General features: G+C 39.3%; 2 protein-coding genes and 2 long non-coding RNA genes across 4 annotated transcripts; 3 read left to right on the forward strand and 1 right to left on the reverse strand.

Moving 5' to 3' along the window:
• The first annotated feature begins 11,083 nt into the window (after nucleotides 1-11,083).
• On the forward strand, nucleotides 11,084-12,068 carry LOC141369433 (uncharacterized). Its single transcript, XR_012373110.1, has 2 exons — nucleotides 11,084-11,480; nucleotides 11,817-12,068. It is a non-coding gene; the product is annotated as an uncharacterized lncRNA (long non-coding RNA).
• A 90,033-nt stretch (nucleotides 12,069-102,101) lies between these two features.
• On the reverse strand, nucleotides 102,102-103,654 carry LOC141369434 (uncharacterized). The gene is made up of 2 exons (XR_012373111.1): nucleotides 102,789-103,654; nucleotides 102,102-102,325 (listed from the first exon to the last, which is right to left on the reverse strand). It is a non-coding gene; the product is annotated as an uncharacterized lncRNA (long non-coding RNA).
• A 1,266-nt stretch (nucleotides 103,655-104,920) lies between these two features.
• alas1 (aminolevulinate, delta-, synthase 1) lies at nucleotides 104,921-111,299 on the forward strand. Its single transcript, XM_073875744.1, has 10 exons — nucleotides 104,921-105,082; nucleotides 106,566-106,777; nucleotides 107,421-107,597; nucleotides 107,683-107,781; nucleotides 107,869-108,085; nucleotides 108,486-108,670; nucleotides 108,817-108,996; nucleotides 109,088-109,252; nucleotides 110,248-110,511; nucleotides 110,772-111,299. The coding sequence occupies exons 2-10, from the start codon at nucleotides 106,582-106,584 to the stop codon at nucleotides 110,951-110,953; spliced, it is 1,665 nt and encodes a 554-aa protein (XP_073731845.1). The 5' UTR covers nucleotides 104,921-105,082; nucleotides 106,566-106,581; the 3' UTR covers nucleotides 110,954-111,299.
• Nucleotides 111,300-127,313: 16,014 nt separating this feature from the next.
• poc1a (POC1 centriolar protein A) lies at nucleotides 127,314-241,503 on the forward strand. Its single transcript, XM_073875745.1, has 12 exons — nucleotides 127,314-127,831; nucleotides 127,980-128,056; nucleotides 128,168-128,252; nucleotides 128,806-128,977; nucleotides 131,242-131,421; nucleotides 132,364-132,471; nucleotides 132,559-132,674; nucleotides 136,774-136,907; nucleotides 162,897-162,965; nucleotides 163,074-163,199; nucleotides 213,268-213,489; nucleotides 240,833-241,503. The coding sequence occupies exons 2-12, from the start codon at nucleotides 128,042-128,044 to the stop codon at nucleotides 240,935-240,937; spliced, it is 1,332 nt and encodes a 443-aa protein (XP_073731846.1). The 5' UTR covers nucleotides 127,314-127,831; nucleotides 127,980-128,041; the 3' UTR covers nucleotides 240,938-241,503.
• Nucleotides 241,504-243,793: the final 2,290 nt, after the last annotated feature.

Below are 243,793 nucleotides of genomic sequence, written 5' to 3' on the forward strand. Positions count from 1 at the left end.
AGTGACCAATCGTTTACCAAGACAGCTATTTTGACATATGAGCGTGTTCAGTTTATGCCAAAAAAGACGCGAACATGAACTCGTTCAAGCTCCGCGGGCGGGCTCTCCGCGGGTACGATGCCCGTCGTCAGGTTCAAGGCGGCAGTCCAGTCCAACTAGTAATCATATAGCTTATAGAGATCACTTCACGAATAAAAACTCTGCGTTTTGTTTTAAGACAGTGCAATCCGGAAAAGAAAGGCCAATCTTAGACTTCTCATTTTTTTTCAGAAAGGCAATTACTAAACAAACTTCCGGCTTACGCTGGAATCGTTTAGTATTAGCACGTTAATATTCACTTAATATTTGCGTTTAATAAAGTGAAAATAACAATAGAAAGCTTCATATGAATAAATATAATGAAATCGATCTTAATTGTAAATAATAGCAAATGATTTATTGATTCGTTTATTTGAATCATTTATTTAAATACATTTTGTTAAATCCGCTGGCAGTCTCATTGGGCCAATACCACTGGCCCTTAGCTAACAAACGAGCGAGATTTATTAAGGCATTGTAAAGCGAATTTGGGGTATATCATTTTCACAGCATATTTGTTGTTTTGTATGACATATAAAACGTCAACACGCTAGATGAATAAAAGCACCACTCTTTTATTTTGAATGATAAGGGCTTTTGCACACGCCAGCTGCTTTAAACGAGTCTCAGCGGTCCAGGAAAAATTCATCTCGGTTTTCAAACCTTTGGAGTTTTTTACCACGAGTGATTGGCTCTTTATTTTTCCTCCATTTCTCCTCTATTACGTTCAAGAGGCTTTGTGAGGTTTTATTCAGTATAGGATTCAGTAATTTGCTGTCGTTGAACGGCGCTCGCTCCGCGCTGTTTTCGTCTACTCTACGTGCAGCGCAACGCAGACCGGTCGGCTCGAGGTGCCGCGAGAGGACCGCTTTCGAATTGTTCTCGCAGTATTCTGACGTCACACGCCGGTCAATCTGCGCATGAATTCGAGCGCACCTGTTGCTTGTAATAACTTGATTGTGATTGGGCGGTGCGACCATGCAATCAACGGGCTTGTTCACCGGTCAGTCTGGCTGGCAACTTGCATTAGCTTATTTTGTCCGGTAAGAGAGGCGAAGGTATGAAGTTTGACTTATACAACATTATAATCACATTAAATTACTTTTAACATTCCCATCGGCCCACGCCGGACCGCGGCCAGTACATGCCTAGGCTCAGCTCACGTGCATTCTTTAAAGGGCCTAGGTTCGCAGCGGCCTCCGTTCACGGCCATACCGCCACGAGCCCCCCTGATGGCGTCCGATCTCGGAAGCTAAGCAGGGTCGGGCCCGGTTATTAGGTGGATGGGAGACCGCCTGCCGGTGCGTTGGAGTAATTAGCTTTCTCTTTTTTAATCCAAAGTCCGTGAGAGAATGCTACGTCTAACCATGCATCCAAAAACCCATGAATGAACCTTATGACCCCACGTTAGATGCATTTTCCTAACTGCATGCATTACTACATGTAACCATAGGGTGAATTTTAAGCCTGTCTATTTCTCACATCTGATTTACTAATGAACCAAAATATCCAAATGCAGTAACTTTCGTAAAAGCTGTTCAGGGAGTCATGATAAACATTAAACTTACTTCAAATAGCAGAGCTCAGCGCAAAGGACTTTTGGCACATAAAAGGCAACTGTGGGATTAATCTTTTGTTACAGAAGTTACTCGGTCGGGAGCAATGAATGATTTCTTCTATTCTTATTGTCTCATTTAACTAACTTTAATGGCAGAGACTTCAACAGGTTAGGCTTATCATAAGACCGAATGAAATTTATTTATTTATTTATTTATTTATTTATTTGAAAGAAAGAAAAAGGGGAACAATACATACTAATGAACATTTTCACAAATGTAAATATGTCAGATTATAGCCATAGGCTAATTTCCATCTGCAGACCCCTTGGCAGATTGATGTTACACGCCAGTTAATAAATACATACAAAAACACTATACAGTCTATATACAAAAAGACAAGGGCAAAAACAGTGATCACATAAAATGTAAAATAAAATGTTTATTCGTTTAAGACATGCAGCAGTGACCAATCGTTTACCAAGACAGCTATTTTGACATATGAGCGTGTTCAGTTTATGCCAAAAAAGACGCGAACATGAACTCGTTCAAGCTCCGCGGGCGGGCTCTCCGCGGGTACGATGCCCGTCGTCAGGTTCAAGGCGGCAGTCCAGTCCAACTAGTAATCATATAGCTTATAGAGATCACTTCACGAATAAAAACTCTGCGTTTTGTTTTAAGACAGTGCAATCCGGAAAAGAAAGGCCAATCTTAGACTTCTCATTTTTTTTCAGAAAGGCAATTACTAAACAAACTTCCGGCTTACGCTGGAATCGTTTAGTATTAGCACGTTAATATTCACTTAATATTTGCGTTTAATAAAGTGAAAATAACAATAGAAAGCTTCATATGAATAAATATAATGAAATCGATCTTAATTGTAAATAATAGCAAATGATTTATTGATTCGTTTATTTGAATCATTTATTTAAATACATTTTGTTAAATCCGCTGGCAGTCTCATTGGGCCAATACCACTGGCCCTTAGCTAACAAACGAGCGAGATTTATTAAGGCATTGTAAAGCGAATTTGGGGTATATCATTTTCACAGCATATTTGTTGTTTTGTATGACATATAAAACGTCAACACGCTAGATGAATAAAAGCACCACTCTTTTATTTTGAATGATAAGGGCTTTTGCACACGCCAGCTGCTTTAAACGAGTCTCAGCGGTCCAGGAAAAATTCATCTCGGTTTTCAAACCTTTGGAGTTTTTTACCACGAGTGCTTGGCTCTTTATTTTTCCTCCATTTCTCCTCTATTACGTTCAAGAGGCTTTGTGAGGTTTTATTCAGTATAGGATTCAGTAATTTGCTGTCGTTGAACGGCGCTCGCTCCGCGCTGTTTTCGTCTACTCTACGTGCAGCGCAACGCAGACCGGTCGGCGCGAGGTGCCGCGAGAGGACCGCTTTCGAATTGTTCTCGCAGTATTCTGACGTCACACGCCGGTCAATCTGCGCATGAATTCGAGCGCACCTGTTGCTTGTAATAACTTGATTGTGATTGGGCGGTGCGACCATGCAATCAACGGGCTTGTTCACCGGTCAGTCTGGCTGGCAACTTGCATTAGCTTATTTTGTCCGGTAAGAGAGGCGAAGGTATGAAGTTTGACTTATACAACATTATAATCACATTAAATTACTTTTAACATTCCCATCGGCCCACGCCGGACCGCGGCCAGTACATGCCTAGGCTCAGCTCACGTGCATTCTTTAAAGGGCCTAGGTTCGCAGCGGCCTCCGTTCACGGCCATACCGCCACGAGCCCCCCTGATGGCGTCCGATCTCGGAAGCTAAGCAGGGTCGGGCCCGGTTATTAGGTGGATGGGAGACCGCCTGCCGGTGCGTTGGAGTAATTAGCTTTCTCTTTTTTAATCCAAAGTCCGTGAGAGAATGCTACGTCTAACCATGCATCCAAAAACGCATGAATGAACCTTATGACCCCACGTTAGATGCATTTTCCTAACTGCATGCATTACTACATGTAACCATAGGGTGAATTTTAAGCCTGTCTATTTCTCACATCTGATTTACTAATGAACCAAAATATCCAAATGCAGTAACTTTCGTAAAAGCTGTTCAGGGAGTCATGATAAACATTAAACTTACTTCAAATAGCAGAGCTCAGCGCAAAGGACTTTTGGCACATAAAAGGCAACTGTGGGATTAATCTTTTGTTACAGAAGTTACTCGGTCGGGAGCAATGAATGATTTCTTCTCTTCTTATTGTCTCATTTAACTAACTTTAATGGCAGAGACTTCAACAGGTTAGGCTTATCATAAGACCGAATGCAATTTATTTATTTATTTATTTATTTATTTATTTATTTATTTATTTATTTATTTATTTATTTATTTATTTATTTATTTATTTATTTATTTGAAAGAAAGAAAAAGGGGAACAATACATACTAATGAACATTTTCACAAATGTAAATATGTCAGATTATAGCCATAGGCTAATTTCCATCTGCAGACCCCTTGGCAGATTGATGTTACACGCCAGTTAATAAATACATACAAAAACACTATACAGTCTATATACAAAAAGACAAGGGCAAAAACAGTGATCACATAAAATGTAAAATAAAATGTTTATTCGTTTAAGACATGCAGCAGTGACCAATCGTTTACCAAGACAGCTATTTTGACATATGAGCGTGTTCAGTTTATGCCAAAAAAGACGCGAACATGAACTCGTTCAAGCTCCGCGGGCGGGCTCTCCGCGGGTACGATGCCCGTCGTCAGGTTCAAGGCGGCAGTCCAGTCCAACTAGTAATCATATAGCTTATAGAGATCACTTCACGAATAAAAACTCTGCGTTTTGTTTTAAGACAGTGCAATCCGGAAAAGAAAGGCCAATCTTAGACTTCTCATTTTTTTTCAGAAAGGCAATTACTAAACAAACTTCCGGCTTACGCTGGAATCGTTTAGTATTAGCACGTTAATATTCACTTAATATTTGCGTTTAATAAAGTGAAAATAACAATAGAAAGCTTCATATGAATAAATATAATGAAATCGATCTTAATTGTAAATAATAGCAAATGATTTATTGATTCGTTTATTTGAATCATTTATTTAAATACATTTTGTTAAATCCGCTGGCAGTCTCATTGGGCCAATACCACTGGCCCTTAGCTAACAAACGAGCGAGATTTATTAAGGCATTGTAAAGCGAATTTGGGGTATATCATTTTCACAGCATATTTGTTGTTTTGTATGACATATAAAACGTCAACACGCTAGATGAATAAAAGCACCACTCTTTTATTTTGAATGATAAGGGCTTTTGCACACGCCAGCTGCTTTAAACGAGTCTCAGCGGTCCAGGAAAAATTCATCTCGGTTTTCAAACCTTTGGAGTTTTTTACCACGAGTGCTTGGCTCTTTATTTTTCCTCCATTTCTCCTCTATTACGTTCAAGAGGCTTTGTGAGGTTTTATTCAGTATAGGATTCAGTAATTTGCTGTCGTTGAACGGCGCTCGCTCCGCGCTGTTTTCGTCTACTCTACGTGCAGCGCAACGCAGACCGGTCGGCTCGAGGTGCCGCGAGAGGACCGCTTTCGAATTGTTCTCGCAGTATTCTGACGTCACACGCCGGTCAATCTGCGCATGAATTCGAGCGCACCTGTTGCTTGTAATAACTTGATTGTGATTGGGCGGTGCGACCATGCAATCAACGGGCTTGTTCACCGGTCAGTCTGGCTGGCAACTTGCATTAGCTTATTTTGTCCGGTAAGAGAGGCGAAGGTATGAAGTTTGACTTATACAACATTATAATCACATTAAATTACTTTTAACATTCCCATCGGCCCACGCCGGACCGCGGCCAGTACATGCCTAGGCTCAGCTCACGTGCATTCTTTAAAGGGCCTAGGTTCGCAGCGGCCTCCGTTCACGGCCATACCGCCACGAGCCCCCCTGATGGCGTCCGATCTCGGAAGCTAAGCAGGGTCGGGCCCGGTTATTAGGTGGATGGGAGACCGCCTGCCGGTGCGTTGGAGTAATTAGCTTTCTCTTTTTTAATCCAAAGTCCGTGAGAGAATGCTACGTCTAACCATGCATCCAAAAACGCATGAATGAACCTTATGACCCCACGTTAGATGCATTTTCCTAACTGCATGCATTACTACATGTAACCATAGGGTGAATTTTAAGCCTGTCTATTTCTCACATCTGATTTACTAATGAACCAAAATATCCAAATGCAGTAACTTTCGTAAAAGCTGTTCAGGGAGTCATGATAAACATTAAACTTACTTCAAATAGCAGAGCTCAGCGCAAAGGACTTTTGGCACATAAAAGGCAACTGTGGGATTAATCTTTTGTTACAGAAGTTACTCGGTCGGGAGCAATGAATGATTTCTTCTCTTCTTATTGTCTCATTTAACTAACTTTAATGGCAGAGACTTCAACAGGTTAGGCTTATCATAAGACCGAATGCTATTTATTTATTTATTTATTTATTTATTTATTTATTTATTTATTTATTTATTTATTTATTTATTTATTTATTTATTTATTTATTTATTTGAAAGAAAGAAAAAGGGGAACAATACATACTAATGAACATTTTCACAAATGTAAATATGTCAGATTATAGCCATAGGCTAATTTCCATCTGCAGACCCCTTGGCAGATTGATGTTACACGCCAGTTAATAAATACATACAAAAACACTATACAGTCTATATACAAAAAGACAAGGGCAAAAACAGTGATCACATAAAATGTAAAATAAAATGTTTATTCGTTTAAGACATGCAGCAGTGACCAATCGTTTACCAAGACAGCTATTTTGACATATGAGCGTGTTCAGTTTATGCCAAAAAAGACGCGAACATGAACTCGTTCAAGCTCCGCGGGCGGGCTCTCCGCGGGTACGATGCCCGTCGTCAGGTTCAAGGCGGCAGTCCAGTCCAACTAGTAATCATATAGCTTATAGAGATCACTTCACGAATAAAAACTCTGCGTTTTGTTTTAAGACAGTGCAATCCGGAAAAGAAAGGCCAATCTTAGACTTCTTATTTTTTTCAGAAAGGCAATTACTAAACAAACTTCCGGCTTACGCTGGAATCGTTTAGTATTAGCACGTTAATATTCACTTAATATTTGCGTTTAATAAAGTGAAAATAACAATAGAAAGCTTCATATGAATAAATATAATGAAATCGATCTTAATTGTAAATAATAGCAAATGATTTATTGATTCGTTTATTTGAATCATTTATTTAAATACATTTTGTTAAATCCGCTGGCAGTCTCATTGGGCCAATACCACTGGCCCTTAGCTAACAAACGAGCGAGATTTATTAAGGCATTGTAAAGCGAATTTGGGGTATATCATTTTCACAGCATATTTGTTGTTTTGTATGACATCCCAGGTAAAAAAGTAGTATACTTTAGTGTATTAGAAATATGATTGAAGTAGATGAAGTATAAAACAAGTATGCTTCTACTTGTTGTACTTAATTTAAAGAGTATTTAATATGTACTTTTTAAAAGTATACTTCCAAAAAGATGTAATTAAGTTCAACTTAACAGTCCAAAAAATAAGTATACTAATTATCCAGTAATTCAATTATTTTTAAAATGTACTTTTGGAAAGTATACTTCCAAAAAGATGTAATTAAGTTCAACTTAAGAGTCAGAAAAATAAGTATACTAATTTACCAGTAATTCAATTATCTTTTAAATGTACTTTTTGAAAGTATACTTCAAAAAATATGTAATTAAGTTCAACTTAAGAGTCCGAAAAATAAGTATACTAATTTACCAGTAATTCAATTATTTTTTAAATGTACTTTTTGAAAGTATACTTCAAAAAAAGATGTAATTAAGTTCAACTTAAAGGGATACTTCACCGATTTAGCATTCAGCTTTGTATCTGTAGAAACCCGGCAGTATTACTGAATGACCATGTTTCCCTCCATCATTTCCCCCTGAGAGGAGAGATATCTGCATTTTGGTTCCGCAAAAAAAGTCCTCCGATGATGCAAAAATCGTCATATTACATCATCGGAGGACTTCTTTGCAGAACCAAAATGCAGACACCTCCCCTCTCAGGGGGAAATGATGGAGGGAAACATGGTCATTCAGTAATACTGCCGGGTTTCTACAGATACAAAGCTGAATGCTAAATCGGTGAAGTATCCCTTTAAGAGTCCGAAAAATAAGTATACTAATTTACCAGTAATTCAATTATCTTTAAAATGTACTTTTTGAAAGTATACTTCAAAAAAGATGTAATTAAGTTCAACTTAAGAGTCCAAAAAATTAGTATACTAATTTACCGGTAATTAAATTATCTTTTAAATGTACTTTTTGAAAGTATACTTCAAAAAAGATGTAATTAAGTTCAACTTAAGAGTCCAAAAAATAAGTATACTAATTTACCAGTAATTAAATTATTTTTTAAATGTACTTTTTGAAAGTGTACTTTGTTGTCAACGTATTTTAAATTGTATAGAAGTTTATTTTTTAAGTGTATTAAATTTGACATACTTAGAGTGACAATTCAATATACTTATGGTATGTATATTTTTTGGAAATTAATTGTTAATTTACTTTTTTAAAGTGTACTATGATCTCACTTCATTAGAAGTGTGACTTCTGTACACTTTATACGGTACACTCTAAAATAATTGTATTTTTAGTTGCATATCAGAGTACTTTCATAAAATATGTTAGAATAATAACATGTATACACTGCATGAAAATTGCTGTATCCAGACAAATACGGATGGGAAATCCCTGCTTAACTTTAGATTTGTCAGATAAATGAGGCAGAGTGCTTGGAAACGTAATACTCAGAAGTAAACTCGTGAAACATCCAGAAACCTTGTGTATATAGGAACTGGTGGAAGTTTCCAGGAATCCTCACAGCTGGATAATTCATAAAGGTTTTTTATTTAAGAAAATCTGAGCATCACTCAAAATAACTACATGTTTGTCAACCTTAACGTGTTTTGTAAACGTTATACATTTTATAAAAATATTTTATATTTTTATTATTGATAAAGTTTAAAGAACAAATCAGTGTGAAAACGCAGATTATAAAAAGTACATAAAGTGCCAGCAGAGGATCCAAAATAATGAAAAAAAAAACATTTGAAACATCCAATGCATCTTGGAATTTGTAGTCAATTTATATCTACATCATGTAAGAACGCCAGGGCAAAAGACTCCAATTCCCAGAATGCACCTGCACCCACCCATTCATTCCCACCAATCAGGATCAACGGCATTATTCAAACCGTTACTGACTCGGTCTTCGTTTTCATGCTAAACAGTACGGCTGAGGTAAGTTTGACTTTCATTCCTCTACATCGCGCAGATCTGTTCCGTATTTGTTCCTATTTAGTTCTTCATTGTGATTATTTTTGTCTTTATGCGAGAAGTGTTTTAATGTAAAGCAAACACAGGAAACATTAAGAGTATACACTGTACACAGTAACGTTCACGTTAGTAAGTTCAACATGCGGTTTTTCAGTGAGCAAAGTTACATGCAAAATGCCTGATAAACGAATCAATTCGATGTTTAAAACTTTAAAAATAAAACTGCAAGATTACTTGTGTTGGAGACTGTGTTGCTAACTGTAGCAAATTGCTCTTTCTGCTATTTTAAACGATATAGACGATCTATTGTTGTTTAAAAGCTCATTGCTGTAACGTTAGTTCTGATAGATGCTGCTTATTTTGCAAGCCTGTTTTAATAGCTTTATTCTGTTTAGTAACCAAGCCAGCTTCACTTTAAGTTTAAGATAAACTAACGTTAGATGGTGTTGTAAAGAAGCTTGGAGTCAAAATATATTTTAAAGTTGTATGATTGCCTTCTTTTTTAATAATATGATGTCTATCCATGTTTGTGTTTACAGAGGTCATGTACCAAGAGGTCGACCATGATGACGCCGAAGAGGTTTCTGTGTAAAAATGATGTAAGTTCAGTTTAATCAATTAATTTAATCTTGTTTTAATTCATGCCCATGTCATGCTAGCTACCAGTCAAATATCGCATACAATTAAAAATACTATTAATCACATATAAAACCTTAAATGGCCCAGCACCTTCGTATCTTAGAGAATTAAAATCAGAATACAATACAACACGTACACTGCGGTCGCAAAATTCTGGTCTCTTAATTATCCCTAGAATATCAAAAGTGTCTAAGCTCTGAAATGATTTGCCAACTGATATCTGTGAATCAGACACAGTCAATCACTTTAAATCTAAAGGGACACTTCACCCATTTGTATTAAGCTTTGTATCTTTAGAACCCCAGTCATGTTTTTGAATGGTCATGCATCATTTCCTGAGACAGGAGAAATACAGATTTAAGTGTTGCACTTCCTTCTTTCAATGATGTAAAAATCATCATTTTGCATCATTGAAAGAAGGACGTCCAATATCTTTGTTGAGGGGGTGAGACTACAAACACCCCTTTTTCAGTCAAATAGGCACCAAATTCGAAATGTATGTTACATTTCCACTACAAATATGAGACACTTTCAATAAAGATTAATGTTTCTACAGGTGAAATGGTCCCTTAAAGGATAATTCTGGTGTTTGGCACTTTGGGTCTCATTGTTGGTTTGTTTTGGATGAGCTGCAGTGATGGACACTGTGATTTTGACAATGGGTCGTGTCTTGAATTTTTTGACTCGTTTGGAGGCGTCTCTTGACTGCTTCAGAATGTCATTGAAACAACACTTAACGTTCATTTTCAAAACCGAGTGGTTTGTGGTGTTCGTTGATGATTAAAAACAAGTAGTGTAGCGATATACATTTTCTGTTTTGTTATTTGGCATTTTGTAAAATTCCATTGACTTCTCTTGGAAGAATCATTGCTCGCTGATATCACTCTGCCGCCGAAAATCGAAAAGGGGTCTGTTTAAATGTGGTTGTAGTTTTTTCGCTCGGTTTCTCTCAGAAGGCTAGCATGAGCAGAGCAACTGTGCCCTCAGAGTAATTTTTCCAATATTTGATGGCTCAGTGACCAGCCTTAGGTTTGAAGTTGAGCTCGATTGTGACTGTCTATACGCTAGACACCAAGTTCCGTTCAGCATCCTTGTACGGCAAAGTGGTTGTCGCCATCAAGTGGTCAAGAGTGTGCTAACGCTTCAGACTCAAATATAGAGCGGAAGTATATACGTGGTTGTGAGGTGTCTGAAAAATAGATCCACTATAGCAAATAACACGGATTGAAATCATACATTGCTCTGATATATTTGTTTTTGGTCATCAACGAACACCACGAACCACTCTGTGAGTAGCAGAGTTTTGAGGGTTAAAGTTAAGTGTTGTTTTGATGACGTGTTTGTGCTGGCCCTTGGCTTGCATTCTGAAGCAGTCAAGAGACGCTTTTAAACAAGTCAAAAAGTGAAGACACAACCCATTGTCAAAATTTCAGTGACCATCACTGTAGTTCATCCAAAACTAACCAGAAATGAGACTCAGAGTGTTTGATACCGGAATTATTCTTTAAGACTTTTTTCTTTAACAAAGCATTCACATAATTTGTCTAGTAAATTATACTTATGTCGCAAAAGTTAGCTTGTACGGAACAAAGCATTCACATAACTCGTCTGGGTAATTTACTAATGCCGCTATAGCTAGCCTGTCTGGAACCGAGCATATATTGAAACACAACACTGTATGACACTTGCATTACATGTGAATGGCCCCTACGCTAATAGGATTTTGTTTCTCTCTCCCTGTCTCGTCCTCAAACCCGAGGACATTGAGAGAAACGGACCAGTTCCGGCTGCCGTGGAGGTCAACACACCACTGATCTACTAGCTGCCCTTCAACGTGATGCCCAGCCGTTGCCTGACCACAGACGGTACCCGTTAAATCTCCTTATCCGTTTACATCCCATATATATATGTGTATATCTTTTCCTCCTAGGACTTTTTGTTCCTCCCTGAGGTTTTTTTCAACTCCGGGGAGTCAACCAACTTTGGCTTAACTTAGCACCCTCTTGTATATGAGACATTATTAATTTGCTCGCTTGTAAAGTTTATTCATAGCCCCTGTATTTTGCTACTTATATTGTCTGTCGATTTTTCTATGTTTCCCCTGCTTCTTTTAATGTAAAGCTGCTTTGAAACAACTACAAATTGTGAAAAGCACTATATAAATAAAATTAAAATTGAAATGTCTCTTTCCTGTTTTACAGTTGCAGTGAGGGAGTGATTTCCCAACATCGAGGTGGCAGAGATCCGGGACCTTCTACGGAGGAAGTGCAACAATGCCAGTTACAAGGCCTCCAGTAGTTAAAATCAGAGCTAGATGTGCATATAGTACAAGTTGTTCGCAATTGTTCTCTTCCCGGCATTTCAAAGAAAGTCGACTGTTTAAGGTTCCCCATTTTACCAATATCTGTTTTGTGTGTTACTTTTGTGTCAATAATAAAGATCCTTTTTTGAAATGCAGTTTGTAATCTGTTTGTGTGCATTTGAACTGAATTTTTATATAATACACTTGTAGTGTAATAGCAATATTCATGCTTAAGTATAACAAAATGGGGATAAAAGTACAAATTAAGTATACTTAAAATATAAAAATACACTATAATAATATTGCACTGAAAGTACGTGTTTATGATGTTTAGGTTGTAATTTAACTTCACTTTAAAAACATTATTAGTAGGGATGCACCGAATATTCGGCCACCGAAAATTTTCGGCCGAAAATGGCCCAAAAGTGGTTTTTCGGTTTTCGGCCGAAAGACTTTTATCACCGAAAAAATACGGCCGAAATAATGTGATGACGCAAACAGAAACCGCGACCTGCACGTGCTTGTCTGAAGTAACATATCTGCGGTGTGGACTAGATTTCTCTCAAACCCGCGTCCGCCGAATCTGACCAGGATCTCCGCAACCTGTGAGTTTCACTCCCGCCCACGACCGTAATGTGTGTGTCCAAACCCGCGGAGTTTCTCTGAGCATTTGTGTACAGTTTTCACAAGCTCCGACTAAACATTCGTTCAGATTAACATCCAGAATAACAGACATTTAACATGATTGCTTTTAAAATTAGGGATGTGCACGAATGGTCAAATATTCGATCTGCAATAATAATTGGAATGGGGAAAAAATGATATTCAAATGTTTTTAATCCGCCACGGCTACTGCTCATTGAATCCTTTTTCACTTCACCTGTACGGTCTTTTACAGACTTTAATATAAAATATACATGAAAATTAATATGTGTGTATTTCTGATTGTTTTGGTAATTCAGATTGCAGACTCATTTAAGTGTTTAGAGTTTTAATGCCGGGTGTGCTTCTCCGCCGCCGCATCAGCGAGACACGAGACACGCATGGAAAGCGAAACGGAGAACGTTTATTTTATCTGTGGATATGGTTTTAACGAACCCGATAACTGCAAATGCCGTAACAGCAAACAATAGTTCCGTTTTGTGAAGTGTTGTTAAATTAAGCTCGTAACTTTGCACCCTCAGCAATAATGTATCAAGCCAGCTTGCGTTATTTGTAACATAATATTAAATTCAGATATATTTGTTAGATCCGTTTGTTGTTCTCACTGGATAACAACAGAGCAGAGTTTTTTCTGCAGCTGGCATTAATGAGAAAAACGGGTTTCACCGGAGAAGGTAGGCTAAATATGATTTTCTTTCTAAACAAAAACATGTCAGACTAAATAAAGAAGATATTCATTTTTGACTGAGCCTTCGATCCATTCGGGGTTTTAACGTGCATTAAAATGCCATCATTTTTTTTATCAGCATTTTGTAACATTAACGTTAGAACAAAACAACAACTAGCACATCTCAGTTTTTAAATGTATACTGCATGGCAAACAAGCACCAAAGGATTAATCAAACAAATCCTTCAGCCTATATAACTGAAGTTGGGTTTGTTTATGCCACATGCTGTTTGGCTTATTTTTCTTCTCAAATTGTGTGTGTTGACTCCATTTCTATTACACACAAAAATACCATAAGTGCAATGGTACTAATAATTGGCATAATTTCTTTCGGTGTTTCGGCTTTCGGTTTTCGGCCTTGGTTTCCTCTTTTTCGGTTTTCGGTTTCGGTCAAGAATTTTCATTTCGGTGCATCCCTAATTATTAGTGTCATAGTGGGACACTTTAAAAGCACTAAAAATAGTTAGGAAGTGCATTTGTAGAGCACTTGAAATATTACAGAGGCATACTAAATTAACATAGTTTATACTAATTATAAGTATGATAGCAGTTTGCACAAAATGTACTTAAACACAACTATTATTTGTGCTGCAATGGCTTTTTAAGTGTATTTTCATTAAAATGGCAATACAATGCAATTGTACTGTAAGTGTGCTTAATTACTCATGAATCTTGATTTTCAGGAGTGTATTTTAGTGCACTTGAAGTTTAAAAAAAGTTGTTCCATTTTAGCATACTATTTACACTTGAAGTGTAATCAAATAGGTGTTAAGTTGAAGTTAATACATAGTTGAGTACACTTAACTATACTTGGATTTGACGAAAATAGTACAAAATCTAGAAAATATACTTAGTACACTTTTTTAAAGTATATTTTTAATAGAATTTTTTTTCACCTGGGATATAAAACGTCAACACGCTAGATGAATAAAAGCACCACTCTTTTATTTTGAATGATAAGGGCTTTTGCACACGCCAGCTGCTTTAAACGAGTCTCAGCGGTCCAGGAAAAATTCATCTCGGTTTTCAAACCTTTGGAGTTTTTTACCACGAGTGCTTGGCTCTTTATTTTTCATCCATTTCTCCTCTATTACGTTCAAGAGGCTTTGTGAGGTTTTATTCAGTATAGGATTCAGTAATTTGCTGTCGTTGAACGGCGCTCGCTCCGCGCTGTTTTCGTCTACTCTACGTGCAGCGCAACGCAGACCGGTCAGCGCGAGGTGCCGCGAGAGGACCGCTTTCGAATTGTTCTCGCAGTATTCTGACGTCACACGCCGGTCAATCTGCGCATGAATTCGAGCGCACCTGTTGCTTGTAATAACTTGATTGTGATTGGGCGGTGCGACCATGCAATCAACGGGCTTGTTCACCGGTCAGTCTGGCTGGCAACTTGCATTAGCTTATTTTGTCCGGTAAGAGAGGCGAAGGTATGAAGTTTGACTTATACAACATTATAATCACATTAAATTACTTTTAACATTCCCATCGGCCCACGCCGGACCGCGGCCAGTACATGCCTAGGCTCAGCTCACGTGCATTCTTTAAAGGGCCTAGGTTCGCAGCGGCCTCCGTTCACGGCCATACCGCCACGAGCCCCCCTGATGGCGTCCGATCTCGGAAGCTAAGCAGGGTCGGGCCCGGTTATTAGGTGGATGGGAGACCGCCTGCCGGTGCGTTGGAGTAATTAGCTTTCTCTTTTTTAATCCAAAGTCCGTGAGAGAATGCTACGTCTAACCATGCATCCAAAAACCCATGAATGAACCTTATGACCCCACGTTAGATGCATTTTCCTAACTGCATGCATTACTACATGTAACCATAGGGTGAATTTTAAGCCTGTCTATTTCTCACATCTGATTTACTAATGAACCAAAATATCCAAATGCAGTAACTTTCGTAAAAGCTGTTCAGGGAGTCATGATAAACATTAAACTTACTTCAAATAGCAGAGCTCAGCGCAAAGGACTTTTGGCACATAAAAGGCAACTGTGGGATTAATCTTTTGTTACAGAAGTTACTCGGTCGGGAGCAATGAATGATTTCTTCTCTTCTTATTGTCTCATTTAACTAACTTTAATGGCAGAGACTTCAACAGGTTAGGCTTATCATAAGACCGAATGAAATTTATTTATTTATTTATTTATTTATTTATTTGAAAGAAAGAAAAAGGGGAACAATACATACTAATGAACATTTTCACAAATGTAAATATGTCAGATTATAGCCATAGGCTAATTTTCATCTGCAGACCCCTTGGCAGATTGATGTTACACGCCAGTTAATAAATACATACAAAAACACTATACAGTCTATATACAAAAAGACAAGGGCAAAAACAGTGATCACATAAAATGTAAAATAAAATGTTTATTCGTTTAAGACATGCAGCAGTGACCAATCGTTTACCAAGACAGCTATTTTGACATATGAGCGTGTTCAGTTTATGCCAAAAAAGACGCGAACATGAACTCGTTCAAGCTCCGCGGGCGGGCTCTCCGCGGGTACGATGCCCGTCGTCAGGTTCAAGGCGGCAGTCCAGTCCAACTAGTAATCATATAGCTTATAGAGATCACTTCACGAATAAAAACTCTGCGTTTTGTTTTAAGACAGTGCAATCCGGAAAAGAAAGGCCAATCTTAGACTTCTCATTTTTTTTCAGAAAGGCAATTACTAAACAAACTTCCGGCTTACGCTGGAATCGTTTAGTATTAGCACGTTAATATTCACTTAATATTTGCGTTTAATAAAGTGAAAATAACAATAGAAAGCTTCATATGAATAAATATAATGAAATCGATCTTAATTGTAAATATTAGCAAATGATTTATTGATTCGTTTATTTGAATCATTTATTTAAATACATTTTGTTAAATCCGCTGGCAGTCTCATTGGGCCAATACCACTGGCCCTTAGCTAACAAACGAGCGAGATTTATTAAGGCATTGTAAAGCGAATTTGGGGTATATCATTTTCACAGCATATTTGTTGTTTTGTATGACATATAAAACGTCAACACGCTAGATGAATAAAAGCACCACTCTTTTATTTTGAATGATAAGGGCTTTTGCACACGCCAGCTGCTTTAAACGAGTCTCAGCGGTCCAGGAAAAATTCATCTCGGTTTTCAAACCTTTGGAGTTTTTTACCACGAGTGCTTGGCTCTTTATTTTTCCTCCATTTCTCCTCTATTACGTTCAAGAGGCTTTGTGAGGTTTTATTCAGTATAGGATTCAGTAATTTGCTGTCGTTGAACGGCGCTCGCTCCGCGCTGTTTTCGTCTACTCTACGTGCAGCGCAACGCAGACCGGTCGGCGCGAGGTGCCGCGAGAGGACCGCTTTCGAATTGTTCTCGCAGTATTCTGACGTCACACGCCGGTCAATCTGCGCATGAATTCGAGCGCACCTGTTGCTTGTATAACTTGATTGTGATTGGGCGGTGCGACCATGCAATCAACGGGCTTGTTCACCGGTCAGTCTGGCTGGCAACTTGCATTAGCTTATTTTGTCCGGTAAGAGAGGCGAAGGTATGAAGTTTGACTTATACAACATTATAATCACATTAAATTACTTTTAACATTCCCATCGGCCCACGCCGGACCGCGGCCAGTACATGCCTAGGCTCAGCTCACGTGCATTCTTTAAAGGGCCTAGGTTCGCAGCGGCCTCCGTTCACGGCCATACCGCCACGAGCCCCCCTGATGGCGTCCGATCTCGGAAGCTAAGCAGGGTCGGGCCCGGTTATTAGGTGGATGGGAGACCGCCTGCCGGTGCGTTGGAGTAATTAGCTTTCTCTTTTTTAATCCAAAGTCCGTGAGAGAATGCTACGTCTAACCATGCATCCAAAAACCCATGAATGAACCTTATGACCCCACGTTAGATGCATTTTCCTAACTGCATGCATTACTACATGTAACCATAGGGTGAATTTTAAGCCTGTCTATTTCTCACATCTGATTTACTAATGAACCAAAATATCCAAATGCAGTAACTTTCGTAAAAGCTGTTCAGGGAGTCATGATAAACATTAAACTTACTTCAAATAGCAGAGCTCAGCGCAAAGGACTTTTGGCACATAAAAGGCAACTGTGGGATTAATCTTTTGTTACAGAAGTTACTCGGTCGGGAGCAATGAATGATTTCTTCTCTTCTTATTGTCTCATTTAACTAACTTTAATGGCAGAGACTTCAACAGGTTAGGCTTATCATAAGACCGAATGCTATTTATTAATTTATTTATTTGTTTATTTATTTATTTATTTATTTATTTATTTATTTATTTATTTATTTGAAAGAAAGAAAAAGGGGAACAATACATACTAATGAACATTTTCACAAATGTAAATATGTCAGATTATAGCCATAGGCTAATTTCCATCTGCAGACCCCTTGGCAGATTGATGTTACACGCCAGTTAATAAATACATACAAAAACACTATACAGTCTATATACAAAAAGACAAGGGCAAAAACAGTGATCACATAAAATGTAAAATAAAATGTTTATTCGTTTAAGACATGCAGCAGTGACCAATCGTTTACCAAGACAGCTATTTTGACATATGAGCGTGTTCAGTTTATGCCAAAAAAGACGCGAACATGAACTCGTTCAAGCTCCGCGGGCGGGCTCTCCGCGGGTACGATGCCCGTCGTCAGGTTCAAGGCGGCAGTCCAGTCCAACTAGTAATCATATAGCTTATAGAGATCACTTCACGAATAAAAACTCTGCGTTTTGTTTTAAGACAGTGCAATCCGGAAAAGAAAGGCCAATCTTAGACTTCTTATTTTTTTCAGAAAGGCAATTACTAAACAAACTTCCGGCTTACGCTGGAATCGTTTAGTATTAGCACGTTAATATTCACTTAATATTTGCGTTTAATAAAGTGAAAATAACAATAGAAAGCTTCATATGAATAAATATAATGAAATCGATCTTAATTGTAAATAATAGCAAATGATTTATTGATTCGTTTATTTGAATCATTTATTTAAATACATTTTGTTAAATCCGCTGGCAGTCTCATTGGGCCAATACCACTGGCCCTTAGCTAACAAACGAGCGAGATTTATTAAGGCATTGTAAAGCGAATTTGGGGTATATCATTTTCACAGCATATTTGTTGTTTTGTATGACATATAAAACGTCAACACGCTAGATGAATAAAAGCACCACTCTTTTATTTTGAATGATAAGGGCTTTTGCACACGCCAGCTGCTTTAAACGAGTCTCAGCGGTCCAGGAAAAATTCATCTCGGTTTTCAAACCTTTGGAGTTTTTTACCACGAGTGCTTGGCTCTTTATTTTTCATCCATTTCTCCTCTATTACGTTCAAGAGGCTTTGTGAGGTTTTATTCAGTATAGGATTCAGTAATTTGCTGTCGTTGAACGGCGCTCGCTCCGCGCTGTTTTCGTCTACTCTACGTGCAGCGCAACGCAGACCGGTCGGCGCGAGGTGCCGCGAGAGGACCGCTTTCGAATTGTTCTCGCAGTATTCTGACGTCACACGCCGGTCAATCTGCGCATGAATTCGAGCGCACCTGTTGCTTGTAATAACTTGATTGTGATTGGGCGGTGCGACCATGCAATCAACGGGCTTGTTCACCGGTCAGTCTGGCTGGCAACTTGCATTAGCTTATTTTGTCCGGTAAGAGAGGCGAAGGTATGAAGTTTGACTTATACAACATTATAATCACATTAAATTACTTTTAACATTCCCATCGGCCCACGCCGGACCGCGGCCAGTACATGCCTAGGCTCAGCTCACGTGCATTCTTTAAAGGGCCTAGGTTCGCAGCGGCCTCCGTTCACGGCCATACCGCCACGAGCCCCCCTGATGGCGTCCGATCTCGGAAGCTAAGCAGGGTCGGCCCCGGTTATTAGGTGGATGGGAGACCGCCTGCCGGACCGGTGCGTTGGAGTAATTAGCTTTCTCTTTTTTAATCCAAAGTCCGTGAGAGAATGCTACGTCTAACCATGCATCCAAAAACGCATGAATGAACCTTATGACCCCACGTTAGATGCATTTTCCTAACTGCATGCATTACTACATGTAACCATAGGGTGAATTTTAAGCCTGTCTATTTCTCACATCTGATTTACTAATGAACCAAAATATCCAAATGCAGTAACTTTCGTAAAAGCTGTTCAGGGAGTCATGATAAACATTAAACTTACTTCAAATAGCAGAGCTCAGCGCAAAGGACTTTTGGCACATAAAAGGCAACTGTGGGATTAATCTTTTGTTACAGAAGTTACTCGGTCGGGAGCAATGAATGATTTCTTCTCTTCTTATTGTCTCATTTAACTAACTTTAATGGCAGAGACTTCAACAGGTTAGGCTTATCATAAGACCGAATGCTATTTATTTATTTATTTATTTATTTATTTATTTATTTATTTATTTATTTATTTATTTATTTGAAAGAAAGAAAAAGGGGAACAATACATACTAATGAACATTTTCACAAATGTAAATATGTCAGATTATAGCCATAGGCTAATTTCCATCTGCAGACCCCTTGGCAGATTGATGTTACACGCCAGTTAATAAATACATACAAAAACACTATACAGTCTATATACAAAAAGACAAGGGCAAAAACAGTGATCACATAAAATGTAAAATAAAATGTTTATTCGTTTAAGACATGCAGCAGTGACCAATCGTTTACCAAGACAGCTATTTTGACATATGAGCGTGTTCAGTTTATGCCAAAAAAGACGCGAACATGAACTCGTTCAAGCTCCGCGGGCGGGCTCTCCGCGGGTACGATGCCCGTCGTCAGGTTCAAGGCGGCAGTCCAGTCCAACTAGTAATCATATAGCTTATAGAGATCACTTCACGAATAAAAACTCTGCGTTTTGTTTTAAGACAGTGCAATCCGGAAAAGAAAGGCCAATCTTAGACTTCTCATTTTTTTTCAGAAAGGCAATTACTAAACAAACTTCCGGCTTACGCTGGAATCGTTTAGTATTAGCACGTTAATATTCACTTAATATTTGCGTTTAATAAAGTGAAAATAACAATAGAAAGCTTCATATGAATAAATATAATGAAATCGATCTTAATTGTAAATAATAGCAAATGATTTATGGATTCGTTTATTTGAATCATTTATTTAAATACATTTTGTTAAATCCGCTGGCAGTCTCATTGGGCCAATACCACTGGCCCTTAGCTAACAAACGAGCGAGATTTATTAAGGCATTGTAAAGCGAATTTGGGGTATATCATTTTCACAGCATATTTGTTGTTTTGTATGACATATAAAACGTCAACACGCTAGATGAATAAAAGCACCACTCTTTTATTTTGAATGATAAGGGCTTTTGCACACGCCAGCTGCTTTAAACGAGTCTCAGCGGTCCAGGAAAAATTCATCTCGGTTTTCAAACCTTTGGAGTTTTTTACCACGAGTGCTTGGCTCTTTATTTTTCATCCATTTCTCCTCTATTACGTTCAAGAGGCTTTGTGAGGTTTTATTCAGTATAGGATTCAGTAATTTGCTGTCGTTGAACGGCGCTCGCTCCGCGCTGTTTTCGTCTACTCTACGTGCAGCGCAACGCAGACCGGTCGGCGCGAGGTGCCGCGAGAGGACCGCTTTCGAATTGTTCTCGCAGTATTCTGACGTCACACGCCGGTCAATCTGCGCATGAATTCGAGCGCACCTGTTGCTTGTAATAACTTGATTGTGATTGGGCGGTGCGACCATGCAATCAACGGGCTTGTTCACCGGTCAGTCTGGCTGGCAACTTGCATTAGCTTATTTTGTCCGGTAAGAGAGGCGAAGGTATGAAGTTTGACTTATACAACATTATAATCACATTAAATTACTTTTAACATTCCCATCGGCCCACGCCGGACCGCGGCCAGTACATGCCTAGGCTCAGCTCACGTGCATTCTTTAAAGGGCCTAGGTTCGCAGCGGCCTCCGTTCACGGCCATACCGCCACGAGCCCCCCTGATGGCGTCCGATCTCGGAAGCTAAGCAGGGTCGGGCCCGGTTATTAGGTGGATGGGAGACCGCCTGCCGGACCGGTGCGTTGGAGTAATTAGCTTTCTCTTTTTTAATCCAAAGTCCGTGAGAGAATGCTACGTCTAACCATGCATCCAAAAACGCATGAATGAACCTTATGAACCCACGTTAGATGCATTTTCCTAACTGCATGCATTACTACATGTAACCATAGGGTGAATTTTAAGCCTGTCTATTTCTCACATCTGATTTACTAATGAACCAAAATATCCAAATGCAGTAACTTTCGTAAAAGCTGTTCAGGGAGTCATGATAAACATTAAACTTACTTCAAATAGCAGAGCTCAGCGCAAAGGATTTTTGGCACATAAAAGGCAACTGTGGGATTAATCTTTTGTTACAGAAGTTACTCGGTCGGGAGCAATGAATGATTTCTTCTCTTCTTATTGTCTCATTTAACTAACTTTAATGGCAGAGACTTCAACAGGTTAGGCTTATCATAAGACCGAATGCAATTTATTTATTTATTTATTTATTTATTTATTTGAAAGAAAGAAAAAGGGGAACAATACATACTAATGAACATTTTCACAAATGTAAATATGTCAGATTATAGCCATAGGCTAATTTCCATCTGCAGACCCCTTGGCAGATTGATGTTACACGCCAGTTAATAAATACATACAAAAACACTATACAGTCTATATACAAAAAGACAAGGGCAAAAACAGTGATCACATAAAATGTAAAATAAAATGTTTATTCGTTTAAGACATGCAGCAGTGACCAATCGTTTACCAAGACAGCTATTTTGACATATGAGCGTGTTCAGTTTATGCCAAAAAAGACGCGAACATGAACTCGTTCAAGCTCCGCGAGCGGGCTCTCCGCGGGTACGATGCCCGTCGTCAGGTTCAAGGCGGCAGTCCAGTCCAACTAGTAATCATATAGCTTATAGAGATCACTTCACGAATAAAAACTCTGCGTTTTGTTTTAAGACAGTGCAATCCGGAAAAGAAAGGCCAATCTTAGACTTCTTATTTTTTTCAGAAAGGCAATTACTAAACAAACTTCCGGCTTACGCTGGAATCGTTTAGTATTAGCACGTTAATATTCACTTAATATTTGCGTTTAATAAAGTGAAAATAACAATAGAAAGCTTCATATGAATAAATATAATGAAATCGATCTTAATTGTAAATAATAGCAAATGATTTATTGATTCGTTTATTTGAATCATTTATTTAAATACATTTTGTTAAATCCGCTGGCAGTCTCATTGGGCCAATACCACTGGCCCTTAGCTAACAAACGAGCGAGATTTATTAAGGCATTGTAAAGCGAATTTGGGGTATATCATTTTCACAGCATATTTGTTGTTTTGTATGACATATAAAACGTCAACACGCTAGATGAATAAAAGCACCACTCTTTTATTTTGAATGATAAGGGCTTATGCACACGCCAGCTGCTTTAAACGAGTCTCAGCGGTCCAGGAAAAATTCATCTCGCTTATCAAAACGTTGGAGTTTATTACCACGAGTGCTTTGCTCTTTATATTTCCTACATTTCTCATCAATAACGTTCAAGAGGCTTTGTGAGGTTTTATTCAGTATAGGATTCAGTAATTTGCTGTCGTTGAACGGCGCTCGCTCCGCGCTGTTTTCGTCTACTCTACGTGCAGCGCAACGCAGACCGGTCGGCGCGAGGTGCCGCGAGAGGACCGCTTTCGAATTGTTCTCGCAGTATTCTGACGTCACACGCCGGTCAATCTGCGCATGAATTCGAGCGCACCTGTTGCTTGTAATAACTTGATTGTGATTGGGCGGTGCGACCATGCAATCAACGGGCTTGTTCACCGGTCAGTCTGGCTGGCAACTTGCATTAGCTTATTTTGTCCGGTAAGAGAGGCGAAGGTATGAAGTTTGACTTATACAACATTATAATCACATTAAATTACTTTTAACATTCCCATCGGCCCACGCCGGACCGCGGCCAGTACATGCCTAGGCTCAGCTCACGTGCATTCTTTAAAGGGCCTAGGTTCGCAGCGTCCTCCGTTCACGGCCATACCGCCACGAGCCCCCCTGATGGCGTCCGATCTCGGAAGCTAAGCAGGGTCGGGCCCGGTTATTAGGTGGATGGGAGACCGCCTGCCGGTGCGTTGGAGTAATTAGTTTTCTCTTTTTTAATCCAAAGTCCGTGAGAGAATGCTACGTCTAACCATGCATCCAAAAACGCATGAATGAACCTTATGACCCCACGTTAGATGCATTTTCCTAACTGCATGCATTACTACATGTAACCATAGGGTGAATTTTAAGCCTGTCTATTTCTCACATCTGATTTACTAATGAACCAAAATATCCAAATGCAGTAACTTTCGTAAAAGCTGTTCAGGGAGTCATGATAAACATTAAACTTACTTCAAATAGCAGAGCTCAGCGCAAAGGACTTTTGGCACATAAAAGGCAACTGTGGGATTAATCTTTTGTTACAGAAGTTACTCGGTCGGGAGCAATGAATGATTTCTTCTCTTCTTATTGTCTCATTTAACTAACTTTAATGGCAGAGACTTCAACAGGTTAGGCTTATCATAAGACCGAATGCTATTTATTTATTTATTTATTTATTTATTTATTTATTTATTTATTTATTTATTTATTTATTTATTTGAAAGAAAGAAAAAGGGGAACAATACATACTAATGAACATTTTCACAAATGTAAATATGTCAGATTATAGCCATAGGCTAATTTCCATCTGCAGACCCCTTGGCAGATTGATGTTACACGCCAGTTAATAAATACATACAAAAACACTATACAGTCTATATACAAAAAGACAAGGGCAAAAACAGTGATCACATAAAATGTAAAATAAAATGTTTATTCGTTTAAGACATGCAGCAGTGACCAATCGTTTACCAAGACAGCTATTTTGACATATGAGCGTGTTCAGTTTATGCCAAAAAAGACGCGAACATGAACTCGTTCAAGCTCCGCGGGCGGGCTCTCCGCGGGTACGATGCCCGTCGTCAGGTTCAAGGCGGCAGTCCAGTCCAACTAGTAATCATATAGCTTATAGAGATCACTTCACGAATAAAAACTCTGCGTTTTGTTTTAAGACAGTGCAATCCGGAAAAGAAAGGCCAATCTTAGACTTCTTATTTTTTTCAGAAAGGCAATTACTAAACAAACTTCCGGCTTACGCTGGAATCGTTTAGTATTAGCACGTTAATATTCACTTAATATTTGCGTTTAATAAAGTGAAAATAACAATAGAAAGCTTCATATGAATAAATATAATGAAATCGATCTTAATTGTAAATAATAGCAAATGATTTATTGATTCGTTTATTTGAATCATTTATTTAAATACATTTTGTTAAATCCGCTGGCAGTCTCATTGGGCCAATACCACTGGCCCTTAGCTAACAAACGAGCGAGATTTATTAAGGCATTGTAAAGCGAATTTGGGGTATATCATTTTCACAGCATATTTGTTGTTTTGTATGACATATAAAACGTCAACACGCTAGATGAATAAAAGCACCACTCTTTTATTTTGAATGATAAGGGCTTTTGCACACGCCAGCTGCTTTAAACGAGTCTCAGCGGTCCAGGAAAAATTCATCTCGGTTTTCAAACCTTTGGAGTTTTTTACCACGAGTGCTTGGCTCTTTATTTTTCATCCATTTCTCCTCTATTACGTTCAAGAGGCTTTGTGAGGTTTTATTCAGTATAGGATTCAGTAATTTGCTGTCGTTGAACGGCGCTCGCTCCGCGCTGTTTTCGTCTACTCTACGTGCAGCGCAACGCAGACCGGTCAGCGCGAGGTGCCGCGAGAGGACCGCTTTCGAATTGTTCTCGCAGTATTCTGACGTCACACGCCGGTCAATCTGCGCATGAATTCGAGCGCACCTGTTGCTTGTAATAACTTGATTGTGATTGGGCGGTGCGACCATGCAATCAACGGGCTTGTTCACCGGTCAGTCTGGCTGGCAACTTGCATTAGCTTATTTTGTCCGGTAAGAGAGGCGAAGGTATGAAGTTTGACTTATACAACATTATAATCACATTAAATTACTTTTAACATTCCCATCGGCCCACGCCGGACCGCGGCCAGTACATGCCTAGGCTCAGCTCACGTGCATTCTTTAAAGGGCCTAGGTTCGCAGCGGCCTCCGTTCACGGCCATACCGCCACGAGCCCCCCTGATGGCGTCCGATCTCGGAAGCTAAGCAGGGTCGGGCCCGGTTATTAGGTGGATGGGAGACCGCCTGCCGGTGCGTTGGAGTAATTAGCTTTCTCTTTTTTAATCCAAAGTCCGTGAGAGAATGCTACGTCTAACCATGCATCCAAAAACGCATGAATGAACCTTATGAACCCACGTTAGATGCATTTTCCTAACTGCATGCATTACTACATGTAACCATAGGGTGAATTTTAAGCCTGTCTATTTCTCACATCTGATTTACTAATGAACCAAAATATCCAAATGCAGTAACTTTCGTAAAAGCTGTTCAGGGAGTCATGATAAACATTAAACTTACTTCAAATAGCAGAGCTCAGCGCAAAGGATTTTTGGCACATAAAAGGCAACTGTGGGATTAATCTTTTGTTACAGAAGTTACTCGGTCGGGAGCAATGAATGATTTCTTCTCTTCTTATTGTCTCATTTAACTAACTTTAATGGCAGAGACTTCAACAGGTTAGGCTTATCATAAGACCGAATGCAATTTATTTATTTATTTATTTATTTATTTATTTGAAAGAAAGAAAAAGGGGAACAATACATACTAATGAACATTTTCACAAATGTAAATATGTCAGATTATAGCCATAGGCTAATTTCCATCTGCAGACCCCTTGGCAGATTGATGTTACACGCCAGTTAATAAATACATACAAAAACACTATACAGTCTATATACAAAAAGACAAGGGCAAAAACAGTGATCACATAAAATGTAAAATAAAATGTTTATTCGTTTAAGACATGCAGCAGTGACCAATCGTTTACCAAGACAGCTATTTTGACATATGAGCGTGTTCAGTTTATGCCAAAAAAGACGCGAACATGAACTCGTTCAAGCTCCGCGAGCGGGCTCTCCGCGGGTACGATGCCCGTCGTCAGGTTCAAGGCGGCAGTCCAGTCCAACTAGTAATCATATAGCTTATAGAGATGACTTCACGAATAAAAACTCTGCGTTTTGTTTTAAGACAGTGCAATCCGGAAAAGAAAGGCCAATCTTAGACTTCTTATTTTTTTCAGAAAGGCAATTACTAAACAAACTTCCGGCTTACGCTGGAATCGTTTAGTATTAGCACGTTAATATTCACTTAATATTTGCGTTTAATAAAGTGAAAATAACAATAGAAAGCTTCATATGAATAAATATAATGAAATCGATCTTAATTGTAAATAATAGCAAATGATTTATTGATTCGTTTATTTGAATCATTTATTTAAATACATTTTGTTAAATCCGCTGGCAGTCTCATTGGGCCAATACCACTGGCCCTTAGCTAACAAACGAGCGAGATTTATTAAGGCATTGTAAAGCGAATTTGGGGTATATCATTTTCACAGCATATTTGTTGTTTTGTATGACATATAAAACGTCAACACGCTAGATGAATAAAAGCACCACTCTTTTATTTTGAATGATAAGGGCTTTTGCACACGCCAGCTGCTTTAAACGAGTCTCAGCGGTCCAGGAAAAATTCATCTCGGTTTTCAAACCTTTGGAGTTTTTTACCACGAGTGCTTGGCTCTTTATTTTTCCTCCATTTCTCCTCTATTACGTTCAAGAGGCTTTGTGAGGTTTTATTCAGTATAGGATTCAGTAATTTGCTGTCGTTGAACGGCGCTCGCTCCGCGCTGTTTTCGTCTACTCTACGTGCAGCGCAACGCAGACCGGTCGGCGCGAGGTGCCGCGAGAGGACCGCTTTCGAATTGTTCTCGCAGTATTCTGACGTCACACGCCGGTCAATCTGCGCATGAATTCGAGCGCACCTGTTGCTTGTAATAACTTGATTGTGATTGGGCGGTGCGACCATGCAATCAACGGGCTTGTTCACCGGTCAGTCTGGCTGGCAACTTGCATTAGGTTATTTTGTCCGGTAAGAGAGGCGAAGGTATGAAGTTTGACTTATACAACATTATAATCACATTAAATTACTTTTAACATTCCCATCGGCCCACGCCGGACCGCGGCCAGTACATGCCTAGGCTCAGCTCACGTGCATTCTTTAAAGGGCCTAGGTTCGCAGCGGCCTCCGTTCACGGCCATACCGCCACGAGCCCCCCTGATGGCGTCCGATCTCGGAAGCTAAGCAGGGTCGGGCCCGGTTATTACGTGGATGGGAGACCGCCTGCCGGTGCGTTGGAGTAATTAGCTTTCTCTTTTTTAATCCAAAGTCCGTGAGAGAATGCTACGTCTAACCATGCATCCAAAAACGCATGAATGAACCTTATGACCCCACGTTAGATGCATTTTCCTAACTGCATGCATTACTACATGTAACCATAGGGTGAATTTTAAGCCTGTCTATTTCTCACATCTGATTTACTAATGAACCAAAATATCCAAATGCAGTAACTTTCGTAAAAGCTGTTCAGGGAGTCATGATAAACATTAAACTTACTTCAAATAGCAGAGCTCAGCGCAAAGGATTTTTGGCACATAAAAGGCAACTGTGGGATTAATCTTTTGTTACAGAAGTTACTCGGTCGGGAGCAATGAATGATTTCTTCTCTTCTTATTGTCTCATTTAACTAACTTTAATGGCAGAGACTTCAACAGGTTAGGCTTATCATAAGACCGAATGCTATTTATTTATTTATTTATTTATTTATTTATTTATTTATTTATTTATTTATTTATTTATTTATTTGAAAGAAAGAAAAAGGGGAACAATACATACTAATGAACATTTTCACAAATGTAAATATGTCAGATTATAGCCATAGGCTAATTTCCATCTGCAGACCCCTTGGCAGATTGATGTTACACGCCAGTTAATAAATACATACAAAAACACTATACAGTCTATATACAAAAAGACAAGGGCAAAAACAGTGATCACATAAAATGTAAAATAAAATGTTTATTCGTTTAAGACATGCAGCAGTGACCAATCGTTTACCAAGACAGCTATTTTGACATATGAGCGTGTTCAGTTTATGCCAAAAAAGACGCGAACATGAACTCGTTCAAGCTCCGCGGGCGGGCTCTCCGCGGGTACGATGCCCGTCGTCAGGTTCAAGGCGGCAGTCCAGTCCAACTAGTAATCATATAGCTTATAGAGATGACTTCACGAATAAAAACTCTGCGTTTTGTTTTAAGACAGTGCAATCCGGAAAAGAAAGGCCAATCTTAGACTTCTTATTTTTTTCAGAAAGGCAATTACTAAACAAACTTCCGGCTTACGCTGGAATCGTTTAGTATTAGCACGTTAATATTCACTTAATATTTGCGTTTAATAAAGTGAAAATAACAATAGAAAGCTTCATATGAATAAATATAATGAAATCGATCTTAATTGTAAATAATAGCAAATGATTTATTGATTCGTTTATTTGAATCATTTATTTAAATACATTTTGTTAAATCCGCTGGCAGTCTCATTGGGCCAATACCACTGGCCCTTAGCTAACAAACGAGCGAGATTTATTAAGGCATTGTAAAGCGAATTTGGGGTATATCATTTTCACAGCATATTTGTTGTTTTGTATGACATATAAAACGTCAACACGCTAGATGAATAAAAGCACCACTCTTTTATTTTGAATGATAAGGGCTTTTGCACACGCCAGCTGCTTTAAACGAGTCTCAGCGGTCCAGGAAAAATTCATCTCGGTTTTCAAACCTTTGGAGTTTTTTACCACGAGTGCTTGGCTCTTTATTTTTCCTCCATTTCTCCTCTATTACGTTCAAGAGGCTTTGTGAGGTTTTATTCAGTATAGGATTCAGTAATTTGCTGTCGTTGAACGGCGCTCGCTCCGCGCTGTTTTCGTCTACTCTACGTGCAGCGCAACGCAGACCGGTCGGCGCGAGGTGCCGCGAGAGGACCGCTTTCGAATTGTTCTCGCAGTATTCTGACGTCACACGCCGGTCAATCTGCGCATGAATTCGAGCGCACCTGTTGCTTGTAATAACTTGATTGTGATTGGGCGGTGCGACCATGCAATCAACGGGCTTGTTCACCGGTCAGTCTGGCTGGCAACTTGCATTAGGTTATTTTGTCCGGTAAGAGAGGCGAAGGTATGAAGTTTGACTTATACAACATTATAATCACATTAAATTACTTTTAACATTCCCATCGGCCCACGCCGGACCGCGGCCAGTACATGCCTAGGCTCAGCTCACGTGCATTCTTTAAAGGGCCTAGGTTCGCAGCGGCCTCCGTTCACGGCCATACCGCCACGAGCCCCCCTGATGGCGTCCGATCTCGGAAGCTAAGCAGGGTCGGGCCCGGTTATTACGTGGATGGGAGACCGCCTGCCGGTGCGTTGGAGTAATTAGCTTTCTCTTTTTTAATCCAAAGTCCGTGAGAGAATGCTACGTCTAACCATGCATCCAAAAACGCATGAATGAACCTTATGACCCCACGTTAGATGCATTTTCCTAACTGCATGCATTACTACATGTAACCATAGGGTGAATTTTAAGCCTGTCTATTTCTCACATCTGATTTACTAATGAACCAAAATATCCAAATGCAGTAACTTTCGTAAAAGCTGTTCAGGGAGTCATGATAAACATTAAACTTACTTCAAATAGCAGAGCTCAGCGCAAAGGATTTTTGGCACATAAAAGGCAACTGTGGGATTAATCTTTTGTTACAGAAGTTACTCGGTCGGGAGCAATGAATGATTTCTTCTCTTCTTATTGTCTCATTTAACTAACTTTAATGGCAGAGACTTCAACAGGTTAGGCTTATCATAAGACCGAATGCAATTTATTTATTTATTTATTTATTTATTTGAAAGAAAGAAAAAGGGGAACAATACATACTAATGAACATTTTCACAAATGTAAATATGTCAGATTATAGCCATAGGCTAATTTCCATCTGCAGACCCCTTGGCAGATTGATGTTACACGCCAGTTAATAAATACATACAAAAACACTATACAGTCTATATACAAAAAGACAAGGGCAAAAACAGTGATCACATAAAATGTAAAATAAAATGTTTATTCGTTTAAGACATGCAGCAGTGACCAATCGTTTACCAAGACAGCTATTTTGACATATGAGCGTGTTCAGTTTATGCCAAAAAAGACGCGAACATGAACTCGTTCAAGCTCCGCGGGCGGGCTCTCCGCGGGTACGATGCCCGTCGTCAGGTTCAAGGCGGCAGTCCAGTCCAACTAGTAATCATATAGCTTATAGAGATGACTTCACGAATAAAAACTCTGCGTTTTGTTTTAAGACAGTGCAATCCGGAAAAGAAAGGCCAATCTTAGACTTCTTATTTTTTTCAGAAAGGCAATTACTAAACAAACTTCCGGCTTACGCTGGAATCGTTTAGTATTAGCACGTTAATATTCACTTAATATTTGCGTTTAATAAAGTGAAAATAACAATAGAAAGCTTCATATGAATAAATATAATGAAATCGATCTTAATTGTAAATAATAGCAAATGATTTATTGATTCGTTTATTTGAATCATTTATTTAAATACATTTTGTTAAATCCGCTGGCAGTCTCATTGGGCCAATACCACTGGCCCTTAGCTAACAAACGAGCGAGATTTATTAAGGCATTGTAAAGCGAATTTGGGGTATATCATTTTCACAGCATATTTGTTGTTTTGTATGACATATAAAACGTCAACACGCTAGATGAATAAAAGCACCACTCTTTTATTTTGAATGATAAGGGCTTTTGCACACGCCAGCTGCTTTAAACGAGTCTCAGCGGTCCAGGAAAAATTCATCTCGGTTTTCAAACCTTTGGAGTTTTTTACCACGAGTGCTTGGCTCTTTATTTTTCCTCCATTTCTCCTCTATTACGTTCAAGAGGCTTTGTGAGGTTTTATTCAGTATAGGATTCAGTAATTTGCTGTCGTTGAACGGCGCTCGCTCCGCGCTGTTTTCGTCTACTCTACGTGCAGCGCAACGCAGACCGGTCGGCGCGAGGTGCCGCGAGAGGACCGCTTTCGAATTGTTCTCGCAGTATTCTGACGTCACACGCCGGTCAATCTGCGCATGAATTCGAGCGCACCTGTTGCTTGTAATAACTTGATTGTGATTGGGCGGTGCGACCATGCAATCAACGGGCTTGTTCACCGGTCAGTCTGGCTGGCAACTTGCATTAGGTTATTTTGTCCGGTAAGAGAGGCGAAGGTATGAAGTTTGACTTATACAACATTATAATCACATTAAATTACTTTTAACATTCCCATCGGCCCACGCCGGACCGCGGCCAGTACATGCCTAGGCTCAGCTCACGTGCATTCTTTAAAGGGCCTAGGTTCGCAGCGGCCTCCGTTCACGGCCATACCGCCACGAGCCCCCCTGATGGCGTCCGATCTCGGAAGCTAAGCAGGGTCGGGCCCGGTTATTACGTGGATGGGAGACCGCCTGCCGGTGCGTTGGAGTAATTAGCTTTCTCTTTTTTAATCCAAAGTCCGTGAGAGAATGCTACGTCTAACCATGCATCCAAAAACGCATGAATGAACCTTATGACCCCACGTTAGATGCATTTTCCTAACTGCATGCATTACTACATGTAACCATAGGGTGAATTTTAAGCCTGTCTATTTCTCACATCTGATTTACTAATGAACCAAAATATCCAAATGCAGTAACTTTCGTAAAAGCTGTTCAGGGAGTCATGATAAACATTAAACTTACTTCAAATAGCAGAGCTCAGCGCAAAGGATTTTTGGCACATAAAAGGCAACTGTGGGATTAATCTTTTGTTACAGAAGTTACTCGGTCGGGAGCAATGAATGATTTCTTCTCTTCTTATTGTCTCATTTAACTAACTTTAATGGCAGAGACTTCAACAGGTTAGGCTTATCATAAGACCGAATGCAATTTATTTATTTATTTATTTATTTATTTGAAAGAAAGAAAAAGGGGAACAATACATACTAATGAACATTTTCACAAATGTAAATATGTCAGATTATAGCCATAGGCTAATTTCCATCTGCAGACCCCTTGGCAGATTGATGTTACACGCCAGTTAATAAATACATACAAAAACACTATACAGTCTATATACAAAAAGACAAGGGCAAAAACAGTGATCACATAAAATGTAAAATAAAATGTTTATTCGTTTAAGACATGCAGCAGTGACCAATCGTTTACCAAGACAGCTATTTTGACATATGAGCGTGTTCAGTTTATGCCAAAAAAGACGCGAACATGAACTCGTTCAAGCTCCGCGGGCGGGCTCTCCGCGGGTACGATGCCCGTCGTCAGGTTCAAGGCGGCAGTCCAGTCCAACTAGTAATCATATAGCTTATAGAGATGACTTCACGAATAAAAACTCTGCGTTTTGTTTTAAGACAGTGCAATCCGGAAAAGAAAGGCCAATCTTAGACTTCTTATTTTTTTCAGAAAGGCAATTACTAAACAAACTTCCGGCTTACGCTGGAATCGTTTAGTATTAGCACGTTAATATTCACTTAATATTTGCGTTTAATAAAGTGAAAATAACAATAGAAAGCTTCATATGAATAAATATAATGAAATCGATCTTAATTGTAAATAATAGCAAATGATTTATTGATTCGTTTATTTGAATCATTTATTTAAATACATTTTGTTAAATCCGCTGGCAGTCTCATTGGGCCAATACCACTGGCCCTTAGCTAACAAACGAGCGAGATTTATTAAGGCATTGTAAAGCGAATTTGGGGTATATCATTTTCACAGCATATTTGTTGTTTTGTATGACATATAAAACGTCAACACGCTAGATGAATAAAAGCACCACTCTTTTATTTTGAATGATAAGGGCTTTTGCACACGCCAGCTGCTTTAAACGAGTCTCAGCGGTCCAGGAAAAATTCATCTCGGTTTTCAAACCTTTGGAGTTTTTTACCACGAGTGCTTGGCTCTTTATTTTTCCTCCATTTCTCCTCTATTACGTTCAAGAGGCTTTGTGAGGTTTTATTCAGTATAGGATTCAGTAATTTGCTGTCGTTGAACGGCGCTCGCTCCGCGCTGTTTTCGTCTACTCTACGTGCAGCGCAACGCAGACCGGTCGGCGCGAGGTGCCGCGAGAGGACCGCTTTCGAATTGTTCTCGCAGTATTCTGACGTCACACGCCGGTCAATCTGCGCATGAATTCGAGCGCACCTGTTGCTTGTAATAACTTGATTGTGATTGGGCGGTGCGACCATGCAATCAACGGGCTTGTTCACCGGTCAGTCTGGCTGGCAACTTGCATTAGGTTATTTTGTCCGGTAAGAGAGGCGAAGGTATGAAGTTTGACTTATACAACATTATAATCACATTAAATTACTTTTAACATTCCCATCGGCCCACGCCGGACCGCGGCCAGTACATGCCTAGGCTCAGCTCACGTGCATTCTTTAAAGGGCCTAGGTTCGCAGCGGCCTCCGTTCACGGCCATACCGCCACGAGCCCCCCTGATGGCGTCCGATCTCGGAAGCTAAGCAGGGTCGGGCCCGGTTATTACGTGGATGGGAGACCGCCTGCCGGTGCGTTGGAGTAATTAGCTTTCTCTTTTTTAATCCAAAGTCCGTGAGAGAATGCTACGTCTAACCATGCATCCAAAAACGCATGAATGAACCTTATGACCCCACGTTAGATGCATTTTCCTAACTGCATGCATTACTACATGTAACCATAGGGTGAATTTTAAGCCTGTCTATTTCTCACATCTGATTTACTAATGAACCAAAATATCCAAATGCAGTAACTTTCGTAAAAGCTGTTCAGGGAGTCATGATAAACATTAAACTTACTTCAAATAGCAGAGCTCAGCGCAAAGGATTTTTGGCACATAAAAGGCAACTGTGGGATTAATCTTTTGTTACAGAAGTTACTCGGTCGGGAGCAATGAATGATTTCTTCTCTTCTTATTGTCTCATTTAACTAACTTTAATGGCAGAGACTTCAACAGGTTAGGCTTATCATAAGACCGAATGCAATTTATTTATTTATTTATTTATTTATTTGAAAGAAAGAAAAAGGGGAACAATACATACTAATGAACATTTTCACAAATGTAAATATGTCAGATTATAGCCATAGGCTAATTTCCATCTGCAGACCCCTTGGCAGATTGATGTTACACGCCAGTTAATAAATACATACAAAAACACTATACAGTCTATATACAAAAAGACAAGGGCAAAAACAGTGATCACATAAAATGTAAAATAAAATGTTTATTCGTTTAAGACATGCAGCAGTGACCAATCGTTTACCAAGACAGCTATTTTGACATATGAGCGTGTTCAGTTTATGCCAAAAAAGACGCGAACATGAACTCGTTCAAGCTCCGCGGGCGGGCTCTCCGCGGGTACGATGCCCGTCGTCAGGTTCAAGGCGGCAGTCCAGTCCAACTAGTAATCATATAGCTTATAGAGATGACTTCACGAATAAAAACTCTGCGTTTTGTTTTAAGACAGTGCAATCCGGAAAAGAAAGGCCAATCTTAGACTTCTTATTTTTTTCAGAAAGGCAATTACTAAACAAACTTCCGGCTTACGCTGGAATCGTTTAGTATTAGCACGTTAATATTCACTTAATATTTGCGTTTAATAAAGTGAAAATAACAATAGAAAGCTTCATATGAATAAATATAATGAAATCGATCTTAATTGTAAATAATAGCAAATGATTTATTGATTCGTTTATTTGAATCATTTATTTAAATACATTTTGTTAAATCCGCTGGCAGTCTCATTGGGCCAATACCACTGGCCCTTAGCTAACAAACGAGCGAGATTTATTAAGGCATTGTAAAGCGAATTTGGGGTATATCATTTTCACAGCATATTTGTTGTTTTGTATGACATATAAAACGTCAACACGCTAGATGAATAAAAGCACCACTCTTTTATTTTGAATGATAAGGGCTTTTGCACACGCCAGCTGCTTTAAACGAGTCTCAGCGGTCCAGGAAAAATTCATCTCGGTTTTCAAACCTTTGGAGTTTTTTACCACGAGTGCTTGGCTCTTTATTTTTCCTCCATTTCTCCTCTATTACGTTCAAGAGGCTTTGTGAGGTTTTATTCAGTATAGGATTCAGTAATTTGCTGTCGTTGAACGGCGCTCGCTCCGCGCTGTTTTCGTCTACTCTACGTGCAGCGCAACGCAGACCGGTCGGCGCGAGGTGCCGCGAGAGGACCGCTTTCGAATTGTTCTCGCAGTATTCTGACGTCACACGCCGGTCAATCTGCGCATGAATTCGAGCGCACCTGTTGCTTGTAATAACTTGATTGTGATTGGGCGGTGCGACCATGCAATCAACGGGCTTGTTCACCGGTCAGTCTGGCTGGCAACTTGCATTAGGTTATTTTGTCCGGTAAGAGAGGCGAAGGTATGAAGTTTGACTTATACAACATTATAATCACATTAAATTACTTTTAACATTCCCATCGGCCCACGCCGGACCGCGGCCAGTACATGCCTAGGCTCAGCTCACGTGCATTCTTTAAAGGGCCTAGGTTCGCAGCGGCCTCCGTTCACGGCCATACCGCCACGAGCCCCCCTGATGGCGTCCGATCTCGGAAGCTAAGCAGGGTCGGGCCCGGTTATTACGTGGATGGGAGACCGCCTGCCGGTGCGTTGGAGTAATTAGCTTTCTCTTTTTTAATCCAAAGTCCGTGAGAGAATGCTACGTCTAACCATGCATCCAAAAACGCATGAATGAACCTTATGACCCCACGTTAGATGCATTTTCCTAACTGCATGCATTACTACATGTAACCATAGGGTGAATTTTAAGCCTGTCTATTTCTCACATCTGATTTACTAATGAACCAAAATATCCAAATGCAGTAACTTTCGTAAAAGCTGTTCAGGGAGTCATGATAAACATTAAACTTACTTCAAATAGCAGAGCTCAGCGCAAAGGATTTTTGGCACATAAAAGGCAACTGTGGGATTAATCTTTTGTTACAGAAGTTACTCGGTCGGGAGCAATGAATGATTTCTTCTCTTCTTATTGTCTCATTTAACTAACTTTAATGGCAGAGACTTCAACAGGTTAGGCTTATCATAAGACCGAATGCAATTTATTTATTTATTTATTTATTTATTTGAAAGAAAGAAAAAGGGGAACAATACATACTAATGAACATTTTCACAAATGTAAATATGTCAGATTATAGCCATAGGCTAATTTCCATCTGCAGACCCCTTGGCAGATTGATGTTACACGCCAGTTAATAAATACATACAAAAACACTATACAGTCTATATACAAAAAGACAAGGGCAAAAACAGTGATCACATAAAATGTAAAATAAAATGTTTATTCGTTTAAGACATGCAGCAGTGACCAATCGTTTACCAAGACAGCTATTTTGACATATGAGCGTGTTCAGTTTATGCCAAAAAAGACGCGAACATGAACTCGTTCAAGCTCCGCGGGCGGGCTCTCCGCGGGTACGATGCCCGTCGTCAGGTTCAAGGCGGCAGTCCAGTCCAACTAGTAATCATATAGCTTATAGAGATGACTTCACGAATAAAAACTCTGCGTTTTGTTTTAAGACAGTGCAATCCGGAAAAGAAAGGCCAATCTTAGACTTCTTATTTTTTTCAGAAAGGCAATTACTAAACAAACTTCCGGCTTACGCTGGAATCGTTTAGTATTAGCACGTTAATATTCACTTAATATTTGCGTTTAATAAAGTGAAAATAACAATAGAAAGCTTCATATGAATAAATATAATGAAATCGATCTTAATTGTAAATAATAGCAAATGATTTATTGATTCGTTTATTTGAATCATTTATTTAAATACATTTTGTTAAATCCGCTGGCAGTCTCATTGGGCCAATACCACTGGCCCTTAGCTAACAAACGAGCGAGATTTATTAAGGCATTGTAAAGCGAATTTGGGGTATATCATTTTCACAGCATATTTGTTGTTTTGTATGACATATAAAACGTCAACACGCTAGATGAATAAAAGCACCACTCTTTTATTTTGAATGATAAGGGCTTTTGCACACGCCAGCTGCTTTAAACGAGTCTCAGCGGTCCAGGAAAAATTCATCTCGGTTTTCAAACCTTTGGAGTTTTTTACCACGAGTGCTTGGCTCTTTATTTTTCCTCCATTTCTCCTCTATTACGTTCAAGAGGCTTTGTGAGGTTTTATTCAGTATAGGATTCAGTAATTTGCTGTCGTTGAACGGCGCTCGCTCCGCGCTGTTTTCGTCTACTCTACGTGCAGCGCAACGCAGACCGGTCGGCGCGAGGTGCCGCGAGAGGACCGCTTTCGAATTGTTCTCGCAGTATTCTGACGTCACACGCCGGTCAATCTGCGCATGAATTCGAGCGCACCTGTTGCTTGTAATAACTTGATTGTGATTGGGCGGTGCGACCATGCAATCAACGGGCTTGTTCACCGGTCAGTCTGGCTGGCAACTTGCATTAGGTTATTTTGTCCGGTAAGAGAGGCGAAGGTATGAAGTTTGACTTATACAACATTATAATCACATTAAATTACTTTTAACATTCCCATCGGCCCACGCCGGACCGCGGCCAGTACATGCCTAGGCTCAGCTCACGTGCATTCTTTAAAGGGCCTAGGTTCGCAGCGGCCTCCGTTCACGGCCATACCGCCACGAGCCCCCCTGATGGCGTCCGATCTCGGAAGCTAAGCAGGGTCGGGCCCGGTTATTACGTGGATGGGAGACCGCCTGCCGGTGCGTTGGAGTAATTAGCTTTCTCTTTTTTAATCCAAAGTCCGTGAGAGAATGCTACGTCTAACCATGCATCCAAAAACGCATGAATGAACCTTATGACCCCACGTTAGATGCATTTTCCTAACTGCATGCATTACTACATGTAACCATAGGGTGAATTTTAAGCCTGTCTATTTCTCACATCTGATTTACTAATGAACCAAAATATCCAAATGCAGTAACTTTCGTAAAAGCTGTTCAGGGAGTCATGATAAACATTAAACTTACTTCAAATAGCAGAGCTCAGCGCAAAGGATTTTTGGCACATAAAAGGCAACTGTGGGATTAATCTTTTGTTACAGAAGTTACTCGGTCGGGAGCAATGAATGATTTCTTCTCTTCTTATTGTCTCATTTAACTAACTTTAATGGCAGAGACTTCAACAGGTTAGGCTTATCATAAGACCGAATGCAATTTATTTATTTATTTATTTATTTATTTGAAAGAAAGAAAAAGGGGAACAATACATACTAATGAACATTTTCACAAATGTAAATATGTCAGATTATAGCCATAGGCTAATTTCCATCTGCAGACCCCTTGGCAGATTGATGTTACACGCCAGTTAATAAATACATACAAAAACACTATACAGTCTATATACAAAAAGACAAGGGCAAAAACAGTGATCACATAAAATGTAAAATAAAATGTTTATTCGTTTAAGACATGCAGCAGTGACCAATCGTTTACCAAGACAGCTATTTTGACATATGAGCGTGTTCAGTTTATGCCAAAAAAGACGCGAACATGAACTCGTTCAAGCTCCGCGGGCGGGCTCTCCGCGGGTACGATGCCCGTCGTCAGGTTCAAGGCGGCAGTCCAGTCCAACTAGTAATCATATAGCTTATAGAGATGACTTCACGAATAAAAACTCTGCGTTTTGTTTTAAGACAGTGCAATCCGGAAAAGAAAGGCCAATCTTAGACTTCTTATTTTTTTCAGAAAGGCAATTACTAAACAAACTTCCGGCTTACGCTGGAATCGTTTAGTATTAGCACGTTAATATTCACTTAATATTTGCGTTTAATAAAGTGAAAATAACAATAGAAAGCTTCATATGAATAAATATAATGAAATCGATCTTAATTGTAAATAATAGCAAATGATTTATTGATTCGTTTATTTGAATCATTTATTTAAATACATTTTGTTAAATCCGCTGGCAGTCTCATTGGGCCAATACCACTGGCCCTTAGCTAACAAACGAGCGAGATTTATTAAGGCATTGTAAAGCGAATTTGGGGTATATCATTTTCACAGCATATTTGTTGTTTTGTATGACATATAAAACGTCAACACGCTAGATGAATAAAAGCACCACTCTTTTATTTTGAATGATAAGGGCTTTTGCACACGCCAGCTGCTTTAAACGAGTCTCAGCGGTCCAGGAAAAATTCATCTCGGTTTTCAAACCTTTGGAGTTTTTTACCACGAGTGCTTGGCTCTTTATTTTTCCTCCATTTCTCCTCTATTACGTTCAAGAGGCTTTGTGAGGTTTTATTCAGTATAGGATTCAGTAATTTGCTGTCGTTGAACGGCGCTCGCTCCGCGCTGTTTTCGTCTACTCTACGTGCAGCGCAACGCAGACCGGTCGGCGCGAGGTGCCGCGAGAGGACCGCTTTCGAATTGTTCTCGCAGTATTCTGACGTCACACGCCGGTCAATCTGCGCATGAATTCGAGCGCACCTGTTGCTTGTAATAACTTGATTGTGATTGGGCGGTGCGACCATGCAATCAACGGGCTTGTTCACCGGTCAGTCTGGCTGGCAACTTGCATTAGGTTATTTTGTCCGGTAAGAGAGGCGAAGGTATGAAGTTTGACTTATACAACATTATAATCACATTAAATTACTTTTAACATTCCCATCGGCCCACGCCGGACCGCGGCCAGTACATGCCTAGGCTCAGCTCACGTGCATTCTTTAAAGGGCCTAGGTTCGCAGCGGCCTCCGTTCACGGCCATACCGCCACGAGCCCCCCTGATGGCGTCCGATCTCGGAAGCTAAGCAGGGTCGGGCCCGGTTATTACGTGGATGGGAGACCGCCTGCCGGTGCGTTGGAGTAATTAGCTTTCTCTTTTTTAATCCAAAGTCCGTGAGAGAATGCTACGTCTAACCATGCATCCAAAAACGCATGAATGAACCTTATGACCCCACGTTAGATGCATTTTCCTAACTGCATGCATTACTACATGTAACCATAGGGTGAATTTTAAGCCTGTCTATTTCTCACATCTGATTTACTAATGAACCAAAATATCCAAATGCAGTAACTTTCGTAAAAGCTGTTCAGGGAGTCATGATAAACATTAAACTTACTTCAAATAGCAGAGCTCAGCGCAAAGGATTTTTGGCACATAAAAGGCAACTGTGGGATTAATCTTTTGTTACAGAAGTTACTCGGTCGGGAGCAATGAATGATTTCTTCTCTTCTTATTGTCTCATTTAACTAACTTTAATGGCAGAGACTTCAACAGGTTAGGCTTATCATAAGACCGAATGCAATTTATTTATTTATTTATTTATTTATTTGAAAGAAAGAAAAAGGGGAACAATACATACTAATGAACATTTTCACAAATGTAAATATGTCAGATTATAGCCATAGGCTAATTTCCATCTGCAGACCCCTTGGCAGATTGATGTTACACGCCAGTTAATAAATACATACAAAAACACTATACAGTCTATATACAAAAAGACAAGGGCAAAAACAGTGATCACATAAAATGTAAAATAAAATGTTTATTCGTTTAAGACATGCAGCAGTGACCAATCGTTTACCAAGACAGCTATTTTGACATATGAGCGTGTTCAGTTTATGCCAAAAAAGACGCGAACATGAACTCGTTCAAGCTCCGCGGGCGGGCTCTCCGCGGGTACGATGCCCGTCGTCAGGTTCAAGGCGGCAGTCCAGTCCAACTAGTAATCATATAGCTTATAGAGATGACTTCACGAATAAAAACTCTGCGTTTTGTTTTAAGACAGTGCAATCCGGAAAAGAAAGGCCAATCTTAGACTTCTTATTTTTTTCAGAAAGGCAATTACTAAACAAACTTCCGGCTTACGCTGGAATCGTTTAGTATTAGCACGTTAATATTCACTTAATATTTGCGTTTAATAAAGTGAAAATAACAATAGAAAGCTTCATATGAATAAATATAATGAAATCGATCTTAATTGTAAATAATAGCAAATGATTTATTGATTCGTTTATTTGAATCATTTATTTAAATACATTTTGTTAAATCCGCTGGCAGTCTCATTGGGCCAATACCACTGGCCCTTAGCTAACAAACGAGCGAGATTTATTAAGGCATTGTAAAGCGAATTTGGGGTATATCATTTTCACAGCATATTTGTTGTTTTGTATGACATATAAAACGTCAACACGCTAGATGAATAAAAGCACCACTCTTTTATTTTGAATGATAAGGGCTTTTGCACACGCCAGCTGCTTTAAACGAGTCTCAGCGGTCCAGGAAAAATTCATCTCGGTTTTCAAACCTTTGGAGTTTTTTACCACGAGTGCTTGGCTCTTTATTTTTCCTCCATTTCTCCTCTATTACGTTCAAGAGGCTTTGTGAGGTTTTATTCAGTATAGGATTCAGTAATTTGCTGTCGTTGAACGGCGCTCGCTCCGCGCTGTTTTCGTCTACTCTACGTGCAGCGCAACGCAGACCGGTCGGCGCGAGGTGCCGCGAGAGGACCGCTTTCGAATTGTTCTCGCAGTATTCTGACGTCACACGCCGGTCAATCTGCGCATGAATTCGAGCGCACCTGTTGCTTGTAATAACTTGATTGTGATTGGGCGGTGCGACCATGCAATCAACGGGCTTGTTCACCGGTCAGTCTGGCTGGCAACTTGCATTAGGTTATTTTGTCCGGTAAGAGAGGCGAAGGTATGAAGTTTGACTTATACAACATTATAATCACATTAAATTACTTTTAACATTCCCATCGGCCCACGCCGGACCGCGGCCAGTACATGCCTAGGCTCAGCTCACGTGCATTCTTTAAAGGGCCTAGGTTCGCAGCGGCCTCCGTTCACGGCCATACCGCCACGAGCCCCCCTGATGGCGTCCGATCTCGGAAGCTAAGCAGGGTCGGGCCCGGTTATTACGTGGATGGGAGACCGCCTGCCGGTGCGTTGGAGTAATTAGCTTTCTCTTTTTTAATCCAAAGTCCGTGAGAGAATGCTACGTGTAACCATGTATCCAAAAACGCATGAATGAACCTTATGACCCCACGTTAGATGCATTTTCCTAACTGCATGCATTACTAGATGTAACCATAGGGTGAATTTTAAGCCTGTCTATTTCTCACATCTGATTTACTAATGAACCAAAATATCCAAATGCAGTAACTTTCGTAAAAGCTGTTCAGGGAGTCATGATAAACATTAAACTTACTTCAAATAGCAGAGCTCAGCGCAAAGGATTTTTGGCACATAAAAGGCAACTGTGGGATTAATCTTTTGTTACAGAAGTTACTCGGTCGGGAGCAATGAATGATTTCTTCTCTTCTTATTGTCTCATTTAACTAACTTTAATGGCAGAGACTTCAACAGGTTAGGCTTATCATAAGACCGAATGCAATTTATTTATTTATTTATTTATTTATTTGAAAGAAAGAAAAAGGGGAACAATACATACTAATGAACATTTTCACAAATGTAAATATGTCAGATTATAGCCATAGGCTAATTTCCATCTGCAGACCCCTTGGCAGATTGATGTTACACGCCAGTTAATAAATACATACAAAAACACTATACAGTCTATATACAAAAAGACAAGGGCAAAAACAGTGATCACATAAAATGTAAAATAAAATGTTTATTCGTTTAAGACATGCAGCAGTGACCAATCGTTTACCAAGACAGCTATTTTGACATATGAGCGTGTTCAGTTTATGCCAAAAAAGACGCGAACATGAACTCGTTCAAGCTCCGCGGGCGGGCTCTCCGCGGGTACGATGCCCGTCGTCAGGTTCAAGGCGGCAGTCCAGTCCAACTAGTAATCATATAGCTTATAGAGATGACTTCACGAATAAAAACTCTGCGTTTTGTTTTAAGACAGTGCAATCCGGAAAAGAAAGGCCAATCTTAGACTTCTTATTTTTTTCAGAAAGGCAATTACTAAACAAACTTCCGGCTTACGCTGGAATCGTTTAGTATTAGCACGTTAATATTCACTTAATATTTGCGTTTAATAAAGTGAAAATAACAATAGAAAGCTTCATATGAATAAATATAATGAAATCGATCTTAATTGTAAATAATAGCAAATGATTTATTGATTCGTTTATTTGAATCATTTATTTAAATACATTTTGTTAAATCCGCTGGCAGTCTCATTGGGCCAATACCACTGGCCCTTAGCTAACAAACGAGCGAGATTTATTAAGGCATTGTAAAGCGAATTTGGGGTATATCATTTTCACAGCATATTTGTTGTTTTGTATGACATATAAAACGTCAACACGCTAGATGAATAAAAGCACCACTCTTTTATTTTGAATGATAAGGGCTTTTGCACACGCCAGCTGCTTTAAACGAGTCTCAGCGGTCCAGGAAAAATTCCTCTCGGTTTTCAAACCTTTGGAGTTTTTTGCCACGAGTGCTTGGCTCCTTATTTTTCCTCCATTTCTCCTCTATTACGTTCAAGAGGCTTTGTGAGGTTTTATTCAGTATAGGATTCAGTAATTTGCTGTCGTTGAACGGCGCTCGCTCCGCGCTGTTTTCGTCTACTCTACGTGCAGCGCAACGCAGACCGGTCGGCGCGAGGTGCCGCGAGAGGACCGCTTTCGAATTGTTCTCGCAGTATTCTGACGTCACACGCCGGTCAATCTGCGCATGAATTCGAGCGCACCTGTTGCTTGTAATAACTTGATTGTGATTGGGCGGTGCGACCATGCAATCAACGGGCTTGTTCACCGGTCAGTCTGGCTGGCAACTTGCATTAGGTTATTTTGTCCGGTAAGAGAGGCGAAGGTATGAAGTTTGACTTATACAACATTATAATCAAATTAAATTACTTTTAACATTCCCATCGGCCCACGCCGGACCGCGGCCAGTACATGCCTAGGCTCAGCTCACGTGCATTCTTTAAAGGGCCTAGGTTCGCAGCGGCCTCCGTTCACGGCCATACCGCCACGAGCCCCCCTGATGGCGTCCGATCTCGGAAGCTAAGCAGGGTCGGGCCCGGTTATTACGTGGATGGGAGACCGCCTGCCGGTGCGTTGGAGTAATTAGCTTTCTCTTTTTTAATCCAAAGTCCGTGAGAGAATGCTACGTCTAACCATGCATCCAAAAACGCATGAATGAACCTTATGACCCCACGTTAGATGCATTTTCCTAACTGCATGCATTACTACATGTAACCATAGGGTGAATTTTAAGCCTGTCTATTTCTCACATCTGATTTACTAATGAACCAAAATATCCAAATGCAGTAACTTTCGTAAAAGCTGTTCAGGGAGTCATGATAAACATTAAACTTACTTCAAATAGCAGAGCTCAGCGCAAAGGATTTTTGGCACATAAAAGGCAACTGTGGGATTAATCTTTTGTTACAGAAGTTACTCGGTCGGGAGCAATGAATGATTTCTTCTCTTCTTATTGTCTCATTTAACTAACTTTAATGGCAGAGACTTCAACAGGTTAGGCTTATCATAAGACCGAATGCAATTTATTTATTTATTTATTTATTTATTTGAAAGAAAGAAAAAGGGGAACAATACATACTAATGAACATTTTCACAAATGTAAATATGTCAGATTATAGCCATAGGCTAATTTCCATCTGCAGACCCCTTGGCAGATTGATGTTACACGCCAGTTAATAAATACATACAAAAACACTATACAGTCTATATACAAAAAGACAAGGGCAAAAACAGTGATCACATAAAATGTAAAATAAAATGTTTATTCGTTTAAGACATGCAGCAGTGACCAATCGTTTACCAAGACAGCTATTTTGACATATGAGCGTGTTCAGTTTATGCCAAAAAAGACGCGAACATGAACTCGTTCAAGCTCCGCGGGCGGGCTCTCCGCGGGTACGATGCCCGTCGTCAGGTTCAAGGCGGCAGTCCAGTCCAACTAGTAATCATATAGCTTATAGAGATGACTTCACGAATAAAAACTCTGCGTTTTGTTTTAAGACAGTGCAATCCGGAAAAGAAAGGCCAATCTTAGACTTCTTATTTTTTTCAGAAAGGCAATTACTAAACAAACTTCCGGCTTACGCTGGAATCGTTTAGTATTAGCACGTTAATATTCACTTAATATTTGCGTTTAATAAAGTGAAAATAACAATAGAAAGCTTCATATGAATAAATATAATGAAATCGATCTTAATTGTAAATAATAGCAAATGATTTATTGATTCGTTTATTTGAATCATTTATTTAAATACATTTTGTTAAATCCGCTGGCAGTCTCATTGGGCCAATACCACTGGCCCTTAGCTAACAAACGAGCGAGATTTATTAAGGCATTGTAAAGCGAATTTGGGGTATATCATTTTCACAGCATATTTGTTGTTTTGTATGACATATAAAACGTCAACACGCTAGATGAATAAAAGCACCACTCTTTTATTTTGAATGATAAGGGCTTTTGCACACGCCAGCTGCTTTAAACGAGTCTCAGCGGTCCAGGAAAAATTCATCTCGGTTTTCAAACCTTTGGAGTTTTTTACCACGAGTGCTTGGCTCTTTATTTTTCCTCCATTTCTCCTCTATTACGTTCAAGAGGCTTTGTGAGGTTTTATTCAGTATAGGATTCAGTAATTTGCTGTCGTTGAACGGCGCTCGCTCCGCGCTGTTTTCGTCTACTCTACGTGCAGCGCAACGCAGACCGGTCGGCGCGAGGTGCCGCGAGAGGACCGCTTTCGAATTGTTCTCGCAGTATTCTGACGTCACACGCCGGTCAATCTGCGCATGAATTCGAGCGCACCTGTTGCTTGTAATAACTTGATTGTGATTGGGCGGTGCGACCATGCAATCAACGGGCTTGTTCACCGGTCAGTCTGGCTGGCAACTTGCATTAGGTTATTTTGTCCGGTAAGAGAGGCGAAGGTATGAAGTTTGACTTATACAACATTATAATCACATTAAATTACTTTTAACATTCCCATCGGCCCACGCCGGACCGCGGCCAGTACATGCCTAGGCTCAGCTCACGTGCATTCTTTAAAGGGCCTAGGTTCGCAGCGGCCTCCGTTCACGGCCATACCGCCACGAGCCCCCCTGATGGCGTCCGATCTCGGAAGCTAAGCAGGGTCGGGCCCGGTTATTACGTGGATGGGAGACCGCCTGCCGGTGCGTTGGAGTAATTAGCTTTCTCTTTTTTAATCCAAAGTCCGTGAGAGAATGCTACGTCTAACCATGCATCCAAAAACGCATGAATGAACCTTATGACCCCACGTTAGATGCATTTTCCTAACTGCATGCATTACTACATGTAACCATAGGGTGAATTTTAAGCCTGTCTATTTCTCACATCTGATTTACTAATGAACCAAAATATCCAAATGCAGTAACTTTCGTAAAAGCTGTTCAGGGAGTCATGATAAACATTAAACTTACTTCAAATAGCAGAGCTCAGCGCAAAGGATTTTTGGCACATAAAAGGCAACTGTGGGATTAATCTTTTGTTACAGAAGTTACTCGGTCGGGAGCAATGAATGATTTCTTCTCTTCTTATTGTCTCATTTAACTAACTTTAATGGCAGAGACTTCAACAGGTTAGGCTTATCATAAGACCGAATGCAATTTATTTATTTATTTATTTATTTATTTGAAAGAAAGAAAAAGGGGAACAATACATACTAATGAACATTTTCACAAATGTAAATATGTCAGATTATAGCCATAGGCTAATTTCCATCTGCAGACCCCTTGGCAGATTGATGTTACACGCCAGTTAATAAATACATACAAAAACACTATACAGTCTATATACAAAAAGACAAGGGCAAAAACAGTGATCACATAAAATGTAAAATAAAATGTTTATTCGTTTAAGACATGCAGCAGTGACCAATCGTTTACCAAGACAGCTATTTTGACATATGAGCGTGTTCAGTTTATGCCAAAAAAGACGCGAACATGAACTCGTTCAAGCTCCGCGGGCGGGCTCTCCGCGGGTACGATGCCCGTCGTCAGGTTCAAGGCGGCAGTCCAGTCCAACTAGTAATCATATAGCTTATAGAGATGACTTCACGAATAAAAACTCTGCGTTTTGTTTTAAGACAGTGCAATCCGGAAAAGAAAGGCCAATCTTAGACTTCTTATTTTTTTCAGAAAGGCAATTACTAAACAAACTTCCGGCTTACGCTGGAATCGTTTAGTATTAGCACGTTAATATTCACTTAATATTTGCGTTTAATAAAGTGAAAATAACAATAGAAAGCTTCATATGAATAAATATAATGAAATCGATCTTAATTGTAAATAATAGCAAATGATTTATTGATTCGTTTATTTGAATCATTTATTTAAATACATTTTGTTAAATCCGCTGGCAGTCTCATTGGGCCAATACCACTGGCCCTTAGCTAACAAACGAGCGAGATTTATTAAGGCATTGTAAAGCGAATTTGGGGTATATCATTTTCACAGCATATTTGTTGTTTTGTATGACATATAAAACGTCAACACGCTAGATGAATAAAAGCACCACTCTTTTATTTTGAATGATAAGGGCTTTTGCACACGCCAGCTGCTTTAAACGAGTCTCAGCGGTCCAGGAAAAATTCATCTCGGTTTTCAAACCTTTGGAGTTTTTTACCACGAGTGCTTGGCTCTTTATTTTTCCTCCATTTCTCCTCTATTACGTTCAAGAGGCTTTGTGAGGTTTTATTCAGTATAGGATTCAGTAATTTGCTGTCGTTGAACGGCGCTCGCTCCGCGCTGTTTTCGTCTACTCTACGTGCAGCGCAACGCAGACCGGTCGGCGCGAGGTGCCGCGAGAGGACCGCTTTCGAATTGTTCTCGCAGTATTCTGACGTCACACGCCGGTCAATCTGCGCATGAATTCGAGCGCACCTGTTGCTTGTAATAACTTGATTGTGATTGGGCGGTGCGACCATGCAATCAACGGGCTTGTTCACCGGTCAGTCTGGCTGGCAACTTGCATTAGGTTATTTTGTCCGGTAAGAGAGGCGAAGGTATGAAGTTTGACTTATACAACATTATAATCACATTAAATTACTTTTAACATTCCCATCGGCCCACGCCGGACCGTGGCCAGTACATGCCTAGGCTCAGCTCACGTGCATTCTTTAAAGGGCCTAGGTTCGCAGCGGCCTCCGTTCACGGCCATACCGCCACGAGCCCCCCTGATGGCGTCCGATCTCGGAAGCTAAGCAGGGTCGGGCCCGGTTATTACGTGGATGGGAGACCGCCTGCCGGTGCGTTGGAGTAATTGGCTTTCTCTTTTTTAAGCCAAAGTCCGTGAGAGAAAGCTACGTGTAACCATGTATCCAAAAACGCATGAATGAACCTTATGACCCCACGTTAGATGCATTTTCCTAACTGCATGCATTACTACATGTAACCATAGGGTGAATTTTAAGCCTGTCTATTTCTCACATCTGATTTACTAATGAACCAAAATATCCAAATGCAGTAACTTTCGTAAAAGCTGTTCAGGGAGTCATGATAAACATTAAACTTACTTCAAATAGCAGAGCTCAGCGCAAAGGATTTTTGGCACATAAAAGGCAACTGTGGGATTAATCTTTTGTTACAGAAGTTACTCGGTCGGGAGCAATGAATGATTTCTTCTCTTCTTATTGTCTCATTTAACTAACTTTAATGGCAGAGACTTCAACAGGTTAGGCTTATCATAAGACCGAATGCAATTTATTTATTTATTTATTTATTTATTTGAAAGAAAGAAAAAGGGGAACAATACATACTAATGAACATTTTCACAAATGTAAATATGTCAGATTATAGCCATAGGCTAATTTCCATCTGCAGACCCCTTGGCAGATTGATGTTACACGCCAGTTAATAAATACATACAAAAACACTATACAGTCTATATACAAAAAGACAAGGGCAAAAACAGTGATCACATAAAATGTAAAATAAAATGTTTATTCGTTTAAGACATGCAGCAGTGACCAATCGTTTACCAAGACAGCTATTTTGACATATGAGCGTGTTCAGTTTATGCCAAAAAAGACGCGAACATGAACTCGTTCAAGCTCCGCGGGCGGGCTCTCCGCGGGTACGATGCCCGTCGTCAGGTTCAAGGCGGCAGTCCAGTCCAACTAGTAATCATATAGCTTATAGAGATGACTTCACGAATAAAAACTCTGCGTTTTGTTTTAAGACAGTGCAATCCGGAAAAGAAAGGCCAATCTTAGACTTCTTATTTTTTTCAGAAAGGCAATTACTAAACAAACTTCCGGCTTACGCTGGAATCGTTTAGTATTAGCACGTTAATATTCACTTAATATTTGCGTTTAATAAAGTGAAAATAACAATAGAAAGCTTCATATGAATAAATATAATGAAATCGATCTTAATTGTAAATAATAGCAAATGATTTATTGATTCGTTTATTTGAATCATTTATTTAAATACATTTTGTTAAATCCGCTGGCAGTCTCATTGGGCCAATACCACTGGCCCTTAGCTAACAAACGAGCGAGATTTATTAAGGCATTGTAAAGCGAATTTGGGGTATATCATTTTCACAGCATATTTGTTGTTTTGTATGACATATAAAACGTCAACACGCTAGATGAATAAAAGCACCACTCTTTTATTTTGAATGATAAGGGCTTTTGCACACGCCAGCTGCTTTAAACGAGTCTCAGCGGTCCAGGAAAAATTCATCTCGGTTTTCAAACCTTTGGAGTTTTTTACCACGAGTGCTTGGCTCTTTATTTTTCCTCCATTTCTCCTCTATTACGTTCAAGAGGCTTTGTGAGGTTTTATTCAGTATAGGATTCAGTAATTTGCTGTCGTTGAACGGCGCTCGCTCCGCGCTGTTTTCGTCTACTCTACGTGCAGCGCAACGCAGACCGGTCGGCGCGAGGTGCCGCGAGAGGACCGCTTTCGAATTGTTCTCGCAGTATTCTGACGTCACACGCCGGTCAATCTGCGCATGAATTCGAGCGCACCTGTTGCTTGTAATAACTTGATTGTGATTGGGCGGTGCGACCATGCAATCAACGGGCTTGTTCACCGGTCAGTCTGGCTGGCAACTTGCATTAGGTTATTTTGTCCGGTAAGAGAGGCGAAGGTATGAAGTTTGACTTATACAACATTATAATCACATTAAATTACTTTTAACATTCCCATCGGCCCACGCCGGACCGCGGCCAGTACATGCCTAGGCTCAGCTCACGTGCATTCTTTAAAGGGCCTAGGTTCGCAGCGGCCTCCGTTCACGGCCATACCGCCACGAGCCCCCCTGATGGCGTCCGATCTCGGAAGCTAAGCAGGGTCGGGCCCGGTTATCCCGTGGATGGGAGACCGCCTGCCGGTGCGTTGGAGTAATTAGCTTTCTCTTTTTTGATCCAAAGTCCGTGAGAGAAAGCTACGTGTAACCAGGTATCCGAAAACGCATGAATGAACCTTATGACCCCACGTTAGATGCATTTTCCTAACTGCATGCATTACTACATGTAACCATAGGGTGAATTTTAAGCCTGTCTATTTCTCACATCTGATTTACTAATGAACCAAAATATCCAAATGCAGTAACTTTCGTAAAAGCTGTTCAGGGAGTCATGATAAACATTAAACTTACTTCAAATAGCAGAGCTCAGCGCAAAGGATTTTTGGCACATAAAAGGCAACTGTGGGATTAATCTTTTGTTACAGAAGTTACTCGGTCGGGAGCAATGAATGATTTCTTCTCTTCTTATTGTCTCATTTAACTAACTTTAATGGCAGAGACTTCAACAGGTTAGGCTTATCATAAGACCGAATGCAATTTATTTATTTATTTATTTATTTATTTATTTGAAAGAAAGAAAAAGGGGAACAATACATACTAATGAACATTTTCACAAATGTAAATATGTCAGATTATAGCCATAGGCTAATTTCCATCTGCAGACCCCTTGGCAGATTGATGTTACACGCCAGTTAATAAATACATACAAAAACACTATACAGTCTATATACAAAAAGACAAGGGCAAAAACAGTGATCACATAAAATGTAAAATAAAATGTTTATTCGTTTAAGACATGCAGCAGTGACCAATCGTTTACCAAGACAGCTATTTTGACATATGAGCGTGTTCAGTTTATGCCAAAAAAGACGCGAACATGAACTCGTTCAAGCTCCGCGGGCGGGCTCTCCGCGGGTACGATGCCCGTCGTCAGGTTCAAGGCGGCAGTCCAGTCCAACTAGTAATCATATAGATTATAGAGATCACTTCACGAATAAAAACTCTGCGTTTTGTTTTAAGACAGTGCAATCCGGAAAAGAAAGGCCAATCTTAGACTTCTTATTTTTTTCAGAAAGGCAATTACTAAACAAACTTCCGGCTTACGCTGGAATCGTTTAGTATTAGCACGTTAATATTCACTTAATATTTGCGTTTAATAAAGTGAAAATAACAATAGAAAGCTTCATATGAATAAATATAATGAAATCGATCTTAATTGTAAATAATAGCAAATGATTTATTGATTCGTTTATTTGAATCATTTATTTAAATACATTTTGTTAAATCCGCTGGCAGTCTCATTGGGCCAATACCACTGGCCCTTAGCTAACAAACGAGCGAGATTTATTAAGGCATTGTAAAGCGAATTTGGGGTATATCATTTTCACAGCATATTTGTTGTTTTGTATGACATATAAAACGTCAACACGCTAGATGAATAAAAGCACCACTCTTTTATTTTGAATGATAAGGGCTTTTGCACACGCCAGCTGCTTTAAACGAGTCTCAGCGGTCCAGGAAAAATTCATCTCGGTTTTCAAACCTTTGGAGTTTTTTACCACGAGTGCTTGGCTCTTTATTTTTCATCCATTTCTCCTCTATTACGTTCAAGAGGCTTTGTGAGGTTTTATTCAGTATAGGATTCAGTAATTTGCTGTCGTTGAACGGCGCTCGCTCCGCGCTGTTTTCGTCTACTCTACGTGCAGCGCAACGCAGACCGGTCAGCGCGAGGTGCCGCGAGAGGACCGCTTTCGAATTGTTCTCGCAGTATTCTGACGTCACACGCCGGTCAATCTGCGCATGAATTCGAGCGCACCTGTTGCTTGTAATAACTTGATTGTGATTGGGCGGTGCGACCATGCAATCAACGGGCTTGTTCACCGGTCAGTCTGGCTGGCAACTTGCATTAGCTTATTTTGTCCGGTAAGAGAGGCGAAGGTATGAAGTTTGACTTATACAACATTATAATCACATTAAATTACTTTTAACATTCCCATCGGCCCACGCCGGACCGCGGCCAGTACATGCCTAGGCTCAGCTCACGTGCATTCTTTAAAGGGCCTAGGTTCGCAGCGGCCTCCGTTCACGGCCATACCGCCACGAGCCCCCCTGATGGCGTCCGATCTCGGAAGCTAAGCAGGGTCGGGCCCGGTTATTAGGTGGATGGTAGACCGCCTGCCGGACCGGTGCGTTGGAGTAATTAGCTTTCTCTTTTTTAATCCAAAGTCCGTGAGAGAATGCTACGTCTAACCATGCATCCAAAAACGCATGAATGAACCTTATGACCCCACGTTAGATGCATTTTCCTAACTGCATGCATTACTACATGTAACCATAGGGTGAATTTTAAGCCTGTCTATTTCTCACATCTGATTTACTAATGAACCAAAATATCCAAATGCAGTAACTTTCGTAAAAGCTGTTCAGGGAGTCATGATAAACATTAAACTTACTTCAAATAGCAGAGCTCAGCGCAAAGGATTTTTGGCACATAAAAGGCAACTGTGGGATTAATCTTTTGTTACAGAAGTTACTCGGTCGGGAGCAATGAATGATTTCTTCTCTTCTTATTGTCTCATTTAACTAACTTTAATGGCAGAGACTTCAACAGGTTAGGCTTATCATAAGACCGAATGCAATTTATTTATTTATTTATTTATTTGAAAGAAAGAAAAAGGGGAACAATACATACTAATGAACATTTTCACAAATGTAAATATGTCAGATTATAGCCATAGGCTAATTTCCATCTGCAGACCCCTTGGCAGATTGATGTTACACGCCAGTTAATAAATACATACAAAAACACTATACAGTCTATATACAAAAAGACAAGGGCAAAAACAGTGATCACATAAAATGTAAAATAAAATGTTTATTCGTTTAAGACATGCAGCAGTGACCAATCGTTTACCAAGACAGCTATTTTGACATATGAGCGTGTTCAGTTTATGCCAAAAAAGACGCGAACATGAACTCGTTCAAGCTCCGCGGGCGGGCTCTCCGCGGGTACGATGCCCGTCGTCAGGTTCAAGGCGGCAGTCCAGTCCAACTAGTAATCATATAGCTTATAGAGATCACTTCACGAATAAAAACTCTGCGTTTTGTTTTAAGACAGTGCAATCCGGAAAAGAAAGGCCAATCTTAGACTTCTCATTTTTTTTCAGAAAGGCAATTACTAAACAAACTTCCGGCTTACGCTGGAATCGTTTAGTATTAGCACGTTAATATTCACTTAATATTTGCGTTTAATAAAGTGAAAATAACAATAGAAAGCTTCATATGAATAAATATAATGAAATCGATCTTAATTGTAAATAATAGCAAATGATTTATTGATTCGTTTATTTGAATCATTTATTTAAATACATTTTGTTAAATCCGCTGGCAGTCTCATTGGGCCAATACCACTGGCCCTTAGCTAACAAACGAGCGAGATTTATTAAGGCATTGTAAAGCGAATTTGGGGTATATCATTTTCACAGCATATTTGTTGTTTTGTATGACATATAAAACGTCAACACGCTAGATGAATAAAAGCACCACTCTTTTATTTTGAATGATAAGGGCTTTTGCACACGCCAGCTGCTTTAAACGAGTCTCAGCGGTCCAGGAAAAATTCATCTCGGTTTTCAAACCTTTGGAGTTTTTTACCACGAGTGCTTGGCTCTTTATTTTTCCTCCATTTCTCCTCTATTACGTTCAAGAGGCTTTGTGAGGTTTTATTCAGTATAGGATTCAGTAATTTGCTGTCGTTGAACGGCGCTCGCTCCGCGCTGTTTTCGTCTACTCTACGTGCAGCGCAACGCAGACCGGTCGGCTCGAGGTGCCGCGAGAGGACCGCTTTCGAATTGTTCTCGCAGTATTCTGACGTCACACGCCGGTCAATCTGCGCATGAATTCGAGCGCACCTGTTGCTTGTAATAACTTGATTGTGATTGGGCGGTGCGACCATGCAATCAACGGGCTTGTTCACCGGTCAGTCTGGCTGGCAACTTGCATTAGCTTATTTTGTCCGGTAAGAGAGGCGAAGGTATGAAGTTTGACTTATACAACATTATAATCACATTAAATTACTTTTAACATTCCCATCGGCCCACGCCGGACCGCGGCCAGTACATGCCTAGGCTCAGCTCACGTGCATTCTTTAAAGGGCCTAGGTTCGCAGCGGCCTCCGTTCACGGCCATACCGCCACGAGCCCCCCTGATGGCGTCCGATCTCGGAAGCTAAGCAGGGTCGGGCCCGGTTATTAGGTGGATGGGAGACCGCCTGCCGGTGCGTTGGAGTAATTAGCTTTCTCTTTTTTAATCCAAAGTCCGTGAGAGAATGCTACGTCTAACCATGCATCCAAAAACGCATGAATGAACCTTATGACCCCACGTTAGATGCATTTTCCTAACTGCATGCATTACTACATGTAACCATAGGGTGAATTTTAAGCCTGTCTATTTCTCACATCTGATTTACTAATGAACCAAAATATCCAAATGCAGTAACTTTCGTAAAAGCTGTTCAGGGAGTCATGATAAACATTAAACTTACTTCAAATAGCAGAGCTCAGCGCAAAGGACTTTTGGCACATAAAAGGCAACTGTGGGATTAATCTTTTGTTACAGAAGTTACTCGGTCGGGAGCAATGAATGATTTCTTCTCTTCTTATTGTCTCATTTAACTAACTTTAATGGCAGAGACTTCAACAGGTTAGGCTTATCATAAGACCGAATGCAATTTATTTATTTATTTATTTATTTATTTATTTATTTATTTATTTATTTATTTATTTATTTATTTGAAAGAAAGAAAAAGGGGAACAATACATACTAATGAACATTTTCACAAATGTAAATATGTCAGATTATAGCCATAGGCTAATTTCCATCTGCAGACCCCTTGGCAGATTGATGTTACACGCCAGTTAATAAATACATACAAAAACACTATACAGTCTATATACAAAAAGACAAGGGCAAAAACAGTGATCACATAAAATGTAAAATAAAATGTTTATTCGTTTAAGACATGCAGCAGTGACCAATCGTTTACCAAGACAGCTATTTTGACATATGAGCGTGTTCAGTTTATGCCAAAAAAGACGCGAACATGAACTCGTTCAAGCTCCGCGGGCGGGCTCTCCGCGGGTACGATGCCCGTCGTCAGGTTCAAGGCGGCAGTCCAGTCCAACTAGTAATCATATAGCTTATAGAGATCACTTCACGAATAAAAACTCTGCGTTTTGTTTTAAGACAGTGCAATCCGGAAAAGAAAGGCCAATCTTAGACTTCTCATTTTTTTTCAGAAAGGCAATTACTAAACAAACTTCCGGCTTACGCTGGAATCGTTTAGTATTAGCACGTTAATATTCACTTAATATTTGCGTTTAATAAAGTGAAAATAACAATAGAAAGCTTCATATGAATAAATATAATGAAATCGATCTTAATTGTAAATAATAGCAAATGATTTATTGATTCGTTTATTTGAATCATTTATTTAAATACATTTTGTTAAATCCGCTGGCAGTCTCATTGGGCCAATACCACTGGCCCTTAGCTAACAAACGAGCGAGATTTATTAAGGCATTGTAAAGCGAATTTGGGGTATATCATTTTCACAGCATATTTGTTGTTTTGTATGACATATAAAACGTCAACACGCTAGATGAATAAAAGCACCACTCTTTTATTTTGAATGATAAGGGCTTTTGCACACGCCAGCTGCTTTAAACGAGTCTCAGCGGTCCAGGAAAAATTCATCTCGGTTTTCAAACCTTTGGAGTTTTTTACCACGAGTGCTTGGCTCTTTATTTTTCCTCCATTTCTCCTCTATTACGTTCAAGAGGCTTTGTGAGGTTTTATTCAGTATAGGATTCAGTAATTTGCTGTCGTTGAACGGCGCTCGCTCCGCGCTGTTTTCGTCTACTCTACGTGCAGCGCAACGCAGACCGGTCGGCTCGAGGTGCCGCGAGAGGACCGCTTTCGAATAGTTCTCGCAGTATTCTGACGTCACACGCCGGTCAATCTGCGCATGAATTCGAGCGCACCTGTTGCTTGTAATAACTTGATTGTGATTGGGCGGTGCGACCATGCAATCAACGGGCTTGTTCACCGGTCAGTCTGGCTGGCAACTTGCATTAGCTTATTTTGTCCGGTAAGAGAGGCGAAGGTATGAAGTTTGACTTATACAACATTATAATCACATTAAATTACTTTTAACATTCCCATCGGCCCACGCCGGACCGCGGCCAGTACATGCCTAGGCTCAGCTCACGTGCATTCTTTAAAGGGCCTAGGTTCGCAGCGGCCTGAGACCGTGTTATCCGTTCACGGCCATACCGCCACGAGCCCCCCTGATGGCGTCCGATCTCGGAAGCTAAGCAGGGTCGGGCCCGGTTATTAGGTGGATGGGAGACCGCCTGCCGGTGCGTTGGAGTAATTAGCTTTCTCTTTTTTAATCCAAAGTCCGTGAGAGAATGCTACGTCTAACCATGCATCCAAAAACGCATGAATGAACCTTATGACCCCACGTTAGATGCATTTTCCTAACTGCATGCATTACTACATGTAACCATAGGGTGAATTTTAAGCCTGTCTATTTCTCACATCTGATTTACTAATGAACCAAAATATCCAAATGCAGTAACTTTCGTAAAAGCTGTTCAGGGAGTCATGATAAACATTAAACTTACTTCAAATAGCAGAGCTCAGCGCAAAGGACTTTTGGCACATAAAAGGCAACTGTGGGATTAATCTTTTGTTACAGAAGTTACTCGGTCGGGAGCAATGAATGATTTCTTCTCTTCTTATTGTCTCATTTAACTAACTTTAATGGCAGAGACTTCAACAGGTTAGGCTTATCATAAGACCGAATGCAATTTATTTATTTATTTATTTATTTATTTATTTATTTATTTATTTATTTATTTATTTATTTATTTATTTATTTATTTGAAAGAAAGAAAAAGGGGAACAATACATACTAATGAACATTTTCACAAATGTAAATATGTCAGATTATAGCCATAGGCTAATTTCCATCTGCAGACCCCTTGGCAGATTGATGTTACACGCCAGTTAATAAATACATACAAAAACACTATACAGTCTATATACAAAAAGACAAGGGCAAAAACAGTGATCACATAAAATGTAAAATAAAATGTTTATTCGTTTAAGACATGCAGCAGTGACCAATCGTTTACCAAGACAGCTATTTTGACATATGAGCGTGTTCAGTTTATGCCAAAAAAGACGCGAACATGAACTCGTTCAAGCTCCGCGGGCGGGCTCTCCGCGGGTACGATGCCCGTCGTCAGGTTCAAGGCGGCAGTCCAGTCCAACTAGTAATCATATAGCTTATAGAGATCACTTCACGAATAAAAACTCTGCGTTTTGTTTTAAGACAGTGCAATCCGGAAAAGAAAGGCCAATCTTAGACTTCTCATTTTTTTTCAGAAAGGCAATTACTAAACAAACTTCCGGCTTACGCTGGAATCGTTTAGTATTAGCACGTTAATATTCACTTAATATTTGCGTTTAATAAAGTGAAAATAACAATAGAAAGCTTCATATGAATAAATATAATGAAATCGATCTTAATTGTAAATAATAGCAAATGATTTATTGATTCGTTTATTTGAATCATTTATTTAAATACATTTTGTTAAATCCGCTGGCAGTCTCATTGGGCCAATACCACTGGCCCTTAGCTAACAAACGAGCGAGATTTATTAAGGCATTGTAAAGCGAATTTGGGGTATATCATTTTCACAGCATATTTGTTGTTTTGTATGACATATAAAACGTCAACACGCTAGATGAATAAAAGCACCACTCTTTTATTTTGAATGATAAGGGCTTTTGCACACGCCAGCTGCTTTAAACGAGTCTCAGCGGTCCAGGAAAAATTCATCTCGGTTTTCAAACCTTTGGAGTTTTTTACCACGAGTGCTTGGCTCTTTATTTTTCCTCCATTTCTCCTCTATTACGTTCAAGAGGCTTTGTGAGGTTTTATTCAGTATAGGATTCAGTAATTTGCTGTCGTTGAACGGCGCTCGCTCCGCGCTGTTTTCGTCTACTCTACGTGCAGCGCAACGCAGACCGGTCGGCTCGAGGTGCCGCGAGAGGACCGCTTTCGAATTGTTCTCGCAGTATTCTGACGTCACACGCCGGTCAATCTGCGCATGAATTCGAGCGCACCTGTTGCTTGTAATAACTTGATTGTGATTGGGCGGTGCGACCATGCAATCAACGGGCTTGTTCACCGGTCAGTCTGGCTGGCAACTTGCATTAGCTTATTTTGTCCGGTAAGAGAGGCGAAGGTATGAAGTTTGACTTATACAACATTATAATCACATTAAATTACTTTTAACATTCCCATCGGCCCACGCCGGACCGCGGCCAGTACATGCCTAGGCTCAGCTCACGTGCATTCTTTAAAGGGCCTAGGTTCGCAGCGGCCTCCGTTCACGGCCATACCGCCACGAGCCCCCCTGATGGCGTCCGATCTCGGAAGCTAAGCAGGGTCGGGCCCGGTTATTAGGTGGATGGGAGACCGCCTGCCGGTGCGTTGGAGTAATTAGCTTTCTCTTTTTTAATCCAAAGTCCGTGAGAGAATGCTACGTCTAACCATGCATCCAAAAACGCATGAATGAACCTTATGACCCCACGTTAGATGCATTTTCCTAACTGCATGCATTACTACATGTAACCATAGGGTGAATTTTAAGCCTGTCTATTTCTCACATCTGATTTACTAATGAACCAAAATATCCAAATGCAGTAACTTTCGTAAAAGCTGTTCAGGGAGTCATGATAAACATTAAACTTACTTCAAATAGCAGAGCTCAGCGCAAAGGATTTTTGGCACATAAAAGGCAACTGTGGGATTAATCTTTTGTTACAGAAGTTACTCGGTCGGGAGCAATGAATGATTTCTTCTCTTCTTATTGTCTCATTTAACTAACTTTAATGGCAGAGACTTCAACAGGTTAGGCTTATCATAAGACCGAATGCTATTTATTTATTTATTTATTTATTTATTTATTTATTTATTTATTTATTTATTTATTTATTTATTTGAAAGAAAGAAAAAGGGGAACAATACATACTAATGAACATTTTCACAAATGTAAATATGTCAGATTATAGCCATAGGCTAATTTCCATCTGCAGACCCCTTGGCAGATTGATGTTACACGCCAGTTAATAAATACATACAAAAACACTATACAGTCTATATACAAAAAGACAAGGGCAAAAACAGTGATCACATAAAATGTAAAATAAAATGTTTATTCGTTTAAGACATGCAGCAGTGACCAATCGTTTACCAAGACAGCTATTTTGACATATGAGCGTGTTCAGTTTATGCCAAAAAAGACGCGAACATGAACTCGTTCAAGCTCCGCGGGCGGGCTCTCCGCGGTTACGATGCCCGTGGTCAGGTTCAATGCGGCAGTCCAGTCCAACTAGTAATCATATAGCTTATAGAGATCACTTCACGAATAAAAACTCTGCGTTTTGTTTTAAGACAGTGCAATCCGGAAAAGAAAGGCCAATCTTAGACTTCTTATTTTTTTCAGAAAGGCAATTACTAAACAAACTTCCGGCTTACGCTGGAATCGTTTAGTATTAGCACGTTAATATTCACTTAATATTTGCGTTTAATAAAGTGAAAATAACAATAGAAAGCTTCATATGAATAAATATAATGAAATCGATCTTAATTGTAAATAATAGCAAATGATTTATTGATTCGTTTATTTGAATCATTTATTTAAATACATTTTGTTAAATCCGCTGGCAGTCTCATTGGGCCAATACCACTGGCCCTTAGCTAACAAACGAGCGAGATTTATTAAGGCATTGTAAAGCGAATTTGGGGTATATCATTTTCACAGCATATTTGTTGTTTTGTATGACATATAAAAACGTCAACACGCTAGATGAATAAAAGCACCACTCTTTTATTTTGAATGATAAGGGCTTTTGCACACGCCAGCTGCTTTAAACGAGTCTCAGCGGTCCAGGAAAAATTCATCTCGGTTTTCAAACCTTTGGAGTTTTTTACCACGAGTGCTTGGCTCTTTATTTTTCCTCCATTTCTCCTCTATTACGTTCAAGAGGCTTTGTGAGGTTTTATTCAGTATAGGATTCAGTAATTTGCTGTCGTTGAACGGCGCTCGCTCCGCGCTGTTTTCGTCTACTCTACGTGCAGCGCAACGCAGACCGGTCGGCGCGAGGTGCCGCGAGAGGACCGCTTTCGAATTGTTCTCGCAGTATTCTGACGTCACACGCCGGTCAATCTGCGCATGAATTCGAGCGCACCTGTTGCTTGTAATAACTTGATTGTGATTGGGCGGTGCGACCATGCAATCAACGGGCTTGTTCACCGGTCAGTCTGGCTGGCAACTTGCATTAGCTTATTTTGTCCGATAAGAGAGGCGAAGGTATGAAGTTTGACTTATACAACATTATAATCACATTAAATTACTTTTAACATTCCCATCGGCCCACGCCGGACCGCGGCCAGTACATGCCTAGGCTCAGCTCACGTGCATTCTTTAAAGGGCCTAGGTTCGCAGCGGCCTCCGTTCACGGCCATACCGCCACGAGCCCCCCTGATGGCGTCCGATCTCGGAAGCTAAGCAGGGTCGGGCCCGGTTATTAGGTGGATGGGAGACCGCCTGCCGGTGCGTTGGAGTAATTAGCTTTCTCTTTTTTAATCCAAAGTCCGTGAGAGAATGCTACGTCTAACCATGCATCCAAAAACGCATGAATGAACCTTATGACCCAGGCACGTGCACAGATAGGGCTCAACCTGTGCAGAACACATGCCCTTTTTGTCCTTACACTCCGAAGTGCCCTTTTTTTTGGAGGTGTTTTATTATTTTTTTAATATATAAATTAATGCTATTGTTAATCATTTACGTCTGTCTGTGTGTTTTACAAACATGTTTATCAAATAAAATTATTAAAAAACTAAATCTTTTTGGATCCGCTCAAACTGTCAGTCAAACCTCTTAACTCCGCCCCCTGAGTGCAGCGAGCTGAAGTTCCACAGCACAGCAGTCAGAGCAGCTGAACGTCTTTCAACGGTAAATACGTTTATTGTTGTTTGAGTACAATGCTGTCTCTTTACGAAAGAAACACTAGTATGTTTGTAACGGCGCATGTTTTATAAATTTGAGCAGAGCCGAATTATCCATGGACGGGATTGGGCGAGTGGGCAATCAGGGGGCACCAAGGGCTCCAAACTGCGACCAAATGGAGTTTTTGACAAAGCGCGAGCAGTTTAAAAAAAGTTTTCATGCATGTGAAGGGCACCCGTGACAACAATACGGAATGCAGGGTCGGGTTTTTACCGCTTTTTTTTGCATGACGCGTCTCAATCGTTTAACTAAAATCAACACATCTCACGCGAGAAGACGCGCCCGCGCAGGTAAATGTCTAGCCTACATAAACACCAAAAACATTACAGATTAGAAAGGTCTTAGATATCAGATGCCCAGTTAGGAAAACTGGATAGAGACGAGAAACGTGTAAAGGATACAAGTATGTACATTATATTGTCCTGTCACTCATTACAGTATGCTATCTGGATATAACTTATTGTAAGTTATATGCATGTATCTTATGCCTTGAATTAGTCAAGGGAGTATGATTATTTGGTTCTGTCGTGGATTTTTTCAGGAGAATCAGAGACGGTTGAGATGTAAAATTCTCTTCAAAGTATTTTATTAAAGAATTGTGTCAGACAGCTTGAAACACAATACTGGTCATAGGGTGTATACACCTGCATTGGTAAAATGATGATGACTATGACAATGACAATGACCCCGTTCTGAGTTTTTCAGTGATTTAAATAGTGCCCCAGTTTTAGTAGCCCTCCCATTCGAACAATCTGTTTGTTCTGGGCCTGTATCTTTGCGACCTTTAAGTTGCTACACAAAAAGACAGCCATTGCTGGTAAAACACAATGCCTTTGTTTTCTAATGCGTCATAAAGCTATCTTGCTACTCTTACCAAGGTCACACGTCCCCCATCCAGGCCTAGCTGTGGAAAAACACTGTCATGGCAAGCAACAGAGAGACAACTCAATTCATTTAGGCCTCATCATAAAACACATTAAAAGTATACTTTATATAAAACATTTATACTAAGCTTAAGATAAAACACTCAAAATTTCTCTACCATATATCCCCCCTTCGGAAACTAAATGTTTTCGATAACCACCCTGCAAATATGACTGATGACACCAGAGAAGCCGGGCTAGGTACTTTAAAGAAAGAAAATATATAAAAGAATAAAATACCCCTGACAATTATGGCCAGACCCTCAGTCACTTTTCTAGCTTCAACAGTCATTTCACACGGGTTATCCTTTAAATGATAATTAACAACCTGTAAAAAAGAGTAATGATTAACAACATGTTAAAAAATAACATAACATTCAATTTTAAATCTAAAGCAAGCATATCATCTTTTCAAAAAATTATTTTCACTTTCTGGTAAGCCGTGCTAGGCGGATGTTTTACCTCCGCCCCCAGGAGATTCCTGGACCATCAGTCACTTACCAGGCTTGTTACACTGTCATCACATCGTGGACAGTGATGCTTAAAACCATCCCTTTCCCTATTTTACACACACTTCAGGTTTGCAACTTGCATTACTAATAAAAGATTATATTAATAAAAACAATCAATGCAAAAGATAATACCTTGTTAATAAATGATAACAAATACAAAAAACTAATAAATGTTAATAAAAAATAATAAATGCATTAGTATAGGTGACACCCTATGTCCAGTTTAACATGACCAGTAACATAATGATTCTCACATGAGAGTGTTTTGCTCTGGTGGGCAGTCCACACAGAGTCTTTCTAAGAAACATGAATTCTATATGTATACGTGTAGGGTGCATCTTCCAGCTTTCAACGGTCTTCAACCCATGCGCTTTGCACGCGTAGAGGGCCCTGTGAGGGAGGAGGGTACTAGAGCCTCGTTGGTTCCCCATCACACATGGATGTTGTCCTCAAATTTATCTCCCTCGTCGTCCTCATTAATTTGTACCCGTTGGTACATTATCTTACCCATTCCTTTGTCGATAGTTTTCTCAATCAAACCCCTGATACATGGTATGCAACAACAACCACACAATGCAAGGATAGCAACAGCTACAGCAGCTGACATCAGTAAAGAAGTTATGAGTGTACTCCACTTCCCAAACCACTTTTCCATAATTTTTGTAAACGGATCATCTACACCAGAGTTCTCAGCCAATTCATTTGACAAGGCGGTCAAACCTTCTAATGCCCTTATAATGCTGCCATCGGGGGCAGTATTGTCAGAAATAAATTTTCAGCATCCATCATTTATAATTTTTTTTAAACACCCCCCTTTTCAGCCAACCACATATCTAATGCCGGCCTGTTTTGTTGTGCCATCAGTGCCGTTAGTCCCATTTGTTCAGTTATCTCCTTAACGTAATACAATTAATCCAATCCAAATTTTTATTGAGGGTTGACCACCAGAGAAGAATTGACTCAAAACTTGTAACGATCTGATTTCTCGCTTTGTATTCATCTGGCACCCCCCTTGGAACCCCTCTGATATACTGTACACTCTATATGCACATATTATCATAAGATCCACCAGGCAGATTTCTTTTCTGTCTGTTAATTCTCTTAACACTTATTTTATCATGTAGGCTCCCAAAATCAGGTAATGAAAACATTTGAAATAGCATTATTAATTGTACCAGGGTACAGGTTCCCTTCCAATTTACTCTCAAACCTGGCCTTAAATTCATGTCAACACACATTCACCATACGTCTGCCCTTTCTGTGGTCTGGCCTACAAACCAGTTTGCCTTGTATTCTTCTTTGTCATTTGTAACATCAATTTCTCTTTGGCACCACCCATCTGTGAAATGGTTATCTTAAAACATGTACAATTACCCTTATAATCCTGTACATTTGGTGGGAGAAACATTTTCATTATTAGAAACAAATAAACAACATTCATGCAATCTTCATCCTCCATATCCTTAAATGCTTTGATCATACATTACCCATTCATTGTGATCTCCAAATCCAGTTTCTATGGTTCATCACATCACTATCTAAAAAATAAGGTTACAGTGTTTATTTATCATATGGTTATTTCAACATAATGACATAGAGACAGTCGCCGTGGTTATCTTCTCTGGTACCTGAAAGCAAAGAGTATTATAATACCACAATTAGGAACATTTTACCTTAACAGCTGTTGGGCTAGCTTCTATGACCTCATACGAGCCTTCTCGTCTGGGTTCATCCCACTTACGCTAGCAAACTTTGATCTACACCCCGGTTTCTACAGGAAAAGGTGTTGCAGTCTCGTCACCAGGTGTCTCTCTGGGCCTGCTTTCAATCTATAAAATAGCTTTATGGTTTCTCATTAGTTCAGCAATATATTCATTAATTTCATTTTTTAGATCCTCCTCATGCTCCAAATTCATTTAATTTTGGTTAGCTTTGAACATTGGTCTCCCTGTGACCATTTCATGAGGGGATAAACGCGTTTCCCTGTTAGTACTAGATCTTATGGCCATGAGCGCTATTGGTAAGGCCTGAACCCGAATTAGTTTAGTCTGTGCACAGATTTTGGCTATTTTTGATTTAAGTAAATTGTTACACCTCTCAACCGCCCCTTGAGACTGATCCAAATTTTTGGGTTATTCCTACCCTAGCAAGTGCTTTTCTCAACAGGTTGGCCTGAAATCCTGGTCCATTATCTGCCTGCAATACCTTGGGAAGCCCAAATCTTGGGACCACTTCCCTCTTAAGTGCTCCAGCCACTGCTTGCGCACTCTGCGTTCACACTGGATAAGCTTCTGTCCATCTTGAAAAAACAAATTTTCTCCTTAATTGGGTGGATCATATCTACAAAATTCATTACTAAATGAACAAATGTTCCTTCCACACTTGGAAACAGACGCATTGGATGTACTGCTGGTTTGACATTTCTTTTCATATATATGTCACCTTCTGACAAAAATTCGCTAATTTTATTCTGCATATTGATAAACCCGAAACCCTGTTGTTTCAAAATCGTATCTATCATCTCCCCCCTCGCGCAATGTTCACTACCATGCACGTTCATCATTACCATTTTCTCCATTGTAGATTGTATTACTAATTGTTGTTGCTCTGTTCTCCTCAAACCTTTGACATTTACAATACCTCTGCTTTTCCACTCCATCTTTTCAATTTGTTACACTGTATTTTGCATGTCTCTGATTTCATCTACAGTTACGTCTGCGGAAATGCTCACCTGTTTACTGTCAGTCTTTTTACCTGACCTTGTCGCTACCATGGTCATGGTTTCAGCTTGCTCTGGTTTTGCTGCGCCTAATTTTGCTTCCTCATCTGCTTTTTCATTTCCTTTGTCAATAAATTAATGCCTTCTGTTATACAAACCTGTGGTGTGCATTCACTACAATATAACAACATCTGTCTGATTTTTTTCCCATATCCTCACATTTAAATTCCCTAAATTAATTTACCCTACTGGCATATTCTGGTATTAACTTTGGTATGAACTACAATACCCTATGGCTCCCATTAATTCCATCATTTGCTTCATTGTGTTCTGCTATGGATAGTCAAGCATGGTTCTGTGGTGTTTGTCATAAATTTCTTTTTGCCCTTAAAAGATTACTTTTTTTAGTTATTGTACACTGGTTTTAGCCAATATCATCTTTTATTTTGATACTTTTATCTGCATGTCATACAGTCTGCTCAAAACTTGTTCTGTTAATTTCTCAAACCCCTATCTGTTGTTGTGTGCTATCAAAATATCATCTACATATTGCAGGCATACTCCCTCTCATCTCTGGGGATAACTAGCTTATCTTTTAGCAATTGGTTAAACAATGCAATTACCTGCTCCTTTATGCTGCTGTCCTGTAAAATTACTTCTTTCTGCTGTATACCTGTCTCAGTCATTTCTAATGAAATTAGATACCAACCTAGCTCCCTGTTCTCCATCCAGCCTTTCTCTCCTTCTTCCCATTCAATGGAATATGACTTTTTCACATAAGGTTCTGGGTCCCTAGCCCTATGATTTCTCCACACCCACACTGTCACATAGGGGTGGCTTCCTTCCACAGCAAAATTATCTAGCTTAAAACTGCTGATCCTCACTCCTACTCCAGCCTCTCAAACCAGCACTCCTTCACTTCTCAACTCAATATCTTCTAGTTATTTTTGGTTAGACACTGCAATGTTAATCCCTGTGGTGTTGTTTTGATGGTAGCATCTAATTTATACAAAATTTCCCTTCCAATTAATGTGATCGGAACCTGAGGTGCCATCAGAAGTTGATTTACAACAGTTTTTCCTTCTATCTGAACCATAATTGGTTCTGACAGACACATTTCCATGTGTTCTCCAGAGAATCCCCATTGTTCTAACAGATGATTGTGATGCAACAACCACAGGTACCAATTTTGGATCAATTGAGCTGCATGTAGCCCCGGTGTCAATTAAACATTCAATTTTCACTCCTTTAATTATGCATGTTAATTTAGGTTCTTCCCAATCATTTTTGGATAATGCTACCTGTTAGTTAATGGGACCCTCCGAACACCCCTATTGCTTCCATGGGTTTTTTGGACAGTCACCCCTAGCATGAGTATTCTCCCCACATCCCCAGCAAACATTGTTTTGCCCGAAATATGGACCCAGATCAGCGGATGCCCTGTTCTGAAAATATCCCCTTCCTCTGCCCCTTGACCATCTTCGAAAACTAGTTCATCTACTCTGTCCACTAGGTGCCATTACATTCACAACTACTGGTTGAGACGGGACTGCTCCCTGAGGGTGCTTCCATGGGTTCTGATTTTGGGTTTGATCTGCAGCTTGTTTTGGCAGATCTGCTACCTTTTCAGACTTGTTAAGAGGGTGTGTTGCAACCGTTTTGCCCTGAGAGTGGCTCGCTGACTCTTATGACCCTGCCCATCCCGCTACATAGGTTCCCCTGGGGACTTTACTAATGTCTTTGTGTCTTTTCTTTTCTTCCAGACTAACTTGAGCCAACTTTCGTTCAGTCTCTTTAGCTTGTTGCTCTAAGTCTCTTTCGGGTTTCTGGTGTTTGGAGGCATGGTGTTTCAGGGTCTCCACCCACTGGCTGTGTGGCATTGCATCCAGCCCTGGGGTGTCACTCAGTTTGTTTTGCACAGACACTGGCAGTGCGTCCAGCAGTTCCTTTCTGAACAGTCTGATTTCAAAGTCTCTTGGGTCAGTGGGATCTTTTGTCAGCCCCTGCCCTCTCCAAGTTTGCATGTTTTTAGCAATCCACAGTGCACAGTCCTCCTGACCCAGTGCAGCGGGGGTCAGTTTGGTGCTGTCAAACTTGACAGGGAACTCAGTTCTCAAGGCACCCCAAAGTCTGCCTCTGCAACAGTCAAGAGCCTGGCCGTCAAAATCAGACGAAACCACACTCTGTCCCATACCTGCTGACCACAACACATCCTCCATTTCCCTCAAACTAGTGATTTTTGCCAGTAATGCTTTTATGTCACCCACCGCCAATCTTGTACCTTGCGTCTCTTTCTCTAACGCACCGATCCAGGGACCAGCACCGTCTCTTAAACTTGGCAACAAATTTATTATAGTCTCTAAATCCCTATGAGCCCATGGGACATACACAGCTGTTTTCCCTTCAATACGCAAAGGAAATACACTCACACCTGGCTCATTCATTCCACCTCTAGGGGTGCTTTTTAATAATGGGGATCTGTCCTCTATTGGGTCAAAGTCTAAAGCTAATGTGTCCCTATACTCCAAATCTCTGTTTCTCTCCTCTACCAACATCTTAGCTCTGTAAGTTCTTAATCCATCAGGTCCTGACATTTTTGTCATATCTATACCACCTTTAGAGGCTGGGTACTCTTGTGTCATTTTCATATTTAGCCAGTCATCAGTTTCTCGCTTTCTCTGTTCCATAGCATGCACTGCCCTGACCTTTTGTTGCTTAAGCACCCTTTCTTTTGCTATCTCTCTATCCTGCCTTTCTTGCTCCAAAATCATCCTTTCTTCCTCTTGTAATCTTTTACCCAGCTCTCTGTCCTGCGATAGCCCTGCTAAACCCAAAGAGTTCACCTCTTTAGTTAATTCTGTTATTTCCTTGGCTCTCTGTTCAATTAGTCTGTCCAGATGTTCTAACTGAGTCCTGGTATACTGACTAGCTCCTCCTGCTGCCTGACTTTGTTCACTGAATGATCCTTCTTTGCCTCTATGCATCTCATCATACAGTTCCACATTTCCCTCAACTTCTAATTCCCCTTTAAGCTGCATAGTTCCTTTAATAACTGGATACAGTGTGCTAGCATCTGGTGAAGCAACAGGGGTGGTTGGGGCTGGAGTGAGAGCAGTGAAGGGAGGGTGACTTTCAGAGAGAGTGGGAAAGGGAGGGCGACTCTCAGAGAGAGCTGTGAAGGGAGGGCTGTTTGTGTGTTCGGTAGAGGGAGGGCAGTGTGTGTGTGTGGTAAAGGGGGGGGCATGGAGTGAGGGAGGCAGAGGCAGTGCATAGGGCGGTGGCTTAACTGTTTTAGTTACCACAGGTAATTGGTTTGCAGTGTCTACTGGCTGTTCTAGCAATCTTGTCTTTTCTGTTCTTTCGTTGTGCTTTGCCAGCTCTTGAGCTCTGATGTCTTCTCTATCAGCCATCACTTTTTCAGCTTCCTTACTCCAGCAACCTCTTGCTTTTTCCCACAATTCCATTCCATCTAACAAAGCTTTTCTCTTTTTCTTCTTTCCATCTTTCTTGGTTTTCAAATCCTGATTAGCTATATAATTAGTCATCCAAAATTTCATACTCTTTATTTTTTCTTTATTCCACGTTCCCTGTTCTGGCCAGTGAAAGGGAGGCTGCTCTCCTTTCTTATATTTGTTACTTCTGGTATACCATTTTAGATCATTACACCACTTAGCCAATGCTTTACCATCAAAGCCTTTGTCTTGTAAGTCACACCATTCTACCGGGGCCACAGTGATAGCACGCTCTAATTCTTTGGTTGCTGCTTCCATGTTACACTAAATGGTTGTTTGCTTTATTTATTTAACAATAAATCAATGCACTTCTCTGCACTATAAAATGTTCCAGTCAGGCAACTGGAATAAATCACAAAGGGTCCCACAAGTATGTAAATGATCTCCTTTTCACCAGTCACTTTATCTGTCACACAACCACTTTTAAGATTTTTAAACTTAGCACTTACAATGCTCAGTTCTCTATATCCCACAATTGTCCTTGACACATTAATCTTACAACTGGAAAACCTTTTATCTCAGGCCAACTAAAACCAACACAAAAAATCTCTCTAATTAATTGGGCTATTTTAAATGCAGACGTAACTGTATTGATCTCAGAGGCTTCTGTTTTAATTGTTAAACTTCCTTCTGTTAACTTTTCTTTTGTCAAATCAAATACACTCAATAATGACTTCTCAATATTAGATAAAGATTTCAGGTTCCACCAAAATTCAATGTTTTCAGTAACAACTGACATTCAATCATGGACAATATTTTTCACACAGGATAACTCTTCAAAAATCAAAATTCCCTAACTTTCAAAATCAAAATTCTCATATGGGTTTAATAAAATGCAGAAATACTCTTGGGTTGTTCTAAAACAATTCACTTATGGTAAATCCTTACCATGCAACATTTCATAAACACTTTTTTAACTTTAAGTTGGACCGAAGCTTTTCCCTTGTCTCTCCCATGTTTATTTGATAGAGTAATTTATAGTATCATAGTTCATCGATAAATTACCCTTAAACACTGTGTTCGTCTCAAAGAATACTTTATAGTATCATAGTTCATCGATAAAGCACCCTTGAACACTGTGTCCATATCAGTGAGCTTCTCTATAGTATCACAGTTCATCGATAGAGGCACTCATAAACACTCACTCAAGCAACCCACTGGTTTTTCCCGCACTCCAGACTCTCTCGCTCACCCTCGTTTGCACATTCTAAGCTCCTGGGAACACAAACTATGCAAACTCTTCATATTTGTTTTACAGAGCAATTTATAGTATCATAGTTCATCGATAAATTACTCTCAAATACTCATTTAAGCAACCCACTGGTTCTCCCTCAACAAAAATCTTCTCTCTTATCTCACTTCGTTTCGTAACTTAACCAGTTACACCAAGAAACAGCTCACAATCAACCCACTGGTTTTTCTTTCCTTTAAAAAGATATATCCGTACTCATCTCAGATACTCTTATTTAAATCAGCCCACTGGCTTTACAAAATTTAGTTTCAAAATTAATGTTTTAGTTTTGAGTCCATAAAATCAACAAAATTTAGTATAATTAAATGCCCTCTTGGCTATTAACAGTCAACGCCCTCTTGGCTATGTTAATATTAATTTCCATCAACTGTTTCACAGCTGGGTCCTCTTGACCCTCAGATAAGAGTACACTTTACTCGGAAGACCAGGTTTCCCTATTAGAGACAATTTATCTTGTAATATCATCCACAAGTCCCTTCTCATTAATAGCAATACTAGTTCGTTTATGAGTTACAGAGAGAATTAAGGAATTCAAATAAAAACGCCGAGCTGTCTGTGTTTTCCAAACAGAGTCAAAAATCCCATCAATGCAGATGAAAAAATGCCATAACGCTTTGCTTACCTTAATTTAAGAAGCAAGCGGCTGGCCAGCCTTAGCAGTTTAACACCCACAAAGACAAAACAATCGACTCAGGTTGGAGAACATCTCCCCCCGACCGTGAACAGCCTCTGAACGATCCCACTCGGTTGTCCAATGTTCTCTCTTGTAACCCTGATCCGCAGCGCCAAAATGTCGTGGATTTTTTCAGGAGAATCAGAGACGGTTGAGATGTAAAATTATCTTCAAAGTATTTTATTAAAGAATTGTGTCAGACAGCTTGAAACACAATACTGGTCATAGGGTGTATACACCTGCATTGGTAAAATGATGATGACAATGACTATGACAATGACTATGACAATGACTATGACAATGACTATGACAATGACTATGACAATGACCCCGTTCTGAGTTTCTCAGTGATTTAAATAGTGCCCCAGTTTTAGTAGCCCTCCCATTCGAACAATCTGTTTGTACTGGGCCTGTATCTTTGCGACCTTTAAGTTGCTACACAAAAAGACAGCCATTGCTGGTAAAACACAATGCCTTTGTTTTCTAATGCGTCATAAAGCTATCTTGCTACTCTTACCAAGGTCACACGTCCCCCATCCAGGCCTAGCTGTGGAAAAACACTGTCATGGCAAGCAACAGAGAGACAACTCAATTCATTTAGGCCTCAACCATATAACACATTAAAAGTATACTTAGTACAAAACATTTATACTAAGCTTAAGATAAAACACTCAAAATTTCTCTACCATAGTTCATAACTTTTTATTCTGAAATCAACTGCATAGACTTAACTCTATTTAGTATTTAGTATATTTTTCAGTAATGCAGTTATTTGCACCTTCTAAAGACCAAGGTTCCTGGTCCTCAGCACAGTTTTTGCCAGGTAGGCAGATACATGTTAAATATGCTAATGATAGTATAGTATAATCTCCTATTTTGATCTTTAATCTCCTATTTCCCCCTCTTCTCAATCACATACATAAAATGTTAACCAAATTATAAAAAATTAGCTTATAAAACCAAACAGAATACCTTTTTTTTCTTCAAACATATTTTAATTTAACTTTATGTATGTAAGCAGAGGAAAAAATTAAAATTAATATATTCTACAATTAAATAAGAGCGAGTTCACAAGAGCACTTCACAAACACATGACTACAAATAGGCTTAATACAGACAAACACCCAGGATGTAAATTGTTAAAGCCAACTTACAAGGCCAGATATATTTCTCTTTGCACTGCATAATGCCAAGCTATCATAAAATGTCATTTTTCATTCATAGTGATTTTTTTTTATTTTTAAATATAAAGCTTTTAAGATGATTATTATGTGATATTTATTTGGAGTGGGTGCCCTTTTTCAGTTTCAGCACATGCCCCTCAAAAGGTCTGTGCATGGCCCTGTTATGACCCCATGTTAGATGCATTTTCCTAACTGCATGCATTACTACATGTAACCATAGGGTGAATTTTAAGCCTGTCTATTTCTCACATCTGATTTACTAATGAACCAAAATATCCAAATGCAGTAACTTTCGTAAAAGCTGTTCAGGGAGTCATGATAAACATTAAACTTACTTCAAATAGCAGAGCTCAGCGCGAAGGATTTTTGGCACATAAAAGGCAACTGTGGGATTAATCTTTTGTTACAGAAGTTACTCGGTCGGGAGCAATGAATGATTTCTTCTCTTCTTATTGTCTCATTTAACTAACTTTAATGGCAGAGACTTCAACAGGTTAGGCTTATCATAAGACCGAATGCAATTTATTTATTTATTTATTTATTTGAAAGAAAGAAAAATGGGAACAATACATACTAATGAACATTTTCACAAATGTAAATATGTCAGATTATAGCCATAGGCTAATTTCCATCTGCAGACCCCTTGGCAGATTGATGTTACACGCCAGTTAATAAATACATACAAAAACACTATACAGTCTATATACAAAAAGACAAGGGCAAAAACAGTGATCACATAAAATGTAAAATAAAATGTTTATTCGTTTAAGACATGCAGCAGTGACCAATCGTTTACCAAGACAGCTATTTTGACATATGAGCGTGTTCAGTTTATGCCAAAAAAGACGCGAACATGAACTCGTTCAAGCTCCGCGGGCGGGCTCTCCGCGGGTACGATGCCCGTCGTCAGGTTCAAGGCGGCAGTCCAGTCCAACTAGTAATCATATAGCTTATAGAGATCACTTCACGAATAAAAACTCTGCGTTTTGTTTTAAGACAGTGCAATCCGGAAAAGAAAGGCCAATCTTAGACTTCTTATTTTTTTCAGAAAGGCAATTACTAAACAAACTTCCGGCTTACGCTGGAATCGTTTAGTATTAGCACGTTAATATTCACTTAATATTTGTGTTTAATAAAGTGAAAATAACAATAGAAAGCTTCATATGAATAAATATAATGAAATCGATCTTAATTGTAAATAATAGCAAATGATTTATTGATTCGTTTATTTGAATCATTTATTTAAATACATTTTGTTAAATCCGCTGGCAGTCTTATTGGGCCAATACCACTGGCCCTTAGCTAACAAACGAGCGAGATTTATTAAGGCATTGTAAAGCGAATTTGGGGTATATCATTTTCACAGCATATTTGTTGTTTTGTATGACATATAAAACGTCAACACGCTAGATGAATAAAAGCACCACTCTTTTATTTTGAATGATAAGGGCTTTTGGACACGCCAGCTGCTTTAAGCCTAGTTTATAGTCGCCGCAACAGCAAGAGCGCGTTGGTGCGCGCGGCAAAAATGAAGTCAACGCGGAGTGGGCGGTCGCGCGCGTTGGGTGCGCGAGACCCCATTTCGCGTGGCGCTGTGCACGGCATTTTTTATAACTTTCCGCGCGGCTCCGCATCCGAAAATGACCGAACTCGAGGCGATTCTGTCCGAGCAGGCAAGCCTGTGACGTATCTCTTTGATAAATCCAAGCAAAACAATGTATATATTTATCTGACACTCTGGAAGTAAAGTATGGAAACTTTGCAGTTTAAAACACGAATTATTTTACATGAATCAGAATGTTTGGCTTATATTTGTATTGAATGAACCACTGGATGAGGAATAAAATATAAACCTTAAGATGTCTGTACTGTTTGTTTAGTAAAAACGTTAATGAAATGATAATGTTTAATAAAGACATATTTAAAAGATTGTTGTTTTATTCATGTTCTCATATTTATATATATCAAACTCTAATGTTAAAAGCAGTAGGGTTGTTCCAGCGGACGACTTCTTCTATCCTTCTTCTTCTTCTTCTTCTCTTGATTTTATTGGCGGTTGGCAAACAACTTTCGGGTGCATTTCTTCTTCTATCCTCTTCTTTGTGTTTGTTTTTGACTTTATTGCTCGCGTCGCCGCCTGGTGGTTAAAAAAATAGTGCAACGCCTCGTCCGTTTGGTGAGACGCGCGCGCGATCCGCGGAGGCTTGCGTTGCGGACCAAAGCGCGAGTATACCAGCCCTTTTAAACGAGTCTCAGCGGTCCAGGAAAAATTCATCTCGGTTTTCAAACCTTTGGAGTTTTTTGCCACGAGTGCTTGGCTCTTTATTTTTCCTCCATTTCTCCTCTATTACGTTCAAGAGGCTTTGTGAGATTTTGTCAGTATAGGATTCAATAATTTGCTGTCGTTGAACTTGAACGGCGCTCGCTCCGCGCTGTTTTCGTCTACTCTACGTGCAGCGCAACGCAGACCGGTCGGCGCGAGGTGCCGCGAGAGGACCGCTTTCGAATTGTTCTCGCAGTATTCTGACGTCACACACCGGTCAATCTGCGCATGAATTCGAGCGCACCTGTTGCTTGTAATAACTTGATTGTGATTGGGCGGTGCGACCATGCAATCAACGGGCTTGTTCACCGGTCAGTCTGGCTGGCAGCTTGCATTAGCTTATTTTGTCAGGTGTGAGAGGCGAAGGTATGATGTTTGACTGATACAACATTATAATTACATTAAATTACTTTTAACATTCCCATCGGCCCACGGCAGACCGTGGCCAGTACATGACTGGGCTCAGCTCACGTGCATTTTTTAAAGGGCCTAGGTTCGCAGAGGCCTCCGTTCACGGCCATACCGCCACGAGCCCCCCTGATGGTGTAGCACCCTGACCGCCTGGTTAGGGGAGATAAAGAGTCAATAAAAGACACAGGACACGGAGCTGCTGCAACATCATCTGAGTCTCTGTATTGTCTGACATTAATGCAAATATTTATGCATTCTCATATATCAATGAAAGATATATAACAACAGATTATCTGTTTAGAGAAAACACCATATACAGAAAGAAAACAGAATTACTCACATACAGCTTCTGAACAGGTACTCTTTCCACAAATTAATCAAATAATTTCAATAGAAACTTGAATTACAACAAACATTAATAATGCTATGTGCTGTATATGGCATATAATATTCACATATAGTACTTTGTCTCAACATTTTAAACATATGTACCATTTACCATAGCTCAAGAATTATAACATGTAAGCCAAACACACATATTACACACACAAACACATATTACACTTTCTCCTATGAACCAACAGATTACTTTTCTTAAAGCACTGTCATCTGTAACCTAACTGTTAAATTAGTTCTCAAACACCAATATGATATTAGTTTACATTGAGTTTCACATTTATATACTCCGTTTTTCACATTTATATTACCATATGGTCTCTGAAATCAGTTTAACTTTCATCAGTGATACACGTGCCACACACGCGGTTAACTTAAACGAACTTTTAGACACGTATATTTAAACAATTGATACACTTTACACAATGACACTTGCCATTTACCACAGCTTTTACGTATATAAAGTGTATTTAATTACAATTACTCATCTCATACCTGGTTAGGGGAGATAAAGAGTCAATAAAAGACACAGGACACGGAGCTGCTGCAACATCATCTGAGTCTCTGTATTGTCTGAGCAGCGCGCCCCCTCCCCCTACAGGTGAAAGTCCCCAGGCAAAAATAATCAAATGATCGATCATCAATAGGCTAGGGATAGCAATCGCCAACATCACAAACAGTATGCATTAAGGACATTCAATTAATTTTCCAATGATAACAACATATTCTGATGACACTAATTATTATTAGTTTTATTGTCACTTTTCCTTTGCATATTTTATTTTATTTTATTTTATTTTTAACCCACCACACTCTCCCCGTCAAAAATAAATGTCGTCCCGACATTACTCTACTAAACTACTTCAACCCAAAATAAGACATTTTATTTCTGCTGATAATGTTGTTTTATCTCAATGTCCTACTGAATGTATGCCATATGTCACTATGTGTACTGCAAGTTAACAGTGAATAAAGGCATGTATAAGAAACTGCATCCTCTTCCCTTTTCAAATCCCATTCCTTTTCTCCATTTTCTCGGTTTCTTCAGTATGCATACAAGTATACTGGTTGATAGTGTTGAACTGAATAAGTCCATGGAGGTAAGTTCTGCATCTCATATGACATGGGTTGAAACGCTGCTGTGTTTGTAGGCTCTACATTATAACATACCGGAGTACCCAAGTGATCATAGGTAAATGTCTTTAGTGGTCTCCTTTCTCTCTTAGGCCATCTGTATTCCTGTCCTATTTCCCTGTCATTCTCACTCAATCTTACAGGTACATCTTCCATTTCATCAGGTCTTTCTACACGTTCCTCCTCCATCACATCAACTTCCTGTTGAGGTATTTCCTCATTTTCCATTACAACTTCTGTTCCATGGTCTCTTGCTCCCTCTTGACCAATTTCTTCCCTTTCCTTTCCAGGTTCACTGTGCAGAATAACTGGTAAGTTTCCACTTTTTAACTCTCCGTTTCCTTCCTCAGGTTGCTGTAACTGGACTTCAGGTAGGTATTCATTTCGCCAGTTTTCACACCGAGGTTGCTGATGATGGGCCACAGGTAGGTAATTATAGTAAGAATCATCTTCATCCTCGTCTTCTTCCGGGTCTGCTTCACATCTATTTACTGTTTTTTGTCTTTTCACTGGTCTCTTTGTCTTTTCTTCCATTTCAAGATCACTCTCCAATGGGAGATAATCACAAGGCATCAAGAGGTTACGGTGGAGAACGCGTGATCTTCCTTTACCCTGTTCTGGTTTCACTTCAAAAACCGGGCCTTTTCCTCCTATTTGACGCACCACTGTGTGTACACTATCTTCCCAATGGTTTCGCAGCTTCCCGGTTCCACCCCTAGGTGTCAAGTTCCTCACTAAGACGCGATCTCCAGGACATAACATAGAACCCCTCACTTTTTCATCATAGTTCCTCTTGTTTCTTCCTGCCACCTTCTTTGCCGTATTTCTGGTGATTTCCAATGCTTCCCGCATTTCTTGTCTCCATCTCTTTACATACTCTTTATAATCAGTAGTTCCGGTTTCTGATGTCAAACTGAACAATAGATCAACAGGTAATCTTGGGGACCTTCCAAACAGTAAGTAAAATGGTGAAAATCCTGTCACCTCACACTTTGTGCTGTTGTATGCAAAGATGAGTTTGTTGAGTGACTCTTTCCAATTCGTTTTCTGCTGTTCCGTCAACGTCTTCAGCATCTGAAGCAACGTTCGGTTGAAACGTTCAACTTGCCCATTCCCTTGGGGGTGATATGGCGTGGTCCTTGATCCAGCAACTCCACAACTTTTCTTCAACTGAGCAACCAGCTGGTTTTCGAACTCTCCTCCTTGGTCATGATGAATTCTTTCTGGGAACCCAAACTTCAGAGCGTAGTCATTAAACAACTTGTCAACAACAGTTTTTGCCGATTTTGAGGTAGTTGCATAGGCTTGTGCAAATCGTGTGAAATGGTCAACCACAATTAGAATATACTCATATCCTCCTTTACATTTATCCAAGTGTAAGAAGTCTATGGACACAAGCTCGAACGGGTGAGTAGTAACGATATTTTGGAGTGGTGCTCTGGCCTCCCTACATGGTTTCTTCTGTTTCAGGCAAACACAACTCTTGGTGACATAATGCTCAACATCATTTTGTATTTGTGGCCAATAGAACCTTTCTCTAATTAAAGACATTGTTCGATCAAGACCTTGATGACCCATGTTATCATGTAATGCTCTCAATACATGCTGCTTGTACCTTGCAGGTAAGACTAGCTGTGTCTGGGTATTCGTCTTTCTACGGAGGATGCCATCGTATCCCAAGAAAAGTTTGTCCCAACTGCGCAATAAGCATTTACTTTGTGCACTCAAGGTCTTAAACAGATGCCCTGTTGGCTTTTCATTGGACAGTTTATACTGTAGAACAGGTCCAATGTGGTCATCGTTTTGTTGTTCTTTTCTGATCTCCTCCACAGGTAATGGCTCGCATGCATGCTCAAACTCCATGGTGTCGTCAAGAGAAATCATTGCAGTCCAAGAGATGTTGTGTGGTGCTTCAACAGATTGAATGGTTGCTTCGACACAGTCAGATGGCACTTTTTCAGTGTATGTCTTTATTACACTTTCAATGTTCAGTGGCATTCTGGATAGGGTATCTGCATCCACATTTTCTTTGCCAGGCCGGTACTTGATGTTAAAATGGAAATCTGCGAGTTCCGCCACCCATCTACATCCTGTCGCATTCAGCTTTGCACTAGTCAAGACGTAAGTAAGTGGATTATTGTCACTATACACTGTGAAGGTTGGAGCATAGTACAGATAATCCTTGAATTTTTCAGTGACAGCCCACTTCAGGGCAAGGAACTCCAATTTCCCTGAGTGGAGGTGATACTTCTTTTCCGCGGCTGTCAGGGTTCGAGATCCATAAGCGATAACTCTGAGCTTTTCCGCTTGCTTTTGACATAGAACTGCCCCAAGACCCTGATTCGATGCGTCAGTATGAAGTATGAATGGCTGTGAGAAGTCCGGGAATGCAAGTACTGGTGGTTCAACTAGACAATCGATCAGTCCCTCCATTATCTCTTGGTGTTTGTCTGTCCACACAATCGGCCTGTGAGATGGCACTCCCCTTTTCTTTCCTTTAGCCTGTTGATTACATATCTCCTTGGAATTTTCCTTCTCTTTCTCTGTTTCCTTTAGCAGGTCATACAGCGGACTCGCAATTCTGAAGAAATCCTTTATATATTGTCGATAGTAGCTCAACAGACCCATGACTGCTCTCAACTGTCCAACTGTGCTTGGTCTTTTATCTTTCAGACTTCTCACGGCAGCTGTATCAGCCGGGTCCATCTTACTCCCTTCCGCTGAGACAATCCTTCCAAGGTATCGCACCTCACGTTTAAATAGTTCGCATTTGCCAGGTTTTAGTTTGATTCCATACTGTCTCAATCTTTGCAGGACTTTCCTTACATCGTTCACATGATCTTCAAAGGTTTTACTGAACACTAACGTGTCATCCAGATAATGAACACATATGTTGTCTCTTAGCTCATCTAAACACTACTCCATGCAGCGTTGGAAAGCTGAAGGAGCATTCATAAGGCCGAAATGTATCCGAATCCACTCATATAAACCCCACGGTGTCACAAAGGCTGTTAATGGTCTACTCTCCTTGGCCATGAAGCCCTGATGATATGCTTTACCTTGGTCCAGCAGCGAAAACCAGGAGTTCCCCCCCAAACTGTCCATAATGTCTTGGACCCGGGGAATGGGCTGTCTATCAGGATGTGTTTTCCGGTTCAGCTCTCTGAAATCGATACACAAGCGTAAGCTGCCATCTTTTTTTCGGACACATACAACAGGTGAGGCATATGGTGAATTTGATTTCTGCACCCATCCTTGTGCAATGAGATCATGCAGGTAGTTTTTCATCTCTTGGTAGAGGGGTTTAGGCACTGACCGGTAAGTGCGGGCAACAGGATTTGTGTCTTTCAGTGAAATGGCAAGTTGTAGTTTCTCGATACAGCCTATGTCATTGTCAGATTGAGAAAATGAAGCTGCTTCTCTTTTAACATTTGCTGAACTATTTGTCTTTCAGACTCACTGAGATGGCTCAAATTGACTGGCGGAACCCAGGCGACATCTGAAGTATTGCTGGTTTCATTGTTGGTTTGACTGACCATCACCGAAGTTAGACCAGGTCCCTCAAAAGTGGCAGTTGGATAAACAGCCTGTATGGGTTGCGCTGTACCTATAACCATCTTGCCTGCTAACAGTAAGTCATGATCGGTAGGGTTCTGAACGCTGACAACTATGTGCGTTGTATGTCGCCGCAAGGTTACTATTGTCTCACAGAACTCCAATCCCTCTGTCCACTGTGGATTCACGTCAGGCTCAAAAATGAGCACTGTGTCATGCTTTGGTCTGTATGTCTGTATTCTACATTCCACTTGTACCGATGTATGTTTGGGCACATGAACATTTTCTTTTGTTGTTGTGACAGTATATTCACATGGTGTTTCAGCATGGATTTGTTTGATGAAGGCTTGAACTGTTCCGGCACTAGGACAGTCTGTTTTCTGGAATTCACTTGTGATTGGCTGCGTTATTCTCCCAGTGTTCACCAATTGCTCGATCACATTATATCCGACGATGGGATGACGAAGCTGACTTCCACTCATCACTAACACAGGTACTATAAGTTCTTCTGTTTCCACTTCATTTAAGGCCAAACCAAAACTTACTTCCATCCATCCAATATAAGGTATTTCCTGTCCGTTTGCCGCCACTAGCCGAAGTCCTTCAGGTGCATCAATTACCTCTGCCACATTTCTCAATCTGATGTTTGGCAAATGCTCACTCTTCCACTGTTCATCCACTATACAAACTTGAGATCCTGTATCCCACAACACATCAACTAGCAGCCCTTGAAGGTAACACGGCACTAAACACTGCTTTCCTACAAATGCAGCACATGTAGACTTGTCGGCTTTGCATGTCTTGCTGTGCATTGTAGAATTTGTGTGTACTCTTGCTGTCTGGTTACATTGTTTTACATGAACTGTCCAGTGTTTAGCTTGACATGTTTTTGAACAATACAATGTTCGTTTACAGGCAGCACATTGTTGCAGTCGAAAGTCTGAGCCTGTGATACCACACTGTGCACATCTTTGTGGGGACATTGCTGAATATCTGGTCACTCCTCGTCCCGCAGTCGTGACCCTGTCCCGTTTAACGACTGCTCTCTGTACATCATTGAGCCTCGTGCTCTACAACCAGCCACAAAATGGTCATTACTGCCACATCTATAACAGTGACTACAGTATACATCTAATCCGCTTTGCTGACATGCCAGACATTTTCTCAACCGAGTTGAGGGAGGATGATAGCGTTGTGCAGGGAGCCACTGTGGCTGCTGATATGCCCCCATTCTCCTGTCATATTGCTGCGCATAACGTTGAGGTGGGTACTGAGGCTGGGGTGGGTACTGAGGCTGAGGTGGTGGCATGTTGGTTGGTTCCCTTCCATTGGCAGAAAACTGCGTGGACATGATCTGAGGTTGTAGAATAGATTCTTTAATTTGAGACACCTCTGCACTGAGATCCTTCAACAATGCCATGTCAGACCGCATTTCCTTTAACTCACTCAAAATGTCAGGTTCAACTTTCTCTGTGTTTTTGTGGCACTGTGTCTTTCCTTTCTATTCAACAGCAACTTCATTAACCTGCACTGGAGTCACTTTGGTGTGTTGATATATCAGCTTCTTCTTGTTTTGCCGCTCGGTTTCATTTGCACAAGCAACATTGACTTTATCAAAAAGAATTTCATCACTCACATCAATGGTCGTCAAGTAAGGTTGCAGATCACTTCTGATACTGTCATTTTGTAAGCCAGTAAGAACAGTGTGGAGAAACATGCTCTGAACTAGGTTTGGGTCATATTTCAAACTGGATTCAGCTTCCTGGGATGCGAACAGGATCTTTTGCCTCAAATCAAGACACCGAACGAGGAAACTTTTTGGGGTCTCCTTACTATTCTGCACTTCGGAGGTAAGTTGTTTGTACAATTCAGTTGCGCCTCTTTCCTGATAATGTGCTCTCAGTATACGTCTCAGCACAGGAAGGGTTAAATTTGGTTTTCCTTCCAGGTAAATACGCAGCTGCATGCCTGGTGCGATTGCTCTTATTACTGCATCCACTATTTCAAGCTCTGATACTCCCCTGCTCAATCCATGTTCGATTTGATGCGCCAAACTTGAAAAGGTGAGTTTATCTTTTTGACCAGGTTCACCTATTTGTCCTGCTATTTTGAATTCTCTGTTCCAGGGTGGCATGACTGGTCTGTGTGTCATGAACTGCAGATCGGAGCTTGTGTCTGGCTGTACATTTGGACTTGGCAATGGGGAATAACTCTGTATAGTACTTATGTTCTGTTGTGTACCTGCGTGTTGTTGTGTGTGATTAGCTGCTCTCTGTTTTTGCATTATTAACTTTTGTAATGCTGATTGTAATGTGTCAATTTCTTTTTGCAGTTTTTCCTGTTCTGTGTTTTCTGCTACTGGATTTACATTCACACTTTTAGTGGTTGGTGCTGTCTGTCTTTCTGAATCACTACTTTCATTAACCCTCTGGACTTCACAGATTTTATCTTTAATACACAAAAGCTCTGCCATACCCTCATCTTCAAGCTCCTGTAATGCCTCTCTCTCAATGTGTCTCACAATTAAAGAAATAAAAAATGACCGGCTTTTGCTACTGACATGTTCACATTTAATTCCTAGGAATTCACACAGTCCGATTAAATGTTCTCGTGAGAGAGCATATACTGCTCCTATCACCTCAAGCTTCAGATCCTCTACTTGATCCATGAGTTACTCAGTCTGGGTGTGTGCAAAGTGAAAGAAGAAATGCCTTTAGCAGGCTGGAATCCTGCAGCGCTCCTGGTATTGAAAATAAACCTCAGATTGCTAGCACTTTCCTTCCTGGCTCGACACGGACACCTTCACTTCACTGGTCACCTGGGCTGAGTAGAAGACTGAATGGCACTGGAGAAGGACTGTCGTCACTGAAAGCCAACTCGCACTGCATTCAAATCCTCGCTGGGGCCTCCAAAATGTAGCACCCTGACCGCCTGGTTAGGGGAGATAAAGAGTCAATAAAAGACACAGGACACGGAGCTGCTGCAACATCATCTGAGTCTCTGTATTGTCTGACATTAATGCAAATATTTATGCATTCTCATATATCAATGAAAGATATATAACAACAGATTATCTGTTTAGAGAAAACACCATATACAGAAAGAAAACAGAATTACTCACATACAGCTTCTGAACAGGTACTCTTTCCACAAATTAATCAAATAATTTCAATAGAAACTTGAATTACAACAAACATTAATAATGCTATGTGCTGTATATGGCATATAATATTCACATATAGTACTTTGTCTCAACATTTTAAACATATATACCATTTACCATAGCTCAAGAATTATAACATGTAAGCCAAACACACATATTACACACACAAACACATATTACACTTTCTCCTATGAACCAACAGATTACTTTTCTTAAAGCACTGTCATCTGTAACCTAACTGTTAAATTAGTTCTCAAACACCAATATGATATTAGTTTACATTGAGTTTCACATTTATATACTCCGTTTTTCACATTTATATTACCATATGGTCTCTGAAATCAGTTTAACTTTCATCAGTGATACACGTGCCACACACGCGGTTAACTTAAACGAACTTTTAGACACGTATATTTAAACAATTGATACACTTTACACAATGACACTTGCCATTTACCACAGCTTTTACGTATATAAAGTGTATTTAATTACAATTACTCATCTCATACCTGGTTAGGGGAGATAAAGAGTCAATAAAAGACACAGGACACGGAGCTGCTGCAACATCATCTGAGTCTCTGTATTGTCTGAGCAGCGCGCCCCCTCCCCCTACAGGTGAAAGTCCCCAGGCAAAAATAATCAAATGATCGATCATCAATAGGCTAGGGATACCAATCGCCAACATCATGTGGCATGATGATGTACGAGCAGTGATCTCCGAATTTTGAAATACTAATGTCCGAACTACGCCACCCGGGATACCCGGGAAATCTTAAAGACACACAGGTCCAATGGTCAAGGATGGGGTGAGAAAGACAAACAATAATTTACCCAAAATATAATTTATTTTCATAGACAACAGGTAGAAAAATATGATATTGTTGAAGTTTACACAAAAAAACAAAATCACATCTACAAGGGGAGATCGCCTGCAGGGGTTGGAGAGTCACCACACACTTAATATATAATACACTCGTGAAAACACCACAAAATTTCCACACAGCAAATTGTGTAAACAAACTCAGGCAATCTCCACTTTGTAGATGTGAACAACTTCAATACACAATTAAACATAAGACCACATACAAAAATAACAAAAGAAAATAACATTGGTGATCCATCATACAGGCGACCACAATTCCTGTATCTGGGTATACGTCACAGGCAGGGCTGAACTCAGATGACAATGTAGTTGTTGTAGGTACTTCCCAGCCCAAACCACCAACTGAATGCAGTCCGACAAAGAGTCAATACTGTCGCCACTTTACGGACCCAAATACACAAATGGAATAAAACAAACTCAGGCAAAGCAGCAATGTAGTCACATCCAAATGGGTTTACATTCCACGTAACATGGGATTACCAAGACCCTTAGACACGGCCATGTTTGGATATCAAGAAAGATAACGAAGTCTTCACGGCGTATCACTCATCCAAAAATGGTTACAAACACACACGACACTAAACGTAACAAACAATCAGTCTCTAGTAAAATCAAAAGTATCAGACATCACAGTAAACAAAACCCACCTGCCACAAACGTAGCAATGCACTGCCATCAAAAGCCATCAGATAAGCCGCTCATTTGAAAAGACCGCTTGATGGAGAGGGTGATAAATGACGCTTCAAGCGCTACATTACTAGGCCTTTTATGCCTTGTAAAACAGGCTCTGATTGGTTCAGATTAACATGAAACCAACCAATGAGAAATCAACAACTCCTACCCCTTGGGAAACATGCCCTGATTGGTTCACACGTTTAAAAGAAACCAACCAATGAGCACCTGGGCTATACGCCACTTCACTACAATCACAAACAGTATGCATTAAGGACATTCAATTAATTTTCCAATGATAACAATGTCACAGGTGACGTTTTAAATGAACGACGGGCGGAACCCGGCTTCCACATCTTATTTGGACGACGGGCGGAATCCGGCTTCCACACTTCATATCCGGGGTTTCCCCAAAGGCAAAATTAAGCCTGATCACGCTCAGGTGGGGCAAATTAACACAGCGGTTGCTAATAGGCTAACGAGGAGAAGAGTCAGGGTATAAAGACACCTTTGCAGACATCAAACGGGGTGCTTGTGGTATACGTTGTGTACGTTGTGTTGCTGCTTTGCAGACGGACCACGCTGGTCGGATCGCTCTCCTGGGGAAGAGAGTAAAAGACAGTCAGCGGACGAAGGGATATTGTGGAGTTTACGTGAGAAGGAGTGGACATAGAGCCATCGAGAGCACCGTGAACAGAGGTTATTGGCAACCAAGCGTGAGTAACCGTTGTGATACTTCTCTGTAAACGTCTTGTATGAAGAATTATCCTGGTGTGTGTTCTTGTGTTTCGTGAGGTCCCTGGCCCCACTGGAGAGGAGAGCGTGGGTGAGCCGCGGTCGACCAGAAGCACGGACGAAGCACCGCCCGCCAGTAAGCCAGTGGCCCTGTGGGAAAGAGGAAGTGCAGGTGAGCCAGGGAAGTGATAACCGACACGCCGGGCCTGTGAATACCATACATCTCTCCCTCCTTTGTGATCCAGTTGTTGCCCAACCAAATCTCTCGAGGTCGTCGTGGTCAGGTGGCAAGGACGATCTAAAATTCACGTGACGTGGTATAAGAGTGCTGTGGGTGAGTTTCACTGATTGATGGTGTTTACGCTTGACTTGCTGTGCGTATGCTGTGCTTGTAGCGTTCGAACTGCCCAGCCTCCGACGAGACACGAGATGGTGACACCTGTTGTGGCCTGAATCCTATAGGGAGAGAGAGAAAATCAAGCCTTGTGCCCGGGGTGTGACAACGAGAGCTTCGTCTACTACCTGAACCAGTGGAGCTCCGTGTGGGAACGAGGATCCCCCGGCACTGTGAGTAACCCAGCCTGTGAAATAACCTGTTCTGTGCTTATAGCAACAACCTACCTGAACCAGTGGAGCTCCGTGTGGGAACGAGGATCCCCCGGCACTGTGAGTAACGCAACCAGTGGAATAACCTGTTCTGTGCTTATAGCAACAACCTACCTGAACCAGTGGAGCTCCGTGTGGGAACGAGGATCCCCCGGCACTGTGAGTAACGCAGCCTGTGAAATAGCCTGTTCTGTGCTTATAGCAACAACCTACCTGAATCAGTGGAGATCTGTGTGGGAACGAGGATCCCCCGGCACTGTGAGTAACGCAACCTGTGGAATAATCTGTTCTGTGCTTGTAGCGGCTACCTACCTGAACTAGTGAAGCTCCGTGTGGGAACGAGGATCCCCCGGCACTGTGAGGAACGCAACCTGTGGAATAATCTGTTCTATGCTTGTAGCAACTACCTACCTGGACCAGTGAGGCCCTGTGTGGGAACGAGGATCCCCCAGTGCTGCGAGCATCAGTGGAGTGTTTGCCCTGGTCTGACTGTGTTCGATTCTGCCTCCAGGAGAAGCGGAGCGCGCCACGGGTTGCTGGGCCAGAGCCCCGGCCCCCAGTCTTCTCCCCAAGTGGCCCTGGAGGCAAAGAAGAGCCACATTAGTTTTAAAGTTCCCTTTTTCCCTTCCCCCTTTCCCCTTTTTAAATATTTAATAAAGCTGGTTTTAATTATAGTATACTCGTCTGTCTGGTCATTGGGGTGGTCTTGGGAAACTCCTCGAGGTGGAAGAGTTAAGAGGGGTGTGGCCCAGTAGCATATTCGGGTCCGCCCCCGGGGTGTGACAGATTTGGCGTAGTCGGCAGGGTTCCACCTCGAGTTGAGCGACCAAGGTCCTCCAATGGCCGACGACGAGTTGCCCGAAGCCCCGCCCCGTGTTGTGCCTGAAAGGCCAGAAACCCCACCCCGTGTTGTGCCGGAAAGGCCGGAAACACCACCCCGTGTCATGCCCATGTTCCTGGGAAACCCCTGGGTGCAGAAGTATACTGGGGTCGAGTCCGAGGTTCATTTGACGGAGTGGAGAGCCCAAATCGAGTATTTGGCCGGCCTTCAAGGGCTGAGTGCCAGTCAACAACAGCAGTTTGTATTAAACTCACTAGGAGGAGAAGCCCGGCGAGAAGTACAGGCGCCCCCGAAGCCGTTCGAGCCACCGCCCAGACCATCTTCCACTTCCTCACCGAGCAGTATGGTGATACCACCCCTGTGGCCGTCCTGAGGGCGCAGTTCTTTAATTGTAAGCAGGGCCCCCACCAGTCCATTCGAGCCTTCGCCCTGAAGCTGCGCGAGCAGTATACACGCCTACAACGACGACGAGATCATGGGATTGGAGATGAGGAGACCCTGTTAAGGGACCAGTTCCTGTTAGGGCTACGGGAGGGCCCCCTACGACAAAATCTCCGAGTGCAGTTTAGACGAGACCCTGAGCTTACGTTCGATGACCTGAAAAAGGAGGCCATGGCCTTGGAAGGCGACCAAGCGGAAGCCAAGGAGGCCCCCGTATGTGCAGCAGTGAGTGGCCCGGCGGCAGCCTCGAAGGTATCAGACTGGAAACAAACATTGAAGATGGAGCTCTTAAAAGACGTGCGAGATCAGATGGCCGAGCTAACCAAGGCCCTGGTAGGGGAACTGCGCCTAGGGCCGGGAAGGAAAGAAGAAGGGCCCGCCCCCCGAGAACGGACGTACTCTGAGCGAGGCCGGGATGGGATGAGGCGGCCCTGGCAGGTGAGTCGGCCTAGGTTCGAGTGGGACGAGCAAGGGAGGCCCATTTGTAATCGGTGTGGGACCGCCGGGCATGTGAGCAGGCAGTGCGGACCACGAAGAGCCTCCGAGGGGGGTTTTTAAGACGACCGGTCACAGTGGGTCATGTGGTCGGCGCCCCCCAGAGTGACCCCCATAGAAGAATGGAACCCAAGGACGGGATGATTGGGCTTAGCCCAATAGTAGAGGCCCAGGTATGTGGCACCACGGTGCGCTGTCTCGTCGACACTGGTTCTCAAGTGACTTTATTTTCAGAAAGCTTGTCCCATGAATTATTTGGAGCCCACCCCGCACACAAGGTTGAAGCGCCCTGGCTTACCCTGAAGGGGGCGAACGGTTTAGAGATCCCCTACATTGGCTATCGACTTACCGACTTTGAATTGTATGGAGTACGAGTTCCGCAGAAGGGGGTCATCATTGTACAGGACCATTGCCTCGGCCGTCATCGAGCCCTCTTGGGTATGAATGTCCTCTCGGAGTGTTGGGAGGAGCTATTTCGGGCTAGGCCCGTTCAGACAATACCGAGGGCCGAGCGGCCAGGCTGGGAACGAGTAGTGGCCGACTGCAGGCGAGTGCAGCTGGCTAAGAACCAAGATGGCCGAGAAGAGGTTGGTCGAGTAGCATGTCGATTCGCATTGTCGGTGCCAGCAGAGAGTGAAGCCATAGTGTGGGCCAGGGTGCCACAACAGCGTCGAGGCTCTGAGAGCTGGGTGTTGGTGGAACCTCACGAAGACTGCACACAGGTGAGGGTGGCCCGAGGACTGACGGTAGTACGACGAGGCCGAGTGCCAGTGAAGGTCTGTAATGAAAACCCCTACCCAATACACTTACACAAGCACCAGCGGCTGGTGACGGTGACGTCGGTCGAGGGACATCAGGTGCGGGACAAGGAAGATGTGAGTTTCCGGCGAGTGCACCCTGCAGTAGTTGAGGTAGCACTAACGCAAACCGTAGGAGCGTCTAGGACGAGGGAGAACAAGGTACCGGCCCACTTGACAGGGGACTCCTTACGAGGAGAGGACCTGGAGCAGGAACAAGTGGAAGAGCTACAGAAGCTACTGAAGAAATGGCAACATGTGTTTTCCACCCATGATGAAGACTATGGTTGCACGACGGTAATACGACATAGTATCCCTACGGGAGAAGCTGCACCAAGTCGGGAGCGGTACCGACCAATACCCCCCACCCTATATACCGAAGTGAGGACCCTTTTGCAAGGTATGCTAGAGCAGGGGATCGTGAGAGAGAGCAGTAGCCCATGGGCGGCACCGATAGTGCTTGTCCAGAAGAAGACCGGGGCCTGGAGGTTCTGTGTGGACTATAGGAAGTTGAACAGCTTGACCAAGAAAGACGCGTTTCCCTTACCTCATATTGAGGACTCCCTGACAAGTTTGACCAAGTCTGCCTGGTATTCCACCTTGGATTTGGCCAGCGGGTACTGGCAGGTACCGGTTGAGGAACGGGACCGAGAGAAGACCGCCTTTACCACGCCATTTGGTCTTTTTGAGTGGGACCGGATGCCCTTCGGTCTTTGCAACGCCCCCGCCACCTTCCACAGACTGATGCAACGATCTTTGGGAGGTCAGTTAATAGAATCTGATCTGGTATACCTTGATGACGTGATTGTGTATTCCCCAGACTTCGAGACTCACTTGCAGCACCTGGAAAAGGTGTTCCGAGAGATGGAGAGGTATGGGTTGAAGTTGCAACCGGAGAAGTGCCACCTGCTGCGCCGTAAGGTGCAGTTCCTGGGACATGTGGTGAGCGCAGCTGGTGTGGCCGTTGATCCCGGGAAGGTATCGGCAGTTCGGGACTGGGAGGTCCCCAGGACTGTAAGGCAAGTGAGATCATTCTTAGGCTTTGTTGGCTACTACCGACGATTTATTAAAAGGGTTCTCTAAGATCGCCAGACCCTTGAACCAGCTGCTGGTCGGGACGGGACGACCACGGGGACGAGGATCCCCCACGGTGGGATGGACCCCAGAATGTGAGACGGCCTTTAGGGTCCTGAAGCAAGAACTTTTACAAGCCCCGATTTTGGCGTACGCTGACTTCTCTCAACCCTTCCTACTCTATACAGATGCCAGTAATCTGGGCCTGGGAGCGGTGCTTGCGCAGAAACAAGATGGAGTGGAACGGGTGATCGCCTATGCCAGCCGGAGCCTCCATCCCGCGGAACGAAATGATGCAAATTACAGTTCTTTCAAGCTCGAACTGCTGGCGCTGAAGTGGGCCTTGAGCGAGAAATTCAAGGATTACCTCTGGGGAGCCAAGGTAACCGTGGTCACCGATAACAACCCTCTTGTACATTTGCAGACAGCCCGGTTGGGAGCAGTAGAGCAGCGATGGGTGGCCCAGCTAGCCAATTACGACTACCAGCTGCAGTACCGGCCGGGGCGGGAGCACACCAACGCAGATGCCCTCTCCCGGTTGCCAGCTAGGGCCGATTCGAGGGGCCCGGCCCCATTCGAGGGAGAACAAGGAGAGGAAGGACTGATTGTCGGCGTAGTGGAAGCGCCTGGGAGCCAACGGGAGGCAGCACCTGTAAGTTGGGGATGGGACCCCCAGCGTTGGAAGGCTAGACAGCAGGAGGATCGAGAGCTGCGGAATCTGAGCGAGTGGCTTCGGCAGGCCCGGCGACCGACCCCCGCCGAGAGACAAGCCCAGACAGAGGTGGGTCGAAAAATACTGGGACAATGGGAGAAATTGAAGTTGCGTGAAGGTGTATTGTGTAGGGCCATACGGGACCCGGGGACCGATGAGGAGGTTAGCCAGATTGTGGTACCGGCCAGCCAAGTTCGGGCACTGTTAGAGGCCTACCATGACCAGATGGGACATCAGGGGCAGGAACGCACCATGTCGTTGCTACGCCGACACTTCTATTGGCCAGGAATGGAGATTTCCGTGAGTACGTTCATTCAAGCATGTCCCCGATGTACTCTGTTTAAATCCCGGCAGGAACCCCAAGCACCGATGGTCCCGATCCTCGCAAAGGCCCCCCTCCATATTGTGGCGATGGACTATCTGACCCTGAGTCGTCCCAAGGACCGGTACCAGAACATCTTAGTGGTGACAGATTTGTTCACCAAATACGCCTGGGCTATCCCCACCCTCGACCAGACAGCAAGTACCACAGCCACAGCATTATGGAGGGCAGTGTTCCAGCCATTTGGGTGCCCTGAGTTCCTGCACTCGGATCAGGGCCCGAACTTCGAGTCCCGCGTCATCCGAGAGCTATGCCAACTGTACGGGTGTGTAAAGACCCATACGACCTCGTACCATCCCCAAGGAAATGGAGGATGTGAGCGCTTCAATCAGACCCTGTTGAATCTGCTGGGAACTCTGGACCAGAGACGCCAGGATGATTGGGTGAGTGCTTTGCCGAATCTATTACAAGCCTATAATAACAGCGTGCACAGTACAACGGGGTATGCCCCCACGTACTTAATGTTTGGAAGACACATCCGCTTGCCCACAGATCTCCTATTGGGAGCAGCGGGAGGTGAGAGAGAAGGGAACGTGACCGAGTGGGTGGGACGACACCACCACCGTCTCCACTTTGCCTACGAGCAGGTCAATAAGAAGATCCAGGCAGCCGGGGAGAAGAACAAGAGGTTGTATGATAGGACGGCGCGGGATGCTCCCCTGCTCCCCGGAGAAAGGGTACTAGTCCGGGACAATCGGCGACTAGGTGGAGGCAAGCTGAGTGATCGGTGGGAGGCGAGGCCATACATTGTGCAACGGCAGCAGAGACCGGGGCAGCCGGTCTACACGATCCGGCCAGAAGGGAAGCCTGGGCCGGATCGGGTGGTCCATCGGAACATGATCCGCCCTTGTCCAAATTATCCCCCACTAGCCACAGAGGTGGCTCCTAAGGAGCCGGAGGCTGCTACCCCCTGGTATGGAGGGTGGGTCATCTTTCCAAGAGGCCCGGCGGAGGGGCCGGCCCGAGTGGCCCCAAGGGAGCCTGAGGACTTACCTGTCGTAGTGGGTCCAGTGAACGACGTAGCCCCAGAGGCTCCAGGAGAGCCGGATAACTTACCTGCTGAAGGAGCCCCAGAGGCTCCAGGAGAGCTGGATGACTTACCTGCCGAAGAAGCCCCAGAGCCCCCACCACAGCGCCCCCAGCGTGAGACCCGGGGGCGGCCGCCCATTCGGTATGGAGAGTGGGGTACAGGAAGCGGTTCTAGGGACAAGAACCATTTCGGCGGGGGAGGATGTCACCGGTGACGTTTTAAATGAACGACGGGCGGAACCCGGCTTCCACATCTTATTTGGACGACGGGCGGAATCCGGCTTCCACACTTCATATCCGGGGTTTCCCCAAAGGCAAAATTAAGCCTGATCACGCTCAGGTGGGGCAAATTAACACAGCGGTTGCTAATAGGCTAACGAGGAGAAGAGTCAGGGTATAAAGACACCTTTGCAGACATCAAACGGGGTGCTTGTGGTATACGTTGTGTACGTTGTGTTGCTGCTTTGCAGACGGACCACGCTGGTCGGATCGCTCTCCTGGGGAAGAGAGAAAAAGACAGTCAGCGGACGAAGGGATATTGTTGAGTTTACGTGAGAAGGAGTTGACATATAGCCATAGAGAGCACCGTGAACAGAGGTTATTGGCAACCAAGCGTGAGTAACCGTTGTGATACTTCTCTGTAAACGTCTTGTATGAAGAATTATCCTGGTGTGTGTTCTTGTGTTTCGTGAGGTCCCTGGCCCCACTGGAGAGGAGAGCGTGGGTGAGCCGCGGTCGACCAGAAGCACGGACGAAGCACCGCCCGCCAGTAAGCCAGTGGCCCTGTGGGAAAGGGGAAGTGCAGGTGAGCCAGGGAACTTATAACCCACACGCCGGGCCTGTGAATACCATACATCTAACCCTACATTGTGATCCAGTTGTTGCCCAACCAATCTCTCGAGGTCGTCGTGGTCAGGTGGCAAGGACGATCTAAAATTCACGTGACGTGGTATAAGAGTGCTGTGGGTGAGTTTCACTGATTGATGGTGTTTACGCTTGACTTGCTGTGCGTATGCTGTGCTTGTAGCGTTCGAACTGCCCAGCCTCCGACGAGACACGAGATGGTGACACCTGTTGCGGCCTGAATCCTATAGGGAGAGAGAGAAAATCAAGCCTTGTGCCCGGGGTGTGACAACGAGAGCTTCGTCTACTACCTGAACCAGTGGAGCTCCGTGTGGGAACGAGGATCCCCCGGCACTGTGAGTAACACAGCCTGTGAAATAACCTGTTCTGTGCTTATAGCAGCAACTTACCTGAACCAGTGGAGCTCCGTGTGGGAACGAGGACCCCCCGGAACGGTGATTAACGCAGCCTGTGAAATAACCTGTTCTGTGCTTATAGCAACAACCTACCTGAACCAGTGGAGCTCCGTGTGGGAACGAGGATCCCCCGGCACTGTGAGTAACGCAGCCTGTGAAATAACCTGTTCTGTGCTTATAGCAACAACCTACCTGAATCAGTGGAGATCTGTGTGGGAACGAGGATCCCCCGGCACTGTGAGTAACGCAACCTGTGGAATAATCTGTTCTGTGCTTGTAGCGGCTACCTACCTGAACTAGTGAAGCTCCGTGTGGGAACGAGGATCCCCCGGCACTGTGAGTAACGCAACCTGTGGAATAATCTGTTCTATACTTGTAGCAACTACCTACCTGGACCAGTGAGGCCCTGTGTGGGAACGAGGATCCCCCAGTGCTGCGAGCATCAGTGGAGTGTTTGCCCTGGTCTGACTGTGTTCGATTCTGCCTCCAGGAGAAGCGGAGCGCGCCACGAGTTGCTGGGCCAGAGCCCCGGCCCCCAGTCTTCTCCACAAGTGGCCCTGGAGGCAAAGAAGAGCCACATTAGTTTTAAAGTTCCCTTTTTCCCTTCCCCCTTTCCCCTTTTTAAATATTTAATAAAGCTGGTTTTAATTATAGTATACTCGTCTGTCTGGTCATTGGGGTGGTCTTGGGAAACTCCTCGAGGTGGAAGAGTTAAGAGGGGTGTGGCCCAGTAGCATATTCGGGTCCGCCCCCGGGGTGTGACAACAACATATTCTGATGACACTAATTATTATTAGTTTTATTGTCACTTTTCCTTTGCATATTTTATTTTATTTTATTTTATTTTTAACCCACCACACTCTCCCCGTCAAAAATAAATGTCGTCCCGACATTACTCTACTAAACTACTTCAACCCAAAATAAGACATTTTATTTCTGCTGATAATGTTGTTTTATCTCAATGTCCTACTGAATGTATGCCATATGTCACTATGTGTACTGCAAGTTAACAGTGAATAAAGGCATGTATAAGAAACTGCATCCTCTTCCCTTTTCAAATCCCATTCCTTTTTTCCATTTTCTCGGTTTCTTCTTATTACGTGGATGGGAGACCGCCTGCCGGTGCGTTGGAGTAATTAGCTTAAATAAAATATAAACCTTAAGATGTCTGTACTGTTTGTTTAGTAAAAACGTTAATGAAATGATAATGTTTAATAAAGACATATTTAAAAGATTGTTGTTTTATTCATGTTCTCATATTTATCAAACTCTAATGTTAAAAGCAGTAGGGTTGTTCCAGCGGACGACTTCTTCTATCCTATTCTTTGTGTTTGTTTTTGACTTTATTGCTCGCGTCCCCGCCTGGTGGTTAAAAAAATAGTGCAACGGCGAGCGCGTTAACTATAAACGCCTCGTCCGTTTGGTGAGACGCGCGCGCGATCCGCGGAGGCTTGCGTTGCGGACCAAAGCGCGAGTATAACCAGCCCTTAATAAGTTACAAAAAATGCCGTGCACAGCGCCACGCGAAATGGGGTCTCGCGCACCCAACGCGCGCGACCGCCCACTCCGCGTTGACGTCATTTTTGCCGCGCGCAACAACGCGCTCTTGCGGACGCGGCGACCATAAACTAGGCTTTAAATCACGTGTTAACACGCACTATGTGCGTATGTTTCACACGTTTTGGCTTTCCATACTTTGGATGGCGATTGAATAAAGGGTGTGATTGTGATTTCAGTGCTAGGATGCATAAGGCCCTGTTCGCTTATGCTAAAAAAAGAGGCGGGAGTCACTGGAAGAAGCAGCTTCCGTTGCGCTTTGCTAGGATTCCCAATTCACCTTATTCCGCCACGCCCCTTTTTAATTCTTTGCTCTTCCGCATTTTGTCAACCGACTTCCGCTGCTAATATGGCACAGTGCATTCGGTGGTTAGTTTGGTGGTTAGAAGATTGTTTGTAGTTCACTATAACTTTAGCAAAACAAGTATCGCTACTGCTGTAAATGTTTTAAATTAGGAGCACGGTTAAAACTTCATACCACGCTCGGATAGTCTTATATTGTCCCATCAATCGTCTCGCAGTTAGACGATATGAAGCGCCCGCGGCAAGTAACCTATGATGGGACATATTACCTCGTCCTGTCAGGAGTTGATGGAGCAGCATTGAAAATTATTAAAAGTATGTCTACCAATATTTACACAGTGATTTCGTCTTTTTTAAAGCAAATGTGCACCTTAGCCAGTCCAATAACTATTTCGTTTTTATGTGGTACCATGATAGAATTCATTTGCAAACTTGCCAGCCAACACTTATTCCTTCAAATCAGGAGACTTAAATCCTTTTAAGTGGAATCTACAAAGCTCACATATGGTTTAAGAAATTCCTTACAGATAATATCTGATCACACTGTAAGGTTTATATAACTGCATGACAGGTTACATCTGATCACATAGTAAATGTTTAATATAACTGCATGACAGGTAACAGCTGATCACATACTGTAGTAAAGGTTGAATATAACTGCACAACATCTGATCACATTGTAAAGGTTTAATATAACTGCATGACAGGTAACAGCTGATCACATAGTAAAGGTTTAATATAAATGCACAACATCTGATCACACTGTAAATGTTTAATATCACTGCATCTGATCACATATGAGGGTTCAATGTAACTTTTCAACAGGTAAAGCAAGACCACACTGCAATAAATTAAGACACAGCTTTATCGGAGTCATCAGGAGCTGATCCCAAGTGTTTATCTGGAAGCTGTTGGTGTATGTACTGGTAAAGTGCTTGGCGACTGTGTAATGGATGCAATATCAACCCTGTGTAAAGCTGAACCAAAGATGGTCGTTTCTCAGCAGAGATATGTACATATGTGCCAGCTCAACACATTGAAGCAGTTTCTCGGACAGGGTTTACAGTAGAGGTCTACACGGAAGACCCGAAGACCCGGGACCCGACCCGGGACCCGTACGGGTTCGGGTCTATATTTTAAATGATCAGCCGGGTCCGGGTCGGGTCTCAATCTATTACTTCGGGTCCGGGTCTGTTTAACATTGTGGGTAATACCCGAGGTCGATCGGACTCGGAGAACACACACTCACATTTAAATAAAATATTTATCCAGCAACAAAAACTTAGATGAACTGTCGCATACATTTTTTCTATGACGCTAAAGTTGCGTTAAAAAGTTTATATTTGGTTGCTCCAACCAGGCAGCTAACGCGCATGCGCTCTTGTAATGTTTCTCTGGCTACCAGTCAGGAGCTTCTGCAGTGAGACGCAATGACTTTACCTTTGACAATTGGCTATTTTATTTAGAAGGCGGGACCTATTCCACCGTACCGCGCATTTTGCACTGACGTGACTTCTATAATTTTTATAATAATATTATAAATTGACCGTCTTGCTGTTATATCTAAAGTTTTCGCGACTCTGCTCAAAGAGCACAGAGATGATAGCAAAGTAAAGCTAACGAAAGCAGCTATGACACCGAACGAGCAATCGTTATTATAAATTACTGATAAGGATAGAAGCTAGTTCAGGCAAAGTGTTACCAGGATGGTGTGCCCATTAAAACACAGAAGCTCCAAATAATCCAGTTCCTTAACATTTTATTGTCTCTCAAGCAATCATGAGACCAGAGTTGTATGGTTTCTAAAACAAACAAACATTTTACAATTTAAACACATAATTAATCAATTACACAGATTACAAATATAGACAAACAATACTACTAAACATTAAATTACTTGCATATATATTTAAAGAAATAATACAACAAACTTACAAATTCAAGGACTCATCAACTCTGAATCTCCCCATGTGCTGTTGGATGTCACACTGAACAAAGAGCCACTAATTAACAATTTAATGCAGCTGTGGAGACATAGCTCCTCCCACCCTGCTACGTCAGAGAATTCTTAACAGCCGCCCCCAAATATGTAAACATATTTGCCCATAGAATTCTAAACAGTCACAAATCATTTGAATACTCATTTAGAACTACCAAACGACTGACTGGACGTACATAGTGTTTACCATCAATCAGTACATTCACAACTCTTACTCTACCATCAGAACTTGGTAGGACCTTTGTGACAGTTCCTATAGGCCAAAGCCCTCGTGGGAGTTGAGGATCAACTACCATCACTACAGCATTGCACAGAATAGGCTTTCCATCCTCCTTCCACTTCTGGCGAGTCTGTAAACCAAGTAGATATAGTCTCTAATAAAGCTTGCCCAAAATCTGTCAATGATAACTTGGCTATGCCTCCATTTCCTATGTATGAGAGTATCAGAATCTGAATTAAAACTTTTGTAATTAGATTCTTCAGATGCAAAACAATAGGAGATTCTTCAGGTGCAGCATCCTGACTGGATTCTTCAGGTGCAGCATCCTGACTGGATTATTCAGGTGCAGCATCCTGACTGGATTCTTCAGGTGCAGCATCCTGACTGGATTCTTCAGGTGCAGCATCCTGACTGGATTCTTCAGGTGCAGCATCCTGACTGGATTCTTCAGGTGCAGCATCCTGACTGGATTCTTCAGGTGCAGCATCCTGACTGGATTCTTCAGGTGCAGCATCCTGACTGGATTCTTCAGGTGCAGCATCCTGACTGGATTATTCAGGTGCAGCATCCTGACTGGATTCTTCAGGTGCAGCATCCCGACTGGATTCACCACTGGTGTGGAATTCCTTGGGGGCATGTTTAGTGCAACGCAAGAGAGTAATAGATCTTGTCATCCCATTTACCTCAACTCGTTCTGTTCTCTTTTCCAAACACTCAAGGGCCTCTTGATCTTGCCTTGACCTATGAGTATTCTTTGACATCTGGACATATGGAATTACATTCATGTGCCACATTTTTTCTACATCCATCTGTAGCGGATCCATAGATGAAGAAGCTAAGAAGTGACATTGAGAAACAGAGCTTGTCTTTTGCACTAATGGAATGGGTCCTTGTAATACCCATCCTAGACGAGTATGCAATGCAGCTGGGCTTCCGGGAGGGCCTAGCACCACTCTTTCAGTAGAACATAACAAATGGGGATGATCTGCACCTATAAGTAACAGAGGCTTAACTTGATGGAACTCTTCAAGAGGGATGTCTTTAATATGTTGATAACAACGTTGAAGACTATGGATGGGATAAGTCTGTTCAGGTAAGTCCAACATCTTGGCTGTGAATGCTGCCTTGATCTGATATTTTTTGTGCTTCAAAGTTGCTGGAGAGACAGAAAAGGTAACATTAGCTCCATCAATCTCTTCAATACCTTGTCGAATCGTTCGCACCTTCAAGCACTCAGCCGCCCCATTCAGGCCCAGCATCTCAGCAGCAGGAGACAAAAGCATGGTCTTTTCTGAACCATCATCAAGAATTGCATACGTTTCTAAAGTCTTCCCTTGAGCACTCAGAATGACTTTCACCACCTTCAAAAGCACAGAATTTAGGCCACTTGGTTTGCTTAAGTAGAATATGCCAGAGTCAGGTTTATAAGCATTAACTTCTTGCAGGACTGCTAAATGACATTCTTTACAGGATGGACAATCTCTCCTCAAATTACAGTTAGAAGAATGATGTTTCCGTCCACATCTCCAACAACGATTGTTATCCAAGATCCATTTTCTCTTTGCATTTACATCAAACTGTAAGAACTCAGGACACTGATTCAAATGATGGGTTCTACCACAGAAGGCACAAAAGTTTTGGGGTTCTACTAGTTGCTTGCTATTTGAATTGTTAGATTGATTAACTATTCCATAGGGCTTCCCATTTCCCTCCTGATTAATACCCTGCAAGAAGGTAGCTGTAGAAGATAAAGATTTCAGTGGTCTCCCATCTCTACTTTGAAACTTTGTTGCTCCTTTAGACTGGTCAGATACTTGAACCACCAAGCTTTGGCATTCTGCTTCCTCCTCTAGCCATTTTGCAAAATCCACTAAATTATAAGGAACATCTGGCCGAACAGCTCGAGCATGTCTAGCAAAGTTGGACACATGATTTGCTGGAAGTTTACTTAATAGTTGGTGAACATGAGAAGCACATGCCAATTCATTTGCTCCTTCATTCTGCCCCCATGACTGAAGCATGCCTACTAAGGCCTGCACTCGTAGTGCAAACTGACTGAATCCAGTAGAATCCCCAGAACGAATGACTGGTAAGCTCTGAATAAAAGCTATCTCCCGTAGCACTAGGTGTTGAGGCTGACCATATTTTCTTTGGAGGGCTTTTAGGGCAGTAGTGTAAGGCTGAGGATCATGAGCATATGCAAGGGCTAAATGACGAGCAGCATCCAACTTTAAGTGATCCAAAAGAATATGATATTTATATTGTTCAGTTTCCTCAACTGGCAGCAAATTTCTCAAGGCCATATTCAGCATTGCAAATTCTTGAGGATCATCAGTTTTGAAATACGGAAATGATGGTCTTTCTACCGCAGAGACTCTAGGAGGGCCCAGTGCTGAAGATGACTGAACATAAGCTGATATAGGTTGACTTGCATTTGAATGTCCAATTTGGACTGTTGGTGGAGGACCTGACAACATCTGAGGTAGGGGAGTATTACTACTAGTAGCCATTTGTGGAAGCCCCTGAAAGGGAGCACCTGCTGTAATCTGAGTTGGTGGCATAAAAGGAGCTTGACTATATGAGGGTACCGACATTGGAAAAGCATGGCTTGGATGGACAAATGAACCATAAGGTGGATACAATACAGGAGGAGGAAAGGGGGCAGGATAGTTTGGGAGCATCCATGGAAAACATGCATTACTCTGCATCTGACTAGAACTAGGCCCATAGCTCTGTATTGCTTGATCATTACACAGATAAACTGGATTTAATGGCTGTTGATGTAAAGATGGCCAAGGGAGACCTTTACCAAACTGAACTTGACTCGTACTTGCGACAACAGGATTCTCTGAAAGCTGTGACCTTAAGTGAACAGAATTAGCAGACTAATTTAACATAGGTAAATTAGGACATTGTGAGGAACCAGTCTCTAATGATACTCTTCCATCTGGTGGCAATGGTGTAGGCAACATAGATCGTGGTGGAAGAGGGAAAGTACTTTGTCTACTAAGTCGAGGAGGTAATGTAGATGGATCAATATCTCTATTTGCTTCATGTTGTCTTAGACATTCACCCAATTCAAGGGCAAGAGGAACTTTATTAATATCATCCACCTTAGTCTGGTGAACAACAGGAGATGCTTTAGTAGAACTGCAATCAGAACTAATAGAAAAGGAAGAACTTTGGCCTCTTAGTTGCATAGCTCTCATTGACTGTCCCAGTTCTGATAACATTCCCTTTATTTGTTGCACATCCTCAGACAGAATTCTCATCTCAGCTCTAGTATCAGATATGGAAGCTCCTTCTGTCATCTCCACAGACACATGATCAGCAGACGTTGGTCTTTGTGTGCAAGCTGGTACGCTTGGCTGAGTGAGTTCATAATCTTGATGCCATTTAGGAGGTCTAACTGTCCGTTTAGGTCTCACAACATCATCTTTCTCCATCCTAGCAACCTATCCGGCTCGAAGGACCATATAAATTACTGATAAGGATAGAAGCTAGTTCAGGCAAAGTGTTACCAGGATGGTGTGCCCATTAAAACACAGAAGCTCCAAATAATCCAGTTCCTTAACATTTTATCGTCAGTCAAGCAATCATGAGACCAGAGTTGTATGGTTTCTAAAACAAACAAACATTTTACAATTTAAACACATAATTAATCAATTACACAGATTACAAATATAGACAAACAATACTACTAAACATTAAATTACTTGCATATATATTTAAAGAAATAATACAACAAACTTACAAATTCAAGGACTCATCAACTCTGAATCTCCCCATGTGCTGTTGGATGTCACACTGAACAAAGAGCCACTAATTAACAATTTAATGCAGCTGTGGAGACATAGCTCCTCCCACCCTGCTACGTCAGAGAATTCTTAACAGTTATTATAATCCAAATGGGCAAACATTATTAAGCAAGTTGACCCGATACACAACAAAGTGGACTTTTAAAGCTGGAATAAGCATTAAACATTTCAATCGTCAAGAGAGGAATAACATGGATGGAACTTTCTTGGAAATAAGGATTGTGCATCACACACAGTCAGGTACAAGGAGGGAGAAGACTAACTTCAAACGTTATGGGTAAGACAAAAAGTTTAATTTTCGCTACTTGTTTATTGACTTATTAATAACATTTAGATAAAGAATATTTGCCGGTCGGGTCTGTTTCTTCCCGGACGGGTTCGGGTCCAGCTTTTAAATAATAGACGGGTCCGCGTCGGATCCGGGTCCAGCTTTTAAATAATAGACGGGTCCGGGTCGGTTCCGGGTCCAGCTTTCAAAACAACAGACGGGTCCGGGTCGGTTCAGTGTAGCACATTTACGGGTCTGATCGGGTTCGGGTAGGAATTTTTGGACCCGTGTAGACCTCTAGTTTACAGGACTAATTTAATTATTTAATTATATTAGGACATTTTAGTTTTTACAAACAAACCCTACAAAAAAACAAGACTGGTGCACATCTTGTGACAAAACAATGGCACTTATATATGTTGAGGTATGTCAGTACAAGGTGTTTTTAAATTATTGTAGCTCAAATATGCATTTTAGCCTGGGACCAGGATAAGCCCTGTCAGGGAAACTGCACCATTGTTTTCTCATATCAGATGTAGGTTGCTTCAGGTTGAGTTGTGATTTTAAAGTGTAGTTGTGGTCAGAGACGGATGGATCCTCCCATTGTGTTTCTGCATCACAGTTTAGGAACATGTTGATTGTATCATCCTCACAGTTGTCCACTGCATCACTACACATCAATGCATCTGTGAAAACAATATAGCCATAAACATTTTTATGTTAGTATTTAAAATAAACTTGCATCATGAGAATTAATATATAAATGGCACCCATACTTAAACAGAACAGTGTGTAAGAGAGAGATGCATTAAAAAGAGACAGTAACATTATACACACAACCTTTAACTTCAGTGTTAAATAATACGTTGTTTAATAGGTCATTATCAATATCTGAATGAGAAATGAAGTGACATTCTATTATCTGAAATCTCAGTAACTTGTAGGAATCACGTGGGCTGCTGTAAGAATGTAATGTACTATAATTTCTCGTTGTACTATCGTAAATATAAAAATATAGGTGGACAATTAAAACCATTCAGATAGTTGCATTTTATAAACTAACGTTGCTGATCTTAAGTGTATTTGTAGAACGGACTTCACAAATCTAACTTTAGGCGAATGAGCACAAAGTTAGCTAAGATAGCTTACCTGAAACTGGCCACCTTTTCAACACCCGGCGCGGTTTAAAGTTACCGGAACATCGTAGTTGGCTTAAAATTGGTAAGAAAGAAACATAAAGGCGCTCGAGTGAGCTTTTTAAGCTTAACACGTAGCCTTCAGTCACTGCCTCAGCTGCTCATCGTCTATGCAGCCGGAAGAACGTTGACAAAATGAGCGCAATGGCGCCGCCCTTGTTGTCGTAAGGTGAATACGTCGGTCAACGAAGGGAACAGAGACGTCACGTCAATGACCGATGTATTGGGACCTCGCTTAGTGGAACCAATTTGCTTTGAGGGTATGTAAAAGAGCCAATGAATGTTTGAATGCAGTATTTTTATCTGCTCACACCGCCCCGCCATGCAGGTATAAATAGGCAGCAGGTGAACTGCATAATCAGGTTTTTCGAGGAGAAGTAGAGCCTATGAGACCCAGCCAGCGGTACAGCAAGCCGCAGCGACAGGACGTGACCTCTTCGTTCCCTTCCTTCTTGTGGTTATTTTCGACATGGTCTTTGTCCAGAGTTCAGTTTAGCCTCTAGTCAGACCATTAAACAAACAGAGAACGGAAGTTAAGTTCCATCCAGACGCGTAACCACAACAACGCACGTGTGTCTGCCCAGACAGAGTCTGTGAGTTCAGTTGCCTGCCAAAGCACATTCTATTAATAGCCTCAATTTTAATATTTATTTATTACATTTTTTATATTAGCTTGGCTTCTTTTATGTATGTTAACATTTTAAGCAATAAAACTCTAGAGGAGTCAATAAAAGATAAACATTGTGTAGTTATGACTATTATAAAAGTCTTAAAGCAAAAATACACATCAGTGCCATGTTTTAGTTTAAAACCAAATTGGCTGTCAGAAGTAAGAATAAAATGTCCCATCTTATTCAATAAAATCTTGGACAAGGTGCTGGGCAAGGTTATGTAAGGAATAATTGACGATGGGCCGTTGAATTATAAGAAACTAATGCACAACCAAGGTGGTTACACCGCAGGTGTGCATTATTTTCAAATTATTCATAGGACCGGAGTCAATTATTCCTCTTACACCATGGTTACCACAAACATTGCTCTGGTGCCTATTTTTTAAGACATTTGACAGGTTAGGTGTGTGGTTTACAGAAAAAAATAATCAACACCCATGGAACATTCTCAGTCAATCAAAATATAGCATTCAACAGACCCGTGGTATAAGGCCAGTAATTATCCATGCTATTTATTTTACCAGCTTTTTCTTTAATAATAGGAACTAGCATTACAGATAAAAAAGAATCTGGTAAAATATCAAGCTATGAACTAAATAGGATAGAGGATATAGTTTCCTACTTGCAATGTTCTGCAGATATCTTATCCATATGCCTTTTTTTCTTTAAGCATCATAACTGAATAATAAACTTCTTGTGGAAACCAAACCGTGTTTACCGTGTTAATTATTGTGTTGTAAATGTGGCAATTAACCATTACTGCAACATTGATCTATCATGCACAAAAGTCTCGCTCATTATTTATGTAATGTAAAGGAGTGGCCGCTAGATGTCATACATTTCTCTATTTTCGTTTTTCATAAATGCAACATATATAAAGAATTAAGTAGTCACTTCTAAAAAATATTATTAAAGCGTTATTATACTTTAATGCCCTTCAACCTTATGTTTTAATGATTAATTGATTTATTTGCCCACTGCGTGGATACAAAAATGGATAACATACTTCAATGATCATGGAATTGTATATATTATACAATTGATAATCTTATTGAGAACGTTTCACATTCATTAAATGATATAGTCTGACTTCGAATGATATTTTTCACCTTTTGAAATGATTTCAAGCTGTCTTCAGTTGAACAGGTAGGAATGCAATCTCCTACTGTTACATGAAGTGGCGCAATTTTCTTTTGTTATTTATTATTGTGTGTTCTGTTCCTGGTTTGTTATAGTTTAACCTTTTTGTTTTACTTTGAATGGATATTTTCTTAGTGTTTTGTTCCTATTTACGGCATTAATAAAAAATGTTTCGAGGAAGGAAATGGACGTGTTTTCCGGATGCATTTGACATGACGTCAGATACTTGAGTAAATCTCGCGATAACTGTTCGTGCGGTGCTTTCATATAACCTCCCGTCCGTGCATTCGCCCTCTCGTTCGTCCTCAGTGCAGGATAACGAAAACACGCGCTCATCGCTAAACCTAAAACAGGCCACGTACGATAAACTCTTATTTACTAACACCGTGACGGTCACAACTCGTTAGAAGACGGAATAGCCACGAATAAAACTAAGGTGAGTAGTTTTGATTTTCATTCGGGCTACTGCAGGTATTAGCATACATGTAACTTAGTCCATTTCCTTATGGGAACGTAATTATGTACATTATATAAAGTCAACAATGTATACTTTTATTGTTGACTTTATATTATTTTAAAGTCAACAATTACATTTAGAGTACATTTAGTTTAGTATTTGTTTTATCACGATACAGTTGTCATACTAACCCGGTGTTTTGAAGTGTCCTTTGCTTGTATGATCTTTACACTCACTGGATTTTCTTTCATCATTAAGAGTTTTAGACTTATAACGTTGATGAATGTTTTAGCAGGCACAGTTTTATTATTACACAAATCTTAAATCCTTAAATAATCTTCACGGAAAGTTTTAGGACATGAAAGCCTCACATAATGTGAATACACCCTGTTTTTTAGGCTTGGTGTAGTTAGTTTGGCACATGACAAATGTGTATTGGGTTGTGTGTTCAACTATCTTTTCATGATTGACCTCTGTTCCAGTTTGATAGGGTTTCCTGGATCTTTGCGTTAATGTGCGTAATTTAAAGTTTTTGTATAGCGTCCTTCATATTTCCTATATTATGTTCACATTAATGAAAAGATTTAGCACTTGCTCGTCCAGAGGGTTAGACACCTATACTGACAGTTTTTATTGTGATCAGCATTAGTTTTGGTGGGATTTTCATATAATCATTTTCTTGAGGGTTGCTTTGTGTAGTGCTTTACGTTCAGGGCTTGTTGTGATTAAATCCCTGCAAGACAACTTAATCCCTTGTTCTTGTTCAAGACGTTTAAAGGGATAGTTCACCCAAAAATCATTTATTTGCTCTCATGTATGCATTTCTTTGTGCTGTTGAACACTAAGGAAGATATATTTTGAGAAATGTTTGTGGCCAAACCATTCATAAGCCCCATTCACTTCCATAGTATTATTTTTCCTACTATCAAAATCAATAGGGCCTTTCATCGGTTTGATGTTGGATTTCTCTAAGCAGATTGGCCATATAAGAAGTTCAGAAGCTGCTAAATATGACTTTCATGTCACAGAAAGAAAAAACTTTTGTGTTTTTGTTGCATTTTTGGTGTGGATTTTCAGAGTCATGTTCAACTCTTTCCAAAAACTAAAGTGTTTGTTGAAGCGACTGCATTGTTTTCAGTGGATTAGTCACAATACTTATTTATCACTCTGTCTGTGAAAACCCAGCTAAAGTTTTTTTTTCCTGATTTATTACATAAAATCACGTAACCCTACATGATGTAAACAAGAATATTCTGTTAAAATATAACCTCTATATCTTTAATATTGACTGAGTAAGATCATGTCAGATATTGAAATTAAACGTTGATGCTCATAATCTCATCATTCGATTATGAGACTTTAGTCAGGATTTCACAGTCAGGGTCACAAGTATAAATAATTTGTGATCATTGGCTACATTGTTATTACCACTATATAACCTCTTTGCTTCATTTTGTTTCAGGCTTGGACAATCAATCATGGACGCCATCATTCGCTGCCCATTCCTGTCTCGTGTCCCCCAAACTTTCCTGCAGCAGGCTAGAAAGTCCTTGGTAGCGTACGCAGTGAAGTGTCCTGTCATGATGGACCTTGCTTCAAGGCCATTGGTTCGTTCTGTCTGCACGTCGTCTGCCAGCTTTCAGAAGGTCGAAAATACAACCCCGACCAGTGAGGGTCAGTGCTTTAAACCGTTGCTTGTTTATGGTCTTGCTCTACAGTGTGGAAGGAAAACTGGCTTTCTTACTGAATAATGCATGGTGTACATCAGTGTTCCCCAAATCTTACCCTGGAGGGCCGGAGCACTACAGAGTTTAGGTCCAACCCTAATCAAACTTACCCACCTGTGATTTTCTAGTGATCATGAAGAGCTTGATTAGCTTGCTCAGGTGTGTTTGATCAGGGTTGGAGCTAAACTCTTCAGTGCTCTGGCCCTCCAGGGTAAGATTTGGGGAACACTGGTGTACATTGTTCTGTTTATTATTTATTACATTTCTAAGAGATTAAAAGTTATAATTTGTTATGTGACAACATTAAGTTTGCTTCTAGTTATCATCTATTGTTTTGTGTCAAATTTAGTAGCTTGGTAGTTCAGTTAAATAATGATAGTTGTGAAAAAAAGTTACAGTGGATGTTGCACCATTTTTTTTATTTGATTATAGATGCTAATGTTGAGCGCATTGCATTATAGTAAATTGCGTTAGGTATTCAATGCACTATGCTAAAAAGCGTAGAGGTAGAAAGGTATAGTTAGTTTTGCCATTTCCAACCTAACCATTACAAACTTTACTAAAAGTTTCCTCTTTACTCCTTAAATTAGAGCCAAAAGATGACCCCAAAATGCCTGTTGGCCACCCCATGCCTCCAGCGGGTCAAGCAGGAGCCTCTAAATGTCCCTTCCTGGCTGCAGAAATGGGCCAGAAGAACAGCGGTGTGGTTCGGGAAGTTAGCATGGCACTCCAGGAAGACGTCTCAGAAATACGCACCGTGTCCAAAGGTTTGTAAGAAAAGCATTTCACTGCTTTTGGAGCTTTATACAAAGCTTGACATTTAAAGGTGATCTGTTTTTTGTTTTTTTTTAGATGTCCAAGACACCAAGGTTGGAGGGAACCTTATGAGGAAGCTGATGAAACAGCGCCCCACTAGTGTCTCTCATTTGCTGCAGGAGAACATGCCCAAGGGTAATGGTTTATGTTTAGCTTGAAATGTGGAAACTGAAACCCAGTAGCACTTCCCATTTTGAAATACCTTGTGTTCTTCTCTTGCAGCCGTCTCCAACTTTCGTTACGATGAGTTTTTCGAGAAGAAAATCGAGGCCAAAAAGAACGATCACACATACCGTGTGTTTAAAACTGTAAACCGAAGAGCTACCGAGTTCCCGATGGGAGACGATTATACAGAGTCCTTCAAGAGGAACGTCTCGGTGTGGTGCAGCAATGACTATCTCGGCATGAGCCGCCATCCACGAGTTGCGCAAGCTGTAATGTAAGCAAATGTTTTGAAACCTTTCAAGAAGCTCTCAGTGTCATATTTCACCAGATATCTGAAGAAAAAAAATGTGTGAGAAAGCCCTATTGTTTTGTTGCATTATGACAGTTAGGGACAGACTTATACTGCCCTACAAAGGTTAAGCAAACACTGAAATCGAGAAAAATGCCCTTAAAGTTTTTCACACCAGCCAGTCAAACATGTTACGGCAATTTTGGCACACACGTTTCTCTGAAATGTGACAAAAATGAACCAGGAGACTTTGTCACAAGACACAACAGATCTCACAAAGCCCATTTCAACCCTTAACTCAATTTTGACCAAATACTTTTTGATAATCTTGATATTTTGAGATTCACTTTCTGGATTAACAGCTTCCTGTGTTCTCTTTCGACAGGGACACTTTACAAAAGCATGGTTCGGGAGCTGGAGGAACTCGAAATATATCCGGGACGAGTAAGTTTCACGTGGACCTGGAGCACGAGCTTGCAGATCTTCACGGAAAAGACGCTGCTTTGTTGTTTACCTCCTGCTTCGTGGCCAATGACTCCACACTCTTTACATTGGCAAAAATGCTGCCTGGTAAGTATTTTCATCACGCATTTGAACAACGTGCATTTTGTCACATAAATAATGTCACAGTGTGCTTGCAAAGGGACCTTGAGGGGGTTTGGTATGCAAACATGACTTGTTTCTATTCAGATTTCTGATATGCGTTCTCTGATCAGGTTGTGAGATCTACTCAGATGCAGGCAACCATGCCTCGATGATACAGGGCATCAGGAACAGCGGCGCCAAGAAGTTTATCTTCCGTCACAATGACGCCAACCATTTGCGAGAGCTTCTGGTGAAATCTGACCCATCTACTCCAAAGATTGTCGCCTTTGAGACCGTGCACTCAATGGATGGTTAGTAAGGACCTCTTTGTTAGGCTTGGTGAGCTTGAGATTACACCCGTGACTTCGGGTAGTTAATGGCGACTCTTGTTTGTTGTGTTAGGTGCTGTGTGTCCACTGGAGGAGATGTGCGATGTCGCTCACGAGTTTGGTGCTATCACCTTTGTGGATGAGGTTCATGCGGTGGGACTGTACGGAAGCAGAGGGGGTGGCATTGGAGATCGGGACGGTGTTATGCACAAGATGGACATCGTCTCGGGAACGCTCGGTGAGAATGGTCTCTCTTCGTATATCAATTGTGACCTTTCAGAAAAATGTTTATCTCTTGGTATAGCGCTGTTTGTTAGTTTTGAATTGAGGCCAGGACTGTGTACGTGACGGAGGATGTCTGGTTTTGTCACTCAATGCTCTAGTGAATATTCGTGGAACAGAAGCTGCTGTCTTGTTGCCTAGCAACAAGTGCTCCTTAGTGCTCCTGCTTTGCTCTTATTGAATTCCCTCTGAAGACTCTTGAAGGCTTTTTCAGTCTGATCGAGATTACCTAAATTGCATTTGGAGTGTTTTAGTTGATCATCATTTTCTTCTTAAAACACTTTCAATTTCTTGTTCAACATGCGATAAATAATTATATATTAAATAGTGATATTGTAAAATGTTCACAATGTTTTCAGCTCATTTAGTGAATCATTCAAGCAGATTTGTAGAGAAAATGCACGTATGAGTGATTGAGACTGATTGGCTGACTGAATTTGCAAGCAAAATGACCAGATTTTTTCAGTAAAAGGTTTTAACCCCTTACTTGGCATACCTTCAAATTAATATAACTCTTGTTTTAAAGAAGACACTCTGAAGTTTTTACGGAAGTATCTGGAAGTGGAAATATTCAAGTTATACTAGTTTACATTTATTGTAAAAAATAAAAAATAATGCAGTTAATATTTTATACATACAATTATCACAAAAAAATGAGGTTTGTGTTACACTTTTAAATGGTTTTACCAGAAATGACCACTAGGTGTCAATGGTTTGCTGCATACTCTTGTCACAAATTAATAAATGACTGTCACTGCATCATTATTACTGCTAAAAGGTTTTAAAACTACATTTTTAGACCTTTCCAACAATATATATATTTTGTTGATATAAATAAAAATGTACATGTCCCACACACAGGACAGTGCCAGTTAAGGTTTTTTTAAACTGGTAAATGTTATGCAGTAAATAGACACTTTCTCTAATGTCTCCTTTACTTTAATTTCACAGGTAAAGCCTTTGGGTGTGTTGGAGGCTACATTGCCAGTACCAACGCCTTAGTCGACACGGTCCGTTCCTATGCTGCTGGCTTTATTTTCACTACATCCCTACCACCCATGCTGCTTGCCGGTGCCCGCGAGTCCATTCAGATCCTAAAGAGTGAAGAAGGTCGAGCACTGAGACGCAAGCATCAGCGTAACGTTAAGCTTTTGCGTCAGATGCTGATGGATACCGGCCTGCCTGTAGTCCACTGCCCCAGTCACATTATTCCCGTCAGAGTACGTAGATACTGCTCAATACTGACTGTCATTCACAGGACTGTGATATTTTCATACAAAATCACTGTTTTATATATATATATATATATACATACACACACAATATGAAGTAAAGCGCAAAAATCAGTATCTATCGGTAGATGTCTTTCGAAGTATTGTTTTGGTGCATCCCTAGAATATATAATTGAAGTTAGTACAATAAAGTTTTTGCAAAGCTTTACCATGAAATGCACACTAATATATAAATGCTTATATTCAGAGTTGCAGATGCAGAGAAGAACACAGAGGTCTGTGACATAATGATGAGTCGCTACAACATCTATGTCCAGGCCATTAACTACCCCACCGTGGCACGTGGAGAAGAGCTCCTCCGGATCGCCCCAACACCACATCACACGCCACAGATGATGAAATACTTTGTCGATAAGTTTGATTGAACAAAACATTTATTTAGCTAATATGTTGTTCACTTTAATAATCAATGGCTTTCTTCTTCCATCCCAGATAAGCTAACCCAGACCTGGAAGGAGGTGGGTCTAGAGCTGAAGCCACACACTTCCGCCGAGTGTAACTTGTGTCGGCAGCCGCTGCATTTTGAGGTGATGAGCGAGAGGGAGAAAGGCTACTTCAGGGGACTCAGCCAACCCATATTGGCCTGTGGTTAACGCCCGCCTTCATCCAGCATTATGCATTCCTCACAGATAGCGTCTGACGTACTATAAATTATCTCTGTTCCATGTACATCAGATCCTGTATGAGAAAATAAATCTATAGAAAATTTGATTTTGTGTATGTGTTTTCTTAATAGAAACTTTATAATACATATGATATATTTAGTGTAAAATGTTTATATTTGAAAGATGTTTTTAGTAAATGAAACATACATTCATTAAATATCTGGGAAATATCTAGAATAATATGAATATGTTGAGCCTAGTCTCATAGAGATGCGTATAAATGGCACAAAGTGTGGAGCCTCATGCAATACATACGCTAAATTCCAATTATGCCTGCATATAATACGCCAGTCCTTCCTGTTTACTTAATACGGCGCATCTTTTGTGTCCATTACGTATTGGTTTCTCAATTTCTTTCTGATTTTTTAACCATTTTCGCTCGGGTTTGGGTTAGATTTGAGATTTGCTTTAGGATGTCATTTATATATAGCTTTTTAAGCCATGGTCGCTTGGAGTTGGGGTACAACTGGGGTTTGGATGTCATTTTGGGGCGGTTTCCCGGACTGGGATTAGCTTAAGCCAGGACTAGGCCTTAGTTTAATTAGGAAATATAACTAGTTGCCTTACTAAAAACATTACTTGTGTGCATTTTGAGGCAAAACAAAGGGCACTGATGTATTTTAAGATATGTCCATGCAAGTTGTTTTCAGTTTGGACCAGCCCATGTATATTTTAGTCTAGGACTAGTCTAATACCTGTCTGGGAAACCACCCCTTTATGTAACAAAAACTTGCTCTAGCCCCAAACCCAAGCGACAAGGGTAAAAAATTGAGAAACACAAAACGACCCAAAAAGATGTGCTGTATTAAGTGAACAGGAAGAACTGGCGTATCATATGCACGCAAAATTGGAATTTGTCTTATGTATTGCACGAGTTTTCACAGTTCATGTTATTTATACGCTTTTCCATGAGACTGGGCTGGCCATTCCAGTGTTATAGATGAGTCAAAAGTTAAATAAGTCCATATATATTTAGACACTCTAACAAGTTTTGTTACTTAAGCTGTTTACCAAAACATTCAAAACAGTTATATAGTTAATATGGGCTTAATGTACAGACTATTCACATCAAAATTAGATGATGGGTTTGGGAGTTACAAGTTATGTGGCTCCTCCTTTTAAAGAGGCCAAAGTAATGGGATAGTTGACTTAAAAGCTCTTTTACGGACAGGTATTTGGTCTATTTATTAAATAATTTCCTCATGATTGACAGATGTCAAAGGTCTGGAGGTGATTGAAATGAGGCATTTGCATTTGGAAGCTGTGGCTCTGAACACATGTCATCTGGTTCAGGGAGATCTCATGCAAGTGATACAGACCATATTTTGGTTTAAAAAATCAGTCAGATAAAACTAGTGGATGCCAGATCAACAATTTGGTACATTCTGACTAAAAAAAAACACACTGGTAAGCTTAGCAACAAAAAAATCCTGAATGTTGAAATAAGAGAAAAGTGGTGGATGATCACATTATCCTCTCCATGATAAAAAAAAACCCTTTACGATGTTCAGAGAAGTGAAAAACACTTTACAAGGGGTAAAGATGGCATTGTCAATCAGAACAATACAGAGAAGACCAGGAGAAATGCACACAACACACAACATGCAAAAGCCACAAGAATATGAAGGGGCAATTAGACTCCTAAAAAAGTCAGACAAGCTCTAAAAAAGCCTCATTTAGAGAAATAATACTAATATCAACCTGTATAAGACTATTGAGAATAAAAATAATGGAGAAGGCCAAGAACATCTCATGTTACGAGCAGACAACATCTTCAGTAAAATAGTGTTCAGGCAGTGGGATTGCATTTTCATGCATGCTTTCCGGCACTGGGTCGCTGGTGTTTTTTGGTGATGTAATAGAAGACAGAAACATCCAGATTCATTTTTCACTTTTCTGGAGATTGTAAAGGGATTTTTCTTTATCATGAAGAAGATAATGCCATCATCCACCATTGTTATCTTATGTAGGCGTCCAGGATTTTATTGTTGCTGAGCTTACCAGTAAATTTCGTTTTTCTCAGAATAATTGTTGATCACTATGTTCCTCCTGTCTGACTAATGGATTTTATGTTTTTGAAATCTAAATATGGTCTGTATCACTTGCATGGAGATTTCCCTCAACCACATGATGTGGGTTCAGATTCACAGCTTCCAAATGCAAATGCCACACTTAAAATCAACTCCAGACCTTCTTCGTTTATGAGGAAATTGTTTAACCAATTGATAATTCATGTCCATAAATCAGCTTTTGAATCAACTGTCCCTTTAATTTTTGCCTCTTCAAAAAGATGAAGCCACATATGAAACACCTGTAGCTCCCAAACGCGTCAACTAATTTTGATGTGAATATTTTTAAATTTCAACAAAGAGTCTGTACTTTACTTTAAGCTCAGAAAACCCAGAAAAGATTTGAATATGTTTTGGTAAACAGCTAAAATAACAAAACAAACACTAATCAACATTTCAAGTGGATTAAAACCTTTCATACAGTAAAAGTTGTCTTAAAACCAATACCCCTTCTTGTCTTAGCACAACTTTGATTAACCTTTTTGATCCAATTCAAATGTTACCTAGTATATTTATTACCAATATACTGAATCATCTGTTCATATTTTCCTTAAACCCCTGATTATAAAGTATCTGAAAAATATCAGTCTTATTCATGTGTTTTTTATTTTAGATTAAGGAAATATTTATACCTAACAAAATACCTAACAAATGGAGAAGGGGTGGCTCCTCAAGGAACAAATGTTTATTTTAATGTTTGGGTGTGCCTTTACAAGAAAGAAATGTTATGAATGTGACAATTCTGAAAGCTGCACTTACCTAATTATGGAAAGTAAAAGCCACCAGATATTGACGACATCAGTATTTGGAAAACCTTTTATTTATTGTAAGGTTGACAATGTATGGAATTGCTCAGGTGTTCACTTAACATAAAAGCATTTGCCAAATCCAAACATTTCATACATAAACATACTGTATTAGGGTTTCTGTTGATGGAGTGCATCAATTTACTGGAAAATGGCTGGGAAAAGCTAAGTCTACAGCGTAAAGGAAAAACATGGTTAATATATTAGAGAGCTATGAGTAACAGCCATGTAAGAGAAGTGGGAATGACCTACTTCCTCGCGCCCTTTCACTGTGTTTACTGTATAAGTGATAAAGGCATCTTTTCAAAGCATGGTGATAATTACAGTGATCACTATAAATAATGGCCATAACAATAAACGTAACATCCCTGGCACACTAACCTACTTATATAAACTGGCCAGGTAGTGGGTCAGCTGAAAATGAAACGGTTCTCCAAACAGATGGACGTGAGATGACAACAACAATCCTTTTGTAGATAACAGGTGTATATGACATCACCATCTGTTTCCTCCATTCAGCGATGATGCTGCTGATGTATGTGGCTGTGGAAGTGAAAATGAGGTGACCTATATAAAAAATAAAGCGTTGGTCTAAAAAACGTGGGCCATGATGTTGCAACTACTAATTTCAAAAAGTTTGTGGAAGTGTCATGTATATGACTTTCCAGATCACTGCTTATAAACTGATGCTTTTAAATGGCGGTCTGTTAATGTGGTTAAATGAATTTCAAGTGAACGTCACATGATTGATGATGAATCAGCCAATGTTTTGACATTAACGGACCTTTCCTAATGTGGAAATTTCATTCTTACTTAGCTTTAACCACAGACCGGCTGGCTCCTGTGCAGTTTCATGTGATCTATCATATTATGTTTTAAGAAAGAGGAATTTAAGTACTGACAAACACCATCACATCTTAAACTATTTATTCAGTGGTCATTAACTTCTCAGTTTTGGTTAGGAAATGAGCAATGCTGTATATTGTAGCAGAAAATAGGGGTGAACTAAATTGTTTCAACATATAAACATCAAGATTCCCACAGCCGTGGGAACCCAGGAAATATTAGGTAATATGTTAACTTGAAAAAGTCATGAAAATTAATATAAATAAAATATGAATCATAGAAATGTCTAAAGAAAATTGCAGTAATGTTGAAATCTTTTGTTTTTGTTGTTGTTGCTTGTTAATACTGAGTTATATTCAACCCAGCATTGGGTTAAAACAGGTCAAGCCCAGCCCAAGCTTTGTGTTAAATTCATCCAAAAAAAATTATTTAATAAAATATTTAAAACAACCTAACATTTTGGCCCAGCATGTGTTTACAACCAAACATCCCTTTTTGACCCAACGCTGGGTTGAAAATAAGTATATAAATATATATACAGTTGTGTACAAAAATATTGGCACCTTTGGTAAATATGCATGCACAGTGAAAATAAATCTAAAATTCCTATTGTTATTACAAATTCTCTTAGCAGACCAAGGTGATTGCAAACATGTTGTTGTCCAGAAAATAAATATGAAGTAACACAAAGCCCAAATCCCCCTAATCATTTATCACAATGGGTAAAACCAAAGACTATAATTCTGATGTGCAGCAAAAGATTGTCGAGCTACACAAAATAGAAAGTGGCTTTATGGAAATAGTTAAAACATCTATTTCCACAACCAGGGCGATAATAAAGACATTTAAATCGAATGGAGATGGTGCAAATCTGTCTGAAAGAGGATGTGTGTGTCAGGACTCTGCCTTGAAGTCTTATGTTGTATTTGTATATTGTCATGGTAGCAGGGTTCTGGCAGTCCCAGGCTTTATGTGAAGGCTCATGCCTTGTTTATTGTGGCATGTTCCTCCGGTGTCTTGTCTCTTGTCCTCGCCCCCTCGTTCTCCTGTTATCTTGTTTGGTTTTTTTCTATTTAATGTCATTGTGTCCTTAGTTCTGTGCATGTTCATGTTGTTCTGTTCTCGTGTTTCGTGTGTTCTAGTCTAGTGATCAAGTCAAAGTTTTTATGTTATTTGTCAGAGTTCTTGTTTCATGTTTTGTACCCCATCGTGGGTTTTGTTTTGTCAATAAAGTGTTTTCTGTCGGGGTTAATTGCTACACCACCCGCTTTTGTTTTGTTGCCAGTCGTGGTGCATCTTTTCCCGAAGTGGCTGACCAGGAGGATCCGTGGTGCTTTTTTTGCTGAACTTTGGAGAGCAGCTGTTGAGTCCGATCCGGACCTTGAGGGGTTGGCTGCCTTTTTCAGACCGACCCTCGGCTTGGCCGCTGTTTGGTTTACTGCAGCTCACGGGATGGCCAAGCCGCGCAGTCGACCCAGCCCGCGCAGTCGACCCAGCCCGCGCAGCCACAGTCGGAGCCCGCGCATTTCGCGCAGCCACAGCCGGAGCCAGGTGACGTCCCTTGAGGGAGGGGTACTGTCGTGACTCTGCCTTGAAGTCTTATGTTGTATTTGTATTTTGTCATGGTGGCAGGGTTCTGGCAGTCCCAGGCAGTCCCAGTCTCACAGAGTTTCTCTATCATCTTAATGCTCAGCAAGGAGAATAATTTGAGTGGACAAAGACTCTCCAAGGATCACAGATGGAGAGCTTCAGAAATCAGTTGAATATTCAGGTCAGAAAGATTAAAAATTAATATATAATAAAGGTAAAAAGCACCACAAGTTATTTGGGACACAGTTTAAGAAATCCTTTGCTCTCATGCAAAAACAAACACCAGCAAATTAATTTGCCGAACTTTAAACAGGACTGGGTTCTGTGGCCATATTAAACCAAAAGAGTTTATTGGCAGCAGGAACACAAGATCTTATAATGGGCCGTGGTTAAATCTTCTATCTTCATAGGTGGTATTTACATTGGGACCGCTGGGGACATGTCCCCACCACTTTTTGAAATAGCTGATTTTGTCCCCACCACTTTTTGAAAGCATTTGGTTAAAATGTTCTGAAAAAATCAAGTGATGCATATGCGACTTACAACTGTTTTTGTGGTCCAAGGTCAGATTAGTTGCGTTGTATGCTTATTGTGTGTGTGTGTGTTTTAGTTATGTAGTGAATTTCATTGCAATCATTTACTTAACGCGCTGCTGTTTTCTACAGTATGGTGCTTTGGCACTGTTCGGTTGAGCTGGTGTTGCAGGGACTGTTACATGTGCAGTCAACATTGTTAAGGGGTTTATGCTGAGTATTTTCGTGTTGTTGACTGGCCTATGCTATGCCCATTTTTGATGTGCCATTATCCAATATTTTGCCCGTCCGGCTGTAAAAATTTTTTATCTGATCTTTTGTCCCCACCACTTTTCAACACAAACTGATGCCCCTGCCATCAAGACATCCCTATTAAAAAATTCAGCCAAGACCAGCATAAACTGGTAGCTGGTTTTAGCTGGTTTAAGGTGGCAGTAGCTGATTTAAGCCAGTCCTCCCAGCCTGGCAAAGCTGGTCAGACTGGTGGGCCAGCTGGTCTTCCAGCCTGACCAGCTTAGTCCAGCAAGACCAGTTTAAAAAGTGACCAGCTTATGCTGGTCTTAACTGGATTTTTCAGTAGGATTGATTCAAAACAAACATCAAAATCAACAAAAATGGGTCACCAAGCACAAAATCAAAGTTCTGCCAGAGCCATTGCAGTTCCCTGACCTGAACCATACAGAAAATGACTGAAGAGGAGAGAGCAGCAACATATGAAGAAATTCTGTATGGAGGAATAATCACCTGCCATGAATTCTTCATTAGATATTATAAGAGAAGACTCTGACCTGTTTTCCTTGCAAATTGAGGTGGCAAACAGGATTAAATACAGGGCATTCGTTGTTGCCAATGTTTATTTAAGAAAAACATTTTATGATGTGATACTTTCCATAATACACCACAACTATGATGTCATTACTTCATATCTCTAATTCTATTACTGTTTTTAACATGTATTATTTTATAATCAACTATTTATCTAAAACGTTTCATCTTTAAATTTGATGTGTCTGGATAAACATGACCATGAGCTGATGTAATGAGAATAAGTCATGTCTTGAGGTTAAAAAGAGAAAGAGGAGGTGTAGAGTCTATCTTAAATAGGACCATACACTGTAAAAAGTGATGTAAAACCAAGATATATTTGTATGTTACTTTATCTTTACAAATCTAGTTAAACAATTTCAACTTGTTTTTATAAGTTATGTCAACTTATCCCAATTAAAACTTAAAAGAGTAAGTTGAATTGACTTGCATAATCCAAATGTTATTTTGTGTTGCATTTTACAGTGTACATGTTGATCGGTCTTGATGATTGGAAGTGTCTGCTGTGTGTGAAACCCAAACCTGTTTAAATTTCATCTGATTATTTAACCAGATGGGGGAATTTCCAAAACAACACCGTTGAGATCTGTCTCCTGAAGAAACTGTCTTTGGTTTGTCTTTTTTATATTTCTTCCAGCTATTTGGGGTTAGAAAGAACCAATAATAACCAAATCTTTTTCTTTAAACAGGAAGCAGTGTAATTAAGTATTATGGTGCAAACAACCAAATATGTGATGGTCTTAGGAGGTTAAATATTGATGGACCAAACCTTATGGCAACATTGTGGTTACAGTATGTACATTAACTTACATTTCATAATACTAATGTCAAAATGCCAAACAAAATAAACTAAATAAGCTTTTTGCTTTGTGAATTTGGTGTAAAATATGACCCAAACAGGTTTGGCAGGATTTGTGGGATTCACCTGAGTAAAGTTTACCTCTGCTATACTACAGTTAATGAACGTCATCATGACTTTATAAAGCCTAAATCATCAGAGATCAAATCCAAACCTGCTTCTTGAGGACTTCTGTTCTGACACAACCGCTCAACACACCCCAAATGAAATCTCTCCGCCTCTGTCAATGGCACACAATGAGCTCTGTGACAGGAAACATTGAGGTTTATTTATCTGATTTACACTTCCTCATTTAATGTACAGGTGCTGGCAAACTGAACAGAGATTTCACATGAACACATGTGACACAGCAAGGCAGAAAATGACATCTCTGGGTCAGGGCTTTTATCAGTCACACATCTCTCTAACGCTATACACAAATACACACCTGAGGCCTTTGAACAATAGTCCATTTTGTCCTTATCTCACTTCATAAAAAACAGGAATTTAAACTCAAATTACATCTGTCAGAGTACCAATGATCCAGAGTTTATTAAGCAGCTTTCTCTGGTGAGCTGTATGTGCTTAGACACGCAGCCCTTAGCTGGTATGCAGTCATGTGATTTTCCGGCTATTAAACTCACGTCACATCAGATTAAAGTGTAACTACTCCAGCACTCTGTATAAAGTTAACTGATTCAAGAGAAGCTGTTCAGATATATTTACCTTTATATCAGGTAATGGAAAGTTGTCGTGTCTGATGTTACGTAACTTTCATAAAGTTAAGATAGATTGTTGATTTTCTTATTCATCCTAAATTAAAACATTTTACAGACCTCTACCAAACGGTTGAGCTGGCTGTTAAGGGTTTATCCATCTAATGGGAAAAAGTTTTTAAAAATGCTTTGATGTAAAAGCATACCTTTTGTTTAAGCAAAACATTAACTATAACACAGTGGTTCTCAAATTGGGAGTCATGGCCACGTAGACCAGATGGTGATGTTTTATGATGTTTTATAATTTGTCATAAATGATTTGTTTGGTACAGATATTTTACTTTGTACACTCTCAGAACAAAGGTACATGACGGTACTAAAGTTTTTACTGGGGTGGTACCTTTTCAAAAAGTACACTTTTGTACCTAAACGGTACATATTGGTACATCTAAGGTAGCCTACACGACACTTTTTGTACCTTCATTTACCTTTGTTCTGAGAGTGTACAAGTTGAATGAGCAAGAAATGGTAAGGCACAGTGTGTTTGCTTGTGTGTGTGTGTGTGTGTGTGTGTGTGTGTGTGTGTGTGTGTGTGTGTGTGTGTGTGTGTGTGTGTGTGTGTGTACCTGGTAATTATCAGGTTGTGTGGAAAAATTGTCCCCACAAAGATATGGAATACCAGTATTTTTTGACCTTGTGGGGACATTTTGAGGTCCCATGAGGAAAAGCTTATAAAATATATTTATTGAAAATTTGAAGTAGGAGAAAGTTTTCTGTGATGGTTTGGGTTATTGTTTGGGTTAGGGGAAGGGAATAAAATATACAGTTAATACAGTATAAAATGCATTACGTCTATGGAATGTCCCCACAAAACATGGAAATCAGAATGTGTGTATGTGTGTGCGTGCGTGTGTATAAATAGACAAACATCTGCTTTTTAAGACCAGGAAAGTAATCCACAAGAGGAAACATTTTTTTAATGGCTGAATTTCTCCTACAAATATTCATTAACTCGTTCTATAAAGTCCAGTTAAACATCCAATGGTTCTTCTCTGTGTGTATATGAGGCACGTTTAAAAAGCAAGGTTGCAGGTTTAATTTACAGTACTTGCAGGGAGCATAAAGCAGCTTCTTAGCAGGCATCCTCAAAGTTACTGGCATTCATATTCACTTTAAAACATAAACCCGCTAACTTCCTTAAACATTTTCCTTCGGAGAACATCTAGTCATTTTATAGTACTTACAGAACAAGAAAGGATGTCAGGTTATCAAACACACTCAGTAATAACAATAGTATCCTCTTAAGTGCACTATGCCCTACTCACTCTGAAGAGTCATCACAGTATCATACATGTACATTACGTGTGTGTTTGTTTGTTTGAATACACTTGTGCACTGTAATAAAATGCAGCATGAAGTTAAAACAACTGGTTTGCAAGTCAATTCAACCTACTTTCCAAGTTTCGACATGTGAATAGTTGACACAACTTATAAAAATGAGTTGAAATTGTTTAACTTAATTTTTTAAGTTAAAGTCACATAAAAAAAGATGTTGATTTGACAAAAATGCTGCGTATGTCTTACAATGTGAGGAAAGACATATGTCACATATCTTACCATGACGTAGTGCTCACTGAAAAAACAACTTGTAAAATTTACTTAATAAAATCCTCGTAACAATTTGCACAAACTTTTTTAAGTAACATTGACTGCTTTTTTAAAGTACAACTTACCTACTAAAATGAAATAAAATCTACTTAAAAATGCATGAAAAACATATTTTGAATAATTAAGTAAATGTTACTTAATTATTTTTTTTGAAGTTAGATTTATTTTAATTGTTTAGGTAAAGTCTATTAGTTTTTTTGTTTTATGAAAATTGAAGCATTGCTGTCCTAAAAATATTAAATGAATCGTATTTACTGTTTGTTATTTTCTTTAGTTCTATGGACTTAGTTATTTTAAGTGTTATAAATGGCATTATTTTTTACTTGAATCTGCTAAAGATTTTGATTAAAATGTACTTACTTATTTTAGGACTATGTGCAGTGACTATAAAACAGTTAAATAATACAAGAAAATATCTAATACAACTTACTATTCCCACACAGTTCATTTTCTACATGAATTAATTTTGTATTTATCATCATTTACTTAGGAAAATCTAGTTCTCAATAAATGTTAATATTATTATGTTGAAATTATGAGAGTTAATCTAATATATATATTACTACACCAAAAAGTTCATTTTTTTAGTGCATCCGGCACTGCATCCAACTTTTTTTACTCCAGGAAAACTACAGTTTAACTATTTTTGTATGAACAAATATGAATGTTGTAATGTTATGCCAATATAGTTTCTTTCTATCATTCAATTGGTTTACATTACAAACTCAAGGTTCTTCAAACAAATTACGCTCTTAGAACGGATGTGTGAATAACTAACACTTAATGCGTTGTCCTGGAATCCACCCATCTCTGTGTTATTATTGAAACAACAAATTTTGTGTTACTTTTAACACAACATGTCTTTTATTTTAACACAAAATGACACATAATGTGTAAATTACACATAATGTGTTAAATGCTTAAGGCACAAAGATGTGTAAATCCTTTCTAAGAGTGTACCCCCCCCAAAAAAAACAACATGTTATCAAGGATCACAGTGTCCTAAATAATTACATTTCTTCCGTGACGTGACAATGGTATCCAGGTTTTCTGGAAGGGTCAGTTTTTGAAATGACACTTTAAGCTTCAAAGGCTCAAAAATGCTCTCAGTAATTAATGCTATGCCGCTCTCAGAAAGGATGTGTTATTTTTTTACACAATGTTTTGTGTTATCTTATTTAACACATTATGGGGTGGTTACCTGGACAGGGATTAGTTTAAGCCAGGACTAGATCTTAGTTTAATAAAGAAATATAACTAGTTTTAACAAACATGGCTTCCTAAACGAATTACTTGTGTGCATTTTAAGGAAAAACAAAGGGCACTGATGTATTTAAAGAAATAGTGCAAGTTGTTTTCAGTTTGGACAGCTTTTAGGCTACATTTATTTTAGTCTAGGACTAGTCTGTCTGGGAAATCACCCAGTGACAATGTGTCATTTTGTGTCGATTTAAATAAAAGGGACAACACAAGGTGTGTTAAAGCAACATAAAGTGTGTTGTTCCAATAATAATAATACAGATATGTGTCTAGTTAAGGACAACACCAGTGTTGGGGAAAGTTACTTTTTAAAAGTAATGCATTACAATATTAAGATACTTCCAAAAAATAATAATAAATTGCGTTAGTTACTTTTCATGGAAAGTAATGCTTACGTTACTTTTTAGTTACTTTTGCGTTACTTTTTCTTTGCTGAGGCTTGATCTCTTTCAGGCCTTGCAGGTGCACTCAAAAAAATGAAATGTTGGATTTACTTAAAAATATTTTGTCAACAGGTTCCACATAATTTGTTAAGTAAATTCAACGAACAATAATTAAGTTCATTTAACAAAAGAAGATTAAGTAAACTAACAAACAACAGTTGAGTTGATTGTACATAAAAAAAATTATTAATGATGACAAAAATTTGAATAATGCCATTTTATAAACCCCACCCCTTTTATCTAATAACTCCTTAACACTGAATCAATCAATCAATCAATCAATCATAGTGCAGCTGCTTAATACAACTAATCATATAAGCCTCTTAATTATAACTTATCAAGTACATCACAAATATATTTGAAATGAAATGTTACATTTCAAACCATTAATTTGTTTGTTTTTGTTCTAATAATATATCAGAACAAGTTAATTCACTCATAGTTGGCCACAGGTACCTATCTAATGGTGCTACACTTCTGCAAGAGGGTGGCAGAACAAAAATTACCCATAATATACTGCAACATCATTAGCCAATGAGATGCCAGTCTGTATTGGTTTTATTAATCTGTTAATTTTACACAACACTATTATGTTGGCTGAACAAATAATTTTTAAGTAAAGCTGACAAGACACACCTTTTTTGTTGAATAAACTCAATTAAATTAAGTTCACGTTGTTAAATTAATTTTTTTAAGTAATCACAATATGAAAGGATTAAGTAAAACTGACAAAGGCGAAAGTTCATTTTTTTGAGTATAGTACAGTACATTTAACATGTTAAAACAAATTCTTTGTTTTATCTCTCTGTGTTTGTATGAGAGAGAGAGAGAGAGAGAGAGAGAGAAAGACCCCTCAGGCATGTGATGGTGAGAACACAGTGCTTTTCAATGCAAACTCACTCGCTACTTTATATAAATAATTATATGATTATTATATATAGAAAGGGAAACAAATATAATGGATAAAAATAAATCAAAGGTGTGACACTTGTAGTTTTATAGCTGTAATAACAATCTAAGAATATAACAAACAAATTTATTGAATTCATATCTTCTTCATAGACATTAGTGTTTTAATAGCCTTCTGTGTGTGTTTGTTGGGGGGGGGGTTAGGGTAGCGTGCTGGGTAAGTGAGTTTGTGAGTCATGCTGTTGCCTCTGGTAGACGACTTTATTCAGATACACACCCAGCAACACAAATGTGGAAACTGTGAATTCCTGAATCTGCACGCCACAACCAGACGCACTTCCTGTAGCAATAGGTCAACTAGAAAAATAACAAAATAGCATCAGAAATACACGTCTTAAATAAATGTTTTCTCAATCAGCTCCAGCATGCTGGAAAAACCTTTGGAAAAGAAGAGCAATATTAAAGAACATGGTTAACAAGGGATTTTCATATAGGCCTACTGATAAGTTAATTTTTACAGCACAGTTTTAGAGCACAGTAAAGGTATGAAGGTTGAATAGCGGTTTTGTGAGTGAGTTCAGCTCCTCTCCCTGATCTCAAAAGTGGGCAGAACTGATCTCTTCACACAGGGGGATTGTAAACAGTGCTTTGTCACATGAACATAGGAAACCCTATTCCTTTTAACAGCAAACAAAAGATAGCACTGTTCTCAGACTGCACTGAGATTTAACTCATTCTGGTAATATTGCAGGTACTAACCGTAAAATGAACAAATGTTGTTGTAAGTAAAAGCGGTCAATTAAACTCAGTCGATCATGATGTGTCTGTAATGAGCAGACTCTACAGTAGCTTCTCTTGATCAGGTGCCAACATTAAAAATAGACATTCAAGAGCTGTTTTCCTCCGGACATTTACTGTGTACTGTACATGAAACAATGCACGTACGCAGGCAGGGGTTTGGATTATCAACACAGCAGATCACAAAAGCTAAAGGATTCCATTTAAGAAGCACACAGTTAAGCTTAAACAGACTCAAGATTGTGAAGTTTAGTGGAAAATTCATAAAATATTCATTGAAGTAGAAAAACAATTAATATAAAAATCAAATACTGTCAAGTGTGTGCTTATCATTTATCAAAATCTCTTCTTTTGTGTTTAACAGAACAAAGAAACTCATACAGGTTTTGAACAACATGAGTAACCGATGACAGAATTTCTATTCTGGGTTGAACTATCCCTTTAATGTTCTAGTTCAACATTTTGCATGTGCAACTTTAAATAACATTCGCATATGATGTTCAGGAGGAATTGGTTTCCTTTTGACTTCATGTTCCTCAATTTGACTCATAGTCCCAAAACGTTATGTGAAGTAAGCTTTATTAGAATTGTAGCATGAATGATACGAAAAATATATTGTCAGAAATAAACATCCTGGTTGATTATATACGGCACCTGAGCCAGATAGTTACCAGATAGTCAGTGGCTGAAAAGTCACCCCATACAGTAAATGCATGCTGCTGAATCTTATGACTCTTTCACCGGTTATGCACACACAACCAGTGCATAAGGTCTTATGTATGAGGTATTGGCAGACCTTTACTGGGTAGTTTAACCGTGCTCAGAGTGACCCACTCACACAGCTAGTTTAAACCGGAGCACTTCTAAAAGTGGGTCAGCAACTATTTAGGGTTTACTTATCCTTATATTTTGGATTCATGATTTGAACAAACCTTTCTTCAGAAGAGGTGTACTATATGTTTTCTAACACTAAAACATTAACCTCTTCATTTTGTCTTTTATAAGGTGCAGATGTATGCATATTTTGGCGCCATAGATATGAAACAATAGAAGGGCTTATAGCTCTTGTACTGTATAACAGCAGAGGAAGCTGTTTGTTTGTCTTGGAAAGAAAAATAGGCCATGTATGCGAAAAGATGGGCTGTGAATGAAAGTTTTATTAATGATTTAAAAATTGCTTCTCGTTATTGTCCTGTAATGTGTTTAAAATCAATCATGTTAGTGCAAAACATTTTATAATAATAATAATAATAATAATAATATATAATGTTATATTACCTACTTGATGTATAATCTGGATGTCCACTAAAAGTTTTGGCATGTTTTACACTCTGAGAAATATCTAGAAACCCAGTCTATATACCTGAGGAACCCAGTCTTTATACCCGAGGAACTGGTAATCCTTATATCAAATTACATTAAAGTTATAGATAAAAAGTTATACAAGTTTAATATTTATCATCAAAATATCAATATTCGTAGAGTTCAAGGCCCTTTATGAATCAAAGTACAAATGAGGTGTTTGTGTAACACTTCACCTGCAGTTGCAAAATCATGGAACTTTAGCAACAGTAATGTAGTTACTACAAAAAGTGACTAATGCTGTTTGAGTTTTAAAACGTCTTTTGAACAAAGTAGAGGTGAGACATATATGGGATGGATAATAAAGTTAAAAAAAAAAAAAAAATACAATTTCCTCATTCAAGCCCTTAATGACAGTAACAGGAACTTCATAAAAGTATACAATGCAACCAAAGATTACAATTTTTAATGTGGTTTTAAGAAAAACCCCATGTCCATTGATGCCAGTAAAATAACCATTAATGTTCCTCATAAGGACAACGCTTTTTGTTTAAGGTTTAAAGTGATGTTTGTTTCAATCAGTAATGCATTAACACAAAACAAATGTGTTGCGTGTAAAACATATTTGTCAATAAAGAAGTTATTTTATCAAAGCATGTGTCACCATCATGAGTCTTTCTTCACACATAAACAATATTTACATACATTTTTAAAAAAATATATTGTTGACAAATAATACACATGCAGTGGAGAATTAAACTACTATTCAGTGTATTTGGTAATCAGGCAATCTCTATTATTATGTTGTCCTGTGCATACTTGTAAGTTCACTTTGCTGAGGTTTAGAAAATCGCTTGCTGCGTGTTTTATCTTGTTTCCAAAGTCTTTATTTACTTGGCAACACATTTGCCCTCGTTTGGATTTAATGTTTTAATTACTTTGTTTTGTTACTTGAATGCTCGTCATGACTTGCAACTTTACTTTCTGCTGTCTCAGGCTGTGTCCGAAATTGCCCTCTATAGACTTCATTCAATATTCTTTACATGAATTTATTAATATACAGTAGTCCACTTAAATGAGCGAATTAAAACAAGTTCACGAGGACAGCAGAAGGGCTGCGGCGCCAACTGGCGCCGAGACGCGGGAATATATTCAGCCTCAGCAGTGGATTTCTCCGATAGATGTCGCCTTGGGGTTCTAAGCATGCGTCAAAACCGCCGCCATCTGCAGCTGGATGCTATTGGAATGAACTGCCGTAGCCAAGGCGACATCTAGTGTACAAATGTATGGATTTCTCCAAGCGGCCATCTAGTTCTGGCGAGAGGGGATACAACTACGGCCAGATCTCGCGAGAGGTTTGGTTTAGGGTTATGTTTGGGGTAGAATTAGGATAAAGGGAACAGTTATGGCTAGATAGGATACAGCTACGGCATAAATTCCGTAAAATATTGGGTTTCGGGTAAGGTTGGGGGGTAGGATTAGCATGAAAACAGCGCACATCCGGCGATATTCCACGAGATTTTTGGCCTTAGCTGTATCCCTTCTAGCCACAACCGGCTATCTGTGAGCGTACATCGTTTGTAAACTCGTTATTGCGGTGCATCGTGTAATAAAATGAGTATACTGTGGTTTCGAACACAACTGAAATGACTGTTCCCTCAAATACATTACATAATGGTATGGGGCTATTTTTTAATCATAACTACTGCTCGTCCCCTTTAAGAGCGTTTTGACAGACGCGCATGCGCCACCGAGGGCGGGTAAAATGAAAGCTGTAAATAACCGATCGGCGGTCCTTAGCAACCGGTTAGCTTCGTAAAACACGAGAATTAACGGACGAAGCAGTCTGCAACGTGACATACACTCATATGATAGTCCGAGAAGCTGTTATAACACATGAACTGCAAATTCGTTGACATTTGATGGACGTACTGGAAAACTAACTTAATTTAACAGATTTTAACTTAAGCTAACAGTTAAGTTAGTTTGGTTTCTTGCATGTAAACAAACAACATAACAGTTACTGTAAATTTACGAGTGTAACAATCTATTGTTTTAGACAGTTTTCTTTGTATATTAATGCAAAGTCTTCATGGAATAAAATAGTAACGTTACCTTTACAGGATCTTTTAACGCTTTCGTATTCGTAGTTTTCCTCTTGTTTAGAGAAAGATCTCATTTGACAATGAGCACGGTCCTGGTAAGTGATGAATTACAATATGAATACAATAAAACACACATTTTATTATTAGGGGTTAATTTATAAGTGTCGTTTGAATATTGAATATACCTGTTGATATGTTTATATCAGGATGATCCCACCCTTGAGAGACATTTTAAGGGTCACAGAGATGTCATCACAAGTGTGGATTTCAATTCTAATATGAAACAAATAGGTAAGATATTATGTGAATTATGCATCATGTGCTTTTTTGTCCATCAACCAGCTTTAGACTGATGTGCATGGTTTATAATCTCATAGGTTAAATTAGATTGGATACATAATAATGATAATAATACATTTTATTTATTGATAACTTCATTCAAAGGTACCTTACAGTTTAAAAACAACTTATCAACACAAAACGTGCATGCAATCACACAGTCTCTTTGCTAAATAATACCAAAAACGTAAATTGTTGAATAGAAAACAAAACATTTTTATAATTTATATTTATACATTTTGGAGATACTTCTCTCCAAAGTGACTTGCATTGCATTTAGACTTTATATTTTATCAGCGCATTTATTCCCTGGGAGTCAAACCCATAACTTTGTTGTTGCCAGCCATGTGCTTTACCTTTTAGCTCAAATAGGTTAACTTGGATCTTAACAGGACATGATGCATTTACACTTCTTGATGGTCAACATTAAAAGTTTCTTCTATTTAGACCTAAATGAGTGGTTTTCAGATGAATGGTGGTGTGAAGTGTTATTTGTGTTTAACAGCCACTGGCTCCATGGATTCGTGTATTATGATCTGGAATATGAAGCCTCAGATGAGGGCGTACAGGTTCATGGGACATAAAGATGCTGTGATGTCCGTTCAGTTCTCACCTTCTGGTCATCTTGTTGCTTCTGCATCCAGAGACAAGACGGTCCGGCTCTGGGTTCCCAGTGTGTGAGTAATGACTTTGGCTCAGTTGAAATCAGATTATGAGAACACAATGTTTTCCTGAGAGGTCATATAAATACTTAAAGGGATAGTTCGGCCAAAAACGATATTAAACCCATGATTTACTCACCCCCAAGCTGTCCGAGTTGCATATGTCCATTGTTTTTCAGACAAACACATTTTCGGATATTTTAGAAAATAGATAATACTTTCAGTTGATTAAATGTAATATTATGGGGTCCAGCCATAGTCCGTGACCTTCAAGTCCAAAAAAGTGCGTCCATCCTTCACAAATCAAATCCAAACGGCTCCAGGATGACAAACAAAGGTCCCCCGATGGCAATCCGCGCGGTGTTGCTGCAGAAACATCCATACTCAAAATGCCACCAACGCCATTAACCACCTTCCGGTAGCGCCGCCATCCTAGACTCAGGAGAGAGTATTAGCGTAGTGTACGCACTTTTCTTAGTGACGTATGATAAATTCGAAGGGCGGGGGGACAGAGCACCAGCAGAGAAACCTCTGTACGCTGCGTAAGCTCTCATCCTGAATGCGGATGAGTCTGAGATGGCGGCGCTACCGGAGGGTAGTTGATTACGTTAATAAAATTTTAAATATGGATATTTCTACAACAACACCGCACGGACCACCCTCAGAAGACCTTTGTTTGTCATCCTGGAGCCGTTTGGATTTGATTTGTCAAGGATGGACGCACTTTTTTTGGACTTGAAGGTCGTGGACTATGGCTGGACCCCGTAATATTACATTAAATCAACTGAAAGATCTAAAATATTTTCTAAAATATCCGAAAATGTGTTTGTCTTAAAAACGATGGACATCTGCAACTCGGACAGCTTGGGGGTGAGTAAATCATGGGTTTAATATCGTTTTTGGCCGAACTATCCCTTTAAGTGCGGTGCCTCATGTGTTGTGAAAACTGTATTTTTAAGAACCAAAAACCTAATGAAACATAGCTGTAATAATGAATTAGCAATTTTGTGAAATAAATACATTAACACAACCTCCCATCCATCTATTTCAACACATCAGGCATCAGCAGTGTCTGTTGTGTTCAGAGATCTGACATGCCCACATGCGTGTGAAGAGTCAGTGTGGTTTCAAAATGAGATAACCTTTAAAATTTTTGTTAAAATGTTTATTGTTGTTATCACGTTTTTATTGTGCTACTGAGCTGTATTTTTTTGTTATGAAGGCTTAAATCAAAACAAACCAACTGCAGTTTGATTGATATTAATTGGAATGCACAATCAAAAAATACGATTTTGGACAATTTAAGAGAGTTACCCTTTTTTGGAACTAATCTCTTTTACATATATACAGATTTTATTAGGTGAACTGTTTAGGATTTATGCAATGTGTAATGTTAACAGTAGGTGGAGGCAAAAACTCATAAATTTTGTAAACACAAGCGTTTGAATTTCATTTTAGTTTTATTAACATTTTGATTATTTACTTTTATTTTAAATTTGTAGCTAAATTTTAGTTACATTTTTTAACTATTAATGCATTTTGTTTTTTAAATGTTGGTTTTAATTAAATTTTTGTTTTGTTTCACATAATAATTTAGTTGCCTCATGTTAAACTTAGTACAGTGTTTTGCTAAGGCAACATTTCTAACTATCGCTTACTTCAAATTTTACTTTAACTCAAATTTAATCCTGTATTTTATTTGATTTTAATTGACCGACATGTGTTTAGTTTGAGTTAACATGAATAACCCTGTAGTCAAACAGTTCCTAATTTACATTTATTTATAATGATCAAATAAGTCTGATTTAAAAAAAAAATAAAGAAACCCTCTCACTTAGAGAAAAGTATTTATTTAGTAAGATAATTGTGTTGAAGTCCTCAATATGTCTGTACAAGAGTATACACTATCCTAAATTATTACACGCACTGTAGAATACCTTATTCTGATTGGCCAGTCACAACGTTACCAAGGTTCGTTCTTTTCAGATGCAACTTAAAACGAATAACACATAGTAAGCTGGATGCTTCAAATAATTTTGACAGGTACAGTTTAATATTACACAAAAAATAACATACAACATTTTATTTACAAATGAATAAACCAAATACTGTGTTCATTTGTGACATTTGAACATTGATTTGTTATCGCGAAATAAACCACTTCAATAAACCCGGATGCTGCCTATACATTATTCCTTACTTAATAAAATCCTGTACGTTTGACACAATGTTAATTTGTATAAGTATATTTCTAAACATTTGTTTAAAACTTATTTTAGGAAAGGGGAGTCAACAGTTTTCCGAGCCCATACTGGAACGGTACGAAGTGTGAGCTTTTCAAGTGATGGCCAGACCCTAGTCACCTCATCTGATGACAAAACCATCAAAGTCTGGACTGTTCATCGGCAGAAGTTTCTCTTCTCCCTCAATCAACACATTAACTGGGTCCGCTGTGCTAAGTATGTGATTCCCATTCATCTGACAGATTAGACACTGTGCTGACATGACGGCATTCCTGTGGTCAAGACAAACCTGGGATAATCTGCATAAACAGAAATTCTGTATAAATACTTTTCCCGCAAAATACTATTCTTGAAAATTAACCTTTGAACTACAGAGGTGTGGGAATCTTGACAGGATTGTGATGGTTTGAGCCTCGAATGGGGCAGGAGGTTTTTCTGTGTGGAGTTTGCATGTTCTCCCTCTCCAGCGTGAGTTAACTCGGATTTTAGTCCAGAAACATGCAGGTTAGGTGAATTGGAGATGTCACATTGCCCTCCCTCAAAGTGTGTATAGATCAACTTGTGTACAGATTAACCGCTTTTCGCAATGAATATAGCCATAGAAGCTGGAATGGCATTAAGATGAAATAAATACAGACACAGTGTGAAGTTCAGATCATTGAATTATGTCCAGCTGCCTGTCACATACACCGATATATCAAGCTGTATAACATCAACTTTATTTGCAACTCTGAAAAATAATTTTTACCCCCAGGGGTAAAATTTAGAGACTACAGGTAGGTCTTAAGCCACCCATTCCAATCACCCACTTGATATGTGAGGTCTTTTAAAGAGAGTAAATATGACTAAAGATTGATAACATATCACTAATTTACCTGGTGCACGAACTGATACATTCTTGAGGTAATTGTAAGACTTAGCACATAGTCCTAGTTTACCTAGTTCAGTTCATCAGGTCTTAAGTTACACAAGCACATCGAATACACTAACTGAAAGCAGTGTCTGATGCCAGTAGTAAATTATATTTACATTTATGCCTTTGGCAGACGCAAAAGCAACTTACAGTGCATTCAAGGTACATTTCCTGGGGATCGAACTGATAATGCAGTTGAGCTACAGAAATACTGATGTAGGGTTTAAAGTTTTTCCATTCTTTAGGTTCTCACCTGATGGGCGACTGATTGTTTCTGCCAGTGATGATAAAACAGTGAAGCTGTGGGATAAGAACAGCAGAGAGTGCATCCATTCATTCTGTGAGCACAGCGGGTGAGTGAGCGCCACAACACACAGTCTCAATATGATGCGCAGCTACCCATATGACAGAAACACAATTCTTTTTACCCTTATTTTTAGATATGTGAATTACGTTGACTTTCACCCGAGTGGCACCTGCATCGCAACCGCTGGCACAGACAACACAGTGAAGGTCTGGGACATTCGCACCCACAAACTCCTGCAGCACTATCAAGGTAAAACTATCAAAGCTTGGCATTTGGTTATCATGTTGTCATACCTGTTTTTGTCAATAGGATAGATAGATAGATCGATACTTTCAAAGAGAAATGTGATTTGTCTGAAACATCGCTTAAAGCAGGGGTGTCAAATTTTATTTTATCTCTGTCCACATCAGCATTGCGGTTGCCCTCAAAGGGCCGGTTGTTTGTAAGACTATAAGAATGTATCAACTTTTTTTATTACATTGCATAATTACCTCTGCTGGTTTTGTTAATAACTCAGTTAATTAACTTTGAAAGTAGAAGCCCAGGACAAATAATGACAAAGTGTATTCATGTGTTTAAATTCTACAGATTATTTTAAAAATAAATGTGCTAAGAAAAAACATTATGTAATAAAATGAGAGGCATTATCAGATACCAATAAAGAGTTTTAAAACCTCCACCGCATTATATATAATATATGCCTTATGCATTTATCAGACACAGATACCTGTCACTTTATGATTTATTGCCCTCTTTTGCAAAAAAAGCTTTGATTGACTGATTGACAGACGTTTCAGGAGTTCAGTGTTGTACAGATCTGTAGTTTCAAAAATCAGTATTTTCATTCAAATAAATGAACAAATCAGACATTAGCGGAAATAGACACGTTGTGTGCTAATCTCAGATAAACATCGCAAAACATTTGTGTAAACGAGACAGAAAACATTTCCTCGCTGGATAGAATTTGGTATTCTGACCTTATATCATTCTGTATCTGTTTTGATAAATACGTGCATAAGTGCGCACGAGAGAGAGATAGGAAGAGAGAGAATTTAATCACATTAAAGTGTCAAAAAATTTGGCGGGACAAAAATTTGTTTTGGCAGCCGCAAAAAAAAAATACAAATCAATGCAGGAATACCCTGCAAAAAATAAAACTTATAATAACAGTAAAATAATTTGTAAGCTCTCGCGGGTCACATAAAATAAGGTGACAGGCCGGATTTGGCCTGCGGGCCTTGAGTTTGACAGCCCTGGCTTAAAGTAAGGAAAATAAAATAAAGGATAAGAATAAAAATGGAAGTTAGTGTAATATTATTATGGAAACTTCTTGTCAAACCAATTAAAATGAATTGCTCACTTACAGTGTTCAGGAATTTTTATTAGAAAAAATACAAACTAGTTTGATCTATGATACAAAGACATGAAGGATGATGATGTGAAAATACAGCATCGTAGAAATGACTATCTTTAACTAAATCATATCTGATAACTAAATGGCTTTGTTTCAGCAAATCAATAGCTAGATTACAATGGAAACTTGCCTTGATATTCAATACAGTCAGTGTAGGGCTGTGGATGTTTTGAGCAGTTTACTCAATAAGTGGTGCTAGAGCTTTCATGATATATAAATAGATTTCACATTTGACTAGGGGTTAAACACAGGACCACAGTGTGTTGTCATTGGCTGGCACGTGGCCCAGGACACAGACAGTGAAGTAGGTGAAGAACACATCATTATGATTGGAGAGCTCAACTCATGAATTAATGCGGCAGTGTCTTTTATCTTTAGCGTCACAATCACTGATCTATATAAATCACTGTATTGCGCATAGAACGCTTGACGTAACAGCGTGAGGTGAAGCCGGCGCAGAGTTCGAGCCGCCATCTTGGTATACCCAACCGGCAGAGGGCGTCATTGACTTCCATTCAAAATCATGATCTAAATTGACCCCCTTAACAGCGTATCAGTCACACAAGATTAATTTTTAGGATATGTGTACGTAAACTTATAGTTAATTTTGGTGTTATTTGCAATGTTTATGCTTTAATCGGGCAGGATAAGGGATTTATAGAAAACGTTAAGGTGAGTGTGTCTGCTGCATTCTGTTAATGGCACGGGTATAAGTTTTTAGACATTAAGCTGCACGGTCAGCATTATTTCTCTGAATAAGTTTAGGTAATTTGTAAAGATAACATAATTACAAAACCAGCAAATTACTGCATGCACATACAGTACAAAGCATGATTATTTATTTAGATTTCAGAATAAGCACGTTGTTATTAATATTAAATATGCTGCGGTCTCTCTGCTGATCTGATACTGTAATAAAGATGAATGTATAATAACTGATTAAAACGCCAAATGTACAATGCCAGTAAATAACTATACATGCTTAGGACGTTTGCGTTGTAATAATGTACAGGGTAACTTAAGATATAAAAACGAAGACTAGTAAAGTGATGTTTTATCTGATAACGTCCATTGAATTAATAGAATGTTTGGGTATACCAACATGGCGGTGCGGTGGCTTCACAAGTGTGACGTCATGTGCAATCCAGTCATTATATAGATCAGTGGTCACAATCCCTGTCTGATATCCTGAGCTGTCTGTGGCACAGTTAAGACAGATGTGGCATATTGTTAAAATAACATGCCACCTAAATTGTAAATATCAAATACATATAAAGTTTTTGCTATTGGGGAAGATCACGCTGTAACGGAGTTACACTCCCACTTGGTTCATTAATTGCTGAGTGACACAAAAAAACCTAGTGACCGCATTATCTTTCCCTATTATATTGTCTTCAACAGCTTACTCATATATTACATTTAAAGTACTTATGAACAGAAAGTTGCGATTTTACATCCATCCGTATTGTGAAGTATTTCCAAGTGAAACAAAATATCAAATGAAGAAAAAATTGTGGGTGCGGCTTTTGTTTCCACTGTTAACTGATTTGATAGAGAAAAGTAGGCGTTTTATTCAGAAATGGAACTCACAGCGGACTGACAGTGTGATAGGGCCACAACTACAGTTACAAATGAAAACCCAGATGCAACGATTGTTAGTGTTTTCCCTGAATACACATGACAGTGACATCTGTCTAGAGCAGGCACTTAAGTGGAGGAAAAATTTTCAAAATATTTATAATGCATCCAATTTATATATGATCCTGTCTAAAGTCTCATCAATTTTGATTTCACTCATTGATTTCTCAATGATTTGACATGACCTTACTCAGTTACTATTAAAGATATCAACGTTATGTTTTCACAAAATCATCTTTACGTTAGTATATTGTATATTGGGTTGTAATTCCTACATGAGTCTGCTGAGGGCATCCCAGTCTAATGATTGCAGTTCAGTAATCATTCATAAGGGTGACGTCATGTAGTGCAAACTAGTGTTTGTCCTCAGGGAAGTTAAGTAGGCCTGTGCTTCACTCGTGCTAGTAGATATTCATTATAGCTCTGCTGAGGGCCGTTTTGTGATATCCACATGTGTGCAAGGGCTAAAAATCAGAGCAAAAAGAAAATTGAGTATTTGACTGGACACATAACTTAAGACTTAGTTCAGAGTTTCATTGTTACAGTAATGCCTTAGAGACTTGGGGCCCAGTTAAGACTTTAAGTTCTTCAGTTTCAGAATGAGTGAAGTTAATTTACATATTTTGCAGACACTTTTATCCAAAGTACATTATAGGGCATTATAAGGTATACTTTTTTTCAGTATGTGTGTTCCCTGGGATCGAACCCACAACTTTTTGCACTTTGTATTAATTTTGAAATGAATACCAATGTGTGTGTGTACAAATACCTTTTCATTTTAATAAACTACATGAAATCTGTACTATGCTGTTGGTTTTACCAGGGTTAAAGTCACAGTTGTGCTGATAAATACAACTGCTAAATTGCACGCAACAGTTTAAAAAGTTATTGGTTTTTCAAATTTTCAAGGTGGTTAGGATAAGGAGAGGAGAAAACCTTGTAGCACAGAGAGAAGAGGGCTGCGATAGCAGAGCAAAAAGTCATGGGTTTGATTCCCAGGTAGCACACATACTATAAATCTATACCATGTAATGCATTGCAAGTTAGTTTAGATAAAAGTGTGCATAAATGTAAGTGTTTTTAATAGCATTAACCAATGTATCAATGTTCCTGTGCATCCTAGCCATATTAAAATACACTCACATTTATTGGGACACAGGCAGTCAATGTTTTAATGTTTGACTCACAGTAATAAATTTTCATTTGTTGAGGAACCACTGCTGCCGGTAGCCAGATGTGCTGAGCTGTGTGTTTGCGTATTCGTTGTGCGTGAAGATTTTTTATGTCCTGTTTCAGTTCACAGTGGTGTGGTGAATGGACTGTCCTTCCACCCGTCTGGAAATTACCTCATCACAGCTTCCAACGACTCCACGCTCAAGATACTGGACCTGCTGGAGGGCAGACTGCTCTTCACGTTACACGGTCATCAGGTAACCCACCACATGCTGTACTTCATGCTTCAACAATAGACCATGCATTGGCTAGTTGGCAAAAAACAAGAACATTTCTGTCCACAAACTGTGTCAGCTTTGTGTAGTAACTAGGGCTACACACATCCACATTAATCTGGATAATCCGTTCACAGTTTTTTTTAGCACATTACCACATGTATAAATTTGAAAATGTAGTGTGTTTATAGACAGGAAAAACAAAAGTATTATAATATGATGAGGCATTTGTTTATTCGTGTGACACAAGTGTTCAACCCAAAATCAAGATGAAGGGTTGAAGGGTGCATACTATCCGCTTTGATCGAATTTTAAATGCATATAATACATCTTATAAACACACCATTTTAAAATATCTTGTATATGCCCTTAGTATATGCGACTATGTATAAAGAAGTGCAAATCTTTATACATAGTCAAAAATTAATGCTTATGCTGCTTTAAAGCTTTTTCCATACACTGCACTGTATCACAACTGTAACGTATACATTACATTTATATAACCATTAGGGGTGTGACGAGACACATAATCTACGAGACAAGACAAGACAATATTTTTACACTTTTTAAGAAATCCTCAATGATAAAATAAATGAATAAGAAACTGAAATCACGTTATTTTTAAATGTTTAAACTAACCAAGGACTGGCCCTTACGATTATTTTGCTAACTGATAATAAAGTAATTTGTTATTTTTGGGTAATAAAAATAGACCTAAGTGAGCAATAGCCTTTAAATTACATAATAACGAAGACACAATAATAATTGGTTCAAATAAAGTATTAAAACCAAGTTACATTAAACAACATTACATTAACAAACCCATTACCTTGTGGTCTATAGACGGTTTCAGCAGTAACAACATAAACAAGCGGCTGTCGCGGTCCGCACGTAACTTCCGGTAAACTCCGATATTAATAAATAACAACAAAGTACTTTAAACGTAGTTTATTTATATAACAATCAAAACAACAACACATAGATTAACTAGGAAACCAAAACATTTGTTATTTTCGACGAGGCATTTGTTCAAGAGATAAGTTTAGCAACTAGTCAGACCATTAAAAAAACGAAACCGGAAGTAAGGTTCGGATCCAGAAGTGTATCACGTGCGTCTGATGAAACCGTCTATAAATAAAAAGCATTATGTATGTATTATAACAAACAATAGAAATGATTCTGCTACTGTCATTTTTTAGCAAGAACATGCGCAGACATTAAATCATGTAAACTCTGAGTGAGGGTTTAATCTGCTGAGACTTCACATCTGACACTGATCAACAGACAAACACAACGCGTCTCAGACTTCACACAAGTTCACAAACGAACATTATTGGAATCCCAAACAAAAAAGCACACGCAGTAAAAGACAGAATATAATGCATGCACTGTAAAAGGGTCCAACAGAAAGCTGCATCCTCCGGAGGTCACATATGCGGGCTGCATACGTCATCAAGGTTTATTTCAGTTAATTGACTGAGCATTACATTCGCAAGTCGTAATATTCTCTAATAAGACAGTCTTTATGATGTAAATGCAGTTTACAAATGCGACCTCCAAAGGATGCAGTCTTTTATTTGAGAAACGGCCAGCATTTCACTTCCTTAATTAATCTCGTGAGACACATTTAATCTCGAGATCTCGTCACACCCCTAATAACCTTTTTTTTACTTCCAAAAAAGCTCAGCTTTAATATGAATGTTTAATATTTTGAAACAAAGCACCTGTTTAATCTTGATGGATTAAAGCTGAATGTACTTTATTTAACATCTCATACATGCACACATACTGTATGTGTGTGAAAAAGAAATGAATTGCATGACACATTGTGCACACTCATGAGTCCTTGCCAGTTAAAAAAAAAACCTCTTATTTTCTCTTTAATGGAACGTCAACTAAATCAGTCCTGCACAAAGTGTATCAAAAAACTCACCGCCTACCCATTGATGATGAGTCATGTGTATTGTAAACCTGATTCCTTCTGGTTATAGTAGTGTTATAATGGTATTGCAGAATGTTCTAAACGCCTGCTATCATCTGTGGGTGTAGGATGAGTTGTGAATAACCTCTGTAAGCCTTCAACGCAAAGAAAATGAAAAGAGAAAGCTTTAAATGAAGCTTTCATGAATGCAACAAATTAAATAAAACATATACAGTCACGACTGGTTATCCCCTATGGGTAGAAGCTGAACTAGCTATCACGTACGTGTGTGTGTGTGTGTGTGTGTGTGTGTGTGCACACCTCTGTTTAATTTAGTCTACATGAGTTAAAACTGATCTCTGTGTTGTTTCCTAATGCATTTTTCTGGTCTTACCATTTACTTTTTTTAGGTACCAGCCTGGTGTGCTAAAGTGTGTCATTTTTTCAAATCAGATTGTAATTGTGCCGCCTCTAAAATGACAGTCTTTTTCCCCGACATCGCCTAGGACTTGCATGCATGATTAATGTTAGCAAATAGCTGTTAGGTTAATAGGCACACTTTTCAACTAATGTTGTGACTAGGGATGTTAACAATTAATCGATCTTCGATTAATTGTCGATAAGAATTTACTCGATAAAACTTAACGATTGTTGACAAACAAGATCATGCACGTGTGTGCGGCGCCTGCGCAAAACACATACAGTCGGAGAAAAAAAATTAATAGAGAGAGCAAAAGATAAACTACTATATATTATCACAACGAAGCTCTATGAAAAACAAACTCAAGTGTTTTTTAACGTCATGCGCGACGAGGCTCGATTGCTGCCAACGCAACGAAATTACATCCGCAGTGGATCTGACAGGGTCTGACGCAGAAAATGCAAATACGTTTAGGATACTGAAAGCAAAGACCCTCTTCGGGGAAGCCTGCAAGATTACCATAGCAACGCTGCTATATACAGAGAAGGAGACCAGAAGCCGTTTTTAATGAACAGATTAAAATGTATTCTTAAATTATGGCAAGAAACTGTCAAATGTAAACTGTAACTGACTGTCGTTACACCCTGAATGCCCGCAACATATATCACTGATCATCAATATTGACTGGCTGAGGCGCTGCGTGTTTTCTAATGGAAGGTTGGCATCTCCGTAATATAAGCATCTTTGCTGAAAGTACGTCTAAGCTAAGGTGACGACGAGAAAAGTGCCCTTCGTGTGCTTCTTGGATATAATTACAAACAGTGTATCAACGACTCGGAAAGCGAGGTAAACAACTTGATAAATACCACTTGATGATAATAAAACTGTTATTTTGACATGGACTTTCATGCGTCTGTTGCAGAGTGCCCATGTGAGGCGGAGTTTACTGTGTCTATTAGTCATTATATTTTATTACGAGATAAGTTTAAATTGATGATTTCATCAAAACACCAACTACATTGACTCGTTTTACAATCCCACTAGCATGTTATTTAGATAAAAAAACTATTTTAATTCGCATGAGGAAGCTGTCGTTTTTATGCACACTTTTATGTCATTGGCTATATGCCACTGCAGTGAAGGCTTGTTGCACTATTACTGTTAACGATTATTCGATTGATTGATCGTTAATTTAAATGATCATCGAATATGGGAAATTGCATAAATTGACATCCCTAGTTGTGACATTCACATTTCACGTCTAAAACCGTGTGGAAAACGCTACCGTGCCGCTTCCTCCATTCTTTCCTACACGCTTTCAACGCTACATTCTGAAAAGTTAATGTTTTTTTAAGTGCACCACACCTAGAAAAAAAGCGTTGCGACCGTGTCACGTGGCTATGTTCAAAATAGGGATAGCGGGTTTGTGTGTGCAAAAGACGCGAAATGTTAATCAGCCCTTAGGTTCGGCTTACAAGACAGTGATTTGTTTTAGAAAAATTGCACACTCACAGACAATGTTGTCTAAATGATCGGCAAACTTTACTTCCGGTTTCAGTTTTTTTAATGGTCTGACTAGTTGCTAAACTGAACTCTTGAACAAATACCTTGTCAAAAATATCAAATTTTGGTTTCCTAGGTAATCTACGTGTTGTCTGTTTTGCTTGTTATATAAATAAACTGCGTTTAAAGGCACATCACGGAACTTTTTTAACCACTAGGGGGCGCTAGACATGTATTTTTCACGTCTAGTGCCCCTAGAGGCCACAAGCGCCGCAACGCTGTCGCAAAGGAAAAGAAGACAACTCTTTAGGTCACAAAGTCTGTGGTGTGTCATATGAATATCATATGAGTGTCATATTTCATAGGTTTTATTTTTTTGAAACGCAAAAAGATTGCGTAGCTCATGTTTACATGCCAGTTGTAATGGTGGTCGCTTGGTTAAAGTTTATATAAAAAATATTGCCTTAAAGAGGAATCGAACCCAGGTCGCAAGTCCGTGACACTACTACGATGCCACAGAGTCACTCTCTACACTTCCCAAGTAGCCTCCAGCAAAATTCACGTCCAGAAATAAAATAATTAGTGTTTGGGCGCCAGACAGGACTTATGTATGCAAGCAATATAACATTACTTACTAGTACAAAAGCATAAGGGCCAAGTCAGCATCGGTCAGAAACCCCTCCTCCTTCTTTAGTTCACGCCAGTGAGCGAACGCTGGCCCAATATTGATCCTCGTCCTTCCTTTTATTCTGGAACTCTCCCGTTTTCTCTTTCTGGTCTCCTCCGACAAAACCTTGGGTGTCTTTTTCTTAGTTGCTGTTTCGGCCATGACAAAAACATCAGGAAAATAAATAGTTGCTCTCTCACGTCCGAATTTGACAAAGTAGAGGAAGTGACGTATGCCGTAAAGCAGTCAAATTTTGTAGTTCTTTTTGTGCTCGGGTTATTATCCGAAACCCCAAGTTTAAAAGTACGAGTAAAAGCGATATAGACCCTGTCAGGCTACGGTAGACATGTCATTTAACCTATTTTAAGTCGATGTACCATCACAAGTCTTGAAAATATATTTTGAAGGTTGAAAAACTACAAAGTGTCACTTTAAAGTACTTTGTTGTTATTAATTCTTAGCGGAGTTTACCGGAAGTTACGTGTTGACCGCGAAAGCCGCTTGTTTATGTTGTTACTGCTGAAACCGTCTATAGGAAGTTTGCTTCTTAATGTTTTTAGCTCATGTGCTGGAATATAATCTAATCAATCTAAATCCTCAACTGGATTTTTTTGTGGATTTGTCCCCAACAAGTATTTATGGCCTATGCCCAAGATAAGACAAATCTACTAATTTAAGGATCCATCACACTAATCGGAGGTCTCCCATCCCATCTGGTGTTTGACATCTGTTTATATACGCTATGAAATGCTTGTGTGAAATTTCGGCTTGTGCTGCACTGACCTCATCTTCCTACATGTCTGTTGCGTAACTTTCCACTGAATGGCTCTTTTTTAATCCACACACAACACACTCAGAACTGCATGCTCTAAACGATTGGTGTTATTTGCCCTGCAGTTAATTTTAGAAGGAGCACCAGCAAATCAAGGTGTCACATATAAAATGACTTGCATCAACAACCGTACAGATGCTCTATTTTGAACATTGCTGGTCAACAGGATTTCAGTATTGTGCTGCTTGCAAATTATGTGTCTACAAGGGCCGTGCAATTAATCGTTTTTAATTTTCAATTTTTTTTTTCAAACAATTAAAAAAACTAAATAATCAAGGTAAAATAATTATTGTGCAATTAAAATATAAATTGCATGCTGCTGGACTGATGTGTTTGTGAGGCACTTTTAAGTCACTACTGCTTTGACACGTTCTATCCATCAATCCATCCATCTATTAGGTATACTCTAAAAAAAATGGTGCTATATAGCACCAAAATTGGTTCTTTGCTCGTAATCATAGAAGAACCGTTTTAGTGCCATATAGCACCGGTAAAGCACCTGTGAAGCACCTGTGTAGAACCACATAGTGCCACGCAGAACCATATGTGGTGCTACACGGCCCCTATATGGTTCCACACAGGCGCCTCACCGGTGCTATATGGCACTAAAAATGGTTCTTCGATGATTACGAGCAAAGAACCACTTTTGGTGCTATATAGCACAATTTTTTTTAGAGTGTAAGGGGAATTTACCCCTTAAGTGTCATACTTAAGGGAAAACTTAATGTGCTTTATGCAATCAGGCCAAGACCTTTCAGCCTATTTCTATTCTTTCTGCATATTCCATCATAAAAAATTAAATCAAATGAAACATTCTCTGTTTTGCCCTCTTGACGCGCACTAATTCGTGGGCGTGATGACGTCGTTTTTTTAACGCTGCTAACAACATCTATATAGCCTACTGTCTAGAAACATATTAACATTACTATACATCGTTTAAAAGGTCTACAGGTTTAGCATCAGTTTATGGTCTCTGTTTTGAGATACAGATGCTCTAGCATCATAAATGTAGTATTTTGTGACAGAAGTCCAGATGATAACATGCAAAATATAAACAGGACTTCTTACCTTGTGTTAATGTAACGATCGCGAGTCGAATCCAGTCTGTTTCAGATGTGTGAAGAACCCATGAAAACCGTCTAATAGAATTCATCAAATGACCATTTTTGTCCATAAATGCATATTATCCATGAAATATAGATATATAGTGTTGTTTACATTAGATTTCGCGTGAACGTCTTGTAATAGAATATCATATACAATCTGAGGACACTGTATGAGATGGAGCCGCAGCGGTCATGTCAGCTGGGGGTTCAGGGTTTTTTTTTTTCAGTAAGTTTCACATTCCTGTGCTGGCTTGCTAGGTGTTTGTTCAGATTTCGCTGTAGATAAAGTTTTTTTTCCACGCAGAGTCTACAGCGGATGCTGATGTTTTTGTCACCTTTAACTGGGTTAAACTCAAAGTAATGTCGGTACTAAGCATTAAAACTACATAGTCTTGTTCTCTTCCGCGCTCCATGTTGTCTTTTCATGTTCAACACTCGACTCACGTCACAACACGAGACAGTCTCACGAAAACAAAATCAAGGTTAAATAACACAGTAACGCAGCCTGCTTACGAGCAAGTAACAGTGATCTAATGACTGTTTTTGCAATTGTTATCCCTTACTTTACTCGTTACTTGAAAAAAGTAATCGGATTACTTCTAACGCGTTACTGCCCATCACTGTTTACTGATAATTTGTATGTTTTTCGTACGCAACTTGAACTTCTCACAAAACCTTTCCGCCTTATTCACAACACGTGCTTACGCACATGAATTTGTAATAATCTACATGAGCGGCAGCATGCACGAGGTTGGCAATTTGCATTAAACGCCCAAATGAGCTGGAAAAGAAATTCATGATCATATTTATTATTAGTAATATTCTGTTATGCTTTGCATTTTTTATTTGGGAGGTTTTGCTGTCACTGGTAAAAGCCATTCACAGTCGTTGCAGCTTGGCATTGTCATCTTTTAGTAGTATAATGGTCACATGAGAGGGGCTTGGCGAATCAGGGAAGAATATGCAATGATCCAAAATCAGGGAGCGAAGTGGGATATATAACTCTGGTTAGGTCAGTTTGCACCGTAGTGCATCTCTGGAGTTTTCAAACTAAAACAGGGTCTGCAGTGTTTACAGATGTCGAGAGTTGAAATCTCTGGAGGCGTGTGCATGCCACGCTTACGCCGCATTCAGACAGCCAGCGATGTTATTGCTGTGTGTCGCCCGTCTCTTTCAATAAGGCATTTCTAAATCTGCTTGTCATACACAAATGAGGACCATCCAGTCCAATAACTAAAAAGAGAAGGATGACGTGAACTCCACTGCTTCGTTCTCATTGGTAGTCGCTCCCAAAATTCGCTCAACATTGCATAAAGTTAAACTTTTCTTAACTTTCTCGCGTCACTGGACGCGCCCATACGGCCGCCAATGGTCACTTTTGCTCGTGCTGCCGGGAGTCGCCCGGTTTTCATTGAAATTGATGAGATTGCGTCGCTCTGCTACTGCTGGTCGCTGGCTGTCTGAATGGGGGCTTAACCATAGCAAAAGTATTGCGTTTTAAGTTGAAAAACACACAAATGTAATTGTAGTCTTAATCAAGCTGTTGTTCACCAAATGGTTCAGCCAGTTCTTTCTCGCTTAAAGCTGTGATTTTGTCATGAGCCAGTCTTGGCTTTAAAATGATGAGCAGGTGTTGCTGATAGCATGCTACATACTAAGCCACAATAAAGAGGGTGTACGCTGTGTCTACATGCGCTCGCCAGTCTGTGAGATTCATAGACTCGTGAGACAGTGGCTGGGACAGCCTATTAGTCAGCAGCACAGTCTGTCTCTCACATGTGTTTCTTAAAGACTGTTTATAATAAACTGACCATATTCAGCAGCAGGCATATAGGAGCAGTACACAGTATGAATGTTTAATACAAAACAAAATGGATTTTCTAGCAAGCGTAAGACTGAGCACTGAAACCTAAATTGGTTTTCTGAAGCTGAATGAAACCTGATTGTATTCACGTAAAGTAATAAATCTTTAGGAAAAAGCTAAAGGAAGCCCAGATGTAGAGACATCTCATCAGTCCCTCCAGTTTTTTGCCATTCCGCAATCGCGGAACACAGCGCAAAATCAACAAAATGTTGCATTTTTTAGCGACCTTGCATAATTTGTAATTTTATCCAAAAATAAGCCCCCAAATTAAAAAAGATCTTATAAAAAAATGTATACACCTGACCTGATATCCGACAGCAGCATTCATTTAAATCATTCATTAAATCCTATGACCCAAACCTCACTCGCAAATTGCGTTGTAAGTACCAATCTTTAGCCGTCTTCAGATAGACTGTGAACACAAATAGGCACAGCACTGTTTAATAACAGGTGCCTATCAGTGTGTACAGAATGAGTCGAAATGGTGTAAGGGTTTTATCTTATCATGTTCATGTCTTTTATTTTGAAGTTCTTGTTCTAATGTTCACTTCTTTTATTCTTGTTCTAATGTTCACTTCTTTTAAAATGAAAACCACTACTTTCACATAGCATCTTTAGGTTATAAAAACATAAAAAATTCAAATCCATAACTGGATTTTCAAAGATTTATTATAAAAACGAAGAATTTTTTCCACAAAATGCAATAAATACATGGCAAGTTTTTTTTTCAAAATACTATAAATCTATTCAATCAATAAATGTGCATTCATCTTTGCCATTATATTTTCATTTAGTTGAACAGTGGTATACACTGCTAAAAAATAAACATTTATGGCATTAATCAAAACACTTACTTTGTTATACAACCCCAAAACAGAAAAAGTTGGGACACAGTAGAAATTGTGAGTAAAAAAGGAATGGAATAATTTACAAATCTCATAAACTTATATTTTATTCACAGTAGAATATAGATAACAAATCAAATGTTGAAAGTGATACATTTTGAAATGTCATGCCAAATATTGGCTCATTTTGGATTTCATGAGAGCTACACATTCCAAAAAAAGTTGGGACTGGTATCAATAAGAGGCCAGAAAAGTTAAATATACATATAAGGAACAGCTGGAGGATTCCTATTTAGAAATAGGAATGTTGTCCTATTCTTGTCTAATACAGACTTCTAGTTGCTCAACTGTCTTAGGTCTTGTTTGTCGCATCTTCCGCTTTACGATGCACCAAATCTTTTCTATGGGTGAAAGATCTGGACTTGCAGGCTGTCCATTTCAGTACTCAGATCCTTCTTCTATGCAATCTTGATGTTGTAATTGATGCAGTATGTGGTCTGGCATTGTCATGTTGGAAAATGCAAGGTCTTCCCTGAAAGAGACGACGTCTGAATGGGATCATATGTATCTAGAACTTGGATAAACCTTTCGGCATTGATGGTGCCTTTCCAGATGTGTAAGCTGCACATGCCACACATACTTATGCAACCCAAAACCATCAGTGATGGAGGTTACTGAAATGAGCGCTAATAACAACTTGGGTTGTCATTGTCCTCTTTAGTCCGGATGAAATGGCATCCCAGTTTTTCAAAAAGAACTTCAAATTTTTATTCGTTGGACCACAGAACAGTTTTTCACTTTGCCAAAGTCCATTTTAAATTATCCTTGCCCAGGGAAAACGCCTGTGCTTCTGGGTCATGTTTAGATATGGCTTCTTTTTTGACCTATAGAGTTTTAGCTGGCAACAGCGAATGACACGGTGGATTGTGTTCACTGACAATGTTTTCTGGAAGTATTCCTGAGACCATGTTATGATTTCCATTACAGTAGCATTCCTGTATGTGATGCAGTGCTGTCTTAGGGCCCGAAGATCACAGGCATCCGGTATGGTTTTCTGGTCTTGACCCTTACGCACAGAGATTGTTCCAGATTCTCTGAATCTTTGAATGGTATTATGCACTGTAGATGATGATAACTCATCATCTCATTGCAATTTTCTCTGAGAAACTCAGAAAACTATTTTTCACAACAGCATTGGGGGAATTGGTGATTCTTTGCCCATCTTGACCTCTGAGAGACACTGCCACTCTGACAGGCTTTTTTTATACCCAATCATGTTGCCAATTGACCTAATAAGTTGCAAATTGGTCTTTCAACTGTTCCTTGTATGTACATTTGAATTTTCTGGCCTCTTATTGCTACCTGTCCCAACTTTTTTTGGAATGTGTAGCTCTCATGAAATCCAAAATGAGCCAATATTTGGCATGACATTTCAAAATATCTTACTTTCAACATTTGATATGTTATCTATATTCTACTGTGAATAAAATATAAGTTTATGAGATTTGTAAATTATTCCATTCCTTTTTTACTCGCAATTTCTACAGTGTCCCAACTTTTTCTGTTATGGGGTTGTATTAAAGACACGGTCGTTGCTGCGGTTATACTTGACGCCGTCGCTTAACATTTTTCAAAGCGATCCGCTGTAAAATGTTTTGGTCCTGCTCGATTTTCGTTGACTTCGAGTAAAATAATGGAAAGTTTTTCATAAGATCCCCTGGGGGTCAGTGTGTTAGAATCACATAAACTTGATGCTGTCGGGAGAACAAGCACCCGTCTCACTCTTGCGTAAGTTATTGGATGTTGATGACTTACAATCTTTCCCGTCACTGAAAACAATCACAGGTTTATCAATGCCATTAAATTATTATTTTGCTTTTGTTTGTTTGTTGATCACGAAGTAAAAAGTAGATGTGGAAAACTAGGATTCCGTGTACTCAACGCGCCGCCATTGTTTGTTTACATTGCGTGGAATGGTGCGCTGTAATATGTGTAGCGGATTTATTGCATTCTGTAGAAAAGGAGGAGTGGCGTATAACGCGTTTTGGGATAAAAGGGAGAAAAGATGACAGAATAACACTGCAGATATTAGGGGTGGGAATCGCTTGGACCTTCATGAATCGATTCAGAATTGGTTCTTAGTGTCCCAATTCGATTCAGAATCGATTCTTGATGCACTAATTTGCATATCTGTGAAGTCATTACGTCACATTTGCTCTCAAAGCCAGGTTAATAGGGGTGTAACGATTCATCGTGCAAATGCACGTTTTCTCAATGAATGAATTTGAATGAATTACGGTGAAATCCCGGCACATCCGAACGCCAGGGGGCGCTCTCATGCAGAAACTCCCTTTGTGCCACACAAGAAGTAGCATTACAAACGCTATTCCAGGAAATGTCTACACAGGAATATTTATATGCTGTTCTTCAAATTGTTTCAGGTATTTTCATGATGATAAATAATATTTTGAATGATTTTGTTTAAAGGGACACAAGGCAGCATTTTTATGTTAATAAATCATCTTCGTAAGTCGGTATACGGTTAAATGACTCATTACATAACGAATGAAGACTCTCTCGCCCGCCCCTACCGTCTGTAGGAAGAATACCCCACTTGCAAGTTCGCTGTATCCGACCCGGTGTCCTTCAGTCTCGCAAAGTCTCAGATATAGAACGCATTTACTCCCAGACACTAGGGGGAGCTAGTAGAGAAATAATACTCAGACTTGCCTTGTGTGCCTTTAACGAGTGTTGCTTTTAAAAATGCACGTTATAAACGACTCCGACTCATAATGATTTTAGATTGATAAGGACTTCCTACTGACCAAATGCCGTAATACAGGCACAAGCTGTGTATAAAACGAAGAATCGCAGCCTTGCGATTCAGAATCGATTTCAGACAGGCATTTTTAATGAGGACCGCGATTGAATCGTGATTGAATCGTTACATCCCTACAGGTTAATGTTTGCGCTTTTGCTACTAGTCTCTGAACTGTCATATACTGTACTTTAATGCAACTAAGGGATAAATAATGTCATTCTTATATACATATATGTCCTGTTTCTGTTGTAAGACATTAAAACCAGTAAAAATAGTAATTAAACGTGACATATTAATTCTATATGTTAACCGGCATTAACTTAACGAACTGACTAACGTTAAGCGTCTAATCATCATCATTATACACAGTGATTGGCAGTATTACTGTATTTATATAATGCAGCGCACCCAGTGACTGAATAACAAACTATGTGCATATTTTAACAGAAGTATATTCATGTTATATCTAAACAGTCAGCGGATGGTTTAGGGCAGGGGTGTTCAATACGTTCATCGCAAAGGCAATGCCGGTAGATCGCACATAAGTTAACTGCTGCTCCACGCGCGAAATTGTCATTATGGTCTTTTAGAGTAATTGTGAAACACGCAGGTCTTTTTGAGTTGCTGAACCTTATGTCTCAAATGTGTTTTGCCAGGCCACTGCAGCTCAGTCGTCTTTAACTTCCAAAATTCACGAGGATGCGCATTCTTGCCTCACGCAGGAGTTGATCCACGCGCACGGTGTGTGTGTGTGAGCGATCAAACGAGAGAGAGAGAGAGAGAGAGAGAGAGAGAGAGAGAGAGAGAGAGAGAGAGAGAGAGGCAGCGTAGCGCTTATTTGGATGCTTCTGATAATGTTGTAATTTTCTAGTTTGTTTCACTAAACCGCATCTCCGCTATTTTAAGGAGTACTCGACATGTACTCAAGGATTTTTTTAAAACTCCTCAAAAAGAATAGAGTAATGGTGACAGCCCTAAATTCAATGTAGAGATATATGCAGTATAGTCCTACAAGCATTTAAAGTGTTCTTTCTCTTCTGCTCTTGTAAGCTCCGCTATGTGCTCGTGCAGTGCGCGCTCTCTTAAGTTGTCCGTGTGCATCACCGCTCCCCTAGTTGAGTTCCGCCTTTTGGTTCTGATAACATCACGTTATTATTTTGTAAACTAACAATTAAGAATCGATTCTTGACATTTTTGAATCGATTCAGAATCTGCCCACGTCCGAATCGCGATTCATCTAAGAATCTATTTTTTTTGTCCCACCCCTAGCAGATATTGGATTTTGCGTAAAATGAAGAATTTACTTTTAAATACTGACCTCATATAATACTGATTTTGGCAGTAACTCATTTTTTTTCAAAAATTGTGTTTATTGCGTTTTGGAACCAAACTCTTCATATATTCATAACGCTATATCCTAGTATAAATCTACAAAAATGTTGACAAACTATGTATTATTGGAAAGCTATTAGAATGTAGTTTTCATATTTCCAAAAATTTTTGCAGTAATAATAATGCAGTGACAGTAATTTATTAATTTGTGACAAGAGTATGCAGCAAACCGTTGACAACTAGTGGCCGTTGTTGGTAAAATCACTAAAAATTTGACACAAACCTAGTTTTTTGTGATTTTTAACTTGAAATTTGGATCACAACTACTTATGGCTTCGTGTTTACATTATTTATTTTGTGAAACATTTACATTTTTATAATTTTATTTATAAAATGTTATTGCATTATTTTTATCAATTAAAATAAATCTAAACTGCTATAACAGTGATATAACAGTATTTTTCTGTTTAATATTTTCACCTCCAGACACTTCAGTAAAAAAAACTTAAATTGACTTCTTTAAAACAAGGCCAAGATTAGGCTTCTAGACCAAAAAAGAGTTTTTTTATTTGAAGATGCACATTAATATATTAATGTGAATATTACTTTATATTTAAAAATATGAATAATTAGAGGATGTAAACCTGTTTACAATTGACTTTTATTCAAAGCGACTTACCAATGAAAATGTACAGCTCAAATTGCATTCATTTTTTTACTCGTAGCATACAACATCTGTTCACTTTTTCATGCTACTCTTGAGGGCAGGGGAGGTTAAGCTCCTCTGAGCATGTGCGTGCATGTGTGTGAATGTACGTCTTGCAGACCTGTTCAGCAGAAGGTGTCTGGAATGCCTGGATCCAGCTGGGATGTCTGTCCTGCTCCACACCTCTGCCAAGTTTACATTCCTCATTTTCATCTGCCGTCATCAGTCGTCCTCCTTTGCAACTCGCTTCCTTCTTTGACTCCCGAAGCCGGCCTTTTTTCAGTTCATGTTGGAACAAGTACAGTTTGGCATGCTTCATAAGCATAGCATGAATGTCTTCTGTACACTTCTTGACATGTAGTGACAATGGCACGTTACCCAGAAGTAGATGATGCTCTTTTAGCATCCGCAGGTGTTGCCATGTTTCGGAGCTGTAAAACTTACAGTGCTTTTCAATCTGTTTTATATTCTGCTGACAAAATCATGACAGCTCAGAGGACAGTCTGTTGCCATGTTTCCATCACCGAGATTTTATGCGCATTTTGAAGTATCGCATCAAAATCAAATGATTGAAACCCCAAATTTCTAATTAAAATCCCATAATTCACCCAAAAAGTTTTTACACTTGCTTTGAAAAAAATAAATGTGAATAATGGGAAACGCATTTGCCGAATGAAATTCTGACGTAGCGAACATTAAACCCATGGGACTGTCTAGTTGTTTCCGCTGACGTTGTCTTTACCATATATGGATCTCGACTTCGTCTGCATTTCTTCTTCTGTGCACAGCATTTAGTTTGGCAATTACAAGCTGCACTGCTAGTAAATTAAAAACTTGCCAAATCATGACTACATGCAGTCATTTTCCAAGCATGCCTTGTTTTATTTACTGTTGGTTACCAGGTTACCAATACCACCATCATTCCCTCAAACAACCTGATGAAAACTAACCTGATTTACATTTGTTTGTTTTACATTTTTGTGAATTTTAAGAAGATTCAAACCCAGATGGAAACTCAGCTTGTGATATGCTGCTGTAAAGCATTATGGGTAATTAGTGCTGCCTCACGATTTGTCGCGACAAATTATTTGCAGAATAAAAAGTTTATGTTTACATAATATATGTGGGTGTACTGTGTATAATAATTATGTATACACACACACACACGCACGCACGCACACACACACACACACACACACACACACACGAACACGCGTACACTGTAAAAAATAAATTGTTGGCTCAATGAATTATTTTTTAGTAACTAGTTCCACAGAAATTTTACGTTCACTCAATTTCTGACTCCAAAGTGTTACCTGAATTGTTGTTTTTTAGTTGGCCCAAACTTGACTCAAATATAAAAAAAGTATGTTTTCTCAACTAGTTTTATAGTTCATTCAACTAAAATGTTTTAATCAATTGAATCTTTAAAAACTTACAGCAAAGACTCTGTCAATTAAAATTTAAGTATTTACTCAATGTTGTATGTGTTATTTCAATTAATATTTATTATTTGGGAATTTTTTAGAAACTTTTTAAAATTATTTATCAAATAATTTATGCTGGTGTTGTTAACAAATAATTAACTTCAGTCACATAAAAACAAAAGCTTTATTCACTTATCATACAGACTGAACATACAGAATTAAGTCTTCTCTAAATAGAGGGCATAAAACAGTCCAAAAGGCACTCCAAAGTCAGTCAGAACATCTGCAGGGCCATTTAGGAGACTTTCTTCAGCCCTCTGGTCTGCCTCTTCCACATCATCACCGCTCTGGTTTAATAAACAGAGGAATATAAATACAAACACACATATAAATACATGTTTAATATAATAAAGCTTAATGGTGAAAGACTTTATTTCCTAAAATTTCCAAATTTCCCTCAGACATCACACGTAATTGAATTAAACACTATTGGGCAGTTTTCTCGGACAGGACTTATCACTGACTAAAATACCGACATCTCTTAGCATATGAGTGCTATTGTTTTGTCTCAAAATGCACGCCAGTATTCTGCCCTACAAAGCGAAAGCGCAGTAACTACGCATTTGGTCAAAATTGAGTTAAGGGTTAAAATGGGCTTTGTGAGATCTGTTGTGTCTTGTGACAAAGTCTCCTGGTTAAATTTTGTCCCATTTCAGAGAAATGTGTGTGCCAAAATTGCAGTAACATGTTTGACTGGCTGGTGTAAAAAACTTTAAAGCCATTTTTCTCAGTTTCAGTGTTTGCGTAGATACTGCACTTAGCCTTTGGAGGGCAGTATTGTATTTTATAAGGTTTGTTTGTAAAAATGTCCCAATTATTATTAAGACCGGGTCCTAAACCCTGTCCGGTAAACCAACCCTATATCCAGGCTATCTTAACTAAAATACCTCCACTTTAACCCGGACACATAACATAACACACCTTTATATAACTTATATCTTTACAAAAAATTCGAGTATTTGCGTCTTTGCTAATTAATATAGTCTAAAATAAAAAAAAATTACAATCACATACCTGACGTGAACTTGAGGAAACAGCTGATGACTTGTGTCATTCGTTGTGTGAAACAGTAAGTGATTCCGGCTGAAACGTGCGGATTGATCTCAGATGAAATGACCTGTGATCCAGATCCTTCCGAGTTAAGACATTTTAAATTCGAAACACACACACGCACATACATACACACACACACACACACGCGCACACGGGTATATTTAGAAGTTTTATTTAAGATTGTTATGATATTGGGACTATTTCTCCACCCGCTCCTTCAGCTCTGGAGTTCAAATTCGCAGGCAGCCCAGTTATAACAAATGTAAAAGATATGAAACATCACTCAACAGCAATATCAATTAAGTGCAATCCTAAAATATGATTTAAAACATAACCCTTTCATTGTTAAGTATTAGAAATTAAAATGAATTAAATCACATCTAAATGCCACAGAGATATCAGAGCCAGCAGTCGATTTCTGATGCGCTTGCCGAGGCGAGGCTGCGCTGGGCGGGGTGTTAGCGCTTAAGTGCCGCTGATTTTTTGGAGCTCATCTTGAGCTCATCTCCGTCCCAAAGTGTGCGAGCACATTTTTAAATAGACGCTATCTTTATTAACCGACCGCATATTTAAACTTTAAGCACATACATTCACGCCTGAACAACTCTTACAATTACATTTTGTGACTAAATAACAGTAATATTTTGAGCATTTTGTTGTCAGGAAACATAGCTGTCATAAGTCCACATATTGACCAGATTTGTCTTAATTAGTTCAGTCAACACTAGCCAGTCTGAATGTTGACTGGATTTGAAAATAACCATTCATTTAATGTTTTAAACACAGATTTATCTAGACTTAAAATAATATGTCTTCTCAACTAAGCTCAAACAAGAAAATTGGTTTAACTTATATATTTTTGCCCATCCAACATTTCATTATTTGGATTTTTTACAGTGTATATAATTAAAGGGACACTTCACCAATTTGCATTAAGCTTTGTATAGTTAGAACCCAAGTCATGTTTTTGAATGGTCGTGCATCATTTCCTCAGTTGCCGCTGAGACAGGAGAAATATAGATTTCAGTGTTGCACTTCCTTCTTTCAATGATGTAAAAAATCATCATTTTGCATCATTGAAAGCAGGAAGTCCAATATCTTTGTTGAGGGGGTAAGACTACAAACACCCCTTTTCTTGGTCAAATAGGCACCAAATTCAAAATGTATGTTACATTTCCACTACAAATATGATGCACTTTCATTAAAGATTAATGTTTCTACGGGTGAAATTCTCCTTTAAGAAACATATACATGTTTATATTTATTTATAATTATTATTTATATATACTTTATATATAACTACAACCCCAAATCAGAAAAAGTTGGGACACAGCAGAAATCGTGAGTAAAAAAGGAATGGAATAATTTACAAATCTCATAAACTTATATCTTATTCACAATAGAATATAGATAACAAATCAAATGTTGAAAGTAAGATATTTTGAAATGTCATGCCAAATATTGGCTCATTTTGGATTTCATGAGAGCTACACATTCCAAAAAAAGTTGGGACAGGTAGCAACAAGAGGCCAGAAAAGTCAAATGCACATACAAGGAACAGCTGGAGGAGGACCAATGTTTAGGAATAAGAATGTTGTCCTATTCTTGTCTAATACAGACTTCTAGTTGCTCAACTGTCTTAGGGCTCAGTCACACCAAAAGCGCTTTAAACGCTTGCAAACGCAAGGCGCGACGCACTGCCTTTTTTAAAAAAAGAGCAGTGCAGCGCGGCTTTTCATATTGCTAAGCAACCACCGAGTCAGCTGTCTTGTCAATCAAATATTGAAGCGTGAGCGCTCTTTTGCTGTTAACTGTCATATTAGCAGAAACTTTAAAAAGAGGGCGCTTGCTCTGACCTTGTTTGAGGATAAGAGGAGCACAAACACGCACGAGAGAGTGAGCGAGTGGAGTCCGGTTCTTCAAACCAACTGTAAACTTCCCTCACCACAACGTAAGGCCCGCCTCTCCCCTCATTCGATTGGACAATGGAAGACGCGAATGACGTCAGGCGCTCCTCCGCTCTCAGCGCTCCTTCAAAAACGCGTGCGCGGCAGGCGGCAGAAAACCGCAAGGCGCTCGGCGCGCATAAACAGCGCGCAAACGCGCCCTGCCCATAGAATATCATTCAAAAAAGGCGCCTGCAACTGCCATAAACGCTTTTGGTGTGACTGAGCCCTTAGGTCTTCTTTGTCGCATCTTCCTCTTTATGATGCACCAAATCTTTTCTATGGGTGAAAGATCTGGACTTGCAGGCTGTCCATTTCAGTACTCAGATCCTTCTTCTACGCAGTCTTGATGTTGTAATTGATGCAGTATGTGGTCTGGCATTGTCATGTTGGAAAATGCAAGGTCTTCCCTGAAAGAGACGACGTCTGAATGGGATCATATGTATCTAGAACTTGAATAAACCTTTCAGCATTGATGGTGCCTTTCCAGATGTGTAAGCTGCACATGCCACACGTACTCATGCAACCCTAAACCATCAGTGATGGAGGTTACTGAAATGAGCGCTAATAACAACTTGGGTTGTCATGGTCCTCTTTAGTCCGGATGAAATGCCATCCCAGTTTTCCAAAAAGAACTTCAAATTTTAATTCGTTGGACCACAGAACAGTTTTCCACTTTGCCAAAGTCCATTTTCAATGAGCCTTGCCCAGGGAAAACACCTCTGCTTCTGGATCATGTTTAGATATGGCTTCTTTTTTGACCTATAGAGTTTTAGCTGGCAACAGCGAATGACACGGTGGATTGTGTTCACTGACAATTAGGCTTGCCGCGATGGTCGGTGAAACGGTGATAACCGGTGCTTCAGCCTCTCACCGGTTAGATCACTTGCCCACCGCGACACCGTCTTTCACGGTCGTTTTGATATTTTTGTGTAATTAAATCATTTAGTTTCGTTAGAGAGAGCAAACGCTTACAACTGAGTGTGTATGCTGACAGCGGAGCTGAACGCGCGTCACGTCACAGAGCAGCAGGTGTCAGATTTCATTTATTCCTGTCAGAGTGTGCGAGGCAAGCTGACTGACTAGATGATGACAGAAGCCGCGTGCTTACTCGTTGTTGTTATAATATACATATATGATGTTTAATATAACCGAGATCGTTTTGTTCTTGTGTTTTTCATCAAGAAAAATAATAAACCCATCATTCAAGCAGCGCTTTATGGAGAAGTAGCCGGTTGCTCTGCTTGGGACTGGCGGGTTCTGTGAGAATTACCTGCACACATTGACTCAAGCACTTAATTAAACCAGCTGTTGCGCTCGCATTGCACGCAAATTCATACGCGATTTAACGCAGCGTACGCAAGCACTGCATTTAAACAGTTGCGTAATTCAAAAGTGAAAGTAAAATGTGCACGTCTGCATGCGCATTTATAAGCCCCTCCCACACGGTGAAACCGGGATTACCGGGTTTGTGACGCGCCGATTAACCGGTGGGAAAATTCTGTCACCGCGGCAACCCTACTGACAATGTGTTCTGGAAGTATTCGTGAGCCCATGTTATGATTTCCATTACAGTAGCATTCCTGTATGTGATGCAGTGCCGTCTAAGAGCTCGAAGATCACAGGCATCAAGTATGGTTTTCCGGTCTTGACCCTTACGCACAGAGATTGTTCCAGATTCTCTGAATCTTTAAATGATATTATGCACTGTAGATGATGATAACTTCAATCTCATTGCAATTTTTTTCTGAGAAACTCAGAAAACTATTTTTCGACACAGCATTGGGGGAATTGGTGATTCTCTGCCCATCTTGACCTCTGAGAGACACTGCCACTCTGAGAGGCTCTTTTTATACCCAATCATGTTGCCAATTGACCTAATAAGTTGCAAATTGGTCTTTCAACTGTTCCTTATATAAACATTTACATTTTCTGGCCTCTTATTGCTACCTGTCCCAACTTTTTTTGGAATGTGTAGCTCTCATGAAATCCAAAATGAGCCAATATTTGGCATGACATTTCAAAATATCTTACTTTCAACATTTGATATGTTATCTATATTCTACTGTGAATAAAATATAAGTTTATGAGATTTGTAAATTATTCCATTCCTTTTTTACTCACAATTTCTACTGTGTCCCAACTTTTTCTGTTTTGGGGTTGTATATTTTTTCTTAAAATTATACATGTATGTGTGTGTATTTATATGTGTGTGTGTGTGTGTGTGTGTGTGTGTGTGTGTGTGTTTGTGTGTGTTTGTGTGTGTGTTTGTGTGTGTGTTTGTGTGTGTGTGTGTGTGTGTGTGTGTGTGTGTGTGTGTGTGTGTGTGTGTGTGTGTGTGTGTGTGTGTGTGTGTACTGTGTATAATAATTATGTAAACAAAAACTTTTAATCTGCAAATGATTTGTCGCGACTAATCGTGAGGCAGCAGCACTATGGGTAATACATGCATTTCAACACCCTAAAATGTATAAGTAGTTTTATGCATCAGCACATTCTAAAGTATGTCAGAACTTAATTTATAACTTAACGCAAGTACATTTACAGTGCCAATTAGCATAGGTGGTCTTAGGTTTTCTCTTTTTAGCTGCTGTTGTGGTGAAGCAGCAGTTTGATAAGAAAAGAATCTTGCAGAGTTTACATGTTTATAGCTACCTTCATGAAGTTTTGCTACTTTAAAACTAGGTTCTTCAATTAGGCCTATGAGGTGTGTACGATGGTGAGAGTGCTTCCAGTGTGGCTAAATATTTGCCAAGTTGGGATTAGTGATGTCTGGAGGTCAAGAGCTGAACAAAATTCAGAATTACTGACTAACCTGAATTTGCATCCACATTAAAGGAGAATTTCACCCGTAGAAACATTAATCTTTATTGAAAGTGCATCATATTTGTAGTGGAAAGGTAACATAAATTTCGAATTTTGTGCCTATTTGTCTGAGAAAAGGGGTGTTTGTAGTCTCACTCCCTCAACAAAGATATAGGACTTCCTGCTTTCAATGATGCAAAATGATGATTTTTACATCATTTAAAGAAGGAAGTGCAACACTGAAATCTGTATTTCAACTGTCTCAGCGGCAGCTGAGGAAATGATGCACGACCATTCAAAAACATGACTGGGGTTCTAACTATACAAAGCTTAATGTAAATGGGTGAAGTGTCCCTTTAAGCAGCAACCTTACGGTGTCTCTCGTTAATCCAACACAGAATTGATTTAAACTGCAATTCATTGACTGGCTACTAGAGGGTGAACGTGATTTCACCAAGTAGGATGTGATCCTGGATCAACACCATGGTTGGTCCTGGATGTCCAACTTTACACCAGACCAAAATATGTTTATGGCCTGGTACAAAAAGTGGTTTTGGTCTATATAGCTAATTTTGCTCTTCATGACAACAGTGAGTCCGCCTCTTTGCCCATGTTCGGTTATCCGTGAGTGACGTGAGCCCACTTTGGCTTCAGAAATGCTCTTCAGAAATGTACAGGTGACATCACAGACACCAAGAGCTCTATTTTAACAATCTAAGCTCATGGTCTAAAGCGCACTGTGCAAGTGCAGTTAAAGCATGTTCTAATTATTTACAAACTTATTTGTAAATAATGTTTTTTAAAGCAGGTAGCTTGGGAAGAGGCCTTGGGTAGCGATGTGAAGTATTGTGGGTGATTTTGACCATTTTGTTTGTCAAGCTTGTGAAGGTGTTGATGGTTTTGACTTTATTTTTTTTGTCCTGGATAAAGATGTGCAGCTAATGGCTTTGTTTGTCAGCCTGATGTGATTGGTGGACTGACTGAGGTGCATCTGAGGACTTATGGTGTTGTTTCTTTGACTCACTGTGAGTCACCTCAGTACCACACACATACACTCGCTCACAGGTTTATTTAGGTACAAAGCCACACTAATCCGATGAATGGGTACTTCAAGACCTTTGTGAGCGAACTATGACATGTGGTTGAAAATTAAAAACCATACTTTAACTATTAGTCCCATTAGTCAGAGACTGTTTATGAAATGCATGTAGTGAAAGGCAAAAGTAATTTTGATTATTTCATGTTAACAGACCTATACTTACCCTTATATTTTATATATGTTGTATATGTGTGTCATAGACATATAAACAATGTAATGCTAGTTCTTTATAATAGTTTTTCATCCACTTGCCAGTAGTATGGGTGGAGTTTGTCGACATGTCTATTGGCTTTGCCAGAGCTGTGTCTGTGTAAATGTGTCTGGTTTGTGTTCAGCACCATATCCTGCCTAAATTTAGCTTACTCTGTTTGACCAAAGTCAATATGGCATCATGATGTTATAATTTTCCTCCTACAGGCTGGTCAAGCGCTCTCTTCTGTTCTCTTCTTTCATCGATAATTTTGTGTATAAAGGGGCGGTGTCTTAGCTTTTTTTAACCAAATGGATTATTAAAGTGCAAAACAACACATCTTTCTAGGAAGGCTATATAAAGAAGTCATCATTCTACATTGTTGTTGGCCTTGTAGCAATAAAACTTCACTGCTGTATTTTGAGTACTGCACACTTATATCATTACAATATTTTATCTGTAGAAAACAAAAGAAGGTGTTTTGCAAAATTTCTGCCTTGCTGGTTTTCCATACAACAAAACCCTAGGGGCTGTTTTCAATCATTAATAAAAAGTAGTCCATTTGTTGTAGTAGACTAACTTTTTTCACTAGAAGCACAGTGGCCCTCAACTGAAAATTTTAGGGGCACAACCAGAAAATTTAGTGGCACACACCGTAAATCAACATGCTAACCAAATATTCACGTTGCTACTAATTTTCACTGTGTGAAATATACTTTGATAATAGATGCAAAAAGTACAATGTGCTGTTTCAAATTCAGTGTCACATCACAAAAAAGGTCATATTTACTGGACGCACATGTGCGACTGGATGTAAAATTCAGTGGCACACACTCAAATTTTGGTGGCAAAATGCCACCATTTGGTGGCAGTCTGGAGCCCTCAGTAGTGTTGGTTGATATGCCCCATTTTGAGATCGTCCTATCGTCAGCCTGCGGCAAATAGTTTACTCATTTATTTATTTGTTTTTTTACCCATTAATGACAAGTCACTTGATTGGTGGACAAAAAAGAAGCTGACTTACTCTAAGGGCAACACTGTCATGACCGCAACCTTCTTAAAACTGATGCCATTATCCAAGCGCATCATTAAAGCACAGGCGCTTTAAAATTTTCCTGCATGCCAGGAAGCAGGAACAAGAAATTTGCTGGTTTTAAACCCCTGCGAAGAGTTAATGGCCATTAGTCATGCCATTACAAGTTCAAGTGCTAGGAGAAGTTCATGCCGTGCGCATTCAGGGCTGAGCAAGAGTCCAAGACGCGTGCATTAAGTCCAGGTGCGTGCAATGAAGGAATCCACGCACGGTACAAGCTCTCTCGCGCAAAGTGAATCCCACAAACCATCTCCTGCGAGAAAAATCACACAATGCGCATATTAACACGCTGGGGTCGACTGCGGCACGGGCGCCCAAACTCTTTCTTTTTCAATCACTCCGCAAAGAGACTTAGATAACTCTGCTGATTTTGGACATACAGATATGATTTATACATCATTTAAAACATTAAAGTGTCTATTTTTTTCTGTCCACTCCAAATAAAAACAGAATGTTGTGCTTTTCACAAAATTAAGAAAATAAACATAATGCACGTTTTTTTTCTCTCTCTCTCAGTGAAGTCCTTTCAAAAACGCGTCAGAAAAATTAACTGTAACTTAATGAATACTTGTCATAGAAACAAAAGATAAATGTCTACACAATGCTTGGAATGTCAGCTTTTAAATAATGTAAGTCAGATCGAAAACATATATTGTCATTCGGTGTAAACTGTATGAGAAGGAGGAGAGGTACCGTCTTTCTCCTGTTACCTGTCTGTAATGAGATGAGATCACCACCCCTCGCTATTGAAGTGAATGAACAGAGACAGCCATATGCATAACTCGTGCCTCCTGCAGTCAATAGATACACAATCCAGTCTCTCCACAATCCAGTCTCTCCACTTCTTGTTGTTTTATCCGAGTGCACCAAACCTGACATCTAAATCCTTATTTACTTGCGTATGTGTGTCAGTATCTCCAGACACGAGTGTTTTCTTTGTTCTTCCGTCAAACAGTTCACGCGATGGGAACGCACATACACAAACACACAAGTCAGGAAACTCGACGCGCTTTTTGGTATTCTTATAGAATATGCGATTGCAAACAGTACAATCCTTATTTAGTTGCGTCTACGCTTATATCTCCGCACATCAAGTTTATTAAACACAGGATCACTCGCGTGTGCACACATTCACTGCTTTCATGATCAACACGTGAGGTAGCAATGGCGGCGGCGGCTGTAAACAAACATTGATAAGTTTATCACGCTTGTCCCTTGTTGTGTTTCTACTATAATGATTACAAAAACACAAATAAAAGTCCAGACAACGATAGGCAGTTGTTCTTTTGAGCTTTTTACTGCACAAAAGTAAACCTCTCGCTGGCCAACAAAACACTAACCCTGTTTTCATTTTACGATGGCCAAACAGTACCTTTACTATGATTGGGCTACTGTGGTTTTTAAAAGGTAACTTATACTTGTGAAATTAATAGAAAATATTTCAATAGAAATATTGTGTGTGTGTGTGTGTGTGTGTGTGTTTACATTATATTAAAAAGTAAACCTTATCATGGTTTTACTACAGAGAAAGTTACATTCCTGTTGAACATACCCACAAGGCTCATTATGTGGCTCATTATGCAACTCTTTTGTTTCTCAGCTGTCAATCACTGATTATTCAGGAGCTTTCCCGCCTCCAGGCATATGGCCTTTCCCAAGCAAAATTTTCTTAGAAATTGTAAATCAATATATTGCTTTATGTGAACGAGTAGGCCGAATGATTTTCACATCATTTAAAAAAAAACTCTAGACTACTAGATCCTGCTTTGAAAAGTCTTGGGAAAACATGTTTAGAATGAGTGAGTTTTGTGGACTTCATATCAGTGACTTAAACATTTTGCTTTTTCGAAAACCACGCATAACCATTTTTCTTTCAAAAATACAAACATGTACATACATGTTGATTATATAATATTGTAGCCCAGTGTATGCCATTTATATGTTTTTAAGCAACTGAAAAAAGCACAAATGTCAGTGCATGTCAAAACTTCCCCAGGGCCCTAAAAACCCCTTAGACCCCAGAGGGTTAATGTGAAACTATGATGATAATAATAATAACCATCGCCAACTATTGTCATGGAAGCCCACTATCGGCCATATGTCTGACAATCTTCAATACACGCAATTATCGTCTGTCGGCCATAATTTGTAGTCCTACATTTCAAGTCTTTTAAAGCCACTTGTCAGTATTTGTTATGTCTTAAGTTGAAAAATTGTGCATATGTCTTAATAAATTCATATTGTATCTTGTCTTATTATTTCTCTCATCCATTTTGTTAGGGCCCTGCCACCTGTGTAGCTTTTTCAAGGACTGGAGACTACTTTGCTTCTGGCGGCTCAGATGAGCAGGTGATACAGTATATATTTATACAGACAGAAATAAACTCTAGTAGTCTGGAATTTATAGTTTGACGTATATATAATGAGTAACATACATCATGTGGCTCTTGTCTGCAGGTGATGGTATGGAGGACTAACTTTGACAGTGTGGATTACAGTGAAGTGCTGGAGCAGAAATGCACTCGTTCAGAGATTGAGCCTTTCAGTCATGACCACAAAACGTCCAACCACCTGCCAACAAAGGTAAAGACAGGCTGTTGGGGTTATTACACACAGGTCTGCCGTGATCACAGTCAACTTTACACAAACTCAAAGGTCTTCTTAGATACATAACATGAATGTGTGTGTATTTATACATAATAATTACACACAGGAGGACACCCTTGTATATTATGCAAAAACTGATTTTTATTTTGCATGCGATTTATTATGATTAATCTTTGCCCACCACTAAAAAAATACACGTTAAAACTAAAACACATATGAGGCACATAGGATAACTTCATCCAGAATGCTGTGAATGTGATGATTGGTTCTTATAATATGTATGATATAAAGTTGTTTACCAATTTTTCTATGCTATGTACACATTTCTGAAAAATGTAACTGAGTGATGGGGACTATTGTTTAAAGTGTTTGTCTTACAAAGCCAGCACTGAAACTGATATTACTTATCAAGTCAGATGTGGATTGCAAAATAGTTTAGATGTTTAGAGCGTACTATTCATCTGTACATTACATTCATTTAGTGCCATATGAAATGCTTATGTGGCTAAAATTACAGTGAAGAAAATAAGTATTTGAACACCCTGCTATTTTGCAAGTTCTCCCACTTAGAAATCATGGAGGAGTCTGAAATTGTCATCGTAGGTGCATGTCCACCGCGAGAGACACAATCCAAAAAAAATCCAGAAATAACAATGTATGATTTTTTCAACTACCTATTTATATGATACAGCTGCAAACAAGCATCTGAAAACCTGAGAAAGTCAATGTTAATATTTGGTACAGTAGCCGTTGTTTGCAATTTCAGAGGTCAAACGTTTCCTGTAGTTTTTCAGCAGGTTTGCACACACTGCAAGAGGGATTTTGGCCCACTCCTCCACACAGATCTTCTCTAGATCAGTCAGGTTTCTGGCTTTTCGCTCAGAAACACGGAGTTTGAGCTCCCTTCAAAGATTCTCTATTGGGTTAAGGTCTGAAGACGGGCTAGGCCACGCCAAAACCTTGATATGCTTCTTACAGAGCCACTCCTTGGTTACCCTGGCTGTGTGCTTTGGGTCATTGTCATGTTGGAAGACCCAACCTCGACCCATCTTCAATGCTCTAACTGAGGGAAGGAGGTTGTTCCCCAAAATCTCCCAATACTTGACCCTGGTCATCCTCTCCTTAATACAGTGCAGTCGCCCTGTCCCATGTGAAGAAAAACACCCCCAAAGCATGATGCTACCAACCCCATGCTTCACAGTAAGGATGGTGTTCTTGGGATGGTACTCATCATTCTTCACGTTTAGTGGAATTATGACCAAAAAGTTCTATTTTGGTCTCATCTGACCACATGACTTTCTCCCATGACTCCTCTGGATCATCCAAATGCTCATTGGCAAACTTAAGATGGGCCTGGACATATGCTGGTTTAAGCAGGGGAACCTTCGTGCCATGCATGATTTCAAACCATGACGTCTTAGTGTATTACCAACAGTAACCTTGGAAACGCTCGTACCAGCTCTTTTCAGGTCATTGACCAGCTCCTCCCGTGTAGTTCTGGGCTGATTTCTCACCTTTCTTTGGATCATTAAGACCCCACGAGGTGAGATCTTGCAGGGAGCCCCAGTCCAAGGGAGATTGACAGTCATGTTTAGCTTCTTCCATTTTCTAATGATTGCTCCAACAGTGGACCCTTTTTCACCAAGCTGCTTGGCAATTTCCCTGTAGCCCTTTCCAGCCTTGTGGAGGTGTACAATTTTGTCTCTAGTGTCTTTGGACAGCTCTTTCGTCTTGGCCATGTTAGTAGTTGGATTCTTACTGATTGTATGGGGTGGACAGGTGTCTTTATGCAGCTAATAGGTGCATATAATTTAGAAAAATAAATTAAGTGGATGTGGACATTTTAAAGGCAGACTAACATGTCTTTGAGGGTCAGAATTCTAGCTGATAAACAGGTGTTCAAATACTTATTTGCAGCTGTATCATACAAATAAATAGTTAAAAAATCATATATTGTGATTTCTGAATTTATTTTTAGATTATGTCTCTCACAGTGGACATGCACCTACGACGACAATTTCAGACCCCTCCATGATTTCTAAGTGGGAGAACTTGCAAAATAGCAGGGTGTTCAAATACTTATTTTCCTCACTGTATGTGGATGTAAAATTATAATTAGGTTGTTTAAATCTGGCAACCCCACATGAAAATAGCATATAGAAAATAGTACTGAAATAGCAGTTTAAAGTTTGCTTATTGCAAAATTATTAAATTATTAAATAAAATGTGTTCTAAGGTTAAGCTTAAAGTGCCAAACAGATCCAATATTGAAAATTACTTGTATTGCAGTGTGTCATGTAAACTATGTAAAAAGTTAGTTAAACCAAAACGTGCATGATACATAAAGTTATTGGCTTCAAAAGTAGGTAGTCCACTCTGAACCGCGTATCCGAGAATATTTTTTTTCCGAATCTCCCGCCTATTGTCTGTCTAGGCACAAAGCCAATAATTTGCATAATCTCCACCTACAGTCCTGCCCGCGAGAAACGAAAACCCTGCCCACAGAGCGCTAGTTAGTGTGTTAACCGTCGAGAAGACACTATGTTTTCAGCTGTAAAGGCAAGTGTGTGTTGTTTTCACCACCAAAAGATGAAGATGTGAAAAATCAGTGGTTAAAATTACTTTTTCAAGGTGGGATTTGCTAAACATTTGGCCATTAAAGATGGTTCAGTACCCACTTTATTTGGAACAACATGTGTCTCCTAACCACAATATTAGGAAGTTTAGAAATTGGACCTGACTGGCACTTTAAAAAATACAAGACCCAGTTTGTACAATAGCATTGTTTTGGGTCTGTCATGTCAACATACTGAATGAATTGGCAAAAGGCTGATTTCCTGCCTGCGTCACTTTAAAGCACATCGTCACGCCACACTGCACGGTCCGGCGGCATCAGATAACGCTGCTGTTGTTTTTTGATTCATCACGCTATCGTTCCGTTGACAGACCGGAGACAAATCCCCACACAATGGACGTGTCCCACTCTCACGCGTGTGTTCACAGCAGTCGAATGAACCAGGGCTGGCTCCTCTCACCTAAAAGCACAAGATGATGTTTCGCTTGAGATAAATAGAGGCAAAAGGCCTGACCTAAAGTTTTTACTATGGTTGTTCCAGTAGGCATGTGTCAGAGCTGTCAGAACTTCTAGACACTCCAACCCTGATTAAACCTCCCCTGCCTGTAGCTTTCTAGTGATCCATTAGACCTTGATTAGCCTGTTCAGGTGGGTTTAAGTTGAAGTTAAACTCTGCAGGATTGCGGCTCTCCAGGACCAACGTTCCACCCCTGTCCTAGACTGTCGTATGGACTGGATACTAGGGCTGGTTTAGAGTTACATGTCCAAGAGACTAATCGGATGTATTTATAGGTGCAGAGCGTATCCCCTGACACATTCAAGAAATAAATAGACTAAATAACTAACCTGTACCACAAAGCTATCATGTTTCTTTTAGGGTCCTAAATGTGCAGAATGACAGAATCATTTAGCAGGTGATTCAAAACATTTGTGTTTGTTGTTGAATGCAGTGAATGTTAAAAATCTGTGCTTTAAGTGGAAGTAGTGGTGCTGCTTTAATGCAAAGTCAAGTCGCCCCTTTCATATCAATGCAGTAATGCATATTGTTAATATTAAATCTTTGTTTAATGCACATAAATGTAGCAAAACTTTCTGTTACATGAGGTACTTTTTCATGAATGAAATGGAAATTGTCATGACAAATATTACTGTTATAACTTTTTATGCCGTTGTCAAAATGATTGTTTTCAGATTAAGTCAGATTAAACTGATCGCCCTCTCACAATTGGTTAAAGCGGTGGTTCCCAAACTTTTTGTTGTTCATTTTGGGAGAGGTGCCTGTGAGGCTATGCCATAGGCTACTAGGTAGGGTTTGTGTCTCTGCGTAGGCTACGCCGTACAACTAACATAGGACTATAAAGCCTAAATCTTTATGCTTGTTCACTGGTACAATGAAAAATATTTTGGTTAGGATAGTATGTCCTAAACAATTGCTTTTTTTTCTTCTAAAGTGTGCTTTGTAACTAATGCTCCAAATTTTTGCTTTTGCCTTGATGTCACGTTCTGTTAACCCAATCCACTTTAGAACGTTTGGGGAATATAGTCTATATTGAAAGCAGAAGTGAATTACCGTAACAACAACCATTGCTGTTTGCTTTATTCTGCGAAGCCTCGGCCACTTTTATAATTATCTCGCAGACGTAGGTTGCCCTTCGTAGTGACAAAGTCACGTTCTCATAATAGCTTCCAGACCACCATCGATTCACTATTTTAACCAATTCCTTTGAACGTTGTGTTTCAAACAAGGCTAGGAAATTACAGGCGTTAAATATGGTGTAGGTGTTGTGGAAAGGACAGCGGTCTCCAGTGTAGTGGGGGAAGCTTCAACTTTGTGTTTTTAAGCAAGCAGTGTGATTTACATTGACAAGGGCATAGCAAAGGTTCGATGCAGCCGCCTCTGAACTACGTATGTCTCCCAGTGCACCTCCGTCTGTTTTAACACAGATCAGTAGTACAAAAAACTTTAAATTGATGTTGTGAAAGGAAACCATACCCTTTGTTTTAACTCATCTCTAACAACGTACTTTAGCTATTAAGAAAGACATCTTTATTATAAGTTTATTTTTTTTATAAAAAAATGAAATAGTTTTTATTTTTAAATAAATATCAGAATTGTGTAATTTACCAGATTTTTTTAAGCATTGATGGATCATTTAAAATGTCATCTTGACATTGCCTTTCCCTGCTGTAGAAACATTTCCGCAGTATGCTAATAGGGACTTGAAGGGAAAATGAAGACAGAGAAATAGACCAGAAGATTGAAGATTTGGGAGAGAAACAAGACTTTCACACAACTTAGAGCTTGGAAAAACTAAAAGAGCTTCTGCAACAAAAGGCTTAGTAATAGACATACCAATAGACCCCTTCACAGTTCACGTCACAGGAAGTTCCCACTGCACATGTTGGGGTCAGAAAAGTCATTACAGCGGATTGAGTTGCGTATTATTCGGTATCGTCAAAAACGCCTACTTGCGTCGTGGGCTTTGAAAATCGCACCAGGTCTGCCGTTAAGTTTTTCGGGATTCCCGCAGAATCTCAAAAACAAAAAATACAACATCTGTGGCTGCAAGCAATTAAACGTGCAGACTGGGACAATGCAAAGATCAAAGAGGCTTGTGTTTGTAGTGCTCACTTCATTTCAGGTAAGGCATCATTTTTCAGCCCTGTTAGATTAAAATAGAAAGCCTAAATGGTATGAACAGTTTGACCCCATGCTGCGTGCGCACCCGATAGTCATTCAATGTTTACAAACCTTGAAGGGGTCTATACCACAGAATGTTGGAGAACAATAAGCATGGGGAAAATGTACATTCCACCCATTCAAATGGGCTGTTTATACCTGATATACCACAAGTGGACGAGAGAGACACATTCACGTTTACACCTGGGATTTTAATCTCTTTTGTCCACTTTCGACTGCTTCTGTTGATTTTCTGAGGGGGTTGTTGGTGGGCAAGTCTCTTTGGTTTCATTTAAACGCGAGCGGAAGAAATGACAGGTTTAAATTGATGCAAACTAATATTGTGACAGAGGGCTCTATCATACACCCGGCGCAATGCGCGACACAGCTGTCTTTTGCTAGTTTCAACCCAACGCAATGATCATTTTCATGTTTAGCGCCCATATTGCAACTATTTTTAGATGTTTTTTTATTTTAAATGCTACCCTACGGAGTTATTGTATATAATGACTTTGTGCCTGTGGATATGATGAGATGAGGACCGTTTTAATGTAATGCTTATCAAAACATTCACTGTGTTGTCCGAGTGCTGAAGGCTCTCCACATGTTCTTAATTTTTTTTGTTTGTTACAAATCAAGTATTTATAAATAAGCAAAAGTGGAATTGGACACGCCTGTTTAGACCGTGTGGTGTACGCTTTAGACATTGAGCTTAGATTCCGTTATTTGTGTTGTTAGAAAACAAGCTGCACAGTGCTTTGTAGGTGTATATGTAAGAGCTTTCTCTAAAATTTGAGAGCAATTAATAAAATAAGCTTGTGCAACTTTCAAACACTTGCAAAATGAAACTAAGATTTATCAGTGAAAGCCTAAAGATACACAGTGTGTTTGAGCTAGAAGTCATGTCTGATGTAAAAACATTGTGCTCACTACATCACATTAGATCAGTAGATTGAGAGTAGGCTCTTCACCACAAAAGCAATCCGATCAAATTCTTTTTCAACTACCTCTGAATGTGGACAAAAGTGGACGAGCTCAAAACATTTTAAACCTCGTTTACACCTGTCTTTAGCGTCATCCACTTGCGATCCGATCGATTAATACCAGGTATAAACAGACTCAAAATTATTTTTGTCTGCTGTTTTACGTTTGCACAGTTGTATGTAAACAAATAAACATATTAACATTTACTTGAATGTGATGAGAATCCATCCCTGACCACCTCTAAATGAGGTTTAATCACAATGCATCAGCATTTACTGCTGGTAATCCCTGGTAGTTTTTAATGCACTGTATCGTATAGTACTGTGTGTCCTGTTAGGGACTAGCAGGGAGCTACACTGCGACCAAAATGGTCGCATATGCGACCTTTTGAACTGCCGTTGCGACCCTAATTTTTAATGGGTCGCAAATGTGCTACCTAATGTTTTAGACAATATGCTATGATTTACTATGAGCATTTATTAAAACAGAAATGTGGATTTTAAGAATACGTTTTATAACGTGCTCTGAGCCATCAACACGTTGGCTTCATTTTGCGTGAAAAAACGTCGTGTCTCTCCCTATCAGTGTGCGTTTGCGTGCTCAGCTGTTTCTCAATGAATTAGGTGCGACGCAAGCGCCGTGTCTTCCATGTTTCTGAACTTGAGCAGAGGTCTTTCTTCACTGAGGACGCGGGACCCGTATGGTTCCGGGTTTATATTTTAAATGGTCTGTCGGGTCCGGTTAGGTCCTAGTTTAATTACTTTGGGTCCCAAGTCTGATTAATGTTGTGTTTATAACCCGAGTCGTTTGGAAAACGGCCATGATCGCTACCGCGCTAAAGCTCGAGTGCAGTTTCAGCGTGCCTCCGGTTTCTATGGCGATGGTTCTTGTTACGACCACGCGCAGCATTTTTCTTTCTCACATTTTTTTAATAATCTTATTATTAATAAACCATATCTTTTCTAAAACCATATCCATATTAAGTTTGGACAGAGATTGTAGCAAAAAGCAGTGCTAATGTCAAGCCCATCGCACTGAACGAGCAAAGCAATGTAAAGTCTGTCACCGGGACAGCAAGTAGACTTTTAAATCTGAAATAATGAGTGGATTAAGCTTTTTAAATCGGCAAGAGAGAAATAGAAAGATAGAGCAGAAGCAGTAAAAGTGCCTATCTAATAGAAATGATTACCATTATAACATCATTCATAACATCAGTCACATTTATAATCTATAGACCTGCACTGTCTATTAATATACTGTATACATAGTATTGTATTATATTGAGTTTGATAAAAGGGGTCTAATTGCTTCATATATCAGTGCAAAAACAGTAAGTGTTTTCGTGGTGCTTTGACAAACATTGTCAGCTTTGTTAATGGCAAAGAAAGTTTGGGGTGGTTAGATTGATGAAATATAATGTGAAATTAATATTAATTTTCAATAAATCAAAGTATTGTGTTGTGTCACACATTATTAGTTCTTCGTCACATGTATAGTAGACCATTATTTGTCAGTGGGTAATAATTGCCCTTTTCACCGGCAACCACCACCAAGTAAATTTCAGATCTGTGGGAAACACTGCAACGTTTAAGAAAACAAGAAGGCATGTGCAAAAGATGGCAAGTAAAATAAAAAGTATATCTGTATGCAATACAGTTTCATTATTGTTCATTATTATCCAGAGCGCCTTAATATAACTTGAGAAAAATATGTGCGAACAAATCATATTTTGCGCCAGTAACTGAAAAAGTTGGTAGCGCAAGTGCCACCAGTGGTAAAGGTTAGTGTAGTTCCCTGACTAGTGCCTTAAGCTTTCAAAAAATATATTTTTCAAAAGACAAGTATGTAAGAAAACTTGTCGAGTCCTCCTACAGGAGTGTTACCTCGATGCAGATTGCAAGAAACACTTTCATAACCTATATAAGTATTTTTTGGTCAGTAAGCATACAGTAGTTTTGCATAGTGCTTTAGGACAGCATGTTTTGTAAAGCGGAGTTTTATTTTTGAACCACTGAAAGCTTTCGCTCTTAACAGCAGGCTTTGTAAGAAACCTTTAAAACCATCAGCTTGTGTATTCTGTAAATGTCAAAGTCAAACATGCTGTAATTCAAAGAAGTGCTTTTCCATGGTTTCTTAATGGCCTTTTATGAACTCATTACATTTGTCAGATGTAATTAGAGGAACATTGAAACGCGAACACGCGTCTTTGTAAAAGTTCTACCCATATTCCCTGAAAAAAATAACAAATAACACTAATATTCATCCATTGTCTGTGTCCTAGCTGAAAACGGGTTGCATTCATTAGATTAGTCTGGAACATGGGTCTGAATGTATGAAGTGGGTCTGTATGAAGATAACAGTGTCTGGACATTGCATTCTTAATTTGAACTCTTGAGTCCTGTCTAAGAGATTTGACAGTTGTTTTGAATTGGTCACATTTGCCCACAATATCTTACACACTTACAAGGATTGCGATACGGTACAATGCAGCCCATTTCAATAAGCCAGGGAGTTTTCTTACTTTGGGAATAGAATGGGATACAATTTTAAGAAAGCTATTATTCAGTTCACACTAATCTTAGCAAAAACATGTTGTGTGAACTGTTGTGTTCCAGAGTGAGTTAAGAACCCACCCGGACCCGTCTAATACTTAAAGCAACACTATGTAGTTTCCATGTACAAATGACTTACAGCTCCCCCATGTGGTTGAAAAGTGCAACAGTGCCTGGTATCAGACACTCTTCTGCAGGCAGGGGGAGGGGCGGGGCTGTGTGCTCTACCCTCCATCGCCACTTTCAGAGTGTGCTTGTAGCAGCTAGGAGGCTGCTCAGGTTGCAGCAACAGTACAATTTGTCCACTTAAAAGTTGTTCTATCACTGAAATAATTTTAGAGACATTATTTAGAGGTAAAAAAAAACTACATAGTGTTGCTTTAAAAGTTGGACTCGGACTCTTGCAGTACCGAGAAATGCCATAAACGTAATGTGAAACCAGGATGTCAATTAAACATTTCTTTATTTCAATATTTAGAGGGTATGCACGTGCCATCACCTTCGGCGAAAGTGACTGCGGTTGCGCCCACTGAGTGGCAAAAGATAGAGCGGCAGCATTTGTGTATAGTGTGAAATCAGTGAAAACACAGGGGAAATGCTTCTAAATGGGAAAAAGCTGTTGTGCGATAGACTGTACTAACAGATTAACAAGAATTCAGAGCTATCGTTTTACAGACTGCCAAGAAACACCGAAAGGAGAAGTAAATTGATCGTTCATGCTAATGTCCACAGACCACAGGTGGGTTGATAAGTTGCTACCGTCACTATCAAGCAGAGATTTTACTTTCTACTTAAAAGTATTTTTTGAGTATTTGTATTTTATCCATATTTTTCTTTGGAAAACACATTCCAAAGCATATTATCATAATTTTTACTCTATTACATTTCAAGTATATTAACGTACTTTTACTCAAGCAAAAGTACAACATTTTTATGTAATTAGGTATTAAATACATTTTAATATGCAATATTAAAGAATACACAGTATGATTATTATATGCCTTAGAATGTAGTGAAGTATTTTTTTCCAATACAAACATCCTAATAAAGCACAGATGCTTGGGAAGTGTAACTAAGTATTGTCCATCTCTGCTATCAAGTCCAACTAAATTCAATTTAAGCTGATAATAGTCAGTTTTACTGGCATTTTACAGCAGCCACTATGAAAACCAGCCATTTTGTTGAACGTTTGCCACTCAACAGGGCCAGTTCCGGCATGGTCACGTGGAAAACTGATGTCAATGCATACCCTCTATTATAGCAAACAGGTTACCCCCCTTTTTCCGTTTGGGCACACCGCAGGCAGGCAGGTGCTCTATAATAAGGGAGACGCTCAGTTAATGCTCCGTCCAGGAGCGAAGTTGGTCCACCAAACGTGTCATATTACAGTCCAGTGTCACAGGCCCTGCTCTATACAGCCATATAAATGCCAGCACAGTGCCACCCAGCAAAAGAATTGCGTGAAGCATGATAGGTCCTTGCCGACAAAAATTTCAATGGTTTGTTCACAAAGACGCAGAGTCTTTCTTTTTCTCCCTCGGCCATACAATTAATATCGGCCGCAGTGTAAAGAATCAGGTGCTCTCCTACAAACAAACAGTATCACTCACTAACTAGCACATTAACAATCTTTTTAACAAAATCACCTGTGCTCCCAGTAGCGCCTCACTGCAGAACACAACATCCAGGGGGCGGGGTTGGATTCAGATCCAGGGGCGGAGCTGGATGCAGATCCAGAGATCCCATTGGACGACAGTTTTACCACAAGACACGTCATACACGTGTTACTCCATTACCATTTCAGCATTAACTCGTAACTAAATTAAGTTATTCTTTTGACATAAAAATGAACTTTACTTATGACTACAATAAAAGTAGTGCCTTTACGGTGAAATGTAATTTTTTTGCTATAATGTTTTGGAGTAAAACATTTCGGGTAAGCCTACTACGAGTAATCTTACCACATAAGACCTATGAATGGATACAGTATAAATATGCATAATTATTAAAATACATAGGCTATGGCATGTTATTTAGAAGAAAATAATAAATTGAATATTTATCTTGTATGGACTTTGAACTTGTTTTTACGCGTCTTTGCTTACAGCCATTAGAAAACAGGTTTCCCTCGTAGATGGTTTACTTTTTTTTATTTGCTAATAAAAGATATCAAATACATTTGTTTTTATATTTACTCGTATAGGAATAGCTATGTAATAAGTGGGATAATGTACAAATAAATCCCTTAAAGCCCCACTGTGTAGGATCTACTCCCATCTAGCGGTAAAAATCTATATGACAACCAACTGATTATTACGCTCTAGCCCCCACCATTCGGAACGCGTTTTAACTAGTACGGTGGCCCTGTTATGTCAAGGTTAACATGGCTTCCAGTAGCTAAAGCTAAAGCAATGAAAAAAATGAACAATTTGCAATCGTGTGATCCGTCAAAGCACACAGATTTATGTTAAACATGTAAAAAGTCTGATTGTCATGATATGTCCGCTTAAAATCACATACAAAAAGCAATCATAAAGACACTCCTTTTTCATCGACGCGAGGAAAAATATCACAGGGGCTGTTTCACTTGGTATTTAGATGTGTTTTCGTCGATCAGATCACAAGTGGACGAGAGAGACACACATTACGTTTACACTTGGTGTTTAAATCCGTCTCTTTTTGTCCATTTTCGACCGCTTCTTTCCATATTACTGAGGAGATGGTCTGTGGACGAGACCCTCTCCTGTCATTTAATCATGAGCTGGAGTAATCACAGGTTTAAATGGACGCGAAACTATTATGTCAGAGTCCAATGCTTATGTTTTAAGTAAACGTTACATGTCCGTGTGTATGTAAGAGCTTTCTCTGATATTGGTGAAATAAGATTGCACAACTTTCACACGCTTGTAAAATGAAACGAACGACACGCAGATCAGCTGCGTTTTATCAATGAAAGGCTAAAAATAGCGCTGTCACCGTGTGTTTGTGTTAGAGGTCAGAAAAGATGAGAAACATTTATCTCAGTACCTCAGATTACATAAATGGGCGGAGAGACGGCGTGTGGAGCACACAAAACCACATGCGTGTTTACACTAACTGGTTATGCTATAGTTAGCCAAGGAACTATGAAACTTCAAGTTTACAACATAGACTGTATGATGTAAACGAATATGCTGAATTACCTGTGGTGAAGATATAAAGTAACTTAGCAACTTCAGTGTCCATTGAGCCCCATCTTGGAAAACTAACTCCAATATTGACTTTGGTCTTGATGTTTTTCTTGTCGCGTTGTTGTTTAAAATCCCCGTTTCGCTTCCTTGGCGACTTGTTTTAATGTCCTCGAGAATATGTCTTCAACAGGCTTTCAAATCAAAGCATTAGATCGCAGGTAACACGGCGTGCGGCCAAAGGATTCAGTCTACGCAGGTCGCAGGCTGCATACGTCATCAAGCCTGGTTTATTTAAATTAACTGAGCATTACATTCGCAAGTCATAAGCATATTACATCAATTTACAATTAACTAAGAATAATTGTCAGCTTTATAATTGTTAATATTCTGAAATAAGTCTGTCTTGATGACGTATACCGCCTACACATGCAACGGGAGGCTTCAGCAAGCGGCCAGCGTGAGTGTAGTCTGAAAGCGCGAAAGGCGAAGCTTGAATTTCAGGAATGTCCCTCGTCGGCGAATGTATTTCAAAGATGGAGGCACAACATGGATTCAGCCAGAGAGCGATACGGTGGTATGTATTTTAAATGGCAGATTCTACACTTACGAGAATACTTTGATTAGTGGGGTGGAAGTAATAACACATGAATGAGCACATACTTTTGAAAGAAAACATGGGTTTTTCCTAAGAATTAACTAAAAAAAGTACACAGTGGAGCTTTAAGTGATATCACATTGTCAGGAACGTGTCCTTCCCCTTACACCTAACTGTGATACTTTCTAAATTATGAATCTTTCTTGACTATATTATTAATCAAACGTAAACTGATAAGAGCAAACGTTGGCTACCACAGGTTGCAACTAATTGCGGGCTGCAACAACGCAAATATACTGGTTCATTTGGCGGAACAAAAGTATATAAAGTGGGAGGAGTTGGATCTAGATCCATCCCCGCCCGCTGGATGTGTGCCGCAGTGAGAACCATCTCTGTGCTCCTCCATGGGCGTATACCTTACTCTCCCCAATTAACACAGCATAAAACCCTTTATTCAAATATTCGGTCTCAGAAAATCATGTTGCTGAGAAATTCCAATTTAAAAACAAGCTTACATTTAACTCTACATTATTGTCACTGTGATGATGTGCGATGTGCATTTCCACATTATTATGTGAATGTCCAAAAAGCATGAAACATGGTTGCTTGCTGAATACCCGCTTCAGGTTCTGGTCATTATCAGACTCTGAGTTCACCGCACCAGCAGCCAAAAAAAAAAACATAGCAGCTTTAAAATGTATTTAAAATAGGGTGGTTATCTTGTCAGAAGCTACAAAACAAATAAGCTGTTCCTGGATTTTTGGAGATGACACAAAACTGTTGAAAATTTGTCTAGAAGAAAGAGATTGTCCTGTGTCTATTTTTAACTCTTTCCCCGCCATTGTTTTTATCATTTTTACAAAAGTTTAATGCCTTCCAGAAAGTGTTGTTCATTAAATATATAAACATACAATATATCAAATGAAAGAACAGACCCTCTGCTTTAAAATAAACAAAAAAAGTTTCATTCTAGATCCAACCTTTATTAGTTCTCTTTTTATCACCTTTTAAATATGGGTAGGTTTCTTCAAAAACACCTAATTTTGAGCAAAAAGCTGAGATTGTGTTTTTGTGAAGGACTTTTAATTGAGATTTGATTCGGAACGATGATCAAAACATACATAGAGTTTTTACTGTTTGTATTACAGATTGCCGGAAAAACTTGCCATTGGCAGGGAAGCGTTTTCTCTTAATTGACAAGTTAACTCATCAATGGCAGGGAAAGAGTTAAGTAAATATCCTACTTGTAAACTTCGGCTCTTAGAGATGTTACTTTTAATGCTCTTATTTATTTATATTCACAAAGTGTTACTTTTTCAACAAAATTGTGCAATTTGCTTGTTGGTAATAAACATTTAAACTCTTATCCATTGTATTTTATGTTGTTGGGTATCACAAAACGGAATATAATATGAAAAAGTACAGCGGTTTGCAACGATTCTCCTTTTCCCCACAACGCATTGCATTATGTCACATTGGGGGGAGAATTTACCAAAGCCCACATTGAGAGCATTTGACCACCGAGGACTGGTGGTCTATGAAATTTCCCGGTTGATCATACATGTTGGTGTCACGACACGGAAGGGTTGTAAGGACAGGACGCAAACGCAAGGTTCAAAATAAATAACATTTAATAATAAAAACACGAGGGCAGACATGGTGAAGGCAGGAACACATGAACACAGGAACATTAACACAGGAACAGACAGGGTATCAATGACAATGAACCGGCAGTCAGTATTGCACAAACACAGGTATAAATACACAGACTAATGACAAACAGGTGGAATGAATCAGGTGATTAATCAATGAATGTCCAGGTGACAGCGATCAGAACAGAAACAAAACATGACACGGATTTAACCGTGACATAACCCCTCCCTCTACGAGTGGCTACCAGACACTCACATAAACACAAAACAAAAACAAAGTCTGGTAGCGAGAGTCCAAGGGAGGGGTGGAGGGCTTGGGGACCCTGGCGAAGCCGGCAGCCGGCGGGACGAAACCAACAGGACGGTGGGCCTGACAGCGCCAGGAGAACCGGAGCGATCGCTCCGAGAACCGAGGCAGACGAATTACCCCCCTTCTGGGAATCGTCGACGATGAGGTGCCCCCCGGAAATCATCTCCCGTCCCCTCGTGGAAATGGAGACCCTCACTCGGTAGCCACCCCGGGGAAATGATCGGGCGTGGTCCGTTCCGGATCCCCCTACGAGCGGGACGGTGGTCCTCCGAGGGACCGCCGACTCAACCGTTGGGGGACCGCCTGGGCCGATCCTCCTCCCGCAGGCCCGCAGGAGCGAGCGATCGCTCACGGTGGTCCCCAAGAGACATCGGGGCTGATGGGGAATGAACCCCGATGTCACTACTCCCCCTCGACGAAACTCCTGGGGGAGCCGCCCTCCGTGAACTTGCTGCGTCCTTGAATGGCCGGTTCATTCTGTCACGACACGGAAGGGTTGTAAGGACAGGACGCAAATGCAAGGTTCAAAATAAATAACATTTAATAATAAAAACACGAGGGCAGACATGGTGAAGGCAGGAACACAGGAACATGAACACAGGAACATTAACACAGGAACATTAACACAGGAACAGACAGGGTATCAATGACAATGAACCGGCAGTCAGTATTGCACAAACACAGGTATAAATACACAGACTAATGACAAACAGGTGGAATGAATCAGGTGATTAATCAATGAATGTCCAGGTGACAACGATCAGAACAGAAACAAAACATGACACGGATTTAACCGTGACAGTTGGCTCTTGCAACCTCATCCCAGTCAGTCGCCATAGTTTTAATACTATGCTGAGGCTACCTTTCATCCTTTTCTCCCCAACGTGACATCATCACTCAATTGCATAAAAAAGTTAATACCAAAAACTAAAATAAACTGGTCTTTAAGACCATTTTTGAGACATTTGATGATACATATATCTTGAGTGATTTATCTACCCATTAATCGACAGTGGTGGTTAACCTGCAACACGCCCTTTAAGAAATGTTTTGTGTTGTGCCGCATTAACACCATTATTTTCTAATAATTCTGCGGCCCGTCATCCATTATTCCAAACTTCGTTCATTGTAGTTGTGAAAACTCCTCTGTCTTTGCACTCTTGCTCTCTCTCACTCTCTCTCTCTCATGTTGTGTGCAGCGCCTGGAAACGCATCTCTCCCACATGACAGTGAACAAATTAAAAGGTAGCAGTGTTTTTAATATGCTTTTCTTCATGTACTTGCCTTTTTACGTAAACGTCAACATTCACAGATGTTATTGACAGAGAAGACTGCTAATCGATTTTATCATGACTTACCGAAAGGTTAGCAGTGTTTCCCACACACACACCCATTCTCTATGTACTTAATGTGAGTCTGTGTGCAAGAACTATCCCTCCTTATGGTGCGGTATGCACCCAACGATGTCACGTTTATGAATCAGGATTTTAGCATCAGTTACAGTAAGAGCTGGTTGGATTAAAAAGACAAAGTGTTATTGGGTCATTTTCAGTCCAACCTGATCTGGCATAGTCACAGAATTTTTTGCACATTTTTCTGTGGCATTCTCACGGATCTCCGCATATTTCCCTGGCATTCTCACGGATTGGTTACTCAACTGTTTTGTCCTATTTTCTTACCATTGTCCGTGACTATCCCACGGAACTTTGTGAGATCATGTTGTTCAGTCACTATTTTATACAGTACTTGATTTATGTCTGACAACAGAACACATAATATGTGAAAATAAAAAGATGTAATGTAACTTTGGAGATTGTATTCATGCACAAACAGTCACATAACACACTAAAGCAAATAGAAAATCATGAAATTGTATCATATGACCCCTTTAAGTTGAATCATTTTTAGAAAATCTATAATGGCCACCCGGTCCAGTGCTTGCTGGGTTTTTGATGAAGCACTTCATCTGTCACAACTGGTGCTTTTGTAACCTCACAGGTTGTGGGGAGTTTAAGAGAGATTGCAGGGCTCGAAATTGCGACCATTTTGGTCGCATATGCGACCGAAATTTAATCTGTGCGACCTTAAAATATATTTGGGAGCATTTGTGCGACTGCCCATTTTGTTGTGACGCCAGTTGATTGTGATCCTGCGTGCTGGCGCTGTCCCAGGTTCAGTGTTCTCTCCAACGATACATAACCAATCAAATTTCACCATTAAGTTCTTGCGTTTAATGAAGACCGCAGATTGGCTAATATGAGCGTCAGTCATTCCTTGTTGCCGTGAAGCGCGTAAATGTGAAAAGACGAACGCGTCGCGAGCATGACGAGAGCGAGCCGATTACAGCCAAGGTTATTACTGTAGTTTTTGACGACGATCCGGATTCAAATGTAACTCCACCACCGGAAAATACGAGTTGATGTTAAACCTTTAAGAGAGAGTGGCTTAAAGATTTCGAGTGTCTCCGCTATGAAAATGTAACTTACTGTGTTTACTGTAAATCCTGTAAAATGGCGTTAATGGCGGAATCAAAACATTTTAAGCGCCAGACGTACCTTGCTTAAACATGGCGAAAGTGCCAAAAACACAAGACGTGTCATGACAAATGTGTTTATTATTGATGGATACGCCGACCTGTCTGTCAAAGTGTGTTTGATGGTGTATGTGCGCATGCGCTGGTGAATGGACATTCGACAAACATCCTTGTGGTCCATGTTGCTGTGGAATACGACAATGCTGATGGTATGTTTTTGTTGTATTTTTTAAAACATTGCCTATTTAGTGGTAAAAGCATCCTGGTAATGCAGTTATCAATACCAATATATATTAGCCTTCTATATTAGGGTCACTTTTGTAATGTCACAATTAATCAGTGTTTTACGTGTTTGCTAGATTTTCTATGTAATCTTAATCATGTTACCTGTAATTGTTAAATTATTATTGCTGCAATACTATTTCAACAGCATTTGGGTATTAATTTAGGAGTTTATGCAGCAAAAAATAAAATAAAATAAAATAAAATAAAATAGAAGACCAACTTTTAAATGCTGGCCATAGGACGTGTAAAGCCCGGTGGTAGTGTTTTATTTTTAATAAAATAAATCTATTAACATTTACATTGTAGTTGTGGTGCTTTTAAATTTTTTGATGGATGCGCCTACATTTTTGCTGGTGCTCCTAACTCTTTAAAGTTGGGAGCACCAGTGCTACCAAATAAAAAAGTTAATTTTGAGCCCTGGATTGTCATGTAAAATCAGGATAGAGAGGTTATAGTGACACGCTGGTGCAGTGATGGACAGATGAGCGTTTAAGGATCACATTCTTCTGTATGTAATCTCCCCCGCTGCACATCTGTGTGTCTCACCCCCCTCCGCCTACCCTCACGTGCACAGACATACGTGCATCACAGCAGTGAACAGCTACCGGCTGCCGTTAGAAAGACTCTACATCAGCTTCAATCAAACATCAGTAAAGCTCACATACAACAAACAATAGTGTCTGATCTGTTACATCCTTATTTTATTCTGTTAGAATAATAACAGATGTTAAATAGGTAGGTGATGTATTATAAATTGTAAGTGTTACATCTAACGTGTAAGTAGGTTACATGTCATGCTTATATAAAAAAAAACATTATATTTGCATTTTGGAAAATGATCAAGGAATTTGATTTTTATTGACAATCACGTATATTGATAACATGCACATCTTGCTCTCACCATAGTTAAAATACATATTTTTATATAATGACAAATGTGATATTTTTGAATATACATTTTTAATGTTTAACTGAATATGAACCCAAGCCATTCAACATCATTTGTAACCTAAGGGAAATGAAATGTTCAACTTTGAACTACTCTAGAATATGACGTTCACAGCGAATCATATTTCTATCAGCGAAGTTACTGGGAACCTTAAAACAATGTGCATACTGTAATTCTTCATGGCAATTGTTGGCCATACTTCACAGAATTCTCTTTGTCAGGTTTGGATGTCTTTCTTGACTATGTTCTCTTTTTCTCGCTGTCTTAATAACCGAACTTCCAGGAACAACACTACTGAGAAAGACAGAAGGATGTGGTGCTATGCTTGACACTCATCTTATCTCTCTCTGTGTACTTTTCATCTCTATCCTTCTTATTTTATATAATCCAGAGCTTAAAGCTTATCTTAAATCAAACTACCTGACGATAATAGATTTAATTATTATTATGTATCTTTTCAAAATATCAGACCAATTTACAAGATCCAAATGAGGCTATTAGTGGTGTAAATCGGACAGTTAATTACCACACAATGCAATATCCGTTTTCACTACCATAGCAACACTTCTTTGATGCAATTACGATTCAATCAATTTATTGATATTTTTATATTACATATTAAGCAGTTGCAGATTTTAATAACTTACAAATGCAAACAAAATATATAACATGCTAAAACTTTTCAAAATTTCAAAATCTCTGTACCCAATTGGAACATTTACAAACTAACAAAAAATACACTTCTTTAAATAAAGAAAAATGAATAATGAGGGGCAAAATGTCATATAAAATCAAGCTTATGAAGACAACAAAGTATTTTAGTATTTTGTGCCAAAATGTGCAATCGCTGAGGTAGTTTTAGAAAAAAATTATGAAATTAAATTATATGATATAAAGCTGTTAAGCTTAAGCATTTGATCTGTCACACAAATTGATCAAATAGTCAAACAAATGCTGCAGTGGTCTCTTTTGAGAGAGTTTTCTTAAAAAAAATCACACTGTGATTGAATGGACAATATCACCTGCAGTGCTAAGCACACATTCATCTTCTGTCTCTTTCACTGTGTTTTCACTGTGTTATCACTGTTCTTCAACCGCTTTATTGCTGCATGACATTCATTTGCTAACATTAGTAGATGAAAATAAACAACAATGCGTAGTTGCTTTGGCGGAAATGCGTAGATGGACATTAAGTCAAGGAATGAGAATGTGGAGAATGTCAAAATAAATGTATCTTAAATTTATATTTTATGTGTGGCATCGATGCATCGTACCATTAGAAATATAATCAATGTATCGATCCATATCAATGTTTTGTTACACTCCGAGAGGCTATTCATGAATATCAGTCATGTGACCTTTTACATCATTCCAGTTGCCTGCTGCCATCTTGAGTACCTACCGAGTACCAGTAGGCTACTGACAAGCATTGGCTAGCTTGTAACGATTTATGGATTTCTTATCTTTTACTATGATTTTTACGGATACGAGAAATGGCTACGAAAGACAACATTTCACACCTCGACTGTCATGAAAAGAAAAGCTACTTTAAAAAAATATCTTTGCTAGGGTGTGATGCCAACTCGATTTCTGATGTGTTCTTCCAGCCGTTGTCCGCTGCTACCAAACTACCACTATTTTTACAACACTAAGAAGGTCCGACACAACATGAAACTTTGCTGGAAGTATCACCTGGATCTCTACACATGAACGCGAGCATTGAGAACATTGTTTGTGTACACAGAGTTTACTTAAAAGAAAGGTTTTGAACAACTGACTTCGGAACTATGCTTTAGGAGCTATCCATCTTTACTCTCCTCCCTCCTTTTGTCACATTCGGACGCCAAAACAACCAAAGTTAATTGTTCAAAACCTTCTTTTTAGTAAACTCTGTGTACACAAACAACGTTGTGTATGACACAGGTGATACTTCGAGCTAAGTATCATGTTGTGTCGAGCCTTCTTAGTGTTGTAAAAATAGTGATGCTCACAACATATTGAAGGCATAGCTTCTAGTTCTTTTGCGACCACTTCAGGTACTCAAAATGATGGAAGAAAAGTGTGTGACATCAGCTGATATTCATGAATATTGTTTTTCACACATCTACTTTTATACTCTTAAAAATAAAAGTGCTTCATGATGCCATAGAAGAAGCATTGTGGGTTATAAGGTTCCATAAAGAACCTTTAAAAGTGCCAAAGAATGCATTGGTATCACATGTTACATTGTTCTCTGATATCTGTCTGTGGCTTTATTAAGTGCAACAATTATCCAGAGACAGTTTTACATGTCCATTTACAACCCTAGGATTTGCCTTTACAATGAAACGGTCTATTATTATCTTATTTAAAAGGGTCATGAATAATAACGTTGAGCTCTGCTCTGATTGGCTGTTTCTCGGAGCAGCTCATTTGAGTACAACTTAGTTTTTAGCATTATAACAACATTGTTATTCATTTAATGTGTCATTTAATGTTGGGGGCGTACATCACGACTGTAACGTCACAGTTGGTGTTATGTTGAGTTTGGTCTGTTTTCCAGCGGTCTTTTGAGGTTCACATAAGAAGGAGAAAACAATCGTGTTTGAGGCTCACGATATCTCATTACCATGTTCAGAACTCTTAATATTCATCTATGCCTAGATAAAAACAGTTTTACATTATAAAGCACCTTTAACATCTGATTATAAAAAGGTGGTGATTCTTCTGAGAAGGGATTGATTGTCGGACGAATTTTTAAAAGAGTAGTTATTGTTTCTCCATGACCACATGCCAGCAACAGCAAAATCTATTGTACAAGATTCAATCATGTACAGTAATTCACTCCTTATTTTTTTTAATAGTTTTTACTGAATACGGATAAATAATAGAAACCAAATTTGAAGTTACAGTTTGTTAGCGTCTCTGCATTGAGTCAGCGGTACATTGCACTCTATGTTTTGTGAGAAAAAGTAATTGCAGACAAACATAGTTTATCTAATCTACTAACAAGAACATCTGTCTGTTTCTCAAGACCATCTGTCTGAACATTTCGTTTGTTTACCTATGATGCATAAAGTATTTATTTTTCTCTAGAACTTTATATGGTGATTTACTTGCAGTACACCAGGCCTGTTGAATGCTTTATTCAGATTGGCTGAGAAATGTACCACGGGTGTTGATTATTTTTCTGTAAACCGCACACCTAACCTGTCAAATGTCTTAAAATAACCACCAGAGCAATGTTTGTGGTGATATAAGAGGAATAATTGACTCCGCATTGTGTCATGCTGCGTTATCACCTTGGGTGTGCATTACTTTCGAATAATTCAATGACCCGTTGCCAATTTTTCTTTATATAAGTCACCAAAACAAAGCAAATCACATCATCATCACAGTTGCTCGTACATAATGATGACATGTGCTTAAAGCTTAACAGCTTAATTATCCTGTAGTAGCCTAATTACAGACAGCAAGGATGACAGACAGGAACAGTTAAATGTTAAAATGAAAAAAAAAATTGTTTTAATTGCAATTTTTTACTTTAAAGAGGATAGCGGAGTTCACACTACAACTATAACGATAAAGATACAAGGACTGATTTTGTTTGGATCATTTGTAGAGCGATTCTTTTTTTCAATTGATGAAAGATAAGCCAATGAAGCTGAGGTCCATTACATAAGGTGTCCAGCGCTGTTGCAGTTGCCATAAAATTAACATCATAAGTTTTTATTCTACTACACTGACTATTACACCAAAAGCTAAAATATTAGATTACACAAACTAGATTCACTTTTTAGAGATACACGAAACGCAGTGTATTGCGTTCTGCTGGTTATACCCGCTGTGTAAATGCAACAAGAACAGCATATTTGTACATTTATTGACATGTGAACAAATACAAGAGTTTTTACTAAAGGAAATATGCAATATTGGTTAATGCCAATAAAGGTAAATGATTTGCGTGAGTGAATTTACATAAAGTTATCGTTATTGTACAGTGGTGTGGTGGTTAAAGGAATAGTCTACTCATTTTCAATATTAAACTATGTTATTACCTTAACTAAGAATTGTTGATACATCCCTCTATCATCTGTGTGCGTGCACGTAAGCGCTGGAGCGCGCTGCGACACTTCGATAGCATTTAGCTTAGCCCCATTCATTCAATGGTACCATTTAGAGATAAAGTTAGAAGTGACCAAACACATCAACGTTTTTCCTATTTAAGACGAGTTTTTTTATGGCGTAATAGCACTTTTGGGAGTACTTCGACTCGCCTGAAAAGTCCGCTCCCCTTCTCCCTCTCATAATGGGAGAGGGAGGGTGTTACTGCGCCGAGTCGAAGTACTCCCAAAAGTGCTATTACGCCATAAAATATAGTTCCTCTTTTAAATCCGCTTAGAAAAGCTCTACGTTTTATTTTGTACCACCAAACTTGCTCGTATAACTACTCGTCTTAAAAAGGAAAAACGTTGATGTGTTTGGTCACTTCTAACTTTATTTCTGTTTGATACCATTGAATGAATGGGGCTAAGCTAAATGCTATCGAAGTGTCGCAGCGTGCTCCAGCACTTACGTGCACGCACACAGATGATAGAGGGATGTATCAACTCTTCTTAGTTAAGGTAATAACATAGTTTAATATTGAAAATGAGTAGACTATTCCTTTAATATAGTTATACGTTATAATGTGAATGGCCCTTTAATCTATTCATACAAAATTGCAAAAAATGAACCCACACTACAGATTTGAAAGATGGCGGTGCTGCCTCAAATTGGGTTCTCGCTTCTCTGCTCACCATGGTAGAGTGTGAGTGAAATCTGACACCAACATCGCAAGCATATTTAGGCGCCTGTAGCTTTAGTTCTTAGTGATAAAAAATGTACTTGCAGGGTGCGAGCAGATTTGCAGACACACAAACCGATGCTTAAAGAATAATAAAAGGATGGGTCTAGACGCACAAACTGAAAAACCGCAATTCACATGTGCATTGGACGGCAACGGTCGTACCAGACGGTTCAATATTATATTGAGAATTTCAGAATATATATATTTTTTTAATTCACATTGATATGTTAACCATTGGTGAATTAAACATGCATTCCCAGTTTTACAGCATGGTAACATGATAAGTGCCTCCTCTTGTGTATGTGGGAGCACCGGTCTTGTATATGAGGCGGTTCTTGATGAATGACTGCATATGAGGAAGCGGCTATTGATGGATCAGTCAGTCCAGTGCAATTCAGAGTTTCATCAGGGCCCCAGGAAATTTTCCACTGTTGGTTTTTCCAGTCCAGGTGATTCATGGTGAGGGTGTTAAAGGGTGCGTGAGTGTGTATCACTGTTTGCGTGTGCGTGTTTGAGCAGCTGGGTTACTGCTGAGCTGTGAATAAGTCCAACTCTCAACAAGAGTTAATCCTGCTTTTTGGAGGCCAGTTGGCTCGGCATAAGCTTCAGCTTTTATGTTTTTGTGTTTTTGTTTCATCCCCCCTCCTTAGCAGTCCAACTTCACTGCCCACTGCCTGCGTGCTATTCTAAAGGTCTGTTTCCTGGATCAGCAGCATTTATGTAATTCAGTTAAAGAAATATGAACATTTTCTAACCCTTATGTCATTCCAAATGTATATGGCTTCCTTTCTGCAGTTGTACATAAATAAATGTATTTTCCGGACTATAAGTCGCTCCTGAGTATAAGTCGCATCAGTCAAAAAATGCGTCATGAAGAGGAAAAAACATATATAAGTCACACTGGACTATAAGTCACATTTATTTAGAACATTATTATTCTTTTGGGGGATATTTTGTTAGTGAAGCCTTTCTTCGTTGTCTTTAAGTTAATGTTTAAGTTTTTTTCAGGGGTAGGCTACAGGAGCAAAATATAGCGCCCTCTCGTGGCTGTAGGTGGTAATGTTTTCCTTTGATTCATGTTAGTCAGTTGTCAATTAATTTTGACATATAAGTTGCACCTGACTATAAGTCGCAAGACCAACCAAACTATGAAAAAAAGTGTGACTGATAGTCCGGAAAATACGGTAATTAGATTTTACAAATATGGTCCTGTTGTCTTATATGGGAGCCGACATGATAAAACTTTAAAAAGACTGTAAATGAAGCACATTTTATATTTTTTAACTTGGGCTGCTGTTGAAAGTTTTTTAGGATATAAAGGGCTCGATCAACACTAAAGATGACACATTTCGTCTCAAAGCAATACGCATCATATCAACAAGGCGCACACCTCTGGAGCAGAGTTTTAATGCGTGGCTTTGATAAAAAAGAAGACAAAGAGCCGCAACAGTAAAACTATGAGGGAAACAGACTTAGCTTAATGTGCAGTAATGTAAAAAACAAGAATGCCAGCATTGTGATGCATTAAGATATCAGATCGAATTGAACCGTTGACCTAATAATTGATATTGACTCGTAAGACCAGTGACGATTCACATCCTTAGTTGCTAGCTCCATGCTCTTCCAGCTAAACAACAGGAACACTATTATTATGTGATATAAAAGGCCCAAGCACGTGTCAGGGTTCCCACGGGTACTTAAAATCCTTGAAAGTTTGTGAATCTGGGGGAAAAATGTTTTTGAAAATATACATATGAAGAGTTTCGTTGCAAAACGGATAACTCAGTTTTTTTAATTGTTCAGAAATCTTGTTTTTTGATTGTGCATTTCAATTAACATCAATTCAACTGCAGTTGGTTTGTTTCGATTTAAACCTTCATAACTTAAAAAATACAGCTAAGTAACGCCATAAAACAAAATAATAACATGATAACATAATAATAAACATGTTTTGACAAAAATGTTAAAAAATTTATTTATCTCGTTTTGCAACGAAACTCTTCATATATAGATACAGGTCATTGAAAGTGCTTTAATCTAATTTATGCAAGAAGTTTTCTGGAAAAAAAAAATATATTATTCCCTGTGTAGTGTAGGATAATATCATAAAAATTCTAGCGTTTAAGCACAAATGCTAACTGTTCGCTTTAAATGCTTATATCTTCTGTATGCGAATGTTGATTCATACCCAAATGCGTTTTTGCATAGTTGTGTTTGACACATGAAAACGTCTCGGGTTACGTATGTAACTGTTGTTCCCTTAGAAGGGAACGGGACGCTGCGTCTCCCTAGCCATACTTCCTGTGTCCCTGTAACGCCGTCTTTGGCAATATTTCAGATAGCGATGTACTCCCTTGCTCCTGCATCACCCTGTCTTTGTCGTTAAGCCTCACCATTGGTTGAATTTGATATACACATTCAGACGCACTCACCCCTGGAGGCGCCCCTCACTGCAGTGACGCTGCGCAAGTTCCCTCAAAAGGGAACCGTAACAATGTATCTTAAAAGGTAACAGGATGTAACCTTGCTCTCACTTGAAATGTGTCCCCACATTTAGTCCTTGAATTTGAGGGTATTGGACCTGGAAAGTCCTTGAAAGGTTCTTGAATTTGAAGTTAAATAAGGTGTGGGAACCCTGACGTGTATTGTCAAACTCCTGCTTCTAGACCAAAAAGTTTTGTTTCCAATATGAAAGTGTAGTACATGAACTGTACTAATCCAGACCAACCCAACCTGATTGAATATAGAGCTGTAGTGAGCTTGGCCAGTCCACGTGGTTTATATAAGGATAGACTTCATTTTATGTAAATATTTGAGTTGGCAGGGCAGTGCCACTTACCCGGCACCTTGTGGTGTCCTTGATTTAAAGCAGAGTTTTTTTTTCAGAGCATACTAATAACTTAATGCCCACTTTTACATTACACGTGAGTGAATCAAGGATGATGATTAAGAAAATCCCATGCTTGCCATTGTAATAAATATCCTTTAAAAGCAGCAGGGATTAGTCATTAGAGATGAGCTGGTTGGTGGTTAAAGAGTTCCACTTCGTACTGTATCACTGAAATCTGCTGGCAAAGTTGAGTAGTTTTCCACGTTGACTGGACGGCGGCACTGATGTCTGACAGGTGGAGCCACTAAGCTGTCCAAGATTTTTTTTCTTTGTTAAATGCTACACAGACCTGCTGAGACCTTAAACTTAATTCTGCAAGAATGTGGCAGCTGTCTTAGTATTGCATAAAACTAAATAATAGACATTGGTAAAGGAAAGATGCCACATGTAATTTACACAAAGAAACAGCAGGGCTGTGATGGATAGATTTACAGATCATCAGCTGGTATAGTTAGTACTATGTAATTTTCACACTTGTGTTTTTAACCCCATTTGTTTTAGAAAAAACTGGGACAGCATTGAAAATAGTGCCAGAAGTTGTTCTGTTGTTCATACTTGATGTTAAAATTATTTACGCAGCACCGATTATATTTTAAGTGTAAATTTTTGTTTGCTAACATATCTTGGGGAATTTATTGCCTTGTATGCTATGACTCTTAAAGAATTACTTAAAGGCTATTTCATGTAATCTGACTCAGTCTTCAACACTGTTAAAGAGTTGGGGGGGCAGTAGTTAAATTATTTATGTGATCAGTTTTTATTCATTTATCTATAACAAGCCATTGGATTGGTGGACAAAAACAAAAGCTGCTTTACTTTAAGGGCAGCCGGCAACACTGTCATGACCGCAACCTTCTTCTGGGTTTACACCAGGCGCGAGTTTAACGGTTTGCGCATGTAGATTACATACAAAGTCAATGCAAAGACACGATCAGACGCGTCCTACCATGGGGCGATGCGAAAGTGGGAACAAGTCACTCACTGGTTTTAAACCCTTGCGCGCATAACAACCTCTGTAGTGCAAGGAAAAGTGTGAGCGCATTGCAAGCTCATTCACATGAGGTCTCTCTCCTGCAGGGAAAAGCTGTTCAATTTAATTTTGTTGCATGTAACTAATCATTTTTTATTTAATCCAATTTTGGTGTGTTCTTTCAAAATAGTTAGATTTTTTTATTGGTTTGCAGTCCAATTTAGATTTATTAAATTCATGTCTAACATTAAAGATGCTGTGAATCAGCCATTTTTATAGGTTTTTTTAACTGTTTTCTGAGGTCTACTTATGATGTTTGCATAAAAACAATAAGTAAAAGCCTATTTTGTACCCTGGTTTTGAGGCTGGCTTGAGAAACACTCTTGTTTTGATGGGCGGGCCGCTTTGAAGACTGGCGCAGGGCTGTGTTGAAAAAATCGATTCACCGATTCTGAATCGATTTTCATGTTCATTTCTAAAGATCGATCCGTAACTCAGAGAATCGATTTAATAATTAATAACTTAAACTTGCCGCGTCATTGAATTCACGCATGCGCGCGAGGTGGAAGGACATTAAAACAACAAACATAGCGGTCAGGAACGTTAAGCAAGCGGTTGTTTTGAAAACTCTAGAAACGCTCAAAGCTGCGATCTACATGTAAAATAATCCACTCATAACAAATGAACGAGTTATTTGTGTAATTTTTATAATAAGCGCCATGCAGTGAATCCACCGCGGGTCTCCAGTGAAACTCTCTCTCTCTCTCTCCCTCCCTCTGTGCTCATGCAGCCGGTCTCTGACGGGCAGAGGTTTCTTGAGGCGCGCGCAACGGGGCGCCAAATAAAGAGTTCTTCTTACAAATAATGCTAATAGTTGTAAAGGTTTCTGAACTTTAAGCAAGCTAAGACAAAACTCGCGTTTATATCAGTGACACGTTCGCTTCTGGAGCGATGTAGTTTGACGCCTAATTTGCTTATAGTACAAACATCTTTGATCAGAAAGACGAGAAAGAGACGCAAATGTTAATGTGTAATAGAAAGTAAAGAGCGTCAAGACCTTAAAACAGACTTCATCACATCATAGCACCCGTCATAATATCTATATAGAGCTCTGTCTCTCATATACAGGTATTTATCCTGTCTGTATAGATTTGTGCATAAATTTATACCTGTTCATTTTACATACTGCCTATTTTTAATGTAATGTATGCATAAATACAAAATACAATGCATACTATAGCTTCAATAGTCTATAAAATTAATAACTCAATTAAGAACAAGATTCTGTCTATCAAGACTTAATCTGTTGTTATCATCTGGGCATTTTCACTTTAACATTATTAACTTTAAATTGTCCATATTTTAAAACTGTGGCGAGCAGTTAAAAGCTATAGTGAGTGGCAAATAACTGCACATTTTTATAATCCAAAAAACTGAAAAACATGTATACCATGAAATATACTAATAAAATGACTCATGGAATAGATTTGTGGTCATTCCATGCACCCCTATCTGGCACCATTTCGGGCTTTTTTCAAAAACACTTATCTAAATCTCGAAGATTGGATCAGATCGGATCGAATTGAATCGAATCGAACAATGATAATCGATTCAAGATCTTGAGAATCGGAATCAAATTGATTCTTGAAATTTGAATCGAAACCCAGCCCTAATTTTGCGTAGTAAACTAGCTTTCAACTTCTCCATCATTACATGTGGGGAATTGTTCTGAAAACGTCCTATTTGGAAAAAGTTTACTATTCAACAACATGTTTGTTGTTTGGACGCTCTATCCAGTTTGGCCGAACCAGTTGGCGGGGCGAGCAAAGTAGATGTAGATATTCTTCTTTGGAGGTTGTGATTAAATGATCGACTCTGTCATAAATAGGCACATTCTAGAACCTGCCGTTTTCTGGGCTTGGTGTGAATAACAGTTGATATTTCATTAACAAGGGCATTGTCAGTTCTAAATCTTTTCGTTTATGTACGATGACCTCGTATTTATCCAAAGCTCAAGTTAAAATTTTAATGCACCTTTAATACAATTATACAAAAACTTTTTTGTTTGGTTTTCGTGTAAGTGCATCCAGGATTTTCCGTGTTCATTTTGGTGCATCACTACAAAACAGATGCTTGATTAAGTAATAACACACCTCTCTACAACAATCATAACTGTCCATATACAATCCTACACTGTCTATTATTATATTTAAGGTCATATTTAAGATTTGGATTTTTTTATATTTTATAAACACTACAATTACACATCTGTGTTAATCTTTTTTACCCTGTAACAAAGTCTACTGATTAGTATATAAAGGCTTTACTGTAGGGCTACTTTATTTACTATACAAGGATCCTGCTTGTTTTTAGTGGGGCAGCTTTGTACCACCATCACATTAGTGTGTGTTAAACAGCCTTGAAATCACCAGGGTCACACAGGCAAATATTTACCGTGCTTGGACCAGGAATTGGTACTCGGAAAGCACCTGCTCACCAGATGTTTTCAGAGGCCTTTTATTGCTGCATATATGTCTTTCTTCTTGGTCTGACTTGGTCGACTGTTAAGTTTTCTGTTGTATCACCTAATTCAAAATTTTTGACATCTCGCCAGACTCTCTGACTACATGTGACAACTAGTTTCATGTCTGCTGTCAGCATTAGTCTCAAGTCTCTCTTGAGGTACTTTAATGAGGTCCTGTTATGCTTCATCATAGTGTGTATCTTTACCGTTTGAGCATAAAAAGCCTGCAAAGTTATAAAGCTCAAAGTCCACTCCAAAGGGAGATGATCTCCTTAATAGAAAACACTTTTCCTGAACTACAACGAATGGCTCATTGTGACTACAACATGTTCAGTATCCAAATGTCATAATTTTGCTCATTTAAATAATTCCTGCCCAAACCATACACAAGATGTCGGGACAAGGCCTGGTTGGCCTGCTTTAAAGTTGTTGAAGAATATCAGCCGCGTCGAAGAAGAAATGGTGGTACCGTTGTTGTGGGTTTTTATAGATTTGAATTAAATACAATTTAAAATATAAAAAATCAGTATTTAAATTTTGTTAATTGTTAAGTCAAAACAACATGCATATGCCTATACAACATGAAATAAATACATATCAGTAAATAATGTTACCCTAAATATAAATAAAGTATTAGGTCTTTGACAAGTACGTCACTACGTTGGTGAAGTGCAGTGTTTAGAGACTTAAAAAGTAATGAATTTACTAGTTACTGATCACATCTTCAAGCATGTTACTAGATTACGGTACGGTACATTACCCTTTCCAAAAAACTAATAGTTACTTATTACTAATTACTTTCTAAATCCTGTTTAAATTATACAAAGATAGGCTTGAAACGGCTCAAATAAGTTGTATCAAAAGTACATAAATTATTCTGGTCACACTTTTTAAGGTCCAATTTTCACCAGTAACTAACTATAAACTACTTTGCCTCAATATACTCATAATTACTGCTTATTAATACTTAGTAAAGTAGTTGTTAAGTTTAACTATTGGTTGGAATTGGGTAGGATTAAGTATGTAGAATGATGTTAAGTAGAATCAGACATTAATATGTGCTTTTTAAGTATTGGTAAACAGCCAATATCTAATGTTAATAACCAACTACACTAGTCAACATTTTGAAGTGGATCAAAAAAGACATTTAAAAAAAAATTAAGACCACTTTTATGATATGGTTGATGTAGAGCCCTGTGCGGGACTGTTTTTTTAAATCCGCGCCCGCCCACACCCGCTGAATTTATGAACAGTCACGCCCGCTCAACCTGCGTGTTCTACTCCCGCCCGCGCCCGCAATATTTGTGTCCACTCCCGCCTGCTCCTGCGGATTTTCTCAGAGCTTGTGAAAACTGTACACAAATGCATGCTCATACAAAACATTTGTTCAGATTAACATCCAGAATAACAGACTTTCAACACTATTGTGTTTAAAATTAGGGATGTGCACGAATGGTCGAATATTCGATCTGCAATAATATTTCTAATGGAAAAGATGCTATTGGAATGTTAGTTTGTTTGTTTTTAATGCGCCACCGCAGGGTAAATGCTATACTATTCATTTAATGTTTTCACTTCATGTATTGTCTTTTACAGTCTTTAATGTAAATATACATCACATATAAATTACATATACATGAAAATTTCTTTGTATGTCTGATTGTTTTGGCAATTCAGATCGCAGACTAATTTAAGTATTTAGAGTTTTAACACCTGGTTGTCTGTTTTTGTCCACCGGCTCAGGTTTAATTTAGACTTGCTTCTCCACCGCATCAGCGACATCATGAGATATTTGTTAACTTCTTGTTTCTTTGTTAGCTTCTGCGATAACTGCAAATGCCTGTTTAAGCAGAGTTTTCTCCGCTGGCATTAGTGAAAAGAACAGGCTTTCACCGGAACAAGTAGGCTAAATATGGTTGTCTTTCTTCATAAAAACATGTCAAACCAAATAAAGAAGATATCCATATGCCGACCGTGCAGTCTGTTATGTAGCCTATGTTTTTTCGTTCGCTCCGGGCTCTTACTTTCTGTAAGATCAAACAGTACTGAATTCGTACTAACGACCGCATTGAAACCAAGGATTTGACTCAGTTTTCGCTCCGCGTGGGGTTTTACGCAGTAAAAATGACAAGTTTTAAGAAGTGTTTTGTAACATTAAGGGCTCGTTATAGTCGTGCGTAGGTCCTACGGCGTAGCCGCGGCGGCATAGGTTCCGCTTCGGTTTTCATTTATACTTTTGCGTCGTCCTCCGCGTCGACATGCGAACACATATATAACCATAGTGTATAACAGCATTGGGCATGTGCTCCCCGAAGTTGCCATGGTATGTCCCACATAATGTTTAGCTTAATTTTCTTCTCAATTTCATGTGTTGACCCCATTTCTATTACATGCAAAATTCCACCGGGACCCGCGGGTCTCTGGCAAAAAAATTCTGACCGCCACTCCCGCCCGCAGCAAAGGTGAACCCGCCCGCTCCCGTGAGATTTGCGTTGGGTCCCGCGGGAGTCCCAACCCAATGCAGCCCTCTAATTTGATCCTCTTCAAATGTTAATTAGCAGTTAATAGTGAGAATTGTTACCATTATTTTTATTAACTCACCGAAGTATATAAAGTGATAAGGATACATAAAAAACATGCATTTGAACCTAAGACTTTAAATTCTGATGTTAAATCCACTATTTAAGCAATATCGCTCGAGTAGGAGTGTGATATAGCTCTATATCATCATGGCTGTGATTAGGCCAGAGGCACGAGGCCGCAGGCCGAGTGCCGGAGGCAATCACAGCCGTGATGATATAGAGCTATATCACACGACTCCGAGAGCGATATTGCTTTTATACAACAGTTCGACGGCACACGTTTGAAAAACGAAAACTAGAAAACAACAACGGAGTTATTTTAAAAGCCTCTTTGTTTGAGAACTACTTCTTCCACCACGGATTTGAGGGCGGCCAGAATGATAGGAAACACTTTCGGCTGCTTTGAAGCTCATAACAACTCAATGGACGGAAAAGACGTTACTTTATATTACCGTTTCTTGGTCACAAAGTGTAGTTTTAAGATTAGTTCAGTCGAGAATGTATATGTATTATATTTAAATCTGCAGTCGATTAGTAAAGATAGCGCCTGTTTGAACGTTTGCTTAGCGAGATTCGGTACGAATGAGAACCAAAGCATGAGCGGACGTCAGTGTTCACTCGCCCCGCTGACCACCGCCCTCTCTGGGCTACATCTCTGACAGGGATTCCCTGGCTCTCATGTTGGCCTTGTTTGTTTATGATCGTCAAAATGAGATCAAATCAGCAGTATTTGGTGTCATGATAAAACTATTACTTGTTTTCTTATTCATATTTACTGTCTTTTGTGTTGTTATTGTTTTGGCGCGAGGTAAAAGTGAATAAAACTATACTTGTATAACGTTACTATTGCTTTCTCATTTATTCTTAACGCGATACGAGCACTCGATTATTATTATTAAACTTTGTTCTTGTCAGTACTATATAAAACAGTTTTTTATAAGTGTCAGAGAGATGTTTTTGCATGCTGCTTATAAATATACCAGTGGCGATATCTCATAACATGTTTTAATAGTCACGTCACGATAAAGTAAATGATCAATGTCCACATTTAAAAGCTGCGGTGCTTACCTGCAGTTCCACGGTGTTTTCGCGTTCTGATAAGAGATAATAGGTCCTGAAAATATATTCCTCTTTCCAAGTGTTAATCGTCCACACGATGTGACAAGACATTTCTCCCATTAACTTTAACGTAACATCCAAGAGCGCTGATCTTTGACGGAATAATAACTTCCGATTGGGGATTCACAGACTGATTTATGAGCTAGTAAACTAATGAGACACACGGAGAGTGATTCAAAACAGGGCGTCTGCTTCTTCTTCTTATTATTTTCGTTTAATGGCTGCTCACTCCTTGGGAGTATTACTGCCACCTACTGTATACCTTGCACATATGTGTAATGGATCAGGGCGTCTGTGTTTTTCCATTCAGAGATGAGCCTGCTTAGGACCTCCATTCACTAGGTGGCGGAATGATACGAAAGGTGAAGCGGTTACAGTGCCGTTATCAGCACAATATCGCATAGCTCTTAGCCAATCAGATTCGAGAACCAGAAAGAACTGTTGTATAATGTATTATATATACTTGATATATTACAGTCCATACACAGTATTTAGTTTAATTACATCAGAAGTAACTATAATTAATTACTGGAAAAACAAGAGTAATCCCTTACTTTACTTTTTTACTTTTTTAAGAAAAAGCTATTAAATTACAGTAACTTACTAATTACTGGTGAAGTGCATGATGACAAGTTCAAAGTACAAAGTTTCATATACTTCATATACCTCCATAAGTATTGGGACAGTAAAGACAAAATTGCTGCTCTGTTTGCTGTGGAGACAAGAAAAGTACAAAGTACAGGCAAAAGTACAGAATGTGACATTTATTAACATTTGATTGTTTCAACATATACTGTACATGTTTCACCAACAAAGAACAACAATCTTGAACAATAACCTTTCATCTTGACTTTTAGACTATAGAAGCAAATGGATCAAAACTGATACTGCACATTATCTGCTTTTCATGTGTGAACAATTAATGCATCAGGACACAGCTCAAACCCCTAATACTTGTCAAACAATTGTCTAAATATGGTCAGATTAGCATTAAGTATTAAAATCCAAATGGGTTAATCTATTGAGTTTAGTAATTGAATGTTAAAACAGGTGAAAATAGACTGTGAAATTCTGTACTTTTGTCTCATATTCACATTTAAATGATTAGAAATTTCACAGCAAACAGAGCAGTTATGCCTTTATTGTCCCAATACTTATGCATGGCACTGTATTATATTAAGTGCTATAACAATAGTAACTTCATATACTGTTATCACATAAGTGTAATAATTGTATTGCTATTTGTATAGCCTTTATTTATACAATTTTATGTTAAAGGTCACATAACACGTGCTGTTTCTGCTAATCTCATGTTAATCTTGAGTACCTATAGAGTAGTATTGCAAAGAGTCTTTAGTTTTATCAGAATTATAAAAGACAAATCAGCTGTACCGATTCTTTAGAATAAACCTGACCCCCTGGAGGTGTACCGCGGACGGAGCCAGTCATGAGCAAGCAACACACACAAAACATTATCCCACTGAATAACTTATGATTCACTACATGTTCATGTAGTTTACATTATATGCACTTATGCACAGATTGCCAACAAAACACAGACATTTAAAGCAGTTTTACCTACTGTCTGTGACTCATGACATTTTAATGAAATCCAGAGTTAAACAAACACACACAGACAACTCCACTGCTGCACCAAATAAACAAACTATATCCATTGTTCCCATAATGCTGGTTTCATTAGGAAGCTAAGCAAACGTACATTTCCCTTACAAACATTAAGATACTTCTCTGGTGTCGTTGATTTTGTGTCAGTTTTTGATTGGTGTGTGCGTGTGATATTCTGTTTAAAGCGCCCATATAAGGACTTCCACTATACTCTCGAGACCCGTTATGCAACAGATTCAGAAGTAAAAAAAACTTTCTGAAACTTGTAGGAACGAAGGGGACTGTGTTTGACCCAGAAATACTCCAGCACACGTCCAACTTCTTTTTTGAACATTTGCCCATGTTTAACATAAAGAATCCAACTCTTTAACTGTGTTTATAAGCCAGAATGCATAGAATAGCTTTAGATTCTCCCCTTAACACACACGCACTCAAACAGTTAGATTGGCAGATTTGAGTAGAACTGCCACTTTTTTCTGCATTCAGCAAATATATTTTGGGTTTCAGGGATGGATCTGAAGACCAAACATTACATCGCAGATCTGGGTACATTTCATAGTTTACACGCTATTTGGAAGAGGCAGAGTTGATACCGATTACCTGATTGCTTGTTTGCGAGATGAAGCAACATACCCTCCCTTGGCCACAGTTGCAGAAAAGCATCTATTTGTGCTACAGGCACACCGTCTGAATGCATATTCAATGTGATTGGAAACATTGTAACCCTGCAAACATAATCCTCTTTTAAATCAGATAATGCCAGCATGTCTTTTCCTTCAAATAATTTAATTCATCACCAATGTAAACAAAGAACTGTTTACATGAATCCAAATTATTTCCCAGCTGTTTTTCAAGTTCAAAAAATGTATGGATTCATGGATTTATGTTACAGGTTGAAACTGGAAACACAAGTTCACATTCATTACATTTAGCAATTTCACATCATCTGTTCTCCTTAAGCCCGGAATACACAGTAGGATTTTTGCCCTTCTATAAGATCATTAGCTTATCACACTGTGCGACATAGATCAATTTAACTTGTGTAGGACAGGCATGTAGACTGTACGATGATGACACGAAAGCTTCGGCGGCGTCACACGTTAGCGTAATGTCACCAGTATGCGCTCGTGGTAAACAAATAGCAGCGCGCATGTCGTAGCAGCAAACACAATGTGCGGTGATCATGCCGAATTTCTGACACTGTCAGAAAACTATCGTAGGCTATCTTTGGAAGCAAGACCGGGAAAACGGCCGTCTTTGAACCTCTATAATTGTACGACATAGGACCACTTATGAAGAGCCACGATCACAGAAATCGCGACGATTGTTTCATGATGGCAATCTTTCGTCTGGGACAGCCAATAATCGTGCAGTGTATCCCGGGCTTTACACAAAATGGTTTTACAATTTTCTGCTGCTTGACTTTTAATAATGTCCAACTCAACAGTCACTGCTTCGCCCTTCAAAAATTAGTGGCTATATAACAACAATTATACCCAATTATATAGTTGAATACTTTAGTAAACTTATATATCTTTTAATAACAACAAATTCAATTGCTTGGAGCCCTAATGTGTATTTCTGAACGTTTAGCATCACCAAATGAATTCCAAGAATATTGTCTGTCTGTCAAACAGGTCTCTGAAACACTATCATAGTCTACATGGACAAATAGATAGTCCTGACTCTATCATACATCATAGGTTGAGGCTATGCTGGGATTTTTAAACAGAAAGAGCAATGATTGGATGGAAAAATGAGTTTTACACTGAAAAATATAAACTTCAGATTTAATAATAATGATTACAATCACCCACTTATCAGTTAAGATACACTAGAGGTCTTCTCGGGTCCAAAGAAATGTACCTGACCCAAAATGACCTGAATTACTATTTACCCGAACCCGGCGTCCATAAATCTTTTTTTTTTTAAAGACCCGACCTAAGACAAACCCGAGAAAATTGTATCAGAGTCCATCCCGAGCCATTCTCATTTTTTACCTGATTGGAACCGAATGTAAACTTGACGTGTGTGCAGTCTGCATCCCCGCACGCACCAGTCAGACAGATAGATACTTTTTTTGCCTTGCATCCAATTTGGCCCACTGCTCATTTTGTTTTCCTTTGTTATCTGACAACGACACCAACCGCTAAAATGTGCATTCAAAATTGATTGACTGGTCTGTCTCAACGAAAATTAACCTACCGCAAGCACTCTTGGCAAGCAGAAGGGGGTTTGAAAAGGACTTGATGCACACGGGTCGTCTCTGGTCCGTTAGGCAAAAACATATCAATTTTTAATTACTCGAGACCCGAAGCCGCTAATTATTATACCCTATCGGGTCAGACCTTGGGTTTCTAAGTGGACGCGTGAAGACCTCTAATATACACTGCCTGTAAAAAGTTTAAGATCACTTTTTTCACATAACAGAATAATAGTAAACTTATCAAAACTATGAAATAACACACATGTAACTCTTTGTTTATGTTGACTAAAAACATTGAAAAATAAATCTAAACTTGCGCCATTTTATCAAAATCAAATAAAATGTATTCATACATCGGTTTTTACAACATTTTATTGTTTCAAAGCAGCTTTCCATGAAAAAATCACAAATTCTTGCAAGCAGCTTCTTGAAGTCTCACACTGGATTGAATTTGAACCCTATTTAAAACAAAAGTGTCATTGCTGACACATTCTTCCAATCTCAGTTCATTTTACTGTACCTCTTCAATCATTTGCGCTATCAAAAAGAAATCAAATAGCTCCTTTTTGACAATATATGGCTTATTACAGTATTTTCTTGCTTTCTGTCTCCTGAAAACTGTGTACATCAGTTACACTAAAATGACTTGTATGTACAGTATATTTTTTAAGTCTAAAATGTTAGATTTTTTTCTCTATTTAATGTCTATTTACAAACTCACAACACACAGTAATAGTCAATAATTGTAATTTATTGAAAGCCATTTGTTTTCTGAAAAATAAAAGATATGCACTTGATGATAGCACATTGTGTTAGAATTTGACAGTCAGAAAAACTGAATGTTTGAAAACAGCCTATTTTAGCTTTAGGTTCCAAAGGGTTGAAGATTATTAAAGGAGTTCACATCTATTCTGGGCTCTTGCTGTTTTTCCTTCAATATTCAGTCATGTCATCTATTTCAAAAATATATGTTATTAAGTAAAATGTTAGTTTTTGTCTACAAAAGTAATTTAAACATAATGGGATTATGGGAAAGATTTCAGTCAAGTGATTCCAAACTATTTGTAGTGTACAGCCCAGTTTCGCAGACTTAAAAGCATGTTTAAGTTGTCTGAACCAAAAACAACTTGCCCTGACAACTCTTAAAATATATCAATACCATTGTTTTGTCTCAGGACATTTAAAGGTCCCATATTGTCAAATCAGAAATTTCATGGCTTTTTTCATGATAACTGAGGGCTAGGAGCTATGTAAGTACCATATAAGTTTCAAAACAACCATTTCACAGTCAAATTCACACAGCCTGCATGAAGTAGCTGTGATTTTTCACGAGTAAAAACGTGATGTCAGGAACACACAGTTATCGCCTTCAGTCACCAACCTGTGCACTGTCACCCACCGCCACCCCACCCCTTTTTGCCAAACAAACCCCAAAAGGAACATTGCACCATGTGAGAAAATGCTGTTCAAATGATGGATGTCAGGAAACTAAATCATTGCCCCAGCTTCTGAAAAACATTAACATACAAGACCATTGGTTCATTTATTTAGAAATTACACAAAAATTAGTTCAACCTTAGCCGTCTGTTCTAAACAATTCTGCTTCATCAATGTGGCACAGTTCAATGCCAGTTTCTCCAAAAATCTACTCATCAAAGATGTAGTCGGGGAGCCAAAGTCTCAAAAGCTCAATAAAATGGGTTGAACCTGACCTGCTCTGCCATACTTTTTATTTGTGTTTTTTCTGTTAACTTTGACCCCAAGAACCAAACATTGGAGGGTCTGCTCTGCCGGAAATATCGCAGAAAGAAATTGTGGCCATTTTAGTGTATGCACCCTTTATTTTTATCAGAAAATTGTAAAAAAATATTTTTTCCTCAAATTCTCAGTGGGTTGGGTAAGCTGTCAATGAATGCATTCCAGATACACAGAACACATGTGCTGACAACATCCACTGAAAAAATAACTCTTAAAACACATTTCTGCATAATTTTCCATCAATTTAATGCAAAAAATAGGCGTTTTTTCACTTTTTTCCAATATTTTCATATTTACTTCATTGGCAATCAACTATTCCCCCAAGTTATGATATCAGTCAATATATCATTCTTTTCACCAAACAGTATACTCATTACACAGAAAAAATTATAAAAATCCAACCAAAATCAATGGATCTGTGATGATTTCACTACTAGTTGGCCATCAACAGGCTCAGAACCTTAATAGAATTTTTGGCTACTTTCAAAATTCCGAAAGACATACTGGATAACATGATTGTTAATGTCCACATTATTAAACATCATGGTCTAGGGATCTTTGTAATTTCAACATAACCCTGTCACACAATAAATATAATACAGCAAAATGACTTTAATTATTTTATTGCCTCAGATGACAACTATTACAACTTTAAAGAGATACTTCACCCATTTGCATTAAGCTTTGTAGCTTTAGAAACCCAGTCATGTTTTTGAATGGTCATGCATCATTTTCAGGTTCCCCTGAGACGGGAGAAATACAGATTTCAGTGTTGCACTTCCTTCTTTCAATGATGTAAATATCGTCAATTTGCATCATTGAAAGAAGGAATTGCTATGCCTTTGTCGAGGGTGTAAGACTACAAACCCTCTGTCGTTATTTTTCCAGGGGGGGCTATGGGTGGGACGCTACAGACCTATTACAGATTAGTGGGTGGTACTTACGAAAATAAATGATACAGCTGCCATCTTTTTGGAATCTAAGCTAAAAGATGCTGTGGAGCCAGGCTTGATGTTTTCCAACAATGGTGGAAGGTTATCAATATGATATAAAAGAGGGTGATTTCGAGGCTATCTTTATGAGCCACAATACAGGGAAGAGCAGCTGAGGCAGATGGAGGAACAGGAGGTAGAAGATCGAGGTAGAAAACCTGCTTGTAGAAGGTAGAAGACGAGGTAGAAGACCTGCCTGTCGCGGGCGAGGAGCCTGGACTGACTCGAGCTGGGATGGACTGGTTGTGCCTGTGCTCTTGCTGTGCACCTACAGACACAGAAATGGAGTCTGTCTGCTGCAGAGAATTTCAAAGATGCCAGTTTCTTCTGGATGAAATTTCTACATCAGATGAGGATATGGACGTTTGTGTGGTGAACCACCGAAGCTTTGCACCGCATATGGACAGCAGCATTCTGGATACATATTTTAGAATACCAAAGGTCAACTGGAAGTGACAGCCAAAGCCTGCAGGGACTAACGGACGTCTGACTATAAAGTAAGTGTTTCTATTTTATTTGGGAGTGGCTTGCAGAGCTGTGCCTTGTGGGAGTTGTTGTCTTCCATACAAATGCACCCTAAAGTCACTTCTTCGTCTTTTTTCGGTCAAATAGGCACCAAATTTGAAATGCATGTTACATTTTGACTACAAATATGACCCACTTTCAATAAGGATTAATGTTTCCATGGGTGAAATGTCCCTTTAACGGAAAAGAATAACATAACTTATTAACTAGATGCAGGTCCATGTGAGGTGGGATAATCAGAAGGGTGGCACACTGCAGATGGGGACAGACGTTCACCCTCACCACCTGAGGAGACAGCAAACAAGAACGACAGGGTTATACAGCAGCATGATAAAAGATACAACCCCCTCACTCTCTAACACACACACACGCTTGCAGCCTACTTACATGTCCCTGTCTTCAAGCGCAAGTTCAATCCTTAAACATCTTCGGTGTAGAGACATGCAATGCCACACTTCACATTGGCTCTTGCACAGAAGCATCCTCGGGCATGCATGCTTTTCTTGCAGTGGCAGTATTTGCTGTGTTTGAGTTCAGAAGGTTTTGCCTCTTTCGGCATGATGGTTGCCACCAATTTGCCATTGACAAGTTGTCTCCCTTTTCCTGAACATCCCGGGTTTCCTCAGATCACTGTACCTGCACAGCGGCAAAATTTCTGTCTGTCTGGCAATGTTGTGTAGGCCCACCTTTTTCCTCTTCTGTACGGATAGCTCACTGTGTCACATCCGGTAAGTATGTAGGTGCTGAGGAGAAGGGATGTAACCTCTGAAGCAGCAGCATTATACTTCCCTGTCAGAGCTTCTGTGGTGGCATGAACAGGTAGGAAGATATCCATCGTTTTCACCCACAGCTTCTGCAGCCCATCCATGTGTGTGATGTAGTACATGCACATCATGATCACATCTGTGTCAGTTGAAACAACTACAGCTCGTTCGTGGTGCAGAATTTGTACGGAGTATGCAATGCGAGCAAACATCCTGGTATCTGCCTCCTCAAGTTCTGGAAGCTCAACCTGACAATCCAATGACAAGGGGACAGTGCGACCAGGATCACAAAAGATTCCACCAAGAATAAGTGTGCATTCTGCAGGAAGGAAAGGAAACAAGGCAGACTACCTGGCTGCAATCAAGACAGCCCTTGGCAGCTCATGGGAGGAAGTGGACAATCTAACGCCATCTGACAAGCCTGTTGTAATGGTAGTAGATGCAATGGCATTCATTCAAGGTTACTAACATCTTGGGAGCAGCGCCTTCCATGAACTGCAAGAAAGTACCCGAGGAAGCTCCTTGGAATCCTCCCATACAAATGTGTCTGCATCCACTTTGTTAGTGATCGATATGATGTATATCCTGCTGAAAGTCTGAAAGGCGAGGAACGAGAGAAGAGGATGAAGACCTGCTCCAGCAAAATGAAGGAGTACAAGCCACATGATACTCTCCCTATACCTGTATGGAAAGGATTCATTCAAAATTCACTGAATAAAGCTAACCTGTTGAACTACATGGGGGAAGCATGGGCAGCTCAGAACAAGTCACTTCCTGCATTATGCACACTTATTCTTTGTGGAATCTATTGTGATCCTGGTCGCACTGTCCTCTTGTCATTGGATTGTCACGTTGAGCTTCCAGAACTTTTCTGTGAGAAACATGAGGAGGCACATACCAGGATGTTTGCTTACATTGCTTACTCAGTACAAATTCTGCACCACAAATGGGCTGTAGTGGTTGCAACTGACAAAGATGAGATCATGATGTGCATGTACTACATCACTCACATGGATGGGCTGCAGGAGCTGTGGGTGAAGACGATGGATAATTTCCTAGCTTTTCATGCCATCACAGAAGCTCTGACAGGGAACTATAATGGTGCTGCTTCAGATCTTACATCCCTCAGCACCTACATACTTACCGGATGTGACACAGGGAGCTATCTGAGCTAAAGGCGGGCCTACACAACTGCTATTTAAACACCTGACAGACCTTCTGCCACTGTGCAGGTACGGTGATCCTGAGGAAAGCCTGTATGTTCAGGAAAAGGTTATAACAACAGCACGGCGATACAAAGTGTCACTCTATTACATGAGTGACTTTGATAGTAGTCTAGATGCACTGCGAGCCCATCTCTTTGTGAGCATCAAAGGAAACATGCTTTGCCTTCCACTAACTGAAGATGCCCTCCTATTACACCTTCACCAATCCCTGCATCAGTTGGCTGTGTATAAGCGGGCACACATGGTTCAGCCAACCTACCCAGCTGTTTGTGTGTGTTAGAGAGAGAGAGAGGGTGGTATCTCTTATCACGCTGCTGTATAATCCACCCTGTCGTTCTTGTTTGCTGTCTCCTCAGGTGGTGAGGGTGAAGGTCTGTCCCCAGAGCAGTATCTGCAGTGTGCCACCCTTCTGATTATCCCACATCACATGGACCTGAATCTAGTTAATTAAGTTATGTTATTACATAATTTCACCCATGGAAACATTAATCTTTATTGAAAGTGGGTCATATTTGTAGTTAAAATGTAACATACATTTCAAATGTGGTGCCTGTTTGACCGAAAAAAGACAGAAAGTGACTTTAGGGCGCATTTGTATGGAAGACAACAACTCCCACAATGCACAGCTTTGCAAGCCACTCCCAAATAAAAGAGAAACATTTACTTTATAGTCAGAAGTCTGTTTGTCCCTGCAGGCTTTGGCTGTCACTTCCAGTTGACCTTTGGTATTCTAAAATATGTATGAATGCCAGAATGCTGCTGTCCATATGTGGTCCGAACCTTGGGTGGTTCACTACACAAACTTTCATATCCTCATCTGATGTAGAAATCTCATCCAGAAGAAACTGGCATTTTTGAAATTCTCTGCAGCAGACGGACTCCATTTCACAGCGAGAGCACAGGCACAACCAGCCCCTCCCAGCTCGAGTCAGTCCAAGCTCCTCGCCTGCTACAGGCAGGTCTTCTACATCGTCTTCTACCTTCTACAGACAGGTCTTCTACCTCGGTCTTCTACCTCCTGTTCCTCCATCTGCCTCAGCTGCTCTTCCCTGTATTGTGGCTCATAAAGATAGCCATGAACATCCGATTCAAGCATCACGTTTTCGAAATCACCCTCTTCCATATCATATTGATAACCTTCCACCATTGTTGAAAAACATCAAGCCTGGCTCCTCAGCATCTGTTAGCTTAGATTCCAAAAAGATGGCAGCTGTATCATTTATTTTAGTGTATTAAGTCCCACCCACTGATCTGTAATAGGTCTGTAGCGTGAGTGGGTCCCATACATAGCCCTCCACGGAAAAATGAGTGTTTGTAGTCTTAAACCCTCGACAAAGATATAGCAATTCCTTCTTTCAATGATGCAAAATGACGATTTTTACATCATTGAAAGAAGGAAGTGCAACACTGAAATCTGTATTTCTCCCGTCTCAGGGGAAACTGAAAATGATGCATGACCATTCAAAAACATGACTGGGGTTTCTAAAGCTACAAAGCTTAATGCAAATGGGTGAAGTATCTCTTTAAAGTTGTAATAGTTGTCATCTGAAGTCATTTTGCTGTATTATATTTATTGTGTGACACATTTCCATTGGGAGAACAGGATTATGTTGAAATTAAAAAGATGCCTAGACCAGTGGTTCTCAAACTGGGGTCCGGGGCCCCCAGGGGGGCCGCAAGATGGTGCCAGGGGGCCCCAGTTTTATGACATTTTATAAAATACATTATCATGAATTCTGTGAAATTAAACCTAAAAAAATAAGGCAGCACTACTTTGTGTAATTTAATGTTTTGTTTAATTAAAATGTGAAGTTTTAGAACTGTTTTTCTTTGGGGGGGCCGCGAAGAAATGCATCGTACACAAAGGGGGCCACACGCTGAAAAAGTTTGAGAACCACTGCCCTATCCATGATGTTTAATAATGTGGACATTAACAAATAATGTTATCCAGTATGTCTTTCGGAATTTTGAAAGTAGCCAAAAATTCTATTAAGGTTCTGAGCCTGTTGATGGCCAACTAGTAGTGAAATCATCACAGATCCATTGATTTTGGTTGGATTTTTATAATTTTTTCTGTGCAATGAGTATACTGTTTGGTGACAAGAATGGCACATTGACTGATATCATAACTTGGGGGAATAGTTGATTGCCAACGAAGTAAAGATGAAAATATGGGAAAAAAGTGAGAAAACGCCTACTTTTTTGCATTAAATTGATGCAAAATTATGCAGAAATGTGTTTTAAGAGTTATGTTTTCAGTGGATGTTGTCAGCACATGTGTTCTGTGTATCAGGAATGCATTTATTGACAGTTTACCCAACCCACTGAGAATTTGAGGAAAAAAATAATTTTTCACAATTTTCTGATACAAATAAAGGGTGCATACACTAAAATGGCCACAACATTTTTTCGCGATATTTCCGGCAGAGCAGACCCTCCAATTATTGCTTCTTGGGGTCAAAGTTAACAGAAAAAACACAAATAAAAAGTATGGCAGAGCAGGTCAGGTTCAACCCATTTTTAGACTTTGGCTCCCCGACTAATGTTGCAGTCCCTACTTTGTTGGGTCCAAACTCAAATCCACAACCTGTAAGTAAACTTTTCACACATTTTAAGTAGGGATGCACAATAAATCGAATGCGATTGTCACGCGCATCTCATCAGTAGAGCCGCTTACTTGCTAGTAAATTGCCATCACCTGCTTTCAGAAGCAGCTGCCAATCAGGGAACCGACTTTACTGACAAGATGCAGGTGACAGTCGCATGCGATTTATTGTGCAGCCCTAACTTTAAAATGTCAGTCAGGTGTAATTTCTAAGCTTCCTAATATTGTTAAGAAATCCCCAAACAGGTTTAAATGCATGCAAGGTCAAAAACACTGTCATTTTCTCAAAATATAAATGTATTATTCTCAGAGATTCCCAAACGATTCCTGTGAAGCCGTTCAACGTCTCAGTCTGCCTAAACCGCACCTTTCGGTAGGTCATCACAGTTCAACAATAATGCAACATGTATTGACCTAGTGCTAACATGACTTACTAAGAAAAGACATTAGCGACATCAATACACATCATTCATCATTAATCCAAGCAATAAAAACAACTACAGACATTAACATTTTTACACTCATTTAATCAAGTATGTGCTAACCGGGCCATAGCAAAACTGTAAACAGTAGAGCAACATGCATTAGCCACTTGCTAACGTGACTCACTGACAGTATATTAAGGGGTGGTTTCCTGGACAGGGATTAGCTTAAACCAGGACTAGGTCTTAGTTTAATTAGGAAATATAACTAGTTTTAACAAACATGTCTTACTAAAAACATTACTTTTGTGCATTATAAGCCAAAACAAAGGGCACTGATGTATTTTAACTCATTCACCGCCAGCCTTTTTGAGAAAAGTTGCCCACCGGCATTTTTGTGATTTTAACAAAAGTTTCACAAAATTCCTTGCAGGAAAAATTATCTTCTATAAATATATAAACATACAAATTGTATCAAATTAAAGAACACACCCTCTGCTTTCAAACAAACAATAAACAAATAAACAAACAAACAAAATGGGGAAAAAACTTTCATTATATATTTACTTTTTCCACTTAATTGAACCACTGAAATATGGATATTTCTCTTCAAAAATACAACATTTTGAGCAAAAAGCTTAAAAAATTGCGTTTTTGTAAAGGAATTTATGTTAGAGATCAGACTCAGAATGACTATCAAACATAAAGGCAGTTAAAGTAATCATTAAATTTTTTTAACTTCCGTTTTTTTATAAATTCGGTTTGGCGCCATCCAGTGGATAAAAGCGGTATGACACTTTCACTTTGAAATTCGTCCAGAAAGGCATATTTATTAGTTAAATATTAACTCATAATTGACGAGCTAACTCGTCAATGGCGGTGAATGAGTTAAGATATGTCAGTGCAAGTTGTTTTCAGTTTGGACAGCTCTTACATTTATTTTAGTCTAGGACGAGTCTAATCCTTGTCCAGGAAACCAGCCCTATAAGTTTAAACACCGACATCAGTACACATCATTCATTCATCATTAATCCAAGCAATAAAAACGCCGAAAGAGATTAACATTTTTACACTCATTTAAGGAAGTATGTAAGCTAACCGGATAAGGCTGGTTCCAGATTGATTCAATTTCGATTCACAAGCTATCAGATCATTTCGGTTCTCGGTTCAATTTACAATTCCGGTTCTCTGGTCGGTTTTTATACTCGATTCTCAATTCAACTCAATGAATATAGGTTTAATACAAACACTATATTAATAAAAAAATAACAGTGAACATAAGTTTACAAGTGGGTAATTAATAACAGTGTTTCCTCTAGGATTTTTTTCAGCTGTGGCGGCAGGGGGCGCCGATGATGATTATAAATGTACTTTTTTTAAGTAGAATATAGGCTACAGTAAACTAACACGTATTTTTTATCATTTTCATGCTGTCATTTACTTTTCCTTATATTTATAGCATATTGCTTTTCTATGTTTGATCTAAAATGTATTTTCTTAAAAAACGTTACATAGCTACGTACGTAGTTCGGATATTTCATTGTAGTTTTAATGTAGTGTGCATTGCAAGTTGTGCTCGTGTTTAGCGTTACAGAGCTGTTGCAAACTCACGCACAGTCCTGTTTGATAATCCGCACCGCTGTGATTGACCGAACATCCATCAGCAGCAATTTTATTTCACACCCGGACCATTTGACATAAAGACCCCGAGCCGGTCACACCGCAAATCGCGCAGTTGAATAGAAACCTTTAACGGTCTTCAGACAGATCTTAAACAAAAATAAGCACGGGGCCATTTAAAAACGAGTCGAATTTTGGTCTTGGATGTTCCCAGCCTATTATTACACCAAAACATCAAATCAAATATTTTGCGGTTCACCCCACCCTGTTGTTTCGTCTGAAAACAGATAAAACCGTCTCACCGTCTGCCTCAAGTTTCTATTACCAACGTTCTTCTCTTCCACGGGAATAATGTAAGTTTCCTTACAAACAGCTTCGACTATTAATGTCTTGCAGTCGCATATAAGTAGTATTCAGTATTTAGCATTTGTTTTTGGACAAATATCATATTTAATGTGAAACTTTGTGAGTGTCGATCTAAAGGACAGAAGATTGATTGACAGCTGATCGGTCAGCAGCGCGCTACTGCGCTTATAGCCTATATTCTGAATAACTAGCCAGATAAGTTGATAATATGAGGACAGTGATTCCAAATGAATGTCCAAAAAACTCGTAATATGTTAAATCGAAAGTTTAATAATGTCTTTTCTCGCAGCCCTGCGCTGCGTCCGTGTATATGCGCCGGTGAACATCAAATGCGTAATGACCTTGCACCTTAAATTACCCTAAATTTATAGTCATAAAGATAAAAGTAAAACAACATTCGAAACTTCAAATTATGTATTTTTATTTGTGTAAACTCACAATAAGGAGAAACCTTTGTGCTTATTTAAAATCATTTAAAACATGCCGTGCCTTCTGCTGCTTTGGTTTTACAGCGCGTCACAAAAAAACAGAAACTCAAATACTTTTTATTCGTTTTGTCAATTTAATTATTATTTAAGTGTAACATATTTCGTATAGGCTTATTTATTTTATTATTATTTCTCAAAACAGAGACGTAGCCTAATCATCCTCTGTTGATTTAAATCTATTTGTTCATTAAACTAAACCCATGGAAGAAATTATGATACTTTGGGAGATTTATTTATAAATGAGTGAACAACGCGAATCCAGAAAGGAATTTATTTCTAAGACAGCCAGTCTGGCAGGGCGGACATTTCTGTAGCTTTTTTGCGAGCTGCCGCCGTGGGTTTTGTCTAGAAGGGATACAGCAAAAAGCAGAAAAATGCCTAAAAGTTAAGGATTAGATTTGAAGGTAGGATTTTTAGGATGAAAACAGCGGCTCTGGCTAAATGAGATACAAATACATCCTACAATCGTGTGAAATTTTGTGTTTAGAGTTGGGTTTGGGTTAAAACAGTGGTCATCCAGCGAGATTTCGTTTGCTGTATCCCTTCTATCCACAACCGTAGGCGTGGCGGGGATGTTTTAGGCGTGGCGGACCGCCACGGTAGAATGTATATAGCGGAAACACTGAATAAAAAGAAATGAAAAGCCACAACACTATCATTGTCGTTTTGCTTGCGAAATCTAAAATTCTTCTATACCTCTTACTTTTTATGTGAAGGTGGCATCAACGTCAATGAAGCACCTAAAACCGCCATTTTAAGCACTAAATGAATGAATGACAGGCTCGCCTCTCACTCCTTGGTAACATCACGCAAGGCAAAAAAGAGTGTGAAGTCTAGTGAAGAAGACTAGTAATTTGATTAATGTTAATCTTACATTCAGTTTAATGTTTACAGAAAAAATATGGAAAAAAAATCGATTCTGGTCTTTGAGAATCAATTCTGAATCAACCACGTTAAAAAAAAAAACGATTAATCTGAAAATCGATTTTTTTTGCCCAGCCCTATAACCAGACCATAGCAAAAGCGTAAACAGTAGTTTAACTTCAACATGTGTTGCTAGCATGGCTTACTGATAAGACTTTTTTTTACTGATATAACAGTAAACTAGACATTTTAGAACATTCGGGGGAAAATTAACACATAATGTAATAATCATACTTATAGGTTTTGGTTAGGAGACGCATGTTGTTCCAAATAAAGTTGGTGCTGAACCATCTTTCATTGCCAAACATTTAGTAAATCCCTCCTTGAAAAAGTAATTTTAACAACTGATTCTTCACATCTTCATCCTTTTGTAGTGAAAACAACACAAACTTGCCTTTATAGCTAAAAAAAAACTTGACATGATGTTTACACACTAACTAGCTGAAGTGTTTGTGGGCAGGTCAGAGTTTTCGTTTCTGCAGGCAATACTGTAGGTGGGGATTATTATGCAAAGTGTTCATATCTACGTAGATAGAGACAGGCAGAAGATTCGAATTGTATGACAAATAATTTCAGCCATTTTCAGCCGAGGATCTAAGGTAGGATCCTTCAAACCTAACATTTAGTGTACAGAAACTAACATTTAGTGTATTTCCATGGGTAACGTTATATCAACTGTGTATTTCACTCATAGAGCGAAAACGACATGTTCTTAGCAGAGCTCCTGAAAGAGGAGCTGAAACAAATATATAGAGATTTTTTTGTATTTAAATTGCAATATTCTTAAGGACATCATAACCTAAATAAAACTCTAGAAAGCTTTAAAAAATGGGACCTTTAAGCAACTTTACTGGTGTGCTTCCTAACTTAACTAAGGCCTAATTCTGGCTTAATCTAAGCCTTGTCTGTGAAACTGGGCCATAGAGTTTTATAATAAAGATAGAGTAAGTACCAGAAATTAAGAAAACATTTTTAAATCATCATTAATGGATATTGCAAAGAATAATGGTGCTAAAATGTTGATTAGTGTCCGTGCACAAGATTTAATATCTGTCTTTATGAGTGTCATTTTATTTAATCAAGAGCTGTTATAATGTTGGTGGTGCTTCCATCATCTTGTTGTCCAGTGTAGACTAGTCAAATATGCTGTGGTTAATCTGTTAGTCTCATTTGTGACCATTCAGTAAGCATGAAAGTACTGTAACCAGGCAACATTAGCTAACCTTTATTTTTCCTGTGCTTCTACCAATCCTTTAATGAAATGTATTTTGAAACTATCAAGGTTTGATAACAAAGTGAGTTAATTTCGAACACTCTTCTGCAGGTGTCAGACACTACTGGAAAGTCTCATGACTTTGACTTGCACAAAAGTAGCAGCAGAAGCCACGATCAGCCCATTCCGATCTTCTCTGAACCCCATACGGAGTCTTCATCTCCATCATACTCCCAACAGCAGCAGCTGAAGCAGACTGAAACGGACAGCATCCCTGCTGCGCTGGCGAACACCCTTGAGCACATTGTAGGACAACTGGATGTGCTCACTCAGGTAGAGAAGCAGTTTATACAACAGACTAAAACACATTAACTTTTGATTTAAGTCTTACTGCACTCTAATGGCGCTTTTCCATTGCATAGTACCCCACGGTTTGGTTTGGATTGGTTTGGGTCAGCTTACTTTTAGGGGCTTTTCCACTGGGTGCAGTACGTAGTACCAGATACTTTTTTTAGTACCACCTCGGTTGTGGTTCCAAGCGACCTGAGTTGATTCCAAAATGTGATGTGAAAACACTGTAGATCACTGATTGGTCTGAGAGAATCGTCACTACCAGCGTCATCGCTATAATGTAAAAGATTAGCTTCACTTTCATGCTAGCTTGCGCTTTCTGGAGTAAACCTCTTCTCATCTGTGCTTTGATGTTAGTTCCCAAACTTCCCTTTAGCGATGAAAAACATCCACAGTGAGACTAAACGCGATGGAATAGCTAACAAAGCAAAAGGGAGGTAAGCTGACCCGACCTAAGCCAAACCAAACCGTGGGGTACTATGCAATGGAAAAGCGCCATAATATATTTGAAGTTGACAGAGTCAGCAAAGTTAATTCTGAGAAAAATCGAGTTAAAGATTTTTGAGGGTTCAAATTCAATTCAATTCAATTTTATTTATATAGCGCTTTTCACAAGTGTTAATTGTTGCAAAGCAGCTTTACATGAGAAGATGTAGAGGAGAACAAAGAAAATCAATAGATAATATAAGAAGTAGAGATAGCGGCTAAGGTTAAACCATACAAGCGAGCATATTAATAATTTAACGTATACAGTAAAGTGCTAAGTTAAGCCAAAGTTGGCTGACTCTCCCTGGGACGAAAAAAACCCCTAGGAAAAAACTCCTAGAAGGACAAAAACCCTTGGGAGGAATTAATATATATTTATATATATATATATATATATATATATATATATATATATATATATATATATATATATATATATAGATACGGTAGGGATAGGAGGCGGGTAAGCGGATTAAACTGGTTTAGCCGGTGGTCGTTGGTCGGGCATCGGCTGGTCATCACGTTGAAGGACAGCCATCTACTGGTGCGATGACCTTCACAGCAACAGGAACTGGGTCTGTTTGTCTCATTGTCCTCGGGGTTGAGGACGAGACAGGGAGACAAAAACAGAGTTCTATTAGCGTAGGGGCCATTCACATGTAATGCAAGTGTCATACATTATAGTGGTTTAGGTCAGCTCGGTTCCAGACAGGCTAACTATTGCGGCATAAGTATATTACCCATATGAGGTATGTGAGTGTTTTGTTCTAGACAAAATAACTACTGCGGGAAAAGTACATTTACTGGACATTTTATGTAAATGCTTTGTTAAAGAAGAATGTCTTAAGTTTAGATTTAAATTGATCGACTGTGTCTGATACTCGAACATTATTTGGTAAATCATTCCAGAGCTTAGGGGCTAAGTAGGAAAAGGATCTACCACCTTTAGACACTTTTGATATTCTAGGAATAATTAAGTGACCAGAATTTTGTGAGCGCAGTTTACCTGATGGATTGTATTCTGTAGTTCTTTAATATACAAGGGCGCTAGGCTATTTAAGGCTTTGTAGGTGATTAGTAATATTTTAAATTGTATGCGATATTTAACTGGTAGCCAATGTAAAGATGCCAGAATTGGACTGATGTGGTCATACTTTTTAGATCGAGTAAGCACTCTTGCGGTGGCGTTTTGAACCAGCTGTAGCTTGTTTACCTGATTTGCATGGCATCCCCCGAGTAACGAGTTACAATAGTCTATTCTAGAGGTCATAAAAGCATGGATAAGCTTTTCTGCATCTGTTGCAGACAGCATATGGCGTATTTTTGAGATATTTCTAAGATGGAAGAATGCTGTGCGGCAGACGTTGGAGATATGACTATCAAAAGCTAGATTGCTGTCGAACATCACGCCTACATTCTTAAAGTGCCCATATTATGAAAAACTCACTTTTTCTGGGTTTTGGGGTGTTATTTTGTGTCTCTGATGCTCCCACACGCATACAAACTTGGAAAAAAATCCATCCATGCTGTTTTGAGTGAGATACACGTTTCTGAATGTCCTCTGCCTTGAGTCTCAGATTGCGCAAGTTCAAACTCAGCTCCGTTGTGACGTCACAAACCGTTTCGTCACATTCAGTTTGAATTTTCCCGCCCACCACCCCACTCGCAGGTCCCCACCCACCAGGGAGCTAGAGAGAGCACAGAGCAGTCAGTCACTTCGCTCGCTGATACCCTGCTGTTATTATGTCTCACTGAAATAACAGCGCTATTTGGATATTATGGATTATACTCCCACATACTTTTAAAAACAAAGTTTTAACGCGTGGTTATTGGAACCCGGAGTAATCTTATATACAGTGTGTTACGACGCAAATAGATTCAGATTGTAGGCGATAAGACCTTCATGCGAAATCTGATGTAAACAACAGACTATGTATCTATATTTCACGGATTATACGCATTTGTGGACAAAAATGGATGTATTTTTTATTTGTATTGTATTGTACTGGACTTTCATGGATCATTCACACATCTGAAACAGACTGGATTCGATTCGCGATCTTTGTATCAAACACAAAAGGTAAGAAGTCACGTTATATTTGCATGTTGTCATCTTCTATCACAAAATACTACATTTATGGTGCTAGAGCTAAATTTTTTTTGCCAAACTAACCGAGACCGGGCCTTACGCACCGGCTTTTCTGACGAGGCTAAGTTAACCCCCGAGCCTCTAATAACTGTACGGTCCGGAGCTCCCGCTAGCTTCTAGCAATTAGCACGTGGTCCACAAGCAGTATACATCCTCTACCGGGTCTTAATTTCTGTAATTTGCAAAAATAATGCGTTTGAAAATGTTTATAACGGGAATATGTTAGTATTGTCCAGAGAAAACGAGTGTATTGTTGAGACTGCTCATCACAATTTACGCTGGAATCTTTGTGTCATGATTAGTTTGACACACCGAGACCGGGCCTTACCGCCCCGGCTTTTCTGACGTGGCTAACCCCCGAGCCTCTTATAACTTTACGGTCCGGACCTCCCGCTAGCTTCTAGCAATTAGCACGCGGTCCACAAGCAGTATACGTCCCCCGCCGGGTCTTAATTTCTGTAATTTGCGAAAATAATGCGTTTGAAAATGTTTTATAACGGGAATATGTTAGTATTGTCCAGGGAAAACGAGTTTATTGTTGAGACTGCTAATGTTACATCACAATTTACTCTGGAATCATTGTGTGTCATGAGTTTCTTCTCCTGTAGTGTACTTATTAGTGATACTTTTCTGCATGATTTGTCTGTTGGCAACATAAACCGTTAATAATAATATATAAAATAATAACACAGTATGGTCTGTACTGCTCACGATACCACTGAGCATGCGCACGGGCACATGACGTTAGTAGTGGGGCGTGATCAAAGGAGCAGCAACTCATAAATATGTAATGACTGGCTCAAAACGGCACAATCTGAACTGCCTTGAAACAGAGGCTCCTAGAGATGGGTAACAATCTTTTCCTACAAGCTGTTTCGAGCAAACAATTTTTGAAACATGCTTTATGGAACTCATACACCTATATAACTTGTGGAAAAGCAGTCATAAGATGGGCACTTTAACCGTGGAAGATGGCACCACCGTGCAGCCATCTATGGGCAACTTGTAATCTGACATATTATGTTTGTAGCGATTCGGTTCAATAATAAGTATCTCTGTCTTATTGGAGTTTAGCATAAGAAAGTTATGTGCCATCCACTCCCTAATATCACTAATGCAGTCTGTTAGCTTAGGAAACTGGTGGGTTTCGCTAGGATGCGACGAGATGTAAAGCTGGGTATCATCCGCATAGCAGTGAAAACTTATGTTATGTTTCCTGATAATGTCTCCTAGAGGTAACATATATAACGAGAATAGGATAGGGCCTAGAACTGATCCCTGAGGTACGCCGTATTTAACGGGGGAGTGATATGATTCTTCCTCATTTACATAAACAAAGTGATATCGATTGGTTAGATACGATCTAAACCAGGCTAACGCCTGACCACTGATGCCAACATAGTTTTCTAGTCTATTGAGTAAGATTCTGTGATCTATTGTGTCAAAGGCTGCACTAAGGTCTAGTAATATAAGCATTGAGATTTCACCACGATCGGATGTTAATAGGAGGTCATTTGTAACTCTAAGCAGCGCTGTCTCTGTGCTATGGTGGGGCCTGAATCCTGATTGGAACTTTTCATATGTATTATTATTTTCTACGAATGTGCGTAGCTTGCTTGCCACTACTTTTTCTAATATTTTAGAAAGAAAAGGTAGATTTGAGATTTGTTTAAAGTTATTAAGATCTCCCTGGTCAATGTTTGGTTTTTTAATGAGCGGTCTAATAACTGCTAGTTTGAAAGCTGTTGGAACGTATCTTAATTCTAGAGATGAGTTAAAGATATTAAGTACCGTGTCTGACACAACATGAAATACCTCTTTTAGTAATTTTGTGGGAACGGGGTCTAGTATACAGGACGATGATTTGGATGACGTTACTAGTTTAGAGAGCTCTTCTATTGTAGTAGGTTTAAATGACTCAAGATGTTCGTTTGGTAATCTAGTGGAAAATGATCAAATATTGATCATGTGAAATATTGAAATCAAACTTTGATGCTCCAAATCTCCTCATTAGATTATAAGACTTTAGTCTGTGATTTCATAGACAGGATCACATTTAGCTGTCATGCTCACATGAGAGTCGTAGTTTCGAGACACTTGTGACTTTGACTTATTGTTTTTCTCTCCATCTATTCAATATTTTCTTCTACAGTCTGTCTGTTAATTATTTAATTACCAAAGTAAATACCAAATACCATCCTCAGCTCTTTTCACGATGCTCATTCACGTGCTTCACTCTTGATGTGATACTTTGTGTCTTTTTATAATGACCTTTGTGAAAGTTTGGTCACAGCTCTGAAATTTGCCCTGGCCAAATTTGCATTATTCATGACTGTTTGTTTCCATAGGCTGTTGAGACCTTAACAGGAACACATAATTGTAAGCCACAGGTCTAGTGAAGGTCGTAGTAAATGACTGAATTTGTAATGTGCCACTGCTCAGATTGTATGTGTTTGGGAATATTAACTCTTAAGGTCACAGAAAAACATGGATGCTGTAATGAATAATGAAGAACTGGGGCCCGATTCACAAAACATTATTAAAAAGAAAATTCCTCTTAACTGCCATTTTTATCTTAAATTCAAGTTTAGGAAAAAAGTTAATCATATTTTGTATTCTCTTTTTATTTTTTTCCTTAAAGCAACACTATGTAGTTTGTTACCTTTAAATAATGTCTCTAAAATGATTTCAGTGATAGAACAACTTTTTACTGGACAAATTGTACTGTTGCTGCAACCTGAGCAGCCTCCTAGCTGCTACATGCACACTCTGAAAGTGGCGGTGGAGGGTAGAGCACACAGCCCCGCCCCTCCCCCTGCCTGCAGAAGAGTGTCTGATACCAGGCACTGTTGCTCTTTTCAACCACATGGGGGAGCTGTAAGTCATTTTTACATGGAAACTACATAGTGTTGCTTTAATGATGTTCTTAAAGGGAAATTCCACTTTTTTAAAAAATAAGGCTCATTTTCCAGCTCCCCTAGAGTTAAGCATTCGATTTTTACTGTTTTGGAATACATTCAGCGATCTTCGGGTCTGGCGGTACCACTTTTAGCATAGCTTAGCATAATCCATTGAATCTGGTTAGACCATTAACATCACAATTAGTTTAATGAGGAATTTCATACTCGTATAATGAAGTTTAATGGCTTAGTAATATGTCACGTATAAGCACATAAGTATTAATATTAGCTAACAATTTAATTCCTTTTATACATTCATTGTGAAATTACTAACAGCTCTACTCAAAGATGCTCTGAGCGGGAGTCAAACCGGCAATCGGTCCGATTGGGAGATTAGGGAATTATGTTTACTCACCGCACCACCTTCATACACTAGCTGGCCTCTGTTACAACAGTAAATAACATTTTCTAATCTTAACACATTAATTGTTTATGTAGTATATATCGCGTTAACGATGTGGTAAAAGACTGATTTGTCTTTTGGACGTTGTAACCTCATGAGCAGGTTAGAATAATTTATTTCAAAGCTTGTCATTTTATTCTTAAGACAAACATTTAAGATTTTCTTAAGGAAATATTTGAGAACTTCTTAAGAAATGTTTTGGTTTGCGCTGACACAAGCTGTTAGTAAATCTGTCCCTTACTTTACAAATAACTAAACCAAATTGCATATTCGTCTTGTTTGAAACCGTTAGGAAGTGTTTTATTATAAGGTTTGCAATTTTTTTACAAACAAGTTAATAAAATATTTCCAATCAATATTTTGTATCCATGTTTTATGCTCAAAACTCAAAAATATTTTATTAGCTACATATTGTTCTGTGATTACAATTACTAATGTGTAAAATAATGTTTAACAGTCTTTACCTTGTAATCACAAGCAACTGAAAAAGTTATACAAACATATCTGCTCATTCATATGCTATTAGAGATTCCCTCTATGTGACATACGTATTGAAAAAGCAAATATGTATTGCTCTAGTGATTGCATGGATTAGGCAAGAGTATGTGATATTACATATTCTCAAATCAGTCTTAGGCATTAAAGTACAGTACAATAGATCTAGAGTAATTAAAGGATAATTCCGGTATTTAACACTTTGAGTCTCATTTCTGGTTTGTTTTGGACGAACTACAGTGATGGACACAGAAATTTTGACAATGGGTCGTGTCTTGAGTTTTTGACTCGTTTAGAAGCGTCTCTTGACTGCTTCAGAATGGAAGTCAATGGCCATGCACAAACATGTCATTAAAACAACACTTAACGTTTATTTTCAAAACTGTGCTACTCACCGAGTGGTTCGTGGTGTTCGTTGATGATTAAAAACAAGTTGTGTAGCGAAATACAGTTTCTGTCGTGTTTTATTTGGCATTTTGTAAAATTCCATTGACTTCTCTGGAAGACTTATTGCTCGCTGATATATCACTCCGCCGCCGGGAAACAGAAAAGGGACTGTTTACATGTGGTTGTTGTTTTTCGCTCGGTTTCTCTCAGAATAATTTTTTCCCATATTTGTAGGGCTGGACCAGAATATTCGAATATTCGTTCCGTGGGTTGACATTCGATTTTCAGTTTTGATATTCGAATATATATATAAATATTTTACAGCGTTAATGCAGAGCTTTTGCCAAGCAGCTTGCGCTTCACGCTCCCACTCTATAGGTGGCGCAGAGAGACCAACATCCATAGCCAACAGCCACCAAACTGCAACAGTGGAAGATCGCCTCAAACGGAAAATACGCTTCCTGCTTTGGCATTCACGCTAATAATGTTGTAAATAACGTTCAGTTTCTTGCAAAAACTGACTGATTTGCTTCACAAGACGTCAATATGTCACACAGAGTTATGGGGGATTACTGTTGTATTGGATATATATGCTTTAGCTCTTAAAGTGTGCGGATCTGTTGACTTGCATGACGAAGCACTGGGGTTTCTGCAAAATATCTTCTTTATTGTTCTGCCGATGAAAAAAAAACATATTGGATGGGTGGAATTTGATGTTGATGGTGTAAGTGTTATAAATAAACTTGATTTTGAAAGTATGCTACCGTTTTATTACAGTTTGTTGGACTACGTTCATTCATGCTTCAGACTCAAATATAGAGCGGAAGTATATACGCGGTTGTGAGGTATCTGAAAAAATATTTCCACTATAGCAAATAACACAGATTGACATCATACATTGCGCCAATATATTTGTTTTTGGTCATCAACGGACGCCACGGGCCGCTCGGTGGGTGGTACGGTTTTGGAGGTGAATGTTGAGTGTTGTTTTGATGGCATTTTGTGCGTGGCCATTGGCTTCCGTTCTGAAGCAGTCAAGAGACGCTTCTAAATGAATCGAAAAGTCAAGACACGACCAATTGTCAAAATTTCTGTGTCCATCACTGTAGTTCATCCAAAACAAACCAGAAATGAGACTCAAAGTGTTAAATACCGGAATTATCCTTTAACTATAATGATCTTTAAAATATGAAGCACATTTTAATGAAGAATGGTGAAACCTTCAGCAGTCACACAGCTTGTTTATGTGTTCTTGTTAGAAGCTGTGTGCATATATGACCGGACGGACGCTCATGTTCCTTAAACTGAACTCCTAATGGACTATTAGTGCCTTTGTGTTGATCAGCTCACTGTACAGGAAATGAGAGTAATAATCTGCTCTGTGTAAGGACTCACGCTCACTAATGTGCCTCACTCCTGCTGTCTAGATCTATGGCCAGAACCGCAAGGAAAATGCATCACTCATCTGCGTTCAGGGATTAGAACAGCTTACTTGCTTTGGCATTTAAGTTAAAGGCACCTTCAGAAACACAAATCACCACAGCCTGATTAAATTAAGAGCTATATCAGAATGATGATTAATAGGTGATTGTTAATATGCACACTGTTTGTGACCTGTGCTGTATTAATGCACACAGTCTAATTTTAAGCTACAGAAAAAAATAAGTGAAACATTTTAGTTTTTCTATAAAAATAAGTTCATTAAGCCCTCGTCTAGCGATCCCAAGGCTCCAAATAGTAATTAAACATTTAAAATTATTTTAATTTTTACTTTTATTCAAAGGTGCAACTTCCTAAATTCAAATGCACAGGAGACGTGCACATCAGAAGCAAAGCTGTGTAAAAGCAAGTTTTGGTTTTAGTTTTAAATAATGCAGAAATTAGAAAATAAGGTGCAGGACTAGATGTTAAAGAATTATTGGTAACACTTTACAATAAGGTTATATTGTTAAACATTAGTAAACGCATTAACTAACTTAAACTTACAATGAACAATTCAGTATTTCAGCATGTATTAATCTTTGTTAATGTTAGGTAATGTCAATACAGTTGTTCATGTTAGTTTATCGAGCATTAACTAATGTAATTGTTCACTGGTAGTTCATGTTAGATAATGCCTTAACTAGTTGTTAAGGTGTAGATGTAATTTTTTTGTCAGATTTCAACAAATCATACATAATTTTGAAGATTTTTTGACAGAATGTGAAAATAATAAAAAAAATGGAAAATTAGTTAGCCATGAGTGGTTACATATATTTTTGTTATATATTAGGAACTGTTCTCTCAGCATGTTATACATGGGAATAAATAAGTATTTTACAGAGATGCTCACAAGTCTTTTAGCTCGAGTCCAAGTCAAGTCTCAAGTCTTTGAGCTCGAGTCCAAGTCAAGTCTCGTTGTAACAAATAAAACTCAAATTACAGACATTTATAAAAAAGAAGAAAGTTGCACATTAAGTAAGGTCTAAAATTAGCATGAGGTACAGAAATCAAATTAAATGAATAATAACACTGTCTTTATTGTACAAATTAATTATCATTATTATTATTATAGCAACAGAGGTGATTTTTATGTTTTTCTTGGGTTATTTGATTAACATTTAAGTAGGTCAATTGAGCTTACTGTCTCTTTAAGACCAAATATGCACAGACTGCATATCTCTCCATTTGTGCACTACTGAGTCCCCTTAAACGAGCACACACACACAGACAGAGGGCGAATTACAAACGGTTCAGCATAACAGTCGTCCCACATAAAAACGTTATGTTGTTTTTCATTGCTCTATAGCCAAATGTATTTTAATACACTACAGTATGAGAGAGAGTAGCACAACTCTCTGAAGTTTAAACATCAAGAGTTCTGAATCTGATCTTTGAAGGATGATCATGTCTGACTCGAGCTGGACCGGACGCATTCAACCGCACATGCGTTTGTGCGTAAAGTAAACTGATCACTTTAGCGCCGTTTTGCAGTTAAACTGTTTAAAATCACTTGAATGTTAACATTTGCACTTACAAATGATAAACTTTCCCTATTTAAATTTGCATATTAATCCGCGAATCACATGCGAGCCGAACCGTGGATCGTGATCCATACGGATCAACTGCGATCCGTTACACCACTAGTGCCCTGTCAAGAACATAAAGATTTTAAGTTGGCTTACTTTTTGAAACACTTCTTTCCGTATATGCACTACTGAGGGCACTTAAACGCGTGCTCACACACAGGGGGAAGGTGAATCCAAACAGCGCTTTAGGAAGAAGATGCAGCATAAATGCTTCATAAAAACGTTACGTTGTTTTTTATTGCTCTATTCAGCAAATGTATGTTAATGGACTACAGTATGACACAGCAGCGCAACTCTGGACCTGACTGGAGCTGGACCGGACACATTTAACCGCATGTGCGTACAGAAATCTGCTCACTTTAGCGCCTTTTGCGGTTAAATTGTTTAACCATTTAAAGATTTGCAAGCCTTAGAAACACCTTAAAGGTGGAAAAGAGGATGTTTGTTTAATACATTTTTGCAATGTTACCTGAAACTGTCTTTACTAAATGATAAAAGACTATTTATTAGGCGCACTGAAAGTAATAAAATTAATATATGTCATCTGTGCATAAGGTAGGGCCTTATAAACATCAGCCAATCGTTGATGCAATCATCGCAATCGTCATTGGCCCTCTGGCTTGTCAATCACTGCCATTACGTTTCTTGGGAGAGACGTGCGCGCTCCAGTAACGTTACACGAGTGACGCATGCGCATAGCGCATGAAACTCCGTCTTAAGTTTCGGTTTGTTTTCATTTTCGCTCCTGCTTTCCTCCTCGAATCTGCACCATGGAAGAGAAGAAACCCGAAGGAGGACGCAAAAGAAAGAGTTTTTAAGTCGCTGAGAAGAGGAGAAATTTGTCAGAAGAATGTTATCTAACCAGAGTCGTTATTGGAGAAACATTTCAACACTGGAGAGCAATGAAGGAACAGAGAGGTGTCAGACGCGCAGGTCGCAAAAATTCTCTTCGACAGGTAACAGTGATTATTCTTTCTTTGTGGAATAATTATTGTTGTACTGTTATTCAGGTATATCGACGTTGTTCTTGTACTGTAGTTGTAAGTGACCAGTCTGCTACACGCTAGTTGAAATGGGAGTAGCGTCGACTTATCTAACTTTACGTCTTATGTGTTTATTATCATAATTTTTCACATAATGAATCCACTGACGCGACACAGCATATGTCAGTGGTAAACAAACACTCGTGTTCAAATACTCGTGCACGAGTTATGGAAGGCGTTTCCTAGATATGAGCTGTGAAGGAGGGAGGCTGTTCTTGCGCATGCGCTTATTTAAAAAACTCAGTAACGGTCTTTGGATTCTCAGTCGGCGGAAACATCCTCTTTTGCGCCTTTAATGATAAACTTACCCTGTTTAAATTGCATATTAATCCGCAAATCGCATGCGAGCCGAACAGCACTACCCAAAGCTTGCGATGAATGGCACAGCAGCGGCTGGTGCAGTCGACATGTATGTTCGTATGTTCGCAGATACGTCGCGTGTTGTAGGTAACGGAGTGAGGGGAATAACAGTGAGCTCATCAGACCTTTCCTAAAAATAAACATTGTTCCGGCGGCTCGAGTCCGAGTCGAGTCTGAAGTCTTTGAGGACAAGTCTCAAGTCGAGTCTGAAGTCACTGTGTGTGCGACTTAATTCACATCACAGGGCTAGTGCAAGATGAGAAGTTGTGGTTAAAAAGTACACATTTTTTGGACTAATGTTTTGCTAGACCTTATGTCTCGGTTAGGATCGTTTAGAGCCCTTTGAAGCTGCATTGTCACTACTACAGCAAGGTCCTTATTTGGTTAACGCGGCGAGGAAATCCGCTGAAGTTCAGATTTTTCAACTCGTGCATTTCCCCGCGGCAACGCTCAATTCGCGCGGAACGCACCTTCCACACCATTCGCGCCGCATGTACCGCATTGACTTAACACGTAAATCACTCGTGCTTGCCGCTTCTACCGCGTCTGGTGTAAACGCAGCATTAGACTTCTGAACCCACGCAAGCTATATATGAAGAAACATCAGCATCATCATTCACCCATAATCTTCATCTACTCCACATTTGAATGAAATATTAATTGGATATTGTACACTCAAGAACTAGTTTCATACCACTCTGCTTTCTGTATGGTCCAGATTTCTCGCTGTAATACGCTGTGTTACTTGGTTAAAGAACCCAGTGTACATACATTTGACCTCACTTAAACCGATTTTTATTACATGATTAGGAAGGTCAATGAATTCTGACCCTTCAAATATGTCCAGATATTTACATTATGAATTTACATGTCAGACATCAGTGAACTGACTTATTATCTGCTGGGAAAGTACTGTACAAGCTGATGTTTCTGAGCTGCACAGGTCAGCCGTTTCACCTGACCTGACCTCATTCAGATCTGCGCAGCATCACCTCATAATCAGTTCAATGCATAATAGCAGAGGTAAAAAAAACTTCATGCTACAGCTATTAGCACATAACAGCTGCTTTCCATTGCAGAACACCACTTTCTGCCCTAATGCTGTTCCTCTGGCATGTGGAAAATAGTCGAGCCTCAAAGGAGGTTTTTCATCATCTGGGAGCATTTATCCATATTCCAGATTCTCCATGCAGAGACTGCTAACCTTTTTACCTGTATATAAACAACCCTGTCCGCTATGACCTGTATTTCTCCTACAGGAGTCTGTTAGGCGTTCACTTGCAATGCAAACACTTCAATTAGGTTAAGAGACCAAAGCTAAGTATGATCCAAACAAGGTTAATAGTCCAGTGTGTGTTTTATGTTAAGTGCAGATCTTCTGTTTTAAACCAGTACAGTGTGCAAGGACAACAGCAGCCACATGCAGAGAGACTGTGTTTGAGCTGTCTGAGGAGTTGGAGGAGGGTTTAAAAGGCTGTTTGGAAATTCATTTGCGATTCTGTTTGGTGCTGCAAAAATTGCACACTACATATTTAACAGAATAGTTTAAAACACTTTAGCATTAACAGAAAGTAAGGCTGTAACAATTAATCGTCCAAATGCACATTTTCTCAAATAATGAAATTGAATGAATTACGGTGAAATCCCGGCACATCCAAAAGCCAGAGGGCACTCTCGTGCAGAAACTCCAATTGTGCCACACAAGAAGTAGCATTACAAACGCTATTCCAGGAAATGTCTACAAGAATATTTATATCTCTGTTCTTCAATTTTTTTCAGGTATTTTCATGATAATAAAGAATATTTTTAATGATTTTGTTTAACGAGTGTTGCTTTTTTAAAAAGCACGTTATAAACAACTCCGACTTATAATGATTTTAAATTTATAAGGACTTCTTACTGACCAAAACACCATAGTACATGCACAAGCTGTGCATAAAACAAAAAATCGCAGCCTTGAATCGATTTTAGACAGGTCTTTTTAATGGGACACGCGATTTATCGTTACAGCCCTAACAAAAAGGGATTTACATATTTGTTACTTTATGAATTTTATTCAGTAACTTTCTAAATTATTAGAAATAATTTCTAAAATAAGTAAGTTATTAATTTACTAAATTAATTAACTTTGTCCAAACACTATTTTGAATATGGAAAACTCGTTCCAAATGTTTTTGGGAAAAACTTTATTTTTTTATTTTTTATTTTAAGGATCAATTGCAGTGCATGATGTTATATGATATTATACAACGGGTCTGTTGACTGCTTTATTCTGATATGTTCGGAAATGTTCTATGGGTGGATTATTTTTCTGTAAACTGCACACCTGTCAAATGTCTTAAAAAAAGGCACCAGAGGGATGTTGTGGTAGCCGTGGTATAAGAGGAATAATTGACTTCGGTCCTTTGAATTATTTGAAAATAATGCACAACACATTTTTGAATAAAACAATGCTTCTCCATCTTCTTCGTTGGGTTACTCCTCTCCTGGGTGATCACAAGATAGTTAAGTGTCCATCGAATGAACACTTTTGGGATCTTGCCGGAAGTAATAGGTCATCCGGGTACTTTTCGCCAACTGTTTTTTAAATACTATGAATTCGGACATACTACCCCACTCGCCGACTGCTTTTCGCCTACTATATAGTATGGAAGTAGGCGGTTTCGGACACAGCCCATCGCTGCAGTTATGTACCCAGGAATGCACGTCGTCTGCGCTGAGCTCGGCTGCACCTGGTCGTAGTTTTAGATGTAAATATCTAAACACTTCTGATCTATAATCAAATCTAATCTATACTCTTGTATAAATATTTAAAATGGTCTAATTAACAGGCAGATTGGATGAATTCTTGGATCAAATAATTTTCTTCTTTACCCAGAAAAACGATCTGTTCCTTTCAAACACATTGTTTAAAGATACATAAACACTCAATTAACTTTTCACCCTGTTAAAGCCCAACTATAGCTGTTTCTACAAAATGAGGAACAGGACTGCTTTTTCTAAGATATCCGAGTATGGCTTCTGAATACTTAAAGAGACAGTGAGTAAGGTTTTAAGTGTTTTATTAATCAAAATCAATGTCTTTATTCATAAATATGTCCTCGTTGGTGTCAAATGACCAATGGCCAGTGATCTCAAAAAAAAACAAACGGTGCTATATAGCACCAAAACTGTTGATTTGAATCGTCACCATAGAAGAACCATTTCCAGCGCCACCTAGCACCGGTGCAGCACCTGCGTAGAACCACACAGGGGCCATATAGCACCACTGTAGCACCACATTTGGGTCTACATAGCACTACATGGTTCCACACAGGTGCTTCACAGGTGCTATATGGCACTAAAAACGGTTCTTCTATGATTACGAGCAAAGAACCACTTTTGGTGCTATATAGCACCGTTTGTTTTTAGAGTGTGACTTTTCTTTTTAAGCTTAGAATTTCTTCTCTTTACTTACATTGAACGGGTAAGTCCAAGGGTGCTTCAATGTCGTTCCGCCATATTGATAAACTATAATAGCAGAGAGGGACAAAAAGCACTAGCCTACCAACGTGTTTCCACAATGCGTTTCATTCAAGGAGATCAGTGATTACATAACGGCTACCGTAGCTGCAACACGCATTTGGAAAAGCGAGGCGTTAGAGAGCACTATTCGTTTGAATGCAAAATAAAATTCCACCACTAGATGGGGGTAAATCCTACTTATTGCCCCTTTAAGAAAAAAATTTACCTGTTTAAATACTTTAATGCTACTTTTTAAAGTTTGAAAACCTCACTACACTAAAAGATTGCCAGTACAATTCTTTCAAATTTCCTTTGAATTGTTAAAGTCATATTTTTATGGAATATCATTGGGGTAAGTGAATTATAATTGAATTTGTACGAACTTTTTCATTAATGTAAATCTTTTTGCTTAAAACCTTCATCTACAATGTGTTTTATCTATGTAATATAATCTTTGTATGAATGCCCAGTGTAAAGCAAATCTAATGCACACTGTAAGTGTAACGCTCTTTAAAGAAAACACTGTATCCAGTTGCTGGAGGGACCCCATGAATAATTCACTTTCAAACCTGAAACGGGGGAATGTGCTAAGCTCTACACTTTCACACACTGACAGCCATATCAGCCTTACACCCCTACTGCAGATTAAGAATGTTATTATGGGAAATCGGACTGGTAACATTAAAAGAAGTTTTAATACCTCAGCTTATTCAAGTGAGCCCAAATGTCAGTACGATCTCTTAAACCCCTGAATTTCAAGTCCAGGACACATTTCAAACGACTGAAAACCACAGCTGGGGTATGTGGGTAAGAGAGCCACCACTAAAACAAAAATATAGCTGGATTAAGAGTTGGCTTGAATGGAGCTATAACACGTGTTTTACGGGGCAAACCTGCTGTTTTGCTCTGTATAGATGCATCTATTTTAGGTTGAAGTGACTGATCTAAATTATTGCATGCCGTTCCAGTTAACCTCGTTTACAAATGATTTCCATCTGTACTACATCAGTATGGAGTTTCTCTGGTTTATCTATGAAAACTTCTTTCTTAATAATGGAAAACTGAATTTAGTCCTATATTTAGAATATATTTAAAATGTGGTGTTTAAAACCAAACGTTTTATAATCCTTGCCATGGCTAAATCAGACGCCAGTTCACATCTGTTTTCTGCCAAAGCAGTCACTTTCTATAAAGCGAATGACTCTAGAAATGCTGTTTAAAGTGGCACACTCATCCTATCCAACAAAAGCCGTCAGCCGCGTCAAAGTCGAAGAAAATAAAAGCATTATTTTCGGTTCGATTCTACACTTTGATCACTACTCCTGTAAATAACATGCTGCGCACCACTAGAGCAATTTAACTTGTGGTAACACCGGTGACCTTGAGCGCTGTGTTGTACCGCAGTCTGGTGCTGCCCAGCTATTTCAGATAGGTCCGATAAGCTCTTGCACGTATTGATTGGAAAAGCACACTTGCAGAGGAAGGAAATGCAAAACCCATTCCCTCTAGCATGAAATACCAGCAGATGTTATCGAGCTCTGCCTCTCAGGCCTCAAGAGACTGGCTCAGGAAGCCTGTTTACTGAGCATCGGCCCCGTCTCGCCCACATTCTGAACCGCGTGCACTCCGCGGGTCATCCTCGGGTTGAGCGTCGAGTACGTCCTCGTGAAAGAAGGGCTTTGCTCTGGCACACTCGAAATGCACTGTAAAGAACTTTCAGTCTATAATTGGCATTCCCTGGATTTGCCTTTTACTGATTTCAGACTAAAGTATTATATAAAGACAGTCCCAAGACAGAAAAGACTCGAGTCTGTGATTGGAGCGTTTGACGCTTAGAAACGTAGCCAGCTGAAAAAACAAAATGAAAATTAAATCCTTCAAATTTACTTGGGTAAAAAAGAATTTTTGGATTTTTTTTGTTCTGCTATGTGGCGTGTTGTTTACACCTCACCAAACAGCCAAAAGTTTAAAGTACTCTTGAATAGTGGATTGTTATTGTCGAATGTCTTTAAACCAGATCAGACTTAAATTGAAAGGTGTCTATGGATCTGAGTGTTTTTGTAAACGCACATAGTGGTGTGCAAGTTAATTCTTCTCTGCTTTTGCTAAAATTGTACACACTAGTACAGATGTTTTTTTTTTATTGATTGAAATGCTTGAGTGTCTTTTAATCAATCAAAGTTGCACTAAACCACATCTTTAAACTCATTGTATTAATTGGACTTCAGTTTACCAGCTTCTGGCACAAATGAGCTTTCATTAAAGTAATTAGTCAATGGGTTCACTAACATTTTTCTCCAGCACTGTGAATGTTTAATGGTTGTTTTGTTTTTTTTTAAAACACAAGAAACATAGAAGGACTTGTGTGTTGTCAGCTTATGAACATTGTGTTTGTCTATTGTTGTGACCTAGATAAGGATCAGATCACATTTTATGGCAAATCAGTGTAGAAAACCAGTTCATTCCTAGGGGTGCACATACGTTTTCATATATCACCTCAAAATGAAAACGTCATCACATACCCTCATGTTGTTTCTAACTTATAAGATCAAATTCAAGTCTTCTAAAGCAGTGGTTCTCAAACTTTTTCTGCGTGCGGCCCCCCTTGTGTACGGCGCATTCCTTCGCGGCCCCCTAAAGAAAATGTAAGAGACTACAATTTCTATCCTCTATCCCCTACCAGAAAAAAGTTAAAATCTACAGTATGGGAATACTTTGGGTATATGAAAAACGAACACGGGGTTGTCCTTGAAGATGGATATCCAGTTTGCAAGAAATGCGGACGAAGAGTGGCTGCAAAAAGAGGCACTAAAACTCAACTTTTAATTAAACAAAACATATTAAATGATACAAAGAAGTGCTGTTGGTTAGTAGCCTTATTTTTTTAGGTTTAATTGCAAAAAAGTCATGATAAATTAATTAATGTTATAAAATGTGATAAAACTGGGGCCCCCCTAGTACCAACTCGCGGCCCCCAGTTTTAGAACCACTGTTCTAAAGAGACAAGAGGCTTTTAAATGATAAACAGGTTTGCATTGTGCATAGTGTGGTAAATACAAACATTCAAATGCGTGTGTAAAGCATGAAAACCACATGAGAGTTTGTAAATGGACATAGAATTTGGGGAATTTGTTAATTTTGAAAAAGTAGTTATTGGTTAGTTATTTCCGTGTCAAGTGCATGAATTTTCAGGGATGCACATAACTTTTTTGGCCTGGTTTTCAAAGCAGCACCTGGAGATTTTGCTAGGTACTCACACTCTTCATAGCACAGACATCCTACACTCATTTCCTGACTACTCTCTTCACCATTTCTATTGTTTAAGCATGGTAGACGATGGTAGTACATAAAACCCTTATAACCTTAATAAATAACTACTAGCGGTATACAACTCAACTTCAATATCAATTTCAAATATTTTGTAACAAATTAAATAAAAAGTGCTGGTCATGTTTTCAGATTGGCTGTACAAAAACTGAATAAAGTAATCAGATAATACTGCATAGTCTTTACTGTGTATATTGGATGAATTCTTATGAAATGTACAAAAAAGGTATTCAATCAAGACAATGAAATTATGCATTTCTTTGTTTGTGGTTTGATTAACATGGACTTATTCGAAGTACGCATATCCGCTTAATTTTATCAGGAACTGTTTTGCGTATTAAGGATAAAATCTGCACACTGTTCTTCTCCCTTCATTTATAAAACTTAAAAGTGGCGACGTTTCGATCAAGAGATCTTCATCAGGCACACATACAAAGGCAACAACTCAGTAAAAACTCAAGTTCAAAAACACTGCCAATTGCTTACACCTGTTGACAATCAGAATCAGTCACACGAACACTCGTAGTGTGTTATCTTAACGACTACAATACCAAATTTTTACTTATAGCAAAACAATTAGAAGACAGGACAAATAATGATTACATTGTGGTTTGATAAACATTAAAAACAGCATCAGGTTTATACTCTAAAAATGTTGGGTTGTTTTTAACCCATAGCTGGGTCAGTATTGGACAGAATACTCTGTTAGGTCACAACAACCCACATTTTATGTGTACTGTCACTTTAAGTGCACGGATCCAATATATTGTTAACACGCATTTTTCTCAACTGCTTATATTCATTTAAGGTGTAACAGACTGTGTACTACTATAATCACAGCATTTTGAGATAATATTGTTTTAAAATGTCCGCTCAAGTGCAAGAAACGTGCGTAAAGTTTCACGTGCGCACGCGAAACTAAACTTTATTTTATTTTTTCTCCATGTCCCCTAGTAGTTTACCATCTTTTTGTGCTTAAATATTTAAATTGGCCATTCAGGCCAGTGACTGCTGCATCACTTTTAAAAACACATTCATTTTAACACGTTTGGAACACCGTTACTGTTAGTAATAGAAATTAATCATTTTATTACAGGTATAATCTTATAAAATGATTAGAAATATAGATTGACTCTCTATAGAGAGTATATATCTATCTAGACTGTTGACTATACTACTATTATAACAGGAGTTTTCAAACTTTGGGTCGCACAAAGTCACTTGTTTGTTGTAGTGAATCAAATAGTTTGGTCCTATTAATAAGGATTGCAATTCAACTTCTAAAAGAGAACAAATTTCTTTTTGTATTTCTAAAAGTTTTTTTTTTTTTTGCATATTTCTATTAAAAAAAAATAGGGTGTCATAAGGTAGATTATACCTGTCTAAAGCCGGGTACACAGATAATTGGGCTGAAATTGGGCCGATTTTCCCCCTTACGACAATTCTAGGTAAAGTCTTTGTGGTTAAACCGATTATCTTATCAGATTTTCCTGTGGTACCTGTTGTGTAAGAGCATCTAAATCTGTTCAGAAGCACGTTGGTGCCACTCCGATCGCAAATCGTGAATGTTCAACATGCTGAAATCCTGTTGTGTGGGGAACCCCGAGGACAAACGCACACACAACCTGTAGATTGTCACATGAAACAAAATGGCACAGTCCAAAGTGGGATGGACATCAGAGATGTAAAAAAGCAGTCCATTGTATAAATTACATTTCTTTATGCCTGTTGTTCGCCATGATTGTTTACTGTGAAGTCACGTTTGGCCGCAGAAAAAATCGCGAGATTTCCTGTGTTCTCAGCTGAGACTCGTGTTGTTTGTGAAGTTAATCTGATGGTGCGTGGTGACCACATTTACACACTATAGGAACCAACGTGTTAAATCATCGATTTTTTGCATCATGTTTGTGGTCTCTCACATTTTGAAAATCTTTTGGTGTGGCCCTAGCTTAAGTGGTTTGCAGAATGAAAAAGTTTGGCAACCAGTGCTATAGACTACATATTAATATCATGCTTAAATTTCTAATCACCATTGATAAAGTGCGGCGTTAAAACACTACTAGATTTATTTATTACTTTGTTTTGTTGTTAAATTGGTCTTATAATAGCCTGTGGTCGGAGTTCCACCCTAAAGAAACACTGAGGCTTACCGTGTATCTGTTCATGTTTGGTCCTGAGTCTAGCTACTATCTTATAACTGACATACTCTTCTTTCCATGAAGTGCATAGACTTTTCTTAGGACATTCCTGTTATTCTTTATTCGCAGATGCTCTCTTACCTTTTGTATGTCAAAGGCCATTGAGGGGGCATATTGCCTTTTACATCTCAAACAGAGTATCTGTGATAGACTGCCGCTCATAGTCCAGTGTTCTTCAGATCTATTGATGTGGTTGATCTGCTCTCAGCGACTGAACTCTTCAGCTCCTTCAAAGTAATCGCTGGCCTTTCCGGGCTTCAACAACAAGGCTTCTTTGTTCTTGCTGATAGTTGTAAGGTTTGATCCTTTTTAGACAGCGTCTGTTTGGTTTGATGTAGCTTCAACTGTCTCATAATTAAACCAACATAGGCTAGTGAGACTAGGGCTGGGCGGCATACCCAATTTTGGGTATATATTAGTATTTTTCCTAACAGGATACAAGATGATACAGTACCTCTGTACCGGCATTGTCTGATATGACCCTCTTTTGCAACAGAAGCTCTTCCAGAAATGTATACCGAGGTCAGATGCCTTCCAGAAAATGTTCTTCTTCAAATATATAATAATACAATATACCAAATGAAAGAACAGACCCTCTGCTTTCAAACAAAAAAACCGTTTCATCCTACCTTTAGTGGTTCTTTTGTAATCAGCTTTTGAATATGGGTAGGTTTCTGCAAAAACACCACATTTTGAGAAAAAAGCAGAAATAATTCAATTTTTGTCACGGAATTTTCATAGAGATCCCATTCAGAGCGATCTTTAAAACAAACACGCACATAAAGCAGCTTGCCATAGGACAATACTTCCGGTTTTAAAAAGTTGCAGAAGGGCGCCACATAGTGGATAATAGCGGTATTGCGGAAAGACGGAAATACTCGTCATTGGCGGGGAAGCGTTTTCTCTTGATTGACGAGATATCTCGTCAATAGCGGGGAAAGAGTTAATGAGCCTTTAACTTGCATGTAAACATTTTTCAATTTGTAAAAAATATGTTTAGAAATATGTACAATATATCGCCATTCATGTAAAAATGACTGAGATGTGAGTTTTGGCCCTAACGGTACATTCACACGGCACGTCAGCATTAACGCTTCTTATTCACTTTGAATGGTTGACGGTATGCGTTGCCAAACTGAATTGTGGATCAGTCAGCATCACGTCACTGGCTTTGCTTGCAACAGAAGTTAAAAATTTAGCAACTTTTGATGCTGAGGCCAGCCAACTAAATCGCTTTATGCAAATAACCTAGTGCAGATGCTAGCCAATTGTGTTTAGAACAATGTAGCATAAAAATGGAGTAAAGATTAATCATTGCGGTGGGTAACTCTAGAGCTACACCAACAATCGTTAGCGCAACCAAACTGGCATCCATCTGTCAAAACACAAGCCGCTTTTTTGTTGTGTTGAGGTCCTCTGTGATTGGCTGTTGTCACTATGACGATCGCATCAGACATGGCATCCGTCAAGCATTAACGATGATGACTGTTCGAATGTACTGTAATTGAGACACGACACCCAAACTATTGGTTGGTGTTTTGTACCCCAATGTGGGTTTATTAAATTCGCATTTATTCTTTTGGCAAACATTTTGTGTGACTTAAGTACTATTCGGACAGCATTAGTTTTACATAGGGAGGTGGGGTAAAGCAATTTTTATCAGAGCTTCTCTGTGATTTTAGTCCTGTCCGAATGCTCCATGCCAGAAATCATTACAGACAATGTCAGTAAAGATTAAGGCAACTTTTATCTTCTGTAAAAAGGTCCGGAGAAATTACCTCAGGTAATACTAATCCAGTGCGAATAGACCAGTTGTAAATATACATGTAAATTGCGTCATTTCCTTTTTTTTTGCAGTTTTCTTTTAAATATAAAAGCGCATAAAAAAGCATTTACTTGTGTTCTAGGCAGAAAAACAAGTCAATGGCAAGTCAGTTCCTGAATAACACGACACAAACTTTAAAAAAAAGTCAAATTTAATTTTCAGAGGCACGGAACTGTTTCTGAAACTCACGTTCTCCGCAAACTGAAATTAAAGACAGTGTTTTGAGTTTTCCTCGTCTGTGTCATGTTGTGTGATATCAGTGCTGCTAATTTACCATTAAGAGAGGTTTTACAATTACCATTAATTTACTGGTAAGTCCTGTTTGTGAACGAAGAATAAGGATTACCGGCATTTAGAACGGACGACGTCAGAACGCACTGACAGCTTTAGGCCAATCATAACGTTTTAATACAGCTGACGAATTTACCCCCACACTGTTACCACACGCTGCTTAAATTTTAGCGTACATGAAGTTAACGTCCACATCTCTGCACAAAATTGTTTAAAACCGCTTACCATCTATTTGCCGAATTGCCCACGTCCTTCGCACACTCTCTAGTCTGTGAAGCCTAATGTGTAAACATTCAAAATGCAGGTTGCAGTTCAGTTTCGTTTGTACTGTAACAATGTTGTTTGGTCACGAGCAACTGCACGACTGTAAGCTTTTGCCACAGAAGTGAAAAAAACTAAATACGGATCATGAATATAAAGTCATAACCCGCCATTGATTACAAATACAACACTGAACTCGCCAAGTGGCAGTTTAGAGATAACTTCCGCCTTCTTACCCGAGTTTACCGGTTATTAAAAACTGATGTATGAATGATGTCTTACTGGTAAAAAGACGGGCCTCACTGTGTGTGTGTACAGCACAATTTTTGTATTTACTGGTAGTCATTCTGGTAAATTCATGGTAATTTACTGAAATTACTGCATGAAAGAGGCTATATTCAAAAATGCAGTAATGTGGCTCTGTTCAAATGTAAATACAGAACATCTGTTGTTCCTTGTGCTTAAATTGCTGTTGTTCCTTGTTGTTATGACAACATAGGCCACGTGATATATCGACATGGCAGATGTAATATGTCCGAATTTCATTCATACTACCCATATTCATTCTTTATGTACATTCTTTAGTGTGTTCTGTCATAGTATGTGATTCTGTAGGCAATTCCATTGCAGTGGCTCATACTGAAGAGCTCTGTTATTCTGTTACCAGTTTTACACTGTGACTAAAATGCCAGTTAGTACAACATATTTCTGCCCTGATCAGTCGTATTGGTCAACAGATTGCTATTCTTAAAATGAGGAACAACAGATCACTCCAAGTTCTGAATGATGTATTACGAAAACATTGGCTGTACTCAGTCACAGTGCTCAATACAGAGATTCCGGCCACCTTAATACCCCCTTTATACCAGCTGGTTCAGAGCTAGTGTTGTGGCTGGTTCAAAGTTGGTTTGACTGGCAAGCCTTCTAAGAACTGGTTTGCCTTTCCATGCACTAAAGAGCCACCACAGAGCCAAGTCTTACGTCACTGCATACGTCTCATCTTTCCCACCAATGTAAGCGCAGCAGCGAAACACAAACACACCGTAAACAATGTCGGATGTTGCATTATAATTCATGGTCAATAGCTTTGCGTACCTACATTGACAGCGGCCAATCCAATGCGTACGTGCAGTTCGACGTAATATATATAAAACGGAGGTTTCAATCCAGAATAACGGACGGGCATAACATATTTGATCATTTACATAGAATAATGTTAGCTTTAGCATGTAGCTACCCTCCTAGTATCAAGACACATTAACCCCCCAGCCCCTGACCCAAGCGGTTCTTAAGTTTAGACCAGCAATGTGTCCATGAGCAGGACACCTGAGGTTACTTCAGTATTTTGCATGTAAACACAACAGAACAAACATACAAGTGAACTAAGTAGTGCTGTTCATGTTTTTCAGATACAGTACAAAAGCTGAATTAAGTAATCAGATCACTTTAAAAGTGCATGTGTCAGATTTTTTGCATGTTCCGTGTCACACATTTTTTTGTTGTTTGCATCATACTACTTAATTCTGTGTAACTGGAACCTGTTGTATACAGGAAAATTACACTGCTTCATGTTCAATGAAAAATATTTATATATTTTTGCATGTACATTTTAATCTGTCACAACAGACTATATATCTTTGGAAAGGTCTAAGCCTCTAGAACCTTTTTGCATTAATAATATTGCAGTGACAGTAATTTATTAATTTGTGACGAGAGTATGCAGCAAACTGTTGACACCTAGTGGCCGTTGTTGGTAAAGCCACTAAAAGTGTCAAAGAAACCTAATTTTTTTCAGATTTTAACTTTAAATTTGGAATACAACTAGTTTAGACTCGTGTCTTAAATTTTGTAGCATTTCTGGCGTTAAACATTAAAGCAATAAGCCCCAAGAAGCAGTGGGTTACCAGTGCATTTTATAACAGCTAAGGGGCGTTGTAAGGCACGACGCGAAGCGTTGTTAAAAAATGCACTGTAACACCACTGCTTCGCGGGGTTTATTGCTTTTATAAAACAGTTACTTCATATGCATAACGTTGGCAGCATTTCATAAAATAAAACACAAATAAGTTGTAATTATAATAGTACAAATATTACTCTTCCGCCAAACAAAGTAGTTCCTCAGAATCAAGTGTGACTGAAACAGAGCGCAGTTCCCAACCAACACAGATGCAGCAAAGACACAATGAAAATATGATTTAAGACTGTGGTGTTTATTTTATAAGTCAACATTCATCTAACGTTAACGTTAATTTATACATAAAGATTTATATCGTGCAACTGTTGAAGTGATGATCAAATATGCTTGAAAGCATGCTGAAGCGGTTTTAACCGTCAGCTGTTTTTAAGTTGCCACCCAGTTTGTTTATTTGTTTGTTTATCCTCTTTAAATAAACATAAAATGTCAATTGAAAGAACAGACCATGCGCTTTCCAACAACAACAAAAAAAACATTTTCATCCTAACTTCTTTTGTTCTCTTATCACCTCTCAAATTTTCAGCTAAAAGCGGAGATAATTCCATTTTTGTGAATAACTTTTGTAAGAGATCAGATTCAGAGCCATTAAAACTTACACGCTGTGTTTTTAGTGTTGAGTGAATGCGTCACTGTTTAAGTTGGGTAAGATCGCCACCCAATGGATAGCGGAAATATGAATTTGAGGTAACTCCTCAGGCAGCGTTTTCTCTTTTTCTGATTAGATGACTCAACAATATTTATTGACATGTATCTGGGTATCACCATTAATTGTGCAATTGTACACAAATTAAAAAAAAAATGATTAAAGACTGTGGTGTTTATTTTCATAAATCAGTACGCAGCATCAGGCGCAGTAATACTTATGTAATGCGGTCTGAACCATGGGTTTACCAGGGTATTTTATCACGGCTTAGAACGCGTTTCAACCAATCAGAATGAAGAACCAGAACTGGCCGTTTTATAATTTAATTTTTATAATTGTATCTATGAATATATACTTGATTGCATTATTTTTATTTATTACAATAAATGTAAACTGCTATAACATTTTTTTCATTAAAATTTATATTTTCACCTCCAGACACTTCTGTAAAAACCTTAAAACAAGCCTTTCTTTAAAAGAAACCTTTCTTTAAAACAAGACTAAGATAAGTCTTTTAGACCAAAAAATGCCAGATTTAAGGGTGTACACCCCCCACACACACACACTCAAAAAGGGCTGCACCAGCTAAGGGGTTAAGAAGCACTTCTCCTGGTTAAGAGCTGGTGCATTGGGTGTCAAAAAAGAACTGATTTGAAATTAGGCTCCGGCTCTGTGAAGTCGTGTCTACAGTCATGCAGCAGACCCAAGCCTAGAGCCACTGTGCTATGTGATGTTAAGCTTGCTGCTGATGTAATCTGTAGCAGTGGGAACATGTTGTTTGGAATAATGAATCACACTTCACCATCTGACAGTCTGAAAGCAGAACGCTATACCTGCCCAAAAGCATTGTGCCAGTGATTCGTGGAAGAATAAAAACGGGTTTATTATTATATTCTAGACAGTTCTGTGCTGTTGAATGTGTGGCAACAGTTTAAGGACGGCCCTTTCCTGACTCATTATGACAACAGGAAATCCATACAGAAGTCAAGATGGGTGGGGAAGAGCTTGACAGTCCTGACCTCAACCCCATCAAACACCATCAATTTTAAAAGGCTGTCTGTGACGTAATGATAATAAACCCAATTGGCGCCACACACCACAAATGTTATTGTGGCTGAACATCTAGTGGAAAGTCTTCCCAGATAGTTGTGGAGATGCCCATTTTAGCAACTGTTTTCATTAGCACTTGTGAGGACTATAGTAGTAGTTGGCACACTTTAGAGCGACTAGTTGAAAATATATAGTTTTGCACATCCCTGTAATTAACCAGACCAGGACAATAATAGGTTGGGTAATATTATGTAATAACCTGATGAGCTACTGTGAGTAGCAAAGAAACACATAATCGTGCACTCATATTTCTCCCAGACAGCTTGTTTTCACTGGGTTAGTGTTCACATAACAGATGTGCCGTAGTGAATGGCAAAGCCCTCTGCCCAGCCCCCTCAGTACAGTAGGTCAGGAGCGTTGACTGCGTCTGACCCCGGCACGTCACATGCTGCCTTCATTCCTTCGTCTCATCTTCAGTCTCGCTCAGAAAAGGGAGCTTTCTTGAGATGTCTGTCCGTGCTTCCGCCCCACATAGTGGATGTGGTGTTTGGTTTCTGCCTTACGCTACGAGCGAGGGGGTCATATTCCTCCCCGCATAATCAGAGGGTTTGTCTGAGAGGAGAACGGCACATCTGTTTGGGGCCGTCTAAAATAGATGCATTCATGCATTCTTCTGACGATGGGTGATGACTTCACCCACGACTGAATCTAACTTTCTCTTTCTTTCACTTATTTCCCAACATCTTACTGTATTGATGTCTTTCAGTTTCAGTGTATCCATTCTGTCTCTTTAGCTTAGTTTTGGGAAAGCTCCCTTCCAACTCTGCAGCTTGGGAATAATGTAAAAACATTCGCTGTGATTCACTCAACGTAGTCACTTTCTCATGTCTTGCTTTGTAGACGGTGGCCATTTTGGAGCAGCGCCTGACACTCACGGAGGACAAACTAAAGGAGTGCATGGAGAATCAACACAAGATCAGCTCTCAACAACGATCTGCCAATTAATCCAGCTATCTACCTCTCAAACACGTTTACTTTTCAACAATTAAACATTTGTTCTAGCCCCAAAACATTTTCATTTACAGATTTGCTATTGATTTGTTGTTACAAGTAAATCAAACAAAAAACAACAGTTTATTATGTAGTGAGAGATGCTTCTTGAGATGCAGATTTTTGTATTGTATACAAAATAAGATCTAGATTTGTGCTGAGGGTTGTATTGGTTTCTGCTGAGTATGGTCGTGCCACTCGTGTCCCTTGCGGTACTAGAGGAAGACAGTAATCTAATCCATCCTAAAAACCACACGATGAAACTTAACCTTTTATTCTGATAAGACAAAAATCGAAATTCTAACTTTTCTTTTTTTCAAACTTGTTAAGCAGTATGAATGTTTTGAACTAAATTAACTGAGAATGTAGTTATCTTTTTCACGATTGAGGCTGTGTGAGCTGTAGTTGATGCTCTTTTTGATACATTACTATTATGAGACGTGATGTTTTGCACTGCATAGTTTTATGAATTTTAGTTTAATAAAAACATTAATAAAATGTGTTTATTTAACATGCATGTTGGGCTTGGTGTATGCTGTTGTGTCATTGATGTATATTACTGTAAATTAGTGAGCTTAAATACAGTATTAGTGTAAAGCCACATTCAGACAGCCAGCGATGTTATCGCTCATCTCTTTCAATGAGGTGTTTATAAATCTGCTTGTCATAAACAAAGGAGTACCATCCATGGCAGTAACTGACAAGAGAAGGTTAACTTCACTGCTTCATTCTCATTGGTAGTCGCTCCCGTTGGCAAAATTTGAAGTCAGACGGTTTCCATTGAAATGAATGAGATTGCGTCGCTCTGCTACTGCTGGTCACTGGCTGTTTAAATGGGGCGTAAAGATATGTGACCCGGGACCACAAAACCAGTCATAAGGGTCAATTTTATGTAATTGTAATGTATACAAGCTTTCCACTGATGTATGGTTTGTTCAAATAGACTGAGATACAACTATTTGAAAATCTTTAATGTGCGTGCAAAAAATCAGATTAAGATTAAGTTACACATACTGTACTAATCATAAATGTTTTAAATATTTACTGTAGGACATTTACAAAATATCTTCATAAAACATGATCTTTCTTAATATCCTAATGATTTTTGGCATAAATCAAAAAGAAAAATCAATCATATTGTTGGCTATTGCTATACCTGTGCAACTTATGACCAGGGTCACATATTGTGAAGAAGCTGCGTAAAATCTTTGTTATACACAAGCAATAATGCACATGAAGTCACATATTGTAAATGTGTTTCACAAAGGAAAATGTCAATTGAATTTCATTCATGGAAAGATGTAAAAACCCTGAATATGCATTAGCCATGCGGTACAAGAGGTCATGCTTTTATTGTAAATATGTCATTTAATGAAGGTTAAAATATAGCATAAATTCTCAAACGTATTGGTTAAATGAAACATCTATTTAACATTGCGACAAAAAATAAGTTCTAGAAGTACTCTGTACATACTTGACTTTGTTTCTTCATTTCAAAAACCTATAATCTCTTACAGCTTGATATTTAGACTGTTACATTGTTTCTGCAGCATCCAGAAAATACCAAGCCAGCAGTTTAAAGAAAAGATAACCCCTCTTCTGTAGACCTACTTTTGTCATGTAGTTTGCCAGACAAATGACCTCACTGTAGTTCAGGTGGGACTCTTCTGTTTGCTCATTCCCTTGAGAGAACCGGATGCCTGCTGGCCACAAAACACGCATGGCTCAACTGCTGGAGTGTGCTTAAGTTTGCACAGCGCTTAACACTCGTGAAAAAAGAAAAACAAAAGCCGAATTCTCAAAACAGCCTACTCTTTTCCTTCCTGTCTGGAGGCATGGGTCTGTATCGCACAGGGCCTTCTTTTAAACGTTTGAGATTCGGCCAGGGACGAACAGACCGCCGATGTGATCGGACCTTGAGCGAGGATGTTAACAACAACAAATTTATTTCAAACTACAGCTAGTTCCTGCCTCATGTAGTGCTTTCTATGCATTTGCTTTCAGGAAGAAAAGAAGTGGAGAAATAAAAACCGCAGCAGTAATGTTGCACATGTGTGGCCCACGGGGCTGAGGCAAGACTTAGTCAGCCCTGTTTTTTTCTCTCTTTGGCCCTTTATGGAGATAACATCTGGATGCAGTTTTCTCCCCGAATCTGCTGTGTGCCACTGCTGTGTTCCTATCTTAGAGTTCAATATGACGCTGCAGTGATCTCAGAGTTTCATGGCTAATATATTTCTCCTGATTGTTTTTGTTCATTAAGATTTATAGGAGTTGAAAAGAAAAGCAGTTTCCTGGATGGAAACGTGTGAATTTTTTCCAGTTTTACAAAGATGGTTTTTACAGTTCTAAAAATGAGTTTAAACAATAATATGTAAGCAATAAGGTACGAGAGGCTGTGCTGTATCGTGAATAAGTAACGGCTGAAGGGCGTTGTTAGGCACGACGCGAAGCGGATACAGCACTTGCCTCGAGTACCTTATTGCTTTTATAAAACGGTTACCACACGATATTAAAGTAAAAAAAATATTAGTGCAACTTTCATGAAGTTAAATCAATAAAAGCATTCCTTCCGCTAGAAAAAATAGTCCCTGACTGCGAACAACAACATGAAAGCTCAAATAAAAACAACAAATTGTTCTTAGACTTTGTCTCATTATTATATGTTTATGTGTTGCTAAGGGCGCAGTGATATTAAATAGAACCGTTGGGTGAAGCGGTCATAGCAGTGTTTTATCGTGAATAAAGCACATCTATTGACCAATCAGAATCAAGGATTGGAACTAACCGTTTTATAAGGTTTGTTCTACAATT

This window comes from Misgurnus anguillicaudatus, chromosome 14 (assembly GCF_027580225.2).
Source record: "Misgurnus anguillicaudatus chromosome 14, ASM2758022v2, whole genome shotgun sequence".
Classification (NCBI taxonomy): Eukaryota; Metazoa; Chordata; class Actinopteri; order Cypriniformes; family Cobitidae; genus Misgurnus; species Misgurnus anguillicaudatus.

Bases quoted from the DNA above. Each gene is read 5' to 3' on its own strand.
- alas1 (XM_073875744.1), top strand. From the start codon at position 106,582: ATGGACGCCATCATTCGCTGCCCATTCCTGTCTCGTGTCCCCCAAACT. The intron at 107,598-107,682 runs GTTTGTAAGAAA...GTTTTTTTTTAG, and splicing joins AATACGCACCGTGTCCAAAG to ATGTCCAAGACACCAAGGTT. The intron at 108,671-108,816 runs GTAAGTATTTTC...TTCTCTGATCAG, and splicing joins ATTGGCAAAAATGCTGCCTG to GTTGTGAGATCTACTCAGAT.
- poc1a (XM_073875745.1), top strand. The intron at 132,472-132,558 runs GTGAGTGAGCGC...CCTTATTTTTAG, and splicing joins TCATTCTGTGAGCACAGCGG to ATATGTGAATTACGTTGACT. The intron at 162,966-163,073 runs GTGATACAGTAT...TCTTGTCTGCAG, and splicing joins CTGGCGGCTCAGATGAGCAG to GTGATGGTATGGAGGACTAA.